This window comes from Carcharhinus amblyrhynchos, chromosome 23 (assembly GCF_965287045.1).
Source record: "Carcharhinus amblyrhynchos chromosome 23, sCarAmb.v2.hapA, whole genome shotgun sequence".
NCBI classification, from domain to species: domain Eukaryota; kingdom Metazoa; phylum Chordata; class Chondrichthyes; order Carcharhiniformes; family Carcharhinidae; genus Carcharhinus; species Carcharhinus amblyrhynchos.
The window spans coordinates 3,454,656-3,743,013 of NC_137346.1; the positions used below are offsets into that span (position 1 = coordinate 3,454,656).

The following is a 288,358-nucleotide window of genomic DNA, read 5'->3' on the forward strand; positions in this document are numbered from 1 at the left end:
TTTTTATGGCCTTTACATTCAGGGGCAGCTAATGTGACGAGCCTGCTATCTCACCCCAACTACGTGTGTGCCATCATGGTGAAGATAAAGGAATACAAACACTCTCCAAGAGAGCTGAAAACACTGCGGGAGACTGGGGTGACGGTGACTTGGATAGAGCTAGAATTTGGATGGAATCTGCAAACCGGATATGAGGTTAACAAATGTATATTTCCACATAATATATGTATTTCCATATAGACAGTGACCCAAGAATTGAACCTGGGTCCCTGGTGCTGTGAGTGCTAACCACGATGCCACCTCGCCATCCCATGTAGGATCTGGTGACCAAGAGACTCTGAGGGACCAAGGTCAGTCTGTACTGAGGTCTTGCAAAAATAAACTGTTTTAAGAAAACCTGAATCCCATCCCCCAGTCACTCACTGAGTAACACAAACTTCACTGAGTCAGAAGACCAATAGACATGAACCCAACTGGTAGCATTGCAAAGCAAGGCAGCAGCCCAATAATCCGAGTCATCATGAAACAGGAAGTAGTCAAGACACTGATTGGCTAAAACCTGGCCAAGTAGAAGTATGAGAGAGGCCCCTGGACCTGAAGTTCTCATGTCCGATATCACAAAATATGAAAGTGTTGTGAAATTTGAGAGGATAGTGATAAATGTCAAGAGGATGGAGACAGATTGTGTGGGTAAGCAGCAGCTGAAAGAGCAGTCATACATTCTCAAAGGCAGAATGAGAAGCGGCAATGCAAACTAAAGGGTCCCATTCTAAAGGGATGCTGGGACAGAGGAACCTGGGGGTATAATAGATGTCATCTGGGGCAGGATGGTGGCACAGTGGTTAGCACTGCTGCCTCACAACGCCAGAGGCCCAGGTTCGATTCCCAGCTTGGGTCACTGTCTGTGTGGAATTTGCACGTTCTCCCCGTGTCTGCATGGGTTTCCTCTGGGTGCTCCAGTTTCCTCCCACAGTCTGAAAGATGTGCTGGTTAGGGTGCATTGGCCATGCTAAATTCTCCCTCGGTGTACCCAAACAAGTGCTGGAGTGTGGTGACTAGGGGATTTTCACAGTAACTTCATTGCAGCGTTAATGCAAGCTTCACTTGTTACACTAATAAATAAACTTCAAACTTTGATATGCGCACAAATCATTCAAGATAGCTGATCAGGTTGGAAAGGGAGTTAATGAAGCTTTTCTGGACCCGGAGGTTTATAAATAGAGACAGAGAGATGTTCATACAGGGACAAGGCCTTCAGATTTAAGGTTCTGGGCAGATGTTGTGGGGGGAATTTGAAGAGCTTTATACAGGGAGAGTGGTAATAGCCTGGTTACAAGGATGGTAGCAGCGGAGACAATCTAGGTGGCAGAGGTCCTGGGTTTGGAAGTTGCTGTCAATGGAGGGTTGCTGCCTGTGTGTGGGTGGTAGAGACAGAGTCATTATATTGTGGCCCAGACCCCATCTCACTGGTGTGAACTGTGGAGACAACATAAAGCTTCCCAGTGTCACCTGGTGGCTGAGATTTTTTCAGCCTTCAGGGAGCGGCTGAGAAGCACCGGGACACAGCGAGGCTGAAAAGTTTGGGGGGGTGGGGGGAGGGATGCATGGAGTTGGGCAGGGGGTTGAGGGGGGCAGGGTGCGAGGGGAGTGGGGGGTGGGCAGGTGCCATTGGCAGTTTTCTAGTGATGGGTGGCCTTCCTACCCAGACACCAGTTGGAGTCAAAGGAGAGTCTCCTTCTGGCACGGTTGGTGTTTGATTAGAGGTGGGGGTGCGTCCTGTAACACGTGGGAAGAGCTCCCCCCCCCCATCTTGGAAACCCCTGACAGTGGCCTCACTGGGGAGTCATGAGGGAGTGGGGGCCACTCCAGAACTGGATGCTCTTTTACCCAAGGCGCACCCACCCCTCACCTCAGACGGCAACAACTCCCCCTCCCGCTCCAGCCATCAGCAAACAGCCACCTTCCTCCACTCCCCTCTGCAGCCCCCCCTTCCCAGGCCCCTCCTCCTCGCCCAAGTCCCTCCCCCCACCCAGGCCCCTCCTCCTCCCCACCCAGGCCCCTCCCCCCGCCCCAGGCCCCTCCTCCTCGCACAATTTCCATCCCCCACCCCAGGCCCCGCCTCCTCCCCACTCAGGCCCCTCCCCACCGCCCCAGGCTCCTCCCCCCCAACAGTTCCAGTTGCAGTTCCGGCAGTGACCACCGGGGACGCTGCTGAGGCTGGCTGCTGATTGGCTCAGAGTCTCTGGGGGCGGGGCATCACCCTTAAAGGGACAGGCCACCCTCCCGGGGCGGGTAATTCATTCTCCGAGGAGGTTGCAGGTTAATAAAAAGCAGGCGCTGACTGAGAGCTCAGGGGGATGAGCTTTTAGGGCAGTTGTTGTGCTGGGATCTTGGAGCGGGTGATGCTCAGTGGAGTGGACAGTCAGTAAGTGGAGAGGCTCCGGCCACCCTAACCATCTACAATGCTGAGCTGCCTCACAACACTCCGCAACTTCAGGACCCTTCTGCAGCTCACTGTCCCGCTGCTGCTCTTCCTGCCTCTACCCGTTGCTGTTCAGACCAAAGTAAGTTCCATTTTCACCGTGAAATCCAGCCCAGAATATCCAACAATAGATACAGACAGACACTGTGTTATATAGAGGAGACTGGAAACTGCACTGACAGTGTGTCTGTGTGTGGGTGTCTGTCTGGGTCTATGTCCCTGGGTGTGTGTGGGGGTGGAGGTATGTGTGTGTGTTTGGGTCTGAGTGTGGGGGGTCTATGTGTGTGTCTGTGTGTGTTTGGGGGGGGGTGTCTGTGTGGGTGTCTGTCTGGGTGTGTCTGTGTGTGTTTGGGGGGGGGGGTGTCTGTGTGGGTGTCTGTCTGGGTGTGTGTGTGTGTGTGTCTCTGTGTGTGTGGGGGGGGTGTCTGTGTGGGTGTCTGTCTGGGTGTGTGTGTGGGGAGGGGGTGAAATCGCAGCTTTTGGGAGCAGTTTGGAGAAAGTGGGGGTTTATCTGCGAATATTTGAGTGAATTGCAGAGTGCAGGAGGGGCTGGGAAGGTACTGCCTCACTCCCAGCAGGGTCTCTGTCTGATCCCACTCCAGCTGTCAAACACTCACCGCACTTCCAGCTGGTAGATCACCGGATCTCTCCCCACGCGATCTCTCTTTGCCCCATGATCTACCCCCAGCCACACAGTAGACTTTTTATCCCCTCTCCCCCTGCTGCCCTCTCTCTCTCTCTGATTCCCCTCTCCCCCTGCTGCTCTCTCTCTCTCTCTCTCTGATTCCTCTCTCCCCCTGCTGCTCTCTCTCTCTCTCTCTCTCTGATTCCTCTCTCCCCCTGCTGCTCTCTCTCTCTCTGATTCCTCTCTCCCTCTGCTGCTCTCTCTCTCTCTCTGATTCCTCTCTCCCCCTGCTGCTCTCTCTCTCTCTCTCTGATTCCCCTCTCCCCCTGCTGCTCTCTCTCTCTCTCTCTGATTCCCCTCTCCCCCTGCTGCCCTTTCTCTCTAAGCCCAAACTCCCCCTGGAAGAAGCGACTTTCTCTCACCTTTGCCCCCATCTCCCATTCCCCCTTTCCCCAGCTCCCACTGGGAATTCCCGCTCCAGTAAAGATTGGAGTCAGTGTCTCAGAGAGAGAGAGGGCTCGGTCTGAGGAACAGGTTCCACTGCCTGGAAATGGGGGAATTATCTGAGCTGTGAGTTATGGAGATGTGCCTCAGAGAAGGGGATTGGGTGCTGCAGTTTGGAGTTATTGGAGAGCTGGCAGGTGCTGAGTGAAGCTGGGAGGGGGGACAGGAGAGTTTGGATCTGGATTTGGCCGATCTCTCCCCCTCTGGGGATTTGCTCACCTCATGTCCAACTCTCTTCTCCACTCATTGGGAGAGGTGTCTCACTCTGTCCAATCACTGCCATTGAGCAGGCTGGGACTGGGTTGGATGGATTGTGTTCTCTGTGCGATCTCACTGATGTGGACAGATTCTCCTCAATGACCTGTCTCTGCTGTCTGGATACAGACAGAGTGTTCATTCCCTTCTGCTTTCTAGGATCTGGCAGCATCGTTCATTACCCCTGAGGGCAGCGAGAGTCAAGGCAGAGTGGCAATTGGGGTTACCCATGGGCTAGACCAAGGGCTGGCTGCTCTCCTTCCTGATTTAGTGATTCCTTTGGCTTTTCCCAACCATCTGTCCATAGAATCCCTGCAGTGCAGATGGAGGCCATTTGGCCCATCGAGTCTGCACTGACTCTCTGATAGAGCTCCTTGCCCGGGTCCTGTATCCCTGTAACCCTGTGTACTTACCATGGCCAATCCAGCTAACTAACACACTCCGATCAGTCCCTGGGCTCAGGTTTCCAGTTTTGGATTTAAAGTTCTTCCCCATTGAATTCAGCACTTAGCCAATGGGAGTAAAGTTACATTGGACGAACAGGTGACAGGCTGGATCGTAGAACCTATCACTGGACACCCCCAGTGAGCCAACTGAGTGTCTGGCACTGATTGGCTCATTGCACCTGTCGGAAAGGTGGGGTAGATGATGTATCTCGGGGTGGGAGGGGAGGGACTTGTGTCCAAGCAAAGGTTGAACCTTGAGTGAGCGCACTGATTCCAGCTGAACTCCTGTTTCATCACCAATCCCATCAGTCTTTGTGAGCAGTTTTGGGCCCTGTATCGAAGGAAGGATGTGCTGGCCTAGGAAAGGGTCCAGAGGAGGTTCACAGGAATGACCCCTGGAGTGAAGAGCTTGTTGTATGAGGAATGGTTGAGGACTCTGCGTCTGTCCCTGTTGGAGTTTAGAAGGATGAGGGGGATCTTATTGAAACTTACAGGATACTGTGAGGTCAGGATAGAATGGACATAGAGAGGATGTTTCCACTAGTAGGGAACTAGTAGAACCAGAGGGCACAACCTCAGACTAAAGGGATGATCCTTTAAAACAGAGATGAGGAGGAATTTCTTCAGCCAGAGATTGGGGAATCTGTGGAACTCTTTGCCACAGAAGGCTGTGGAGGCCGGGTCATTGAGTGTCTTAGGTCCTTGATAAGGGGATCAGGGGAAAAGCTGGGAGAATGGGGATGAGAAAAATATCAGCCATGATTGAATGCAGGAGCAGACTCGATGGGCCGAGTGGCCTAATTCTTTTCCTATGTCTTATGGTCTAGTCTCCTGGCCGGACCCTACATTCCACCCTCTATAAACCTGTCAGTCCCTACCTTGACTCTCTCCAGTCCCATTCCCCCCTCACCCGTGTGCTCGCTGACCCACACTCCCCGTTTGCCAATGGCTGAATATTAAAATTCTCATCCTTGTTTTGCAATCCTTCCTGATCTCTCCAACCCTGTGGGATTCCTGCACTTCATCAGTATACCTTAAACATCTCCAGTTTTCATCGCTGCCCCATTGGAGGCTCTACCTTCAGTTCCCTAAGCTCTGGAGTCCCTCCCTGAACCTCTCTGCCCCTCTCGCTCCTATTTTAAGGAACTCCTTAAAACTTACCTCTTTAACTGAGCTTTTGGTCGCTGCTGTGAATATGTCCCCATGTGACCTGATGTCGGATTTGGTTTGGTATCTCTCCTGTGCCGCACTTTGAACAGGGAAGGTGCTAGTTGAGTGTCAGTTGTTGTTGTCACTGCCAGGAGATTGCTATTGATCTGATTTGTCTCTCCCTCTCCAACAGGCATCTTATTGTGGATTTATTGTCCTGCTCATGGCTGTTTATTGGTGCACTGAAGTCATCCCCCTCGCTGTCACTTCCCTTCTTCCCATTTTACTCTTCCCAATGTTTGGAATCATGTCATCGCAAGACGTAAGTTTCAGTGTTCAGACTGTTCCCCTTGAAATCCATCTCCCTCAAACTGAGCAGAAAACTTTAAAGAGAAATAAGATTGTAACAAAGAGTCATCTCTCTAATCTTCATCCTTCCCTTGAACATCGAGAATAAAACGATTCTTCTGGCTGGTATTTGGTTAGTTTAGTTCCCAGAGACAGACAGACAGGTTAGCTCAGAGTTAATCCACTAACCCGTAACACAACATGAGATTGACCAGGTTAGCTCAGTATTAATCCACTAACCACTAACACAACATGAGATTGACCAAGTTAGCTCAGTGTTAATCCACACAATGAGATTAACCAGGTTAGTTCAGTGTTAATCCGCTAACCCCTAACACAACATGTGATTGACCAGGTTAGCTCAGTGTTAACTTAGTAACCACTGTTCCAAATGTGAATGGAGATTACTGACCGTAACCCACTGACCCCAGTGTGAATGGAGATTACTGACCGTAACCCACTGACCCCAGTGTGAATGGCCATGGTGATCTCTGGCCGTAAGCTGTCGCAGTCTAGTTTTTTTGTAATCTCGGGTGGTTCATGCCTCAGGATGGGTAATGCACAACCTCATGGCCTCACTGTGATTTTGTACCTATTTGTGATTTCTGTTTCAGGTCTGTAAGGAATATCTCCAGGACACCAGTGTCTTCTTCCTTGGAGGGTTGATGGTAGCCACAGCTATTGAGCATTGGAATCTCCACAAACGCATCGCACTGAGAGCACTCCTCCTTGTGGGTGTCAAGCCAGCTTTGTAAGATTTACCAAATGTAGATGATTCAGTCTGTATGACGGTTTGGTGGAGGGTGGGAGAGAGTGGCAGAGCAGTGACTGGGTCAGTGAGAAGGAGAATTGAAGCAATGCTCCCTCCAATCTGGGGGAGGTTATGGCTTATAGCCCAAGATATGGGATAATAATCAGCCACCATATAGTCAGGGCTGTTCTCTACGTCTGCCTCAGAGCTGAACCTCAGCAGAGAGTTAATGCCCAGAGGGAGGATCTTTGAGGGGTTAGTTCAAGAGGAGGAGTTTCTGTGGATTCATGTCATTCTATGAATCATTGAATCCCTACAGTGCAAAAGGAGGCCATTCAACCCATCGAGTCTGTATTGACCCCAATCCCTGCTAATCCCCCTGACACTAGCCTGTCCAATCAACCTAACTCGCACATCTTTGGAGTGTGGGAGGAAACCCACACAGACACAGGGAGAACGTGCAGACTCCACACAGACAGTGACCCAAACCAGGAATCGAACCTGGGTCCCTGGCACTGAGAGGCAGCAGTGCTAACCACTGTGCCACCATGCTGGCCTTTTGATGGGTTAGTTCAAGAGGAGGATCTTCAGAGGATTCATGTCCAGATAAAAGGACTCAGTGGGAAAAGGCTTTGAGAGTTTGCAAGTTTTTTTGTTGTTAACTGTCTTGTTTTCTGTCCTTGCAGTTTAATGTTGGGGTTCATGGGGGTGACAGCCTTCCTCTCCATGTGGATCAGTAACACTGCCAGTACCACCATGATGGTCCCCATCGCACAGGCCGTGCTCCACCAGCTCAGCAATTCCAAAGAGGAGGCAGAAAATACGGAAAAATCCCATTCTTCTGCTAATGACATAGATTTGGAGACAAAGTGTTCCAGTGTCGATGTGGGAGTGACAGGTTTCTAACACATTCACTCTGTCAGTAAGGTGTCTTTAAAAAGGTTTCTCACTTTGCTCCCAGTCCCCTGGCCAGCTCTGAGAAAGGATCATCTAAGATTTGAAACATTGGCTCTATCCTCTCTCTGCAGATGCTGTCAGACCTGCTGAGATTTTCCAGCACTTTCTCTTTGTTTGCTCTGGCCATGCCAGCCTCAGTCAGTTTGAGAACATTTGAAGTCAGTGTTTAAACAGTCCTGGGGGTTCGAACCCCTGTGAGGGGGAGGGGGGTGGTGAGAGGGTTGGTGCAGGCAGGCAGAGGAACTGGACAATTGGTTACTGCCCAGAGGGATGTTGCTGATTGTGAGGGGGTGACAGTTGCCCCTCTTTGCCACTTGTCCAACTAAACATCCATTATTTCACCATCTAGCCCAAGTGTTCTGTACATGGAGCCAGAAGATGTAGGAGCAGAAGTAGGCCATTCAGCCCATTAAACTTACTCCACCATTCATTGAAGTCACGACTGATCTGATGTGATAATCCGCGACTCCACTTTCCCTCCTTATCCCCATAATCCCTGATTCCCTTCCTGATTAAAAATCTGATTCTCTACCCTCAGAGAAGAAAATCCTCCTCATCTGTGTCTCAAATGGATGATCCCTTTACTCTGAGATGGTGCCCTCTGGTCCTGGACTCTCCCACAATGGGAAACAACCTCTCAGCATCAACTCTGTCCCCCCTCTGAGAATCCGATATGTCTCAATAAGGTCACCGCTCATTCTTCTAAATTTCAGTGAGTATCGACCCAGCCCCTCCATCCCTGGGATTAACCTAGTGAACCTTCTCAGGACTGCCTCCAATACCAGTTTATCTTTCCTTAGATAATTGGACTAAAACTGTTTACAGTATTTCAGATGGGGTCTAACTGGTGCCTTGTATAATTTTAGTTAGACTTCCCTATTTTTATGCTCCATTCTCTTTGAAATAAAGACCAACATTCCATTTGCCTTCTCTATTACCTGCTGTGTTTGCGCGCTAGCTGTATGTGATTAATGCATGAGGATCCCGTAATCTCCCAGTGCTGCAGCTTTCTGCAGTCTTTCTCCATTTAAATAACATTCAGCTCCTTTACCCTTCCTACCATAGTGTCTGACTTTACACTTTCCTGCATTATATTCCATCGGCCAAGTTTTTGCCTGCTCGCTGAACCTGTTGATATCCCTCTGTAGTGTCTTTGTGTCAGTCTCACCACTTGTCTTCCCACCTATTTTTGCGTCATCTGCAAACTTGGCCACAGTACATTCACTTCCCTCATCCAAGTTATTAATATATACTGTAAATAATTGTGGCCCCAGCACTGATCCCTGTGGTACTCCACTAGTTACAGACTGTCACCCTGAAGATTATCCAAACTCTGTCTTCTATCAGTTAGCCAATCCGCTATCCATTCTAATAAGAACATAAGAAATAGGAGCAGGAGTAGGCCATCTAGCCCTTCGAGCCTGCCCCGCCATTCAATAAGATCATGGCTGATCTGAAGTGGATCAGTTCCACTTTTCCGCTTTCTCCCCATAACCCTTAATCCCCTCTCTTATCAAAAACCCATCAACCCGCGTCTTAAAAATATTTAGCGAGGCAGCCTCCACCACTTCAATGGGCAGAGAATTCCAGGGATTCACCACCCTTTGAGTGAAGAAGTTCCTCCTCAACTCCGTTCTAAACCGCCCCCCTTTATCTTGAGGCTGTGCCCCCTAGTCCTACTGTCTTTTTTGAGCGGGAAGAGTCTCTCCACCTCTATCCTATCTATCCCATTCATCATCTTAAATGTCTCAATGAGATCTCCCCTCATTCTTCTAAACTCTAACGAGTACAAGCCCAGTTTATTCAGACTCTCCTCATAGCTCAACCCCCTCAACTCCGGTATCAGCCTAGTAAACCTCCTCTGCACTCCCTCCAAGGCCAAAATATCTTTGCGCAGGTGCGGCGCCCAAAACTGCACACAGTACTCCAGCTGCGGCCTCACCAATGCCCTATACAGCTGCAGCAAGACCTCCCTACTTTTATATTCAATCCCCCTCGCTATGAAGGCCAGCATCCCATTCGCCTTCCTGACCACCTGCTGCACCTGCAAGCTGGGTTTTTGCGACTCATGCACAAGGACCCCGAGGTCCCTCTGCACCATAGCATGCTGCAGTTTTTCGCCCCGTAAGTAATAGTCCTTCCTACCATTCTTCCTACCAAAGTGGACCACCTCTCACTTGCCAACATTAAATTCCATTTGCCATTTCCTGGCCCATTCGCCCAGCCTATCTAGATCCTTCTGCAGACTCTCCACACCCTCCGCACAATTTGCCGTTCCCCCAATCTTGGTGTCATCAGCAAATTTCGACACCCTACACTCCAAACATCATGGACTCTTATCCAATTAGGCAGCCTTTTGAGTGGTAGCTTATCGAACACTTTTTGGAAATCCAAGTATTTTATATCTACTGGTTCCCCTTTATCTATCCTGCTTGTTGCCACCTGAAAGAATTCTAATAAATTTGTCAGGTATGATTTTCCTTTCATGAAGCCACGCTGACTCTGCTATTATGTCCTTTTATAATAGATGTTTATCCCAGTCCAACGCCAGCATCTCTACATCATGGCTCTGTCGATGATATGGCTCTGGCTGAAATCAGCAAAGCCCCAGAGGAGAACATGAACCTTTCTGTAATTACAACAGAACCCAAAGACAAACCAGGAAAGATGAAGATGTATAAATGTCTGACTCTGTGTGTCTGCTACGCAGCCAGTATTGGTGGGACTGCAACTCTGACTGGTACACCAGCTAACCTGATACTGAAGGGGCAAATAAACCAGTGAGTGTTTCCTTTCACATTTCACTCAAAGGTTATACCCATATGGAGCGTGCTGTAATAACTAACCTGTTCCCCCCCCCCATTGTATCAGCCCATCTTCACATTGTTTTTCTGCAAATGAAGTTCTTGAATGACCTGCACAAAACTGTGCATCAGCCTGACTCAGGAACTTTCTTAATTCGGAGTTAAAATGGATTCAAATCTCACTCCAGAGACTTAAATATAGAATTCAAGCTGACAGAGCCAATGGAGTGCTGAGGGAGTGCCGCCCTGTCGGAGGGTCGGTGCTGAGGGAGTGCCGCCCTGTCGGAGGGTCGGTGCTGAGGGAGTGCCGCCCTGTCGGAGGGTCAGTGCTGAGGGAGTGCCGCCCTGTCGGAGGGTCAGTGCTGAGGGAGTGCCGCCCTGTCGGAGGGTCGGTGCTGAGGGAGTTTCCCATCTCAGTTTTGAAAATCCAGTCCTTTTTTGGAGAGAATTGCAGCTCTCTAGTCTCCTTGTGTGAAGAAATTGTTCTGCGGGGAATCTGTGTTCTCATTGGCTTTGTGCTAAGGCCAGATAGAGCAGAGTATTGTCAAAGTGATGAGAAACTGAACAGTGTGAATGAGCAGAGAGAGAGGGTGGCACGGTGGTGAGCCCTGCTGCCTCACAGCGCCAGGGATCCAGGTTCAATTCCGGCCTTGGGTCACTGTCTGTGTGGAGTTTGCACATTCTCCCCGTGTCTGTGTGGGTTTCCTCCGGGTGCTCCGGTTCCTCCCGTAGTACAAAGATGTGTGGGTTAGGTCGATTAGCCATGCTAAATTGACCCTTAGCATCAGGGGGATTAAGAGGGTAAATATGTGTGGTTATTGGCATCGGGCCTGGGTGGGACTGTCAGTGCAGTCCCGAAGTGCGGAAGGAGGCCATTCAGCCCAGTTGGGATTCTATGAATTTGGGATCCAAGCGGAGAATCCGTGCTGGACAGGAATTCAGTCAGTGACTGCGATATTGCTCTTTATCGGAATGAGGCTGGAATACAAAGGCGGGGGGTGGGGGGGGAGTGATGTTCCAGTTTATATAAAGATTGAGTCAGACCCCATCTGGAGTCACTGTGTTCAGTTCCAGTCTTCCCCCCACCCCCCTCAGGATTGGCCTGGGAGGGAACACAGTGCGGATTCAGCAGAACTGGACTGGCAGTGAAAGGGTTAACTAATTATAACTTTGATTAAGCTTTGGTGCTGAAAATTGAATTTGTTGCCAAAGTGCCTTTTTTGAAAAGTTAAGCACTTTGAGTTGGCAATTCTTCTCTCAGTGACCACATTCATAAAATGCTACATCTCGTGAAAAATTCCCTTTGTTGCGCAGGTGGGGTGCTCTTTCAGGGTGTTGGTGCAGACTTGATGGGCTGAATGGTCTCTTTCTGCTCTGTAGGGCTAATTCTGTTTTCTTTCTGTATAGAAGATCGAAGCACAATCATTTTGAGGTGGTAAACATGACTGAAGGTTTAGATGGGGTAGTGTGACTGCACTGTGCCTTTAAAAATTGTATTTTAGTCATGTTTCTCTTTCAGTAGCTTCTTTTTATTAATACTGGAGCTGCTGGGTCTCTATCTGGCAGCCCTGTGTTGTTACATGCTACCTTTTCTTTGTAAACCCCTAAGCTATTTCTAATTGCCCATATTTGGCCCACATCCCTTTATACCAATCTTACTCATGTAACTGTCTAAGCACTTTTTAAAAGACAAAATTGTACCCGCCTCTACTACTACCTCTGGCAGCTTGTTCCTGACACTCACTACCCTCTGTGAAAAAATTGCCCCTTTGGACACTTTTGTATCTCTCCCCTCTCACCTTAAACCTATGCCCTCTAGTTTTAGACCCCCCCCACCTTTGGGAAAAGATATTGACTATCTCGCTGATCTGTGTCCCTCATTATTTTATAGGCCTCTATAAGATCACCCCTAACGCCCCGAGAATGAATCAAAGTAAGATCCTTGAGAGGATGTTTTATGAAAGGATGTGAGGGTATTGAAAGGTTTTATTTGACTTTGTGTTTGTCATTTTAAAGGATTTATCCAGACAATGACGAGGTGATTAATTTTGCCACATGGTTTGGCTTCTCATTTCCCAACATGCTGATCATTTTGTTTCTCTGCTGGATACGGCTACAGATTTTATTCCTGGGAATGAAGTAAGTGACTTCTTTTTTGAGGAGGTTGAATGGTTTAATGTTTGTGCTGCTTTTGATTCAGTTTGATTTCTTATTGTCAGTTTTTTACAATAACTTCATTGCAGTGTTAATGTAACCTACTTGTGATACTAAGAAAGCTTTATTTGTATACAGTGGGAAGTATTGTTTCTTGCGTGCTACACAAAGCCCAACATTCATCAAGAAGGAAAGGAGAGAGTGCAGATTATAGTGTTATACTCATAGCTAGGGTGTAGAGAAAGATCAACTTAATGCAAGGAAAGTCCATTCAAAAGTCTGATGGCAGCAGGGAAGAAGCTGTTCTTGAGTTGGTCGGTACGTGACCTCAGACTTTTGTAACTTTTTCTCGAAGGGAGAAGGTGGAAGAGAGAATGTCCGGGGTGCGTGGGGTCCTTAATTATACTGGCTGCTTTGCCAAGGCAGTGGGAAGTGTAGACAGAGTCAATGGATGGGAGGCTGGTTTGTGTGATGGATTGGGCTTCATTCACAACCCATTATAGTTCCTTGCGGTTTTGGGTAGAGCAGGAGCCTGTACCAAGCTGTGATACAACCAGGAAGAATACTTTTTATGATGCATCTGTAAATGTTGGTGAGAGTCGTAGAGGGCTTGCCAAATTTCCTTAGTCTGAGAAAGTAGAGGCATTGGTGAGCTTTCTTAACTATAGCATCAGCATGGGGGGACCAGGACAGGTTGTTGGTGATTTGGACACCTAGAAACTTGAAGCTCTCGATCCTTTCTACTTCGTCTCCATTGACATAGACAGGGGCATGATCTCCTTTACACTTCCTGAAGTCAATGACAATCTCTTGTGTTTTGTTGACATTGAGGGAGAGATTATTGTTGTCGCACCAGTTCACCAGATTCCCCCTCATTCCTGTACTCTGTCTCATCATTGTTTGAGATCCGACCCACTACAAAGGTGTCATCAGCAAACTTGAAAATCGAGTTGGAGGGGAATTTGGCCGCACAGTCATAGGTGTATAAGGAGTATAGTAGGGAGCTGAGAACAGAGCCTTGTGGGGCACCGGTGATGAGGATGATGGTGGAGAAGGTGTTGTTGCCTATCCTTACTGATTGTGGTCGGCACCTGTGGCACTGAGGGTGAGTCAACGCAAATTGTCGGTTGTTTAAAATCAGAATTATAGAACGGTATAAGTAAATTTGCAACAACAATTTGCATTTATATAGCGCCTACATATTGGATAACATCCTGACTTGCTTCACTGGAGAGATTATCAAAGGGGTTTTGCACTGAGTTGCATGAAGGGCCAGAATAGGACATGTAACTGAGCTTGGATACAGAGACGGGGTTTATGCAGACTCTTAAAGGAGAGAGAGGGAGGGACGTTGAGTGTGGTAATTCCACAGCTTTGGGCTGAATGCAGAGGGGAACCCATGGAGTGATTATAGTTGGGGCGGGTGCAAGCGGCCAGAACGAGAGGAGTGCAGAGATCTGTGCAGGTTGTAGAGAGGCAGGCACACAGTGGTGTGAAGACAGCCTTTGCCAGCAACACCAGCTGAGGCAGGAATATTGCTCCTTGGTAAGTGATCCACATTCAATCCCAAAACAAGAGGACCATCAAATCTCAATCTACTAAGAACATAAGAACCAGGAGGAGGAGTCGGCCCCTCCCACCTGCTCCGTCATTCAATATGATCATGGCTGATCTTTTTGTGGACTCAGCTCCACTTACCCTCCCACTCACCATAACCCTTAATTCCTTTACTGTTCAAAAATGTATCTATCCTTGCCTTAAAAACATTCAATGAGGGAGCCTCAACTGGGCAGAGAATTCCACAGATTCACAATCCTTTGTGTGAAGAAGTTCCTCCTCAACTCAGTCCTAAATCTGCTTCCCCTTATTTTGAGGCCATGCCCCCTAGTTCTAGTTTCACCCGCCAGTGGAAACAACTTCCTGCTTCTATCTTATCTATTCCATTTATAATCTTATATGTTTCTGTAAGACCTCCCCTCAGTCTTCTGAATTCCAATGAGTATAGCCCCAGTCTACTCAGTCTCTCCTCATAAGCCAACCCTCCCAACTCCAGAATCAACCTAGTGAATCTCCTCTGCACCCCCTCCAGTGCCAGTATATCCTTTCTCAAGTAAAGAGACCAAAACTGTACACAGTACTCCAGGTGTGGCCTCACCAGCACCTTATACAGCTGCAACATAACCTCGCTGTTTTTAAACTCCATCTCTCTAGCAATGAAGGACAAAATTCCATTTGCTGCTTAATTTCCTGCTGCACCTGCAAACCAACTCCTTGAGATTCCTGCACAAGGACACCCAGATCCCTCTGCACAGCAGCATGTTGCAATTTTTTACCATTTAAATAATAGTCCATTTTGCTGTTAGTCCAAACAAAATGGATGACCTCACATTTACCAATGTTGTACTCCACCTGCCAGACCCTCACCCACTCAGATTATCTGTATCTCTTTTGGAGGTCACTCATCCCTGTTGGAAAGATCCTGGGAAAATCTCCCATTGCACCGGTGCAGGAAACAGCATCAATGACCTCCTTGCACCATTTCCAAAGAATTCCAATGAACCATCCAATGGGAGGCCATGAGATTGTCATTGAAATTAATAATGCCAAGGGAACATTTTGGAGATGGGGTTTGAGCTTCTGATTGTGATGGCAACAAACCAAACACCAAGTTCAACCTTCACACTAATAAGAAAAAGTCAAATTCCTTTATTCAGATTCCAGGTAAATTAAAGCTTTTAATCGCATGCTGTCCCTGTCCTGGGAGTGTTTGATGGGGACAGTGTAGAGGAAGCTTTACTCTGTATCTAACCCTGTGCTGTACCTGTCCTGGGAGTGTTTGATGGGGACAGTGTAGAGGGAGTTTTACTCTGTATCTAACCCTGTGCTGTACCTGTCCTGGGAGTGTTAGAACATAGAACATAGAACATTACAGCGCGGAACAGGCCCTTCGGCCCACAATGTTGCGCCGACCAGTCTTATTTTTAAAAAAAAACATTGACCCACTAATCTAAACCAATCCCTTTTCGTTTGATGGGGGGACAGTGTAGAGGGAGCTTTACTCTGTATCTAAGCTCATGCTGGCAGCTACAGAAAGGCAGGAGCTGGTGTCTCCAGAGACTGCAAGTCTGAGCTTCCATGAGACATGTGGGGATCTGATTTGAGAATTCCCACTGAAATCTTTGGGTTCTCCAGCTGCAACTGTCTCCTCCGCACAGAAGCCTGTGATTGCAGGCCTCTCCATCACTCTGCATTGGGAGGTCTCTGACAGACTGGGATTCTAGTGCTACAGAGAGATCTGTGAGAGAAAGGTGATCATTTCCACCAGATTGCTGTCTTCATGGTGAAGGTGACAATGATGCAAATGGTGTATTGAGTCATGGAGCCTGGTGTCCATGAAGAGACGTCAATCCTTCCCCACAGATATTTAGAAAACACTAATATCAAAGGCATGGAGCTGATCAGATGATTTTTTTTTGTCAGTTTTCGGGAGCTGTGGGGATGGGGAATCCCAGTCTCATCGAAAGAGAAGAGAGCTCACGGAGTTATTGAGAAAGAGTACATCCAGCTGGGCCCCATGACCTTTGCTGAGAAAGCTGTCCTCACCCTGTTCTGCTTGTTGGTGATCCTGTGGTTTACTCGTGAGCCCGGCTTTATCCCAGGTTGGGGAACTGTCCTTTTCGACAAAAATGGCACAACGTGAGTATTGAAGAGAAGGTAACACAATCTGAGGTGGATCTGGGCGCCACACCTTAGGAAGGATAGAATGTCCTGGGCCAAAGTGCAATGTAGGTTTACAAAAATGACCCCTGGACTTCAGAGGTTTAATTACGAGGTGAAGTTATACAAATTTAACCTGTTTTCTCCAGAATTAAGAAGGATAAGAGATGATCTGATTGCAAGACACTAAGTGAAAGACAGGATAGATAAAGATAAATTATTTCCACTGTGACAATCCTGTACCTTTTTGAAAAATGTATTTTAATCTCTGCAGGGTGTTTTGAGCAATCCCTAGCATTTTGTTGGAGCTGTTTTGTCTGCAGCCAGTGCCTTCTACTGTTACTGAAGCAGTATAATTGATACCATGTTTGTTTTAATCAGAACTAATGCAGTGTTCTGTTGTTTTAATGTTCCCCTGGGATTGCAAAGTTGACCTTGATTGGGATGATTGATAGGTCAGGTCGTACGACTGGGGACGGCTAGGTTTTCAGAGAATTCCAGCTCAGTTGCTGTTTTCAGATCCCATTTGGAGTTGAGAGAGAGCAGTGTTTCTTTTTCTCTCTCTCTCTCTGGAGTTGGAGATTCTGCTGAGTGTTACTGCTTTGGAAGCTGCAGAAAGGTATCCTCCACTGTCTCTGAAGTCTGGAAGCTGCTAAAGATTAGATTTACTTTTCTGCTTTGCTATCTTGAGGATATATCCTTCAATGAAAACAGCTGTTTGGATTTCTGACAATGGATGTTAAAAGCTGGAAATCTAGTATTGCGTGAGAATTCTTGTTTTAGTGCTAACTAATTCTGAAGACGGGTATGTGTACTGCTTTAAATTGGAACAACAGAGATAGCTAGCTGTTAGGAGTTATACTGTGTCATGATTTAAGTCTTGCAATCAGTAAAATTAATTCTTTTTTATTCTAACTGTGTTCTTAAATAAACTTTGATAAAAGTTTCCTGGTGAGTCATTTGAATCATACCTTATGTTTATAAATGCCAAAACTAAATGTAGAACGTGCAGTCTCAGCTAACTTCACAAAACACCTTTCTAGGCCTAGACCAGGACCTTTAACACTAATCATTGAGGATTCTAGAAGTATGAGGGGACACAGTGTAATAATCAGGGCCAGATAGTTCAGTAGGAAGCACTTCTAAACACACGGGGTGAGAGGGGTTTGGAATTCTTTCCGTAGACAGCAGCTGGTGCTGGAACAGTTAGAAACATGCAGCCAAACCATCACTCTCTGTTCAGCAAAGACTTACATTTCTATAGCACCTTTCACCAGATTAGAAAGTATAGTCACTCGAGATTGGAAACAGCAGCCTATATGTGCACAGCAAGATCCCACAAACAGCGGCATGATCCTGATAGACAATCTGCTTTAATATGGGTTATTCTACGCTGACCCTCTGACAGTGCAGACCTCTCTCTCGGCGCTGGGAGTGTTCATTTGGGTTTTACACTGAAGATTCTGGTGTGGGGTTTGGCTGCAGAGGCAGGTTTAGAGTGAAACACAGTCTTGGCACAGAATCCAACCAACGTGGGTGTCCTGTGCTGCCTGGTATCTGTGGGAAATAAATTCAGTTTAGACATTGCAGCCAGAGGTGATACAGAGAAAATGAGCCTGTGTGACAGGAGTCTTTTCCTCTCAGTGGGAGTGTGTCCTATTAGCTTCTTGGAGTCTGATCTCTTGACCCAGCTGTACTTTCCAGATGGCATTGCTGAATGAAATGATGCTGGTTATTTTCGAAGGCCTGCTTGTTGGAACTTGTGGTGGCGCAGTGGTTAGCACTGCTGCGGTGCAGTGGTTAGCACTGCTGCCTCACAGTGCCAGGGGCCTGGGTTTGATTCCCGGCTTGGGCCACAGTCTTTGTGGAGTTTGCACATTCTCCCCATGTCTGCGTGGGTTTCCTCCCACAGTCTAAAAGTCGTGCTGGTTAGGTGCATTTGACCCGAACAGGAACCAGAGTGTGGTGACATGGAGATTTTCACAGTAACTTCATTGCAGTGTTAATGTCAGCCTAATGGTGACAAATAAATAAACTTTGTTGTGAAAGTTGTGTCTGTTTTTAAATACAGCAATTAATATATTTGTTAAAAAAAGGTACAGGAGTTAATTTAGATGAGATCCATTTTCCACACATTGTAATACAACATCATGAAATTCCGAGTTGGATTTCCTGGAGCCTGTCCCTCTCTGCCTCCCCCTCATCCAACCTGTCCATTATCCAACTGCCACTTAACTCTGTCCACTTTAACCAATTGGATTCCTATTGACTTCAGTCTCAAGGCAGATTAAGATTTTTGGTTGGGGGTTTTGGTAATGTTCTCCCAGCAATCGGGCAGGAGATGTGCCATTTGGTTTAATCACTCTAGAATGGCACATCTCAATTTGATGCGAGTGATTTTTAATTTGTTTCTTGCGCTCCACACACTTGGAGGTGAGAAGGGAATCTGGCCTGATGTGTAACAATACCTGAATGTTGTCGGGAGTGTGGAGTCACTCAGACTGATCGGCTTTTATTTATTAACGAAAGGAAGTTTGTCAACAACCCACGGCACAATTTATCAATGTGTCACATTGCGTTGCACACAACATTGAGATTATTTGAAACACTCTCCCCAAAAAACCCCTCAAACGTTTCCAAATGGAAAACAAAGGGTTGTTTCAAAAGTGAGTTTCTCACTGGGAACTGGCCAGGAGTTTGTAAATACAAACCTCACGAAGAGTATTCAGTATTCCCTGCTGTGAATTACACAGATGTGGAGATGCTGGCGTTGAACACAGAGTACAATACATGACAGACACATCTATAGCACCATTGTTGTGAGTGTTGAAGTTTTTGTGTCCTCATCAGTAGACCAGTGTGGTGCGTGCCAGCGAGTAGTGCAGTCTGCAGCATATGTTTAACACATTGGAGAGCATATCATTGTCAGGAAATGGCCCCCCCTATTATGCCTGGCAATCATCATAGTAAATAGCACCATTATTTCCTGAATTTAAAGTATCTACTTATTTATTATTGTCACTCTCTTAACACTGCAGTGAAGTTACTGTGAAAATTCCCTAGTCGCCACACTCCTGTTCGGGTACACCGAGGGAGAATTGAACACAGTCAATGCATCCTAACCAGCATGTCTTTCAGACTGTGGGAGGAAACCCACGCAGACACAGGGAGAATGTGCAGTCTCTGCACAGACAGTGACCCAAGCTGGGAATCAAACCCGGGTCCCTGGTGCTGTGAGGCAGCAGCGCTAACCTACTGTCCACCCTATTAAAAGCATCCAACCTAAACAAAGCAATTTGCCAATCCTTACATTACAAATAGCGGGATATTTTAGAATACTAATTGCAATTAAAATGGAATTCACTGCACTAATTGACATATTTACAGTACAGATTTATTGTTACATTGGCCAGTAGTTTTTAATATATGCCAAATCTTACAACACAGGAGGTCATTCAGCCCATTGTGTCTGTATTTTGCCTCTGAAATAACTAAAAAATTAGCCCCACTCTCCACACTTTCATCATAAACCTGTCAATTTTTCATTGCGGGAGGGTCAGTGCGGAGGGAATTATAGACTATGTTTAACATCATGAAACATCTGGATGCTTCACAGGGGAACTATTCAAGGTCTGAGACTGAGTCAGGGGGAGTTCAGAAAGTAGGTGAGAAATAACTTTGGGTGGTTGGTTTGAGAGGACATGAGGAAGAGGTTTAGGAAGGGAATTACAGAGCTCCGTGTCCAGGTACGGGGACTGATTCAAGTCAGGAGAACAAGATATGGAATAGTCTGAATTCTGGGGGATGGGGCAGTCTCCAGATTGAGCAGCCTGTGCAGGACCCCACCACCAGGCAGCAGTCTTTAAAGGGCAATAATCCAAAAGAAATTCTGCTCCTCCGCAAACCAGGCAGATATACAGAGCCCCTCAGAGAGGTAGGAGAACCGGGAGCTGTAGCAACTTCAGAGGAGTTTCTGGGGAACACACAGCTCATTGTTTAACAGGGAAATCCAGCCAAGAACATGCTTGGAGAGTAAAGCAGAAACCAATCTGTTGCCTAGGGTTACCGTCAGTTCTCTTGTTTCTGGGTGGGTTGACAGTGCCCATCGAGTGCCGACATTGAACATTCTGCACTCGGGTGGAAAATGGATTTAATACAGGAAGAACTCTCTGGATGCTGTGTTGGCGGAGCTCGCAAACACATTAGCAACACTTAGAAACACGTATCTCCAATTCCCAGAGGGATCGCACTCCATCCTGGCATTAGGATCAGGATTCTGATTGGGCTCAGTTCCATTGTGAAGAGGGCAGTACCAGGGTTGATGTTTCTCTTGGGAGTGGGATTTCATGATCCCCCTTCCTCCATCTTCTCCTGCCCCCACTTTCCCTCCATACACCCTCCTTTTCCACCCTTCCCTCTATCCTCTTTCCTTCTCTTTATTCCCCTCTCTGCCTCTCTCCCTCCACCATCCAACCTCCCTCCATCCATCCTCTCCTCTGCCCCCTTCCCTCCATTCCCCTTCCCCAACCCTCCACCATCCACTTTCCCTCTATCTTTCCCCCTTCCCCCTTTCCCTCCATTCACCCTTCCCTCTATCCTCCACCATAAGAGGTAGGAGCAGTAGTCCATTCAGCCCATCGAGTCTGCTCTGCCACTTAATGAGATCATGACTGATCTGATGTGATAGACCTCAACCCCACTTTCCTGCCTTATCCCCATAACTCCCGATCCCCTTCCTGATTAAAAATCTGTCTGTCCCAGCCTGGAATGTACTGAACGACGCAGCCTCTACAGCCCTCTGCGGAAAGGAATTCCACAGATTCTCTACCCTCAGAGAAGAAATTCCTCCTGAACTCTGTCTTAAATGGATGATCCTTTACTCTGAGATAGTGTTCTCTAGTACGAGACTCTCCCTCAAGGAGAAACAACCTCTCAGCATCATGCCTGTAAATCCCCCTGAGAATCTGATATGTTTCAATAAGGTCACCTCTCATTCTTCTAAACTCTGGTGACTACAGACCCAATCTACTCAACCTCTCCTCATAGGAAAAGACCTCCATACACAGGATCAACGCAGTCAACCTTCTCTGGACTATCTCCAATACCAGTATATCTTTCCTTAGACAATGGGTGGAGTCCAGTTAGTGCCTTGTATAATTTTAGCAAGATTTCCCTATTTTTATACTCCATCCCCTTTCAAATAAAGGCCAACGTGCCATTTACCTTCACTATACCTATCCTGCTCACTACCACTTCAAGGAATTCTAATCAATGTGTCAGCCACGATTTCCCCTTCCTGAAGCCATGCTGACTTTGCTTGGCTTTATTATGTGTTTTGAAATGCTCTGCTGTAACAGGTTCCCAATAACACCCTTCATTCATCACCCTCTCTCCACGTTCAGCATTCCTTCCCTCCCTTTGTCCCCCCTCCATCCACCCTCTCTCTAACCTCAGCCTTTCTTTCATCCTCCACTTTGCTCTCACCATTTTCCCTCCATCCTCCACTCTCCCTCGAACTTGAATATCCCCTTTATCAACATGAATGGATGGTCAATCTCACATTAAATCTGAGATCAGTAAGCTTTTTGTTGAACAAGGATATGGAGATGGAAACGCGAGGATTCCTCCTATTTTAATATTCTTTCTGAAGCAGTGTGAGGGTGTCTGAATGGGGAAGGATGTTTGTCTCAGGTTCAAACTTAAGTGGAAACCAACTCTTGTGTGTCTCAGGTACGTCAGTGATGCCACTGTTGCAGTCCTCATTGCTGTCCTCATGTTCATGATTCCATCTCGGAAGCCAAACTTTACACCTGGGAATCAGAACCAAGAAAGCTCAAAGGAGAACCTGACAGGTACGTACACAGGACATATACAGCACGGGGTTAGATACAGAGTAAAGCTCCCTCTACACTGTCCCCCACCAAACACTCCCAGGACAGGTACAGCACGGGGTTAGATACAGAGTAAAGCTCCCTCTACACTGTCCTACATTAAACACGATGTGGAGATGCTGGCGTTGGACTGGGGTAAACGCAGTAAGAAGTCTCACAACACCAGATTAAAGTCCAACAGGTTTATTTGGTAGCAAACGCCACTAGCTTTCAGAGCTCTGCCCCTTCATCAGGTGAGTGGGAGTTCTGTTCACAAACAGGACATATAATGCTATAAACTCGATTTACAGAATAATGATTGGAATGTGAGTCTTTGCAGCGAATCAAGTCTTAAAGGTACAGAGAATGTGAGTGGAGAGAGCATTAAGCGCAGGTTAAAGTGATGTGTATTGTCTCCAGACAGGACAGTAAGTGAGATTTTGCAAACCCAGGCAAGTCATGAGTGTTACAGATAGTGTGACATGAGCCCAAGGTCCCAGTTGAGGCCGTCCTCGTGTGTGCGGAACTTGGCTATCAGTCTCTGCTTAGCGACTCTGTGCTGTCATGTGTCATGAAGGCCGCCTTGGAGAACACTTCCAGGACAGGTACAGCACGGGGTTAGATACAGAGTAAAGCTCTCTCTACACTGTCCCCCCATCAAACACTCCCAGGACAGGTACAGCACAGGGTTAGATACAGAGTAAAGCTCCCTCTACACTATCCCCATCAAACACTCCCAGGACAGGTACAGCACGGGGTTAGATACAGAGTAAAGCTCCCTCTACACTGTCCCCATCAAACACTCCCAGGACAGGTACAGCACGGGGTTAGATACAGAGTAAAGCTCCCTCTACACTGTCCCCATCAAACACTCCCAGGACAGGTACAGCACAGGGTTAGATACAGAGTAAAGCTCCCTCTACACTGTCCCCCATCAAACACTCCCAGGACAGGTACAGCACAGGGTTAGATACAGAGTAAAGCTACCTCTACACTGTGCCCCATCAAACACTCCCAGGACAGGTACAGCACGGGGTTAGATACAGAGTAAAGCTCCCTCTACACTGTCCCCATCAAACACTCCCAGGACAGGTACAGCACAGGGTTAGATACAGAGTAAAGCTCCCTCTACACTGTCCCCCATCAAACACTCCCAGGACAGGTACAGCACAGGGTTAGATACAGAGTAAAGCTCCCTCTACACTGTCCCCTTCGATATGTCTCTTTAGCCAATCTCACAGCAGCAGTAACTACGATACAGCGTGGCCATTCTGCACAAACTACAGCCAGTTTTACACTCAAACTCTTTCAGGGTGGATTGAAACTGCACAAATCAGCTTCACATTTTCACAGCTGACACAAAGTGGTTGACGTTCCTCCTGTAACCTGGCCCTCATTTGAACCCACCTGGGTTAAGGTGAAAAGACTGTCTGTCCCAGGGCTCCGTCCATTGCCCTTTGACCTGACTGTCAGCATCTTTGTTGCTAACTTTGCAATCCGGTGTCAAAGGCATTTCAGCCAATTGCTGTGTAGAAATCATTGTATTGGAGGTGAATGATAATGAGATTCTTTCTTTCTGAAATGCCAGTGATGAATCTGCCCATAAATAAACTCCTGAACTGGGTGACCGTCCAACGTAAGCTGCCCTGGAACGTGGTGTTGTTACTGGGAGGAGGCTTTGCACTGGCGAAGGGCTGTGAGGTAAGCACCTGCTGCCTGGAATCAAGAAAGCCTGGAATGAACCAAGGGAAGCCAATATTGGGACTGAACTCACCACGTTCATGAGCAGCTCAATCCAGGCTGATCTGGGTCATTTTGGCACTTCACCCTGACAGATAAAAGTGAACCCCGACAGATAAAAGTGAAACATCTCAGAATAGAATCACACAGTACAGATGGAGAGCCACTGTGTCTGTGTTTGTACGTGTGTGTGTGTGTGTGTGTGTGTGTGTGTGTTATCTGCGTGTATGTCTGTGTGCGTGAGTGTGTGGAACGTGTGTGTGTGTCTGTGTGCATGAGTGTGTATGTGTCTGTGTGTATCTGTGTGTATGTGAATGTGTGTGTGAGTGACTGTATGTGTGTGTCTGTATGTGTGCGTGTGTGTGTGTATATGTGTTTGTGTGTCTGTGTGTGCGTGAGCATGTGTGTGTCTGTGTCCGTGTGTGTGTGTGTGTGTCTGTGCTGGCTCTCTCTGTGACTGAGACATCCGATTAGTTCCATCCCTGCCTGCTCTCTCTCAGAATCCTGGAAGTGTTTCCTTTTCCAGGATTTATCCAATTCCATTATGCAACTTCCTATTGAATCTTCTCCTTCCATTCAGGCAGCACCTTCCAGATCACAACAACTGGCTGTGTGAAATGATTCTGTCACATCCATGTCATGGGAACTGATGACCTCTGGCTGGGCCAGTCTGCCATCTTCCTTTAAAGTTGGCATTGTGGGCACAGCAAGAACATCTCGGACTATTGGGAACAGTAGGAGGCCATTTGGCCTCTGGAGCCCATGCTGCTATTCGGTGGTCTGATCTGTCCCTCACCTTCATGTGTTCACTCCATACATTTACCCAACAATCATCCATTCCATCTCAGTCTTGGATATTCCAACTGATTCCCTCCCAGTTTAAAGAGCATTCCAAATTCCCAGTCCCTTTTGTTGAGGAATTGCTTCCTGACATTTACCCCTAAACGACAGACTCTCATTTTAAGGCTCTGTGCCCCCCTCCCCCCACCGCCCACCTTTGTTCTGGACACCCCCACCACACCCTCACCCCACAACCAGGTGAAATCATTTCTCTTAATCTGTTAATTCTCTTAGATTTGAAACCGCATCAAATAATCCCTCAATCACCTGAACTCAAGAAAGTACAAGTTAGACATAAAACATAGGAGTAGAATTCGTTCACTTGGCCCATCGTGTCCACTCTGTCATTCATTCATGGCTGAGATTTTTCTCACCCCATTCTCCTGCCTTTTCCCCATAACCCCTGATACCCTTATTAATCAAGAGCCTATCTATCTCCTTTTTAAAAACACTCAATGACCTGGCCCTCCACAGCCTTCCACAGCAAAGAGCTCCCCCGATTTCCCCACTCTCTGAAATTCCTCCTCATCTCTGTTTTAAAGGATTGTCCCTTTAGCCTGAAGTTGTGCCCTCTGGTTCTAGTTTTTCCCATCAGTGGAAACATCCTCTCCACGTCCACTCTATCCAGGCCTCGCAATATCGTGTAAGTTTCATTAAGATGCTCCCTCATCCTTCTAAACTCCAACGAGTACAGACCCAGAGTCCTCAACTGTTCCTCAGATGATGGAGTTGTGATGAAAGCTGCAATCTCTGACATGTCTGGGTAGGGGGCTGTATATGTTCCCTGCCATACTACATGGTCAATATAGAGCAAAGGGTTTAGACCATGAGTTTGGAAATGGACTGAGGAATTGGATTGACGAGTGAGCAGAAGCTCAGGAACACACTCGCGGACTGGACATGAACAGAAACACTGTCAGAAATCAAATCTTCCCCTTTCCTTTCCAGGTGTCCGGTCTATCCCAACAGCTGGGTGAACAGTTACTCCCCCTGCAGAAAATCCCACACTGGGCCATTGCTGTTACCTTGTGTCTGGCGATCGCAATCTTCACAGAGTGCACCAGCAATGTAGCTACAGCCACACTCTTCCTCCCTATCCTGGCTTCAATGGTACGTCTTTGATTTCTTTCTGTTGCTCTGTGTTATTTGGGGTGAAATGGGGAGAGGGCATGGTGAGAGCTTCCTGTGAATGTATTTAAAAATTATTCCTTGGGACGTGGTTGCTGTTGGCAAGGCTGTCCCTAATCGATCAAAGTGGCACACTGGCCATTTCAGAGGGCATTTAAGAGTCAACCAAGTTGCTGTGGGTGTGGAATCACCTGTAGGCCAGACCAGGTAAGAATGGCAGATTCCCTTCCCTACTGGGCACTCATGAACCAGATGGGTCTTTGCAACAATCAATGAGGGTTTCATGGTCATTTACTGAGACGAGCCTTCAATTACAGATTAATTCATTAAATTTAAATTCCACCATCTGCCAGGATGGTATATAAACTAGTGATCTCCCCTCCCTGTCCCCTGCAGAGTATTAGCCTGTCACTCTGGATTACTAGTTCAGTGACATTACCACACCTCCACTATCTCCCCTTGGGGTCACCAAGCTGTGAGTTTGAAGCCCATACCAGACCTTGAGCACATAACCCAGGTGCTGGTGTACTGAGGGAGTGCTGCACTGTCAGATGTGCTGTCATTTGGTAGAGGACATGTCAGCACGTTCAAGTGGATGTTAAATTCTTAAAAGGTAAGGGTTGGTTTTCTGGAAGGTGAGGATCAAATGGGCCAAAAGGCCCCATTTAATCTAAATCTATCGCCAATGCAAACCCAATCAAACTTCTAATCCAACTGTTCTGTTTGTTTTGGGAATGTGGGCCTGGCTGGTTAGATCAGCATTTGTTGTCAATCCCTAATTGTCCTTGAGAAGGTGAGGGTGAGCTGCCATCTTAAACCACTTCAGTGCACATGGTGTAGAAACACCCACAGTGCAGTTAGGGAAGGAGTTCCAGGATTTTGATTGCAATATATTTCCCAGTCAGGATGGTGAGTGACTTGGAGCAGATTCTCCAGGTGATGGTGTTCCCAGGTATCTGCTGCTCTCGTCCTCAATGGGAGCAGTTGTCGATTTGGAAGGTGAATTTGGTACTTGGTGCACACTTATGCCATTGTGTGAGAGTGGTGGAGGAAGTGAATGTTGAAGGTGGTCATTTGCGTGCCGATCAAGCGGGCTGCTTTGTCCTAGATGGTTTCTTGAGTGATGTTGGAGCTGCACTCACCCAGGCAATTGGAGAATATTCCATCACATTAAGGAAACTCTGCGAAAATGGTCTGTAACCTCAGGAGAACTATCCTCTATAGAAATGTAGGAAAAGCAGGTCGCTTTAAGACTGAGCAGGACTAGTTTCAGAGTAAATTGAGATCACGTGATGTTCCTTGAAGCTTGCATTTAGGAGCTGGGTTTTTCACCAGTTGAAGGGCTGCTTCTGGATAGGAAGGAGTAGAAATCCGTTTGCGTACTGAGCGATGGTATCATAACAAAATATTTCTCTTCTGCTGTTTTGTTCAGCAAATAGATATTCACTTAAAAGACACTCCTGGTGTCACTGTGTCAAACTCCCTCTCTAACTGCACGGTGGGTGTACCTACACCACATGGACTGCAGCGGTTTGAGAGGGCAGCTCACCACCACCTTCTCAAGGGCAATTAGAGATGGTTAATAAATACTGGTCTAACCAGCGACACCCACATCCTGAGAATGAATGTTTTGTTTAAAAAAAAATACTTTAATTGAAATCTATGAGCAAAGTCTCACTTGTGGATGAAGGGTCCAGACCAGCAATCTACCAAAAGGAACCACCGGATCCCTTTAAAGGCAGATAAAGCTTTTGGTTTGTGACCCAACCACAATTCCTCCCTGAATATGAAACTCCACAAGTCAGCTGAACTGGCGAATTAACCCATTGGAATTTGGGGAAAGTGTACATAAAATAGCTGCGCTGATTACCTACGTAAAAATGGTCACTGCACCTTCAAGTAGCCCCATTGCTCCTCAGATTCTGAATAAGTTGCTACAGAAAGAGGAGACTAAAAGAGTTGCATTTCTATAGCTCCTTTACAACCTCAGGGTGTCGTGTCTTAGCCAATGAGATACTTTTGAAATGTGTAGAGTGTAAGAAACACAGCAGCCAATTTGTGCACAGTAAGATCCCAGAAACAGTGAATGACCAGATCATCTGTTCATTGCTGACATTGATGGAGTGGTAGATATTGGCCAGGACGCTGGGATTAATCCCCCTTGCTCTTCTTCGAAGTAGAACATTCGTGGCGTCTCTTGCACCCACACGGGAGAGCAATTCGAAACAAGAGATTGTGCAAATTAACCTTTAACTTGCACCATTTAATAATGACCCCAATGGAACCTGGGTTCAACTGTGTTACACTGAGCAACGTTGCTGCAGCCGCTAATCTCCGCCAATCAAAACTGATGGGAGATGTCACTCCCCCTCTTACTAACGTGTTTCTCTTTTGCTTTCTGCTCCAGGCTACCTCCATCCAAATGAATCCTCTCTACGTGTTGATTCCAGCCACTTTAAGCACCTCTTTTGCCTTCATGCTGCCTGTTGCCACTCCCCCCAATGCCATTGTATTCTCCTATGGCCACCTCAAGGTCTCTGATATGGTGAGTGCTTTTAATTGAGAATGGAGCCAAGGGTTATGGGGGAGGGGGTGAGGTGTGTGGGGGTGCTGGGTGCGGGGGGTGGGGGGACAGCGGAGGTGGCAGGGGGACGTTTGCAGGTGGGAAAGTGGAGTTAAGGCAACAATCTGATGATCCATGATCTAATTAAATGGTGGGGCAGACTCATTCTAAACCATTATTTACAGGAGACTGGTCAGAGCTAGTGTTCAATTCTGGGTGCCGCACTTTTGGAAGGATGTCAAGGCATTGGGGAGGATGCAGAGATTTACCAGAATGATTCCGGGGTTGACGGACTTCAGTCACACTGGAGAAACTGGCTCAGCTTTCCCATGAACGTGGAGCTTATGACAAGACTTGTTAGAAGTGTTCAAAATCCCGAACAATATTGATTGATTAAATGGGTAGAAACTGTTTCCATTGGCAGGGGGGTCAGTAAGCAGAGGGAGACACAGTTAAGATATTTGGCAAAAGATCCAAAGACGAGATGAGGAAACATTTTGTTACACAGCAAGTTGGAAAGGGTTAACAAATAAGGAAGGATTGAAGAGTTTGGACTTATATTCACTGGAGTTTAGAAAGATGAGGGGGATCTGATCGAAGGATATAAAATGTTAAAGGGATTGATAGAGTAAATGTTGACCAAATGTTTTCCCTTATGAGGCAATCTCGAACACAAAGTCACAGGTATAGGTTGAGAGTTGGTGGATTTAAAACTGAGATGTGGAGGAACTACTTCTGGCAAGGGTGCTGAATTTGTGGAAGTCACTGCCCCATAGAGGGTGGAGTCTGAATCATTGGAATGGTTTCAAGGAGGAGCTGGATATATTTCCAATTTTTAAAGAAACAGGTTAAAGGGATGCGGGGAATGGGTGGGGAGGTGGATTTTGAGACCAGGGTGAGATCAGCCGTGATCTGATTGAATGGCGGAGCAAGTCTGAATTTGCCTACTTCTGCTCCTAACTCTTATGTTCTTATGCTATAATCTGAAAGGATGCTCAAAGCAGATGCAAAAATAACATTCAAAAGAAATTAGGATGAATTAACGAGCTGAATTAAAGTACAGCTGAGAAGGAGGCCATTTGGCCCACTGGGTATGTGCTGGCTCTTTAGAAGAGTAATCCAGTCAGTGCCTCTTCCCCACTCACTCCCCCATTTCACAGCAATGTTTTCTCCTTCATATATTTATCGAGTTCTGGTTCTTTTGCCAATCAACATCTGTGTCATTTACAATGAACTCTTCAGCCATTGGAAAGACTATTTATTTATATAATTGTAAATACTTGAAGCAAAATAATTTACTAGGGAGAGAATACAGGGTGGCACAGTGATGAGCACTGCTGCCTCACACCTCCAGGGACCCAGGTTCAATTCCAGCCTTGGATTACTGTCTGTGTGGAGTTTGCATGTTCCCCCCGTGTCTGCATGGGTTTTCCTCCAGGTGCTCCAGTTTCCTTCCACAGTCCGAAGATGTGGAGGATAGAGTGGATTGGCCATGCTAAATTGACCCTTATTGTCCAAAGAAGTGTAGATTAGATAGTTTAAAGTTTATTTATTAGTGTCACAAGTAGGTTGACATTAACACTGCAATGAAATTAATGTGGAAAATCCCCTAGTCGCCACATTCCAGCATCTGTTCAGGTAAGTGAGGGAGAATTTGGCACGGCCAATGCACCTAACCAGCATGTCTTTCAGACTGAGAGGAAACTGGAGCACCTGGAGGAAACCCATGCAAACACAAGGAGAATGTGGAAACTCCACGCAGATAGTGACCCAAACCAGGAATTGAAGCTGGGACCCTGGTGCAATGAGGCAACAGCGCTCATTAAAAGAGCGATGTTGTAGCTATTGAACCACTGTGCCACCTTCCACCCAATAAATTAGCCAAGGGCATTGTGTGGGATTACAGGGATAAGATGAGGGAGGGGTCCTGGGTAAGATGCTCTATCAGATAGTCAGTGGATTCTATGGGTAGAGAAATGGGAGTAATCTATCAGTCAGCTGACACAGGAACAATGGGCTGAGTGGTCTCCTGTGCTGTATGTTTCTGATAGACTGGAGGGGCTGAATGGCCTCCTCCAGCTCCAGTGTAATCGACTCAATGGGCCTTTATGGCCTCCTCCTGTTTCTGTGAAAGGGCCTGAGGGGCTGAATGGCCTTCTTCTGTTCTAGTGTATATGTAATGTTACCTTCTACTGGGCTCCAGGGCTTGAACTGAGGGTCACCTCAATGCTTCACGATATCGGGACTGTATCTACTCCACATCTGGCTTTGAGAGGACAGATTTGAATCAGATTTGATTAAATGGATTTTCTATCTTCTACAGGCCAGGGCTGGATTCCTGCTCAACTTAATCGGAGTGGCCACTGTTACTCTCGCCATCAACACCTGGGGCCGTTTAATGTTCAATCTTGACACCTTCCCCACGTGGGCTAATGTCACCCGCAAATGACGGTGAACTGGGTCCCCGTCTGTGGTGTCGATGTTGGAGTTTATTGAAGAGACAAAGAGAGAAGGTTGAGGATTAGAGGCTACAATTTAAATCAATGAAGGATGCATTCAGATTCCAGAGGATTGTGATTGAGCTGAGGATGATTTGTGGGAAAAACAATTTAATATGCAAAAATAAGTATGCTAATTAAATGGTTAACATATCCACGATAGCTATATCCTGTTGTGGGTTTCAAAGACCTCCATAGCCTTGTTCCTCCCTATCTCTGTAACCTCCTCAAACTCCACAACACTCCAGAATCTCTTGTTCTCCACTTTTGGGGTCTTGAGCCTCCTTGATTTCTATCGCTCCACCCTTAGAACATAAGAAATAGGAGCAGGAGTAGGCCATCTAGACCTCCGAGCCTGCCCCGCCATTCAATAAGATCATGGCTGATCTGAAGTGGCTCAGTTCCACTTTGCCGCTTTCTCCCCATAACCCTTAATTCCCTTGTCTGTCAAAAACCTATCTACCCGCGTCTTAAATATAAATAGCGAGGTAGCCTCCACCACTTCAACGGGCAGAGAATTCCAGAAATTCACCACCTTTTGAGTGAAGAAGTTCCTCCTCAACTCCGTTCTGAACTGCCCCCCCCCCCTTATCTTGAGGCTGCGCCCTCTAGTCCTGCTATCCTTTCTGAGCGGGAAGAATCTCTCTACCTCTACCCTATCCATCCCCTTCATTATCTTATACGTCTCTATAAGATCCCCCCCTCATCCTTCTAAACTCCAACGAGTACCCTTGGTGGCAGTGTCTTCAGCTCCTGAGCCCTCAGCCCTGAACATCCCTCGCTAAACCTCTCCATCTCCAGCTCTCTCTCCCACTCTGCCACACTTGTTAAAACCTCCCTCTTTGACCAAGGTTTTCTGGCTTATTGTCTCATGTGGCTGGGTGTCAGGTTTTGTTTGTGATCTGTGCTGGAACGTTTGACTCTGTCCAAGGACAGTCAAGGCCCCTGTGCAGACAACCTCCATCGCTGGGGCCTCAGTGCAAACCCTTTCTGCTCTCCAGCAGCTCATTCCACATCTGCACCACCCTCTGTGTGAAGTGGTTACCCCTCAGGTCCTTTTAATTCTTTCCCCTCTCACCTTAAACCTGTGCCCTCTAGTTCTCAATTCCCCTTCCCTGGCAAAAAGATACGTACGTGTATTCTATCTGTGCCCCCCATGATTTTAGACACCCCAGTCAGGTCACCCCTCACTCTCCTACATTCCATGGAGTAAAGTCCTAGCCTGGCCAATCACTCCCTCTAACTCAGGCCCAGTCGTCCTGACAACATCCTCGTAAATCTTTCCAGTTTCCCAATGTCTTTCCCGTAACACAGTGACCAAAACTGTACACAGATGGAGAGTGACAATACTGTGCATTACTGAGGAGTGCCCTTGGTACAGTAATCACCTTGAACTCAGCAAAGTGTGTGGCACAGTGGGTTAGCACCGCTGCCTTACAGCTCCAGGGACATGGGTTTGATTCCCGGCTTGGGTCACTGTCTGTGTGGAGTTTGTACATTCTCGCTGTGTCTGTGTGGGTTTCCCCTGGGTGCTCCAGTGTGCCCAGAAAGTGTGCAAAGCTGATATTTATATTAATGACATACTTTCATCAATGAGTCCTGGATGCTATCAACTGGGCTCACTTACCTTAACCACTTCACCAGCTAAGGTTCTCTCCAACTGGAATCATGCAGCCTCCCCACCATCGAGGACCAGATGTGATGGCCTCACCAGGGGGGGGGGGGGGGGGGCGGGTGGTGGTGGTTTTGGAGACCATTGAAGCCCCCCCCAGGTGGTTGGGGGCAGGGCCAGGCTGTATGCATGGGGCAGTACCAGCCAGGTACTGTTTGCCTGGCACTGCCCACCAGACACTATAACTGCTGGAGCAGTGACAAGGGGGCAGAACCTGAGTGGGGGTGCAGCCAGACTAAGAGTGGGGCAGAGCCAAGACAGAGAGAAAGGAGACAAGTGGAGATCTTTGCAGGGATGGGGTGGAGTGAGGAAACTCTACCAGGAAGAGCGATTGGTGGGTGGGGGCATTGGGAAATCTGCTGGCAGGGGGCAGTCGGTTGAGGGGAGGGGGAGTGAAGAAGGATGATTAGTTGGGGGGGGGGGGGGGTGGCATTGGCAGTGGTTAAAGGAGTGTACTTACAGGTAGTGATAGGCAGAGGGGCCCAGTGTTTCTGGGAGGGGGGGATGATGTTGCGATGTCAGTTGGGGGCAGCAGTCCCCATGTCCATGTGGGAGGGGGGGAAGGGTGGTGGGCACACCTCAACTTGCATGGCTGTCTTCACCGGCAAGTTGAGGCTACACTCCAGAAAGAAAATAACGCTGAGTATCATTTTCCATCCTTACTAGATACAGGTGAGGTCGTGGGTCAATTGGAAATCTGCAGATGGTGTTGTTATTTAAGAAGGGAGAGGTCAAAGCCATAGGCCAATCAATCTGATTTCAGTGATGCAAGTTATCAGAAACAGCTTTGAGAGGCAGGATAGACTATCACTTAGGCTGATCAGGGATAGTCAGCAAGGTTTCATTAGGGGAAGTTTGTGCCCTGGTAAGTTCACAAGGAGGGTTGATGAGGGTAGTGCGGTGGATGTTGTCTACATAGATTTCAGTGAGGCATTTAACAAATTCCACATGGCAGACTGGTCAGAAAAGTGAGACTCTATCGGACACAAGGGAAAGTGGTAAATTGAATCCAAAATTGGCTCAAAGACAAGAAACAGAGTTGATGGATGTTTTGGGGAATGGAGCAGTTTCCAATGGTATTCCATGGGGTTCACTGTTAGGCCTTGCTGTTTGTTGTATATACTAATGATTTAGACTTAAATGTGGGAGGCGTGATCGGGAAATTTGCAGATGACACAAAAATTGTCCCTGTAGTTGATAGTGAAAAGGATAACACTCAACTCCAGAATGATTTCAATGGTTTGGTTGAGTTGATGGAGAAGTGGTAAATGGAATTCTGGGAAAGTGTGAGGTAATGCATTTTGAAGAGGGTAAATATAGCAAAGGAATACTCAATAATGGGAATTTGATGAGGGGGCTGAGGAAGTAAGACCTTGCAGTACATGTTCACAGGCCCCTGAGGTCGGCAGGACAGGTGATCAAGTAAGTATGAAAAACGCTTTCTATATTGGGCAGGGTATTAAATGAAAGCAGGGATGTAATATTGGAACTGTATAAAACATTGGTTCAGCCTGTGATGTTAGTGTCCCTTTAAGAAAGGTTTTTTTTTAAAACATGATTTCTGTAGCTCCAGTGTAGTCATGGTTGACGGTTTGACTGAAAATTTCCTTTTATTGCTACTTAAGTGGCTTAAATGGGGTTGTTTGTGTTTACTGTGGGATTAGTTTTACAATCCTGCATTGTTAGGAGAATGGTCATGTGTTTTTGGACTTTTTTTCATTTTCAGTTTGGAACTGTAGGTTTGAGTTTCAGAAGGGACAGCAAGTTAAAAAGAAGTGTTTTCCCCCTCTCCCTGTTTAATTGAAAACATAATCTTGTCTTCCAGAAGGGTGAGAATCTGCTGTTGTTGGGGGTTGGACCAGGGTCTCTCTACTGTTTTGGGAAGCTGTCTTGTCTTCAAACTGTTCTGAGTCTTAAGAGCATTTGCCTGCAGAATTCAACTAATGGCCTCGATCCCAGTATTACATGAACATTGATCTATGCTGTGTTGAACCTGTTTAAAGGGTTGATTTATGGAGGTTGGTTTGAAGGGGGCAGCTTATATGTATTCAATACATTATCATGATTGTTTGTTTCGTTTGTAATTGATGAAAGTTCTTGCTAATATTCTTACCATACATATTAACTATATTCTTAAATAAACTTTGTTGGATAGAAGCTCCCCAGTGGGTCATTTGAATCATGCCTTCAGTGAAACCTATCATGCTTATCCTAGCCAAATTCAAGATGTAAAACTTATGATCCAGGCGGGCTCCTTAAAACACTTTGGAGTTTCTAACTTGGACTGTCAAGTCAGAATTGGGAGTTTTGTGTGCAGTTTGGATCACAATACAGGAAGGACATAATTGCTCGGGACAGAGTGCAGAGATTTACAAGAACTTTGCCAGGGCTTGAAAATTACAGCTGGGAGGAGAGATTGGATAGGGGAGGGTTGTTTGGGGCAACATGATGGCACAGTGGTTAACACTACTGCTTCACCAGGGACACAAGTTCAATTCCTGGCTTGGGTCACTGTCTGTGTGGAGTTTGCACATTCTCCCCATGTCTGCATGGGTATCCTCCCACATTCTGAAAGATGTGCTGGATAGTTGCATTGATCCAAACAGGTACCAGAGTGTGGCCACTAGGGGAATTTCACAGTAACTTCATTGCAGGGTTAATGTAAACCTTACTTGTGACAAATAAATCAACTTTTTTTTCCCCTTAGGACAGAGGAGGCTCAGTGGTGACCTAATTGAGGTGTACAGGATGATGAGGACAAGGGAGATAGGAAAGACTTGTTGCCTCTAGCTGAGGAGTCAGAACCAGGGGGCACAGATTTAAGGTGATTAGTAGGAGGATCTGAGGGAACATGAGGGAAGACTTTGTCACCCAGAGGGTGGTGGGGCATCTGGAATTCACAGTCTAAGTTGATGGTTAAGGCTGAAACACTCAGTTCATTTCAAAGGTACCTGGAGCTGTTTCTGGAGTGCTGAAGCTGCAAAGTTGTGGATCAAGTGCTGGAAAATGAGCAGCTAGTTTCTTTATTCTCTTTTTTGACTGGTACAGGCAAGATGGGCTGAATGGCCTCTTTGTGATGTAACTTTTCTATTATTCAATGCACTGTGGAAGATTTTGCTCTGAGTTAAACAATGCCAATATTTTTCATCATTAATAAGCAAAAGTGGTGAAAGAAAAACATATCGTTATTAAATATTCCAGGGGGTGATTGTGTTCCTGGTTGTTGCTGATAGAATTATTTTGGAGGTGAAGTATTAATTCCTGCAGACTCCAGTTCAATCCTGCAAGTAGGGGCTGAGGTCTGGCCACAGACATTCTGCATAATATCAGTTCAGTATCTCAAGAACAACAACTTGCATTTATATAGCATCTTTTAAGGAGCAAAACACTCCAGTGTTTACTTCAAAGCAGGGGGGTGTGTGTGACCTGCAGGCCAATCAATGCAAAACTAATGTTCTGCACACAAAACAGGGAGTGCAGATCGAGCACTCAGACTTTCAGATTGTAAGAGCTGCTATTGAATAAACCTGCCTTTCAATTCCAAGGTATTCAAACCCGTCCCCACCAGTACTGTACCCCAGTGTCACACGGGGCCAGACCCGTCCCCACCAGTACTGTACCCCAGTGTCACACAGGGCCAGACCCGTCCCCAACAGTACTGTACCCCAGTGTCACAGGGCCAGACCTGTTCCCACCAGTACTGTACCCCCCAGTGTCACACGGCGCCAGACCCATCCCCACCAGTACTGTACCCCCGTGTTAAACAGGATTAGATCTGTGCCTATCCCAGTTTCTTTCTACAGATGCAGCTGGACCAGCCAGTAATTTACAGCCTTGTTTGTTTTATTTCAGGTGTCCGCGGTATTTTGATTTTTATTGATCTGTCTGAGATTGGTTTCCTCTGATTTCACTATTGCTACACTGGCATCATTTGCACAGGGGGTGTGGACATTGACAATTCCAGCCTGTCCAACAAGAAATGTAAATGTCTCTGCAGCAGTGTCCATCCCCAATGCCACTGCTGGAAATGCCCATGTCTTATCTTCTCAGGTAGGGTTCCTGTGCTCCGTGGAGGGGGGAGGGGTCACTCACACCCAGTACCATCCTCCTTCCCTGGGTCTGCTCACCTCACTTGCTGGATGTGTTGTTCTGATGTTGCTGTTCAGCCAGTGCTTGCTGCAGCCTCACCCGTTTGCGTGAGTAATGCTGCCAGTGCAGCAGCTGTTGCTCATCGATGAACTTGGCGCACTGCGCATTCACCAGCTCCTTGCGGAAATGTTCATACTGCAACAGCTCCAGCATGTGGAGGCACTGCGGGTACCTACGGCAGAGAGACAGTTAGACACTAGTTAGACAGCTCTCCTGGGATGGCCCAGTGTGTGGGAACAGTACAGGACAGATAGGGGGAAAGTGGAATAGAGAACAAAGGATGGGGAGAGAACACGTGGAGAGTGGGTGAGGCACACACAGCTTAGTAAAGCATTAGGGATACCCATTAACAGGGAGAGCGAGAAAGGAGGGAGCAAAGCAGCAATACGATACAGGAGTAAATCAAGTTGTTGAAAGTAAATTCAACTCTATGTAACCCTGTGCTGTACCTGTCCTGGGAGTGTTTGATGGGGGGGACAGTGTAGAGGGAGCTTTACTCTGTATCTAACCCTGTTCTGTACTTGTCCTGGGAGTGTTTGATGGGGGACGGTGTAGAGGGAGCTTTACTCTGTATCTAACCCCGTGCTGTACCTGTGCTGGGAGTGTTTGATGGGGGACAGTGTAGAGGGAGCTTTACTCTGTATCTAACCCCGTGCTGTACCTGTGCTGGGAGTGTTTGATGGGGGACAGTGTAGAGGGAGCTTTACTCTGTATCCAGTTCTACTGAAGGGTGCCATGATTTGACGGAATGGTAGGTTAGAGACAAGATGTTGAATGGTTCCTATCCCTGCTACACCCAGCGACATAAGGAGATGAATGAGGGAACAAGACACTGAATGTTTTTTTTTGCCCCAAAGGAGAAATGGCTTCAGGAACATTGCAGAATGTCGGCTTTGGGCAATGAGGGAATTGCCCTGGATGCGATTCTGTGAAAGTGGAAAGCTGCAGTGACCCTCCCACCTGGGTACACGCACTTACTTCAAATACTTGGCATATTCGGGCTCCTTCCAGTACAGCAGATACTTGAAGTAATTGACAAATGTTCGTTCTCTGAAGTACCCTCGCTGTGCCAGGACTTCCACATTTAAAAAAAAACAGAAGAATTGGATTATCACCACTGCCCAGACAGTAACCAGTACAGTGTGGGCTGGAAACTGAACAGCACCATCCTAACCAGGGGAAATGCTCTCACTCATGTTACTTTATGTGAGGGTATTGGGAATGTTACTGTCCTCAAGTGCATCTGCAAGTTCAGCTGGGCTCAATCTTTAAACTGAGAGTGTGCAGGAATACACAAAATGCAAGCAGGAGTAGCCATTTGGCCCTTCAAGCCCACCCAACTGTTCAACAAGATGATGGCTGATCTGTTTATGTGGAGTTCCATATGTCCCACCTAGCTATGATTGCCTTCCCCAACAAGAATCTACCTCTACGGTAAACATTATCCCCTATCCACTGCCTCCCGGAGCAGAGTTCCAAAGTCTCTCAATCCTCAGACAAAGTATTCTCCCCATCTCTGTTCCGAAAGGGTGCTCCCTAATTTTAAACAGTGCCCCCTGGTTCAGGGTGCACCCACAGAAGGAAACATCCTCTCCACATCCACCCTGTCAGGACTGTTCAGCATCTTATAAGCTTCAATCAAGTGACCCCCCTCACTTTTCCAAACTCCAGTGGAACAAGCCCAGCCTGTCCAACCTTTCCTCACAGACAGCCCGCCCATTCCAGGTATCAATCTAATAAACCTCCTCCTAACCACCTCCAACACATTTACATCCCTCCTTAAATAAAGAGACCAAAATGGCACACAGTATTCAAGATGTGATCTCACCGACACCCTGAATAACTGAAACATAACATCCTTACTTTTATGTTCAATTCTTCCTGTAATAAAGAAGCCATTAGCCTTCTCAGTTACACGCTGTATCTGCATATTAACTTATTGTGACATGCACTAGGACACCCAGATCCCTCTGCACCACGGAATTCTGTGCTGGTTCTCTGGTTATGTAATATTCTGCTTTTTTATTCTTCCTGCCAATGTGAACAGCTCCACATTTTCCCACATTAAATGCCATCTGCCAGATGTTTGCCCACTCACACAATCTATATCCACCTGCAACCTCCTTATGCCCTCTTCACAACATACTTTCCTTCCTAACTTTGTGTCATCGGCAACTTTAGTTACTGTGCCTTCCCTTCCTTCATCTCAGTCAATGCTAGAAACTGTAAAAAGTTGAGGTCCCAGCACAGCCGCCTCCCCCCACCCCCCCATGGTACTTCCCTCATCACACCCTGCTGATCAGAAAAAGACCCATTTATGCATACTCTAAATGTATTCTACCAGTCAGCCGATCTTAAATCCAGGCTAATATGTTACTCCTACACCATGAGCTTTCATATTTTGCAGCAAATTTTGATAGTTTTTCTATCCTCTGTGGTGAAGACAGAACAAAAAATACTTGTTCATCTCAGCTGCCATTTTCTTATTATTGATCAACTCCCCATTCTCTCTCTTTCAGGGACTGACTTTACTTGTTCCTAGACTCTAATTCCTTTCTCCTGATTTACCTTTTAGCATTCTCTGCTGTGCTTTATATTCTGACCAATTATCTGATCTGCCACTGTCTTTGCATAGTTATATGTTTTTTCCTTAAGTTTGACATTTTCCTTAAATTCTTTAGTTAACCACAGATTGTAATCCTTTTCAAACTTTTCTTTATAGCAGGAATATACTGAAGAGAATTCTGTATTATCCCCCAAAATTTCAGCCATTGCATCTCTGTAGACAATTCCCTAGTGTTGCTAGCTCAGTTTCCATGCTTGCGTAGTTGCCATTAATTAAGTTTAAAATACTGGTCTTGGACCCACTCTTCTCCCTTTCAAACTGGATGTAAAATTCAATCATATTGTGGTTGGTGCTACCTCAGGCTGCCTTTACTCTGAGATTATTCATTAATCCTTTCACAATGTCAAGTCTAATAACTATCTCAAACACATTTTATGAACTCTTCATCCAGGTTATTACTGCCAATCTGATTCTTCCAGTTTTTATATAAAAATCATCCATAATTATTGTTGACTTTTATGACAGCTACTCAATATTTCCTCTTGCATACTTTGTCCTACATTATGGTTACTGTTCGGGAGCCTGTAGACCACACTCCTATACGTGACCTCTTTCTCTGACTAATCCTGACCCAAACCGTTTCTACATCCTGATCTCCTCAACCACAATCTCTCACTATCGCACTAGTTTTATCCTTCATTAACAGTGCTACCCCTCCAACTTTATCAAGCTTCTTTGACCTCATGTCACATACTCAATATTCTCAAGATTGGGCCGGAGCGAGGTGACTTTTTGTAAGCTGTGCCCAGCATGCCTTCTAATTCTATCTTTTACTCTCGTTTTATGCTTCTAAAACTTCAAACTCTTAAACTCTCCAACAATGCCATCTTTCTCTACACCCTAGCTACAACTGTAACACTACATTCTGCACCCTCCTTTCCTTCTCTAAGAACAGTATGCTTTGTCTGTATGCAATACACGTGACAATAATAAAATCAAATCAATGTTCAGGACCCAATCCTTGTCCTCTTGCAGCTGGTATTCCAGTGTTCATTCCACAAATAGAATAAGGAATTATACAGCAGCTTGTCTTTTACCCTAAACAAGTTTATTCTTCATCCAGCTCAGCAGAGTTACAAAGAACATAAAAAATAGGAGCAGGAATAGGCCATCTAGACCTTCAAGCCTGCCCCACCATTCAATAAGATCATGGCTGATCTGAAGTGGCTCAGTTCCACTTTCCCGTTTTCTCCCCATAACCCTTAATCCCCTTGCCTACCAAAAACCTATCTACCTGTGTCTTAAATATATTTAGGGAGGTAGCCTCCACCACTTCAACGGGCAGAGAATTCCAGAGATTCACCATCCTTTGAGTGAAGAAGTTCCTCCTCAACTCCGTTCTAAACCACCCCCCCTTTATCTTGAGGCTGTGCCCCCTAGTCCTACTATCCTTTCTGAGCGGGAAGAGTCTCTCCACCTCTATCCTATCCGTCCCATTCATCATCTTATACGTCTCAATGAGATCTCCCCTCATTCTTCTAAACTCTAACGAGTACAAGCCTAGTTTATTCAGCCTCTCCTCATAGCTCAACCCCCTTTGTGATTAATAAATAAACTTTACTGATATATTGGCAACTGAGATGGTTTTCAATCATATTTATGTATTTCAATGTGTGCTATCAATTCAGTTACTTTGTTATGAATATCAGGTGCATTTAGTTTAGTCTTTCTTCCATCTCTGTAACATTTACTCGATTCTTCATGCTTTCTTAGGTTTTTTCTCTATCCCTTCCTGCCAATCTCTGACTTCATCCCCCAATCAGTATGCATGTCTACTGGTTTGTTTCTGGCCACTGCGTGTGAATATATATTACTGATCTGCTAATTGAGGAACACAAAGGAAACAGATTCTGGTCTGTAGCTAGATGAAAGAGCCCAGTACTTGCAGTATTATTGTGTCAAACAACAGCTCGACAATATCCTAGGATACTCCCACAGACACTTACAGTTCAGATAATTTGGATTCGCCAGACACTGAACAAACTCCAGCTCCATCTGGAATCGTAGCTTAGACTGTTCCTCTGAGCCCAGGGAGGGGAAGGAAAGAAAAGAAAGTTTATTTTCACATTATTAAACAGGAATGCATGAGTGATACTAATTAGCAAAGATAATAACTCCAACTGCTTGTGGATGAAGGAAACTACAACTGCCCAAATCACCAAGCTGTAATTGCTTGTCCGCAGGCAGGAAGTGTAATCACCAGGTGAGAAATGTGGCAATTTGCACACAGCCAGCTCAGCGGGGCAATGTACCCCAGGGAAGCAATTTCATTGTGGCATGACACTTCAAAAGGAGAGCTAACAACAGTGACGCAGTGGTTAGTACTGCTGCCTCACAGCACCAGGGACCCAGGTTCAATTCTGGCCTCAGGTCACTGTCTGTGTGGAGTTTGCACATTCTCCCCATGTCTGCCTGGGTTTCCTCCAGTTTTCTCTAACAGTCTGAAGGATGTGCTGGTTAGGTGCATCGGCCGTGCTAAATTCTCCCTCAGTGTACCCGAACAGGCACCAGATTGTGGCAACTAGGGGATTTGCAGAGTAACTTCATTGCAGTGTTAATGTAAGCCTACTTGTGATAGATAAATAATTAAAACTGAACTTTCATGCTGGGATATGGAGCTGGGGGGTGGAGATGGAGTATTGTTAGGGATCAGCCTTGGTTTTATTGAATGGCTCCTCCAGCTACAGCCACCAGCTGCCCCCTAGCCTGAACGTTCACTTCCGCCCCGTCCTGTATCACGTGAGTAGCCATTTCCGTTTCCGCTCACCTGTCTCCATGGCGGTTGGAGCTGCTGCCATTGTTGTTTATCTCCCTTTTGTTTCTCAGCCCAACTCACAGCGTGGAAGCAGCCGCTTCGACTAATTACTACGGACGCCCCAGCTGATCGGTACGCGTTATAGCGTCTCCTAATCAGTACCAATAACTAAACTCACATAAACTAACCCGCTTCCCGCATCCGCAGCGTCTCCACCGGGTGCCAGCAGCCGCAGCAAATGGCTGCTCCCAGAGCGACAGTGAGGCGGTGCTGCCCCCTGGCCTGGATGACGGGAGGTGGAGGAGGTGCTGCCTCCTTGGCCTAGCGGTGTTGGAAGTGGAGGCGAGGCTGCCCCCTGGCACGGAGGAGCGGGAAGTGGAGCCGGTGCTGCACCTTAGGCTGGAGGAGCAGGAGGTGGAGCTGCCCCCTGACCTGGAGGAGCTGGAAGTGGAGGCGATGCTGCCCCCTGGTATGGAGGAGCGGGAAGTGGAGCCGGTGCTGCCTCCTTGGCCTGGAAGAGCAGGTAGTGCTGCCCCCTGGGATGGAGGAGCGGGAAGTGGAAATGGTGTTGCCCCCTTGGCTGGAGGAGCGGGAGGAAGAGGCAGTGCTCCCTCCTGGGTTGGAAGTGCTCTCTGGACTGGAGGTGGTACTGCCCTCTAGGCTGGAGGGGAGGTGATGCTGCCCCCGAGGCTGGAGGGCAGGGAAGTAGAGGCGGTGCTGCCCCCTGGGCTGGAGGAATGAGAGGAAGAGGTGGTGTCATCTGGACTGGATTCCCACAATTGTAACAGAAGGCAGCGACTGAGCCCATCGTGTCTGCACTGACTCTGAATGAACAATTGATTTAGTGTCAGTCCCCCACCTTCTCCCCATGCCTTGAATGAACTGCCCCCCACCACACAGTCAGACAGTGCATTCCAGACCCCAACCACAAACCTGTATTAAAAAACCTTTCTCCTTTTATTAATCACTTTAAACCTGTGCCCTCTCATTCTCAATCCTTTCACGAGTGGGAAAAGTTTATGCCTACCTGTCCAGGCCCCTCATGATTTTAAACATCTCTATCAAGTCTCCTCTCGTCTCCTTTCCTCCAAGGAGAACAGTCCCAATCTCTCCAATCTAACTGAAGTTTCTCATCCCTGGAACTGTTCTTATGATTCTTTTCTGTAGCCTCTCTCATGCCTTCATATTCTTCCTGATGTGTGGGTCCAGAACTGAACATAATTCTCTAGCTGAGACCAAATTAGTGCCTTATACAAGTTCAGCATAAGAACATAAGAAATAGGAGCAGGAGTAGGCCATCTGGCCCCTCGAGCCTGCCCTGCCATTCAATAAGATCATGGCTGATCTGTCGTGGCTCAGTTCCACATTCCCGCCCTCTCCCCATAACCCTTAATCCCCTCTCTTATCAAAAACCCATCAACCCGCGTCTTAAAAACACTTAGCGAGGCAGCCTCCACCACCTCAACGGGCAGAGAATTCCAGAGATTCACCACCCTTTGAGTGAAGAAGTTCCTCCTCAACTCCGTTCTAAACCGCCCCCCCTTTATCTTGAGGCTGTGCCCCCTAGTCCTACTGCCCTTTCTGAGCGGGAAGAGTCTCTCCACCTCTATCCTATCCATCCCATTCATCATCTTATACGTCTCAATGAGATCTCCCCTCATTCTTCTAAACTCTAACGAGTACAAGCCTAGTTTATTCAACCTCTCCTCATAGCTCAACCCCCTCAACTCCGGCATCAGCCTAGTAAACCTCCTCTGCACTCCCTCCAAGGCCAAAATATCCTTGCGTAAGTACGGCGCCCAAAACTGCACACAGTACTCCAGCTGCGGCCTCACCAATGCCCTATATAGCCGCAGCAAGACCTACCTACTTTTATATTCAATCCCCCTCGCTATGAAGGCCAGCATCCCATTCGCCTTCCTGACCACTTGCTGCACCTGCAAGTTGGGTTTTTGCGACTCATGCATAAGGACCCCGAGGTCCCTCTGCACCGTCGCCTGCTGCAACCTCCTTGTTGATGCATTCTTGCCCCTGTTGATGAAGCCTAGGATGCTGTGTACTTTCTTAACCACGCTCTCAACATACTCTGCTGTCACTCAGCCAATTTTATATCCACATTGTTACTGTCCCTTTTATTCCATGAGCTGGAATTTTGCTGACAAGTCTGTTGTGAGGCACTGTATCAAATGCCTTTTGAAAATCCATATACATCACATCAACAGTGTTACCCTTATCAACCCTCTCTTTACCACCTCTATAAACTCCAGCAAGTTGGTTAAACACAATTTGAAGGCATCAACACTGACTTCACTTAATTAACCCACATTTCTTCACGTGACTATTGATTGTGTCCCAGACTATTTTTTCTAGAAGTTTCCCTACCAAACAAAACTAAACTGATTCTGTAGTTGCTGTGCTTATCTTTATACACTTTATAATCAAATAGGTTTACAATTCTCCAGTCCTCCAGTCCTGCGAGTGTCTGGGCTGGAGGAGGAGGCGGTGCTGCCCCCTGGGCTGGAGGAGGAGGCGGTGCTGCCCCCTGGGCTGGAGGAGGAGGTGGTGCTGGAGGCCATCGTGGTGACTGTACCAGCTCAAGGACATTCCCCTGGCTTTTTTTTCTGTTTGGTAAAACACAAATGTAAGATAGGAGGGAGACAGATAGTGACTATAGCCAATGAGACCCACTCTTTTTAATATCAAAACAGTTACAAATACAAAAATGCATTACAGCAATATCAACACCAAACATGTTGTTTAAACACAATAGTACACATAATGTATCACAATAACAAGCACTTTTCTTTAAATCCTAGCTGTGACTGTAACACTACGTTCTGCACTCTATCGTTTCCTTCTCTATGAACGGTATGCTTTGTATAGTGCAAGAAACAATACTTTTCACTGTATGCTAATACTTGTGATAATAAATCAAATCAAATCAGCTTGCAACAACAATAAACCAGCGAATCGCTACATAAACAGGACCAACGGCAAACGCCATCCTTTAACCACTAACGAACAATTACTCCCTTGCACTAAGAAAGGGTTTGTTGTTGCTGATCTTTGAATTTCCAGGGCATTGCCCTCCATATTTTCCCTTTCCGAGGGTTCTGCTCTCTCTCTGACGCTGACCCTCTGGGAATCACGCCCCAAGCATCTTCATCACAATACAATGACCATTGTGAGTCATCCACAACCCTCCAGGGCATCACGCTCTGGAGCCAATTAGACATCAGGGAAACATACTAACTCCTCACGATCACGTTGCTCATTGAGCAACCTTGTTTGCTACTTAAATTAGCTGCAGGTTTTTTGTCACATTACGACAAGGATTGTACTTCTTAATAATTGTCCTAATTGTTTTGGAACATTGAGTGATGATGAAATGCTGTAAAAGTTCCATCCTCCTGGAGAAATACAGGTGATGGATAGTCTGGGAGGAGGTGTTTGCACAGGACAATGCGAGGTGAAGGAGCATTGGAAGGAGGGTTGATGGAAAAGCAAACAAGAGTGCCCTGAGTGGGAATCCTTCAGAATGAGGAGGGGGGAGGCAAACTGGTTGACGTGCTGGTTAGGTACATTGGCCATGCTGAATTCTCCCTTAGTGTACTTGAACAGGCACCAGAATGTGGCGACTAAAGGATTTTCACAGTAACTTCATTGCAGCGTTAATGGAAGCCTACTTGTGACACTAATAAATAAACTTAAAACAATTCTGTTAACATTGAAATATAAATGATAGGAGCAGGAGGAGGCCATTTGGCCCTTTCAGCCTGCTCCACCATTCATTATGATCATGGCTGATCATCCAACTCAATAGCCTAATCCTGCTTTCTCCCCATAATCTTTGATCCCATTCGCCCCAAGTGCTGTATCCAGTTGTCTCTGGAACACATTCAATGTTTTGGCATCAGGTACTTTCTGTGGTAATTAACTCCATAGGGTCACCGCTCTTTGGGTGAGGAATGTCTCCTTACCTCCGTCCTAAATAGTCTACCCTGAATCCTCAGACCTGTTCTGAACTCCCCCACCATTGGGAACATCCTCCCTGCATCTACCCTGTCTAGTCCTCTTAGAATTTTATAAGTCTCTATGAGATTCCCCCACATTCATCTGAACTCCAGCCAAAAAAAATCCTAACCTAGTCAATCTCTCTTCATACATCAGTCCCGCCATCCTCGGAATCAGCCCAGTAAACATTCGCTGCACTCCCTTGAGAGCAAGAACAATCTTCCTCAGAAAAGGAGACCAAAACTGCACACAATACTCTAGGTGTGGCCTCACCAAAGCCCTGAATAATTGCAACAACACATCCCTGCTCCTGTACTCAAAACCTTTCGCAATGAAGGTCAACATATCATTTACCTTCTTTACCGCCTGCTGCCCCTACATGCTTACCTTCAGTGACTGGTGCACAAGGACACCCAGGTCCCTCTGCACACTCCCCACTCCCAACTTACAGCCATTCAGGTAGTAATCTGCCGCCTTGTTTTTGCTTCCATGTTTATCCAAATTATACTGCAACTGCCATTGCTCAGCCCACTCACCCAGCCTGTCTAGATCATTGTGAATGATCTCTGCGTCCTCATCACAGTTCACCTTCTCATCCAACTTAGTATCATCTACAAACTTTGAGATGTTACATTTGTTCCCTCATCCAAATCATTAATATATATGTGAATAGCTGGGGTCCCAGCACCAATCCCTGTGGCACCCCCATTAGTTACTGCCTGCCAATTTGAAAAGCATCCATTAATTCCTACTCTTTGTTTCCTCTCTGCCAACCGGTTTTCAATCCATCTCAATACACTTTAATCTTGCACGATAATCTCTTATGCGAGACTTTGTCAAATGCATTCTGAAAGTCCAAATATACCACATCGACTGGCTCCCCCTTGTCATCTCAACTTGTTACATCTTCAAAGAATTCCAACAGATTCAACAGATAGGACCCTTGCTGTTTGTCGTTTTCATAAATGACCTGGATGAGGAAGTGGAGGGATGGGTTAGCCGACGATACGAAGATTGGTGGTGTTGTGGGTAGTCTGGAGGGATGTCAGAAGTTGCAGCGTGACATAGGTAGGATGCAAGACTGGGCGGAGAAGTGGCAGATGGACTTCAACGCAGATAAATGTGTAGTGGTCCATTTTGGCAGGACCAATGGGATGCAGGAGTACAATATCAAGGGTAGGAGTCTTAGCTGTGTCGAAGAGCAGAAGGATCTTAGGGTCCGGGTCCATAGGACTCTTAAATCGGCCTCGCAGGTGGAGGATGTGGTCAAGAAGGCGTACGGTGTACTGGCCTTCATTAATCGAGGGATTGAGTTTGGGAGTTGGGAGGTAATGCTGCAACTTTATAAGTCCCTTGTCAGACCCCACTTGGAGTACTGTGCGCAGTTCTGGTCACCTCACTACAGGAAGGATGTGGAAGCTATTGAGAGAGTGCAGAGGAGATTTACACAAGGATGTTGCCTGGATTGGGAGGCAAGCTTTATGAAGATAAGTTGAGGGAGCTAGGTCTCTTCTCCCTGGAGAGATGAAGTTGAGAGGCGACCTGATAGAGGTTTATAAAACTTTGAGAGGAATAGATAGGTTGGATTCTCGGAGGCTATTTCCCAGGGCTGAAATGGTCATTACGAGAGGTATAAGGTGATGGGAAGCAAGTACAGAGGAGATGTTAGGGGTAAGTTTTTCACTCAGAGGGTGGTGAGTGAGTGGAATCGGCTGCCGTCGGTGGTGGTAGAGGCAAACTCGCTGGGGTCTTTTAAAAAACGTCTGGATGAGTATATGGGATCTAATGGGATTGGGAGTTACAGATAGTTCTATGGCTTGGTAGGTATAGATGTGATCGGCGCAACTCATGGGCTGAAGGGCCTGTTTGTGCTGTAGTGTTCTATGTTCTTTGTTCTAGATTTGTCGAGCATGATTTCCCCTTCATAAATCCATGCTGACTCTGTCTGATCCTGCCACTACTTTCTCAATGCTCTGCAATAAAGTCCTTGAAAATGGATTTGGAAATTTTCTCCACTACCAATGTTAAAGTTACCGGTCTATAATTCCCTGTTTTCTCTCTACCTCTCTTTTTGAATATTGGAGTGACATTCGCTACCCTCCAATCTGCAGGGACTGTTCCAGAGTCTATAGAATCCTAGAAGATGACCACCAATGCATCCACTATTTCGAGAGCCACTTCCTTAAGAACCCTGGGATGTAGATTATCAAATCCTGGGGATTTATCCACCTTCAATCCCATCAATTTTCCCAGCACCATTTCTCCACTAATATTGATCTCCCTCAGTTCTTCCCTCTCACTAAACCTTGCATTTTCCAACACTTCTGGTATCTGATTTGGGTTCTCTTTTGTGAAGACAAAGCCAAAGTATGTATTCAGTTGCTGGGCTATTTTTCAGTCCCCTATTACACATGTCCCCATTTCTGTCTGTAGGGGACCTACATTTGCCTTCACAACCTCTTTCTCTTCATGTATCTATAGAATCACTTAGTGTCAGTCCTAATGTTCTCTGCAAGCTTACTTTTGTGCTGCACTTTCTCCTTCTTAATCAATTCCTTCATTTTTTTTGCTGAATTCCAAACAGCTCCCCAATCCCCTGTTGTGGAGAAGGATCTGGGGTTGGGAGATAGTGTTGCTGTCTTGACTGTAGGGAGAGGTTTAGAGAATGTGACAGATGCAGGGTGGCATGGCTTCACAGCAGTTAGCACTGTTCCCTCCAGTTTCCTCCCTCAGTTCAAAGATGTGTGGGTTAAGTGTATTGGCTATGCTAAATTGTCGAAGAACGAAACAGCCCGGGAAACAGGCCTTTCGGCCCAACGAGCCCGCACCACCATTTTAAGACCACCAGTCCCCCCACTCCACCCATGACCCTTATCTATTGTTTTATGGCCATCCACATTGAGGGAAACTAATTTAGGGACGGTTAAAGTCCAACAGGTTTATTTGGTAGCAAAAGCCACTTGCTTTCAGAGCACTGCTCCTTCGTCAGGTAAATGGGAATTCTGTACTCCCACTTGCACAGAACTCCCACTTACCTGACGAAGGAGCAGAGCTCCGAAACCTAGTGGCTTTTGCTACCAAATAAACCTGTTGGACTCTACCCTGGTGTTGTGAGACTTGGTAAAAAGTCTGACAACACCAGGTTTTAGTCCAACCTATTTATTTGATAATATACTCACAAGCTTTCGGGGTTACCCCCTTCGTCAGGTGAATGGAGAGTTCTGGCCTCAGACAGAGCATATAAAGCACAGACAGTTTAGAGATTACTGATTAGAATGCGAATCCTTACACCTAACCTGCTGTTCAAGACCTGAAGTGGCTGATAATGTGAGTGGAAGGAGCACTGATCACAGTTTAAAGAGATGTGTATTGTCTCCAGACAGTACAGTAAGTGAGGTTTTGCAAACCCAGGCAAGTCACGGGGGTTACAGATAGTGCGACGTTGTGAGACTTCTTATTGTGTTTACCTCAGTCCAACACCAGCATCTCCACATTATGCTAAATTGCCCCTTAGTATCAGGAGGATTAGTAGGGTAAATATGTGGGGTTATGGGGATAGGGCCGGGGTGGGATTGCTTTTGGTGTGGGCTCGATGGGCCAACTGGCCTCCTTCTGCACTGTAGGGATTGTACAATTCTTGCAGAGGAGGCAAATCCTCAGCTAAGGAAGAGAAAAGGTTGCTCTGGTGTTTGATGTGTTTGCAGTCCTGAAGCAGGATCTAGGTTTCAAACATTCACTTCTCTCGCTCTCTCTGTGTCTGTCTCGCTCTCTCTGTGTCTGTCTCGCTCTCTCTGTGTCTGTCTCGCTTTCTCTGTGTGCACAGATGCAATCTGACTGACTGAGCACTTCCAGCATTTTCAGTTTCTGTCTCGTGAATTCCCGCCCCCTTCACTTAAACCCGCCTCTTTGGTCAAAGTTTTATAAACATCTCCAAATAATTGCCGGCTCTGCCTTGGTGTTTACCGTGCAATCGCTATCAACCCCATTGGGAAGTTATCCTATATTAAAGGTGCTGTATGAAATGCTGCCTCTTGCTTCAGGACGCTAAGAAATGTACTTGGAGTTTTACTTGTCTAGTTTTAACGTGTTAACATTTCTGATATAGTTTGAATGCCTCAAACTCTGGCACTTGGGCTGGCCTCAGATCACTGACAGCCCTCACTCATTATGTGACTCCCTCAGGCGTTCTCTAACTCGGGAAGACATTGGCTTTGACTCAGAATGAATCTCTTTTTCAAAACAAGCACACAAAGTACATCATATTCTTCCTGATGTACTGAACAACTAATGTCAAGATTCACTCTTACAGAGGAGGTGCTGATCTGATAAGGGGCAGGCTGTGTGTTAGTGTTGGGAGCGCTCCACAGACTTGCTTCACCCTTGTTTCATTATCCGGACTTCTCTGCAGTATCTGTGTTGCATTCTGCTCACATCTCCAGGTTAACTGCCATCGCTCTGCCTCTGACGTATTTTGTTGTGAGGGTATCTGTTACTCAGACTCAGCTGCATTACTTAGTCTAGTGTTTAGTGTATACTTATGCTTTCAGGTAGCAATTTGGAGAGAAACCACCCTGTGTTTTAGTTAAATATGTAGTAACTGCGCACATACGTTACCGCCCTATGTGACTCTGAATTGAACTCCCCTGTCAGAGAAATATAAAAAATATAAGCAGGAGTAGGCCATCCAGCCCTTCGAGTCTGCCATTGTTCATTTTGATCATGGCTAATCATTGAATTCAATATCCTGGTGGTGTTTATATACATCTACTGTTCGTATCCTTCCATCACCTGACTTGTCTCTATCTCAGCTCGTCTGCTGCTGAAACCCTCACTGGTGCCTTTCTTACCTTTAGATTTGAGTTTTCCTGTGTTCTCCTGATCAGCCTCTCACCTATCTGCCAGATCCAAAGCCTATCGAATACTCTGCTGCAACTGTCCTAACTCTGACACTCTGTGCTTGCTAATCTGCATTGCCTCCTAGTTAAGCAATGTCTTGATGCCTTTCTATAGGTGATGCATTTTGGTACATTCAATTCAGGTGGGAGCTATGAAATAAATGGCAGGAGCGTAGACACAGAGAGAGATCTGCAAGTACAAGTCCACAGATCCTTAAAAGTGGCAGCACAATTGGGAAAGGTGGTGAAGAAAGCATAAGGCATGCTTGCCTTCATCAGCCAGGACATTGAGTATAAAAGTTAGTAAATTACATTACAGTTGTATAAAACGTTGGTTAGGCCACATTTGGAATACTGTGTCTAATTCTGGTCGCCACAGTACAAGAAGGACATGGAGGTTTGGAGGAAGTACAGAAAAGTTTTACCAGGATGTTGCCTGGTATGGAGTGTATTACCTATGAGCAGAGATTGAATAAACTGGGATTGTTTTCCCTGGAAAGATTGAGGCTGAGGGGCAACTTGATAGAAGTTTATAAAATTATGAAGGGTGTGGATGAGTGAACAGATGGAAACTTTTTCCCAGGGTAGAAATGACAATTATAAGGGGGCACATGTTCAAGATAAGGGGGGAAAGGTTCAGTGGAGATGTGCGGGGGAAGATTTTTACACAGAGGGTGGTGGGGGCCTGGAATGCCCTGCCAAGTGAGGTGATTGAGGCAGAAATGTTTACAACATTTAAGACTTATCTGGATAAACACATGAACAGGCGGGGTGTTGAGGGATACAGGCGGTTGGTCTAGATAAGGTAATGTGATTGGCGAGGCTTAGTGGGCCAAAGGACCTGTTCTGTGCTGTATTTGCTCCCTGCTGCTGGGGAATTTGGAACCGATAACCAACATTTCTGATGTGCCTTTCCGCACTCTTGCCTTTTCCTGTAAATTTTCTGAGCATGTGTTAACACCATTATCTTCACCAGTCCCTTCAACACATCTTTAAAAAAAACCTTGTCTCCCTGTACCCACTTCCAGGCGGCAGCTACTGTCCACTGGGAGGATGGAGCCTGTGATCTGGTGGATTCGGAAGAGTTTTAATTCAGTGCAAGATCTGAGTTCAGATGCCATGGAACAACTGATGGCGAATCAGGGTCGGATCGTGGTACTGGTAATGACTGGGTGACTCTTTTATATAATGTGCACAAGTAGAATAGAGAATATACGTAAAAGCTCACATTTGGTGGAATATCTTTTGGGTTATATATGTATGTACGTATAGAGAGGAGGTGAGACTATGGAGCTCACTATCACAGGAAGTGGTCAAGGTGATTAATGTAGGTACTCTTTTTTTTATTCATCTGTGGGACATGGACATTGCTAGCTGGTCAGCAATTATTCCCCATCCCTAGTTGTCCGAGGATAGTTCAGAATCAACTACATTGCTGTGGCTCTGGAAGCTCTCCCACTCTTACCGCCTGTTGATGTGTGTTTTGGAAGGATTTGCAGGATGGTACTCAACCTGTTTGACTATAATATTAACATTCCTTCCATGGCCTTTGGGTGAGACTCAAACCCAGAGCTTCACTCTGAGGCAGGGACATTACCCACTGCAGAACAAGACCCCCTGGAATGACATTCTCAAACTGAATGTAAAATTCAATCCTATTATGGACCCTGCTACCTTGCAGCGCCTTCACAATGTAGTCATCAATTATTCCCATCTTACAAAGGTAGACCTAATGAAGTCTGCTCTCTGGTTGGTTCCCGGACATGTTGCACTTAGAAAATATCCCAAAATCATTCAATGAACTCCTCATCTAGGCTACCCGTGTCTGTCTATATGTGAATTAAAATCTCCCACTGTTATCACTATATCTTTCTGACAAGTTCCAACTATTTCTTCCTTGATGGTCCACCTCACCATGTGGTTACTGATAGGAGGAACCCATACACAACTCTCACTTTGAAGTGACTTCTTGCCTTTCCCACTTCTCGTCCCTACCCAAACCATTTCCACATCCTGGCTTCCTGAATGTGGGTCATCCCTCTGGACTGTGCTAATGCCATCATTGCATGGTGGGTGAGGGCCTTCACCCTCTGTTCTTCTCTGCTGACAGCCCAATGGGTTATCATATACTTAAATGGTTGCTGTAAAAGCTGATCAGATGATTTGATGGTGATGTCATTAGGGTGTTAGCAGGGGCTGTTGTTTTAATTTCAGTTTGTATTCTGTGCATTGCAGAAAACATCTCTTTCAATAAAGCTTGTTGTTAGTGTGAATCTAAGTGTGCAAACCACAGCGTTTCTTTTTGTTTAAAACCCAAAACCGCGAACATAGTTAGGACATCACAGGTATGCTGCATCCTGCTCCATTGATCTCACCTATATCTAGCCAGTTCTCTCAATATGGCCCACCTCCGATGCAGCTCTGCAGCTGGTGAGTTAGGGAGCTGTGTTCAGATTATTGTACAACTTGAGTTTATTGTGTCTGAAACAGTGAATGAGGGATGGAATTCAATCTAAGCCAGCCTGGATGTAGTGACAGATCCTCATCACACTGCCCCACTCACCCCCACCCTCTGACCCTTCCTCTATCTGGCTGCTTCCATCACTACCCTGGTGAAAGTCCGTGACCACACCGTGAGTATAACTGAAAACATTGGGTGGATTCATCACTAAAACAGAGAGTGACTATGTGTAATTACACAGTGAGATGAGAGTCACTGTCTCTGAGTGCTTTTCTCCTCACTGATAATTACACAGAAACCTTCACAAAGATATCTTCAGATACACAGCCAGGGTGGGGTTGGGGAGTAATTTTCCCAAATAAAACCGCAAACGGAAAGACATCATTCTGTATGTTCCATAAAACTGCAGCAACCACACAAATAGCTTGAGATTTAAGAGAAGTACCTCCTTATCTGACACACTGGCTGCTGCTAACTAGGCTTGGATTACTTACAAGGTTATCTGTCTTTTAACAAACTAAATATTTCGGACATGTCAAAGTTACCTTTACTTTGTCAGATTAGATACGGAGTAAAGCTCCTTCTACACTGTTCCCATCAAACACTCCCAGGACAGGTACAGCATGGAGATAGACACAGAGTAAACTCCCTCTACACTGTCCCCCATCAAACACACCCAGGTATACGCAGATGAACTGGCCCTGACAATCCATTTACTCCTGAATATCTTCCTGTTCTTCCAGGATGTTCGGAGTCCGGAAGAATACCAGATCAGTCACTTACAAGGAGCCGTTCGTGTTGACCCAGAAACCACTGACATGGATCATTTGGTGAAGAATCTGGGATTGGAAGGTAGGGGCAGTCTAGTTCCCATCTGCAGGTTCTTCACTGTTGTTAAGGCAGGATCGTACCATCCAGCCTCCAGCCCGGGAGACGGTTAAAGTACAGACACTGTCTGCAGCAACTGGAACTAATGGGGGTCACAGACAAGCCAGATTCTGAATTCTGAAGGACAGTGTAAAGAGTAACCTCTGTCCCTGTTGCACAGTACCCACTATCTCAAACTTGCTGCTTAAAATACGATCTCTGGATCTTGCTATTTCTGACTGTTCCTCCATTATTTAACCTGAGCCCTTGTTGCTCATGCCTCTCTCTCCTTTCTGTCTCTGCCTTCCATTTAACACTCAGTTAAAACAGTTTTGATGTCAGGTTTTGATTGGGATAGCCAGCTGTTGTGTTCAGCTGAGTTAACATCCGTATGCCATGTTGATAACTTCTCTGCCACTGGGAGACTCAGTGACAGCCTGAACTGCATTAAATCATTCCTGCTAACTTAACTGGTTGATACTTAACTGCCTTCCAAAACAGCCTACCAAGAAACACAGTTCAAGGTCAATTAGAGATGGGCAAAGCCGGTAGCCTTAGCCAGTAATGCCCGCACCCAGTCTTTAAAAATCAGTTCCATTGCTGCTAAAAGGAATCAAGAAACCAAAGATTTTTCCATTGAACCTCTCAGGTTATTTTTGGCCTCTCTTTTCCCTTATTTTGTCCCTCTCCCTCAATCTCCTCCCTCTTCCCTCATTCTCTCCCCTCTCCCTCAATCCCTTCCCTCTTCCCCTCAGTCCCTCTCTCCCTCAAATTCTTATAGATTCTGTCTTCCCCTCCCTCTTCCCTTCTGCAGTCACTCTCCCAGTTCGTCCCTCTGACCACCCCTTTCTTGTGATACTCATTCCTCCCTTGCCTTCCTCCAACCCTCCCCTCCCCCCCTCCTTCCCCCTTTCCCCTCTTCCTTCCTTCTCTTTCTGTAACCAAAGTAGGAGATTTAAACAGAGACTAAATGGAATCAAGCAGCAACTGGATATGTTTCTGAAGAACAGGATATGAGGAGACAATGTCTGATGTAATGGAGAAACAATGGGATTGGGGGAATCCAGAGGAATTAAGGAAGTCTTAACAATGCACTTAGAAAAGTATAATATGATTAGAACAAGTCAACCTGGTATTAATAAAGCAAAATTGTTAGAGGATGTACATAGTACAGTGGGCAGCAAGGTGGCTCAGTGGTTAGCACTACTGCCTCACAGCACCAGGGACCTAGGTTCGATTCCCAGCTTGGGTCACTGACTGTATTGAGTTTGCACGTTCTCCCTGTGTCTGCATGGGTTTTGTCCGGGTGCTCCAGTTTCCTCCCACAGACCTGAAAGATGCGTGGGTTAGGTTGATCAGCCATGCTAAATTGACCCTAGTGTTGGGGAGATTAGCTAAGGTAAATGCATGGAGTTTTAAGGATAGCACTTGGGTGGGATTGTGGTTGGTGCAGACTCAATGGGCTGAATGGCCTCCTTCTACACTGTAGGATTGATAAAGGAGAATCAGTAGATGTAGCATGATTAGATTTCTGAAAGACATTTGATAAGAAGCTGCACAAAAGTTTAATAGGTGAGATAAGGGTTTAATGGGGATAGGACTATTATATTAGCATAGATAGAAGATTGGCAAACAGAAAACAGAGAGTGAGCATAAACAAGGCTTTTTCAAGTTGTCAGGTTCTAAATAGTGGAATGCTGCAAAGATCAATATTTGCGCCTCGCATATTTACAACATATATGAGTGACTTGAGTGAAAAAGACAGAGAGTAATGTATCAAAGTTTGCAGAGGATTCCAAACTAGGAAGATTGTGCAGAGGACACAGAGAGGCTGTAAAGAGATTTAGACAGGTTAACTGAGTGAGCAGTAAGATAGCAGATTGAGTATAATGTAAGGAATTGTGAGGTTATTTACTTAGGTCAGAAGAATAGAAAAGCAGAATATTCTTAAAAGGTGGATGTTGATGTTCAAAGAGACCAGGGTGTGCTGGTGTAAGGAACACAGGAAGTTAGCGTGCAGGCACAGCAAGTAATGAGGAAAGTAAATGGTATATTGGCCTTTAGTGCAAGGGGATCAGAGTACAAGAATAAAGATTTGATTTGATTTATTATTATCACATGTATTAACATACAGTGAAAAGTATTGTTTCTTGTGCACTATACAGACAAAAGATGCCGTTTATAGAGAAGGAAAGGAAAGAGTGGAGAATGTAATGTTACAGTCATAGCTAGGGTGTAGAGAAAGATTAACTTAATGCAAGGTAGGTCCATTCAAAAGTCTGACAGCAGCAGAGAAGAAGCTGCTTTTCAGTTGGTTGATATGTGATCTCAGACTTTTTATCTTTTTCCGGGTGAAAGAAGGCGGAAGAGAGAATGTCAGGGATGCGTGGGGCCCTTATTTACGCTGGCTGCTTTTCCAAGGCAGCGGGAAGTGTAGACAGGGTCAGTGGATGGGAGGCTGGTTTGAATGACGGACTGGGCTTCATTCATGGTTCTTTGTGGTTTCTTATGGTCTTGGACAGAGCAGGAGCCATACCAAGCTGTGATACAACAGAAAGAATACTTTCTATGGTGCATCTGTAAAAGTCAGCGAGAGTTGTAGCTGACACGCCAAATTTCCTTAGCCTCCTGAGAAAATAGAGGCGATGGTGGGCTTTCTTAACTATAGTGTCGGCATGGGGGGAGCAGGATAGGTTCTTGGTGATCTGGACACCTAAAAACTTGAAGCTCTCAACCATTTCTGTTTCCACCCCATTGATGTAGACAGGGACATGGCCTCCACTATGCTTCCTGAAGTTGATGACTATCTAGTTCATTTTGTTGACATTGAGGGAGAGATTATTGTTGCTGCCCCAGTTCACCAGATTCTCTATCTCTTTCCTGTACTCTGTCTCATCATTGTTTGAGATCCGACCCACAACGGCAATATCATCACAAACTTGAACATCGAGTTGGAGTGGAATTTGGCCACACAGTTTTAAAAAAGACCATAAAGAAGTGTTGCTACAGTTGTCCAGGCTTTTGGTGAGACCACATCTGTGTGCAGTTTGGGTCTCTACAATTAGCACAGGATATACTTGCAATGAAGGTTCATTAAATTGCTCCCTGGTATGAGGGGGTTGGCCTATGATGAGAGCCTGAACAAATTGGGCTTTTACTCTCAGGAGTTTAGAGGAATAACGAGAAGTGATCTCAGAGTTGTGAAAAGGCCTAATCGGGTAGACACTGAGATTGCTTTCGCTGGTGAAGGAATCTAAAACACAGGGGCACAGTCTCAGGATAAGGGACCGATCATTTAAGACTGAAATGAGAAAAAATGATTTCACTCAAAGGGTTCTAAATCTTTGGAATGCTCAACCCCAAAGGATCAATCTGCATGGTTGAAGATATTTAAGGCCGGGATGGAGATTTTTGGTGTCTCGGAATTAAGGAATATGGGGAGGAGACTGAAATGAAGTTGAAACCCAATATTAGTGATGGTTGTATTGAGTGGTGGAGCAGCTCAATGGGCCAAATGGTCTACTCTTGCTGTTATTTCTTGTGTTCCTCTTCCAGGAAGTAAGCGGGATTGGGAGATTCAGAAGACAGTGGGATGGGGGCCTCAGCGAGACGGTGGGATTGGGGGACTTAGCGCGACAGTAGGATTAGGATATCCAGAGCGACAGTGGATTGAGAGTCCGGAGGAACAGTGGGATTGGAGGACATGGTGGTCTATCAGACAGAAACAGGCTTGTTTTCCAGGTGGCCTTTTGCACTTGCACCAGATGCCTGTGTTTGGATGGCATGCCAGGCTGTAAGTTGAATCTAACAGCATCTTCCTCACCACGTCACCTGGTAAGAGTTTGTGTGTGACTATTCCTTTGCCATTTTGTTTTTGCAGAAAGCAATGAGAGCACAGATGTGGTGTGTTACTGCACTGTGGGATACCGCTCCTCCAAAGTGGCACAGAAACTCATGGAGTTTCTAGCGAGTGATGCTGGGCAGGGTCTGCGTGGGTCTCTGAAGGTTTACAACCTGGAGGGGGGGCTGGTGAAGTGGGCCAATGAGAGGAAAGCCATCGTGGACAGTGACAATCAGCCCACAAGCCTCGTCCACCCCTACAGCGCGATGTGGGGTAAGCTTCTTGAGCCTGAATTCAGGGCCAAGATCTGAGCAAGTCGTGCTTAGCTTCCAGTCAATGAGAATGGAGAAATCACCGCATCGAATGGGAATCATCCTGTTGGAATTCTGCTATAGGAGCAAGGGGTTAATCAGATTGTATTGAAGCTTGCTAATGTTCCACCTCTATCAATGTCTCTTTTATTAACATTCACTTTTACCTGTTAACTGACTCTTAAATTAAAGAGTAATCTGGAGAAAGGCTTGATATTTTCTATCGTTGCAATGACCTACAGCAGTGGTCAGTTCAGACACAAATCTAATTTGAATGCATTCCCACAACAGAGAGAGCTGGGATTAGTAATAACAAGCAGTTGTAAATGCGTCTAGTTTGGGGGCGTTTAAGAGATCTCTGGATAGGTTTATGGACGAAAAGGGATTGGTATAGGCTAGTGGGTCATTGTTTTTGTAACTGGTCGGCGCAACATCGTGGGCCGAAGGGCCTGTTCTGCGCTGTAATGTTCTATGTTCTATGTTCTATGTTCTAAGCCTGCTGAAGTTAAAATCTGCAAACGTATCATGATTTGGATAGCAGAGGAACAGCATGTAGCAGTTCAAAGTAACAAATTGTTAGCCATCCATCGCTAAATAACATTGAAGATCTAGACGGGAAGAGTCAGAAATATCTTTTGGGGTCGAGAATTCCAAAGATTCAGAACCCTTTGAGTGAAATAATTTTTTCTCATCTCAGTCTTAAATGATTGGTCCCTTATCCTGAGACTGTGTCCCTGTGTTTTAGATTCCTCCACCAACGAAAGCAATTTCTGTGTCTACCCAATTAAGCCTTTTCACAATTCTGAGATCACTTCCTCTAAACTCCTGAGAGTAAAAGCCCAGTTTGTTCAGGCTCTCATCATAGGCCAACCCCCTCAAAGAGAACAAAGAAAATTACAGCACAGGAACAGGCCCTTCGGCCCACCAAGCCTGCACTGACCATGCTGCCTGATTGGACTAAACCCCCTACCCTTCCGGGGATCATATCTCTCTATTCCCATCTGATTCATGTATTTGTCCAGACACCCTTTAAAACTCACTATCGTATCTGAATCTACTACCTCCCTTGGCTGCAAGTTCCAGGCACCCAGTACCCTCTGTGTAAAAACTTGCTTCATACATCCCCTTTACACCTTGACCCTCACACCTAAAACCTATGCTTCCTTGTAACTCTTCCACCCTGGGAAAAAGCTTCTGACTATCTACTCTGTCCATGCCCCTCATAATCTTGTAGACTTCTATTAGGTCTCCCCTCAACCTCTGTCATTCCAGTGAGAACAATCAAGTTTCTCCAACCTCTCTTCATAGCTAATGCCCTTCATACCAGGCAACATCCTGATAAATCTTTTCTGTACCCTCTCCAAAGCCTCCACATCCTTCTGGTTGTGTGGCGACCAGAATTGAACACTATATTCCAAGTGCGGCCAAACTAAGGTTCTATAAAGCTGCAACACCACTTGCCAATTTTTAAACTGTGACCCGGCCGATGAAGGCAAGCATGCTATGCCTTTTGGAACTCTGTCACCGCAAAGAAATGGACATTCAGATCAAATGTAAATGGTGACCTGGAAGCTGGGATCCGGAGAGAGAGTGTTGAGAGTGAAAGTCGGAACTGTGGAATTCGATGAAGGACAGATAATTGGTCTCGATGCTGGTTAGGTGTTCCGGCTAAAGATGCGCAGCATGTTTCTGTGAAGCATCATTGATCATTGTATCCTCAATAAATGTGTGACATCGCACATTTAATGCGGCAAATCTGATTATTTTGAGGAGTAAATGATGTTTACTCGAACAAGAGACCGTGATCATGGATTCAAACAAATCCTTCGAACTCCATTCCCACAAAAACATTGCTGCGGGACAGTTCCTGAAGGTGCTGACTCTCACTGGGATACAGATCCTGAAGGTGCTGACTCTCACTGGGATACAGTTCCTGAAGGTGCTGACTCTCACTGGGATACAGATCCTGAAGGTGCTGACTCTCACTGGGATACAGTTCCTGAAGGTGCTGACTCTCACTGGGATACAGTTCCTGAAGGTGCTGACTCTCACTGGGATACAGTTCCTGAAGGTGCTGACTCTCACTGGGATATAGTTCCTGAAGGTGCTGACTCTCACTGGGATACAGTTCCTGAAGGTGCTGACTCTCTCTGGGATACAGTTCCTAAAGGTGCTGACTCTCACTGGGATACAGTTCCTGAAGGTGCTGACTCTCACTGGGATACAGTTCCTGAAGGTGCTGACTCTCACTGGGATACAGTTCCTGAAGGTGCTGACTCTCACTGGGATACAGTTCCTGAAGGTGCTGACTCTCACTGGGATACAGTTCCTGAAGGTGCTGACTCTCACTGGGATACAGTTCCTGAAGGTGCTGACTCTCACTGGGATACAGTTCCTGAAGGTGCTGACTCTCACTGGGATACAGTTCCTGAAGGTGCTGACTCTCACTGGGATACAGTCCCTGAAGGTGCTGACTCTCACTGGGATACAGTTCCTGAAGGTGCTGACTCTCACTGGGATACAGTTCCTGAAGGTGCTGACTCTCACTGGGATACAGTTCCTGAAGGTGCTGACTCTCACTGGGATACAGTTCCTGAAGGTGCTGACTCTCACTGGGATACAGTTCCTGAAGGTGCTGACTCTCACTGGGATAGTTTTGTAATCTGCTGCATACTCTAACAATTGAAAGTAACCTGTGACACATTAACTTATGTGGGATTTAAAGCTTCTGACTGCTGCTGTGTCTGGGATGTGAATCAATACAGACTGAGTTTTGCAATCATTCTACACCCTGCATTTGACCTCTATTTATTAACATCAGGTTGTTCAGATGTAAAGTTTGATTTGGTTTTTATGGTAAAATGAGCAAATGAGTTGAAGCATGCTTATCATCTCTCCCAGTTTTATTTATATTCATATCAGTAGAGAGCTCTTAGCGAGTCTATCGCACCCACCGTACTATTACACGTCATCAGGATCTAGGAACATCGAAACAGGAGGAGGCCACTTAACCCCTCAAGCCTGTTCTTGTGGCATGATGGCACAGTGGTTAGCACTGCTGCCTCGTAGCGCCATGGACCCAGGTTCGATTCTAGCCTCAGGTCGCTATGTGTATGGAGTTTGCACATTCTCCCCTTTTCTGCATGGGTTTCCTCCAGGTGCTCCGGTTTCCTCCCACAGTTCAAAGATGTGTTGGATAGACAGGCTAAATTGACTCTAGTCTCAGGGGGATTACCGGGGTAAATATGTGTGGTGATGGGGATAGGGCCTGGGTGGCATTGTGGTCCGTACAGACTTGATGGGATGAGTGGCCTCCTTCTGTACTGTAGGGATTCAGTGATTGTTTCACCTTTAACAAGATCCTGTTCAATGGGCGTTCTAACTCCCTGTCCCTTTGTCTCATATCAACCCATATCTTTGGTTAACAAAAATCAATTAATCTACATCAATTGCTGTTTGCGGAAGAGAATTCCAAACTTCGATCACTCTCTGTGTTTCCTCACTTCACTCCTGAAAAGTCTGCCTCTATCGTTTAGACTTTGCCCCTTAATCCAAGACACTGCAAACTCTCCGTTGATTTCTTGGAAACTTGAATAAAATCACCCTTTAACCATCTAATTTCTCGGGAATACAACCATTTGTGTAATCTCTCCTCATAACTCAGCCCTTTAAGACTGGGTAAATTATTGTAAAACTGGATGGTGACCACTCCTGGAGGAAATGGTGCCTGTACTTCTCCAATGCTTTGAACTTTAAACATCTACATTTACACTCCTGAGTGGAACACTTGAAAAAGTGAATACAGCCTGACATCAGGCTGAATAACTTGGCTCCCTCGGTAACATTTCTGTGAGTGTGGGTGGCAGTCTGTCATTCACTTTTAAGTGATTTAAATAACATACCATAACCAGGCAGCGGTGAAATGAGATGTTATTATTTATTTTTAGGCAGTTCACACGCTCACTGTCGTGCAGATTACTTAGAGCAGCTCACTTCTTACCCAGCAGCTGAAAGGCCATTGTGAAGTTCTTGGGAAAAATACAGTAAGATTGAATAAGAAGCATTTAGAATCGGAATACACATATTATTTAATGAACATGGATTCCTTTCTTCTTCAGGCCACCCTCTGCTGGTACATGGGTGTGATAGCTTTAGTGCATCATTTTCAAAACATATTCCTTCAAACGATGTGAGAATTGTTGGCCTGGCCAGAATTTATTGCCCACTGATGGTTGCCATTCAGATGGTGGTGGTGAGCTGCCTTCTTGAACTGCTGCAAGTCTGTGCGTAGGTACACCTGCAGTGCTGTTAGGGAGAGAGTTAAAGTATTTTGACCCAGTGAAGGAACGGTAATAAATTTCCAGGTCAAGATGGTATGAGGCTTTGAGGAGAACTTGCAGAATAAAGAGTGTTCCTATGTATCTGCTACCCTTGTTCCTCTAGGTGGTGTTGGTGGTGGTTATGGGTTTGGAGGATGCTGTTTTAGGAGCCTTGGTGAATTCTTGCCATGCATCTTGTGGATGACACACAGTGCTGCACTGTGCATTTGGTGAAAGAGAGTCAGTGTTTGAAGTGATAGATGAAGCAGTCTGTCCTGGATGGTGTCGAGCTTCTTGACTTGTTGGAGCTGCACTCATCCAGGCAAGTGGAGAGTATGCTGCCATCATTATGGAAATGTGTATTAAACCAATTACATGAAAACCACTGTGGCATCCTAAGGGTGAAGGAGATAGCCAGAAGCTATTTTCGGTGGCCAGAGCTCGATGCCTAAATCAAGGAGCAGGCAGGAATATGATCATCTTATGCTAAAGTGTGGCACCTGCAGCAACTAGCTCCATTATACCCATGAGAATGGCCAGAAGAGGCTTGACAAAGAGTACATGTAGATTATGCTGCGAAAGGCATATATTTCCCATTCTGCTTGATGCACTCAAAATGACCCGAGATTGTCTTCATAATGGCAATGTCCTTGAGCAAACAGTTGAAAGACTGGGTGAAATTTTTGTAGATTCGGTGGTGGTGGCACAGTAGTTAGCACTGCTGCCTCACAGTGCCAGGGACCTGATTCGATTCTCAGCTTGGGTCACTGTTTGTGTGGAGTTTGCACATTCTCCCTGTGTCCACGTGGGTTTTTTCCGGGTGCTCTGGTTTCCTCCCACAGTCTGAAAGATATGCTGGTTAGGATGCATTGACCCGAACAGGTGCCGGAGCGTGGCAACCCGGGGATTTTCATACTAACTTCATTGCAGTGTTAATGTAAGCTCTACTTTGTGACAAATAAATAAACTTTTAGGTTTACCCTGAACAACTCATGAGTGATAATTGGGCGCAGTTCATTTCACAATAATTCACAATCTCTTTAAAGGAGAATGGAATTCAACAGCTCCAATCCACTCCTCATCATCCTGCCACAAATGGGCTGGCTGAACGGTTGTTCAGATGATGAAACATTTGTTGAAGGTAACTCGAGAGCAAGGTTCACTGTCTAAATGATTGAGCCCATTCCTGCTGATGTACAGAAATACTGCTCACTCAACAACCTGAGATTCTCCACCATTGCTCATGGTTAAACATCAACACTGCGCACTGTTTGACTTAGTTAAATCATCCAAGACAAGAGAAGTTGTCAAGAAAAAGCAGCCTCATCAGGTTATATGACAAGAGGGTAAGGTGAAGTGTTGTGTTTTTCATCAGGATCAAGGAACAAGTGAACAGTGGATTCCTGCCATCATTTTAGCACAGACAGAACTGATCTCCTACACCTTACAAACATGAGACAATGTAATATAGGGAAGACGTGAATCAACTTTTGACTACCTATCTGCCAGAGAGAGAATTGACAGAGAATCCACATCAAGTGTGCCAAGAGAAGACCTGGACCTTCCTCAGAACCTGACACGACTTCAACCATTTGGGCGAGCTGTATCTCAATTGAGAACATAAGAAATAGGAGCAGGAGTCGGCCATCTAGCCCTTCGAGCCTGCCCCGCCATTCAATAAGATCATGGCTGATCTGAAGTGGCTCAGTTCCACTTTCCCGCTTTCTCCCTATAACTCTTAATGCCCTTGTCTGTCAAAAACCTATCTACCCATGTCTTAAATATATTTAGCAAGGTAGCCTCCACCACTTCAATGGGCAGAGAATTCCAGAGATTCACCACCCTTTGAGTGAAGAAGTTCCTCCTCAATTCCGTTCTAAACTGCCCCCCCCTTTATCTTGTGGTTGTGCCCTCTAGTCCTGCTGTCCTTTCTGAGCGGGAAGAATCTCTCTACCTCTACCCTATCCACCCCCTTCATTATCTTATATGTCTCTATAAGATCCCCCCTCATCCTTCTAAACTCCAACAGTACAAACCCAGTCTATTCAGCCTCTCTTCATAGTCGAACCTCCTCATCTCCGGTATTAGCCTAGTGAACCTCCTCTGCACTCCTTCCAAGGCCAAAACACTTTAATACCCAGTCAACTTCAGAACACTACACTGACTCCAGTTAGTGTCAGGAACATCTGACTTAATGGGGAGCAAAGTGTTATTTGTGTTATTTCTAATGTTTCCTCACTAACAGCTTTGTAATGGAATAGAGGCACTTTAAGAGACCGATCATGTGCTATTAATGATGATGTCATTGGCTGTTTGCGCGGGCAAATAGGCAGTTTATTTTAGCAACCTGCGGTGTTAACATCCTGTCAATAAAGCTATTTGAACCAGAAGGTTTGAACCTTCGAGGCCTGCAGGCCATCTTTTAAAACCACTACCAAAGGCTTTCAGGAAAGAACCAGACAAGATATTTGTTAACAATTGGGTCTGGTCTCTTCAGCCATCAGCAAAAGTGCACCATATGAAACTACGCCCATCCCCAATGCATTTGCTGCATGTCCATTACCTTGTGTCAATGTAAAGATTCCAATGATTCTGCAAGGAGAGATTGAATAGATTGGGCCAATACTCTCTGGAGTTTAAGGAATTATCTCATTGAAATATATAAAATTCTTAGGATTGTTTTATAGTACAATGGTTTAGCACACAAAGGGTTAACACGGGACTGAGCACAGAAGCGCTCACATGGTAACGTAAGGACACATATCATGCACCCAGGGCTCAGTGTAGCATTGGACAGAGCTGTGTATAAAAGCAAGCATGGAGACAGCTCCTAGCTTGAACCCTTTCCTGTATGTTGTATATAGTTTCTTGTAGCTAATATTTACTGTTGAACTACTTAAGCCTACAAATACCTGAATGAGACCTTCTAAACGTTGGCCAACACCTTACAACAGCTTTGACAGAGTAGATGCTGAGAGGACGTTTCCTGTTGGCTGGGGAATCAGGAACACTGGATCACAAAATAAAGAGTTGGCCATTTAGCACAGAAAACCTTTGGAGTGATTTTACCATCGCGTTGTGCTTGTTTTCAGGCGTGAAAACTTGGTAAAGTTTGGCGTGAGGTGAATAGCGCGATCCAGGCCCACCTCCGCACCGGTTCCCCCTTTACAAAGCCCTGAAAATGGACGCGATCGGGAACACGCCCAAAACAGGTGCGACAGCCATTGGAGTTATTTGCATGCATTTCAAATCACCCAATGGGCTGCACGTCCAACTTTACCACTGCGTTTGTCCATTCGGCGCAAAACATACATGTTCCTTAAAAGTCCGATTCGGATGCCCCATCAGTGAGGGTTAGTGAGGAGGTAAGTGCCTAGCATCGGACGGCTCTCTGTTGCTTACAGGGGTCTTTCATTGCGGCCATTTTGTTTTTCAGGTCGAGGGACTCTGCGAGTGTGGGGGTGCTGTTGCTCAGCAGGGTTTCCGATGTCCGATTTGCAATATGGACCTCATGTCTTGTGGATACTGCTGGGTCCTAGTGCACTCAGCACTCTGCCAGCTGAAGGATGTGCACCAAGCCCTTGAAATTGCACTGCTGCAGCCTCAGAACTTTTCATGGAGCTAAGATTCTGGGGAGCCTGTGATTCTGGGGAGCATGTGGGTGAGGATTGGGGGGTTCTGTGATTCTGGGGGGGGCATATGGTTAGGGAATGGGGGGTCTGTGATTCTGGGGAGCATGTGGGTGAGGATTGGGGGCTTCTGTGATTCTAGGAGGGCATGTGGCTAGGGAATGGGGGGTCTGTGATTCTGGGGAGCATGTGGGTGAGGATTGGGGGGTTCTGTGATTCTGGGGGGGGGCATGTGGCTGGGGAATGTGGGGGTCTGTGATTCTGGGGAACATATAGGTAGGGAATGGGCATTCTGTGATTCTGGGGAGCATGTAGTTGGGGAATGGGTGTACGGCGTGATTTTAGGAGGCATGTGGGTGGGAACATAGAGCAAAGCACAAAGAAATTTACATCATAGGAACAGGCCCTTCGGCTCACCAAGCTTGCAGTCTGCCCATCTGAATTGCAGTCCCTTATCCTTCCGGAGACCATGTGCCTCCATTCCCATCCCATTCACACGGCTGTAAAGATGCCCCTTAAAGGTCACTATTGTATCTACCTCCATGGCCTCCCATGGCAATGAGTTCCAGGCACCCAGTACCCTCTCTGTGCAAATAAACATGCTTCGTACATCTCCTTTAAACCTTGCCCTTCATACTCAAAACCCATGCCCCCAGAAGTTGCCTCAAATTGAGTAGAGGATTGACAGGTGCTCACTTCTTGACTCCAGCCCAACCATGCTGTCGCTGAGAGCCCACATCTCCCTTTCCCTGGACAGTTCCAGCACCCGCTCCTCAAAGGGAATGAGGACCAGGAGGTCTGGCTCATCACCTCCTGCCTTTGCCCTCTCACGGATGTTATGGTCAGCCTTCTCCTGTGGGGACAGAAGGAGCCATGAAAGAAATGATGGGGTGACCTGCAGAGTATCAGGTGTTGGCCCTTAGAGGGCAAGTGCAGTGATACTCTTGGCAGAGGCGGGGGCCGGGGGAGGGGAGGATAGGAAGGAGGTTCTTGGAGGTCGGGGACTGGAAGAATGCAGAGTGCTCGGGGTGGAATGATTTGAGGGAAGAGGCTAGATGGAATTAAGCACTCCCCCTTGCTGCCCGGATGAGGTCATTGACCTTGCAGCACTAGGGCCAGTGCCCTGGCACTGATGGAAGCAGCAACTGCCTCCCAGGCTGCATTATCATCAGACCCCTGGGTCTGCACCCTGCGGGGGCTGGTTGGGTGGGAGGAGAGTGTCCCGCCTTGTCTCTACTGCATCCAGCAGCCTCTAGAGGTCGCCTTCAATGAATCTGGGGGCTGGTCGCTTTGTCATCTTTTTCCTGTGCTGCCATCCTTGGGTTTTCATGGAGCTGCCCCTTGTTAGGACAGATCAGTTGCAGGCAGTTTGACAAAGCATTCCAGCAAATTACCTGCAGTTTGCTTCTTAGCATTGAGATGAAGGCAAGTGAGCACTTGTAGGCATGCTGATGGGGAGGGGGGGTAGTGCATCAGTGCCTTGATGATAATTGGGGACGGGAGAGAGAGCAGGTATCATACTGCCAATGGAGTCAGGGGGAGATGGGGCCCTTGTGTGGGAGGGTCCATGGTGGGAGGGAGGAGGGATGATCCTGCCTGATATTTGGGGAAGGGGGTGAAGGGAGCACTGCCACTCTGTCTGAGATTGGTGGGAGGAAACACTCCCAGTTTCAAGTCTACCCAGCACTCAGTGAAAATGGTAAAATAGGACCCAGTGTTTCATTTTTGGGATTCTTTACCCCAAAGTGTCATGGAGCCTTAGCCAATGAGTATATTCCAGACAGACATCGATCAATGTTTTAATACTAAGAAATGAAGGGATATGAGATTGCGAGGGAAGATGGAGTTGAGATACAGAATCAGCCAAAGGACGGCACGGAGACACAGTGGTTAGCATAGCTGCCTCACAGCACCAGGACCCAGTTCAATTCCCGGCTTGGCTCACTGTGTGGATTCTGCACGTTCTCCCTGTGTCTGCGTGGGTTTCCTCCGGGTGCTCTGGTTTCCTCCCACAGTGCAAAGATGTGCAGGTTAGATGGATTGGCCATGCTAAATTGCCCCTTAGTGTCTGAAGATGTGTAGGCTAGGCATAAATACTTGGGGTTACAGGGATAGGACCTGGGTGGGACTGTTGTCAGTACAAGCTCGATGGGCCAAATGGCCTCTTTCTGCACTGTAAGGATCCTATTGAATGGCACAGGCGACCAGGTGGATTGATTGGGCTTCCCCGTTCCGATTTCTTGTGCTTTTCAAATATTTGAGATGGGAAGAAGTATCACCCACCCTAGCAAAAGAGGATATTTTGATAAATATCCTCAGCCTATGGGTAGGCTACATAGACTGAAGGTCTTGTCTGAAACTGCTACAGTCCAACTATGGAATAATCCAAGGATTCGTCAACAGCGAGGGAAAAAAAAACTTTCAAACCACAGATCAGGCATATTTCAAAGTCAGATTTATTGAAAATGATTTCAATCACTACAGGAGAAAGGGAGGAGGATACATGTCTCAGAGGAGATATTGATTGGGCATGAGAAAAGCAATGGATCAATTGTGAACATGAAGGATTCTCTTTATTTACCCTGGATTTGTGAACTGTCTTTATCGGAAGTTGAGCTGCTGAGACAGTGAGGGATAATTCTACACACCGTTACAATCTGACAGGAGCTACAGATGAGCAAAGAGAATTGGAATGTTGGATGGTGATCAGTCCAAGCAGCCCCCTTGTTAAACTTCATTCAGCACTGGACAATGACAACTGGCATTTATATAGCGCTTTTAATCCAGTTTATTATGTAGCAAATCCCTGAAATTGGGTGTGACAGTCTCCTCACTTGCTGAGTTCAAGTGATTACTTTACCAAGGGCACTCCTCAGTAATTATATGTCACTCGCCATCTGTGTACAGTTTTGGTCACCATGATACAGAAAACACATTGAGAAACTGGAAAGATTTACAAAGATGTTGCCAGGACTGAGTCATAAGGAGAGGGTGGTGCGGACATGGAATGAGCTGCCAGAGAAAGTGGTTGAGGCAGGTTCAATAGGAACATTTAAAGAGCGTTTGCATAAGTACATGGATGGGAAAGGATTAGAGGGATGTGGGCCAAACACGGGGAATTGGGACCAGCTAGGAGGGCATCATGGTTGGCATGGACCAGTTGGGCTGGTCTCTTTGACTCTCTTTGACTCTCCAGAAGTGCAGAAAGGGTTTGCACTGAGGCCCCAGCGATGGAGGTTGGCTGCACAGGGGCCTTGACTGTCCTTGGACAGAGTCAAACGTTCCAGCACAGATCACAAACAAAACCTGACACCCAGCCACATGAGGAGACAATAAGCCAGAAAACCTTGGTCAAAGAGGGAGGTTTTAACAAGTGTGGCAGAGTGGGAGAGAGAGCTGGAGATGGAGAGGTTTAGCGAGGGATGTTCAGGGCTGAGGGCTCAGGAGCTGAAGGCACTGCCACCAAGGGTACTCGTTGGAGTTTAGAAGGATGAGGGGGGGATCTTATAGAGACGTATAAGATAATGAAAGGGATGGATAGGGTAGAGGTAGACAGATTCTTCCCGCTCAGAAAGGACTAGAGGGCACAGCCTCAAGATAAAGGGGGGGAGTGGGGGGGGCAGTTTAGATCAGAGTTGAGGAGGAACTTCTTCACTCAAAAGGTGGTGAATCTCTGGAATTCTCTGCCCGTTGAAGTGGTGGAGGCTACCTTGCTATTTATATTTAAGATGCTGGTAGATAGGTTTTTGACAGACAAGGGAATTAAGGGTTTTGGGGAGAAAGCGGCAAAGTGGAACTGAGCCACTTCAGATCAGCCATGATCTTATTGAATGGCGGGGCAGGCTCGGAGGTCTAGATGGCCTACTCCTGTTCCTATTTCTTATGTTCTTATGTTCTAAGGGTGGAGCGATAGAAATCAGGGAGGCTCAAGACCCCAAAAGTGGAGAGCAAGAGATTCTGGAGTGTTGTGGAGTTTGAGGAGGTTACAGAGATAGGGAGGAACAAGGCTATGGAGGTCTTTGAAACCCACAACAGGATATAGCTGTCGTGGATATGTTAACCATTTAATTAGCATACTTATTTTTGCATATTAAATTGTTTTTCCCACAAATCATCCTCAGCTCAATCACAATCCTCTGGAATCTGAATGCATCCTTCATTGATTTAAATTGTAGCCTCTAATCCTCAACCTTCTCTCTTTGTCTCTTCAATAAATTCCAACATCGACACCACAGACGGGGACCCAGTTCACCGTCATTTGCGGGTGACATTAGCCCACGTGGGGAAGGTGTCAAGATTGAACATTAAACGGCCCCAGGTGTTGATGGCGAGAGTAACAGTGGCCACTCCAATTAAGTTGAGCAGGAATCCAGCCCTGGCCTGTAGAAGATAGAAAATCCATTTAATCAAATCTGATTCAAATCTGTCCTCTCAAAGCCAGATGTGGAGTAGATACAGTCCTGATATCGTGAAGCATTGAGGTGACCCTCAGTTCAAGCCCTGGAGCCCAGTAGAAGGTAACATTACATATACACTAGAACAGAAGAAGGCCATTCAGCCCCTCAGGCCCTTTCACAGAAACAGGAGGAGGCCATAAAGGCCCATTGAGTCGATTACACTGGAGCTGGAGGAGGCCATTCAGCCCCTCCAGTCTATCAGAAACATACAGCACAGGAGACCACTCAGCCCATTGTTCCTGTGTCAGCTGACTGATAGATTACTCCCATTTCTCTACCCATAGAATCCACTGACTCTCTGATAGAGCATCTTACCCAGGACCCCTCCCTCATCTTATCCCTGTAATCCCACACAATGCCTTTGGCTAATTTATTGGGTGGAAGGTGGCACAGTGGTTCAATAGCTTCAACATCCCTCTTCTAATGAGCGCTGTTGCCTCATTGCACCAGGGTCCCAGCTTCAATTCCTGGTTTGGGTCACTATCTGTGTGGAGTTTCCACATTCTCCTTGTGTTTGCGTGGGTTTCCTCCAGGTGCTCCAGTTTCCTCTCAGTCTGAAAGACATGCTGGTTAGGTGCATTGGCCGTGCCAAATTCTCCCTCACTTACCTGAACAGGTGCTGGAATGTGGCAACTAGGGGAGTTTCACATTAATTTCATTGCAGTGTTAATGTCAACCTACTTGTGACACTAATAAATAAACTTTAAACTATCTAATCTACACTTCTTTGGACAATAAGGGTCAATTTAGCATGGCCAATCCACTCTATCCTCCACATCTTCGGACTGTGGAAGGAAACTGGAGCACCTGGAGGAAAACCCATGCAGACACGGGGGGAACATGCAAACTCCACACAGACAGTAATCCAAGGCTGGAATTGAACCTGGGTCCCTGGAGGTGTGAGGCAGCAGTGCTCATCACTGTGCCACCCTGTATTCTCTCCCTAGTAAATTATTTTGCTTCAAGTATTTACAATTATATAAATAAATAGTCTTTCCAATGGCTGAAGAGTTCATTGTAAATGACACAGATGTTGATTGGCAAAAGAACCAGAACTCGATAAATATATGAAGGAGAAAACATTGCTGTGAAATGGGGGAGAGAGTGGGGAAGAGGCACTGACTGGATTACTCTTCTAAAGAGCCAGCACATACCCAGTGGGCCAAATGACCTCCTTCTCAGCTGTACTTTAATTCAGCTCGTTAATTCATCCTAATTTCTTTTGAATGTAATTTTTGCATCTGCTTTGAGCATCCTTTCAGATTATAGCATAAGAACATAAGAGTTAGGAGCAGAAGTAGGCAAATTCAGACTTGCTCCGCCATTCAATCAGATCACGGCTGATCTCACCCTGGTCTCAAAATCCACCTCCCCACCCATTCCCCGCATCCCTTTAACCTGTTTCTTTAAAAATTGGAAATATATCCAGCTCCTCCTTGAAACCATTCCAATGATTCAGACTCCACCCTCTATGGGGCAGTGACTTCCACAAATTCAGCTCCCTTGCCAGAAGTAGTTCCTCCACATCTCAGTTTTAAATCCACCAACTCTCAACCTATACCTGTGACTTTGTGTTCGAGATTGCCTCATAAGGGAAAACATTTGGTCAACATTTACTCTATCAATCCCTTTAACATTTTATATCCTTCGATCAGATCCCCCTCATCTTTCTAAACTCCAGTGAATATAAGCCCAAACTCTTCAATCCTTCCTTATTTGTTAACCCTTTCCAACTTGCTGTGTAACAAAATGTTTCCTCATCTCGTCTTTGGATCTTTTGCCAAATATCTTAACTGTGTCTCCCTCTGCTTACTGACCCCCCTGCCAATGGAAACAGTTTCTACCCATTTAATCAATCAATATTGTTCGGGATTTTGAACACTTCTAACAAGTCTTGTCATAAGCTCCACGTTCATGGGAAAGCTGAGCCAGTTTCTCCAGTGTGACTGAAGTCCGTCAACCCCGGAATCATTCTGGTAAATCTCTGCATCCCCCCCAATGCCTTGACATCCTTCCAAAAGTGCGGCACCCAGAATTGAACACTAGCTCTGACCAGTCTCCTGTAAATAATGGTTTAGAATGAGTCTGCCCCACCATTTAATTAGATCATGGATCATCAGATTGTTGCCTTAACTCCACTTTCCCGCCTGCAAACGTCCCCCTGCCACCTCCGCTGTCCCCCCACCCCTGCGCCCAGCACCCCCACACACCTCACCCCCTCCCCCATAACCCTTGGCTCCATTCTCAATTAAAAGCACTCACCATATCAGAGACCTTGAGGTGGCCATAGGAGAATACAATGGCATTGGGGGGAGTGGCAACAGGCAGCATGAAGGCAAAAGAGGTGCTTAAAGTGGCTGGAATCAACACGTAGAGAGGATTCATTTGGATGGAGGTAGCCTGGAGCAGAAAGCAAAAGAGAAACACGTTAGTAAGAGGGGGAGTGACATCTCCCATTGATTGGCGGAGATTAGCGGCTGCAGCAATGTTGCTCAGTGTAACACAGTTGAACCCAGGTTCTATTGGGGTCATTATTAAATGGTGCAAGTTAAAGGTTAATTTGCACAATCTCTTGTTTCGAATTGCTCTCCCGTGTGGGTGCAAGAGACGCCACGAATGTTCTACTTCGAAGAAGAGCAAGGGGGATTAATCCCAGCGTCCTGGCCAATATCTACCACCTCATCAATGTCAGCAATGAACAAATGACCAGGTCATTCACTGTTTCTGGGATCTTACTGTGCACAAATTGGCTGCTGTGTTTCTTACACTCTACACATTTCAAAAGTATCTCATTGGCTAAGACGCGACACCCTGAGGTTGTAAAGGAGCTATAGAAATGCAACTCTTTTAGTCTCCTCTTTCTGTAGCAACTTATTCAGAATCTGAGGAGCAATGGGGCTACTTGAAGGTGCAGTGACCATTTTTACGTAGGTAATCAGCGCAGCTATTTTATGTACACTTTCCCCAAATTCCAATGGGTTAATTCGCCAGTTCAGCTGACTTGTGGAGTTTCATATTCAGGGAGGAATTGTGGTCGGGTCACAAACCAAAAGCTTTATCTGCCTTTAAAGGGATCCGGTGGTTCCTTTTGGTAGATTGCTGGTCTGGACCCTTCATCCACAAGTGAGACTTTGCTCATAGATTTCAATTAAAGGATTTTTTTTTAAACAAAACATTCATTCTCAGGATGTGGGTGTCGCTGGCTAGACCAGTATTTATTAACCATCTCTAATTGCCCTTGAGAAGGTGGTGGTGAGCTGCCCTCTCAAACCGCTGCAGTCCATGTGGTGTAGGTACACCCACCGTGCAGTTAGAGAGGGAGTTTGACACAGTGACACCAGGAGTGTCTTTTAAGTGAATATCTATTTGCTGAACAAAACAGCAGAAGAGAAATATTTCGTTATGATACCATCGCTCAGTACGCAAACGGATTTCTACTCCTTCCTATCCAGAAGCAGCCCTTCAACTGGTGAAAAACCCAGCTCCTAAATGCAAGCTTCAAGGAACATCACATGATCTCAATTTATTCTGAAACTAGTCCTGCTCAGTCTTAAAGCGACCTGCTTTTCCTACATTTCTATAGAGGATAGTTCTCCTGAGGTTACAGACCATTTTCGCAGAGTTTCCTTAATGTGATGGAATATTCTCCAATTGCCTGGGTGAGTGCAGCTCCAACATCACTCAAGAAACCATCTAGGACAAAGCAGCCTGCTTGATCGGCACGCAAATGACCACCTTCAACATTCACTTCCTCCACCACTCTCACACAATGACATAAGTGTGCACCAAGTACCAAATTCACCTTCCAAATCGACAACTGCTCCCATTGAGGACGAGAGCAGCAGATACCTGGGAACACCATCACCTGGAGAATCTGCTCCAAGTCACTCACCATCCTGACTGGGAAATATATTGCAATCAAAATCCTGGAACTCCTTCCCTAACTGCACTGTGGGTGTTTCTACACCACGTGCACTGAAGTGGTTTAAGATGGCAGCTCACCCTCACCTTCTCAAGGACAATTAGGGATTGACAACAAATGCTGATCTAACCAGCCAGGCCCACATTCCCAAAACAAACAGAACAGTTGGATTAGAAGTTTGATTGGGTTTGCATTGGCGATAGATTTAGATTAAATGGGGCCTTTTGGCCCATTTGATCCTCACCTTTCAGAAAACCAACCCTTACCTTTTAAGAATTTAACATCCACTTGAACGTGCTGACATGTCCTCTACCAAATGACAGCACATCTGACAGTGCAGCACTCCCTCAGTACACCAGCACCTGGGTTATGTGCTCAAGGTCTGGTATGGGCTTCAAACTCACAGCTTGGTGGCCCCAAGGGGAGATAGTGGAGGTGTGGTAATGTCACTGAACTAGTAATCCAGAGTGACAGGCTAATACTCTGCAGGGGACAGGGAGGGGAGCTCACTAGTTTATATACCATCCTGGCAGATGGTGGAATTTAAATTTAATGAATTAATCTGTAATTGAAGGCTCGTCTCAGTAAATGACCATGAAACCCTCATTGATTGTTGCAAAGACCCATCTGGTTCATGAGTGCCCAGTAGGGAAGGGAATCTGCCATTCTTACCTGGTCTGGCCTACAGGTGATTCCACACCCACAGCAACTTGGTTGACTCTTAAATGCCCTCTGAAATGGCCAGTGTGCCACTTTGATCAATTAGGGACAGCCTTGCCAACAGCAACCACGTCCCAAGGAATAATTTTTAAATACATTCACAGGAAGCTCTCACCATGCCCTCTCCCCATTTCACCCCAAATAACACAGAGCAACAGAAAGAAATCAAAGACGTACCATTGAAGCCAGGATAGGGAGGAAGAGTGTGGCTGTAGCTACATTGCTGGTGCACTCTGTGAAGATTGCTATCGCCAGACACAAGATAACAGCAATGGCCCAGTGTGGGATTTTCTGCAGGGGGAGTAACTGTTCACCCAGCTGTTGGGATAGACCGGACACCTGGAAAGGAAAGGGGAAGATTTGATTTCTGACAGTGTTTCTGTTCATGTCCAGTCCGCGAGTGTGTTCCTGAGCTTCTGCTCACTTGTCAATCCAATTCCTCAGTCCATTTCCAAACTCATGGTCTAAACCCTTTGCTCTATATTGACCATGTAGTATGGCAGGGAACATATACAGCCCCCTACCCAGACATGTCAGAGATTGCAGCTTTCATCACAACTCCATCATCTGAGGAACAGTTGAGGACTCTGGGTCTGTACTCGTTGGAGTTTAGAAGGATGAGGGAGCATCTTAATGAAACTTACACAATATTGCGAGGCCTGGATAGAGTGGACGTGGAGAGGATGTTTCCACTGATGGGAAAAACTAGAACCAGAGGGCACAACCTCAGGCTAAAGGGACAATCCTTTAAAACAGAGATGAGGAGGAATTTCAGAGAGTGGGGAAATCGGGGGAGCTCTTTGCTGCGGAAGGCTGTGGAGGGCCAGGTCATTGAGTGTTTTTAAAAAGGAGATAGATAGGCTCTTGATTAATAAGGGTATCAGGGGTTATGGGGAAAAGGCAGGAGAATGGGGTGAGAAAAATCTCAGCCATGAATGAATGACGGAGTGGACACGATGGGCCAAGTGAACGAATTCTACTCCTACGTTTTATGTCTAACTTGTACTTTCTTGAGTTCAGGTGATTGAGGGATTATTTGATGCGGTTTCAAATCTAAGAGAATTAACAGATTAAGAGAAATGATTTCACCTGGTTGTGGGGTGAGGGTGTGGTGGGGGTGTCCAGAACAAAGGTGGGCGCTGGGGGGAGGGGGGCACAGAGCCTTAAAATGAGAGTCCGTCGTTTAGGGGTAAATGTCAGGAAGCAATTCCTCAACAAAAGGGACTGGGAATTTGGAATGCTCTTTAAACTGGGAGGGAATCAATTGGAATATCCAAGACTGAGATGGAATGAATGATTGTTGGGTAAATGTATGGAGTGAACACATGAAGGTGAGGGACAGATCAGACCACCGAATAGCAGCATGGGCTCCAGAGGCCGAATGGCCTCCTCCTGTTCCCAATAGTCCGAGATGTTCTTGCTGTGCCCACAATGCCAACTTTAAAGGAAGATGGCAGACTGGCCCAGCCAGAGGTCATCAGTTCCCATGACATGGATGTGACAGAATCATTTCACACAGCCAGTTGTTGTGATCTGGAAGGTGCTGCCTGAAAGGATGGAAGGAGAAGATTCAATAGGAAGTTGCATAATGGAATTGGATAAATCCTGGAAAAGGAAACACTTCCAGGATTCTGAGAGAGAGCAGGCAGGGATGGAACTAATCGGATGTCTCATTCACAGAGAGAGCCAGCACAGACACACACAGACACACACGCAGACTCACACATGCTCATGCACACATACACACACACACACAGACTCACACATGCTCACGCACACACAGACACACACACACATATACACACACACGCACACATACAGACACACACATACAGTCACTCACACACACATTCACATACACACAGATACACAGACACATACACACTCATGCACACAGACACACACACACGTTCCACACACTCACGCACACAGACATACACGCAGATATACACACACACACACACACACACGTACAAACACAGACACAGTGGCTCTCCATCTGTACTGTGTGATTCTATTCTGAGATGTTTCACTTTTATCTGTCAGGGTGAAGTGCCAAAATGACCCAGATCAGCCTGGATTGAGCTGCTCATGAACGTGGTGAGTTCAGTCCCAATATTGGCTTCCCTTGGTTCATTCCAGGCTTTCTTGATTCCAGGCAGCAGGTGCTTACCTCACAGCCCTTCGCCAGTGCAAAGCCTCCTCCCAGTAACACCACCACGTTCCAGGGCAGCTTACGTTGGACGGTCACCCAGTTCAGGAGTTTATTTATGGGCAGATTCGTCACTGGCATTTCAGAAAGAAAGAATCTCATTATCATTCACCTCCAATACAATGATTTCTACACAGCAATTGGCTGAAATGCCTTTGACACCGGATTGCAAAGTTAGCAACAAAGATGCTGACAGTCAGGTCAAAGGGCAATGGACGGAGCCCTGGGACAGACAGTCTTTTCACCTCAACCCAGGTGGGTTCAAATGAGGGCCAGGCTACAGGAGGAACGTCAACCACTTTGTGTCAGCTGTGAAAATGTGAAGCTGATTTGTGCAGTTTCAATCCAGCCCGAAAGAGTTTGAGTGTAAAACTGGCTGTAGTTTGTGCAGAATGGCCACACTGTATCGTAGTTACTGCTGCTGTGAGATTGAGGGAACGAAATAGTAATTTAGATAATGAGTACCACTGCAAAGTTTTGAAGTTTATTTATTAGTGTCACTAGTAGGCTTACATTCACACTGCAATGAAGTTACCATGAAAATCCCCCAGTTGCCACACTCTGGCACCTGTTCGGGTACACTGAGAATTTAGCATGGCCAATGCACCTAACCGGCATGTTGTTGGACTGTGGGAGGAAACCAGAGCATATGGAGAAAACCCATGCAGACCCAGGGAGAATGTGCAAACTCCACACAGGCAGTGACCCAAGCCGGGAATCAAACCTGGGTCCCTGGCGCTATGAGGCAGCAGTGCCAACCACTGTGCCACCATGCTGGAAGGAACAAAACGCACAATCATTAGAGTGCACCAGCCAGAGATTACACAAAAGGGAATGCTTCTGATCAGAATGCATGTAGTATTCATAACAAAAGGGATTAATTGCTAGTACAGATAGAGAAATGGCAGGTTGGCATTACGGAGACAAGGTAGGACACAGCACTCAGGAAGACATAAATGGGGCATGTTTAGGAAAGGAATAATCATAGATGATTTTAATCTACCGTTAGATTGGATTAATCAAACTGGCAAAGGCATCCAAGAAAAGTTCAGAGGCATAAGTCCTCCTGTATCCAAGCCAATCAGGGAACATCTATCCTAGAACAGCTATTGTGCAATGAGACAGGATTAATCAATAGCCTTACGGTAAAGGAGCCCCCAGGTGACAGATCATAACAAGCATGTTTAGTCGTAAAGTGAGAAGTGTGCATCTGTGACTAGTGTTTTAAACCTAAATAAAAGTAATGAGCTTATGAAGGCTGAGCTGGCTACGGTACACCGCAAAACTAAATTAAAAGGTAGAGCTGTAAAGTTGCAGTCAGACATTTAAGAAGATATTTAATAACTCCCAACAAAGATTTATCCCAGTGAGAAACAAAGGCTGTTTGAGAAAGATGCATCATCCATGGTTGAATCAGATAGTTATGGATACTGTTGAATTGCAAGGAACACTGTACAAATCTGCAGAGATTAATACTAGGTGGGAGGATTGGACAGATTTTAAGAAACAGCAAAGAATGACTAAACAAAATAGAGGCAGAAAGAGGAGTTCGAGAGAAATCTGGCTAGTAATATAAAAATAGATGAGAATTTCTAAAGTATTTGAATAATAAAAGAGTATCTAAAGCCAATGAGGAACTGGAGGGTTGGGTTGGTAAGTTTGCTGACAACACGAAGGTTGGTGGTATTGTGGATAGTTTGGAGGGATGTCAGAAGTTGCAGCGTGACATAGATAGGATGCAAGACTGGGCAGAGAAGTGGCAGATGGACTTCAACCCGGATAAATGTGTGGTCGTACATTTTGGCAGGTCAAATGGGATGAAGGAGTACAATATCAAGGGTAAGACTCTTAGCAGTGTAGAGGATCAGAAGGACCTTGGGGTCCGGGTCCATAGGACTCTTAAATCGGCCTCACAGGTAGAGGATGTGGTTAAGAAGGCGTATGGTGTACTGGCCTTCATCAATTAAGATATTGAGTTTAGGAGTCGGGAGGTAATGCTGCAGCGTTATAAGACCCTAGCCAGACCCCTCTTGGAGTACTGTGCGCAGTTCCGGTCGCCTCATTACAAGAGGGATGTTGAAGCTATTCAAAGGGTGCAGAGGAGATTTACAAGGATGTTGCCTGGATTGGGTGGCATGCCTTATGAGGATAGGTTGAGGGAGCTTGGTCTTTTCTCCTTAGAGAGATGAAGGATGAGAGGTGACCTGATAGAAGTGTATAAGATGTTGAGAGGTATCGATCGGGTGGATTCTGAGAGGCTTTCTCCCAGGGCTGGGATGGTTGCTATGAGAGGACACAGGTTTAAGGCGCTGGGGAGTAAGTACAGAGGAGATATCAGAGGTAAGTTTTTCACTCACAGGGTAGTGGGTGAGTGGAATCGGCTGCCTTCGGTGGTGGTGGAGGCAAATTCGATAGGGTCTTTTAAGAGATTTCTGAATGAGTACATGAGACTTAATAGAATTAAGAGCTATAGGTAACCCTAGTAGGTAGGGATATCATTGGCGCAAATTGTGGGCCGAAGGGCCTGTTTGTCCTGTAATTTTTCTATGTTCTATGTTAGTCGTCCAGAGAGTCTGGGGAATTTATAACGAAACCAAGGAAATGGCAGTGATATTGTATAGGTATTTCTGCATCTACTTCACTATAGAAGACTTCAAAAACTTCCAAAGATACCTGAAAATCCAGAGGTGAAAGGGAGGGAGGAACTTAAAAACAATCCCCATCACCAGGGAAAAGGTGCTGGGGAAACTATTGGACCACAGGCTGACAAGTCCCCAGGACCAGATGGCCTGCATTTTCGAGTCTTAAAAATAAATGGCTGCAAAGTTGGTAGATGTATTGATTATAATCTTCAAAAATTCCTTAGCATCTGCATGGTTCCAGGGAGTGGAAAAATAGCAAATGTAAAATCTTTATTCAAGAAAGCAGAAAACTATAGGTTAGTTAGCTTAATGTCTGTCAAAGGCCAATTGTGAGAATCCTTTATTAAAGAGGTTCTAACAGAATACTTGGAAAATCAGTCAAAGCCATTATGGTTTTTATATTTAACTAATCTCTGTCTGTCTGTCTGTCTAATGGTGCGGAGTTTGCATGTTCTCCCCGTGTCTCTGTGGGTTTCCTCCAGGTGCTCCAGTTTCTTCCCACAGTCCAAAAGACATGCTGGTTAGATGCATTTACCCCAACAGGCACCAGAGTGTGGAAACTAGGGGAATTTAACAGTAACTTCATTGCAGTATAAGTCTTACTTGTGACTAATAAATAAACTTTTCTTTCCAGGGTTTGCTTGTCATGTCAAAGCTCCAGAGAATTGTGTCTGGCATGTGGATGATGTGGCCCACTCAGTGGAACTGATCGAGCATGGTCTTTGCTTCGATGTCGGCCTGAGTGAGAACATTGACCTATCACACCTGTGGGGGTGGCATGGTGGCACAGTGGTTAGCACTGCTGCCTCACAGCACTAGGGACCCGGGTTCGATTCCCAGCTTGCGTCACTGTTCTGTGCGGAGTCTGCACGTTCTCCCCATGTCTGCATAGGTTTCCTCCAGGTACTCTGGTTTCCTCCCACAGCCCGAAAGACGTGCTGGTTGGGTGCATTGACTCAAATAGACTCCAGACTTTGGCAACTAGGGGAATTTCACAGTAACTTCAATGCAGTGTTAATGTAAGCCTTACTTGTGACTAATAAAAAAACTTTAAACTTTATTCTGCCAATGGACTTGCAGGAATATGTGGTGGCAGTGTTGTTGGTATTTCTCCAGGGTTTTGTGGTCTCTGCTGTACATAGTGCATGTCTCTGAGCCATATAGGAGGTTGCGTATTGCTACTGCTCTGTAAACTGTGAGCTTGGTGCCAGGTCTGAGGCCCTGTTCTTCAAACATTCTCTTCCTCGGGCAATGATGCCTGTGCTGGCACACTGAAGGCACTGTTGAATCTCATCATCATTGTCTGCCCTTGTGGACAGTAGGCTCCCCAAGATATGGTCCAAGGACTCATCATGGATTTTGATAACTGGGGAGTGGCACTGCTGTGTGGTGGGGGCAGGTAGCTGGAGGACTTCACTCTTACACGTGTTTAGTGTAAGGCCCGTGCTGTTGCACGGTTTGAAGGTGTTGATGATGACTTGGAGCTTGGCCTCCCGAGTGTGCAAAGATGCAAGCATTGTCTACATACATCTCTGTTCAGTGACAGAGGATGGGGCGACTTGGGGATCTGGCCTGTAGGCAGCGGAGGTTGAACGGACACCTGCTTGTTCTGTAGTTTAGCTCCACTCCAGCAGAGAGTTTGCAGAGGGTGAGGTGTGGCATTACAGCAAGTGAGATCAAGAAGAGTGTTCGTGCTTGACCCCAGTCCAAACGTGAATTGGGCCTTTGGTGGAGCTGTTAATCAGGATCACAGTCTGCATGTCATTGTGAAGGAGGGGGAAGATGGTGAGAAACTTTTAGTGGCAGCCAAATCGGAGGACGCTGCATAATCCCTTGCAGCTGACAGTGTCGAAGGACTTTGGGAGTTCATAGAAGGCAATGTACAATGGTTGGTGCTGTTCCCTCATTCCACCTAAAGTTGCCACGTGACAAAGATCCTGCCTCCATTGCTCCTCTCTCACTGTGAATGTCCCCACTGCTGCTCTCTCACTGTGAATGTCCCCATTGGTCCTCTCTCACGGTGAATGTCCCCATTGCTCCTCTCTCACGGTGAATGTCCCCATTGCTCCTCTCTCACGGTGAATGTCCCCATTGCTCCTCTCTCACGGTCAATGTCCCCATTGCTCCTCTCTCACTGTGAATGTCCCCATTGCTCCTCTCTCACGGTGAATGTCCCCATTGCTCCTCTCTCACTGTGAATGTCCCCATTGCTCCTCTCTCACGGTGAATGTCCCCATTGCTCCTCTCTCTCTGTGAACGTCCCCATTGCTCCTCTCTCATGGTGAATGTCCCCATTGGTCTTCTCTCTCTGTGAATGTCCCCATTGCTCCTCTCTCACGGTGAATGTCCCCATTGCTCCTCTCTCTCTGTGAATGTCCCCATTGCTCCTCTCTCACGGTGAATGTCCCCATTGGTCTTCTCTCACGGTGAATATCCCCATTGCTCCTCTCTCACGGTGAATGTCCCCATTGCTCCTCTCTCTCTGTGAACGTCCCCATTGCTCCTCTCTCACGGTGAATGTCCCCATTGGTCTTCTCTCACGGTGAATGTCCCCATTGCTCCTCTCTCACGGTGAATGTCCCCATTGCTCCTCTCTCTCTGTGAATGTCCCCATTGCTCCTCTCTCACGGTGAATGTTCCCATTGGTCTTCTCTCTCTGTGCATGTCCCCATTGCTCCTCTCTCACGGTGAATGTCCCCATTGCTCCTCTCTCTCTGTGAATGTCCCCATTGGTCCTCTCTCACGGTGAATGTCCCCATTGCTCCTCTCTCTCTGTGAATGTACCCATTGGTCCTCTCTCATGGTGAATGTCCCTATTGCTCCTCCCTCTCTATGAATGTCCCCATTGGTCTTCTCTCACGGTGAATGTCCCCATTGCTCCTCTCACGGTGAATGTCCCCATTGCTCCTCTCTCTCTGTGAATGTCCCCATTGGTCCTCTCTCACGGTGAATGTCCCCATTGCTCCTCTCTCTCTGTGAATGTCCCCATTGGTCCTCTCTCACGGTGAATGTCCCCATTGCTCCTCTCTCTCTGTGAATGTACCCATTGGTCCTCTCTCACGGTGAATGTCCCTATTGCTCCTCCCTCTCTATGAATGTCCTCATTGCTCCTCTCTCGCTGTGAATGTCCCCATTGCTCCTCTCTCGCTGTGAATGTCCCCATTGCTCCTCTCTCACTGTGAATGTCCCCATTGCTTCTGTCTCACTGTGAATGGGTCTATTTGGATCAGTAATTTGTAACTAGTAGGATGCAACAGGATGGGTGCTGGGTTCTCAACCTTTCACGACAAATATCAATGATTTGGATAAAGGGAGTGAATATACTGCTGCTAAATTTGCTGATGACACCAAGATGGGAAGTTACCAAATGGAACTAGAAAATCTACAAAGTAACACGAACAAGCTAAAAGATTGGACATAAATTTGGCAGGTGGAGTACTTTGTAGGTAAATGCAAACTGTTTCACTTTGGCATGACAAATACAAAAGCAGCGTACTGTTTAAATGGAGAAAGATTGTTGAACTTCATGCAGAGAATTTGAGTGTCCCGAATCACACTACGTTAATATGCAGTACAGCAAAGTGCTAGCAATACAAATAGAACCTTGTTATTTACTGCAAGAGGAATGGAATCAAAAATAGGGACTGTTTGATGGGGACAGTGTAGAGCAAGCTTTACTCTGTATCTAACCCCGTGCTGTACCTGTCCTGGGAGTGTTTGATGGGGACAGTGTAGAGCAAGCTTTACTCTGTATCTAACCCCGTGCTGTACCTGTCCTGGGAGTGTTTGATGGGGGGACAGTGTAGAGGAAGCTTTACTCTGTAACTAACCCCATGCTGTACCTGTCCTGGGAGTGTTTGATGGGGACAGTGTAGAGCAAGCTTTACTCTGTATCTAACCCTGTGCTGTACCTGTCCTGGGAGTGTTTGATGGGGGACAGTGTAGAGGAAGCTTTACTCTGTAACTAACCCCATGCTGTACCTGTCCTGGGAGTGTTTGATGGGGACAGTGTAGAGGGAGCTTTACTCTGTATGTAATCCTGTGTTGTACCTGTCCTGGGAGTCTTTGATGGGGACAGTGTAGAGGAAGCTTTACTCTGTATCTAACCCCGTGCTGTACCTGTCCTGGGCACATACCTGGCTTGTCCTCAGTTGAGACCTGAGTTTGTTTCCAGGGTGTAAGGTTTGGCTTCTGTGATGGAACGATGAACATGAGGAAAGCGATGAACATGACCACAGTGGCATCTGTCACGTATCTGAAATATATAAGAGTTTGTTGATGTCAAGTTTGTGGAAGCTGACAGGTTTATTACTTGCGGATGAGAAATGGAACTGGGCTGAGTCATTGGGTGAATTTTACAATTTCTTTTTGCCTGTTTTGCAGTGGGAAAGTGTCGTAAAATTGGGTGTAAAGCAGCTAAGCGCAAATAGCGCTCATTTTCGCGCCTGTTGCAATTTAACGACACACAGTTTTCCGTCGCGGTCAGCCTCTCGCTGGAAACCGGCTGTGGTGCCCCTTGGACAATACCACCATGGCATCGGTAAAATGCCCACCGGGTCCTGTTGGACAGTACTGGGGGCAGGACCAATGGGGGGTGCAGGCCAGGCAGCGGGGCCAAATGGATGGGCTGCAATCGGTCTAGATGGCGGCTGCGTGGGCTGCATCCTGGGCTGCAGGCCCCCGTGATCGTTTGGGGGGGGATGGTTTGGTGAAGCTAGTTGATGCTGCCTGCAGTAGCAGGGGCCTGACAGCTCTCTCTCTCTGTCTGTCAGACCCCTGCAGATACTAACACACGTGTGCAGCATCAGAAGTCTGCACATGCGCAATACCTCCCTCTACAGGCAGGCTAGTGAATCCCACCCACAGCCTCTAGCTCGAAACTGATCCGTTCATCTTTTCAGAGACAGGGTGCAAAGGATTGGGCATGAAAGCCTGCCCAAACGTAGATCTGGAACTCTCCCATTTTTAGACTAGTTGGACACTTACAAAAAAAACTGCATAAAATTCTGCCCTCTGAGTCGAATGAGGAGCAGGAAGGCGTTATGACAATGTTTTGATTGCAGTCAGTACCTCTGACTAAAATGTTGATTTTGGGGGAAGGATGCTAATGAGTTAGCTGAGTGTGGAAAGTTTGTCCAAGTGTCACTGAGCCACCATTCCGTTCCCACGTTTTGTCGCATCAGATTTTGCACTCTGAATGTAAATATCAAAACTTCAAAAAGCACAGAAACATCAAGCATTTGCTTCCAAACAGGCATGTATGTCAGATCCTGGAGAGGGGCCAATGCCTTGCTGGCACAGTTCGAAGAGTAAGTTGGCCTCAAGAGGAGAAACAGATAGAAAAAGAAACCAGTTCCAAATGTATTCAACATGCAGATTTGAGATGTTAGATTTGGATTTATCACTTGGATCTTTAACAGACCAGATCACTCTCAGCCCCTGTCACTTCTTGTTTCAGCCCAGCTTTCATACTTTCTCTGAATTTCTGCTTGCTGGAGGGCACTTGGCTATCAGCCCCTCAGACCGGAGCCTGTCAATTAGACTCAGAGCTGTTTGCAGGCTGTGGGCACAAAGCCAGGTTCAGGGCCAGGCCAGCACTGTGTGGAAGAACATACCTAGTCCAGTCTATAAGTCATTCTTGCTCAATAGGGATTTCTGCTGTTTTCTCTGGAATCCCTTCCAGTGGCTCCGGGGATAAAACTGGCCTAAGGACCAGCTTCACTCTGACCACACATCCCCTGCCAGAATCAACAATGACCTCATTGTGGTTGCTGACAGGGCTCACTGTCAGAGTTCATACAACAACAATGGCCACTTAGTTAACATGACAAGTGGCCCAGGTATTGAATCATTCTCACCAATGCCTTTGTATGGCTGAAGCATGGCCAATTTCCCTTGCAATAAACAGGAACATTCTATTAGTTTTCCTGATTGTTGTACCTGCAAACTAGTGCTTCTACCAGGAAAAGTGGAAATAAAACATGGTCCCACCATTATTGACATTTCGAGACTTCATCTGGGGCAAAATTTGGGGTAGATATCCTGCTATGGCATCAAATAATTTTCACGCCACACAAGTGCTAGGCAATGGTCATCTCCAACAAGGGACAATCTAACTATCGCCTCTTGACATTCAGTGGCATTACCGTCGCTGAATCCCCCACTCTCAACATTCTGAGAGTTACCATTGACCAGAAACTAAACTTAGAGGTTTAAAGAAAAAGGGGGGCATGGACGAGTTGGGCCAAAGAGCCTGTTTCCATGCTGTAAACCTCTATGACTTCATATAAATATTTGGCTATAAGTAAAAGGCTAGGAATCCTGCAACTGGTGACTCATCTTCTCACTCACACACACACACACACACACCACACACACACCCTCCCCCACTCCCCAGAACCTGTAATAGAGATTTACAGCATGGTAACAGGCTTCGGCCCAACTTGTCCACGTTGCCCAATTTTTATCATTAAGTTAGTCCCAATTGCCCACATTTGGCCAATATCTCTCTGTACGCATCTTACCCATGTAACTGTCTAACTGATTTTTAAAAGACAAAATTGTACCCAACTCTACTACTACCTCTGGCAGCTTGTTCCAGACACTCACTACCCTCTATGAAAAAATTGCCCCTCTGGACCCTTTTGTATCTTTCCCGTCTCACATTAAACCTATGTCCTCTAATTTTAGACTCCTCTACCTTTGGGAAAAGATGTTGTCTATCTGCCTATCTATGCCCCTTATTATTTTGTAGACTTCTATAAGATCACCTCGAAGCCTCCTATGAGCCAGGGAAAAAAAACTCCCAGTCTATCCAGCCTCTCCTTATTACTGAAACCATCAAGTCCTGGTGGCAGCCTAGTAAATATTTTCTTCACTCTTTCAAATTTCTAGATATCCTTTCTATAGTAGGGTGACCGGGCCTTACCAATGTCTTGTACAACTTCAGCACAACATCCCAGCTCCTGTATTCAATGTTCTGACCAATTAAATCCAGCATGCCGAATTCCTTCTTCACCACCCTGTCCACCTGTGACTTCACTTTCAACAAGTTATAAACACGTACCCCTAAACTTCTTTGTTCTGTAACTCTCCCCAGTATCCTGCCATTAACCGAGTAAGTCCTGCCCTGGTTCAATCTACCAAAAAGCATCACCTCGCATTTATCTAAATTAAACTCCACCTGCCATTCATCAGCCCACTGGCCCAATTGATCAAGATCCCATTGCAATCCTAGATAATCTTTTTCACTGTCCACTATGCTGCCAATCTTGGTATTATCTGTAAACTTACTAACCATGCCCCCTATATTCCCATCCAAATCATTAATATAAATAACAAATAACAGTGGACCCAGCACCAATCCCTGAGGTACACTGCTGGTCATAGGCCTCTAGTTTGGAAAGCAGCCCTCTACAACCACCCTCTGTCTTCTGTCATCAAGCCAATTGGATACCTCATCCTGGATCCTGTGAGATTTAACCTTATGCAACAACCTACCATGCGGTAACTTGTCAAAGGCTTTGCTAAAGTCCATGTAGACAACATCAACTGCACTGCCCACATCAACCATCTTAGTTATCCCTTCAAAAAACTCAAATTCGTGAGACATGATTTTTCACTCTCAAAGCCATGCTGACTGTCCTTAATCAGTCTTTGCGTCTCTAAATGCCTGTAGATCTTGTCTCTCAGAATACATTCTAACAACTTACCCGCTACATTTGTGAGGCTCACTGGCTTGTAGTTCACAAGCTTTTCCCTGCAGCCCTTCTTAAACAAAGGCACAACATTTGCCACCCTCCAGTCTTCACTTGTGGCTGTCGCTGATTCAAATACCTCTGCTAGAGTATCCACAATTTCCTCCCTAGCCTCCCACAATATCCTGGGATACACAGAAACACAAAGGGACTTAGGAGTTATTGTTCAAGATTCTCTTAAAGTTAACGTGCAGGTTCAGTCGGCAGTTAGGAAGGCAAATGCAATGTTAGCATTCATGTCAAGAGGGCTAGAATACAAGAGCAGGGATGTACTTCTGAGGCTGTATAAGGCTCTGGTTAGACCCCATTTGGAGTACTGTGAACAGCCTTAGGCTCCATATTTCAGGAAGGATGTGCTGGTTCACAGGAATGACCCCTGGAGTGAAGAGCTTGTTGTATGAGGAATGGTTGAGGACTCTGGGTCTGTCCCTGTTGGAGTTTAGAAGGAAGAGGGGGATCTTATTGAAACTTACAGGATACTGTGAGGTCAGGATAGAATGGACATAGAGAGGATGTTTCCACTAGTAGGGAACTAGTAGAACCAGAGGGCACAACCTCAGACTAAAGGGATGATCCTTTAAAACAGAGATGAGGAGGAATTTCTTCAGCCAGAGATTGGTGATTCTGTGAAACTCTTTGCCACAGAAGGCTGTGGAGGCCGGGTCATTGAGTGTCTTTAAGACAGGGATAGATAGGTTCCTGATTAATAAGGGGATCGGGGGTTATGGGGAAAAGGCAGGAGAATGGAGATGAGAAAAATATCAGTCATGATTGAATGGCAGCACAGACTCGATGGGCCAAGTGGCCTAATTCTGCTCCTGTATCTTATGGTCTTATGGTACACTTCATCTGGTCCCGGGGATTTATTTATCTTGATGCGCTTTAAACTCAAGAAACTCAACACCATCCAAGACAAACCAGCCTGCTTGACTGATACCACATTCGTTAACTTCAATATTCAACCCCGCCATCACTGATGCATAATAACATCAGTGTGTTCCCTCTACAACATGCACTGCAACAACTCACCAAGGCAACTTCCAAACCCACGATCTGTAGCACCTAGAAGGACAAGGATAGCAGGCACATGAAGACTCCACCATCTGGAATTCCCCTCCAACTCACTCACCATCCTGATTTGGAAATATATTGCTGTTGCTTCACTGTCACTAGGTCAAATTCCTGGAACTCCCTTTCTAATAGCACTGTGGGTACCTACACCACTGCAGTGGGTCAAGAAGACAGCTCATTACCACCTTCTGAAAGGCAATTAGAGATGAGCAATAGGTACTGCTCTAGCCAGTGACACCCACATCCCATGTGTTAAGGATCAGACCTGAAACCTGGCATTAGTGTAGGGATAAGGTGTTCCACTCCAGGTGTGATTCTGTTGACTCACTAGAAAGCTTTTCTCAAAACAAACTTTATTTAACAAAACTGTTTAAATATAACAAATGAAATAGCTTAACTTTTACCAATTAAGCTACTTAAGCATGCCAGAATACTGCTGGCCTATCTCTATTAGTTCCAATTTAAGCACTGTCCCTCATAGACTTGAACTCCACTTCAAAATCAGTTCATAAACAACAAGCTTACATGCTAGTATGTGGGCTGCTAGTCCTCAAGCCTCCAGAACACCTCTGGAGAGAGATAACTTTTTTCTAGCATGTTCCAAACAGCAGCCTCCAGAGGGACAGAGAGAAACAGAGAAAAAAACCTGACTCCTTGCAGACCCAAGCAGAAAACTGCCTGCTTTTCTCTCTAGGCATAGCTCCTCCCATTAGCAGTTGACTCTGCCTCTGTCAATCAATTTAATTAACCCTACTCTGAAAGGGCAGGGGACAGCCCGAAAAAAAACAAAAACTGCATTGGCTCAGATTAAAACAAACACCCCATTATCTAGGATCAGTTATTCTTCTACTTTCTCAGTATGCGGGCTGCCATGGGCAGACAAATCAGCACCATAAACAGAGCTGAATTTTAAACATACCCTGCACAAGAAGCAGAATTTAAAGACATTTCTGAAAGGCAAAGTAGCATTGCACATGAATGAATGAAAAATTCCCTTTGGTGGAATATTTGATACAGGCTACATGCTGTACCTCTCTGCCAGTAGAGAAGCAGACATTAGTTACCGCTTATTACATACTTTGCTTACAGACACCAAGTCACCTCCAATCTCCTGCACATTCGGGCAGCATGGTGGCACAGTGGTTAGCACTGCTGCCTCACAGCGCCAGGGACCCGGGTTCGATTCCTGGCTTGGGTCATTGTCAGTGTGGAGTTTGCACCTTCTCCCCATGTCTGCATGGATTTCCTTTGGGTGCTCTGGCTTCCTCCTACAATCTAAAGATGTGTGGCTTAGGTGCATTGGCCATGCTAAATTTGCTCTTTAGTGTTAGGGGGATTAGTGAAGGTAAATGAGGTTGTGGAGGTAGGCGTGGGTGAGATTGTGGATGGTGCACTCGATGGGTGGAATGGCCTCCTTGGGAATTCTGTGCCTGAGAGTCAGTCTTTGAGCTCAGTCACAATGCTTCCAATTACCACTCAGTCTTTTCCCACAACCCCTCAGCCTGGAATGTGAGACACTTGGCTGATTTGTGATCAGGGATATTCACTGTTCTGTGCTTGTTCAACTAATTGTTATTCTTTGCTTGTTCCCTTTTCATTTTCTCCACTCACTTGTACAAAGTAAAGGATGTGACAGACATTCTCCCTGACCTCAGAGCTGTCACACTGCATTAGATTAAAGAAAGGACACCAGGATAGTGGGAGGCCGTTCTGCCCATCCAGCATGTTCTGCTATTCAATGACATCATGACTCACCTGTGACCTTCCTGCCTTTTCCCCATATCATTAATACCTTTGGGTGAAGAAAAATCTCTCAATCTCAGAGTTAAAGTTAACAATTGATCTACATCACTTGCCATTTGTGGAAGAGAATTCCAAATTTCTACCAATCTCTGTGTGTGGAAGTGTTTCCTAATTTCACTCCTGAGAGGTCTGCCTCTGATTTTTTGACTCTGCCCCCTAGTCCAAGACTATGTCCCCCAGGGTGGCACGGTGGCCTAGTGGTTAGCACTGCTGCCTCACAGCGCCAGGATCCTGGGTTCCATTCCAGCCTCGGTTCACTGTCTGTGTGCAGTCTGCATGTTCTCCCTATGTCTGCATGGGTTTCCTCCGGGTGCTGTGGTTTCCTCTCACAGTCTGAAGGACGTGCTGGTTAGGTGCATTGGCCATGCTAAATTCTCCCTCACTGTACAGGCACTGGACTGTGGTGACTCAGGAATTTCACAGTAACTTCACTGCAGTGTTAATGTAAGCCTACTTGTAACTAATAAATAAATAAACTTTATCTGTTCCCAGCAATATTGTGAAAACCTTTGGCCTAAATCTTCCAGTTCCTCCTGCTGCAGGAATCACCATGAGCAGGACAGAGAACTGGATGGACAAGGGAAAGGTTCACTGATCTCAGTGGGAATTTCTGGGCTTGGGGTGGGCAGGAGTACAAAATCCTGCCCTTAATGAAATCACCCACAAACCTTTCCAAATATCAGGGCGAGAAGCCTGTCTGAATGGCACAGTGGATTACAACCATCACCCATGGGCACCCATTGACACCCAACTGTTCTCCCTCTCTCTCTCTTTCCACCTGGGTGCTGAGGATCTGCTAGGTTCTAGAAACCGACACCAATGGCAATAGATAATCACCCTAATAAGAGGTAGTAAATCACAGTATCAGCTTTACCCCAGTGGTAAAGCCACAATTCACCCTGTACTCCCAATCCCTCTCTCTGTCAACTGAACTCAAGCACAGTCCAACCCAAAACAACAACTAATTTCTTTCCTCTCTGCAGAATTCTGACATTTTCTGCATTAATGCAGTTATCAGTCAGAGGGAGGATGGAGGGAAGGGGGACAATATGAATATATTAACTACAAGCCAGAGTAGGCCACTCGGCCCTGCTCCACCATTCAACAAGATCATGGCTGATCTAACTGCAACCCCAACTCCACATTCCCACCTGCACTGTAACCTTTCACACCACCCTCCCACCTTCCCCTTGTTAATCAGGAATCTATCTAGCTCTGATTTAAGAATAATCAAAGGGCAGAAGGGCAGAATTTTCCTGTTTTGTCCGCCACAGGAACTGTAGCGGGAGGGGTGAACCATGGAAAGTTCTGTTGACTTTGAACAGGATTTTCCAGTTTTGGGGCAAGTGCAGCTAGAAAATCCCATCCAAAGACTTTGTTTCCACTGCCTTTTGAGGGAGAGAGTTCCAAAGACTGACAACCCTCTGAGAAAAAATATTCCTCCCCATCTCTGTTCTAAATGGACAATCTCTTATTTTTAAACAGTGACCCCGAGTTCTAGATTCTTCCAGAAGAGGAAACATCCTCTCCGCACCCAGCCTGTCAATAGACCTCAGGATCTTAAAGGTTTCAAACAAGTAGCCTCTTACTCTTCTAAACTCCAGCAGATACAAGCAGAGCCTGAACAACCTTCCCTCATAAGACAACCCACCCATTCCTGGGATTTCTTGAGTAAATCTTCTCTGAACTGCTTCTAACGCATTTACATCCTTCTTTGAAAATGAGACCAATACTGTACACTGTGCACCAGGTGTGGTCTCATCCATACCCTGTATGGCTGAAGCATAACCAATTCCCCTTGCAATAAACAATTACATTCTATTCGCTTTCCTGATTACTTGTTGTACCTGCAAACTAGCCTTTTGTGATTCATGCACTAGGAGCCCCAGGTCCCTCTGCATCTCGGAGCCAAAATGGACAACCTCACATTTTCCCACATTATATTCCATTCGCCAGATTTTTGCCCACTCACCTAACCTATCTATATGTTTTTGTAACCTGTTTACATCCTCCTCAAAACTTACTTTGCTGTCTATCTTTACATCATCAGCAAATTTAGCAACCATACTTTCAGTCCCTTCCTCCAAGTCCCCAGCACTAATCCTGCTGGCACAGTACACATTACATCATGCCATTTTCTGGCAAATGACCCATTTATGTCTACATTCTGTTTCCTGTTAGCCATCTTATATCCATGCCAATATGTAACCTTACACCATGAACTTTTATTTGCAGAATATTTCCATAATTATCGAATGTCTTCTGGAAATCTATGTACAGTGCATCTGCCAGTTCCCCTTTATCCACAACACATGTGACTCCTTCAAAGAACTCCAATAAATTGGTGAAACATAATTTGCCTTTCACAAAACTTGTTAACTTTGCATGATTATCTTGAATGTATCAAAGTATCCTGTTAAAACATCTTCAATAATAGCTTCTAATATTTTTCCTATAACAGATGTTAGGATTTGGCTTATAAGTTTCCTGGTTTCTGTGGCTCTCGTTTTTTTCACTGAAGGCATTACATTAGCAATTTTCCAACCTGTGGCAACTTGAGACCACAAATAAGGTATTTGAATGTGTTGTTTGAAAGAAGGGACTTCTTTATATAAATAAATAATGAAGTTTATCAATAACAATAACTCCACAAAACTGTAATAACTATTGTGGAGGAACAGAGAGATCTTGGGGTTCATATCCACAGATCTCTGAAGGTTGCGACTCAAGTGGATAGAGCCGTGAAGAAGGCTTATAGTGTGTTACCTTTATTAACAGGAGGTTTGAGTTTAAGAGCCATGGGGTTATGCTGCAGCTATACTGGATCTTGGTGAGACCACATTTGGAATATTGTGTGCGGTTCTGGTCACGTCACTATAAGAAGGATGTGGAAGCATCGGAGAGAGTGCAGAGGAGATTTACCAGGATGCTGCCTGGTTTGGAGGGTAGGTCTTATGAGGAAAGGTTGAGGGAGCTGGGGCTTTTTTCTTTAATATTTTTCCATATGAAGGAGGATGAGAGGCGACTTAATAAAGGTTTATAAGATGATGAGGGGATAGATAAGTGGACGTGCAGAGACTATTTCCTTAGGTGGATGTAGCTGTTACTAGGTGGCATAACTTGAAGGTTCATGGTGGGAGATATAGGAGGGATGTCCGAGATAGATTCTTTACTCAGAGATTGGTTGGGGTGTGGAATGGACTGCCTGCTATGATAGCGGAGTCGGACACTTTAGGAACTTACAAGGATAGGCACTTTAGGAACTTTCAAGGATATTGGATAGGCACATGGAGCGCACCAGAATGATAGGGAGTGGGATAGCTTGATCTTGGGTTTGGACATAGCTTGGCACAATTATCAAGGACCGAAGGCCCTGTGCTGTGCAGTATTGTTCTATGTTCTAACTATGAAAACAGGAGCACTAATAAAATGGGTGTTGCGTGCAGGACAAGCAGACTGAAAAGTCCTCCAAAACCCACACATGTTGAAAACCCTCAACAAACGTCTGTAAAACAATCACATTGGAGAAAAAGTGTATAAGAACACTCTGTATTCAAAATGACACTCTGAAACACTTCCCCCCACTCCCTCCCCAGGACAGAAATACAACATAAGTAACATTTCAACTATACAAAAGTCTGCCAGGAGCTTTGCAGTTGCGTTGTGATCTACGCAGTTCCACTGTTGAATCTTGTAACGGTGGATCTGGAATTGTAGGTGAGGAGGGAGATTGAGAATCTGTAGCTGTTCCTCTTTCCCTCCCCCCCCACAGAGTCCATGGCAAACCTGGGCACACAGGAACTGCTCCCTGGTGAATGTCCACAGCAGCCTTACCCTCTGCCATGTTATCTGTAACTCCTGCTGACTCTGAAGAATCTATCTGTCTGCTTGATCTCCATTTCAATGGGCCTTTGCTGAGCCAGTCACCACTTCCACCCTCCCCCCCCCCACCCCCCAGCAAACTCAGCCCTTTCCCTTTGACCCTCAGGAGGCTTGCCCTTACTTCTTGATTATTATACGCAACATGGACTTCCGACACCCCGAGCAAAGAAATGGACTCTCCTAAGATTAATTTCTGCTGGAGTAAGGTGCTCAGTTAGAGTCCCAAGTCAACTTGTGGGTTTCTTCACTAATTATGGACGCAGAGGCTGCTGTGCCCACCTCCATCTTGCCATTAGCCACCACGGCATAACAACAGGCTCTGCTCATTCCTCATTACACTGCCGGAAGCTTCCTCCTCTGCCTTACCCCAAAGGTGATGCAGAGTGAAGCTCGTTTGAATTTGCCTGCTCAGTCCTCACCTTGCTCTTCACTAAATGCCCGTTCTTGTTGCCCTGGTGACAAACAGCATCCATAATTCTGTGCAGTGATTTGCACAGTGTGGTTCACCTTATCTAAAACAGTTCACTACTTTCACCTTTTTGCTTACAACCCCTTTTTCATTTGATGCAGTGCTCCCTCCTGGGCACATTAACTTTCAGAAATCTGAAGCATTCTTTCTGGTAGTATCAGGGCTTGATATGGCTCCTGCTCTATCCAATAAACTATATGCAATAAACTATAAAGGGTCGTGAATGAAGCCCAGTCCATCACTCAAACCAGTCTCCCATCTATTGACTCTGTCTACACTTCTCACTGCCTTGGAAAAGCAGCCAGTATAATTAAGGACTCTACACACCCCAGACATTCTCTCTTCCACTTTCTTCCTTCATGAAAAAGATTCAAAAGTCTGAGGTTATGTACCAACCAACTCAAGAACAACTTCTTCCCTGCTGCCATCAGACTTTTAAATGGACCTACCTCACATTAAGTTGATCTTTCTCTACCCTCTTGCTATGACTGTAACACTACATTCTGCTCTCTCGTTTCCTTTTCTATGAACGGTATGCTTTGTATCACATGCAGGAAACAATACTTTTCACAGTATATTGGTACATATTACAATAATAAATCTAGTCTTCATGCCCTGCAAAATTTCTAGAGCCTTCTTAAAAGGCAGTATGGCTTCCCCTAACATCCAACACTGAATGCTGTCCTCATTAATATGGCAGACCAGTCTATCTCTGAGTATATCTTCTAAAACTCTCTGAAATCACTCTGTTCTAAAAGCTGGAATAATTCTGACACAAAGTTAGCTACAACTTGACCTGTTTTTTGAAAATGGCCATGAAATTTGAATCTTTGAATAATCACCAAGGACTTTGGATTATGGTAATTCTGGACCAGTGCAATTAAATCTGTAAATGAAATCTTTGCTGGTTTCTGTGACGTGGCCAGATTCCTCATCAATTTATAAGTCTTCATCCTCCACACACACACTCAGGAAAATCAAGCGCTGCTTCACCTCATCTATTCCATTTTCTTTAAAAAACTTGCAACTTCTCCATGTATCGAACTCACCAAGCGCCCCAAACATAGCCATGGTGCTACTAATTTGAAATTCCATTGTATAAACCCATGATAAAAACAAACTCTCAGTTGCATGCAATCTCATGTTGCCATATTGAAGCATCGACAAACTTTGTTTTCTCTTTGCCTGCCGCTTTTCCCTCCATCAAAAAGATGTGGCAATTTAATACCATGATAAAGATAATCAAATGTGTTACTTTCTTATGTTCTTATGTTCTTATGTTCTTAAAAGGACATAAATAAATAACACAGTTGAACAATAACAGTAACTCAGCAGAACAGTATTAACTATGAAAACAGGAGTTCTTACAGACTGAAGAACCTGCCAAAGCCCGCAGATACTCAGAACCTTCAACAGATTACAAAGGAGAAAAGGCCTATAAAGAACACTCTGTACTCAAAATCACTCCCTGCAAAACAATCTAATGGGACCTTCCCCAATTCTCGTCAACTTTGGAAAATTAAAACCAATCTCACTAGTCACTTATTTTAAGATCAGAGGATGAAGTTTACACAACCTGAGGATCTGTATTTGCTCACTACCACTTCCTGGTGGTTGCAATTCTTCTGAGTTCCTCCCTTCCTTCTTATTCCTGAGATGTTACTTGTGTTGGGGGGGCAGGAGAAGATGGAGGAAGGGGGATCATGAAATCCCACCCCCAAGAGAAACATCAACCCTGATACTGCCCTCTTCACAATGGAACTGAGCCCAATCAGAATCCTGATCCTAATGCCAGGATGGAGTGCGATCCCTCTGGGAATTGGAGATACGTGTTTCTAAGTGTTGCTAATGTGTTTGCGAGCTCCGCCAACACAACATCCAGAGAGTTCTTCCTGTATTAAATCCATTTTCCACCCGAGTGCAGAATGTTCAATGTCGGCACTCGATGGGCACTGTCAACCCACCCAGAAACAAGAGAACTGACGGTAACCCTAGGCAACAGATTGGTTTCTGCTTTACTCTCCAAGCATGTTCTTGGCTGGATTTCCCTGTTAAACAATGAGCTGTGTGTTCCCCAGAAACTCCTCTGAAGTTGCTACAGCTCCCGGTTCTCCTACCTCTCTGAGGGGCTCTGTATATCTGCCTGGTTTGCGGAGGAGCAGAATTTCTTTTGGATTATTGCCCTTTAAAGACTGCTGCCTGGTGGTGGGGTCCTGCACAGGCTGCTCAATCTGGAGACTGCCCCATCCCCCAGCTCCCCCAGAATTCAGGTCAAAGTGAACACAGACCCCTTAGAGAATGAGACCGGGAGATAATAATGGGAAACAGGAAATGGCGGGGGAACTAATTAAATACTTTGGTTGGAATTTTACCACCTTACCCACCACGGGAATCACAGCGGGCGAGGGGTGGACCGTGGAAAGGTCTGTGGACCTTGAGCAACATTTTACGGTTTCGGGACGAGCGAAGCTGGAAAATTCCACTCCTGTGTTGGTCTTCACACTAATAGCTTTCCAAAAGTACTAACTGGCAAAAAACAGGCACAGGAGGGAGGAGGAGAAAAATAAATCCAATAACAATCACTAGAGAAACTACTGGGGTGAGAGTCTGATAAATCCCCTGGATGTGACTGTGCACTTCATGATAATAAATGAAGTAGCTGCAAAGGTATTGAATGGACAGGTAGGAATCTTCCAAGAATCCTCAAATTGTTCATTTAGGCACCGCACAAAAAGTTACTTATATAGAAACATCGAAACCAGAACCAGGCTGAGGCTATTCAACCCTTGATGCATACTCTGCCACTCATTTTGATCACAGCTGATCATCACATTCAATATCCTGATCCCCCCTTCCCCTCGTATCCTTTTAGCCCCAAGAGTTATATCTAATTTCTTCTTGAGCAATTTATTTATTTATTAGTGTTACAAGTAGGCCTACATTAACACTGCAATGAAGTTACTGTGAAAATCCCCAGGTCACTACACTCCGGTACCTGTTTGGGTACACTGAGGGATTTATCCACACTTATGACCATAAAACATTCAATACCTCCTCCTTATTAATCTTAACGTGCTCCAGAATGTCATCATCCCAACTGAAATCTCCAGCTGAATATATATAAAAAATATTAATTTAAGACCTCATCATAACCTCTGGCTCCTCGCACAGATTGCCCCTTTGGTCTCTAATGGGCCTCACTCTTTCCCTGCTCTTAATAGACTTACAAAATGCCTTGAGATTTTCCTTAATCATATCTGCCAATGATATTTTGTGACTCTCTTTGCCCTCCTAATTTCATTTGTAAGCTCCCCACCGCACACTCTCAACACTCTATACTCCTGAAGGGCCTCCCCCAAGTTCAGTGCTCCATATTTACCAGATGCTTCCTTTTTTTCTTTATCAAACACTCGATATCCCTGGACTTGCTGCTCATGCCCTTCACTCTTAGTGGAACACTTTGGCCCTGTATTCCCACTGTTTCACTTTTAAAAGACTCCCATTTTCCAAATGTAGATTTCCCTGCAGGTAGCTTCTCCCAGTCTACATTTGCCGGATCCTGTCAAATGATATGGAGGTAACGCGGGAAAGGGGAGTTGTGGATGATCATAAGAGATCAGTCATGATCTCATTGGATGGTGAAGCAGACTCAATGGGCTGAATGGCCTATTTCTGCCCCGACATCTCCTATGGTCTCAGATAATTACATGCTGCTTACCTATTCTTCCTTTTAAATTGAACAAGTTCACTTTCTCCCGCATTATACTCCATCTGCCAATGTTTCCCACAGTGACAACCGAACAATTTCACTGACGAGACTCCTTATACCCTTTTGACAACCTACATCCATGTCTATGTTGGTGTCATCGCTGTTTCTCACGACTGAGGGAACTCTGAATTGTCACCTGGTCAGTACTGAGGGAGTGCCGCACTGTCAGAGGGTCAGTACTGAGGGAGTGCCGCACTGTCAGAGGGTCAGTGCTGAGGGAGTGCCACACTGTCAGAGGGTCAGTGCTGAGGGAGTGCCGCACTGTCAGAGGGTCAGTACTGAGGGAGTGCCGCACTGTCAGAGGGTCAGTGCTGAGGGAGTGCCACACTGTCAGAGGGTCAGTGCTGAGGGAATGCCGCACTGTCAGAGGGTCAGTGCTGAGGGAGTGCCGCACTGTCAGAGGGTCAGTGCTGAGGGAGTGCCGCACTGTCAGAGGGTCAGTGCTGAGGGAGTGCTGCACTGTCAGAGGGTCAGTGCTGAGGGAGTGCCGCACTGTCAGAGGGTCAGTGCTGAGGGAGTGCTGCACTGTCAGAGGGTCAGTGCTGAGGGAGTGCTGCACTGTCAGAGGGTCAGTACTGAGGGAATGCCGCACTGTCAGAGGGTCAGTGCTGAGGGAGTGCCGCACTGTCAGAGGGTCAGTGCTGAGGGAGTGCTGCACTGTCAGAGGGTCAGTACTGAGGGAATGCCGCACTGTCAGAGGGTCAGTGCTGAGGGAGTGCCGCACTGTCAGAGGGTCAGTACTGAGGAGTACTGCACTGTCAGAGGGTCAGTGCTGAGGGAGTGCTGCACTGTCAGAGGGTCAGTACTGAGGAGTACTGCACTGTCAGAGGGTCAGTGCTGAGGGAGTGCCGCACTGTCAGAGGGTCAGTGCTGAGGAGTGCCGCACTGTCAGAGGGTCAGTGCTGAGGGAGTGCCGCACTGTCAGAGGGTCAGTGCTGAGGTAGTGCCACACTGTCAGAGGGTCAGTACTGAGGGAGTGCTGCACTGTCAGTGGGTCAGTACTGAGGGAGTGCCGCACTGTCAGAGGGTCAGTACTGAGGTAGTGCTGCACTGTCAGAGGGTCAGTGCTGAGGGAGTGCCACACTGTCAGAGGGTCAGTACTGAGAGAGTGCTGCACTGTCAGAGGGTCAGTGCTGAGGGAGTGCCACACTGTCAGAGGGTCAGTACTGAGAGAGTGCTGCACTGTCAGAGGGTCAGTGCTGAGGGAGTGCCACACTGTCTGAGAGTCAGTACTGAGGGAGTGCCGCACTGTCAGAGGGTCAGTACTGAGGGAGTGCCGCACTGTCAGAGGGTCAGTGCTGAGGGAGTGCCGCACTGTCAGAGGGTCAGTACTGAGAGAGTGCCGCACTGTCAGAGGGTCAGTACTGAGGTAGTGCTGCACTGTCAGAGGGTCAGTGCTGAGGGAGTGCCACACTGTCAGAGGGTCAGTATTGAGAGAGTGCTGCACTGTCAGAGGGTCAGTGCTGAGGGAGTGCCACACTGTCAGAGGGTCAGTGCTGAGGGAGTGCCGCACTGTCAGAGGGTCAGTGCTGAGGGAGCGCCACACTGTCAGAGGGTCAGTACTGAGGGAGTGCTGCACTGTCAGAGGGTCAGTGCTGAGGGAGTGCTGCACTGTCAGAGGGTCAGTGCTGAGGGAGCGCCACACTGTCAGAGAGTCAGTGCTGAGGGAGTGTCGCACTGTCAGAGGGTCAGTGCTGAGGGAGTGCCGCACTGTCAGAGGGTCAGTACTGAGGGAGTGCCGCACTGTCAGAGGGTCAGTACTGAGGCATTGCAGCACTGTTGGAGCTGCTGCCTTTTGAAGAAGAAGTTCGACCAGGACCCCTATCTGATCTCTGAACTGAAAGTAGAAGATCAAATGGCGACTCTTGGGAGAAGGGCAAAGGGAGTTCTCTCCAGTGTCTGCGATGGTTATTTGTCCCCAAGCAACCCATATTAAAGCAGATTGTCTGTTGGATCATGCTGTTGTTTGTGGGATCCTGCTGTGCACAAATAGGCTGCTGTTTCAAAGAACAAAGAAAAGTATAGCACAGGCAGAGGCCCTTTGCCCCTCTAGGCCTGTTCTGATCGTGACGCCTGCCTGATTAAACCTGTATGCGCTTACTATTCCAATCGAAATAGTGACTATACCCCCTAATCTGGTGGAAGGTGCTACAGAATTGTAAGTGTTTGCTAAACAGAGTGATGGTGCTGCTGCCTGTGTACAATCTGGTCTTGGGATTGTGTTACCTTCTCTTCAATACTCACGTTGCGCCATTTTTGTCGAAAAGGACACTTCCCCAACCTGGGATAAAGCCGGGCTCACGAGTAAACCACAGGATCACCAACAAGCAGAACAGGGTGAGGACAGCTTTCTCAGCAAAGGTCATGGGGCCCAGCTGGATGTACTCTTTCTCAATAACTCCGTGAGCTCTCTTCTCTTTCGATGAGACTGGGATTCCCCATCCCCACAGCTCCCGAAAACTGACAAAAAAAATCATCTGATCAGCTCCATGCCTTTGATATTAGTGTTTTCTAAATATCTGTGGGGAAGGATTGACATCTCTTCATGGACACCAGGCTCCATGACTCAATACACCATTTGCATCATTGTCACCTTCACCATGAAGACAGCAATCTGGTGGAAATGATCACCTTTCTCTCACAGATCTCTCTGCAGCACTAGAATCCCAGTCTGTCAGAGACCTCCCAATGCAGAGTGATGGAGAGGCCTGCAATCACAGGCTTCTGTGCGGAGGAGACAGTTGCAGCTGGAGAACCCAAAGATTTCGGTGGGAATTCTCAAATCAGATCCCCACATGTCTCATGGAAGCTCAGACTTGCAGTCTCTGGAGACACCAGCTCCTGCCTTTCTGTAGCTGCCAGCATGAGCTTAGATACAGAGTAAAACTCCCTCTACACTATCCCCATCAAACACTCCCAGGACAGGTACAGCACAGGGTTAGATACAGAGTAAAGCTCCCTCTACACTGTCCCCATTAAACACTCCCAGCACAGGTGCAGCACGGAGTTAGATACAGAGTAAAGCTCCCTCTACACTGTCCCCATCAAACACTCCCAGGACAGGTACAGCACGGAGTTAGATACAGAGTAAAGCTCCCTCTACACTGTCCCCATCAAACACTCCCAGGACAGGTACAGCACGGAGTTAGATACAGAGTAAAGCTCCCTCTACACTGTCCCCATCAAACACTCCCAGGACAGGTACAGCACGGGGTTAGATACAGAGTAAAGCTCTCTCTACACTGTCCCCATCAAACACTCCCAGCACAGGTGCAGCACGGAGTTAGATACAGAGTAAAGCTCCCTCTACACTGTCCCCATCAAACACTCCCAGGACAGGTACAGCACGGGGTTAGATACAGAGTAAAGCTCCCTCTACACTGTCCCCATCAAACACTCCCAGGACAGGTACAGCACGGGGTTAGATACAGAGTAAAGCTCCCTCTACACTGTCCCCATCAAACACTCCAAGGACAGGTACAGCACGGGGTTAGATACAGAGTAAAGCTCCCTCTACACTGTCCCCATCAAACACTCCAAGGACAGGTACAGCACGGAGTTAGATACAGAGTAAAGCTCCCTCTACACTGTCCCCATCAAACACTCCAAGGACAGGTACAGCACAGGGTTAGATACAGAGTAAAGCTCCCTCTACACTGTCCCCATCAAACACTCCCAGGACAGGTACAGCACGGGGTTAGATACAGAGTAAAGCTCCCTCTACACTGTCCCCATCAAACACTCCCAGGACAGGTACAGCATGGAGTTAGATACAGAGTAAAGCTCCCTCAACACTCCCAGATCAGGTACAGCACGGGGTTCAATACAGAATAAAGCTCCAACTACACTGTCTCCATCAGGTACAGCTTCTCCTCTTAAAGAGAAAGAGAGTTGCTGGGATTTGATGGTCCTCTTGTTTTGAGAGTGGTGGGATCGAATGTGGTTCCCTTATCAAGGAACAATATTCCTGCCTCAGCTGGTGTTGCTGGCATGGGCTGTCTTCACGCCATGTGTGCCCGCCTCTCTCTACCTTCCCTCACTATGACCCACAGACACATCTTCTCTCTCTCTCTCTCCTCCTTTGATAGACTTCATAAATCCTGTCTCTATGTCCAAGCTTTTTGTTACATGTCCTATTCTGTCTCCTCACACGACTCGGTGCAAAACCCATTTGATAATCGCTCCAGTGAAGCAAGTCAGGATGTTATCCACTATGCAAGGCACTATATAAATGCAAGTTGTTGTCGCAATTTACTTATACCATTCTATAATTCTGATTTTAAACAAGCGACAGTTTGTGTTGACTCACCCTCAGTGCCGCAGATGGAGCAGTTAAAAAGAAGTCACTTACTTCATTCCCAGGAATAAAATCTGTAGCCATATCCAGCAGAGAAACAAAATGATCAGCATGTTGGGAAATGAGAAGCCAAACCATGTGGCAAAATTAATCACCTCTTCATTGTCTGGATAAATCCTTTAAAATGACAAACACAAAGTCAAATAAAACCTTTCAATACCCTCACATCCTTTCATAAAACATCCTCTCAAGGATCTTACTTTGATTCATTCTCGGGGCGTTAGGGGTGATCTTATAGAGGTCTATAAAATAATGAGGGGCACAGATCAGCGAGATAGTCAATATCTTTTCCCAAAGGTGGGGGGGTCTAAAACTAGAGGGCATAGGTTTAAGGTGAGAGGGGAGAGATACAAAAGTGTCCAAAGGGGCAATTTTTTCACGGAGGGTAGTGAGTGTCTGGAACAAGCTACCAGAGGTAGTAGTAGAGGCGAGTACAATTTTGTCTTTTGAAAAGCGCTTAGACAGTTACATGGTTAAGATTGGTATAAAGGGATGTGGGCCAAATATGGGCAATTGGAAATAGCTTAGGGGTTTACAAAGAAAAGGTAGCATAAGAACATAAGAAATAGGAGCAGGAGTAGGCCATCTAGCCCTTCGAGCCTGCCCCGCCATTTAATAAGATCATGGCTGATCTGTCGTGGCTCAGTTCCACATTCCCGCCCTCTCCCCATAACCCTTAATCGCTTATCAAAAACCCATCAACCCGCGTCTTAAAAATATTTAGCGAGGTAGCCTCCACCACTTCAACGGGCAGAGAATTCCAGAGATTCACCACTCTTTGAGTGAAGAAGTTCCTCCTCAACTCCGTTCTAAACCGCCCCCCCTTTATCTTGAGGCTGTGCCCCCTAGTCCTACTATCCTTTCTGAGCGGGACGAGTAGCATGGACGAGTTGGGCCGAAGGGCCTGTTTCCATGCTGTAAACCTCCAGGACTGTATGAGCATTAAGACCAGCTTTTGTTACCCATCCCTAATTGCCCTCGAGAAGGTGATGGTGAACCACTTCCCAGAATGCAACTGAGTGCCTCTCACCACAGCCATTCCCGAGGCTGGTTTACAATCATCCACATTGCTGTGGCTCTGGAGTCATGTGTAGGCCAGACTGTGTAAGGACTGCAGATTTCCTTCCCGAAAGGATATTGGTGAACCAGATAAGTGTTAGAACATTTTGGTAGTGTTTTGATAAAGAGTCATCTGGACTCGAAACGTCAGCTCTTTTCTCTCCTTACAGCTGCTGCCAGACCAGCTGAGATTTTCCAGCATTTCCTCTTTTGGATTCAGGTTCCAGCATCCACAGTAATTTGCTTTTATTTCAGTAGTGCTGTTGGGGGAAGTGTGGTTTCAACTAATTTTGCGGGGAAGGAGGGTGGGGTGGTGGAAGGTGGCGGGGGGAGGTGCGGGAAGGGGTGTGGGGGGGGGTCTAGATTCTGGAATGGAGGTGCAGCAGGGAGGGGGTCATGCACAGTCAAATATAGAAGAAATACCAAATCGTTTTGGAAGGGAGAGCAAACATAGACATGTTAAAGCACAGGTGAACATGACAAGACTGGGTGGTATTTGTTTTAATGCAAGGAACCTTAAGGCTAAGGCAGATGAATTGAAGGTAAAAGCAAAATACTGCCGACACTGGAATCTGAAACAGAAACTCCCATGTGTTAGTCCATGTCTTCGATTCATTTACAGAAAATGCTGGAAAGTCTCAGCAGGTCTGACAGCATTTGTGGAGAGAGAATAGAGCCAAAGTTTCGAGTCTGGATGACGAAGCTCTGACAAAGAGTCTTCCAGACTCGAAACGTTAGCTCTATTCTCCCCCTACAGATGCTGCCAGACTTGCTGAAGTTTTCCAGCATTTTCTGTAAATGAATCGAAGACATGGACTAACATATGGGAGTATAATATTATTGTTATCATAGAGACATGGGCGCAGGAGGGCCAGGACTGACAGCTTAATATCCCAGGGTATGGAGCCTTCAGAGGGGACAGGGAGTAGGGAGGCGGTGGTGGTGAATGGGATTGGTATTACGATATTAATCGAGGAATTGATTATTGCATTGAGGAGGGATGGTATCTTTGAAGGCTCCCCAACTCAGGTCATATGACAATCTCCTTTGTTTTGTTGACATTGAGGTAGAGATTACTGTTGCCGCATCAGTTCACCAGATTCTCTATCTCAAAGAACAAAGAACAACCCAGCACGGGAAACAGGCCCTTCGGCCCAACGAGCCCGCGCCGCCATTTCAACAAAGCATTTTCCTACACCTACCCTGCCCCGTGTGTATGTGAATGGTACCCCTAATGTAGCCAGATTCAGGGGACAATAGTGTAGGGTCAGTTTGGTACACCAATCAGCCTAAGAGCACATCTTTGGGGTGTGGGAGGAAACCGGAGCACCCGGAGGAAACCCACGCAACCACAGGGAGAATGCGCAAACTCCCACAGACACAGGCCCAAATCCATGGATCTGCACAGCTAGCAGTGATAGCCACTGAGCTGTTGTGGTGCCCATCTGCTGGTCCAGGATTAAGCACACACAACGACACGAAGTACTAGGCCACTCTCGAAACCTCCAAGAGCAGCCCACGCACGACCCACCGTGTGCATGCCCCTTGTTTGACAACAAGGTGGACCGACACCTGTGGATTAAAAGAGACAAAACATTAACATGTAATATTACATTTCCAGTGTCGTCCCGAGGCTCTGACCCTTTTTAATACCGTCTACTATAACCCTCCATCCCTGTTTCGCTCATGTGCCTATCTAAGTAAACCTTAAACAAGTCCAACGTGCCTGCCTCCACCACCTTACTTGGTAGTGCGTTCCATACCCCCACGACCCTCTGCGTGAAAAACCTTATCTAGTATCCAAATTATACTTCTCCCCCCTCACCCTTAGATCATGACCTCTCGTAATAGTTGTCCCCAGTCTAGGGAAAAGCCTGCCACTGTTGACTCTATCTATACCCTTCATTATTTTATACACCTCTATTAGATCCCCCATTAATTAATCTCCGTCTTTCTAAGGCGAAGAGCCCCAGTTTTTCCAACCTTTCCTCATAACCCAGTCCTTCCATACCAGGCAACATCCTGGTAAACCTCCTCTGCACCCTCTCCAGGGTCTCCACGTCCTTCCGGTAGTAAGGTGACCAGAACTGGACGCAATACTCCAAATGCGGTCTAACCAACGTTCTGTACAACTGTAGCATTAGACAAGAGCAGATGTGGTTGACTCTTGACTCATAAATATCTTGAGAAATGGCCAAGCAAGCCATTCAGTTGTATCCAACCACTACAACAAAAACACAAAGGAATGAAGCCAGGCAGACCACCCTGAATAACCTACGCACTGGAACCAAACCAGCAAACCCAGCCCAGTTGACCCTGCAAAGTCTTCCTTACTAACATATGGAGTCTTGTGCCAAAATTGAGAGAGCTGTCTCTCAGAGTAGTCAGCAACAGCCTGGCATAGTCATGTTTAAGCAATCATACCTTACAGATAATATCCAGACACCACCATTATCATCCCTGGGGACATTCTGCCCCACCAGCAGGACAGACCCAACACAGGGGCAGCAACACAGTGGTATACAGTTAGGAGGGAGTTGTCCTGGGAGTCCTCAACATCAGCTCTGGACCCATGAAGTCTCATAGCACCAGGTCAAACATGGGGCAAGGAAACATGCTGATTACCCCATACTGTCTCTCCTCAGCTGATGAATCAGTACTGCTGCATGTTGAACACAACTTGGAGGAAGCACTGAGGGTTGTAAAGATGCAGAATATACGTGGGGTGGGGATTTCAATGCCCATCATCAAGATTAGCTCAGTAACAGCACCACAGACCGAGCTGGTCAGGTCCTAAAGGAGATCACTGCTACACTAGGACTGTGGCAGGTGGTGAGGGAACAAATGAGAGAGAAAAACACATTTGACCTCATCCTTACCAACCTGCCTGCTGCAGATGCATCTGTCCATGACAGTATCAGTCAAAATGATAACCGTGCAATCCCTGTGGAGACAAAGTCCTGTCTTCACTTTGAAGATTCCTTCCATAGTGTTGTGTGGCACTACCACCATGCTCAATGGGATAGACTTTGAACAGAGCTAGCAACTCAAGACTGGGCAGCTGTGAGTCGCTGTGGGCCATCAACAAGTGGGGGAACTGTACTCACAGTGTGTAACCTCATGGCTCGGTACATCTCCCACTCTACCATTACCACCAAGCCAGGGGAACAAATTGAGTGCAGGAGGACGTGCCAGGAGTAACACCAGGCAAGACAGACTCAGCAGAAGTAGTGGCACAGTGATGTACAGTCAGGAGAGAGTTGCCCAGGGAGTCTTCAACATCAACTCTGAACCCCATGAAGTCTTATAGCACCAGGTCAAACATGGGCAAGGAAACCTGCTACTGATTACCGCCTATGAGGTGTCAACCTGGTGAAGCTACAAATAAGACTACATGCCAAACAGCGTTAAGCAGCAAGAAGTAGACAGAGCTAAGCAATGCCACAACCCATGAATCAGTTCTAAGCTCTGTAGTCCTACCACATCTAGCCGTGAATGGTGGTGGACAATTAAACAAGAGACTCCACAAATATCCCCATTCTCAATGGTGGAGGAGCCAGCAAAAGATGAGGCTAAAGCGTTTGCTGCAAACTTCAGTCAGAAGTGCCGAATGGATATCTGTCTCAGCCTCCTCCGGAAGTCCCCAGCATATTAGATGTCAGTCTTTAGCCAATTCGATTGACTCCATGTGACAGCAAGAAACAGCTGAAAGCACTGGATACTGCCAAGTCTATGGCCCCTGACAATATTCTGGCAATAATACTGAAGACCTGTGCTCCAGAACTTGCTACCCCCTAGCCAAGCTGTTCCAATACAGCTATAACACTGGCATCTACCCAGCAATGTGAAAAATTGTCCGGGTATGTCCTGTACACAAGAACAGGACAATCCAACCCAGCTGATTACTGCCCCATCAGTCTACTGTTACGGACCAGATCAGAAACCCCAAGGTATGTTGTAAAGTTAGACTACACTAGACCCCGACTATTTTCTATTGTGGCATCAGTGTGAGGGTAAGGTGTTTCATAGAATCATAGAATCCCTACAGTATAGAAAGAGGCCATTCAGTCCGTCGAGTGGATTTTCCCATCCTGCCCACCACAGGAATCATAGCAAGTGGGATACGAACTATGCCTGCACCAACCACAATCCCACCCACGCCCTACCCCTCTGTCCCTACATATATTATCCACTTATCCCTCTAACCTACGCATCTCAGGACACTAAGGGGCAATTTTAGCACGGCCAATCAACCTAACCTGCACATCTTTGGACTGTGGGAGGAAACCAGAGCACCCGGAGGAAACCCACACAGACACGAGGAGAATGTGCAAACTCCACACAGACAGTGACTCAAGCCGGGAATTGAACCCGGGTCCCTGGAGCAGTGAAGCAGCAGTGCTAACCACTGTGCTACCGTGCCGACCTGGCCTTTCACTCCAGGTGTGATTCTGGTGACACACTAATTTAATTTGATTTGATTTATTATTGTCACATATGTTTGTATACAGTGAAATGTATTGTTTCCTGCACACTGTACAGACAAAACATACCATTCATAGAGAAGGAAAGGAGAGTGTGCAGAATGTAGTGTTACAGTTATAGCTAGGGTGTAGAGAAAGATCAACTTAGTGCAAGGTAGGTCCATTTAAAAGTCTGACAGCAGCAGGGAAGAAGCTGTTCTTGAGTCGGTTGGTACGTGATCTCAGACTTTTGAATCTTTTTCCTGACGGAAGAAGGTGGAAGAGGGAATATCCGGGTTGTGTGGAGTCCTTAATTATGCTGGCTGCTTTGCTGAGGAAGCTTCATCAAAACCAACTTTACTTTAACAATACAGTTTGAATATAACAAATAAATTAGCTTAACTTTTAACAATTGAACTACTTAAACATGACAAGATACTGCTAGTTTACCTCCATTAGCTCCAATTTAAGCAATATTTCTCATAGCCTTAAACTCCTGTTTGAAATCATTTAGCAATCAACAATGACTGACGTGCTGGGTATGTGGGCTGCCAGTCCTCAAGCCTCCAGAGTAAAAGGGAGAGCTGTTTCTCGCAGCAGGTTCTAAACAGCAACATCCAGAGAGAGAGACAGAGGAAGACACCTCTTCCTTCTTGCAGACCCAAACAAAGACTACTTGCTTTTTCCTGTAAGCTGTGTTCTTACCCTTCACATGAATAGGCCTGTGTCAATCAACCTAATTAAATCCTACTCTGAAACCCCACAGGACAACCCAAAAAATAAACTGCATTAGCTCAGGATCAGTTATTCTCCTGGACTCTCCGCATGGAGCTGCCGGGTTCCTCGATAAATCAGCATTGTTTACACAGATTTGAATTTTAAAATATACTTGTCACAAGAAACATGATACACATATACACTGCTTAAAGGCAAAGTATCACCACACTACTCTCAATCATCAGTAAAATGATGGAAAGTGTTGTCAACAACACTATCAAACAGCACTTACTCAGCAACAACCTGCTCATTGATGCTTGTTTGGGTTTCGTCAGGGCCACTCAGTCCTGACCTCAGACGTGGACAAAAGAGCTGAATTCCAGAGGTGAGGTGAGAGTTACAGCCCTCAACAAAGAGGCAGCATTTGACTGAGTGTGGCATGAAGGAGCCCTAGAAAAACTGGAATCAATGGGTATCAGGAGAAAACCACAACTGATTGAAGTCATACCTGGCACAAAGGAAGATGATTGAGATGGTTGAAGATCAATCATCTCAGCTCGAGGACATCACTGCAGGAGTCCCTCAGGGTTGGTGTCCTAGACCCAACCATCTTCAGCTGCTTCACCAATGACCTTCCCTCCATCATAAAGTCAGAAGTGGGGATGTACACTGATGACTGCACAATGTTCAGCACCATTCACAACTCCTCAGATACTGAAGTAGCCCATGTTCAAATGCAGCAAGACCTGGACAATATCCAGCTTGGGCTGACAAGTGGCAAGTGACATTTGCATCACATAAATATCAAGTAATGACCATCTCCAACAAGAGATGATCTAATTATCGCCCCTTGACATTCAACATCATTACCATCACTGAATCTCTCCCACTATCAACATCCTGGGAGTTACCATTGACCAGAAACTGAACTGGACAAGCCATATAAATACTGTGGCTACAACAGCAGGTCAGAGGCTGGGATTCCTGCAGTGAGTAACTCACTGCCTGACTCCCCAGAGCTTGTCCACCATCTACAAGGCACAAATCAGGAGTGTGATGGAATACTCCCCACTTGCCTGCCTGGGTGCAGCTCCGAAAATATTCAAGAAGCTCATACACCTTCCAGGACCTGGAATCACTCACCATCCTGACTTGGAAATATATCTCTGTTTCTTCACCATTAAAATCTGGGAATTCTCTCTCTAACAGCACTGTGGATGTACCTATACCATATGGCCTGCACCAGTTCAAGAAGGCACTTCACCAACACCTTCTCAGGGGCAACAAGGGATGGGCAATAGATGCTGGCCTAGCCAGTGCTGCCCATGTCCAACAAATGAATAAAAAAAATCTTATTCTTCAATACTTAATGAAATACAAGCCAAATTGGTCAAAGTTATGATTGATATAATTAGTTAACCCTTTTAGTGCCAGTCCGGTTCTGCTGAATCCGCACTGTGTTCCCTCCCAGGCGAATCCTGAGGTGGGGAGATCGGAACTGAACACAGTGACTCCAGATGGGGTCTGATTAGATCTTTATATAAACTGGAATATCATTCCCCCCGCCCCGCCTTTGTATTCCAGCCTCATTCCGATAAAGAGCAATATCGCAGTCACTGACTGAATTCCTGTCCAGTACGGATTCTCCACTTGGATCCCAAATTCAGAGAATCCCATGGGGACTGCACTGACAACAATCCCACCCAGGCCCGATACCCATGATCACACATATTTACCCTCCTAATTCTCCTGACATTAAGGGACAATTTAGCATGGCCAATGTACCTAATCAGCACATCTTTGGATTGTGGGAGGAAACTGGAGCACCCAGATGAACAGACATGGGGAGAACGTGCAAACTCCACACAGTGACCCAAGGCCGGAATTGAACCTGGATCCCTGGCGCTGTGAGGCAGCAGGGCTCACCACCGTGCCACCCTCTCTCTCTGCTCATTCACACTGTTCAGTTTCTCATCACTTTGACAATACTCTGCTCTATCTGGCCTTAGCACAAAGCCAATGAGAACACAGATTCCCCGCAGAACAATTTCTTCAGAAATGGGGAGTGGAAATCTGCAATTCTCCCCAATCAGGCCAGATTTTCAATACTGAGGTGGGAAGCGCCCTCAGCACTGACCCTCTGACAGTGCGGCACTCCCTCAGGACTGACCCTCTGACAGTGCGGCACTCCCTCAGTATTGACCCTCTGACAGTGCGGCACTCCCTCAGCACTGACCCTCTGACAGTGCGGCACTCCCTCAGTACTGACCCTCTGACAGTGCGGCACTCCCTCAGTACTGACCCTCTGTCAGTGTGGCACTCCCTCAGTACTGACCCTCTGACAGTGCAACACTCCCTCAGTACTGACCCTCTGACAGTGCGGCACTCCCTCAGTACTGACCCTCTGACAGTGCGGCACTCCCTCAGCACTGACCCTCTGACAGTGCAACACTCCCTCAGTACTGACCCTCTGACAGTGCGGCACTCCCTCAGGACTGACCCTCTCACAGTGTGGCACTCCCTCAGTACTGACCCTCTGACAGTGCAGCACTCCCTCAGCACTGACCCTCTGACAGTGCAACACTCCCTCAGTACTGACCCTCTGACAGTGCGGCACTCCCTCAGTACTGACCCTCTGACAGTGCGGCACTCCCTCAGCACTGACCCTCTGACAGTGCAACACTCCCTCAGTACTGACCCTCTGACAGTGCGGCACTCCCTCAGTACTGACCCTCTGACAGTGCGGCACTCCCTCAGCACTGACCCTCTGACAGTGCAACACTCCCTCAGTACTGACCCCCTGACAGTGCAGCACTCCCTCAGTCCTGACCCCCTGACAGTGCGGCACTCCCTCAGTACTGACCCTCTGACAGTGTGGCACTCCCTCAGCACTGACCCTCTGACAGTGCGGCACTCCCTCAGCACTGACCCTCTGACAGTGCGGCACTCCCTCAGTACCCACCCTCTGACAGTGTAGCACTCCTTCAGTACTGACCCTCTGACAGTGCAGCCCTCCCTCAGTACCCACCCTCTGACAGTGTAGCACTCCTTCAGTACTGACCCTCTGACAGTGCGGCACTCCTTCAGCACTGACCCTCTGACAGTGCGGCACTCCCTCAGTACTGACCCTCTGACAGTGCGGCACTCCCTCAGCACTGACCCTCTGACAGTGCGGCACTCCCTCAGGACTGACCCTCTGACAGTGCGGCACTCCCTCAGCACTGACCCTCTGACAGTGCGGCACTCCCTCAGGACTGACCCTCTGACAGTGCGGCACTCCCTCAGCACTGACCCTCTGACAGTGCGGCACTCCCTCAGCACTGACCCTCTGACAGTGCGGCACTCCCTCAGCACTGACCCTCTGACAGTGCGGCACTCCCTCAGCACTGACCCTCTGACAGTGTGGCACTCCCTCAGTACTGACCCTCTGACAGTGCGGCACTCCCTCAGCACTGACCCTCTGACAGTGCGGCACTCCCTCAGCACTGACCCTCTGACAGTGCGGCACTCCCTCAGCACTGACCCTCTGACAGTGCGGCGCTCCCTCAGCACTGACCCTCTGACAGTGCGGCACTCCCTAAGTACTGCATCGGGCATATCAGCCTGAATTATATGTTGAAGTGTCTGGAGTGAAATTTGAACCCATTTAACTCTTTTAACAGGGGCACAAGGTGGCACAGTGGTTAGCACTGCTGCCTCACAGCACCAGGGACCCGGATTCAATTCCGTCCTCGGGTCACAGTCTGTGTGGAGTTTGCACGTCCTCTCTTGTCTGTGTGGATTTCCTCCAGGTGTTCCGGTTTCCTCCCAAAGTTCAAAGATTGTAGGTTATTTTGATTGGCCATGCTAAATTGCCCCTTATTGTCAGGGGGATTAACAGGGTAAATATGTGGGGTTACAGGGCTAGGGCCTGGGTGACAATGTGGTCAATGCAGGCTCAATGGGCCGAATGGCCTCCTTCTGCACAGTAGGGATTCTGTGATTCCATGAACTCAGAATTGAGAAAGTGCCCAAGTCAGGCTGACGCACACAGTTGTGCAAGTCATTCGGAAATTCGTCAATACTTAATGAAATACAAGCCTAATTGGTCAAAGTTATAATTGATATAATTAGTTAACCCTTTTAATGCCAGTCCAGTTCTGCTGAATCCGCACTGTGTTCCCTCCCAGGCCAATCCTGAGGTGGGGAGCTCGGAACTGAACACAGTGACTCCAGATGGGGTCTGATTCAATCTTTATATAAACTGGAACATCATCTCCCATCCCCGCCTTTATATTCCAGCCCCATTCCAATAAAGAGCAGGGAAACAATGTGAAGATGGGCTGATACAATCGGGGAAACAGGTTAGTTATTACAGCACGCTCCATATGGGTATAACCTTTGAGTGAAGTTGTGCTCACAATGTGAAAGGAAGCACTCACTGGTTCATTTGCCCCTTCAGTACCAGGTTAGGACCAGTGCCAGTCAGAGTTGCAGTCCCGCCAATACTGGCTGCATAGCAGACACACAGAGTCAGACCTTTATACATCTTCATCTCATGGGCATCATGATCTTCTTCTGTTATTGAGGCAAGACTCAGATTATCGATTTTGGTTTCAGGTGGAAGTGTGTCACCTACAGGATGTGGAGAATAAAGAACATCAGTACCACCATCCCAATCCCAATGGGACACACGCATGATTTGGGCAGATGAATCAATAGAACACGGAGTGTGAGAGACACTCTCACAGTCAGGGATGCATTAGAAATAGGAGCAGGAGGCCATTCAGTGCCTCGAGCCTACTCTGCCCTTCAGTAAGTTCACGGCTATTCTAATTGTGGCCTTTCCTGCCTGTAGCCCATAACCTATGTGTCATTCTGTTATATTACAAATAGAGTTAGGAACTATATTCTTATGCACACATTTACCCTGGTTGCCATATCACTCAGTCATACCCTACAATCAGGGGCCAAGCAACAATATACCAGTCCACAGCACATGATGTGATTGAGAAACATTGGATGAAGCTCCCACAACTAAGTCCAAAAGTGTGATTTTTTTCAAACTTCTGGGAACCATGAAACATCAGACTTTGGATTCATTTTAGATCAAAATCTAATTTAACCATGAATATATTCAATGAGCCAGCCTCCACTGCTCTCTGGAATGGAGGATTCCAAAGTTTAACATCCCTCTCACAGAAGAAATTCCACCTTATCTCTGTCTTCACTGGGTGACTCCTTATCTTAGAACTATGCGCCTTGTTCTAGATACCCCCACAAGAGGAAACATCCTCTCAGCATCTACCCTGTCAAATCCCCTCAGAATATTATCTTTCAACAAGACCAGCTCTCATTCTGCAAAACCGTGGAGATTAGACCCAATCTGCTTAACTTCTCATAAGACAAACTCCTTCACCTCAGGAATTATCCCAGGAACCTTATCTGAACTGTTTCCAATGCAAGTATCTCCCTCCTCGAATAAGGAGGCCACATTTGTGTCAACCAGTGTCCTGTATAGTTGTAGCCATGATGTGGAGATGCCGGTGTTGGACTTGGGTAAGCACAGTAAGAAGTCTCACAGCACCAGGTTAAAGACCAACCGGTTTATTTGCCACAGGGGCAATTTTTTCACACAGAGGTTGTTGAGTGTCTGGAACAAGCTGCCAGAGGTAGTAGTAGAGGCAGGTACAATTTTGTCTTTTAAAAAGCATTTAGACAGTTACATGGGTACAATGTATAGAGGGATATGGGCCAAATGCGGGCAATTAGGATTAGCTTAAAAGTTTGAAAAAAAAGGACGGCATGGACAAGTTGGGCCCAGAGGCCTGTTTCCATGCTGTAAACCTCTTTGACTCTATGATTCCAGCCCTTTACAACAAAGGCTAACATTCTATTTTGTCTTTCTGATTACTTGCTGTAACCTGTATGTTAATTTTTGTGATTCATGTACAAGGATACCCAGCTCCCTCCGAACTGCAGCTTTCTGCTGTCGCCATTTAAATAATCATCAGTTTTTCTCATGTGTGACTGATGAACTCAGCCAGTGGCCAGTGCTCACTCTGACAATGAAATGGAAGTGCAAGGTGAAATTGGGAAGACAATGGGGGTTCAAGAATACTTAGCTTAATGAGACTGTTATACAGCACGCTTTCCCCATTCAGCCTGGCTGTCCTGAGGGTAGCTGATTATTGCGATACATGTACAGAATGATTGGGGTAGATAGTGAAATGATGGACGTTCAGTTGGACAACTGGAGAACTAGCCCAGGGCAACTGTCAAACATGGAACTCCTGTCACAATCAGCAACACCATAACAGATTTAGAACCACATCTTTCTGGCCCAGTAACATTCTGGTCACCAGCCAACTGGGGCTGCTTAGACTCTGAGTTCAAATAGTCTCCACTTTCCACCTGTGTCGGTGTGGTCAGGGGAGTGGGAATAAAGTGAGAAACCTTACTAAAGACACCTTATTGAGAGAGTGAATGTGTTAGAGACCTGACAATTCTAAATCCGAAGCAGAGCCTTGGCCCTCCAGAATTAAGGCATTGGCAGAAAGCCTTGCTGCCTCTAGTTCCATCATTTTTGCCTTCTCTTCAGAGCAGCTGAGCTGGTCTAGCACGGCTTTCACGATGGGGACCATCATAGCAGTGGTGGCGGTGTTACTGATCCACATGGAGAGGAACGCTGTCACTCCCATGAACCCCAACATTAATCTGCAAGGACAGAAAACAAGCGTGATGATATGGTTCTGCTTCGGGATATTGAAAAATATCTAAGAGTTAGTGTTTTGTTACAGGAGTTGATTTGCCTGTACAAATGTACAGCTCAAATGCTCAGAATGCAGAATAATAAGTGATTTTAGTCAGGACTGTGTTACTTCATATAGTTGATGGACCTTTTGTTTATTTAGGTTCTCCTTGGATTTTAAACTAGGTATTCAGAGTCCTGTAAGTTTTGATTAGGTTGATTGACAGGGATAGAGTTGTGTTATCAATGGGAGGAGCTAAGCTTACAGAAAAGATCAGTTTCATTTTCATTTTAAAAGTCAAGTATTTGCTGCCTGGACCTGTGAGAAGTGGCAGGTACCTTTCTGTCTCTCTCTTTCTCCAAAGGTTTCCTGAAAGCTCCAGAACAGTTAATCTAAGTCACAAGCAAATATACCTCTGTTTTGCTTACTAATTCTAAAGAAGGGTTTAAGTCAATTAGGGAAGTTTTGCTCAATTGGAGTGTTAAGCTAATTCATTCGTTATAGTTAAACTATATTGGTAAATAAAGCTTGTTTTGACAAAAGCTGCCTGGTTTGTCAGTAAATTACACCTGGAGTGAAACATCTTATCCTCACATTGATGCCAAAATAGAACAATGGGGTGGCACAGTGGTTAGTACTGCTGCCTCACAGCGCCTGGGACACGGGTTCAATTCTCAGTTTGGGTCACGGTCTTTGTGGAGTCTGCATGTTCTCCCTGTGTCTGCATGGGTTTCCTCCAGGTGCCCCAGTTTCCTCCCACAGTCTGAAAGATGTGCTGGTTAGGTGCATTGACCCGATCAGATGCTATAGCATGGCGACTAGGGGATTTTCACAGTAACTTCATTGTAGTGTTAATGTAAGTCTTGTGACTAATAAATAAACTTTAAACTTTTAATTGCTGAGGTGTAGTTAAACCTTGGATTACTGATCTGGCACCTTAACAAAACTTGGCGGCTCTTCTGGGACTAAAGGCTATACAATGGGTGTTTAGGACCTGGTGTTTATTTTTCAGGTGTTGCATTCAGTTAGTGTAACATAGCTCTTTCAGGCTGGTACAGTAGTTAGTACTGCCTCACAGCGGCAGGGACCCAGGTTCGATTCCTGACTCAGGTGACTGACTATGCAGAGGCTGTACATTCTCCCCATGTCTGCGTGGGTTTCCTCCCACAGTCTGAAAGACGTGCTGGTTAGGTGCATTGGCCGTGCTAAATTCTCCCTCGGTGTAACCCGAACAGGTGCTGGAGTGTGGCGAATGGGGGATTTTCACAGTAACTTCATTGCAGTGTTAATGTAAGCCTACTTGTGACACCAATAAAGGAATTTTAAATTTCAAAGATTTCCTAGGTGTGGAAGAGGTCAACTGGAGTGGTTTCTATGGGGTGGTTAAAACAAAGCTTTTGAATTTGGCAGATCAGCTGAGGTTGACTGACCGTACCTGAGGGGGTGAGGAAGTTTTGATAATTTCAGTGATAGCTGATCATTTAAATTGTGTAATGACTTTAATCAGGCAGTTGAGGCAGGCCTGTTAGAATATGAACTCCCTAATTAAGGACCAAATTGATGGGCCAATCGGGGAGCTCCCTTGCTTTGTATTTAACCAGGTGTGTCAGTTCCTCTGGAACTCCTAGTGTAGACTGCTAACTCTGTATGCTGCTGTCAGACATGTAAATAAGGGGATTTTGGTGAAGAGATTTCTGCCTCCAAGGACTTGTTACACGGTGACACAGTCTGAGTCACTGGAATGGGCTAGAATTCAATTACAAGTGAATCTGCTTGAATTAGAAACAATGGCACGGGAAAGGGAAGAACAACAGGAAAGAGAGAGAGAGAGAGAATTAGAACTTCAGGAACAGTGAAGAATTTGGTAGAAGTGCAAAAGAGTAAACTACATGAATAGCAGCAAAAATATCAGATGATTTTGGATGGGTTTGTGAATCAAGATTTGGTTTTCAACAGCATGTGAGATATAGAAACCGAGGAAAGGAGAAATCCTCAGGTGGGAAAGGCAAAGGCGATCTCGGAGACAGTAAAGATAGTTTGCCTCAGGTTAAAAAGAGAACACATGAGGGGAGGGAATAAATAAAAAGCCTATTTTTATTCATTATGAAAGGTTGGGTAGACAAAGTCACAGTGTTGGTGGCTTAAGAAAAGCCCTGGGAAGATAGATGTGATAAAACTGTATTAGCCAGTGGGGTTTATTAAAGTGGCAAAGGAAACTATACTTGAAGTTAAAGAGGTGCAAAAGAATGCACAGCCTGGTCAGGGCTTGGTTGATAAACAAGTGCCAGATCTCTTTAAAAAGTTTACTCGTCTGTGCAAGGATTAGTAGATAAAGAGGTTACAATTTTGAGGGCTACAGGATCAGGTCAATCTTTAAGTTTAGGTTTTTTATGTTTTAAATTTATTTATTAGTGTCACAGGTAGGCTTACATTAATACTGCAGTGAAGTTACTGTGAAAATCCCATGGTCGCTACATTCAATGCTTGTTTGGGTACACTGAGGAAAATTTAGCGCGGCCAATGCACCTAACCAGCACAACTTTCAGACTGCGGGAAGAAACCAGAGCACCCAGAGGAAACCCACACAGGCAGGGCAGAACATGCAGACCCCATAAAGATGGTGACTCAAGCCGGGAATCGAACCCAGGTCCCTGGCATTGTGAGGCAGCGATGCTAACCACTGTGCCGTCATGCCAAGGTGAGGAGATATATAGATTAGATAGAGTATTGCCAGAAAAGGCAGTAATAGGTGGAATTCAGGGTGAAAAAAGTTGTGTTTTATGATGTAAGGTGAGTTTGGAGAGCCCAGTAAAAGTGGTGAAGTGTTGGTAGGAGTAATGGAGAAATAATCTTTTTCAGGGATACAGTTTGTCCTGGGTAACAACACAGCTGAATCACAGAAGGGAGTACTGAATACTGTGGTTGAAAAGCCAGTGGAAAATCATACTGAGGTGTGCATATCCTGAGATGTTTCTTGAAAGTGGGCTAACGAGATTACAAAGCCACAGGTTGAGAAAAGAGAAGAAATCAAAGCATAAAGATAAGGTGACTGAGATGCAGTTATCAAAAACAATCTTTAATCAGATGGTTAATAAAGAACAAGAGCAGGTGGAATACGAAGTGAATAGCTTTTCTTCAGGAAAGATGGCAGAATCACAACAAAAAGATAGAGATAAAATGGTTGTATCAGACAGCATACATGGAGGAAGAATCTGAGTGTATACTGGAATGTTATTACATTTAAAATGATGTTTTAATGCAGAAATGGAGACCTTTGCATATTCAGGTGGATATAAAATGGACAGAAGTTCAACAAATTATATTACCAGTGGGTACCAGAAAGGAGGTGTTATGGGTAGCACATGAGGTTCCGGTAAGAGGTCACTTAGATGTAAGGAAAACTCAAGTACAAATACAAAAACACTTTTATTGATCTGGACTGTCTAAAGATAAAATTTTATTTAGTAAAATTTTGCTACACATGTCAGGTAATAGGGAAACCAGCACCTATAACACCCATTCCAGCATTCGAGGGACCCCTCCCTAAAATGAAAAGTGGGAATTAGTATTTGTTGACCATAATGGATCTGTCTACTAGATTTTCAGAGGCCATTCCATACTATTACCGCTAAAAGTACTGTAGAGGAATTAATTAATTTTTTCACCAGAAAATTAATTACTACCCACAGAAATACAATCAGACCAGGGATCCAATTTTATGTATACTTAGGAGTGTAGCAATTTAAATCAACTGTGTGTCAACCAGAATTGCAGGAGCTTTAGAACGGTGGCATCAAACCTGAAAGACCATGTGTGGGCTTATAGTCAGGATTATCCAGAGGACTGGGATAAAGGAATTCCATTTGTATACTTTGCAATTAGGGATGCACCTAATGAGTCAACTGAATCCAGTCCATTTGAATTAATTTTTGGCCATGAGGTAAAAGGATCAATAAACAGATCGAGGAGAAATAGGTCAATAAACACTCTGAGACGATATTGTTGGACTATGTGTCAACCATTAGACAGAGTTTAACTAGGGCTGGTGAGTTAGCTAGACAGCATTTAAAAATGTGATTTAAGAAAAGCAGATATGAAATCAAGAAGTCATGGCTTTGCTAATGGGGATATTACTGCCAGTGGTCAGTGAATATTTAAAAGCAAGGTTTTAAAAATCAAAAGAAAGTTGAGTGAAATGAATTAGAACAAAGAAAATTACGGCACAGGAACAAACCCCTTGGCCCTCTAAGCCTACACCGACCATGCTGCCCGACTGAACTATAACCTCATACTCTTCCACGGAACACATCCCTCTATTCCCTTCCTATGGGTGTATTTGTCAAGACGCTTATCAACCAACCCTTTAAAAGTCACTATCTATTTGATAAAAGCACCAGATAGAAGGAAAACTCCTACTGTGCATCATGTTAATATGCTCAAACAGCTATTTTGATAGGGAAGGAAAACATAAGTGGGATGTGTTCATTGTTACAACTCAGAGCGTAGAAACAAATCTAGATGATTCTGCATTTGACATTCCTCAAATTAGATTGGACAATGAGGAAGAGATCAGAAATTGGGATAAATTATTGAGTTATCTTTTGGAGGAAAGTCAAAATGGCCTGAAACAGTTACCCACAGAGCTACATGTGGGTACAAACTGGGAAGTACTAAAGTAACTGTGCATGATGTGGATGTAGAAAATGCTGTTCCAATTAAACAACATTTGTATCAACTTGATCCACTCAAGTTGGCACAAGGTCAGGAGTAGAAGTTGGTGTTTGCTCAGTCTGAGATGCAGCAGCTGAAAGTTTCTGACTGGGTTGAGAGGACATTGGAGAGGGAGGATCCACTTGTTGTGGTCCACATCGGGACAAACAACAGAGACAAGACTAGGAAAGAGGACCTGTTTGGACATTATCAGGCACCAGGAACTAAATGAAAGGACCTGTTCTCTGGATTACTACCCAAGCCACGTGTGTAGGGATGAGAAAATTAGGGAAGTAAACACGTGGCTCAAGATGTGGTGCGGGAAAGAAGGGTTCCATTTCATGGGGCATTGGTATCAATATTGGAACAGGAGGGATCTGTACCATTGGGACAGTCTCCACCTGAACCAATCTGGGACCAGTGTTCTGGTGGAAAGGTTAAATAGGGTGGTCACAAGGACGTTAAACTAGTGAGTGGAGGAGAAGGGAAGGATAAAACTACAAGAGGTATAATGGCTAATGGGAAACAAAGCAACAGGTTAGCATGTGGGGGTGGGGGTGGGAGGAGTGGAGGGGGGCAGGGGCAGGGTTCAACTTTGTGGAAAATTATGAAAAAAAGTTAAGAGATTGTTAAAGTCTCTGGAACAAACCATAGGACAGAGTGTTTGGAAAGCGTCTGGAAACTAACTTCAGGCACAACAGATAAGAGAATGAGAAAGGGGATGGTTAATGCAGGACGGAGGGTGTTGTAAATCAGTTTGTAGTGCAGATTGAAATTGGTGGGTATGATGTTGTGGGTGTCACAGAGATGTGACTGTAAGGGGATCAGGGCTGGGAGCTAAATATCCAAGGATAGACATCCTACTGAAAAGGCAGGCAGGGGACAGAGGGGGTGGGGCTGCCTTGTCAGTAAGAAATGAAATTAAAATCGATAGGAAGAAACTACGTTGGGTCAAAAGATCAAAAACGACATTGTGTAAAATCTGTGTGGGTAGAGTTCAGGAACTGCAAAGCTAAAAAGACTGAGTTACATACAGGCGTCTGAGCAGTGGATGTGGTGCACAAGATACACCAGGAGACAAAAGAGGCGTGTAAGAAAGTCAAAGTTACAGTGGGGAATTTTAATATGCAGGTGGACTGGGAAAATCAGATTGGTGCTGGATCCCAAGAAAAGGGCGGCACAGTAGCACAGTGGTTAGCACTGCTGCTTCACAACTCCAGGGACCTGGGTTCGATTCCCAGCTTGGGTCACTGTCTGTGTGGAGTCTGCATATTCTCCTCGTGTCTGCGTGGGTTTCCTCCAGGTGCTCCAGTTTCCTCCCACAGTCCAAAGAGATGCGGGTTAGGTTGATTGGCCATGCTAAAAAAAATTGCCCCTTAGAGTCGTGAGATGTGTAGGTTAGAAGGATTAGTGGGTAAATATGTAGTGATATGGGGGTAGGGCCTGGATGGGATTGGGGTCGGTGCAGACTTGAAGGGACGAATGGCCTCCTTCTACACAGTAGGGTTTCTATGATTCTGAAAGGAATTTGGCAGTGACCATAATATGAAAGAATTCACCCTGCAGTTTGAGAGGGAGAAGCTGGAATCAGAGGTAGGGATGTTACAGTTGAGTAAAGGCAACAAGAGACACGAGGGAGAAGCTGGCCAGAATTGATCGGGAGAGGAGTTTAGCAGGAAAGATGGTGGAACAGCAGGAGTTTCTGGGAATAATTCAGGAGACAGGGCAAAATTTAATCACATGAAAGGAGAAGCATACGAAGGGCAGGACAAGGCAACCATGGGAAGTCAAGAACAGCATAAAAGAAAAAGAAAAAGCAGACAATGTGGCAAAGATTAGTGAGAAGCCAGGGGATTGGGAAGCCTTTAAAGACCAGAGGATAACCAATAAAACAATGGGGGGGGTGGGGAGATGAAATATGAGGATAAGCTAGCCAGTGATATAAGAGAAGATTACAAGAGTTTTTTGAAAATATAAATAGAGGGTGAGAGAGAGACAAGAGTGGACATTGGACACTGGAAAATGATGCTGGAAGAGTAGTAATGGGGAGCAAAGAAATGCCGGAGGAACTGAATGAGTACTTTGTGTCAGTCTTCATGTTGGAAGACACAGTAATATTAGGAGAGTAACCAAAATTCAAGAGAGTCAGGGTGCAGGGGTGTATGCGGTGGCCATTACTAAAGAGAAAGTGCTTTGGAAATTGAAAGGTCTGAAGGTGGATAAATCACCTGGGCCAAATGGACTACACCCCAGAGTTTTGAAGGAGATAACTGAAGAGAAAGTGGAGGCATTAGTGGTGATTTTTCATGAATCACTGGGGTCAGGGAGGGTCCCAGAGGACTGGAAAATCACAAACCCCTGTTTAAGAAGGGAGGGAGACAGAAGATGGGAAACGACAGGCTGGTTGGCCTGATCCCAGTCGATAGTAAGATTTTAGAGTCATTATTAAGGATGAGATTTCGGAATACTTGGAAGTGCGTGGTAAGACAGGGCAAAGTCAGCATGGTTTCTTCAAGTGGGGGGAGAGGGTCATGCCTGACACTGTTAAAATTATTTGAGGTAACGAGCAGGTTAGCAAAGGAGAACTGGTGGATGTTAAGAGTCATAGGCATTTACAGCATGGAAACAGGCCCTTCAGCCCAACTTGTCTGTGATGCCTTTTGTTTTAATCCTTAAGCCCAATCCCAATTGTTCACATTTGGCCCATAGCCCTCTTTACCTATCTTACTCATGTTACAATCTAAATGCTTTTCAAAAGACAAAAATATACCTGCTTCTACTACTACCTCTGGCAGCTTGTTACAGACACTCACCACCCTCTGAAAAAAATTGCCCCGCTGGACACTTTTGTATCTCTCCCCTCTCACCTTAAACCTATGCCCTCTAGTTTTAGACTCCCCTACCTTTGGGAAAAGATATTGACTATCTGGCTGATCTATGCCCCTCATTATTTTATAGACCTCTATGAGATCACCCCTCAGCTTTCTATGCTCCAGAGAAAAAAGTCCCAGTCTATCCAGCCTCTCCTTATAATTCAAACCATCAAGTCCTGGTAGCATCCTAATAAATCTCTTCTGTACTCTTTCTAGTTTAATAATATCCTTTCTATAATAGGGTAACCAGGCCCATCCTTTCCACCATAACTTCACACATTTGTCTTGGCTTATCTCCCTAACCTGAACAACTTTGAACTCTAAGGGGCAATTTAGCATGGCCAACCCACCAAACCTGCAGCCTACAGAGTAATGATGACACAGAAGAAAGCCATTCAGCCTACTGAACCCATGCCAGCTCTCTATAGAGTAATCCTATTGGTCCCATTCCTCTGCTGTCTTCCTGCAGCTCTGCATGTTTATTTCTTTCAAGTGGCCAAAAATTTCCTTTTGAAATCATCCATATTTACAGTTCTATCACCCTCATAGTCAAAGTTCTAGTTCATAACCATTTGCTGTGTAAAAAAAAATGTGCCCATAAAATTAGCCCAAAACCTTAAATCTGTGTCCCTTACTCTTGTACCATCAGCCAATGGAAACAGCTTTCCTTTGTCTCCCTTACCTAAGCCTATCTTTTACACCTCTATCAAATCTCCCCTCCATCTCCTCTGCTCCAAAAAGAACACCAGCTTCTTCAACCTAATGTTGTAGCTAAATTCCCTTAGCATTGGAACCATTCTGGTAAGCCCTCTCAAGAACCATAAGCTATGGTGACCAGAACTGGACGCAGTATTCTAGCTGTGGCCTAACCACAGCTTTATAAAATTTTAGCATAACTTTTCTACTTTTGTACTCAATATCTTTATGAAGATTTCATATGCTTCGCCAACCACCCTGTGAATGTGTACGGTCACCTTCAAAGATCATTGAACATGATCTTCAGACCCCTCTCACCCTGTGCTCTTTTAAGTATAATACCGTTTAGTCTATATTGCCCCTCCCTATTCCTTTGGCCAATGTACATCATCCTCACCATTCATTGTACCTGGATTTCCAGAAAGCCTTTGACATGGTGCCACACAGGAGGCTGCTGAGTAAGAGCCCATGGTATTAGAGCAAAGTACTGGCATGGATAGAAGACTGGCTGACTGGCAAAAGGCAGAGAGTAAGGATAAAAGAGTCCTTTTCGGGATGGCAGCCAATGAATAGTGGAGTTCTGCACGGTCAGTGTCGGGACCCCAACTTATCACTTTATACGTCAATGATCTAGATGAAGGAACTGAGGAGGGCATTGTGGGTAGATTTGCAGATGACATAAAGATAGGTGGAGGGATGGGTAGTATTGCGGAGGTGGGGAGGCTGCAGAAGGACTTGGACAGGTTAGGAGAGTGGTGAAGAAATGGCAGATGGCATACAATGTGGAAAAAGTGTGAGGCTATGCACTTTGGCAAGAAGAATAGAGGCATATAGTATTTTCAAAATTCAGGAATCAGAAGTGCAAGGGGATTTGGGAGTCCTAGTTCAGGATTCTTTTAAGGTTAACTTGCAGGTTGAGTTGGTAGGAAAGCAAATGCAACATTAGAATTCATTTTCAGAGGACTATAATAAAAAAGCAGGGATGTAAAAGGCTCTGGTCAGACCACATTTGGAATATTGTGAGCAATTTTGGGCTCCTTACCTAAGGAAGGATGTGCTGGCCTTGGAGAAGGTCCACAAGTGGTTCACGAGAGTGATCCTGGGAATGAAGAGCTTGATATATGAGGAGCGTTTGAGGACTCCTGGTCTGCACACAATGGAGTTCAGAAGGATGAGGGGGTGGGATCTCATTGAAACTTACAGAATACTGAAAGGTCTAAATAGAGTGGAGGTCGGGAAGATATTTCCATTACTAGGAGAGACTAGGATCTGGGGGCACAGCCTCAGAGTAAAGGGACAACCCTTTGGAATCGAGATGAGGAGGAATTTCTTCAGCCAGAGAGTGGTGAATCTGTAGAGCTCTTTGCTGCGGAACACTGTAGAGCCCAGGTCATTGAGTGTACTTAAGACAGAGATAGATAGGTTTTTGACTGGTAAGGGGATCAAAAGTTATGGGGAACAGGTGGGAGAATGGGGTTGAGAAACTTGTCAATCACGATCCAATGGCAGAGCAGAGTCAATGGGCTGAATGGCTTAATTCTGCCCCTATATCTTATGGAATAAGGAAATTGAGCAAGTTGACTGATTTGGAGCCTGCTCTTGAATTGTTGAAATTAACTGAACATTATCTATAGGATTGTCGACAGGAGCTGTCGCCAATGAGAAGAAAAATATACAGTAAGAAATCTCACAACACCAGGTTAAGGTTTAACAGGTTAATCTGGAATCACAAGCTTTCAGAGTGCTGCTTCTTCATGAGGTGGAGCAGCACTGGAAGCTCGTGCTACCAAATAAACCTGTTGGACTTTATCCTGGTGTTCTGAGAGTTCTTACTGTGTTTACCCCAGTCCAACGCCGGCATCTCCACATCAAGGAAAAATGTAGATCAGTCAGCAATCATTTCTGATCTCAAGATGGCGATTGAGGAGCAGAAGCATTGTACTAACAGACAAAAGAAAGTCATAGAAACCCTAAGTAATAATTCCATGGAGGCAAAAGTCCCTTCACCAAGTTACTTTATTTACACCATACATCTGTACACAGCCAGCTCTCCAGTTGCTTCCTGCTGAATGCAGGCTGGGAGTCTGACACACCTGCTTTAAATAGGGAGCATGAGGCTCCCTGGTTTAACCATCAATTAGGATTCATCAGGTAGTTCGAGCAAGCCAACCTCATTAGCCTGGCTGAAGTCATCACACCCTACGGTGCAGAAAGAGGCCATTTGGCCCATCAAGTCTGTACTGACAACAATCCCACCTAAGCCCTTTCCCTGTAACCCCACTTACGTACCCCACTAATCCCTCTAACCTATGCATCCTAGGTCACTGAGGAAGAATTTAGCATGGCCAATGCACCAAACCCACATATCTTTGGACTGTGGGAGGAAACTGGAGCACCTGGACGTGGGGAGAATGTGCAGACTCCTCACAGACAGTGATCCAAGCCGGGAATCGAACCAGGGTTCCTGGCGCCATGAGGCAGCAGTGCTAACCACTGTGCCACCATGCCAAAAAGGACAACGATCTGAAGAGTAGTGAGACAAAAAGGGATGTTAAGGCTGATACAGAATTTAAAGAGAGCAAGTTAAATAGACAAAGCAGACCTGAGCAAGGCAGGAAATGAGGGAAGATTGATGACTGAAACTGCATTTATTTCAATGCAAGAGGTCTGACATGTAAGGCAGATGAATTCAGGGCATAGTTGGGTACATGAGACTGGGATATCATGGCTATTACAGAAACAAGGCAGAGGAAGAGGCAGGATTGGCAACTCCGTGTTCTAGGGTACAGATGCTATGGAAAGGATAGAAAGGTGGGTTGTATTTTTAAGAACATAAGAACATAAGAAATAGGAGCAGGAGTAGGCCATGTGGCCCTTCGAGCCTGCCCCGCCATTCAATAAGATCATGGCTGATCTGTCGTGGCTCAGTTCCACTTTCCCGCCCTCTCCCCATAACCCTTAATCCCCTCTCTTATCAAAAACCCATCAACCCGCTTCTTAAAAATATTTAGCGAGGCAGCCTCCACCACTTCAACGGGCAGAGAATTCCAGATATTCACCACCCTTTGAGTGAAGAAGTTCCTCCTCAACTCCGTTCTAAACCGCCCCCCCTTTATCTTGAGGCTGTGCCCCCTAGTCCTACTGTCTTTTTTGAGCGGGAAGAGTCTCTCCACCTCTATCCTATCCATCCCATTCATCATCTTATACGTCTCAATGAGATCTCCCCTCATTCTTCTAAACTCTAACGAGTACAAGCCTAGTTTATTCAGCCTCTCCTCATAGCTCAACCCCCTCAACTCCGGTATCAGCCTAGTAAACCTCCTCTGCACTCCCTCCAAGGCCAAAATATCCTTGCGCAGGTGCGGCGCCCAAAACTGCACACAGTACTCCAGCTGCGGCCTCACCAATGCCCTATACAGCTGCAGCAAGACCTCCCTACTTTTATATTCAATCCCCCTCGCTATGAAAGCCAGCATCCCATTCGCCTAATTTTTGATTAGGGAAAAGATCACGGCACTACTTAGAGAAGATATTCCTGAGGGATCATCCAGAAAGGCTATATAGGTAGAACTGAGAAATAAAAAGGGAGTGACCACTTTGATGGATTGTACTATAGGCCCCCCAAATAGCGAGAAATTGAAGAGCAAATACGTAGGGAGATTGCAAATAGCTGCAAGAGTAATAGGGTTGCAATCATGGAGGATTTTAACTTCCAAAACATAGACTGGGATTGCCATAGTGTTAAGGGCTTGGATAGGGAGGAATTTGTTAAATGTGTTCAGGATAAATTTCTTAATCAATATGTAGATGGCCCTACAAGAGAAGGGGCAAAACTCGACCTCCCCTTGGGAAATAAAGCAGAGCAAGTGACTGAAGTGTTGGTAGGAGAGCACTTTGGGACCAGTGGCCATAATTCCATTAATTTTAAAATAATTATGGAAAAGGATAGGTGTGGTCCACAATTTAAAGTTCTAAGTTGGGGCAAGGCCAATTTTGATGGTATTAGACAGGAACTTTCTAAAGTTGATTGGGGAAAACTGTTCTCAGGTAAAGGAACATCTGGCAAATGGGAGGCTTTCAAAAGTGAGATAATGAGAGTTCAGGGCCAGCATGTTCCTGTTAGTGTGAAGGATAAGGCTGGCAGGAGGAGGGAACTGTAGATGACTAGAAATATTGAAGTTCTGATTAATGAAAAAAGGAAGCATTTGTCAGGTAAAGGCAGCTCGAGTCAAGTGAATCTCTTGCAGAGTATAGAGGGTGCAGGAATGCACTAAAAGGAAACTCAGGAGGGCACAAAAGGGGACATGAAAAAGCTTTGGCAGTGAAGTTAAAGGAGAACCTAAAGAGATTCTACAAATATATTAAGGGCAAAAGAATAACTACGGAGAGAATAAGGTCCCTTAAAGATCAGCGAGGTTGCCTGTGTGTGGAACCACAGAAGACGTGTGAGATCCTAAACGAATATTTCTCATCAGTATTTACTGTGGAGAAAGACATGGAAGCTAGGGAACTTGGAGAAGTAAATAGTGATGTCTTGAAAAGCATCCACATTACAGAAGAGGTGGTGCTGCAAGTCTTAAAACACAAACGTAGATAAACCCTGGGACCTGATCAAGTGTATCCCAGATCATTGAGGGAAGCTAGGGAAGAAATTGCGGGGCCCCTAGCAGAGATGTTTGTATCATCGACAACCACAGGTGAGGTGCCAGAAGACTGGAGGGTGGCAAATGTTGTGCTGTTATTTTAAAAAAGCAGCAGGACAAAGACAGGGAATTACAGACCGGTGAGCCAAATGTTAGATGGGTGAATTGTTGGACAGGAATCTGAGACAGGATCTACACGCATTTGGAAAGGCAAGAACTGATTAGGGTGAATCAGCGTGGCTTTGTGCGTGGCAAATCACGTCTTACAAATTTGATAAGGTTTTTTTGAAGGGATGACCAAGAAAATAAACGAGGGCAGTGCGGTAGACATTGTCCTTCGACATAGTTTGGTCAGTAAGGTTAGATCACATTGACCCTGGGAGAACTAGCCAATTGGATACAAAATTGGTTTGATGACAGAAGACAGGGGATGGTGGCAGAGGGTTGTTTTTCAAACTGAAGCCCTGTGACTAATGGTGTGCCTCAGGGATCAGCGCTGGGTCCACTGTTGTTTGTCATTTTATAAACAATTTGAATGAGAGTGTAGGAGTATGGTTATTAAGTTTGCAGATGACACCAAAATTGTGGGTGTAGTGAACAGTGAAGAAGTTTCTGTAAAACTGCAACAGGATCTTGATCAACTGGGCCAGTGGGCCAAGGAATGGCAGATGAAGTTTAATTAAGATAAATATGAGGTGTTGTATTTTGGTAAGAAAAACCATGGCAGGCCTTACACAGATAATGGCAGGGGCCTGGGGAGTGTTGTCAAATGGAGACTGAGGGGTGCAGGTAAATAGTTTGTTGAAAGTAGCGACACAGATAGAAAGGGTGGTGAAGAAGGCATTTGGCACACTTGTCTTCATCAGTCAGAGTATTTAATCCAGAAGTTGGGACATTATGTCACAACTTACAAGATATTGGTAAGGCCACATTTGGAGTATGCGTACAATTCTGGCCATCCTGCTATAGGAAGGATGTTATTAAACTGGAAAAGGTGTAAAAAAAGGATTTACAAGGACATTACCGGGACTGGAAAGTTTGAAGTATAAGGAGAGGCTGCATAGACTGGGTCTTTTTTCCCCTGAGTGTAGCAGGATGAGAGGAGATCTTTATAGAGATTTATAAAACCATGAGGGACATAGATCAGGTGACTGGTCAAGGTTTTTTCCCCAGGGTAGAGGAATCCAAAACTAAAATGGCATAGGTTTAAAGTGAGAAGGGAAAGATGTAAAAGGAACCTGAGGGGCAACTATTTCACACAGATGGTGGTGTGTGTGCGTGTGTGTGTGTGTGGAATGAGCTGCTAGAGGAGATGATGAAAGTGGGTACAATGAGAACATTTAAAAGACATTTGGATAGGTACATGGATAGGAAAGGTTTAGAGGGAATATAGGCCAAACACAGGCAAATGGGACTAGCTCAGCTTTAGAAACTTGGTTGGCATGGAGGAGTTGGGTCTAAGGGCCTGTTTCGATGCTGTATATCTTTATCACTCTAGTTAACAAGGAAGGGGACAGGGATAAAGTGACCATTCAGGATGGCACTGAACACATGAAATTGAGAACGGGTGCAAATGGCCATCTTTGACAAGGTCTGTGAGCACCTCAACCTTCTGCAAAAAAATCATTTGACATTTAGGAACTCTGAAAGTCAAAACAACTAGTTGGACTCAGTGAAAGAAATTTAAACAAGGCAAATCCAAAGTGGTTTGTGCCAGTTTGCAAACAATGCAAACTTTTACCTTCTGGACCCTGCCCAACTCACTTGAGGACATCACCAGAATTGATTTACAATCATCAAACGGAACCATTCTCGGTCTCAGAATCAAAGCTGGATCGAAAATAGAATGAAGCCTCTGAAAAGAAAAGAAGCAGCTGAATGACAGCAGCCATGTTGGGAATTTGAATTATAGAGTACTAATAGTGTGAAACCTAGAGGTTTCAAAAAATGAAGCTATCTTTTCATATTGTTTGTTCAATATTTTTAAGGGGGGAGATGATACTATTTTTATATATTTTATATGTAAGTTAAGTTTACTTTATGAGGCAGTGTTTTGTTACAAGACTTGATTTGTCTGGAAAACCATGCCGCTCAAGTGCTGAGATTGCAGAATAATAACTGATTTTAGCCAGGAATGTGTTACTTTTAGAGTTAATTGACATTTTGTTTATTTAGGTTTTCCCAGGATTTTAAATTAGATATGCAGAGTCATATGAGCTTTGATTAGGTTGATTGACAGGGACAGAGGCCTGTGATTAATGGGAAGAGCTAAGCTTGCAGAAAAGGCCAATTTTACTTTCATTTTAAAATACAAACAGCTGCTGCCTGGACCTCCACAGGTGCCTCTGTCTCTCTAACTAATTATAAAGAGGGGTTTAAGTCCATAAGTGAAATGTTGCTTGATTGGAACTAATTGTGATAGTTTAGCAATTAAGAATTATACCTTGTCATGATTAAGTATTGTCCAATTGTTAAGCTAATTCATTTGTTATAGTTAGAACATAAGAACATAAGAAATAGGAGCAGGAGTAGGCCATCTAGCCCTTCGAGCCTGCCCCGCCATTCAATAAGATCATGGCTGATCTGTCGTGGCTCAGTTCCACATTCCCACCCTCTCCCCATAACCCTTAATCCCCTCTCTTATCAAAAATACATCAACCCGCATCTTAAAAATATTTAGCGAGGTAGCCTCCACCACTTCAACGGGCAGAGAATTCCAGAGATTCACCACCCTTTGAGTGAAGAAGTTCCTCCTCAACTCCATTCTAAACCGCCCCCCCTTTATCTTGAGGCTGTGCCCCCTAGTCCTACTGTCCTTTCTGAGCGGGAAGAGTCTCTCCACCTCTATCCTATCCATCCCATTCATCATCTTATACGTCTCAATGAGATCTCCCCTCATTCTTCTAAACTCTAACGAGTACAAGTCTAGTTTATTCAGCCTCTCCTCATAGCTCAACCCCCTCAACTCTGGCATCAGCCTAGTAAACCTCCTCTGCACTCCCTGCAAGGCCAAAATATCCTTGCGCAGGTGCGGCACCCAAAACTGCACACAGTACTCCAGCTGCGGCCTCACCAATGCCCTATACAGCTGCAGCAAGACCTCCCTACTTTTATATTCAATCCCCCTCGCTATGAAGGCCAGCATCCCATTCGCCTTCCTGACCACTTGCTGCACCTGCAAGCTGGGTTTTTGCGACTCATGCACAAGGACCCCGAGGTCCCTCTGCACCGTTGCCTGCTGCAGTTTTTCGCCACATAAGTAATAATCCTTCCTACCATTATTCCTACCAAAGTGGACCACCTCGCACTTGCCAACATTAAATTCCATTTGCCAGTTCCTGGCCCATTCGCCCAGCCTATCTAGATCCTTCTGCAGACTCTCCGCACAATTTGCCGTTCCACCAATCTTGGTGTCAGCAGCAAATTTCGACACCCTACACTCGGTTCCCTCCTCCAGATCATCTATATAAATGGTAAATAGCTGAGGCCCCAGCACCGACCCCTGGGGCACTCCACTAGTCACCAACCGCCAATCCGAATAGCACCCATTGACCCCCACTCTCTGCCTCCTATTTGACAACCAATCCTCTATCCACGTTAACACCCTACCCCCAACTCCCTGTCCCCTGACCTTCTGCAATAACCTCTTGTGAGGTACCTTGTCAAACGCCCTTAAACTGTGTTGTTAAATAACATTTGTTTTGATAAAGGCTCCCTCTGATTTGTCAGTAAAATCGCACTGAGAGTGAAACATCCTATCCTCACATGAATGTCACAATGGAAAATGGGATCTAGTCTGATTTCATTAATATATCTTCGGGATTCTGATTTGGCATTTGAACACAATAGGAAAATATCTTCCAAACCCTAAAGTCCCTCGCATTTCCTAGAAACTCATTGAGTCCTTTTATCTGGACATGAATCCATAGAAACTCCTCCTCTTGAACTAACCCTTCAAAGATCGTCCCTCTGGACATTGTCTCTGCTGAAATTCAGCTGAGGCAGTTGTGGAGAACAGCCCTGACTATATAGTGGGTGATGTATTATCCCATATCCTGGGCTATAAGCCATAACCTCCCTCAGATTGGAGGGAGCATTGCTTCAAGCCTTCCCAAAGCTGATGCTCAATTCTCCTTCTCACTGACCCACCCACTGCTCCGCCACTCTCCTGCCCTCTCCCTCCACATCCCCCCCTCAACTGCCTGACAGACTGTGAATAACCTACATTTATAAAGGCTGACATTGTTCTGGGATGTCTTGCAGAGGGAGCTAGTCAAATTCAATGCAATAATGTTCGCTATGAGATTGATGACATTCATACCAATAGTGAACAAAGGCTAGATGGAGTCTTACAAAGCTGGCTTGACACCCACAAGGAGGAGTGCTCTCAGTGCGATGCGTTTGTGGAGATTCCAATGCTCAATAGCTATGGCTACCATCAACCCTCCAAGAAATAGGACATTCGTATCCTTCAGGTACTGCCTACAGACCTGAAACAGAAATCAAAATAGGTACAAAATCACAGTGAGGCCATGAGGTTGTGCATTACCCATCCTGAGGCATGAACCACCCGAGATTACAAAAAACTAGACTGCGACAGCTTACGGCCAGAGATCACCATGGCCATTCACACTGGGGTCAGTGGGTTACGGTCAGTAATCTCCATTCACACTGGGGTCAGTGGGTTACGGTCAGTAATCTCCATTCACACTGGGGTCAGTGGGTTACAGTCAGTAATCTCCATTCACACTGGGGTCAGTGGGTTACAGTCAGTAATCTCCATTCACACTGGGGTCAGTGGGTTATGTTCAGAGTTAGAGATGATTTCAGAGACTCCAAGGAACACAATGACATTAACCTAGACCCCAACTATTTTTGATTTTGCACAGTAAGAAATCTCAACACCGATTAAAGTCCAACAGATTTATTTGGTAGCATGAGCTTTTGAATCATTCTGTAACCCCAGGGGACAACCCAAAAAACAAACAAAAATTCATTAGTGCAGGTTACAACAAACCCCTTTATTTAGGATCAATTCTTCTCCATTCTCAGCACGTGGGCTGCCTTGAGCAGACAAATTGGCACCATGATCAGAGCTGAAGTTTAAAACATTCCTTTCACAAGAAACAGAATAGTAAGTAGTCTCACAACACCAGGTAGCACAAGCTTCATCAGGTGATTTTGATTTTGGTGTTAGTACGCGGATAAGATGTATTATTCAGATGTGATTTGATTGAACCTTTCGCAAGCTTTTATTAAAACAGACTTTATTTAACAATGCAATTTAACAATAACAAAAAGAATTTGCACAACCTTTACCAATTGAAATACTTAAACATAACAAGAAATAATTCTTGACTGCTAACCTGTCTCTATTAGTTCCAATTTAAGCAATATCTCATTAATGTGAACCCCTCTTCAAAATCAGTTCGCAAACAACAGGCTTATGTGTTGGTACGCAGGCTGCTAGTCCTCAAACCTCCAGAACACCTCTGGAGAGAAATACCTATTTTCTGCAGGCCCCAACTATGGTCTTTAGAGAGAGAGGAAGAGAGGGGCTGCTGTTCCTTGCAATTCCAAACAGAAAACTGCCTGCTTTTTCCCTTGTAAGATTAGCTCCTCCCATTAGCACATGAGCTCTCTTTTGAATCATTCTAGTTAAACCCTAGTCAGTAACCCCAGGGTATAACCCAAAAAACAAACAAAAATTCATTAGCGCAGGTTACAACAAACCCCTTTATTTAGGATCAATTATTCTTCTCCATTCTCAGCACATGGGCTGCCTTGAGCAGACAAATTGGCACCATGATCAGAGCTGAAGTTTAAAACATTCCTTTCACAAGAAACAGAATAGTAAGTAGTCTCACAACACCAGGTTAAAATCCAACAGGTTTATTTGGTAGGATGAGCTTTCTGAGCACTGCTCCTTCATCAGGTGTTCACTGACCTGATGAAGGGGCAGGGCTCCGAAAGCTTGTGCTACCAAATAAACCTACTGGACTTTGACCTGGTGTTGTGAGACTACTTACTGTGCCTACCACAGTCCAATGCCAGCAAATCCACATCAAGAAACAGAATATAAATACATTCCTTAAAAAGCACAATATCATATCAGAGATCTCCATTCACACTGGGGTCAATGGGTTATGGCCATTGACTCCATTCTCAGAGGGATCAGTGGGCTCTGTGCCTCTAGCCAGTTAATGGTACTGGAACATTAGCAGGTTAGCTCAGTATTAATCCAATAACCCCTATCACGACATGGGATTGACCAGGTTAGCTCAATGAACTGATATCTTTCCCAGATTGTACACAAGATGGTTGGCAACCAATGAACAGGGTTTCTCTGGGGTACTGTTCACTGTTGACAACCTGCTTATTGGTTGTCAACCATCTTTTGCACAATTTGGGAAAGTAACAACTCATTGAGCTAACCTGGCCAATCCCATGTTGTGTTAGGGGTTAGCGGATTAACACTGAGCTAACCTGGCCAATCCCATGTTGTGTTAGGGGTTAGCGGATTAACACCGAGCTAACCTGGCCAATCCCATGTTGTGTTAGGGGTTAGCGGATTAACACCGAGCTAACCTGGCCAATCCCATGTTGTGTTAGGGGTTAGCGGATTAACACCAAGCTAACCTGGTTTATCTCATTGTGTGGATTAATACTGAGCTAACCTGGTCAATCTCATGTTGTGTTACGGGTTAGTGGATTAACTCTGAGCTAACCTGTCTGTCTGTCTCTGGGAACGAAACTAACCAAATACCAGCCAGAAGAATCGTTTTATTCTCGATGTTCAAGGGAAGGATGAAGATTAGAGAGATGACTCTTTGTTACAATCTTATTTCTCTTTAAAGTTTTCTGCTCAGTTTGAGGGAGATGGATTTCAGGGGGAAACAGTCTGAACACTGAAACTTACGTCTTGCGCTGACATGATTCCAAACATTGGGAAGAGTAACATGGGAAGAAGGGAAGTGACAGCGAGGGGGATGACTTCAGTGCACCAATAAACAGCCATGAGCAGGACAATAAATCCACAATAAGATGCCTGTTGGAGAGGGAGAGACAAATCAGATCAATAGCAATCTCCTGGCAGTGACAACAACAACTGACACTCAGCTAGCACCTTCCCTGTTCAAAGTGCGGCACAGGAGAGATACCAAACCAAATCTGACATTGAGTCAGGGAGTGGAACTTACTGAGGTTGGAATAGCGATGGGTAGCGGCACGAAGACCACGGGGAGACACAACAGCAAAGGGTACCTGCAGCTGCAAACTTTTCTGAGAAGGGGCAGCATTGTAGATGGTCAGAGTGGCCGGAGCCGCTCCTTCCTCTGCTGTCCACTGCACTGGCTCCAAGGTGCCAGCAAATTATGTTATGTTTTCTGGTTTAACTCATTAACTAGCTTTAACCCAGTCTGGTTATTATTAACCAGCAGCTCCCGCCGTCACAGTGGCCTGATCCAAGCGTAACAATGTCCGGGAGGGGTGTGGGGGGAGGTGGTGGTGTCCGGAGACTGGAAAGGCAGGCCCGGCTTTTACCCCCCCACACACACCCCCAACATACACCCCCCCCCCCCCAACACACACACACCCCCCCCAACACACACACCCACACCCTCCAATCCCCAGACAAACACACACACGGACCCCCCTCACACGCACACACACAAACCCCCCCTCCAACCCCCTTGCATACACATGCACAGACAACTCCCCCTCCACCCCCTCCCCACACACACACAGACCCTTCCTCCCTCCCCCCCTACACACACATAGACCCCTCCTCCACCCCCCCCACATATACACATAGACACATGTAGGAGGGAGGCTGCTTGGTGAGGGGCTGGGGGAGGAGGGGGAGTTGTTACCATCTGAGGTGAGGGGTGGGTGCTCCTTGGGTAAAAGAGCACCCAATTCTGGAGTGACCCCCCCCTCCCCCTGCCCCATTGACTCCTCAGTGAGGCCACTGTCAGGGTTTCCTGGGAGGAGGGGGGAGCTCTTCCCACGTGTCACATGACCCACCCCCACCTCTAGTCAAACACCAGTCATGCCAGAAGGAGACCTTCCGTTGGCCCCTTACGGCTCCAACTGGTGTCTGGTTGGGAGGGCTGCTAGGTCACTAGAAAAATGCCAACCCACAGCACATCCTGGTCCCTTGCCCACCCCCATGTGCCCCTTGCCAACTTTTCAGCCTCGCTGTGTCCCGGTGCTTCTCAGCCGCTCCCTGAAGGCTGAAAAAATCTCAGCCACCAGGTGACACTGGGAAGCTTTATGTTGTCTCCACAGTTCACACCAGTGAGATGGGGTCTGGGCCACAATATAATGACTCTGTCTCTACTACCCACACACAGGCAGCAACCCTCCATTGACAGCACCTTCCAAACCCAGGACCTCTGCCACCGAGATGCACAATGGCAGCAGATCCATGTGAACACAGGTGGCAGTGTAGCACTGCCAGGAATCCTTGGGTTCAATCCTCAGTTGGGTCGCTGTCTCTGTGGAGGTTGCATGTTCTCCTGTGTCTGCGTGCTTTTCCTCCGGGTGCTCCGGTTTCCTCCAGTCTTTCCTCAGTCCAAAGATGTGTAGGCCAAGGGGATTGACCATGTTAAATGCATGGAGTTACTGGGATAGAGCAGGGGAGGGCCTGAGTGGGATGCTGCTTCTGGGAATCGGTGAAGACCCGATGGGCTGGATGGCCTCTGCACTGTAGGAGTTCTATGGTTTTACAAACACTACCACCTGGAGGTTTCCTCCAAGTCACACATCATCCTGACTTGGAAATATATCACTGTTCCTTCACTGTTATGAGATCAAAATCCTGGAACTCTGTCCCTAACAGCACTGTGGATGTACCTACACCACATGGATTGCAGCAGCTCAAGAAGACAGCTTGATGTGATTTGATTGATTATTGTCACATTTATTAACATACAGTGAAAAGTATTGTTTCTTGTGTGCAATACAGACAGAACCTACCGTTCATAGAGAAGGAAAGGAGAGAGTGCAAAATGTAGTGTTACAGTCATAGCTAGGGTGTAGAGAAAGATCACCAGCACCTTCTGAAGGGGGATTTAGGGTGAATGCCGACCTAGCCAGTGATGCTGACGTGCATTAACATTTTTAAAAATTCCATTTGACATCCGTGAAATGAACTTGTGTCCAATTGTTTGCTCGAATATCCTGTTTAACCTTTACTTGGACAGTTGGTTTAGTAATAGGTCATTAAATTCACCTTATCAGGATTTAGAAATGTCTTGTGCCAGAAGGTGTGCTGGAGCCATGTCCTTGACCGAGATTAGAGGCCCGCACTGCCCCATGTCAGCAAGACAGCCTGTGGAAGGACTTTTCTCAGAGAGAGAGAGGAGGAGATGGAGTTACTTCTATAACATTCAAGTAACCTCTTATGATTTTATAAGAACAAAGAAAATTACAGCACAGGAACAGGCCCTTTGTCCCTCCAAGCCTGCACTGACCATGCCGCCCGACTGAACTAAAACCCCCTACCCTTCCAGGGACCATATCCCTCTATTCCCATCCTATTCATGAATTTGTCAAGATCCCCCTTAAAAGTCACTGCTGTATCAGCTTCCACTATCTCTCCTGGCAACGAGTTCCAGGCACCCACCACCCTTTTGTAAAAAATCTGCCTCATACATCTCCTTTAAACCTTGCCCCTTGCACTTTAAACCTGTGTCCCCTAGTAATTGACTCTTCCACCCTGGGAAAAAGCTGCTGACTATCCACTCTGTCCATGCCCCTCATAATCTTGTAGACTTCTATCGGGTCGCCCCTCAACCTCCATCATTCCAGTGAGAACAAATCAAGTTTCTCCAACCTCTCCTCAAAGCTAATGCCCTCCGTACCAGGCAACATCCTGGGAATCTTTTCTGTACCCTCTCCAAAACTTCCACATCCTTCTGTTAGTGTGGCGACCAGAATTGAACGCTGTATTCCAAATGCAGTCTAATTAAGGTTCTATAAAGCTGCAACATGACTTACCAATTTTTAAACTCAATGCCCCGACCAATGAAAGCAAGCATGCTGTATGCCTTCTTGACTACTTTCTCCACCTGCATTGCCACTTTCAGTGACCTGTGTACCTGTACACCCAGATCCCTCTGCCTATCAATACTCTTAATGGTTCTGCCATTTACTGTATATTTCCTATCTGTATTAGACCTTCCAAAACACATTACCTCACATTAGTCCAGATTAGACTCCATCTGCCATTTCTCCGCCCAAGTCTCCAACTGATCTATATCCTGCTGTATCCACATAGCTATCTGCAAATCCACCAACCTTTATGTCATCCACAAACTTACTAATCAAACCAGTCACATTTTCTTCCAATCATTTATATATATTACAAATAGCCAAGTTCCATCATTGATCCCTGAGGAACCCCACTTGTTAGATAGCCATTTCTTTATTTACATCTCCCACTTTGAGAAGGAAATACTGATTTCTAACACTCAGCCCCTGACTAATCTAGCTGATGTTGACAGGTTCTTTGCAGGGGGACCTTGCACAAGGTTTGTTTCTCTGGGGTCACTGACCTGATTTTTGGTGATTAAAGAGATTGCGGAAGTGCAGATTCTTGAGCGGTTTGAGCACAGGGACTCCTGCTTTGGAGGGGCTCTGATACAAGTAAATCCTTCCATTCCTGCCTCTTTCTTTAGGATCTAAGTGTAGAATTGGCTTTCCTCGTTGTTGAGAGCCCAACATCTCTGTGAGAAGCTTCTTACTACCCCACCCAGTTAGTCAGTGTGAGCCAGAGAGTGAGAGAGAGACAGCCCCCTTTCCTGCTGGCTTTAGGGAGGCGGTCTTATTTGTTGCATCGTAGTTCACTATAAAGCATTTCTTTAGATTCATAGAATCCTGTAGTGCAGAAGGAGGCCATTCAGCCCATCAAACCTGCACCAACAACAATCCCGCCCAGGGTTTACAGGGATGGGGCCTATGTTTTTACCCCACTAGCCCCTTTGACACTAAGGAGCAACTTAGCATGGCCCATCCACCTAACCTACACATCTTTGGACTGGAAACCGGAGCACCCAGAGGAAATATTGCTATTCGGATTGGCGGTTGGTGACTAGTGGAGTGCCCCAGGGATTGGTGCTGGGGCCTCAGCTATTTACCATTTATATAGATGATCTGGAGGAGGGGGCTGAGTGTAGGGTGACAAAATTTGCTGATGACACGAAGATAAGTGGAAAAGCAAATTGTGCGGAGGGAGTGGAAAGTCTGCAGAGGGATCTAGATAGGCTAAGCGAGTGGGTGAGGACCTGGCAGATGGAGTACAATGTTAGCAAGTGTGAGGTTATCCACTTTGGCAAGAATAATAGTAGGAGGGACTACTATTTAAAGGGCGAAAAGCTGCAGCATGCTGCGGTGCAGAGGGACCTGGGGGTCCTTGTGCATGAGTCACAAAAACCCAGTCTGCAGGTGCAGCAGGTGATCAGGAAGGCAAATGGGACGCTGGCCTTCATAGCGAGGGGGATTGAATATAAAAGTAGGGAGGTCTTGCTGCAAGCGTACAGGGCACTGGTGAGGCCGCAGCTGGAGTACTGTGTGCAGTTTTGGTGGCCGCACTTGCGCAAGAATATTTTGGCCTTGGAGGGAGTGCAGAGGTGTTTCACTAGGCTGATACCGGAGATGAGGGGATTGGACTATGAAGAGACACTAAGTAGACTGGGTCTGTACTCGTTGGAGTTTAGAAGGATGAGAGGGGATCTTATAGAGACGTATAAGATAATGAAGGGGATGGTTAGGGTAGAGGTAGAGAGATTCTTCCCGCTCAAAGGACAGAAGGACTAGAGGGCACAGCCTCAAGATAAAGGGGGGGACAGTTTAGAACAGAGTTGAGGAGGAACTTCTTCACTCAAAGGGTGGTGAATCTCTGGAATTCTCTGCCCGTTGAAGTGGTGGAGACTACCTCGCTAAATATATTTAAGACACGGGTAGATAGGTTTTGGTAGGCAAGGGGATTAAAGGTTATGGGCAGAAAGCGGGAAAGTGGAACTGATCCACTTCAGATCAGCCATGATCTTATTGAATGGTGGGGCAGGCTCAAAGGGCTAGATGGCCTACTCCTGCTCCTATTTCTTATGTTCTTAAACCCATGTAGATATGGGGAAAACATGCAGACTCTGTGCAGTCACTCAAGCTGGGAATGGAACCCGCGTCCCTGGCATTGTGAGGCAGCAGTGCTAACCACCATACTACCATGCTACTTTCGTCTTTCTGGAATGCTCCACACGACATAAGCTCTCCAGCCCCATTGATATAATAATAGTCCATTACGCAAACCAACCTCCCATCCATTTACTCTATCTATACTTCCCGTTGCCTTGGCAAAGCAGTCAGCATTCTTAAGGACCCCACGCACCCTGGACATTCTCTCCTCCACCTTCTTCCCTTGGAAAAAAGATACAAAAGTTTGAGATTAAGTACCAACCAACTCAAGAACAGCTTCTTCCCTGCTGCCATCAGACTTTTGAATGGACCTACCTTGCACTAAGTTGATCTTTCTCTACACCCTAGCTATAACTGTAACACTACATTCTGCACAGTCTCCTTTCCTTCTCTATGAACGGTATGCTCTGTCCGTATAGCCTGCAAGAAACAATACTTTTCACTATAAATACATGTTAAATAATAAATTAAATCAAATCAATGCACCCTGTGCTGGACAGGCCCATTCTGGGAGAACATCATTCTTTATAATGTCAGGCTGCTATCTCATTGGAAACCTTCCCCTGACTGGGAGCCCGAACAAGAGAGCAGACAGACAGTGTGTGCTGAGTTTTAGTGGAGATGTGCAGTGAGTGGTTGGACCAGAGGTGACCAGTTATTGGTCTTAACCACTGGATTGTGTGTCAATGTTGGCCGTGTCATCAGTTCAGTTCCTGTTGCCACCCAGATGTGTAAACAGCTGTGCCGCGCTGAGGCTGTTATCGATGCTGAATCGTGGGCCATTGTAATTCCATCCCTAAAATCTAACTCTTTCCAAATACTGAGGTGCTTTTCTGAACTTCTCAATCAGACCCCACGGGTGAAGTATGAGAATTGTCACAACCATCAACACAAACTCTTGGGCGATATTCGGGGAACTGGCTGAGTGTGGCACCGATCAGAGCTTGATCAGCATCAGTCCCGCACTCCCACTGGTTGCAAATCCTGCTCCACCCCTTGTTCAGCGGTGCTAGTTCCCAGCAGGAGTGATATGAGGTGTAAGGACACAGAGAATGGGGTGCACACACTGGAACTGCAGACAGACAGACTGTGTGGGGTGTGGGGAGCAGGATATATCCCACTACAGCGGACTGGGTGCACTCAAACAGAACCTACTCCAATATTTCACTGTGCTGCAATGCAGGAAGTTCCCAGCTGAAGGCATACAGATTTTATACCATTTTCTCCCCGGATCTGGACGTTGACGTGACGGGGAGAGTGATTCTGGGTCCAGAGTGAAGCCACATACTTGCTTTCCTGGGTGCCTTCACTTCACAAATAACTCTTCACCTGTGGGAGGACCTGCGTGTTGGGGCGATCCCAGCTCCGATTCTGTTCCACCAAAGCTGGCATCCTGTCCAATCCCAGTTTTCCATAGGTCTGACATTGTTCCCGCTATTGGTGAACCGGGAGCCAGTCAGCGGGCACAGGGCTGAGAAGGGAATGGAACTTGGTGCGAGTTCAGACTTGGAGCAGGATCTGGACAAGCTCAGGTTTACAGAGGGTGGAATGTGTGAGTCCGCCCAGGAGATGGTTGGATTGGTGATGAAACAGGAGTTCAGCTGGAATCAGTGCACTCGCTGCAAGGTTCGATCTCTGCTTGGACACAAGTCTCCCCCCCACCCTCCACCCCAAAATACATTGTTTAAGATAAAAGCAAAATACTGCAGACGCTGGAATCTGAAACCAAAGCAGAAAATGCTGGAAAATCTCAGCAGGTCTGACAGCATCTGTGGAGAGAGAATAGAGCCAACATTTCGCTTCTGAATGACCTTTCATCAGAGCTGAGAGCGAAAAGAATCAGCAGAGATTTATACTATGGGCATGATGGGGGAGTAGAATGGGACAAAGGAAATGTAAATGAGAATACAGAGGGCTGAGAAGGTGCTAAAAGTATCCATTAAATGATCAGAATGTGTGCGTGCAGAACAGGGGTATGGGCGGGTAAAGGACTGCCTGAAGAATGTGGCAGTTGCCCTGACAAGTGGCAAGAAGGAGAGTTAGAATGGAAGTGGAAAATGGAGGTGAGGAAGAAGGAAGATGAAATGGATGAACAGGATGAAACAAAATGACTGTCAGAGAGTCAGTGCAGACTCGATGGGCCAAATGGCCTCCATCTGCACTGCAGGGATTCTATGGACAGATGGTTGGGAAAAGCCAAAGGAATCACTAAATCAGGAAGGAGAGCAGCCAGCCCTTGGTCTAGCCCATGGGTAACCCCAATTGCCACTCTGCCTTGACTCTCGCTGCCCTCAGGGGTAATGAACGATGCTGCCAGTTCCTAGAAAGCAGAAGGGAATGAACACTCTGTCTGTATCCAGACAGCAGAGACAGGTTATTGAGGAGAATCTGTCCACATCAGTGAGATCGCACAGAGAACACAATCCATCCAACCCAGTCCCAGCCTGCTCAATGGCAGTGATTGGACAGAGTGAGACACCTCTCCCAATGAGTGGAGAAGAGAGTTGGACATGAGGTGAGCAAATCCCCAGAGGGGGAGAGATCGGCCAAATCCAGATCCAAACTCTCCTGTCCCCCCTCCCAGCTTCACTCAGCACCTGCCAGCTCTCCAATAACTCCAAACTGCAGCACCCAATCCCCTTCTCTGAGACACATCTCCATAACTCACAGCTCAGATAATTCCCCCATTTCCAGGCAGTGGAACCTGTTCCTCAGACCGAGCCCTCTCTCTCTCTCTGAGACACTGACTCCAATCTTTACTGGAGCGGGAATTCCCAGTGGGAGCTGGGGAAAGGGGGAATGGGAGATGGGGGCAAAGGTGAGAGAAAGTCGCTTCTTCCAGGGGGAGTTTGGGCTTAGAGAGAAAGGGCAGCAGGGGGAGAGGGGAATCAGAGAGAGAGAGAGGGCAGCAGGGGGAGAGGGGAATCAGAGAGAGAGAGAGGGCAGCAGGGGGAGAGGGGAATCAGAGAGAGAGAGAGAGAGCAGCAGGGGGAGAGAGGAATCAGAGAGAGAGAGAGAGAGCAGCAGGGGGAGAGAGGAATCAGAGAGAGAGAGAGAGAGCAGCAGGGGGAGAGAGGAATCAGAGAGAGAGAGAGAGCAGCAGGGGGAGAGAGGAATCAGAGAGAGAGAGAGAGAGCAGCAGGGGGAGAGAGGAATCAGAGAGAGAGAGAGAGCAGCAGCAGGGGGAGAGAGGAATCAGAGAGAGAGAGAGAGGGCAGCAGGGGGAGAGGGGAATCAGAGAGAGAGAGAGAGAGCAGCAGGGGGAGAGGGGAATCAGAGAGAGAGAGAGAGCAGCAGGGGGAGAGAGGAATCAGAGAGAGAGAGCAGCAGGGGGAGAGAGGAATCAGAGAGAGAGAGGGAGAGAGAGAGAGAGAGAGAGGGCAGCAGGGGGAGAGGGGAATCAGAGAGAGAGAGAGAGCAGCAGGGGGAGAGGGGAATCAGAGAGAGAGAGAGAGAGCAGCAGGGGGAGAGAGGAATCAGAGAGAGAGAGAGAGAGCAGCAGGGGGAGAGAGGAATCAGAGAGAGAGAGAGAGAGCAGCAGGGGGAGAGAGGAATCAGAGAGAGAGAGAGAGCAGCAGGGGGAGAGAGGAATCAGAGAGAGAGAGAGAGAGCAGCAGGGGGAGAGAGGAATCAGAGAGAGAGAGAGAGCAGCAGCAGGGGGAGAGAGGAATCAGAGAGAGAGAGAGAGGGCAGCAGGGGGAGAGGGGAATCAGAGAGAGAGAGAGAGAGCAGCAGGGGGAGAGGGGAATCAGAGAGAGAGAGAGAGCAGCAGGGGGAGAGAGGAATCAGAGAGAGAGAGAGCAGCAGGGGGAGAGAGGAATCAGAGAGAGAGAGAGAGAGAGAGGGCAGCAGGGGGAGAGGGGAATCAGAGAGAGAGAGAGAGAGCAGCAGGGGGAGAGGGGAATCAGAGAGAGAGAGAGAGCAGCAGGGGGAGAGAGGAATCAGAGAGAGAGAGAGCAGCAGGGGGAGAGAGGAATCAGAGAGAGAGAGAGAGCAGCAGGGGGAGAGAGGAATCAGAGAGAGAGAGAGAGCAGCAGGGGGAGAGAGGAATCAGAGAGAGAGAGAGAGGGCAGCAGGGGGAGAGGGGAATCAGAGAGAGAGAGACAGGGCAGCAGGGGGAGAGGGGAATCAGAGAGAGAGAGAGAGAGCAGCAGGGGGAGAGGGGAATCAGAGAGAGAGAGAGAGAGCAGCAGGGGGAGAGAGGAATCAGAGAGAGAGAGAGAGCAGCAGGGGGAGAGAGGAATCAGAGAGAGAGAGAGCAGCAGGGGGAGAGAGGAATCAGAGAGAGAGAGAGAGAGGGCAGCAGGGGGAGAGGGGAATCAGAGAGAGAGAGAGGGCAGCAGGGGGAGAGGGGATAAAAAGTCTACTGTGTGGCTGGGGGTAGATCATGGGGCAAAGAGAGATCGCGTGGGGAGAGATCCGGTGATCTACCAGCTGGAAGTGCGGTGAGTGTTTGACAGCTGGAGTGGGATCAGACAGAGACCCTGCTGGGAGTGAGGCAGTACCTTCCCAGCCCCTCCTGCACTCTGCAATTCACTCAAATATTCGCAGATAAACCCCCACTTTCTCCAAACTGCTCCCAAAAGCTGCGATTTCACCCCCTCCCCACACACACACCCAGACAGACACCCACACAGACACCCCCCCCACACACACAGAGACACACACACACACACACAGAGACAGACACCCACACAGACACCCCCCCCCCCACACACACACACACACACCCAGACAGACACCCACACAGACACCCCCCCCCAAACACACACAGACACACACATAGACCCCCCACACTCAGACCCAAACACACACACATACCTCCACCCCCACACACACCCAGGGACATAGACCCAGACAGACACCCACACACAGACACACTGTCAGTGCAGTTTCCAGTCTCCTCTATATAACACAGTGTCTGTCTGTATCTATTGTTGGATATTCTGGGCTGGATTTCACGGTGAAAATGGAACTTACTTTGGTCTGAACAGCAACGGGTAGAGGCAGGAAGAGCAGCAGCGGGACAGTGAGCTGCAGAAGGGTCCTGAAGTTGCGGAGTGTTGTGAGGCAGCTCAGCATTGTAGATGGTTAGGGTGGCCGGAGCCTCTCCACTTACTGACTGTCCACTCCACTGAGCATCACCCGCTCCAAGATCCCAGCACAACAACTGCCCTAAAAGCTCATCTCCCTGAGCTCTCAGTCAGCGCCTGCTTATTATTAACCTGCAACCTCCTCGGAGAATGAATTACCCGCCCCGGGAGGGTGGCCTGTCCCTTTAAGGGTGATGCCCCGCCCCCAGAGACTCTGAGCCAATCAGCAGCCAGCCTCAGCATCTGGAGGTGGGGGTGGGCTAGTAGAGGGGGGTGTTGCTTGGCTGAAGATTGGTGCCAATGCTTCAGCCTTATCTGTTCCGCTGGTGTACTGGGTTCCTCCATTATTGAGGGTGGGGATATTGTGGAGCCTCAGATGGCACAGTGCATTATCACTGCTGCCTCACAGCACCAGGGTCCCAGGTTTGATTCCCAGCTTGGGTCACTGTCTATGCAAAGTCTGCACATTCTCCCCATATCAGTGTGGGTTTCCTCTGGGTGCTCTAGTTTCCTCTCACAGTCCGAAAGACATGCTGGTTAGGTGCATTGGCCATACTAAATTCTCTCTCAGTGTATCCGAGTAGGCACCAGAGTGTGGCAACTAGAGGATTTTTCACAGTAACTTTATTGCAGTGTTAATGTAAGCCCTTACTTGTGACACTAATGAATAAACTTAAACTCCTCCTCCAGTGAGTTGTTTAATTGTCCACAACTATTTACGGCTGGATGTGGCCAGACTGCAGAGCTTTGATCGGATCCATTGGTATAGAATCGCTTGACTGTATCATTGCTGCCAAACAGTCAAAGTAATCAGGCAAGGTCAACATGGTTTTATGAAAGGAAAATCACGTTTAACCAATTTATTGGAGTTCTTTGAAGGAGTCACATGTGCTGTGGATAAAGGGGAACTGGTGGATGTACTGTACTTAGATTTCCAAAAGGAATTTGATAAGGTGCCACATTGTAAGGTTATTGTGGAAAATAAAAGCTGTTGGTGTAGGGTGTAGCACATTGGCATGGATTGAAGATTGGCTAGCTAACAGGAAACAGAGTAGGCATAAATGGGTCTTTATCTGGTTGGCAGAGTGTGACAGGTTCCACAGGGATCAGGGCTGGGACATCTACTTTTTCCAAATTCTACAAATGGTTTGGATGAAGGGTCTGAAGGGATGGTCACTAAGTTTGCTGACAACACAAAGATTGGTAGGGAAGTAAATTGTGAAGCGGACATGAGGAGGCTACAAAGGGACATGGATAGGTAAGGCAGTGGGCAAAAGTCTGGCAAATGGGGCATAATGTCAGCAAATGTCAAACAGTTTGGCAGGAAGAATAAAAAAGAGGTTTGCTATCCACGTGGTGAGAGGAGGCAGAGCTCTGAGGTGTAGAGGGACCTGGGTGTTCTAGTGCATGAATCGCAAAAGGTTAATGTACAGATATAGCAAGTAACGAGGAAAGCTAATAGGACGTTATTGTTTATTGTAAGGGGAATTGAATACAAAAGTAGGGAGGTTATTCTTCAGTTATACAGGGCATTGATGAGACCACATCCAGAGTACTGTGTATAGTATTCATCTCCTTATTTAAGAAAGGATGTAAATGTGTTAGAAACAGATCAGAAAACATTTACTCAACTAATATCAGGAATGGGTGGGTTACTGCACAAGGAAAGGTTGGAGAGGTTGAGTTTGTATCCACTGGAATTTAGGAGAGTGAGAGGCAACTTAATCGAAACCTGAGGGGTCCTGACATGGTGGATGTGGAGAGGATGTTTCCACTTTTCGGGGAATCGAGCTGTCACTGGTACAAATCTGTGCTTGCCTCTGCAAACACAGTAAGAGATCTCACAACACCAGGTTAAAGTCCAACAGGTTTATTTGGTACCACAATCCACTAGCTTTCAGAGCATTGCCCCTTCATCAGGTGAGTGGGAGTTCTGTTCTCAAACAGGGCATGTAAAGACACAAACTCAATTTACAGTATAAAGGTTGAAATGTGAGTTTTTACAGGTAATCAAGTCTTAAAGGTACTGACAAGGCACAGTGTAGAGGCAGAGTCTGTGACTGATGAAGGGGCAGTGCTCTGAAAGCTAGTGACTTGTGCTACCAAATAAAACTCTTAGACTTTAATCTGATGTTGTGAGACTTCTTACTGTGTCAGTCCAACACCAGCAACTCCACATCTTGCCTCTGTAAGACAGAGATGAACAGAGATACTTTCCTTCAGAGGGTAGTCAGTCCCTGGAATTCCCTTCCACAAAGGCAGGAGAGGCAGAGTCTTTGAAAATTCAGCAGCAGAACTGGATAGGTTCTTGATTAACAAGGAGGTGAAAGGATATTGGAGTCGGCAGGAAGTGGGGTTAAAGTTACAATCAAATTGGCTGTGATCATATTCAATGGCAGAGCAAGCTCAAAGGGCCGAGAGGCCTCTCCTGCTCCTAATTCATGTGTTTGTACCTGTCCTGGGAGTGTTTGATGGGGGGACAGTGTAGAGGGAGCTTTACTCTGTATCTAACCCCGTGCTGTACCTGTCCTGGGAGTGTTTGATGGGGACAGTGTAGAGGGAGCTTTACTCTGTATCTAACCCCGTGCTGTACCTGTCCTGGGAGTGTTTGATGGGGACAGTGTAGAGGGAGCTTTACTCTGTATCTAACCCTGTGCTGTACCTGTCCTGGGAGTGTTTGATGGGGGACAGTGTAGAGGGAGCTTTACTCTGTATCTAACCCCGTGCTGTACCTGTCCTGAGAGTGTTTGATGGGGGACAGTGTAGAGGGAGCTTTACTCTGTATCTAACCCTGTACTGTACCTGTCCTGGGAGTGTTTGATGGGGGACAGTGTAGAGGGAGCTTTACTCTGTATCTAACCCTGTGCTGTACCTGTCCTGAGAGTGTTTGATGGGGATAGCGTAGAGGGAGCTTTACTCTGTATCTAACCTCGTGCTGTACCTGTCCTGGGAGTGTTTGATGGGGACAGTGTAGAGGGAGCTTTACTCTGTACCTAACCCCGTGCTGTACCTGCCCTGGGAGTGTTTGATGGGGACAGTGTAGAGGGAGCTTTACTCTGTATCTAACCCCGTGCTGTGCCTGTCCTGGGAGTGTTTGATGGGGACAGTGTAGAGGGAGCCTTACTCTGTATCTAACCCCGTGCTGTACCTGTCCTGAGAGTGATTGATGGGGGACAGTGTAGAGGGAGCTTTACTCTGTATCTAACCCCGTGCTGTACCTGTCCTGGGAGTGTTTGATGGGGACAGTGTAGAGGGAGCCTTACTCTGTATCTAACCCCGTGCTGTACCTGTCCTGAGAGTGATTGATGGGGGACAGTGTAGAGGGAGCTTTACTCTGTATCTAACACCGTGCTGTACCTGTCCTGGGAGTGTTTGATGGGGACAGTGTAGAGGGAGCTTTACTCTGTATCTAACCCTGTGCTGTACCTGTCCTGGGAGCGTTTGATGGGGACAGTGTAGAGGGAGCTTTACTCTGTATCTAACCCCGTGCTGTACCTGTCCTGGGAGTGTTTGATTGGGATAGTGCTCTGATCCCTTTGCGACTCACTGTTCTGTTTCCCTATTCTCCTTCCTAATATCTGCGAGCAGGTCAGCCGAAAAATCATGCAGCCAGTTTTGGAGTGTACTTTACTACATGCAAATTATGAAGGTCAAATGAAATTTTGTCATGTGTGTATATATATTTATATATATGTATATGTATATATATAAAAACAGTCACAAGTACTCCTTTAGAAAGTGGATGTAATTTCCTGCTCCATTGCCTGAATAATGATAAACTGCTCCAATCTCCACCCTAACCAGTAAACATATGTATGGTTCCTTATACTTATCCTATCTTAATGATCTCTCACTGAATTCCTGGGTGCCATTCCAGAATCTGTGTGTGAGAGGGGTGTTATCACTCTGTGTCTGCTTCATAATTCCTGTGTCTGCAATACTCATTCTCCACACGCCCTTTTTCTTCAGCAGCACATTTTAATTGCAATGTAGAGCATTCCTTCTCAAACTCTTTGCTTCTCACTGCCCTCCCCAGTTAGAAAAAGCTCTACCAACTCCATCACAAAGTCAGTGTAGAGGGAGCTTTACTCTGTATCTAACCCCGTGCTGTACCTGTCCTGGGAGTGTTTGATGGGGGACAGTGTAGAGGGAGCTTTACTCTGTATCTAACCCTGTGCTGTAGCTGTCCTGGGAGTGTTTGATGGGGACAGTGTAGAGGGAGCTTTACTCTGTATCTAACCCCGTGCTGTACCTGTCCTGGGAGTGTTTGATGGGGACAGTGTAGAGGGAGCTTTACTCTGTATCTAACCCTGTGCTGTACCTGTCCTGGGAGTGTTTGATGGGGGACAGTGTAGAGGGAGCTTTACTTTGTATCTAACCCTGTGCTGTACCTGTCCTGGGAGTGTTTGATGGGGAGTGTACAGGGAGCTTTACTTCGTGTCTAATCTGTGCTCCTAGCAGGCTAGCAGCCTGTTCGAGAAAATACTAAGCTATGGAAACAGTGAGTAGGGTGGGAGAAGGGGGAGGGGAGGGGCTCTGAGGTTTTATAGCCATGTTAATGGTTGCCTTTGACTCTGTGAGCAGAGCACTGTGATTCAGTGAGGGTCAGGGAATGCAGCTAAACACAAAACACTGCAGGTGCTGGAATCTGAAACAAAAACAGACAACATCTGTGGAGAGAGAATAAAGACTGACGTTTCAAGGGATTGACTAGGTTAGGATTATTTTCAGTGGAATTCGGATGGATGAGAGGGGATTTCATACAGACTTATAAAATTCTAACAGGACTGGACAGGGTAGATGCAGGGAGGATGTTCCCGATGGTGGGGAGTCCAGAACCAGGGGTCACAGTCTGAGGATTCAGGGTAGACACTTAGGACGGAGGTGAGGAGACATTTCTTCACCCAAAGAGTGGTGAGCCTGTGGAATTCATTACCACAGGAAGTAGTTGATGCCAAAACATTGAATGTATTCAAGAGGTGGCTGGATACAGCATGTGGGATGAATGGGATCAAAGGTTATGGGGAGGAAGCAGGATTAGGCTATTGAATTCGATGATCGGCCATGATTACGATGAATGGCAGAACAGACTCGAAGGGCCGAATGGCCTCCTGCTACTCCTATCTTTTATGTTTCTATGTTTATGTGTCTGGATGACCTTTTATCAGAGATTGGAGAGGGATTCAGCTGGCCTTCCAGCATTGTGACCCTCCCCTGATTTATTATTCAGAGGAACAATCCCAACCTACCCTTTAGCTAAACAGGAAGAGGCCCTTCAGTCCCTCTAACCTGTTCTGCTACCATTCAATAAGATCATGGCTGCACTGTGTAACATGGCGTGCGTCTGATTGGCTGGCTCTATCAAGGAGGCAGCAACACCCCGAGGGGCGGAGTGGCCTCCTGCTCTGTATCATTCCCTCAGATCTGGCTGGAGCTCTGTGTCACCGAGACTGCTGCACAGGGGAGTGGGGAGGCTGCTGGGTTTCGGAATCAGCAACAAAAAACACGGAGAGAAGGTTCAGAACTTTATTTCACATTTCTACAAAAAGTGCAGTCCCTTATAAACAATAAATATTTTACAGCAGTCTGACTTCACTGAGTTCCTGACATTGGGATAGGCCTGTTCAATCCAGGAATCAGTACCTCATTCCCGGACCTCAATCCCGACGTTCCCACCGCCAGGAACCTTTGTCTCTTACTTCTTCCTGGTTTAGTTGGAATGTCTTCAGGCACCCTACCCAATCTCAGTGAGTTAAACCCCAGTCCCATCCAGTCTCCTGGAGATTCCTGGAGTGGGAAACATGGAATATCATGGGACTCAAAGGGTCAGATCAGAAATATAGGATTTAATTGGATAGCTCTGTCCACAATCCAGTGCAGACACAGGGGGCCGAATGGCCTCCTCCTGAGCTGTCTGATATTTTGCTGTGCAAGTTTGAAGATTGCAATAGTAATCCCTACAATAGGTGAGAAATCGGGAATCTCAGCAGGGCTGAGAATCGCGGAGCGGTTATTGGGAATCTGGCCCAGAACCATCTGGAGAAAAGGGACCAAACCAGGCAAATCTGAGAGCTCCACATAACCCTTCGCAACATTGCAGGAGATAGAGGACACACACCCTCTCTCACACACACACACACACACACACACACACAAACTCACACACACACACACACACACCCTCTCACACACACACTCACACTCACACACACACACAAACTCACACACACACACACACCCTCTCATACACACCCTCTCACACACACACTCACACTCACACACACACACACACACACACCCTCTCTCACACACACACACACACACTCACGCACACCCTCTCACACACACACACACACACACACACTCACATACACACACACACCCTCTCATACACACTCACACACACACTCACATACACACACACACATACAGCCTCACATATACACACTCACACACACCCTCACGCACACACTCACACACACACACATACAGCCTCACATACATACACACACACACACTCTCACACACACCCTCATACACCCTCACACACACGCACACACCCTCACACACACACTCACCCTCACACACCCACACACACACCCACTCACACACACTCACATACCCACACTCACACACACACACATCCTAACACACACCCACACAATCACCCTCACACACAGCATCATACACACACACACCCACGCACACACTGTCTCACACAGACACACACACAGGCACACACACTTGCCCTCACACATTCACACACACGGACCCTCATACACACCGACACACACAAACCCTCACACACAGGCATATACACACCCTCACCCACACCAGCACACACATACCCTCACACACACTGACACACACACCCTCACACAAACCCTTACATCGGCAGACACACACACACACTGACACACACATTCCCTTGCATCGACAGACACACACGCCAACACGCACACTCCCTCACACTCACCCTCACAGACACCCTCACGCACATACCCTCAAATCAACATACCCTCATAAACATCAACAAACACACTGACATATACACCCACACACCATCATACACTCACACCCTCACACACTTGTACACTCTTACACACCCACTGACACAGTGTCCACTTTTTCCAAAATCATTCTGAAGCTCAGGATGAAGTCTGGAACAGAATGGAATGTGTGAAATGGAACAGATTCTCTGCCCAGTTCCCTTTTAAAGTGAAGAAGTCTGAGTGGAATCACTAATAACAAATCTTCTGGAACCTTTACACTTATAAACCCACAGGGAAGCAATGATATCCAAACACACACACACACACACACACACACAGGTATAGACACACACCCACTTAGACACACACACACACACACACACACACATCAACCCAGACACACAAGTATAGATACACACCCACCTGGACACACCCACCCAGGCACAGACACACCCAGACACACGGGTATAGACACACATCCACCCAGACACACACACACTCAGAGACACACCCACCCAGATACACAGATACAGACACACACCCACTCAGACATACAGGTGTAGACACACACACACACACCCAGACACCCAGGTACAGACACACACCCACTCAGACATACAGGTATAGACACACACACACACACACACACCCAGACACCCAGGTACAGACACACACCCACTCAGACATACAGGTTTAGACACACACACAGGCAGACATACAGGCATCTAACAGACAGCAGCACAGATGCATCTACACACCAGACACACATAGAGACACAGATACAGCTACCACACACATGCACATACACATAAACACACACACAGATACACATGCACAGACAGAGACGCACACACACTCCACACTCAAAGATACAAAAGTATAAACACACACACATGCACATTGCTGCGGCGATTTCTGGATAACAGGGGTTTGTAGAATTCGTTTGACTATCAGAGGGCTACAAACACACACATCATCACTCAGTCAGCAAACACTCTGACCGTTCTCAGCACAACATCCAGAATGTACACTTCAAATAATCTCACATCGTATTCAAATCTGTCACCAAATCAAGCAACTGGGCAGCACCATTTAAACAATTAAAATACAATTAAGGGGTTTTTGCCAATTGTGTGCAGTGCCAGTGATTTGATCAACATCTCAATGTGCTTTTTCATGTCGCTCCTTCAGTTCAGGGCTGCATCTCCGTAATGTTTGACTTTGCCCATTCAGGAAAGGTTCCAAGGTCAAACATTACCTGACCCCAAGTGTTCACAGCCAGTGTGATAACCAGCACACCAATAATGTTCACCACGATTCCAGTTTTCGCCTGTGGAACATCGGAAAAGAGCATGAGGATCATGATAAAAATCACAGCTGACTGCAAGAGTCTCAGAGACTAATGCAGATGCAACACGGGGTTAGATATAATAAATCTCCCTCTACACTGTCCCATCAAACACTCCCAGGACAGGTACAGCACGGGGTTAGATACAGAGTAAAGCTCCCTCTACACTGTCCCCATCAAACACTCCCAGGACAGGTACAGCACGGGGTTAGATACAGAGTAAAGCTCCCTCTACACTGTCCCCCATCAAACACTCCCAGGATAGGTACAGCACGGGGTTAGATACAGAGTAAAGCTCTCTCTACACTGTCCCCATCTAACATTCCCAGGACAGGTACAGCACGGGGTTAGATACAGAGTAAAGCTCTCTCTACACTGTCCCCATCTAACATTCCCAGGACAGGAACAGCACGGGGTTAGATACAGAGTAAAGCTCCCTCTACACTGTGCCCCCCGTCAAACACTCCCAGGACAGGTACAGCACAGGGTTAGATACAGAGTAAAGCTCCCTCTACACTGTCCCCCATCAAACACCCCCAGGACAGGTACAGCACGGGGTTAGATACAGAGTAAAGCTCTCTCTACACTGTCCCCCATCAAACACTCCCAGGACAGGTACAGCACAGGGTTAGATACAGAGTAAAGCTCTCTCTACACTGTCCCCCATCTAACATTCCCAGGACAGGAACAGCACGGGGTTAGATACAGAGTAAAGCTCCCTCTAATCTATCCCCCATCAAACACTCCTAGGTCAGGTACAGCACAGGGTTAGATACAGAGTAAAGCTCCCTCTACACTGTCCCCCATCAAACACTCCCAGGACAGGTACAGCACGGGGTTAGATACAGAGTAAAGCCCCCTCTACACTGTCCCCATCAAACACTCCCAGGACAGCTACAGCACAGGGTTAGATACAGAGTAAAGCTCCCTCTACACTGTCCCCCATCAAACACTCCCAGGACAGGTACAGCACGGGGTTAGATACAGAGTAAAGCCCCCTCTACACTGTCCCCATCAAACACTCCCAGGACAGCTACAGCACAGGGTTAGATACAGGGTAAATCTCCCGCTACCTTGTCCCCATCAACACAATGTGGAGATGCTGGTGTTGGACTGGGGTAAGCACAGTAAGAAGTCTCACAACACCAGGTTAAAGTCCAACAGGTTTATTTGGCAGCACAAGCTTTTGGAGCATTGTTTCTTCCTCAGGTGAGTGAAGAATTAAGCTTCGCCCCCATCAGTACAGTGATAGCAAGATATTGGACATGGGAGATTTTAGATCCATCTGGACAGATAAACAGGGCATTGTTTTAACTTCTCATCCCAATGCCAATGACAGTGTTTCCAGCAGGGCAGCACCTACTCCATACTGCACTGTGTGTGTTAACATCTACAAACTGCTGCTGGAATGTGGCTCGCTGTAATTTGGACAGAGCACAGCCTAGGTCACAGACCGCCTTTGTCATTGCTGAATCAAATCCTTGAACTCCCTCTCTGACAGCACTCTGGGTGTGCCCACAGCAGGTAACCTGCAGTAATTCCAAAAGGGAGCTCAGTCCTACTTTCTCGAGAGGTCAGTAAGGAGTAAGAAATGCTGCCTTAGAACATAGAACATTACAGCGCAGTACAGGCCCTTTGGCCCTCGATGTTGCGCCGACCAGTGAAACCAATCTAATGACCCTCTAACCTGAACTATTCCAATGTTATCCATATGCCTAACCACTGACCATTTGAACGCCCTTAAAGTTGGCAAGTCCACAACTGCTGCAGGCAGGGCATTCCACACCCTTACTACCCTCTGAGTAAAGAGCCTACCTCTGACATCCATCCTATAACTACCACCCCTTAATTTAAAGCTATGTCCCCTCGTGTTAGCCATTGTCATCGATATCCAGAACTCTGCCATGAGGAAAGATTCTTAAGAACACAAGAAATCAGAGCAGGAGTAGGCCATTCGGCCCCTTGAGCCTGGTCCATCGTTCAGTAAGATCATGGCTGATATGATTGGGTCTCACCTCTACTTTCCCCCAAAGCCCTTGACTCTCTTGTGTGTCAAAAACCACCCAATTTGCCCTTCAATATATTCAGTGTCCCAGTGTCTCTGGGGAAGAGAATTCCACAAACAAATGACTCTCAGAGGAATAGAATTCTCCTTATCTGCATCCTAAATGGATAAAATTCACCTCTAATTTTTAACCTCTGTCCCCTGGCTCCTTCTTCCTTTACAATGGAAAAGAACCAGACTCCCATCCACTGACTCTGTCTACACTTCCTGCTGCCTTGGCAAAGCATCCAGCATAATTAAGGACCCCATGCACCCTGGACATTCTCTCTTCCACCTTCTTCCGTCGGGAAAAAGATACAAAAGTCTGAGGTCACGTACCAACCAACTCAAGAACAGCTTCTTCCCTGCTGCTGTCAGACTTTTGAATGGACCTACCTTGCATTAAGTTGATCTTTCTCTACACCCTAGCTATGACTGTAACTTTACATTCTGCACTCTCTCCTTTCCTTCTCAATGAATGATATGCTTTGTCTGTATAGTGCACAAGAAACAATACTTTTTACTGTTTGTTAATACATGGGACAAAAATAAATCAGATCAAATCAAATCCTCACAGTATCCAGCCTGACATGACCTCAGAATCTTTTACCTTTCAATACCTTTCACCTCTCATCTTCTACGCTACAACAGGTATATTGGAATATCTAGGTATATAAGCACCCTCTCTACCTGCGTCTGCCACATTTTTTTAACAAATTCATGAGGCCTGGGCATTGCTGGTAAAGTCAGCATTTATTGCCCTACCCTTGAACTGAGTGACTTGATAGGCTATTTCAGAGGGCAGTTGAGAGTCAACCACATTGTTGAGGCTCTGGAGTCACAGGGTGGCCAGACCAGGTTAGGACGGCAGATTTCCTTCTCTAAAGACATGAGTGAACCAGATGGGTTTTTCCGAAAATAGTTTCATGGTCATCAGTAGATTCTTAATTCTAGATATTCTTATTTTTATTGAATTCAAATTCCACACCTGCAATGGTGGGATTCGAACCCAGGTCCCCAGAACATAAGCGAAATTTCTAGATTAATAGTCTAACAATAATACCACTAGGCCATCACGTGCGCACAACACCCCCCGCCACCCCACAGATTATTCAGTGATGCAATAGAAATCCAGAGGCCTAGGCTAATGCTCTGGGAACATAGTTCAAATCTCACCATGGCAACTGGTGGGATTTAAATTCATTCAGTAAATGTGGAATATAAAACTTATCTCAGTTCTGGTGATCATGACAACTAGCATTGATTGTCACTGAAAATCTGTCTGGTTTACTCATAACTGCCCTCTGAAGTGACCGAGCAAACCACTCAGTTCAAGGGCAATTAGGGATGGACAACAAATGCTGCCCTTGCCAGTGATGCCCACATTTCATTAAAAAATAAAATAAACTTATAAGGTAGCCATTTCACAGAAACATAGCAACTAGGAGCAGGAGGAGGCCATTCAGCCCTTCGAACCTGCTCCGCCATTCATTTTGATCATGGCTGATTATCAAATTCATTATACTGATCCCTCCTTCCCTGCAAAATCCTTGATCCCTTTAACTCCTCTGGGTGAAGAAATTTCTCCTCGCCTCAGTTTTAAAAGGAATCAGCCCGGTAAACCCTGGCTATGCTCCCTCTATAGCAAGGACATTCTTCCTCAGATAAGGACACCAAAACTGTTCACAATACTCCAGGTGTGGCCTCACCAACATCCTGTGCAATTGCAGCAAAACATTCCTATCCCTATACTCAAATCCTCTCGCTATTTGCCTTCTTTACTGTCTGCTGTACCTGCGCGCTTACTTTGAGCGTCTGATGCACGAGGATTCCGTTGAGTATCCACCTCTCTCAATTTACACCCATTCAAGTAATAATCTGCCTTCCTATTATTGCTACCAAAGTGGATAAGCTCACATTTATCCACATTATACTGCATCTGCCATGCCGATGCCCACACACTCAGCCTGTCCAAATAACACTGAAGCATCTCTGCATCCTCCTCACAGCTCACCCTCCCACCCAACTTTATATCATCTGCAAATCTGGAGATAATACATTCCATTCCCTCTTCCAAATCATTAATATATAATGTGAACAGTTGGGGTCTTAGCACAGATCCCTGTGGAGCCCCACTAGTCACTGACTGCCAGTCAGAAAAAGACCCATTTATGCCAACTCTTTGCTTCCTGTCTGCTAACCAGCTTATGACTTTCAGTCAAAATTTAATATTTTTAAAAACTGCAACAATATGGTTGCCTGAGGATTATTTGATGGGTTTTCTGGATTGAAATACTCCGTGGTCTCAAAAGAAGGAACAAAAGGATGTCTCCAGAATGATGTTGTATGAATGCCTTCACTGAACTTAATTCAAAAGGGTCTTTTCAAATTGAAAGGGGCATTCAGTCATAAAAAGCACTGGCTAACTCAAACTCTCAAGGAGTCTAAAACAAAACTGAACATGTAACCACCACATCACTCTTTCTTTAAACTTGTACAAGGCACACGCAGACAGCTATGTTATTGTATACTTTAAATATTAGTAAGATCTCCACCAAACACTATTCAATCAGCTGCAAGTCATCCAAACCACCAAGGTAATAAACAGCAATACGTCGAAAGTAAGAGGAGTCCTTCCAACCTGCTGAGTTTGCCTGAGAACTAACCTGCAAGAACTTCAACTTGTGGGCGGCACAGTGGCACAGTGTTTACCACTACTGCCTCACAGTGCCAGAGACCCAGGTTCAATTCTGATCTCGGGTCACTGTCTGTGTGGAATTTGCACGTTCTCCTCGTGCCTGCGTGGGTTTCCTCCGGTTTCCTCCCACAATCCAAAGATGTGCAGGTTAGATGCATTGGCCATGCTAAATTGCCCCTCAGTGTCGGGGGGACTACCAGGATAAGTACGTGGGGTTACGGGGATAGGGTCTGGGTGGGATTGTTGTTGGTGCAGACTTGATGGGCCGAATGGCCTCCTTCTACACTGTTGGGATTCTATGATTCTATAACATCATAAGAAATAGGAGCAGGAGTAGGCCATCTAGCCCTTCGAGCCTGCCCCACCTTCAATAAAATCATGGCTGATCTGAAGTGGATCAGTTCCACTTTCCCGTTTTCTCCCCATAACCCTTAATTCCCCTGTCTATCAGAAATCTATCTACCCGTGACTTAAATATATTCAACGAGGTAGCCTCCACCACTTCAATGGGCAGAGAATTCCAGAGATTCACTACCCTTTGAGTGAAGAAGTTCCTCCTCAACTCTTATCTAAACTGTCCCCCCCTTATCTTGAGGCTGTGCCCTCTAGTCCTGCTATCCTTTCTAAGCGGGAAGAATCTCTCCACCTCTACCCTATCCATCCCTTTCATTATCTAGTAAGTCTCTATAAGATCCCCCCTCATCCTTCTAAACTCTAACGAGTACAGACCCAGTCTATTTAGTCTCTCTTCATAGTCCAACCCCCTCATCTCTGGTATCAGCCTAGTGAACCTCCTCTGCACTCCCTCCAAGGCCAATATATCCTTTAGCAAATACGGAGACCAAAACTGCACACAGTACTCCAGCTGCGGCCTCACCAGTGCCCTGTACGGTTGTAGCAAGACCTCCCTGCTTTTATATTCAATCCCCCTCGCTATAAAGGCCAACATCCCATTTGCCTTCTTGATCACCTGCTGCACCTGCAGACTGGGTTTTTGCGACTCATGCACAAGGACCCCCAGGTCCCTCTGCACCGTAGCATGCTGCAGCTTTTCGCCCTTTAAATAGTAATCCCTCCTACTATTATTCCTAACAAAGTGGACAACCTCACATTTGCTAACGTTACACTCCAAGGCCTGTAACTCATTGGCAATCCTCTTTTATAACAATTTTCCTTGAACTAACGCATCAAATTCATTTAAGAGTCTACAAGTAGAATTCTCCACTTCAGACGCCCCACCATCACTGCCAGGCAGATTGGAGAGTTTGGCACTCAGTCAATACTCCATTCACAGTGGCCAGACCAGAGAATCCCATCCGCAGGTGAGGTCAGATTATTCTCGCCTACAGGCCTGCTGCAAAAGAGGCTGAGATCATTATCAGTTATTACCATTTTTTTTTACTTTCATCTGCATCTAACCTTTGTGTGTGTGATAATATGAGAGAGGTGTTGCGTTTTAAAATCTGGAGTAACTGAGTGATTATAAACAAACTTCAGGCTACCTACAGGGTGACACAGTGGCACAGTGGTTAGCACCTCATAGTGGTTAGCACCTCACAGTGGTTAGCTGCCTCACGGTGCCAGGTTCAATTCCCAGCTTTGATCACTCTCTGTGTAGAGTCCACACGTTCTCCCCATATCCACATGCATTTCCTTTGGGTGCTCCAGTTCCTTCCCACAGTCCAAAAGACAGTGCTAAATTGGCCGTGCTAAATTCTCCCTCAGTGTACCCGGACAGGTGCTGGAGTGTGGTGACTTGGGGATTTTCACAGTAACTTCACTGCAGTGTTAATGTGACGCTAATGAGTAAACTTTAAGCTTCTTTATTTTAAACTCACAATAAGCTTGCTGCTGGTATCATTTAATTAGGACAATCACTCAGAGGGTAAGAAAACACTCACCTCTTACACAAAATGAAAAGAAACAGATACATTCTGTCTGTGACACTATGACAGATGTTAAGTTAACTGGTCTATAATTTCCTGCTTCTATTTCTTGAATAGAAACATTACAGTAGCAATTTTCCTCTGCCACTAATCTTCCGGTTCATTTTAACTCTGTTCTCAGACCGGATAAAAGCAAATTACTGCCGATGCTGGAATCTGAAACCAAAAGAGGGAACACTGGAAAATCTCGGCAGGTCTGGCAGCATCTGTAAGGAGAGAAAAGAGCTGACGTTTTGAGTCCAGACTTTGACAAAGGGTGATCTGGACTCGAAATGTCAGCACCTTTCTCCCCTTACAGATGTTGCCAGAGCTGCTGAGATCTTCCAGCGTTTCCTCTTTTGGTTTCTGCCCTCACAAGCTTGGAATTTTCTCTATCAGCTCTTTATGACACCGGTCTCTTCTCAGCCTCAAGCTGAATGTGAAATTCTGGGGAGCGAAAATGAGACCACTGGCCCTGGCTGGGAGGGTCCCAATTTTTCAGGCTCACTGGAATGTTCTCTAACTCTAAGAAATGGCATTGTTTTGACCTTTTGCACACTTACCATATCAGCTACCTTCAGGTAACCGTAGGAGAAGACGATGGAGTTTGGAGGAGTTGCCACTGGCAGCATGAAAGCGAACGAAGCACACAGGGTGCAGGGAAGCATGACGTACAGTGGGTGTAGGTGAATACTTTTCGCCTGTAAATGCAACATTAAAACAGTCACTAAACATTCTGCAAAAACTACCCACTGGGCCCTGCATTTACTCACTGCAGAACCAGCACATGGGAAACTAGATTGAATATATTGTTAATAATTAATGATGTCTCTGTGCATTTACACAGCTCCATCTAAGTCTGAGCTCTCTCTAATTTATCTCTCTCATTGTTCCACCGATCTTGCTTTCTCTCTCAATCTGTTTCTTTCTCTTTCTATCCTTGCATCTGTCACATTCTCCCTTTCCCTCCATCTATTATTATTTCTGTGAGGACAAATTTCCTTTGGGATGAAAAGCCCAGCTGAAACTTTGACAGAATGCTGGCTAATAGCCTGGATCAGCTGATCTTCAGCCAAAGACACAACACGAGACCCTTGAGATTCTGTTCCTCCATTGCGTTCACTCTGTTGGTAATTTTGATAGGCTGATTGGCCTTCTTCTGTGCTCTAACTGATTCTTTGGGTGGAGTTTTACTGCTTGTCCCACCCATCGATGCCACTCTGCAAGCAATTGGACTGGGTGGGGAGGAGACTGCAATCAGTCTGGGCAGCGGAGGGGCTGGCAGGGAGGGCTACCTGTCCATGTGGTGTTGGACTCGTGATCGGCTGTGAGCCCCCGCGATTGTGTGAGAGAGATTTTGTGAGGCTGCTTGCAACAGCAGGAGCCTGACGGTTCTCTTTCCCTGCTGTTGAAATTACGCATATGCAGAATCAGAGGGCTGCACGTGCACAATAGCTCCCTCTACAGTTGCTGTTGTGCATGTGCAGATGTGATGTGGGTATGCCGGCGTTGGACTGGCGTAAACACAGTAAAAAGTCTGACAACACCAGGTTTTAGTCCAACCTATTTATTTGATAATATTCTCACTAGCTTTCGGGGTTACCCCCTTCGTCAGGTGAATGGAGAGTTCTGGCCTCAGACAGAGCATATAAAGCACAGACAGTTTAGAGATTACTGATTAAAATGCGAATCATTACACCTAACCTGCTGTTCAAGACCTGAAGTGGCTGACAATGTGAGTGGTAGGAGCACTGATCACAGTTTAAAGAGATGTGTATTGTCTCCAGACAGTACAGTAAGTGAGGTTTTGCAAACCCAGGCAAGTCACGGGGGTTACAGATAGTGCGACATGAACCCAAGATCCCAAGATTTTAATCAGTAATCTCTAAACTGTCTGTGCTTTATATGCTCTGTCTGAGGCCAGAACTCTCCATTCACCTGACGAAGGGGGTAACCCCGAAAGCTAGTGAGAATATTATCAAATAAATAGGTTGGACTAAAACCTGGTGTTGTCAGACTTTTTACTGTGTTTACGCCAGTCCAACGCCGGCATACCCACATCATGACTACTATCGACACCACAAACTGCCGGATCCAAGTGGAGAGGATCTCCAAGAAGATTGCGCATATCGACACAGACATCAAGTTTTTACAGAGATGCAAGAAAGCAGACAAGATACCAAAAGGACTACAGATCACAAACCCACTCAGGGCAACCTATAACACAGACTACGCTGAGAGACTTTGCCGTCGCACCTCTCTCACACTTCTCAACCACCTCATACACCAGCTTTACAGCAAACGCCGCACCCTGGAAACTAAAATGGAATACATTCTCTCAACTTGTACTCAGGATGCAGACCAACTGCGAAACTCTGCCAAGCAGATGAGACAAAGAAACTACACCACCTACATGCACACCAAGAACAGGAAACTTGAGAAACTTGGCATCGCCGCCAGCAACAACCAAGCCTCCCCCGGCACCACAGTAGAAAACAGCACTACCGCAGGGAGGTCTATTGTCAACTTGTCGGACTACACACTTCAACCAGATGAAATTGAAGTTCTCAGCCGAGGGCTCAATTTCTGCCCCACCACCAAAATGGACCCCATCAGTCTCGCAGCGGACACAGAGGAATTCATCAGGCGAATGAGGCTGCGGGAGTTTTTCCACAAACCCCAAGAGGCCTACAGCGAACACAATGAGACAGCCGATGAACCAGAACAGCCGACAGAGAGATCCGCAGTGCAACAACCTAAGAGGAAGGAATCCAATTGGACTCCTCCGGAAGGCCGCTGCCCTCGACTGGACTTGTATGCCCAAACCATCAGGAGGTGCGTTAACACCAGATTCATCAGCCGCACTCACAAGACAGCCCCGAACATCACCCAAGCACAACGCAACGCCATCCACGCTCTCAAGACAAACCGCAACATTGTCATTAAACCAGCAGACAAAGGAGGGGCCATCGTCATACTGAACAGAACGGATTACTGTAAGGAAGTGTACCGACAACTAAACAATGAGGAACACTACAGACAATTACCCACAGATCCGACCAAAGAACACGCTCGTCAACTCAACAATCTGATCAAGACCTTTGATCCGGACCTTCAGAGCACCCTCCGTGCTCTCATTCCACGTACTCCCCGCATTGGAGATCTCTACTGCCTCCCAAAGATACACAAGGCAAACACACCGGGCCGTCCCATCGTATCGGGCAATGGAACTCTGTGTGAGAACCTCTCCGGCTACGTCGAGGGCATCCTGAAACCCATTGTACAAAGAACCCCCAGCTTTTGTCGCGACACTACGGACTTCCTACTGAAACTCAGCACACATGGAGCAGTTGAACCAGGGACACTCCTCGTCACAATGGATGTCTCAGCGCTCTACACCAACATCCCCCACGACGATGGCATTGCTGCGACTGCATCAGTACTCAATGCTGACAACTGCCAGTTTCCAGATGCAATTTTACAACTCATCCGCTTTATCCTGGACCACAATGTCTTCACCTTCAACAACCAGTTTTTCATCCAGACACATGGAACAGCCATGGGGACCAAATTTGCGCCTCAATATGCCAACATCTTCATGCACAGGTTCGAACAAGACTTCTTCACTGCACAGAATCTTCAACCGATGCTGTACACTAGATACATCGATGACATTTTCTTCCTCTGGCCTCATGGTGAACAATCACTGAAACAACTATATGATGATATCAACAAATTCCACCCCACCATCAGACTCACCATGGACTATTCCCCAGAATCAGTTGCATTCTTGGACACACGCATCTCCATTAAGGACGGTCACCTCAGCACCTCACTGTACCGCAAGCCCACAGACAATCTCACAATGCTCCACTTCTCCAGTTTCCACCCTAAACATGTTAAAGAAGCCATTCCCTATGGACAAGCCCTCCGTATACACAGGATTTGCTCAGATGAGGAGGATCGTGACAGACACCTCCAGACCCTGAAAGATGCCCTCGTAAGAACAGGATATGGTGCTCGACTCATAGATCGGCAGTTTCGATGCGCCACAGTGAAAAACCGCACCGATCTCCTCAGAAGACAAACACGGGACACAGTGGACAGAGTTCCCTTCGTCGTCCAGTACTTCCCCGGAGCGGAGAAGCTACGACATCTTCTCCGGAGTCTTCAACATATCATTGATGAAGACGAACATCTCGCCAGGGCCATCCCCACACCCCCACTTCTTGCTTTCAGACAACCACACAACCTCAAACAGACCATTGTTCGCAGCAAACTACCCAGCCTTCAGGAGAACAGTGACCACAACACCACACAACCCTGTCACAGCAACCTCTGCAAGACATGCCGGATCATCGACATGGACACCATCATCACACGTGAGAATACCATCCACCAGGTACATGGTAAATACTCTTGCAACTCGGCCAACATTGTCTACCTGATACGTTGCAAGAAAGGATGTCCCGAAGCATGGTACATTGGGGAGACCATGCAGACGCTACGACAACGGATGAATGAACATCGCTCGACAGTCACCAGGCAAGACTGTTCCCTTCCTGTTGGCGAACACTTCAGTGGTCACGGGCATTCAGCCTCTGACCTTCGGGTAAGCATTCTCCAAGGCGGCCTTCACGACACACGACAGCGCAGAGTCGCTGAGCAGAGACTGATAGCCAAGTTCCGCACACATGAGGACGGTCTCAACAGGGATCTTGGGTTCATGTCGCACTATCTGTAACCCCCGTGACTTGCCTGGGTTTGCAAAACCTCACTTACTGTACTGTCTGGAGACAATACACATCTCTTTAAACTGTGATCAGTGCTCCTACCACTCACATTGTCAGCCACTTCAGGTCTTGAACAGCAGGTTAGGTGTAATGATTCGCATTTTAATCAGTAATCTCTAAACTGTCTGTGCTTTATATGCTCTGTCTGAGGCCAGAACTCTCCATTCACCTGACGAAGGGGGTAACCCCGAAAGCTAGTGAGAATATTATCAAATAAATAGGTTGGACTAAAACCTGGTGTTGTCAGACTTTTTACTGTGTTTACGCCAGTCCAACGCCGGCATACCCACATCATGACTACTATCGACACCACAAACTGCCGGATCCAAGTGGAGAGGATCTCCAAGAAGATTGCGCATATCGACACAGACATCAAGTTTTTACAGAGATGCAAGAAAGCAGACAAGATACCAAAAGGACTACAGATCACAAACCCACTCAGGGCAACCTATAACACAGACTACGCTGAGAGACTTTGCCGTCGCACCTCTCTCACACTTCTCAACCACCTCATACACCAGCTTTACAGCAAACGCCGCACCCTGGAAACTAAAATGGAATACATTCTCTCAACTTGTACTCAGGATGCAGACCAACTGCGAAACTCTGCCAAGCAGATGAGACAAAGAAACTACACCACCTACATGCACACCAAGAACAGGAAACTTGAGAAACTTGGCATCGCCGCCAGCAACAACCAAGCCTCCCCCGGCACCACAGTAGAAAACAGCACTACCGCAGGGAGGTCTATTGTCAACTTGTCGGACTACACACTTCAACCAGATGAAATTGAAGTTCTCAGCCGAGGGCTCAATTTCTGCCCCACCACCAAAATGGACCCCATCAGTCTCGCAGCGGACACAGAGGAATTCATCAGGCGAATGAGGCTGCGGGAGTTTTTCCACAAACCCCAAGAGGCCTACAGCGAACACAATGAGACAGCCGATGAACCAGAACAGCCGACAGAGAGATCCGCAGTGCAACAACCTAAGAGGAAGGAATCCAATTGGACTCCTCCGGAAGGCCGCTGCCCTCGACTGGACTTGTATGCCCAAACCATCAGGAGGTGCGTTAACACCAGATTCATCAGCCGCACTCACAAGACAGCCCCGAACATCACCCAAGCACAACGCAACGCCATCCACGCTCTCAAGACAAACCGCAACATTGTCATTAAACCAGCAGACAAAGGAGGGGCCATCGTCATACTGAACAGAACGGATTACTGTAAGGAAGTGTACCGACAACTAAACAATGAGGAACACTACAGACAATTACCCACAGATCCGACCAAAGAACACGCTCGTCAACTCAACAATCTGATCAAGACCTTTGATCCGGACCTTCAGAGCACCCTCCGTGCTCTCATTCCACGTACTCCCCGCATTGGAGATCTCTACTGCCTCCCAAAGATACACAAGGCAAACACACCGGGCCGTCCCATCGTATCGGGCAATGGAACTCTGTGTGAGAACCTCTCCGGCTACGTCGAGGGCATCCTGAAACCCATTGTACAAAGAACCCCCAGCTTTTGTCGGCTACGTCGAGGGCATCCTGAAACCCATTGTACAAAGAACCCCCAGCTTTTGTCGCGACACTACGGACTTCCTACTGAAACTCAGCACACATGGAGCAGTTGAACCAGGGACACTCCTCGTCACAATGGATGTCTCAGCGCTCTACACCAACATCCCCCACGACGATGGCATTGCTGCGACTGCATCAGTACTCAATGCTGACAACTGCCAGTTTCCAGATGCAATTTTACAACTCATCCGCTTTATCCTGGACCACAATGTCTTCACCTTCAACAACCAGTTTTTCATCCAGACACATGGAACAGCCATGGGGACCAAATTTGCGCCTCAATATGCCAACATCTTCATGCACAGGTTCGAACAAGACTTCTTCACTGCACAGAATCTTCAACCGATGCTGTACACTAGATACATCGATGACATTTTCTTCCTCTGGCCTCATGGTGAACAATCACTGAAACAACTATATGATGATATCAACAAATTCCACCCCACCATCAGACTCACCATGGACTATTCCCCAGAATCAGTTGCATTCTTGGACACACGCATCTCCATTAAGGACGGTCACCTCAGCACCTCACTGTACCGCAAGCCCACAGACAATCTCACAATGCTCCACTTCTCCAGTTTCCACCCTAAACATGTTAAAGAAGCCATTCCCTATGGACAAGCCCTCCGTATACACAGGATTTGCTCAGATGAGGAGGATCGTGACAGACACCTCCAGACCCTGAAAGATGCCCTCGTAAGAACAGGATATGGTGCTCGACTCATAGATCGGCAGTTTCGATGCGCCACAGTGAAAAACCGCACCGATCTCCTCAGAAGACAAACACGGGACACAGTGGACAGAGTTCCCTTCGTCGTCCAGTACTTCCCCGGAGCGGAGAAGCTACGACATCTTCTCCGGAGTCTTCAACATATCATTGATGAAGACGAACATCTCGCCAGGGCCATCCCCACACCCCCACTTCTTGCTTTCAGACAACCACACAACCTCAAACAGACCATTGTTCGCAGCAAACTACCCAGCCTTCAGGAGAACAGTGACCACAACACCACACAACCCTGTCACAGCAACCTCTGCAAGACATGCCGGATCATCGACATGGACACCATCATCACACGTGAGAATACCATCCACCAGGTACATGGTAAATACTCTTGCAACTCGGCCAACATTGTCTACCTGATACGTTGCAAGAAAGGATGTCCCGAAGCATGGTACATTGGGGAGACCATGCAGACGCTACGACAACGGATGAATGAACATCGCTCGACAGTCACCAGGCAAGACTGTTCCCTTCCTGTTGGCGAACACTTCAGTGGTCACGGGCATTCAGCCTCTGACCTTCGGGTAAGCATTCTCCAAGGCGGCCTTCACGACACACGACAGCGCAGAGTCGCTGAGCAGAGACTGATAGCCAAGTTCCGCACACATGAGGACGGTCTCAACAGGGATCTTGGGTTCATGTCGCACTATCTGTAACCCCCGTGACTTGCCTGGGTTTGCAAAACCTCACTTACTGTACTGTCTGGAGACAATACACATCTCTTTAAACTGTGATCAGTGCTCCTACCACTCACATTGTCAGCCACTTCAGGTCTTGAACAGCAGGTTAGGTGTAATGATTCGCATTTTAATCAGTAATCTCTAAACTGTCTGTGCTTTATATGCTCTGTCTGAGGCCAGAACTCTCCATTCACCTGACGAAGGGGGTAACCCCGAAAGCTAGTGAGAATATTATCAAATAAATAGGTTGGACTAAAACCTGGTGTTGTCAGACTTTTTACTGTGTGCATGTGCAGACACAGAGGTCTGTGCATTTGCAATATCTCCCTCTGCAGGCTAGATGGTGAATTAAGTAAGAAGTCTCACAACACCAGGTTAAAGTCCAACAGGTTTGTTTGGTATAATGGAGCATGTTTTTTTCTCGCCGGTTCTGGATGGGCAAAAGTGATGGTAAAGGGGGGAGTGCCGGTAAATTTGGGCGTCCAGCCCATTAAGTCAATTTAAATGCATGCAGATGCATTTAAATGACTGTTGCGCCCATTTTGGGCGTGGTCTTAATCGCATCCATTTTTGGGCCTTGGTAAAGGGGGAACAGGCATGGAGGCGGGTGCGGATCACGGTACTCACCTCACATCCAACTTTACCAAGTTTTCACACCTGAAAACAGGCGCAATGCGATGGTAAAATTGGGCCCTCTAGCCCATATTTCCAATGGCTAAGTCCCAAAGATCGGGCGTGAAAATGGATGAAGAATTCTCCCATTTTCACACTAGTTGGAGACTTAGAATCAATCTCACAAACTTCCACCCTCTGACTTTCTAACTATTCACCACCTGTTTGTTTATCTATTGATCTGGCTGTCTGTTGACCGCTCCATATCTATTACTCCATTTCCTCATATCGAACCATAGAAATGATCGAGCACAGGAGGGGGCCATTGACCCCATCTTGTCCATGCCAGCCTGCGGACAGCCAGGCGTCCTTTCTAATCCTACCTTCCCACACCCGACCCATAGCCCTGCAGCTTACAGCATTTAAGGTGCAGATCCAGGCACTGTTTAAACGAGTTTAGGGTCTCTGCCTCCATCACCAACTTGGGTAGCCCACCACCCTCTGCGTAAAGAAGTTTTCCTCATTTCTCCTCTAACGTGGCTGCCACTTGGAGGCAGCGATGGCACTCACCATCTCAGCCAGAATCGGAAGGAAGAGCGATGTTGTTGCAACGTTGCTGGCACATTCCGTGAAAGTGGCAATCAGCAGGCACAGGATGATGACGATGGCCCACGGAGGAATAGCCTCAAGTGGGGTGAGTTGACCCCCAAGCCATTGGGAAAGACCAGACTCCTAGAAGTGGGGTGTGGGGGGATGGGAGAAGAAATGTAAGTTTGAATGATCAGCCCAGTTGCTGCACCCACTCCCCAATCACTGTGAGTCTGTCCCCAGTAGTAGCAGAGTTACCTCACTGCCTTTAGCCAGTGCGAAACCCCCTCCCAACAGCACGACTATGTTCCAGGCCAGGTTCTTCTGGACAGTTTTCCAGTTCAGCAGATTAGGAGCAGGACCATACTTGTAATTATTACCTGGGAAAGCAAAATGTCTGTCAGTAGCTGCACTGGGGACTTTCCCTCAGCTGGAAAATAATTGAATTGGCTGCTTAACCACCCCCGCACCGCCCCCCCCCGCCCGCCCCGGTACCTCTCTTCTCCTCAATCCCCCTTTTCCAGGGGTAACCCCAGTCACAATGATCCAGTGCAACAAAATCACACCCAAATGTGTCCCTCTGGAGTCCCCGGTGGAGACCACAGGAGGAGGCCATTTGGTCCATTGGGTCTGTGCTGGCCCTGTGAAAGAATTATCCAGATAGTTCCCCCACACTCACCCAATCCTTCCCCCCAGCACTCTGCAGATTTTTCCCCATCAAGTCTTTATCTGATCAAAGTTCCCATTCAATCTGCTTCCAGTATGATTTCAGGCAGCACCTTCTGGATCACAACAACTCTGTGTAAAAACAATTCCTCTCTCTATTTCTTTAAACAGTTCTGTTTAATCCACATCCCTTTGGGTTACCAACCCTCCCACTGTAGTACCGAGCCCATTGGTATTCAGGGGTTCAGGAGTCTCCTGTCTGCGTTACCGGGTGAAGAATCCAGAAAGTTCAAATCCCACCACAACTGTTTGAAAATTTGAATTCCGTTGTGAAAATGTGGGAATAAAGAGGAATCAATAAAGATTACCATGAGGCCAGTTTGTAACTTACAATCCATCTGCTTCACTAATGCCCTTTAGGGAAGGAAATCTGCCGTCCTTACCCAGTCTGGCCTACATGTGACTCCAGAGCCACAGCAATGTGGATGATTCTAAACCACCCTCTGAAATGGCTGAGTGAGACACTCAGTTTATGAAAATCAGTGTTTCAAAATTCAACCGCAAATACTCAGAATCATAGAATCAGTGCCAAAACGGACCATTTGGCCCATCAAGTCTCTGACAGAGCATCCCACCCAGGTCCAATCCCCATAACCCCATCTATTTACCCCACCAATGCCCTTAACCTACACATCCTGGGACATTAAGGGGCAATTTAGCATGACCAATCCACCTAACCAGCACATCTTTTCGGACTGTGGAAGGAAACCGGAGCGCCCGGAGGAAAGCCACACAGACATGGGGAGAATGTGCAAACTCCGCACAGAGAGTGACCCAAGCTGGGAATCGAACCCGGGTCCCTGACGCTGTGAGGCAGCAGTGCTAACCACTGTGCCACCGTGCGGCCCCAATCTAAACTAACACATCATGCAGCACTGAGGGAGAACTGCATTGCTGGAAATGCCATCTTTTGAATGAGAATTTAAAGCAAAGCTCCTCTTGGTTAGGCTGAACAGATTCCTTGCCACTGTTCTGAAGAAGGATGGAGGTTGCTACCTTCACTGTTGCTTTCCAAATCTGTGTTGAAACACGGGAGACGCGGCTTATCCGATGGAGTGATAAACATTATCACCGCAATGAATATCACCACAGTGGCATCGGTGACGTAACTGAGGAGAGGCAAAGGAACAATGATTCAGACAAGTCATCCAAGGGAAGGGGACAGAAATGATGCCGAGAGATAGAGAGGGAATGCCGGGGGAGGAGGGGGTGCAGGGGGGGGGAGTGGGGCAGAGAGAGAGCGAGAAAGACAGGGAGAGAAGGGGAGAAGGGAAGAGATGAACAGAGGGACAGAGAGCAAGACATCATTACAAGAGGGAGAGGTAGAGAGAGAAAGAGACAAGGTGAAGGAGGAGAGAGAGGAGGAAGGGAGAGAGGCAGAGTGGGAGAGGGAGGAACATGGGAAGAGAGAGATAAAGTAGGGAAAGATAGCAAGAGAGATTGAGGCATTATTTACCTCTTGTCATCTGTATTGAAGAGAACAGTTGCCCACCCTGGTATAAAACCAGGGTCTCGAGTGAACCACAGTAAGACTAACAAGATGAAGAGAACCAGAACACCAATCTCTGCGAAGGTCATTTTCCCTAAGCTCTTAAACTCATCCTTGATCACCTGATAGGCAGAAATATCCTTCCTGGATTTTGCAGCGCCGCAACCGAAATTCTCCTTCAGGCTGAGACGACATTGGGGAGGGAGGAGGAAAGACCCAACACCAGCATTAATGTAAGAAAATAAGAAATAGGAGAAGACCATTTATCCCATTGAACCTAGTCTGATATTCAATAACAACATGGCTGATTTTCCATCTCAATAACTATCCTCATAGTTCTCAATTCCTTACTGTCTAAAAATCCCATCAATCTCTGTCCTGAATATATTCAAGGTTTGGGGATGACAATGTGCTAAAGTCTTTCAAAAGGGTGATCATCCATTGTGATAGAGAAGTCTATTTGTTCATTTTGATGTGGTCTCCAGTGAGATATGTTTACCGTTGAGCAAGTCCTCAATGGTGAAAACACAGATGGAGCTAGATTTGGAAAATGACAAAGTTCTCATTTAAGCCATGGATTTATATTTTACTCAATCAGGATGTCACTGAAGAAACCAAATATTCCTCATCAAGAAGCTCAGGCAGAATTGTTGACTTCAAGAGTTAAGAGTTTGGTTGACAGGGAAGTAATTATTTGGAAATTACCCGCAGAATATTTGCACACCCTTTGTCACATCGATTAAAACGTCGATTGCGGAGGGTTGGATTAGTCGATAGGAAATATGGAATATTTATTGAGCAAGTTAGGATTGGATCATAAAATCCCTACAGCGCAGAAGGAGGCCATTGGCCCATCGAGCCTGCACCAACAACAATCCCACCTAAGTCCTGTCCTATCCCCGTAATTCCACATATTTACCCTTCTAATCCCTCTAATACTAAGGGGCAATTTAACATGGCCACTCAACCTAACCCGCACATCTTTGGACTGTGGGAGGAAACCAGAGGAAACCCATGCAGACATGGGGAGAACGTGCAAACTCCACACAGACAGTGACCCGAGGCTGGAATTGAATCCAGGTCCCTGGCGCTGTGAGGGAGGACTGTGCCACCATGCCACCCTTTGATTCATTGTGACATCTTCAAACACTGGAGGAGACCAACACAATTAATAGGCTTGATGCAAAAATTTAAGGTACAGTAATTAGCATTAATAAAACCTGGTTACAGTATTTGCATCCCTCTGTAGCCTCTTTGTGTCCTCCTCACTTACTCTCATCACCAAGGCAGGTACATAACTCTCACCCCCTTCACCTGAGCCATTGTTACAGATGGTATAAAGCCGAGGACCCAGCACTGATCCTTGGGACACTGCACTAGTCACAGCCGGCAAACGTGAGCAAATCCTCCCCTTCAGCAGTTTAAAGTGGGAAGAAAGTGAATATTACAGTTGGTCACCTTATGGGTTCCTTTAATCTGTTGGGACTATTTGGATTTGGGTCTGAAAATGTTGAAATTTTGTCCTGTACACCACTCACTTATACAAATTAGTAAGAACAAGTGTCTGAAAACCAATCCCTCGGAAACTGCGTTCCCAACCCTCCTCCTGTTGGGAAAGCAATCATTCACTACTACTCTCTGATTCCTGTCACTGAGCCATGTTGTTACTGTCCCTTTAACTCCATGAGCTTCAACTTTGCTCACAAGTCTGTTGTGCGGCACTTTATCAAATTAACCAATTAGACAGTTCTTGACTGAGTCACACTGTAACTTTCTCCAAAGTTTCCAATATTTTTAGAATAATGAAGCTGAAATGTACCAAGAAAATCAATCAAAAACATTCTCACCATTTTAATGCTTTGTGATTTGTCTCCTGACTGTTTCTAATGAGTTGACAACTTATTAAATCAGCCTGTAAAATTTGTCCTAACCCCTCCAGCTGAACCCAGAGCCGCCCTGGAACAGCAGAAGCAGCAGCACAGAGAAACAATGACACTTACTTAAATCCCAGAAACAGAATCTGAAGCCAAATCCACGTCAGTACCAACATAATGAACATACAGGGGAAGGAGAAACCAAACCAGGTCGCAAAGTTTATAACATCTCCATTGTCCGGAAAGAGGCTGAAAGCAAAGAAACATCAGCGTAAAATATTTACTGAATAAGTTGACCAAAATAAACTAGACTGGTTCCATTTACCTTGAAATAACTTATACATATAGGAACATACACGGGGACCTACATAGGAACATAGATAGGAGCACAGATAGGAACATAGTTAGGAACATAGATAGAAACATGGATAGGATCATAGCTGGAACATAGATAGGAACATGGTGGGAACATAGGTGGACCATTGTTAGGAACATAGGTAGAAACATACATAGGAACATAGTTGGAACATAGTTAGGGACATGGATAGGAACATAGATAGGAACATATATAGGAACATAGATAGGAACATAGAAAAGAACATAGTTGGAACATAGTTAGGAACACAGTTCAGAAAGTAGAGTTTAGGAGTAGCAGTTAGGTTAATGCAGCTCTCTGAGCCCTCTCTGCTATTCAATAAGGGCACGGCTGATAGGATTGTGGTCTCAATTCTATTTTCTGTCTGCCCTCATCAACAATCTGTCTGCAATCATCAACATGCTTATCAATCAAAAATCTAACTCTGTTTTGAATAAATTCAATGACTAAGCCTCCACAGCTCTCTGGGTTAGAAAATTTAACATATTTACAATTTTCTGAGAGAAAACATCTCTGTGTTAAACAGTAGACCTCATTCTTAAATCATGTCCCCTTGTTCTAGTAGCTCCCACAAATGGAAGCTTTGTATCTCAAAGTTCTGCAATCTCTCTCCGTGCTAATGATGTGCTGCTTTCTATTCTTCCTGCCAAAGTGAACTAGTTCACATTTACCCAAATTACTCCATCTGCCAAATATTTGCCCACTCACTTAACCTGTCTACGTTCTTTTGCAGACTTCCTGCCTTCTCTTGACAGTTTGCTTTCCTACCTATCTTTGCGTTATCAGTAAATTTAACAACCAAATATTTGACCCCTTCATCCAAGACTTTGATGTAAATTGTAAATAATTGAGGTCCCAACACTGAATCCCTGTGGCACTCCATTAGCTTCATCTGGCAACCCGAAAAAGAAACTTTTATCCATACTCTCTGTTTCTTGTTAGCTGAACAATCCTTTATCCAGGCTAATTAGTTACCCCCTACACCATGAGCTCTTATTTTGTGTAATAGCCTTTGATGTGACATCTTATCAAATGTTTTCTGAAAATTCAAGTACACCACATCTACAGGTTCCCCTTTGTCCAACTTGTTACTTCCTCAAAGAACTCTAATAAATTAATTAAACATGATTTTCCTTTCACAAAACCATGTTTGGCTTTGTATGATTCCATACTGATCCCGTCCTACTATAACATCCCTATTAATCTATCGAGCACTTTCCCTGTGTTAGATGTTAGACTAAGAAGTTTGTTGTTTCCTACTTTCTGTCTCAATCCCTTCTTTAAGGCGTTAAATGTGGTGCCACAGTGGTTAGCGCTGCTGCCTCACAGTGCCAGGGAACAAGGTTCGATTCCCGGCTTGGGTCACTGTCTGTGCCGAATCAGCACATTCTCCCCATGTCTGCGTGGGTTTCCTCCGCATGCTCCTGTTTCCTCCCACAGTCCAAAAGATGTGCTGGTTAGGTGCATTAGCCATGCTAAATTCTCCGTCAGTATACCCGAACAGGTGCCGGATTGTGGCGACTAGGGGATTGTCACGTTAACTTAATTGCAGTGTTAATGTGACATTAATAAATAAACTTTAAATTTTTTATTTCCAATCCATTGAGACCCTTTGTGAATCTAGAGTTTTGGAAATTTATAACCAATACAAGTATTATCTCTGCAGCTATTTATTTTTAAGATTCTAAAATACAGGCCATCTGGTCCTGGGGACTTGTCAGCCTGTGGTCCAATAGTTTCCCCAGCACCTTTTCCCTGGTGATGGGGATTGTTTTTAAGTTCCTCCCTCCCTTTCACCTCTGGATTTTCAAGTACCTGTGGGAAGTTTTCAAAGTTTTTTACAGTGAAGACATATGCAGAAGAAGTAAAGAGGGTCAAGGGAAGATTTTATAGAGGTGTACCAAATCACAAAGGGTTTTATTGAGGAGAAACTGTTTCCACAGGCAGAAAAGAGCTTATGACAGTTGGAAAAGAAAAATAAAGGAAATGAGCTGAGAAGAATTTATTTTGTCACAACGAGTTGTTGTACTCTGAAATGTGTTATCTGAAAGGGTGATGGACACAGACTTCACAGGAATTTTCAAAAGGGAATTGGATAATAGTTGAAAAGGAGAAATGACAGGGCCCTGAAGAAGGAGCAGAGGAATGGGATGAATTGAATTACTCTGTCAAACAGCGCATAGAGGCTCAATGGGCCGAATGACTCCTTCTGTGCTCTTTGATTCAATCAAGGCATGTTTGATATGGACCTTTTTCTCTTGAGGTTAAATTGTGGAGTAGAGGCTGTCATAGGGTATCGTGGACATGGGCTGTGGAAGGAGGTTTGATAGGTGGGTAGATTCTGTAGGAGCCAGGGATTAAGCTGGGAAGAATTTCTTTATTTATTCTAAATAGGATGAATATGGTCCAGGAGAATTTCCCTGCTTTCCTTCAGGAAATGTCCTGGTACCTTTTAACCTTCCTGCACAGATAGACCAGGCTATGGTTAAACAACTCATCTGAAAGGCAGCTCCTCTGAGAGTGTAGCATTCCTCAGGTACTGCTCTGAGGTATCAGCCTAGATTGTGCATTCGAGTGTTTAGCAGGACAACTGGTCCCAATGGTTTGATTGAGAGGTGAGATTTGTAACAACTGTGGAAACCTGACATGGTAGGTTGCCAGAGATAAAAGAAGGATATTGCAGATGCTGGAATCTGAAGCAAAACCAGAATATTCTGGAAAATCTCAGCAGGTCTGACAGTGTTTGTGGAGAGAGGAACAGAGCCAAGGTTTCGACCCTGCTTCAGAGCTGGTGTCGCACCAATTCTATTCAAATATCCCCTTTAACAGAAACAGACGTCAGCAACTGTAACGCTGTCTCCAGGCAACAAGCACTAATAGGAGATGGGGGTGAACCCAATCCTCAGAGGTCATTTTAAACAGGGCCATGGGTTCGAATTGGATGCATTCGGAGAAGAAAAGCTGATGAAAGTTAGTAAGGTCCGCGGTGAAGTGGTGAGGCTTAATCAATTAGACCATAGACCATGAGACATAGCAGCAGAATTAGGCCACTCGGCCCATCGAGTCTGCTTCACTATTCAATCATGGCTGGTATTTTTCTCATCCCCATTCCCCTGCCTTTTCCTCATAACCACTATTCCCTTATTAATCAAGAACCTATCTATCTCTGTCTGAAAGACACTCAATGACCCGGCCTCCACAGACTTCTGTGGCACAGATTCACCACTCTCTGGCTGAAGAAATTCCTCCTCAGCTCTGTTTTAAAGGATTGTCCCTTTAGCCTGAGGTTGAGTCCTCTGCTTCTAGTTTTTCCTACTAGTAGAATCATTCCCTCCAGGCCCACTCTATCCAGGCCTTGCAGTATCCTGTAAGTTTCAGTAAGATCTCCTGCTCATCCCTCTAAACTTGAAGGTGCTGGAGTTGTGCCTGAGTTTTCACAGCAATGGGTGAGCTGGGAAGGTCTGCAGATACTCACGAATCTAACTGGCCGTTCATGATGAGGTTAGGGGTGGTGCCAGTGAGTGTAGCTGTGCCCCCAATACTTGCTGCATAGCAAACACACAGATTCATTCCCTTGGAGAGTTTCAGGTGTTTCTGCTGTCGGATTTTCTCCTGCTCCGCACTGTCACTGCTCTTGGCTGTAGAAAGCTGCCCGTTACCTTCAAGACACACAAAGGTAGAATTCTATCTTCAAAGGTACCATTTTCTCACAGCACAGGGTTAAATACAGAGTAAAGCTCCCTCTACACTGTCCCCCATCAAACATTCCCAGGACAGGTACAGCACGGGGTTAGATACAGAGTAAAGCTCCCTCTACACTGTCCCCATCAAACACTCCCAGGACAGGTACAGCACGGGGTTAGATACAGAGTAAAGCTCCCTCTACACTGTCCCCATCAAACACTCCCAGGACAGGTACAGCACGGGGTTAGATACAGAGTAAAGCTCCCTCTACACTGTCCCCCATCAAACACTCCCAGGACACGTACAGCATGCATTAGATACAGAGAAAAGCTCCCTCTACACTGTCCCCCATCAAACACTCCCAGGACAAGTACAGCACAGGGTTAGATACAGAGTAAAGCTCCCTCTACACTGTCCCCATCAAACACTCCCAGGAAGGTAGAGCACGGGGTTAGATACAGAGTAAAACTCCCTCTACACTGCCCCCATCACACACCGATGTGGAGATGCCGGCGTTGGACTGGGGTAAACACAGTAAGAAGTCTCACAACATCAGGTTAAAGTCCAACAGATTTATTTGGTAACAAACGCCACTAGCTTTCGGGGCTTTTCCCCTTCGTCAGGTGAGTGGGGAGTTCTGATCACAAACAGAGCATATAAAGGCACACAGTTATTTTACAGAATACTGATTAGAATGCGAGTCTTTACAGCTAATCAAGTCTTAAAGGTGCAGACAATGTGAGTGGAGAGAGCATAAGCATAGGTTAAAAAGATGTGTATTGTCTCCAGACAGGACAATAAGTGAGATGTTGCAAACCCAGGCAAGTCACGAGGGTTACAGATAGTGCGACATGAACCCAAGATCCCAGTTGAGACCGTCCTCATGTGTGCGGAACTTGGCTATCAGTTTCTGCTCAGCGACTCTGCGCTGTCGTGTGTCGTGAAGGCCGCCTTGGAGAACGCTTACCCGAAGGTCAGAGGCTGAATGCATGTGACTGCTAAAGTGTTTGCCAATAGGAAGGGAACAGTCTTGCCTGGTGATTATCGAGTGGTGTTCATTCATCCATTGTTGTAGCGTCTGCATGGTCCCCCCAATGTACCATGCTTCGGGACATCCTTTCCTGCAGCGTATCAGGTAGACAACGTTGGCCAATTTGCAAGAGTATTTACCATGTACCTGGTGGATGGTATTCTCACGTGAGATGATGGCATCCATGCCGATGATCCGGCATGTCTTGCAGAGGTTGCTGTGACAGGGTTGTGTGGTGTTGTGGTCACTGTTCTCCTGAAGGCTGGGTAGTTTGCTGTGGACAATGGTCTGTTTGAGGTTGTGTAGTTGTTTGTAGGCAAGAAGTGGAGGTGTGGGGATGGCCCTGGCGTGATGTTCATCTTCATCGATGATATGTTGAAGACTCCGGAGAAGATGTCATAGCTTCTCCGCTCTGGGGAAGTACTGGATGACGAAGTGTACTCAAAGGACAAAGGAATGTAGGAGAAGGGATAACCAGCCGTGGTTATCGAAGGAAATAAAGAAGAGTATTAAATTAAAAGCTGATGCGTTCAGAGTGGCTAAAAGTAGTGGGCGATTAGAAGATTGGGAAAGGTTTAAAAATCAACAAAGAATGATGAAGAAGTTGATAAAGGAAGGATAGACAATGAAGCTAAACTAGCACTAAATATAAAAAAGGACAGTAAGAGTTTTTACAAATATATAAAGAGGAGGAGGCTGACTAGAGTGAATGTTGGACCCTTAGAGGATGAGAGGAGGGATTTAGTGGTGGGAGATGAGGAAATGGCTGAGGCCTTAAATAAGTTTTTTGCCTCGGTCTTCATGGAGGAGGATGCGAATAGTTTGCCGGATATTAAAGATAGAAGGATGGTAGGAGTTGAGGGCCTGAATGCGATTACTGTCACTAGAGAGGTAGTGCTTGATAGACTAACGAGACTGATGGTGGACAAGTCCCCATGACCGGATGGAATGCATCCCAGGGTTCTGAATAAATGGCAGAGGCGATAGTGGATGCCTTAGTAATTATTTACCAAAATTCACTGGATTCCGGGGAAGTGCCGGAAGATTGGAAAATGGCTAATGTTACGCCGCTGTTTAAAAAAGGAAGCAGACAAAATGAAAGGAATTATAGGCCGGTTAGTTTAACGTCTGTAGTTGGAAAAATGCTTGAATCCATCATCAAAGAAGAAATAGCAAGGCATCTGGAAAGGAATGGTTTGATAGAGCAGACGCAGCACGGATTCATTAAGGGGAAGTCGTGTTTGACAAATTTGTTGGAATTCTATGAGGATGTGACTAGTGCGGTAGACAGAGGGGAACCGGTGGATGTGGTGTTTCTAGATTTTCAAAAGGCATTTGATATGGTGCCTCACAAAAGGTTGCTTCAGAAGGCTGGGGGGCATGGAGTTGGGGGTAAGGTGTTAGCGTGGACAGAGAATTGGTTGTCTAATAGGAGGCAGAGAGTTGGTATCAATGGGTGCTATTCTGACTGGTGGTTGGTGACTAGTGGAGTGCCGCAGGGATCGGTGCTGGGGCCTCAGCTATTTACCATTTATATAGATGATCTGGAGGAGGGGGCTGAGTGTAGGGTGACGAAATTTGCTGATGACACGAAGATGAATGGAAAAGCAAATTGTGCGGAGGGTGTGGAAAGTCTGCAGAGAGATCTGGATAGGCTGAGCGAGTGGGCGAGGACCTGGCAGATGGAGTACAATGTTAGCAAGTGTGAGGTTATCCACTTTGGCAGGAATAATAGTAGGAGGGATTACTATTTAAAGGGCGAAAAGCTGCAGCATGCTACTGTGCAGAGGGACCTGGGGGTCCTTGTGCATGAGTCGCAAAAACCCAGTCTTCAGGTGCAGCAGGTGATCAAGAAGGCGAATGGGATGTTGGCCTTTATAGCGAGGGGGATAGAATATAAAAGTAGGGAGGTCTTGCTGCAAGTGTACAGGGCGCTGGTGAGGCCGCAGCTGGAGTACTGTGTGCAGTTTTGGTTGCCGCACTTGCACAAGGATATTTTGGCCTTGGAGGGAGTGCAGAGGTGTTTCACTAGGCTGATATCGGAGATGAGGGGGTTGGACTATGAAGAGAGACTAAATAGACTGGGTCTGTACTCATTGGAGTTTAGAAGGATGAGAGGGGATCTTATAGAGACGTATAAGATAATGAAGGGGATGGATAGGGTAGAGGTAGAGAGATTCTTCCTGCTTAGAAAGGATAGCAGAACTAGAGGGCACAGCCTCAAGATAAGGGCGGGGGCAGTTTAGAACGGAGTTAAGGAGGAACTTCTTCACTCAAAGGGTGGTGAATCTCTGGAATTCTCTGCCCGTTGAAGTGGTGGAGGCTACCTCGCTAAATATATTTAAGACACGGGTAGATAGGTTTCTGATAGACAAGGGAATTAAGGGTTATGGAGAGAGAGCAGGAAAGTGGAACTGATCCACTTCAGATCAGCCATGATCTTATTGAATGGCGGGGCAGGCTCGAAGGGCTAGATGGCCTACTCCTGCTCCTATTTCTTATGTTCTTATGTGTCCAACCCTTGCAAAGATTTCAAGAACTCGAACTTCCCTTTTCCAAAAATAACTTCTCCCAGCTGTTCAATCTCCCCAGTAACCATCCCAGTAGCTATTCCAGTTGTCTCTCTGTTCTGATACCATTCTTGGAAATACATTGTCTACTTTATCCTGTCTCCATCGTATAGACAGTAGAACCACACACAGTTTCTCTGAGGGCAGATCTTTCCCTGATATCGGCGAAGATCAGTAACAGGCAGGATGAGTAGCCTTGAAGCTGCCAGTGCTTTCTCTGCTGTATTGTTTGGGACTGAGAAACACATCAAGGAGCAGATCCTCATTGTTCATGCTGAAAAGGCACTATTTGTAAAGATCATTTCAGCACACAAGTGTTCAGGAGACCCCCACTCCCTTCACCCAACACCAACCCCGGGTCCTGTCTGGATATGACTCTCTCCTGCTGAGCAACACACTCACCTGAGCCCCTCTGGGAGGGCTGCCTGCCAGGGGCGCACCTTGGGAAATCAGTCATAGTCAGTGCTCGTCTGCTGTCACATCGACGTGAATGGACTTGCTTACAGGGGGTGGGGATTTATTCAGGGATGGTGGCCTGATAATGATATGATAATGTATTCAAATGATGGTAAAGGTCAGGAAATGCATTGCCTCACCGACGGGGTGAGAGGACAATGGGGACACGTGTCTACATCAGGAATATTAGTTCAGAATTTCACCCTCGTGTTCTGTTGCGCAGATTTGGCTGAACATGTTATGTGATCCCCAAATCGCATGCGAAATTCTGAGCTAATTCTGGCCAGAGCCAGAAGTTTAACACAATTACACAATTCCCAGGTTGGGTCACTGTCTGTGTGGAGTTTGCACGTTCTCCCCGTGTCTGCGTGGGTTTCCCCCGGATGCTCCGGTTTCCTCCCACAGTCCAAAGATGTGCAGGTTAAGTTGATTGGCCATGCTAAATTGACCCTAGTGTCGGGGGATTAGCAGGGTAAATGCATGGGGTTACGGGCATAGAGTCTGGGTGGGATTGTGGTCAGTACAAACTCGATGGGCTGAATGACCTCCTTCTGCACTGTAGGATTCTATGATACTACAACATTTGAAATTTCTGCTCAGGTACAGCACAGGGTTAGATACAGAGTAAAGCTCCCTCTACACTGTCCCCCATCAAACACTCCCAGGACAGGTACAGCACAGGGTTAGATACAGAGTAAAGCTCCCTCTACACTGTCCCCCATCAAACACTCCCAGGGCAGGTACAGGACGGGGTTAGATACAGAGTAAAGCTCCCTCTACGCTGTCCCCCATCAAACACTCCCAGGACAGGTACAGCATGGGGTTAGATACAGAGTAAAGCTCCCTCTACACACACTGTCCCCCCATCAAACACTCCCAGGACAGGTACAGCGCGGGATTAGATACAGAGTAAAGCTCCCTCTGCACTGTCCCCATCAAACACTCCCAGGACAGATACAGCACAGGGTTAGATACAGAGTAAAGCTCCCTCTACATTGTCCCCCCATCAAACACTCCCAGGACAGGTACAGCACGGGGTTAGATACAGAATAAAGCTCCCTCTACGCTGTCCCCCATCAAACACTCCCAGGACAGGTACAGCACAGGGTTAGATACAGAGTAAAGCTCCCTCTACATTGTCCCCCCATCAAACACCCCCAGGACAGGTACAGCACGGGGTTAGATACAGAGTAAAGCTCCCTCTACGCTGTCCCCCATCAAACACTCCCAGGACAGGTACACCACAGGGTTAGATGGAGTTGGAGCATCATTGATTTGTGTCCAACCCTTGCAAGGATTTCATGAACTCGAACTTCCCTTTTCCAAAGATAACTTCTCCCAGCTGTTCAATCTCCCCGGTAACCATCCCGGTAGCTATCCCGGTTATCTCTCTGTTCCGATACCATTCTTGTAAATACATTATCTATTTTACCCTGTCTCCATTGTACAGAACCGCGCACGGTAACTCGAATTCTGACCAGAGCAGGGACCTATAGAAGTTTAACATGATGTCACAACGCTTGAAATTTCTGCTCCCAGAATTAATCCCATCACTTTGTTGATAATTTTAACATGGAAAACAAAAGATGTATTTAAAGACTCTTACAGTTGTCAACCTTTTCATTCTTGTCCTGTTCTGAACTATTTGCTGGCTTGGTGATCTCTGTGTCAACGCTGCTGTTGTAAAAGTTCTCAGACATTGTTTCAATAATGTAGGAATTTGTGATGACTTTATCCTCAATCTTCAGCTCCTTCTCTTGCAGTTCCAGTTCCTCATTGTTAACCTGATTGTGTTCCTCTCCGCTACCTTCTGCGTTGTGCAGCTGGTCTAGCACGGCCTGTGCGATGGGGACCATCATGGCGGTGGTTGCTGTGTTACTGATCCACATGGAGAGGAAGGCTGTCACTCCCATGAATCCTATCATTAACCTGGCAAGAAAGAGCCCATCGTGACACACATTAGCTCCCAGTCAAGGCTGCATCTCAATTTTAAAATTCTCATCTTTGTTTTCAAGTTGCTGCATTGCTTTGTCCCTCCCTATCTCTCTAATCCGCTCCACCCTCCATCACCCTCTAATGTCTGTGATCCTCCAATTCCAGCCTCTTGAGCGTCCCCAATTACCTTTTGCTTCAACATTGGTGATTGACTGCCTGGCTGCAAAGCTCTGGAATTCCCTCACTAAACCTCTCCGTCTCTCCTCCATTGAGATGTTTCATAAATCCGACCTCTTTGTCCAGACGTGTTGGTCACCTGTCCAAATATCTCTTTATGTGTCTCCGTTCAAATTTTGTTTGTTAATGCCGCAGTGAACTGTTTTGGATCTTTTATCCGATGGTGAAAGTTTGATATTAATGTTGTTGAGTTTGATTGGATTTGTGTCTAACCCGGAAACCTGCAGTCAGATTGAAAGTCTCTCCTTTTGGACCAATCCAATATTTCAATCTGGTTTTGGATTAAATCCCAAATCAATTCTTCACTAACTCAAAACATGAAGTCATCACGCGGATTTTTGGCTGTACATCATGATGGAAGGGGCAGGAAAGGTCAGTATTTCTATCGCGAGTTTCATGACCTCCCAGTCTCCCAAAGCCCTTTCCAGTCAATGAAGAACTATAGTGTTGTTGTGTGGGAAATGTGTCGATCAATTTGTGCCACAAACAACAATGCAACAATGACCAATGAATCTCCTTTGCTTTGAGGTGATGTGGGGGTGGGTGGAATGTGGAGGGTTAAATATTGGCCCGAGGATAATGGGGAGACCCCCTTACTCTTCTTCAAAAATCCAGCCAAAATAACAGACAACCCCTTGGTGTAACAAGTCATCCAAAAAACAGCGCCACCAACAGTGTAGCATTCTCACAGTACTGCATCAAAGGGTGGATTTGACCTTTGCACTGAAGTCCTGGAGTGGGGCATGAACCCACAACATCTGACTTTCATGAGTGTATGATACACTGAGACATGTCTGACACTGTTTGGAATGTAAGAAGGCGCTATACGAATGCACAACCTTTCTTACAGGATGATGTTCCATTCTCCAGAAAGGAGAGAGTTGAGGAGGTGACCTGGCAGAAGCTTTTAAAATAACGACAGGACTGAGCGGGACGACATTGAGAAGGGCAGCGGGAACATGGGAACTCCAGCACCTGGAGGTTCCCTTCCCCGAACACCATCCTGACTTGGGAATATATCGGCCGTTCCTTCGCTGTCTCTGGGTCAAAATCCTGGAACTCCCTCTCTAACAGCACTGTGGGTGTACCTACACCACAGGGACAGCAGCGGTTCAAGAAGGCAGCTCACCATCACCTTCTTAAGGGCATTAAGGGATGGGCAATAAATGCTGGAGTGGCCAGTGATGCCCACCTCCCATGACAGCGACCAATCATTCACGGAGCCTTACAGAGCTGGTTTGACTCCAACAATGAGTAGCACCCTCAGAGCGATGCGTTTGTGAAGATTCCAGTGTTCCACTGCTACTGCCACCATCAAACCCCCAACAAGCAGCATGTTGGTATCCTTCAGATACTGCATACACACCTAAAATAAAACACACAGCAATACAACATCACAGTGCTACAGTACAATGGCATGTTTGTATGCTGTGACACCGTGTATGTGTGTGTGTGTGTGTGTGCGCGCGCGCGCGCGCGCATGTGTATGTTTGTATACATGTTGTGCTTGCACATGTAAGTGTGATTGTAAAAAGTGTATGTTTTTTGCAATGTGTATGCTTGTAAATGTGTGTCCTGGGTGTACACATGTAGTTTGTATGTGGGGAATTTTTGCACCTGTGTGTTTTTGCACCCATGTGTTTGTAGATATATGTGTTTGTACATGTGCATGTGTTTGTACATGCATGTGTGTCTGTGTGTGTGTATTTTCCACACATGTTGGTTTGCATATTTGTGTTTGCACATGTGTGTGTTTGTACACGTATGTGTGAGACTGACTCACTGAAACCTGGAAATAGTGAAGTTGCTGAACGAGTTGTTGTTTGCTCCCTGACTCTGTGGTTCTGGGGATGTGAGTCCTAGTGTATTAACACAGAAATAGAGAAATGTTATGCAAATGGGTTAAACACACATCCATTGATACAGTCCTATTTGGAAAGCGATAACATAAGAACTTGAGGCAACAATTAAATTCCTTTATTACTGGTTGATTGCAGGGGAAATATTTCCACATCAGGGAATGGGCTCCTGGGATTAAATTTGAAACGTCAGCCATTATCCAGATTCTCGCCTCTGTCACAAACCCCTCTGGAGACCTGAGCCGATAATCCGGGCACTATCCCAACTGCAGTACTGAGGGAGTGCTTCACTGTCAGAGGGTCAGTACTGAGGGAGTGCCGCACTGTCAGAGGGTCAGTACTGAGGGAGTGCCACACCGTCAGAGGGTCAGTGCTGAGGGAGTGCCGCACTGTCAGAGGGTCAGTACTGAGGGAGTGCCACACCGTCAGAGGGTCAGTGCTGAGGGAGTGCCGCACTGTCAGAGGGTCAGTACTGAGGGAGTGCCGCACTGTCAGAGGGTCAGTGCTGAGGGAGTGCCGCACTGTCAGAGGGTCAGTCCTGAGGGAGTGCTGCACCATCAGAGGGTCAGTACTGAGGGAGTGCCGCACTGTCAGAGGGTCAGTACTGAGGGAGTGCCGTACTGTCAGAGGGTCAGTACTGAGGGGGTGCCGCACTGTCAGAGGGTCAGTGCTGAGGGAGTGCTGCACTGTCAGAGGGTCAGTGCTGAGGGAGTGCCGCACTGTCAGAGGGTCAGTACTGAGGGAACGCTGCACTGTCAGAGGGTCAGTACTGAGGGAGTGCCGCACTGTCAGAGGGTCAGTACTGAGGGAGCGCCGCACTGTCAGAGGGTCAGTACTGAGGGAGCGCCGCACTGTTTCTGCCTTCCATAATTTTGTAGACCTCTATCAGGTCTCCCCTGAGCTGCTGTCTTTCCAGTGAAAACAACTAGTTTATTCAACCTCTCCTTATGGCAAATGCCCTCGAGACCAGACAACACCCTGGTGAACCTTCTTTAGATTCTCTCCAAAGCTTCCACATCCTTCTGATAGTGTGGTGACCAGAACTGCACGCTATATTCCAAATGCAGCCTAACCAAGGTTTTATATACCTGCAACATGATTTCCCAACTCTTGTACTCAGTGCCCCAGCTGGTGAAAGCAAAATGCCAAATACCTTCTTAATCACCTTGGCCACCTGTGTTACCACTTTTATGGGACTGTGGAGCTGCACGCCCAGATCCCTCTGTACGTTAATGTTCCTCAAGGTTCTGCCATTTACACTACAATTCATACCTAAATTTGATTCTCCAAAATGCATCACCTCACATTTCTCCAGATTAAACTCCATCTGCCATTTCAGTGCCCAAGTTTCCAATCTATCTGTATCCTGTTGTATCCTCTGACAATCCCCGGCACTATCAGCAACTCCACCAATCTTTGTGTCATTCACAAACTTACTAATCAGATTCCCTACATTTTCCCCCAGATCATTTATATATATTAGGTGCAGCATAGTGGCACAGTGGTTAGCACTGCTGCCTCACAGCGCCAAGGATCCAGTTCAATTCCCAGCTTGAGCCACTCTGTGTGGAATCTGCACATTCTCCCCATGTCTGCATGGGTTTCCTCCAGGTGCTCTGGTTTCCTCCAACCATTTGAAAGAGGAGCTGGTAAGGCTGCATTGGCTGTGCTGAATTCTCCCACAGCGTACCTGAACAAGCAACTGAGTGTGACGACTAGGGGAATTTCACAGTAACTTCATTGCAGTGTTAATGTAGGCCGACTTGTGACAAATAAATAAATAAATTTTAAACTTTAAACGACAGAGGTCTCAGCACTGATCCCTGCAGAACACCACTAGCTACAGCTCACCATTTTGAAAAACATCCCTCCATTGCTACTCTGTCTTCTATAACCCAGTAAGATGTCTCACAACACCATGTTAAAGAGTTGTGAGATAGGTTGTGAGACTTCTTACTGTGTTTATGCCCGTCCAATGCCAGCATCTCCACTTCTATAACCCAGCCAGTTCTATATCCATCTAGCTAGCCCACTCTGAATCCCAGGTGATTTTAGTTTTTGTACCTGTCTGGCATGTGGGACCTTGTCAAACACCTTACTAAAGTCCATATAAACTACATCCACAATCCTTCCCTCATTAATTATCTTTGTCACCGCTTCAAAAAACTCAAATCAAGTTGGTGAGACATGACCCTCTCCATACAAAACCATGCTGCCTGTCACTAACTAGTCCATTTTCTTCTAAATGTTCATATATCCTGTCCCTCAGTATCTTCTCCAAAAGCTTCCCCACCACTGATGTCAGGTTCACAGGCCTATAGTTTCCTGGATTATCCCTGCTTCCTTTCTTAAACAAGGGAACAACACTGTCTATTCTCCAGTGCTCTGGAACCTCCCTGTGGTTAAAGAGGATGTGAAGATATCTATTAAGGCCCCAGCTATTTCTCCCCTTGCCTCCCACAGTTACCTGGGATCGATCCCATTCGGCCCTGGGGACCCTGGGGTCTACCTTAAGGGCGACAAGTGGCATAATGGTTAACACTGTTTCCTCAGAGCGCCTGGGACCTGGGTTTGATTCCAGCCTTGGATGAGTGTATGGAGTTGCACATTCTCCTATTTCTGCATTGGGTTTCCTCCGTGTGCCCCTGTTTTCTCCCACAGTCCAAAGAAGTGGGGGTTGGGTGGATTGGCCATGCTTAGTGGCAGGGGTATAAGCAGGTTAAATATGTGGGATCATGGAGATCAGGCTTGGGTGGGATTGTGGTTGGTGCAGGCTCAATGGGCTGAATGGCCTCCTTCTGCACTTTAGAGATTCTATTAATGCAATTTAGGACACTGAACGCTTCCTCCTTCGATATATCGACATTCTCCACAGTGTTCACAGACCCATCCCTCAGTCGTAGCCAGAGGTCTTTCAGCCACAGTTCCGTGGTGAGAGCGCAATAACACTGGCTTCTGTGTCTCATCTAAAATTGGTAAGATGATTGTCTACTGAGACTTCAACCTCCCAAAAGCAGAACCCTTGATACCAGCCAATAAGCAAGCTTGGATCTCTTCCTGGTGTGATACCTCAATCTCATGTACTGTTTGGGATGTTCCACACATCTCAATGTCTGAGCCTTGTACAGAGCTTTCCTGAGTGTCCTAGCCATTTGCAGGTGAAACACTGCGCAGAGATTGGTGGGCATTGCTGCTGCCTGTGAGGTCCACTGTGTTGACACGGTTCCCCACCACTGTGTGCTCAGCCGGGGTATCGCCTTCTTTGTGCTGGTATCTCTTGCCTCTTCTATTCCTTTGTGACTGGACAGGTGGGGTTGTTTGATACCAAAGGTTAACCTGCAGAATGGAGTGGTTTTGTTGACAGCGTACCGACTGCCTGATTAGTTGGATGGTCTTTTCCGGAGTCAGATCTCCTTTTGCCTGCGGAAAGGGCATCATTAGCCATCCTGATAACTGTTTGGTTTGATCACTGACTTACTATCGTCATCGTCACGGCCTTTAGCCAATCTGGTTAATTCACTCAAGAAGTGAGTGGACTCGCCAGGCTGCTGGACTCATTTGGTGAACTTTGCTCGCTGTAAACTTTTATGGCTTTGTGAATTATAGTACGAATCGAAGACTTGCCAAACATGTTCAAAGGTATCTAAAGATCCATTTATTCTCTGCCTCAGAATGAATGTCACTGGCTATTGTGTAGTACATTCACTTGTTCAGTTAATCTAATCTGATTGGGGTGTTCCAGGTGATGAGGGGCATGGACAGGCTGGGTAGGGAGCAACTGTTCCCCTTGGTTGAAGGGTCAGTAATGAGGGGGCACAAGTTAAAAGTGAGGGGTGGGAGGTTTGGGGGGATGTGAGGAAAAACCTTTTTACCCAGAGGGCGGTGAGGGTCTGGAACTCACTGCCTGGGAGGGTGGTGGACACCTCACGTCTTTTAAAAAATACCTAGCACGCCATAACATTCAAGATTATGGGCTGGCAAGTAGGATTAGATCCACAAGTGGGACTAGATGCCTTTCATTCGTTGGTGCAAGACTCGATGGGCTGAAGGGCCCCTTCTGCGCTGTGGGATTCTGTGATTCTGAAGCCATCAGGTATCTTGAAATTCGATTTGACCGAAGCCCCCTTGTCCTTGTATCACCCGGATGGATCTGGTAGGGTTAATTTGTTATCCATGCTGCTTTTCTGTTCTGGGAATGCAGGTTTCTCTATAAGAAGCATTAACCATTGAAAAAACCCTTCTGCCCGCACTTGTTCGAATGTGACAAGGTCTCACAGTGATCACAGACCCCACCTCAGAGGAATCGATTTCATTTCAATGAATTATTGGGATCTTTTGAATATTTTCGGAGTAATTTTGGCTCTGGGCTTTGGCTGGGTTTCTAAGACGTTGGTGTTTTTCAATGGCACTTGGTCACTATGTGATACGGCATTGTCTCTGAACCTGGGCTAGCTGCAATGATTAACCAAGCAAACTGATAACTTGGAGACCTTTAAAAGTTACTTCAGCCTTTGAACTGAGTTGTTGCTCAGCCTTGCCACGTCCTTCCTGCTCTGTGAACAGATGGAGCTAAGATACACATCAGCTATGATCTGATTAACTGATGGAACGGGCTGGAGGGACTGAATGGCCTCCTGCTGTTCTTAATTCATTAACATCAGCAGTGTCACAAGGGATGTCTTTAGGGTTGATTCTTTGCCAGTCTCAGTTTCCCTGAATTCTCCCCACGGCAGTAAAGATTATTCTGCTCGTTCCCAGGATGTGAGTGTTGCTGACTAGATCAGCATTTATTGTCCATCCCTAATTGCCCCTTGGGAAGGTGATGGTGAGCTCTCTTCTTGAATGCTGTAGTCCCTGATGTGTAGGGGCACCTGCAGTGCTGTTATGGAGGGAATTCCAAGTTTTGACCCAGCGACACTGAAGGAACAGCAATATATTTCCAAGGGGAAGGCCACATTGTACTGGTATTATCACTAGATTGTTAATCCAGAAACTCAGCTAATGGTCCGGGGACACAGCTTCGAATCCCACCATGGCAGATAGACTTTGAATTCAATAAAATAAAGAATCTACTGATGACCATGAAACCATTGTTAATTGTCAAAAAAACTCATCTGGTTCACTAATGTCCAACAGGGAAGGAAATCTGCCATCCTTATCTTGTCATCCTTGTCTACATGTGACTCCAGAGCCGCAACAATGTGGTTGACTGCCAACTGCTCCTGGGCAACTGGGGATGGGCAATAAATGCTGGCCCAGCCAGCGGTGCCCATGTCCCAGAAATGAACTAAAGAAGGTCAGGATGGTGAGTGAGTTGGTGAGGAACTTGCAAGTGGTGATGTCACCATGTGTCTGCTACCCTTGTCCTTCTAGGTGGTGGTGGTCACAGCTTTGGAATGTATTGTCAAAGAAGGTTTGAGAGGTTGTTGCTCTGAATCGTGTATATAACGCACTTTGCTGCCTCTGTGCAGCGGTGGATGTTTAAGGTGATGAATTGGGCGCCAACCAAGCAGGCTGCCTTTCCCTGGATGGTGTCAAGCTTGAGTGTTGTCGGACCTGCTCCTGTACTCACGGGTATTCATACAGATGGTTGGTCCAGTTAAGTTTCTGATCAATAGTAAGCCCCAAGATGTTGACAGTGGGAGATTCGGTGATGGTAATGCCAATGATTGTCAAGGGATGATGGCTAGAATCTCTCTTGTTAGAGATGGTTACTGCCTGGTACTTGTGTGGTGCGAATGTTACTCGCCACTTGTCAGTCCAATCCTGGATATTGTCCAGATCTTGCTACATTTGGACATGGACTGTTTCAGTATCTGAGAGTTGTGAATGGTGCTGAACATTGTGCAATCATCAGTTAACATCCCCACTTCTGATCTTCTGATGGAGGGAAGGTCATTGGTGAAGCAGCTGAAGATGGTTGGGTCCTTGAGGAACTCCTGCAGTGATGTCCTGGAGCTGAGATGATTGACCTCAAACCACCACAACTATTAAGTTTTAAAGTTTATTTATCAGTGTCACAAGTAAGGCTCACATTAACACTGCAGTGAAATTACTGTGAAATTCCCCTAATTACCACACTCCAGCACCTGTTCGGGTACACTGAGGGAGAATTTACAGAGCCAATACACCTAACCTGCACGTCTTTCAGACTGTGGGAGGAAACCGGAGCACCTGGAGGAAACCCATGCAGACACAGGGAGACCGTGCAGTCTCCACACAGTGACCCAAGCCGGGAATCGAACCGGGTCCCTGGTTCTGTGAAGCAGCAGTGCTCACAGTGTCACCATGGTCACAGCTGAGTAGCAGAATTAAGAAATATTAAGCCTGGGCTTATTCCCCCCAACACTGACCCCTTACCCCCAACACTGACCCCTTACCCCCAACACTGACCCCTTACCCCCAACACTGACCATACATCCCCCAACACTGATCACTTACCCCCAACACAGACCACTTACCCCCAACACTGACCACTTAGCCCCAACACTGACCACTCACCCCCAACACTGACCACTCACCCCCAACACTGACCACTTACCCCCAACACTGACCACTTAGCCCCAACACTGACCACTTACCCCCAACACTGACCACTTAGCCCCAACACTGACCACTCACCCCCAACACTGACCACTCACCCCCAACACTGACCACTTACCCCCAACACTGACCACTTAGCCCCAACACTGACCACTCACCCCCAACACTGACCACTCACCCCCAACACTGACCACTTAGCCCCAACACTGACCACTTACCCCCAACACTGACCATGTACCCTCCAACACTGACCACTTACCCCCAACACTGACACTTATCCCCAATACTGACCACTTAGCCCCAACACTGACCACTTACCCCCAACACTGACCATGTACCCTCCAACACTGACCATGTACCCTCCAACACTGACCACTCACCCCCAACACTGACCACTTACCCCCAACACTTACCACTTACCCTCAACACTGACCACTCACCCCCAACACTGACCACTTACCCTCAACACTGACCACTTAGCCCCAACACTGACCACTTACCCCCAACACTGACCACTTACCCTCAACACTGACCACTCACCCTCAACACTGATCACTCACCTTCAACACTGACCACTTACCCCCAACACTGACCACTTACCCCCAACAATGACCACTTACCCCCAACACTGACCACTTACCCTCAACACTGACCACTTACCCCCAACACTGACCACTTACCCCCAACACTGACCACTCACCCTCAACACTGACCACTTACCCCCAACACTAACCACTTACCCCCAACACTGACCACTTACCCGCAACACTGACCACTTACCCGCAACACTGACCACTTACCCGCAACACTGATCACTTACCCCCAACACTGACCACTTACCCCCAACACTAACCACTTACCCCCAACACTGACCACTTACCCTCAACACTGACCACTTACCCCCAACACTGACCACTTACCCCCAACACTAACCACTTACCCCCAACACTGACCACTTACCCCCAACACTGACCACTTACCCCCAACACTAACCACTTACCCCCAACACTGACCACTTACCCCCAACACTGACCACTTACCCCCAACACTGACCACTCACCCTCAACACTGACCACTTACCCGCAACACTGACCACTTACCCCCAACACTGACCACTCACCCTCAACACTGACCACTTACCCCCAACACTGACCACTCACCCTCAACACTGACCACTTACCCCCAACACTGACCACTTACCCCCAACACTGACCACTTACCCCCAACACTGACCACTTACCCCCAACACTAACCACTTACCCCCAACACTGACCACTTACCCCCAACACTGACCACTTACCCCCAACACTGACCACTCACCCTCAACACTGACCACTTACCCCCAACACTGATCACTTACCCCCAACACTGACCACTCACCCTCAACACTGATCACTTACCCCCAACACTGACCATTTACCCCCAACACTGACCACTCACCCTCAACACTGATCACTTACCCCCAACACTGACCATTTACCCCCAACACTGACCACTCACCCTCAACACTGATCACTTACCCCCAACACTGACCATTTACCCCCAACACTGACCACTTACCCCCAACACTGACCACTTACCCCCAACACTGACCACTCACCCTCAACACTGACCACTTACCCCCAACACTGACCACTTACCCCCAACACTGACCACTTACCCCCAACACTGACCACTCACCCTCAACACTGATCACTTACCCCCAACACTGACCATTTACCCCCAACACTAACCACTTACCCCCAACACTGACCACTTACCCCCAACACTGACCACTCACCCTCAACACTGACCACTTACCCCCAACACTGACCACTTACCCCCAACACTGACCACTTACCCCCAACACTGACCACTCACCCTCAACACTGACCACTTACCCGCAACACTGACCACTTACCCCCAACACTGACCACTCACCCTCAACACTGACCACTTACCCCCAACACTGACCACTTACCCCCAACACTGACCACTTACCCGCAACACTGACCACTTACCCCCAACACTGACCACTCACCCTCAACACTGATCACTTACCCCCAACACTGACCATTTACCCCCAACACTGACCACTCACCCTCAACACTGATCACTTACCCCCAACACTGACCATTTACCCCCAACACTGACCACTCACCCTCAACACTGATCACTTACCCCCAACACTGACCATTTACCCCCAACACTGACCACTCACCCTCAACACTGATCACTTACCCCCAACACTGACCACTCACCCTCAACACTGATCACTTACCCCCAACACTGACCACTTACCCCCAACACTGACCACTTACCCCCAACACTGACCACTCACCCTCAACACTGACCACTTACCCCCAACACTGATCGTTTACCCCAACACTGACCACTTACCCCCAACAATGACCACTTACCCCCAACACTGACCACTCACCCTCAACACTGACCACTTACCCCCAACACTGACCACTTACCCCCAACACTGACCACTCACCCTCAACACTGACCACTTACCCCCAACACTGATCACTTACCCCCAACACTGACCACTTACCCCCAACACTGATCACTTACCCCCAACACTGACCATTTACCCCCAACACTGATCACTTACTCCCAGCTCCATTTACCTTCAGATCAGAGCATTTTCAGTGTTTACTCCAGTTGTGTCCTGCCTGTTCTCTCCATCAGTGGTGTAAACAGGAAACATCACTCCCCCCCCAGCCCCGCCCAATATAACTGCGACATACCTGTGATGATTCCATGATTCCGAATATTGGAAATAGTAGCACAGGGATGAGGGCGGTGACAGCCAGTGGCAGTGCTTCTGTGCACCAGTATACGGCCATGAGTATGATAGTGAATCCACAGCGAGCTTCCTGGAACAGCAACAGAGGAGCATTCAATGTCAATGGCTGTCCTTCAAATAGATCAAAGAAAATTACAGCCTTTCGGTCCTCCAATCCTGTACTGATCATGCTGCCTGCCTGAATTAAAACCCCCCACCCTTCCAGGGAACATATCCCACTATTCCCATCCTATTCATTAAGAAGTCTCACACACCAGGTTAAAGTCCAACAGGCTTATTTGGAATCACGAGTTTGTGGAGTGCTGTTCCTTCAGCAAGTGAGTCACTCCATCACTCACCTACTGAAGAATTAGCACTCTGAAAGCTCGTGATTCCAAATAAACCTGTTGGACTTTAACCTGGTGCTGTGAGACTTCTTACTGTGCCCACCCCAGTCCAAAGCCGGCATCTCCTCATCATCCTATTCATGTATTTGTGAAGACACCTCTTAAAAGTCACTATCATATCTGTTTACGCTACCTCCCTGGTAACAATTTCCAGGCACCCATCACCCTTTGTGTAAAAAACTTGTCTCATACATCTCCTTTAAACTTTGCCCCTCGCACCTTAAACCTATGCCCCTTACTAATTGACTCCTCCACCCTGGGGAAAAAGCTTCTGACTATGCACTCTGCCCATGCCTCTCATAATCTTGAACTACAAAAGGTCATGAATGTAAACCAGCCTCCCATCCATTGACTCTGTCTACACTTCCCGCTGCCTCGGCAAAGCAGCCAGCATAATTAGGGACCCCACACACCCTGGACATTCTCTCTTCCACCTGCTTCCGTCAGGAAAAAGATACAAAAGTCTGAGGTCACGTACCAACCGACTCAAGAGCAGCTTCTTCCCTGCTGCTGTCAGACTTTTAAATGGACTTACCTCGCATTAAGTTGATCTTTCTCTACACCCTGGCTATGATTGTAACACTACATTCTGAACTCTCGTTTCCTTCTCTATGAACGGTATGTTTTGTCTGTATAGCGCGCAAGAAACAATACTTTTCACTGTATGTCAACACATGTGACAATAATAAATCAAATCAAAATCAAAAGACTTCTATAGGCCATCCCTCAACCTCCATCGTTCCAGTGAGAACAAACCCAGTTTCTCTAACCTCTCCTCATAGCTAATGCCCTCCATACCAGGCAACATCCTGGTATATATATCTTTATATCGAATTTTACAGCACAGAGGGAACAGCCTGTGTCTGTGCCAGCTCTTTGACAGAGCTTGTCCCACTCCAATCCATCCTTCCCCCACAACCTGTGTTCATTGTTTTCTTTTCCAATATTTCTCCAATTCTCTTTTGAAAGTTCCAAGAGAGATATGGTCCTTGGAAGGTTAGGGGGTTTAGGAATGGCATGATGGCACAGTAGTTAGCACTGCTGCTTTACAACTCCAGAGACCCGGGTTCGATTCCCAGTTTGGGTCACTGTGCGTGGAATTCTCCCCGTGTCTGCCTGGGTTTCCTCCGGGTGCACCGGTTTCCTCCCACAGTCTGAAAGATGTGTTGGTTAGGGTGCATTGACCCAAATAGGTGCCAGACTGTGGCCTCTAGGGGAATTTCACAGTAACTTCATTGCAGTGTTAAAAGAGCCTACCTGTGACTAATAAATAAACTTCAAACTGAATCTGCTTCCCCCCCTCTTCTATTCAGGCAGCACCTTCCAGATCACAACAACTTGTTGTGTGAAAATAATTCTCATCTACTCCTCCAGAGAGTTCTCCAGTCTCACCACCAAACTTCCATTCCCGCTCTCAAAGTGGTGTATCCCCTGGGCCTAATGCCAGTCATATTAAATCTCTGTCCCTCTGATTACTGACATTCCAACCATTGGAAACAATCTCTCCTTTGTTACTGAGTCTAACCTCTTCCTGATTTTGAGTAAACTTCACATAATCTCTGAACCTTTACAGTGCAAGAAGGCCATTCAGCCCATTGACTCTGTGCTGCCTCTCTGAATGATTATTCTGCCCAGTCCCACTCTCCTTCCTTATCCCCGTAACCTTGCACATTCTTTTTTTCAGATAGAAATCCAATTCCCTTTTGAACACCTCGTTCAAACCTGCCTCCTCCAGCCTATCAGCAAGTTCTTTCCAGACTCCACCCGCCCTCTGGGTGAAGAGTATTTCCCTCAGATCATCGTTACTCTGTTTGCTTCTGTGTCCTCTAGTTCTTGATGTTCCTGAGTGGGAACAGCTTCTGGCTATTTACCCTGTTCTGAGCCCTCAGCATCTTGAATCTCTCTATCAAGTCTCCTCAGTCTCCACTTCACCAAGGAAAACAATCCCAATCTCTCCACTCTCACAGCACGCTGGCACAATGGTTAGCGCTGCTGCCTCAAAGCGCCAGGGACCCATATTTAATTCTGGCCTCGGGTCACTGTCTGCGTGGAGTTTGCATGTTCTCCCTGTGTCTGCGTGGGTTTCCTCCAGGTGCTCCGGTTTCCTCCCACAGTCCAAAGATGTGCAGGTTAGGTTGATTGGCCAGGATAAATTTCCCCTTAGTGTCAGGGGATTAGCAGAGTAAATGTGTGGGGTTACGGGAATAGGGCATGGCTAGGATTGTGGCCAGTACAAACCCAATGGGCCAAATGGCCTCCTTCTGTATTGTAGGGATTCTATGATTCTACCCTCATAGCTACTGTTCTTTATCTCTGGAATCATTCTTGTGAATCTCCTCTGTACAATGTCTTCACATCCTTCCTCAAGTATGGTGCCCAGAACTGATGCAGTCTCCAGATGAGGCCTCACTAGTGTCTTATACAAGTTCAACATGATTTTATTCTTGTACTCAATGTCCCGTTAATAAAGCCTCAGATACTTTATACTTTCTTAACCTGCCAACCTGCCCTGCTGTCTTCAATGATTCGTGTATAAATACACCAAGGTCCCTCTAATCCTGCATCTTCTTTAGAGTTTCTCCCTTTACTTTATCCTGTCTCTCCACATCCTTCCTGTCAAAATCAATCACCTCATATTTCTCTGCATTAAACTTCATCTGCTGCTTGTCTGCCCAATTCACCAACATGTCTCTGTCCTTTCAAAGTTGATTCTTCTCTTCACAATCGACAATGTTTCCAATCTTTGTATCATCGGCAAGTTTGAAATCAGGTCTTGAACACCACAGTCTGGGTCACTAGTTTATATCAGGATGATCACTGACCCCCAGGGACCCCACTACAAACCTCCCTCTAATCTGAAACACACCCATTTATCACTGCTCTCTCCTTCCTGTCACTCGGCCAATTTCTTCTCCAAATGCCGACTGTCCCTTTTATTCCATGAGCTGGAATTTTGCTGACAAGTCTGTTGTGAGGCACTGTATCAAATGCCTTTTGAAAATCCATATATATCACATCAACAGTGTTACCCTTATCAATCCTCTCTGTTACCTCCTCAATAAACTCCAGCAAGTTATTTAAACATGATTTACTCTTGTTGAATCCATGCTGGTCCACTGCCATTCAGGACCTATTACCTTGGCACTTCCCCAGCACTGTATGGTGCCCAGTGGGCAGTGCCAGGGTGCCTGATAAGCACTGCCAGGCTTGCAGTGCTCCGTGGACACTGCCCAGCCCTGCCTCCAACCACTCGGGGGCTTCAGTGGCCACTGATTCCCCCTCCCCCCTCCCCAACCTCTCTGCATGGCCATCACCTCAGGTCTCTGTTGGTGGGGATCATGAGTGATTCTCATTAATGAAACTTTTCACTGACAAGGGGGAAATGTCCAGGAGGCCCGAAACGGCCAGGCTGGCTACGTTAATGTCATGCAAATGATGACATTAATATTTAAATCACCTTCGCGCCCTTTTCTGGACGCACTGACAAATCACACCAGGAAAGATGGTTTTTGGCACGAGACCGGCTTGCACCCAGTGCAAAATCCCCGCACTCTATCTTCCCGGCTCACTGCATCAACAGACCAGCTCAGTGTGCCAGAAAGATCAGCCCTTAACTAATGTGTTATCCACATAACCACCAAGGACTTCTAACACCTGGTTTAAGTTTAAGTTTAAAGTTTATTTACTGGTGTCACAAGTAGGCTTACATTAACACTGCAATGAAGTTGCTGTGAAAGTTCCCCTAGTCACCACACTCCGGTACCTATACAGGTACACTGAGGGAGAATTTAGCACAGCCAGTGCACCTAACCAACAAGTCTTGCAGACTGTGGGAGGAAACAGGAGCACCCAAAGAAAACCCATGCAGACATGGGGAGGACATGTAAACTCCACACAGGCAGTGACCCAAGTTGGGAATCGAACCCAGGTCCTTGGCACTGTGAGGCAGCAGTAAATGAAAGCAAGCATTTTGAGGAGGTAACGGAAAAAATATTGACTGCAAATTTTAACTTTCAGCCTTTTAATTAGAAATGGATCAATAATGTCTCTGCCTCCTTATTTCCAGGAGCTCTGTGAGCTTCTATCTTTGCAGTGAACACACACAGGCACACCCGCTTCTCAGTCAGGACATTATAGTCACAGGAGGTGTTTAGCTGCAAGGGGAGAGATCTGAGTGATGAGGAGAGGCTGAATAAACTAGGCTTGTACTCGCTAGAGTTTAGAAGAATGAGGGGAGATCTCATTGTGACATATAAGATGATGAATGGGATGGATAGGATAGGGGTGGAGAGGCTCTTCCCGCTCAGAAAGGACAGTAGGACTAGAGGGCACAGCCTCAAGATAAAGGGGGGGCGGTTTAGAACAGAGTTGAGGAGGAACTTCTTCACTCAAAGGGCGGTGAATCTCTGGAATTCTCTGCCCGTTGAAGTGGTGGAGGCTGCCTCACTAAATATATTTAAGACACGGGTTGATAGGTTTTTGATAAGAGAGGGGATTAAGGGTTATGGGGAGAGGGCGGGAAAGTGGAACTGAGCCACGACAGATCAGCCATGATCTTATTGAATGGCGGGGCAGGCTCGAAGGGCTAGATGGCCTACTCCTGCTCCTATTTCTTATGTTCTTATGATGGTAAAATTCCAAAATCTCCAAACTGCACTAAATGCTGCCGGTGGCTAACGTTAGAATTCATCACTCAAAGATTGCAGAGGGGTGCGTTTCCCACTGTTCCACTTGTACTTTTCAAAGTGATTGAATCTTGGCAGGTTATTATGCACCACAATAACCGCTAATGCTGTTTGCTTAAAGGTCGAGATATGTATGTAAACAAATTGTGGTCTGTGTGACATCATATACAATATAGAAATAAAACAAAGATAAAGCAACAACAACTAATATAGGGAAAAGGCCTGTTTATTTAAGCGGCTAGTGAACATTCCAAGCACATAGGGTCCTAAGGTGAAGAAGGTTCTGCCACTTATTAGCAGCTTGCAAGTTTAGAAATGTACAGTAATAACTAGCAGCTTTAGTCCAAAGTGGCTGCACCGTTGGGAATGCAATATCTTACATATCTACCATCAAATGGGCAAGGATGGGGTGCAGCAGGTAAGTAAGATGGCAAATGGAATTTTGTTCTTCATTGCCAGAGGGATGGAGTTTAAAAACAGTGAGGTTATGTTGCAACTGTTTAAGGTGCTGGAGAGACCACACCGAGAGTACTGTGTACAGTTTTGGTCTCCTTACTTGAGAAAGGATATACTGGCACTGGAGAGGAGATTCACTAGGTTGATTCCGGAGTTGAGAGCGTTGGCTTGTAAGGAGAGACTGAGTAGACTGGGGCTATACTCATTGGGGTTCAGAAGAATGAGGGGAGATCTTATAGAAACATATAAGATTATGAAGGGAATAGATAAGATAGAAACAGGGAAGTTGTTTCCACTGGCGGGTGAAACTAGAACTAGGGGGCATAGCTTCAAAATAAGGGGAAGCAGATTTGGGACTGAGTTGAGGAGGAACTTCTTCACACAAAGGGTTGTGAATCTGTGGAATTCTCTGCCCAGTGGAGCAGTTGAGGCTCCCTCATTGAATGTTTTTAAGGTAAGGATAGATAAATTTTTGAACAGTAAAGGAATTAAGGGTTATGGTGAGTGGGCGGGTAAGTGGAGCTGAGTCCACAAAAAGATCAGCCATGATCTTATTGAATGGCGGAGCAGGTGGGAGGGGTCAGATGGCCAGCATCTCCACATCATTGTACAGGGACCCGCAGGGAAATTCCTGCAAGAGGTTAAGCAAAGCTGGATGCAGATCTGAGCAAGTGAAGTCAGCCGGTGGGCAGAGAGATAGAGCCCAGAGCTGAAGATTAATGGAATTAAACTGAATTAGAAAGAGTGGATTGAGATCAGTGTATAAAAACCGGTAAAGAAAGGTACTCTGCACTGTACTGGCAGGACAGTATCTTGAAGTTGAAGTTGGCAGATGAATATTGCTCTCTGGACTGGTGCCCACCTGCAAAATGGAAGCTCTGACTGAATTCCCCAAAACTCCAGGAGAACCGGCAGAGTAAGAGCTGGTTCCACTGGAATTCAGCTGAGACACTAAGGCATCAATTCAGGCTGGGTAATACCAGTCTCGCCTTCAGCTGGTCTGAACAGTTTTCCCTGTATGGGTGACTACTTTGTGTCTCTAAACTCCACCTTGTAACATCACACCTTGTAATTGGCTTTGTTTAAGTTTTAGATTCTTTGTTTGAGACTGGAATATGTTGCTTTCAAAACTTATGAAATTCAAAAGTATTTTGAAACTTTCCTGGCAGACTTTTTACTGTGAGATTACTAATTAATCATACCTTATCGCACAAAGCTAGAACTGAAATAGCTTTACCATTAGTCAGCGCCACAACTTATTATTCCAGGAAACTGTTATGAAAGCATTACACAAGCTCATCCTCCAGGCCAACTTTGTCAGTTTGATTGACATGTCTACATCTTAGAGTTGTAGAAGAGGGAGCTTCGGGAATCATGGATGTGCTGGCCATCATTTTACAAAATTCCCTGGATTCTAGAATGGCCCCAGAGGTCTGGACATTGGCAACTATTACACCATTATTCAAGAAAAGAGGGAGAGAGAAAGCATGGAACAACAGACCAGTTAGTTTGACATCATTCACGGACAAGTGCTGGAATCTGTTATTAAGTAAGACATTTCTAAACTCATCGTATGATCAGACAGAGTCAACACGGGTTTACGAAAGGGAAACACTGTGTTTGATAGATTTATTAGCATTTCTTGAAAATGTGATTAGCAGGATAGATAAAGGGGATGTAGTATACTTAGGATTCCAAATGGCATTCGATAAGAACATAAGATTTAAGACACAGAAACAGAACTAAGCCACTCGGCCCATTGAATTTATAGCGCCATTCAATCATGGCTGATATTTTTCTCATCTTCATTCTTCTGCCTTTTCCCCATAACCCCTGATCCCCTTATTAATCAACAACCTATCTATCTCTGTCTTAAAGACACTCAATGACCTGGCCCTCCACAGCCTTCCACAGCAAAGAGTTCCCCCGATTTCCCCACTCTCTGGCTGAAGAAATTCCTCCTCATCTCTGTTTTAAAGGATCATCCCTTTAGCCTGAGATTGTGCCCTCTGCTTCTAGTTTTTCATACTAATGGAAACATCCTGTCCACGTCCACTCTATCCAGGCCTCGCAATATCCTGGAAGTTTCAATAAGATCCCCCCTCATCCTTCTAAACTCCAACAAATACAGACCCGGGTGCTACAAAAAGAAAAGTTTAATGGACAAGGTAAGGATTCATGGAGATGGAGGTCATAAATTACTATAAACAGAGGATTGGTTAACTATCAGGAAACAGAGAATAGGGATAATTGGGGAATTTTCAAGTTGGCAGGCTGTAACTAGTGGAGCTAGGGAGGAAATTGTGGGTTCCCAACAGAGATATTTGAATCATCGACAGCCACAGGTGAGGTGCCTGAAGACTGGAAGGTGGCAAATGAGCCTTTGTTTAAGAAGGGCGGCAGGGAAAAGCCTGGACACTACAGGCCAGTGAGCCTAACAGCTGCAGTGGATAAGTTAAGAACATAAGAAATAGGAGGAGGAGTAGGCCATCTAGCCTCTTGAGCCTGCTCCACCATTCGATAAGATCATGGCTGATCTGAAAGTGGTTCAGTTCCACTTACCTGCCTGCTCCCCATAACCCTTAATTCCTTTATTGATCAGAAATCCATTTACCTGTGACTTAAACATATTTAACGAGGTAGCCTCCACTGCTTCAATGGGCAGAGAATTCCAAAGATTCACTACCCTCCGGGAGAAGAAATTCCTCCTCAACTCTGTTCTAAATTGACTTCCCCTTATTTTGAGGCTGTGCCCCCTAGTTCTGGTTTCCTTTCTAAGTGGAAATAATCTCTCTGCCTCTACCCTGTCTAGCCCCTTCATTATCTTATATGTCTCTATAAGATCCCCTCTCAGCCTTCTAAACTCCAACAAGTACAGGCCCAATCTACTCAATCTCTCCTCATAAGCTAACCCCTTCATCTCTGGTATCAACCTGGTGAACCTTCTCTGTACTCCCTCCAAGGTCAATATATCCTTTCTCAAATAAGGGGACCAAAACTGCACACAGTACTGTAGTTGCAGCCTCAACAGTACCTTGTACAATTGCAGCAAGACCTCCCTGCTTTTCTACTCCAACGCCCTCACAGGGGGTTGTTAGAAGGTATTCCGAGAGATGGGATCTACAGACATTTAGAGAGGCAAGGACTGATTAGGGACAGTGTCTGGAACAAGCTGCCAGAGGTAGTAGTAGAGGCGGGTTCAATTTTGTCTTTAAAAAATAGAAAATCAAGTCTCACGAATTTGATTGAGTTTTCTGAAGGGGTAACCAAGAAGGTAGATGAGGGCAGTGCAGCTGATGTTGCCTACATGGACTTTAGCAAGGCCTTTGACAAGGTACTGCATGGTAGGTTGTTGCATAAGGTTAAAGCTCACGGGATCCAGGGTGAGGTAGCCAATTGGATACAAAATTGGCTTCTTGACAGAAAACAGAGGGTGGTTGGAGAGGGTTGTTTTTCAAACTGGAGGCCTGTGACCAGCGGTGTGCCTCAGGGATCAGTGCTGGGTCCACTGTTATTTGTCATTTATATTAATGATTTGGATGAGATTTTAGGAGGTGTGATTAGTAAGTTTGTAGATGACACCAAGATTAGCGGTATAGTGGACAGTGAAGAAAGTTATCTCCAATTGCAACGGGATCTTGATCAATTGGGCCAGTGGGCTGACGAATGGCAGATGGAGTTTAATTTAGATAAATGCGAGGTGATGCATTTTGATAGATTGAACCAGGGCAGGACTTACTCAGTTAATGGCAGGGCACTGGCGAGAGTCACAGAACAAAGAGATCTAGGAGTACAGGTTCATAGCTCCTTGAAAGTAGAGTCACAGGTAGACAGAGTGGTGAAGAAGGCATTCGGCATGCTTGGTTTCATTTGTCAGAACATTAAGTACAGGAGTTAGGCCATCTTGTTCAAGTTGTACAAGACATTGGTAAGGCCACACTTGGAATACTGTGTGCAATTCTGATCACTCTATTATAGAAAGGATATTATTAAACTAGAAAGAGTGCAGAAAAGATTTACTAGGATGCTACAGGGACTTGATGGCTTGAGTTATAAGGGGAGGCTGGATAGACTGGGACTTTTTCCCCAGGAGCACAGGAGGCTGAGGGGTGATCTTTTAGAGGTCTATAAAATAATGAGGTAAGGTAAATAGTCAACAGGGTAGGGGAGTCTTAAACTTGAGGGCATAGGTTTAAGGTGGGAAGGGAGATATTTTTCACACAGAGGGTGGTGACTGTCTGGAACAAGCTGCCAGAGATAGTAGTAGAGGTGGGTACAATTTTGTCTTTAAAAAGGCATTTAGACCGTTACATGGGTAAGATGGGTAGAGAGGGATGTGGGCCAAACGCAGGCAATTGGGATTAGTTTAGTGGTTAAAAAAAAAGCTGCATGGACAAGTTTGGCCAAAGCGCCTGTTTCCATGCTGTAAACCTCTATGCCTCTATGATCAGTTATGATGTGGAGATGCCGGCATTGGACTGGGGTTAATACAGTAAGAAGTCTGACAACACCAGGTTTAAGTCCACTTCGCTCATGTAAGGAAGGATATACTTGCCTTTGTGCAGATTCAACAAGAGTTCACTAAACTGTTTCCCTGGAATGGGAAGATTGTCCATAGAGACAGGATTGAGGAAACTCAGGAGATATTTCCTGGAGGTTTGAGAGGTGAACTCATTGAAACATGGAACATTCTAAATCAGCTTGAAAAGATCGATGCCACAGTCTCAGGGTAAGGTGAGGCCAAGTTGACTGCTCCCCATTCATGGGGAGCGTGTCTATTCCTTGTTGGCGAAGGTTGATGGTGGCACAGTGGTTAGCACTGCTGCCTCACAGCGCTCGGGTCCCGGGTTGGATTCCCAGCTTGGGTCACTGTCTGTGTGAAGTCTGCGTGTTCTCCCCATGTCTGCATGGGTTTCCTCCAAGTGCTCTGGTTTCCTCCCACAAACTGAAATACGTTTTGCTTAGATACATTGACCTGAACTGGTGCCAGAGTGTGGCGACTCGGGGAATTTCACAGTAACTTCATTGCAGTGTTAATGTAAACCTTACTTGCGACTAATAAAATAAACATTAAAAAAAACCTTTCCCAGTGAGGTTATAAAGGCAGGTGAGGATAGATGACTGAGCACCGGACTCACTAATGATATTGATCAATATGTTTCAATAAATTAACCTGCCTCAAGTACATTTCTGGCGAGAGGCTGACCACAACGCAAATCCTATTGTCATTAAATGGCGCTGGTCGTGTCACACTCCATTTCACCTGAAAACGGGCGCATCGCAATGGTAGAATCCCGGCCTCAATGTCTGCCTACCAGGTCTCAGTGAAACAACTTACATTCAGGTAACCCAGTAATGAGTAACCTGGGTTAGTGAGTGGGCAGCGTGGGTGACCGCTCCTCCACCTGAGTGGGTCACAGGATTGAAATCATTCACCAACCGTGACCCCATGGAAAAGATTAAATACATTTAATACACACCAAATATTTCATAGCGAGTTAGAGAAAATGCTTCATCGCTTCTCTATTAATAGAACTGTCATCGACGTCAAATGGCAAAAACAAAAGAAATATTGACACTCTGGACACAGAGGGAGCGCACGGCTCTCACAGTCCTCCCAGAAAGGAGTGTGGACACAGCCATGGGGCAGTGAACCATGGTGGGACTTTATCCCAGCTGAAATAAAAAAACACAAAAAACCCTACATCCTTCATACCTCATACTGCCCTCCCCATACCTCATACTGCCCTCCCCATACCTCACACTGCCCTCCCCATACCTCATACTGCCCTCCCCATACCTCACACTGCCCTCCCCATACCTCACACTACCCTCCCCATACCTCACACTGCCCTCCCCATACCTCACACTGCCCTCCCCATACCTCACACTACCCTCCCCATACCTCACACTGCCCTCCCCATACCTCACACTGCCCTCCCCATACCTCACACTGCCCTCCCCATACCTCACACTGCCCTCCCCATACCTCACACTGCCCTCCCCATACCTCACACTACTACCCTCCCCATACCTCACACTGCCCTCCCCATACCTCACACTACCCTCCCCATACCTCACACTGCCCTCCCCATACCTCACACTGCCCTCCCCATACCTCACACTGCCCTCCCCATACCTCACACTGCCCTCCCCATACCTCACACTACCCTCCCCATACCTCACACTGCCCTCCCCATACCTCACACTGCCCTCCCCATGCCTCATACTGCCCTCCCCATACCTCACACTACCCTCCCCATACCTCACACTGCCCTCCCCATACCTCACACTGCCCTCCCCATACCTCACACTGCCCTCCCCATACCTCACACTGCCCTCCCCATACCTCACACTGCCCTCCCCATACCTCATACTACCCTCCCCATACCTCACACTGCCCTCCCCATACCTCACACTGCCCTCCCCATACCTCACACTGCCCTCCCCATACCTCACACTGCCCTCCCCATACCTCATACCGCCCTCCCCATACCTCACACTGCCCTCCCCATGCCTCATACCGCCCTCCCCATACCTCATACTGCAAACCTCCCCATGCCACGTACATTCTGACTGATCCCCCTAATCAGCCTCCATCGGCCCTGATGTCCCCTTATACTTTTTTATCCACCCCATATCACCTCATGACCCAAGGTCAAGCTATGACATCCCAGCACATTGGCCAACTGTGCATTTTTCAAAAGCAATGAACAATATAGGGGAAAGAGGTATGTCTAAAAAAAAGCCCTTGAGAGAAAGGTAATTCATTGAGAAGTTTCTCCTATTGAAAAGAATGTCTGAATTGCCAGCTAATAAAAAGTGTCAGTCATCCAGACCCTTTAATATTTCAAAAGCCACAAACCACAGGCTCGCAAAACCACTTAACTTATGTAAACAAAGATTGTGAAATTGATAGCAGAGATCAGAGTGCCTGAGTTTTCAATCAAACAATGCTTCCTCGAGGGTGCAGATGTTCTTGCTAATCGGAAAGTGGTCTGGGCTATCGGCCGGGCATCATAAGATATCAGATCAGCTGCTTTATCCTGCAGGGCAGGGAACCGATCTGTCCATACCCAGTCTGAGCCTGTTTACTATATCATAATCACTTCAAAAGTTCTTCACTGGCTGCAGGCACTTCATCCACTGCATAATTAATGCAAAGTTTCAGGGCTGTAGAGGATACAATCAGATCCTTACTGTCCAGTAGTTACTAAATGTGAGATGGTGCAGAGGTACTGAATGGTTGACTTTATGCAAGAAATGAGAGCTATTATTTGTAAGGAATTACAGATCTGTCCAAAGTAATGCTCTGATTGATAAACATTACACTCACCAGGGGACGTTCCAACAGCATCACAAAATAAAGAATCTGGAACCATCAGCAGCCTTGACCAAATCAGCAATCTACACAGATAATAAACTCCGAAACAGAGAATCAGCATCATGGGGAGAGCTCAACTGACAATAGAACATCACATCAAACACTCCCAGGACAGGTACAGCACTGGGTTAGATACAGAGTAAAGTTCCCTCTACACTCCCAGAACAGGTACAGCACTGGGTTAGATACAGAGTAAAGTTCCCTCCAAACTGTCCCCCATCAAACACTCGCAGGACAGGTACAGCACGGGGTTAGATACAGAGTAAAGCTCCCTCTACACTGCCCCCATCAAACACTCGCAGGACAGGTACGCACGGGGTTAGATACAGAGTAAAGCTCCCGCTACACTGTCCTCATCAAACACTCCCAGGACACGTACAGCACGAGGTTAGATACAGAGTAAAGCTCCCTCTACATCCATCAAACACTCTCAGGACAGGTACAGCATGGGGTTAGATACAGAGTAAAGCTCCCTCTACACTCCATCAAACACTCTCAGGACAGGTACAGCACAGGGTTAGATACAGAGTAAAGCTCCCTCTACACTGTCCCCATCAAACACTCTCAGGACAGGTACAGCACGGGGTTAGATACAGAGTAAAGCTCCCTCTACACTCTCCTCATCAAACACTCCCAGGACAGGTACAGCACAGGGTTAGATACAGAGTAAAGCTCCCTCTAAACTGTCACCATCAAACACTCCCAGGACACGTACAGCACAGGGTTAGATACAGCGTAAAGCTCTTTCTACACTGTCCCCATCAAACACTCCCAGGATGGGTAGAGCACGGGATTATATACAGAGTAAAGCTCCCTCTGTACTGTCCCTATCAAACACTCCCAGGACAGGTACAGCACAGAGTTAGATACAGAGTAAAGCTCCCTCTACACCCCATCAGACAGTCCCAGGGCAGGTACAGCACAGAGTTAGATACAGAGTAAAGCTCCGTCTACACCCCATCAAACACTCCCAGGACAGGTACAGCACAGGGTTAGATACAGAGTAAAGCTCCCTCTACACTGTCCCCCATCAAACACTCCCAGGGCAGGTACAGCATGGGGTTAGATACAGAGTAAAGCTCCCTCTACACCCCATCAAACACTCCCAGGACAGGTACAGCACAGGGTTAGATACAGAGTAAAGCTCCCTCTACACTGTCCCCATCAAACACTCCCAGGACAGGTACAGCAAGGGGTTAGATACAGAGTAAAGCTCCCTCTACACTGTCCCCATCAAATACTCCCAGGACAGGTACAGCAAGGGGTTAAATACAGAGTAAAACTTCTTTTCTCTCTCTCAATATCCATTTCCAACTTGCACAATTAGAACTTGTTTCCTGAAACCTCTCCCTCGCTCTGTGTCTCTTTGTTTTTTCGAGACACTCCTTGAAACTTACCGTTTGAACCAAACTGCTGATCATCTGCCCAAATATTGCCTCATATTGACTGTCATGCTTTGTTTTATAATGCTATGAGGCAGCCGAGATGTTACATGAACTGGAGTTGTTACAAGAGTACAAGTTGTTATTGCGGAACCTTCACTGTTCCAGTGAGTATGGGGCTTAAATCAGGATGAAAGATTTCCCAAATTCACGTTTAAAAAGGTGCAGTCGTTGGGGCAACACTCTCCCCTGGAAAATATACCCCGTGGAATCTCAGCTGTCTTTAGCCCTCTCTCCCACTGCCACATCCACACACAAGAGTACTGTCTCAAACCACTCCCCTCGCTCTCCCTCCGAGTAAGCTGCCTGCTGGAACGTACCCCTGAAGACACTGACAGCTGATGGGGGCATTCCCCTTACCTTTGTCTGGATGACCAGGGGAAGGGGTAACAACAGAAGTGGAACCAGGAATATAATCAGCTCATTCCGGAAAGCCCAGAGAATTCTCCACGAGGATCCCATTGCTACAGTCAGTGTGTGTGCGCACTCTTCTTTCACACCGTGTGAGCTGTACCAGGACAGAGGGCATGAGTGATTTATCTGTAACAGAGAAACTATTAAACATTAACCCACCCCATTTTTATCTGCCTGCTGAATATTTTCATCCAAATGGAATGGTGCGACATTACAGAATTTATAACAACTTCCCAAGGGAGCAAAGTGTCACAATGTTGGTTTGTGATCTGCAGTAGATTGTGGGCTGGAGTATCTCCCATGTTGCCTGTTCACACTGGCACCTCTGCCTCTGCGGACCCATTCAGATAACAGTCCTTCTTGTCCGGGGATTTAGGGCAGAGGTTTCTTCGGGTCACTCCTACTCTTCTTTCCTGGGCTCACACACTGGGGACTCTTTCTTCAAGGTTAACCACTGAGGAGTGACCTAATAGAGATCTTTAAAATCAGGACAGGATTTCTATAGACTTAGACAACAACAACTTACATTTATGCAGCACCTTTCACATAAAGAAACATCCCAAAGTGCTTCACAGGGGGTGTTATTCAAACATACAATTCAGGAACAGGATAGGCCATTCGGCCCTTCGAGCCATGCTCATCCATTTGGCCAATCTGATTGTAATGTCCATGCCCTCTCCATCCTACCCCTTTTACCCCCTTGTTAATTGCTTCCTTTTGAGAAAGAAAGTTCCAGTGACTCACCACCCTCTGAGAGAATAAAATTCTCCTCACCTCTGTGTTAAATGGGTGACTTTTTATCTTTAAACAGTGACCCCTGGTTCTAGATTCTCTAACAAGAGGAAACATCCACTCCACATCCACCCTCTGAATATCCCTCAGGTTCTTAAATGTTCCAGAAGAGTTGCCTCTTACCTTTCGAAACACCAGTGGATACAAGCCTAAACTCTCCACCCTTTCCTCACACAATGAGCCGCCCATTCCAGGTATTAGTCTGGGAAACCTTCTCCTGAACTGTTTCTAACAACCTATTTACATCTCTCCTTAAAGAAACTGCCCAATACCATTGACAATGTTCCAAGCGTGGCCTCACCACAAAATCTGTTGCCAAGACACATCAGGAAATATCAGGTCAGGTGAGTAAACCTTGATCAAAGAGGTGGATTGTTGAGAAGTAGAAAAGTGTGTTGGATAACTAAAGCACCAACCAACAAACGTGGAAAAATTAAAATCAAAGGTCCCTAAGAGGCTAGTTGTGGAGGAGTGCAGAGATCTCAGAGGGGTATTGGGTTGGAGGAAGTTACAGAGATAGGAAGGGAATGAGGCCTTGCTGAGGGACTTGAAAACAGGATGAGGATTTTAAAATCAAGGTGTTGTGTGATTGGGTGCATGTAGCACTCCCTCCCCTCTGTCCCAGAAGGTTGAGTAATCTGCTTTAGTGGTGTTGTTTGATGGGTAAATATTGGCCTGGGCACCAGGGAGCGCACTCCTCTTATTCAGAATAGAGACCATGGGATCTGAGAGGGCAGACAGGGCCTCATTTTAACATCTCATTGGAAAGACAGGGCTTGTGGCAGTGCTGCACTCCCTCAGTACTGCACCAGAGTGCCAGCCTTGGTTCCAGTTCTCGAGTGGGACTTATACAAATAAATGAGTCCCCCCTCCCCCCCATGAGACTCCTGATAGGGTCCAGTCACGGCACTGCCCCGGCACATCTTGGTGCCAACCTGGCAGTGCCAAACTGTGCTTGGGGGCAGTGCCAGGTAACTGACTGGCCATGCGCCTCGTCCCTTTGCAGCCCCGGGGGATCCCACAGCAGCTTCATGTCTGGATGAACCTGGTGCAAACTGCACCAACGTGACGCCAATGTTTGAAAGTTCAGTGAGTGGGTCACTATATGGTGAAGGGGGTGGGGGAGGCGGTTTGTAATTATATTAAAGTGTTGTGCTGTAATGTCCTATGGTTCTGTGGTTTGTAAATGTATTGTAAACAGGTTCTCACACACTATGGCTGTGAATCTGATTACGTCGCCAGCGGGGAGCAGAGAAAATCGTCGATCACAATCTCACCAGCGTGATTGGCCATTCCCAGTTTTTGCCGTCATTCCTGTGGACAGGGAGCGTGGGCTCAACATCGCCCCCTACAGAACTGGAAGATTGCTGGTTAATTTTTGGGACTAAGTGCTGAGTAAAGTCATGAAATTCATAAGAACATAAGAAATAGGAGCAGGAGTAGGCCATCCAGCCCTTTGAGCCTGCCCCGCCATTCAATAAGATCATGGCTGATCTGTCGTGGCTCAGTTCCACATTCCCGCCCTCTCCCCATAACCCTTAATCCCCTCGTTTATCAAAAACCCATCAACCCACATCTTAAAAATATTTAGCGAGGCAGCCTCCACCACTTCAACAGGCAGAGAATTCCAGAGATTCACCACCCTTTGAGTGAAGAAGTTCCTCCTCAACTCCGTTCTAAACCGCCCCCCCTTTATCTTGAGGCTGTGCCCCCTAGTCCTACTGTCCTTTCTGAGCGGGAAGAGTCTCTCCACCTCTATCCTATCCATCCCATTCATCATCTTATATGTCTCAATGAGATCTCCCCTCATTCTTCTAAACTCCAACGAGTACAAGCCTAGTTTATTCAGCCTCTCCTCATAGCTCAACCCCCTCAACTCCGGTATCAGCCTAGTAAACCTCCTCTGCACTCCCTCCAAGGCCAAAATATCCTTGCGTAAGTGCGGCGACCAAAACTGCACACAGTACTCCAGCTGCAGCCTCACCAATGCCCTATACAGCTGCAGCAAGACCTCCCTACTTTTATATTCAATCCCCCTCGCTATGAAGGCCAGCATCCCATTCACCTTCCTGACCACCTGCTGCACCTGCAGGCTGGGTTTTTGCGACTCATGCACAAGGACCCCGAGGTCCCTCTGCACCGTCACCTGCTGCAGTTTTTCGCCACGTAAGTAATAGTCCTTCCTACCATTATTCCTACCAAAGTGGACCACCTCACACTTGCCATCATTAAATTCCATTTGCCAGTTCCTGGCCCATTCGCCCAGCCTATCTAGATCCTTCTGCAGACTCTCCACACCCTCCGCGCAATTTGCCGTTCCACCAATCTTGGTGTCATCAGCAAATTTCGACACCATACACTCAGTTCCCTCCTCCAGATCACCTATATAAATGGTAAATAGCTGAGGCCCCAGCACCGACCCCTGGGGCACTCCACTAGTCACCAACCGCCAAACCGAATAGCACCCATTGACCCCCGCTCTCTGCCTCCTATTTGACAACCAATCCTCTATCCACACTAACACCCTACCCCCAACTCCATGCCCCCTTACCTTCTGCAATAACCTCTTGTGAGGTACCTTGTCAAACGCCTTCTGAAAATCAAGAAAGACCACATCCACCGGCTCTCCTCTATCCACCGCCCTAGACACATCCTCATAGAACTCCAATAAATTTGTCAGACACAACTTCCCCTTAACGAAACCGTGCTGCGTCTGCTCTATCAAGCAATTCCCCTCAAGATGCCTCGCTATTTCCTCCTTGATGACAGATTCTAACATTTTACCTACAACAGACGTTAAACTAACTGGCCTATAATTCCCTGCCTTTTGCCTGGCACCCTTCTTAAACAACAGCGTAACATTAGCCGTTTTCCAATCTTCCAGCACTTCCCCGGAATCCAGCAACGTTTGGAAAATAACCACCAAGGCATCCACTATAACCTCCGCCATTTCTTTCAGAACCCTCGGATGCATTCCATCCGGTCCTGGGGACTTGTCCACAATCAGTCCCTCCAGTCTGTCAAGCACCGCCTCTCTAGTAACAATAATGTCATGAAGACCCTCCAGTCCTACCACCTTTCCATCGCTAACACCCGGCAAACTATTCACGTCCTCCTCCGTGAAGACAGAAACAAAAAAGTTGTTCAAGACCTCAGCCATATCCCCATCCCCTACCACTAAGTCCCCCCTCTCATCCTCTAAGGGTCCAATGTTCACCCTAGCCAGCCTCTTCCTTTTTATATATTTATAAAAACTCTTGCTATCCTTTTTTATCCTGGTTGGAAAGAAGCAGTCGGAGGAATCCGGGGTGGAGCTGAATCCTGGATATGGTGATTTGATTGGTGAGTGGTCTCCTAACCTGGCAACATCGAGGGTGAGTTGTAAGTGAAAGCTGCCAACATGACTGAGGTTAAAGATGGGTAGCATAGTGGCACAGTGGTTAGCACTGCTGTCTCGATTCCTGTTTTGGGTCACTGTCTGTGTGGAGTTTGCATGTTCTCCCTGTGTCTGTGTGGGTTTCCTCCGGGTGCTCCGATGTCCTCCCACACTCCAAAGATGTGTGGGTTAAGTTGATTGGCCATGATAAATTGCCCCTTGGTGTCCCAAGATGTGTAGATTAGGGGGATTAGCAGGGTAAATACTTGGGGTTACAGGGAACAGGTCTGGTGGGATTTCCCTCTGGTGTCAGGGGGATTAGGTGGAGTTAGAAGGATAGGGCTTGGGTAGGATTGTGGTCGATGCAGACTCGATGGGCTGAATGACCTCCTTCTGCACTGTAGGCATTCTGTGTGTTCTATGACAAACACAGAATATCAGTGCTCATATTGCTGAACTGCAGAGTACCGATAAGAAGCAAGAATTTTTATTATTGAGAATACACCTTCCTCAGTTAAGGCTTTCAATTCTTGGAAAATCAGCTAAATGGTATGTCAGATATCCTGATTGATGTGGAGACCTGAGGCTGGAAGAGGGGTATCTGTGTGACCAGCTCTCCAGAAGGAGCTGAGGGCAAGCTTCTGGCTAAATATTTTGAGAACTGGCGACCATGTTTTTTTTAATTTGATTTGATTTATTACTGTCACATGTATTAATATACAGTGGGGAGTATTGTTTCTTGTGCGCCATACAGACAAAGCATACCATTCATAGAGAAGGAAATGAGAGATTGCAGAATGTAGTGTTACACTCACAGCGAGGGTGTAGAGAAAGATCAACTTAACGTGAGGTAGGTCCATTCAAGAGTCTGACAGCAGCAGGGAAGAAGCTGTTCTTGAGTTGGTCAGTACGTGACCTCAGACTTTTGTATCTTTTTCCCGATGGAACAAGGTGGAAGAGAGAATGTCCAGGGTCATGGGGTCCTTGATTATGCTGGCTGCTTTTGTAGAGTCGTAGAGTCATAGAGGTTTACAGTATGGAAACAGGCCCTTTGGCCCAACTTGTTTTTTAACCCCTAAGCTGGTCCCAATTGCGTCTTCCCCATGTAACTGTCTAAACGCTTTTTAAAAGACAAAATTGTACCCGCCTCTACTACTACCTCTGGCAGCTTGTTCCAGACACTCACCACCCTCTGTGTGAAAAAATTGCCCCTTTGGAGCTCTCCCCTCTCACCTTAAACCTATACCCTCTAGTTTTAGACTCTCCTACCTTTGGGAAAAGATATTGACTATCTAGCTGATTGATGCCCCTCATTATTTTATAGATCTCTGTAAGGTCACCTTCTCAGCCTTCTACACGCCAGAGAAAAAAGTCCCAGTCTATCCAGCCTCTCCTTATAACTCAATCCATCAAGTCCTGATAGCATCCTTGTAAGTCTTTTCTGCAATCTTTCTAGTTTAATAATATCCTTTCTATAATAGGGTGACCAGAACTGCACACAGTATTCCAAGTGTGGCCTCCCTTTTCTGAGGCAGTGGGAAGTGTAGACAGAGTCAATGGATGGGAGGTTAGTTTGTGTGATCTGAGTTTCACTAATGACCCTTTGTAGTTTCGTGCAGTCTTGGGCAGAGCAGGAGCCCATACCAAGCAGTGATACAACCAGAAAGAATGCTTTCTATGTGCATCTGTAAAAGTTGGTGAGAATCGTAGAGGACATGCCAAATTTAGAACCTAGAACATAGAAAAACTTCAGCACAAATAGGCCCTTCAGCCCGCAAGTTGCGCCGATCATTTCGTTACCTACTAGGCTTACCTATAACCCTCAATCCTATTAAGTCTCATGTACTCATCCAGAGGTCTCTTAAAAGACCCTATCGAATTTACCTCCACCACCACCGACGGCAGCCGATTCCACTCACTCGCCAACCTCTGAGTGAAAAACTTACCCCTGACATCTCCTCTGTACCTACTCCCCAGCACCTTAAACCTGTACCCTCTTGTAGCAACTATTTCAGCCCTGGGAAAAATTTCCTTAGTCTCCTCAGAAAGTAGAGGTGTTGGTGGGCTTTCTTAACTATAATGTTGGATTTTAAAAAATCTTGACATGAAAGCTGGGGTTATTAATCTTGAAGGGGCACGTTGTATCCTGTTTCCGTGGCCTGACCCGGGGCTGGTAATCATGCATTTTCATTGCTTTCATCTTGGAGGTTTTGATGAGAGTGGAAAGTGTCTGGAAGTTATCTGAATGCTGTTTGCTTTATGCTGCTACCCTGGGGGTGACACATGATGGGTGCTTAAGGCTGATTGACAAGTTTCCAATGAGGAAAACTCCACGGATGGCAATAATTTGGAGTCCCAATCTGCAGTTTATCGCTAATCCTGGGCTTTAACTCTTGCCATATCACTCCTTGTTTGATTTTGTGATGTGATTTATTGTGTTGACCTGGGTGATGTATGAGCACTGAGATGAATTTCACCTGTTACACTTTGAAAACCAGAGGCGTCCATTTGATTATAACGGAATGAATCCCTGAATGTGTTCCTTTAATTACCCCAAGCTAAAGACACAGATTTGAAGCTACCATATCCTTGTTATGCCAGGGGTACAAAGTGGCACAGGGGACTATCTGCATTGCTTCTGGGTCTGTGTCAAAATTGAATCCTAGTGGTTTAATATCCTTAAAGAGTTTGAGCATGTTGGGGAACACACTGGGTAGGTTGTATGGCACTCAGGCTGCGCAATATTTGTCCATTATAACCCTTGTATTTGTAATGGTTGCATACACTATTTGGTAGCCACTATGGGGAGGTGGGTGGGTGGTTTGGTACAGAGGTTGCAGGTGTGGCCTAACAAGTCATAGGATCATAGAATCCTAAAGTGCAGAAGGAGGCCATTCAGCCCATCGAGTCTGCACCGACCACAATCCCACCCTGGCCCTCTCCCCATAACCCCATGCATTTAGTCTAGCTAGGCCCCCTGAAACTAAGGGGAAATTGAGCATGGCCAATCCACCTAACCTGCACGTCTTTGGACTGTGAGAGGAAACCCACGCAGACATGGGGAGAATGTGCAAACTCCACACAAACAGTGACCCAAGCCGGGAATTGAACCTGGGTCCCTGGCGCTGTGAGGCAGCAGTGCTAACCACTGTGCCACCCGCTGGTGAGGAAAACCCTTTAGAATTATTGGTATTGCGTATTTCATAATCTTTTGGGGTGAAAGAATCTCTGACGGACTCCTGTGAAGGTGCTGACCAAACACACACCCTGGGAAAAGGCATTCTTTGTACAAACGGCATCCTGTGTTGTATCAATGATAAAGCTGGAGATGGGGGAAGAATGCTTTGATACACACATAAGCATATTGCGAGAATCTTTGACTGCCCAGCCTTTTCGATACGTGTCAATATCCTATTCTCTTCTTGGCTGATCTTGTAGGCGAGGATGGTCATCGCTATGACATGCACTCAAGGCTTTATTCTGTTCTCTTGTTTTTATCCCCCAGTCTCTGAAACATCCCTCCAGTGTTTGTATCTGTGGAGGTGCACTTTGTAACGAATAATCCAAATCTACTGTGCTGCTGTTCTTTTCTCTCTTTCTGTGTGTGTGTATGTGGAACAAGGATTATGCTGGACTGTACCAATCCTTGAGGGTTTGTTCATAAAAGATTCATAGAAATCCTGCAGTGCAAAAGGAGGCTATTCAGCCCATCGAATCTGCACCGACAACAACCCAGTCTCAGCCCTATCCCTGTACCCACACATATTTATCCTGCTGATTCCTCTAACCGACATATTCCAAGACACTAAGGGGAAATTCAGCATGGCCAATGCACCTAACCGCACATCTTTGGACTGTTGTATTTGTTGCATTGTTTGTAAAAATGGTGAAACTTTTCAGTAAAAAATATACTTTAAAAATTTTTCTTTCTTTCCGATGTCCAGTCCTGAGCAGAGGAGACAGAGAGGGGGAGAGAGAGAGAAAGAGTTTGAATGGAAAGGGTTAAACAGGCTGACCCAAATTATACTCTAATATAGTGTACTCGAATTAGTACAATTCTTACTGATTTCCTTTCATGTTGAATGTATGCTGGTTTTTATCTATTCGGTGGGAAAATGTAAATCAGTTTCTATGCAGTGACCAGTGAACTGTTGAACTAAGACAGTATGGCTGGGATTTTACCGTCCCACCCACCATGGGAATGGGAGTGGGCGAGGGCCGAACCATGGAAAGGTCCGTTGGCCTCAGACAGGATTTTATGGTTTCGGCACGAGCGAGGCCACCCGATATTTCCATGAAAACTCACAAATAACCGTCTACAATAACCAAGCGCTGTTTCTACCTGTCCAGATTGCTCTGATTGGTCAGTTGGAGGGGTGTCAGTTTATCTGGTGGGTGGAGTCTGGCCACACTCACTCCCCGAATGTTACAAATTTTTACAATTTCTAACTAGCCAATTTTGATGCCGCAGGGTTAGAACAACATAGCTTTACAAAACGACCTCACCAAATATAAAACATGGCAAATGATAAACCCGTGTCAGAAACCATTGTGAACAGCATTGTGTAATTTAGCAGTAGATTGGTACTCTATCTGTATCTGTATCACGTGTTGATAGAGCATTGACAGAGAAGGGTAAGGGATGGCTGAATGGAGGCTTTGAGGGTCTTAAAGGAATTGATTGGGTGGACAGGGAGAAACTCTCTCCCTCCTGGGGGAGAGTCTAGAACCAGGGGGATGTAACCTCACACTCAGGGTGAAAATTGTGAAACTCTCTCTCATGCAAAGCAGTAGATTTGGGAGAAAATTAATCATTTTACGAATGTGATTGATAATGTTTTGTTAGGGTGCTGGTATCAAAGGTTACAAAATCAAAGCAACTGATTGGAGTTAGGATACAGAGCCGTAGACCCACAGACAAGTTACAACACAAAAGGGAGCCACTGGGCCCATCTTGTCCATGCCAGCCCAAGAACATTCAGATGCCCTTTCTAATCCCACCTCCCAGCACTCACCTGGCCCACAGCCCTGTAGTTCACAGCACTTCAGAACAACCAAAGGAAAGTACTCACCTGATGAAGGAGCAGTGCTCCAAAAGCTTGTGATACTAAATAGACCTGTTGAACTTTAACCTAGTGTTGTGAGACTTCTTACAAAGAGAAGTACAGCACAGGAACAGGCCCTTCGGCCCTCTAAACCTGTGCCGACCATGATGCCCTATCTAAAGTAAAAAGTAACCTTCTGCCTCTTTTCCCTCCCTATTTATGTATCCATCCAGATGCCTCTTAAATGTTGCTTATGTGCCAGCTTCCGCCACCTCCTCTGGCAGCGCATCCCAGGCACCCTGCATGAAAAACTTCTCCCACACATCTCCCTTAAACTTTCCCCTTCTCACCTCGAACCTGTGCCCCTTGTAATTGACACTTCCACCCTGGGAAAAAGCTTCTGATTATCCACCCTGTCTGTGCCTCTCATAATTTTGTAGACCTCTATCAGGTCTCCTCTCAGCCTCAGTCTTTCCAGTGAAAACAATCCTATTTTATTTAACCTCTCCTCGTAGCCAACACCCTGGAGACCAGACACCATCCTGGTGAACCTTCTTTAGATTCTCTCCAAAGCTTCCGCATCCATCTGATAGTGTGGTGACCAGAACTGCACGCTATATTCCAAATGCAGCCTAACCAAGGTTTTATATACCTGCAACATGATTTCCCAACTCTTGTACTCAGTGCCCCAGCTGGTGAAAGCAAACATGCCAAATACCTTCTTAATCACTTTGGCCATCTGTGTTACCATTTTTAGGGAACTGTGGATCTGCACGCCCAGATCCCTCTGTATGTCAATGTTCCTAAGGATTCTTCCATTTACAGTACAACTCACACCTAAATTTGACCCTCCAAAAGGCATCACCCTCGCATTTCTCCAGATTAAACTCCATCCACCATTTCTGTGCCCAAGTCTCCAATCTATCTATATCCTGTTGTATCCTCTGACAATCCCCGGCACCCCATCCATTGACTCTGTCTACACTTCCTGCTGCCTTGGCAAAGCAGCCAGCATAATTAAGGACCCCTCGCACCCTGGACATTCTCTCTTCCACCTTCTTCCATTGAGAAAAAGGTACTGAAGTCTGAGGCCACGTACCAACCGACTGGAGAACAGCTTCTTCCCTGCTGCTGTCAGACTTTTGAATGGATTTACCTTGCATTAAGTTGACCTTTCTCTATGGGTAGCTACCCTAGGCTAGGGCAGGTCATAGCTACACCTAGCTGTGACTGTAACACTACATTCTGTACTCTCTCATCTCCTTTTCTATGAACGGTATGCTTTGTCTGTAAAGTGTGCAATAAACAATACTTTACACTATAAGTTAATACTTGTGGCAATAATAAATCAAATCAAATCAAAGCACTATCAGCAATTCCACCAATCTTCGTATCATCTACACACTTACTAATCAGACCCCTCACATTTCCCTCCAGGTTATTTATATACACTACAAACAACGGAGGTCTCAGCACTGATCCCTGCAGAACACCACTAGCTACAGATCTCCATTCTGAAAAACACCTTTCCACCGCTACGTGCCAGTTCTGTATCCATCTAGCCAGCCCATCCTAAATCCCATGTGATTTTAGATTTTGTACCAGTCTGTCATGTGGATAGATCCAGGTACTTTTAAAAGAGTTTAGGGTCTCTGCCTCCACCACCAACTCAGGCAAAACATTCCAGACACTCACTACCCTCTGTGTAAAAAAGTCTTCCATGTTCTGTCTAAATGTGCTACCACTTACCTTCAATCTATGTCCATTGCTTCTAGAATTCTCCACCAAGGTAAACAATTTTATCCTGTCCATTCCATCTCTTCCCTTCATAATTTTGTACACCTCTATCACCCTCTCAGCCTTCTTTGATCCAAGGAAAATAACCCCAACTTATCCACTCTCTCCTCATTTTTCTAACCCTGGCAACATTCTTGTGAACTTCCTCTGCACTGTCTCCAGATCAATTACGTCTTTCCTGTAATATGGTGGCCAGAACTGCGCACAGTATTCCAGCTGGGTCCTCACCAGTGTTTTATACAGTTTGAACATTATAACCAGAATTTTACTGCCCTGCCTGCCGGGGGAATCAGAGCGGGTGAGAGGCAGAACATGGAAAGGTCTGTTGCCCTCATGCAGGATTTTACGGTTTCGGAACGAGCGAGGTGGCAAAATATCACCCTATATCCTTACTGTTATATTCTATACCTCTGCCAATGAAGGAGAGCCTTCTTTACCACCTTGTCTACGTGAACTGCTGCATTTAGGGACCTGAGCACTTGTATACCAAGATCTCTCACTTCATCTCCCCCTCTTAGTATATTCCCATTTATTGTGTGTTCCCAGTGACTGTTTGACCTCCCTAAATGCATTACCTCACACTTCTCGATGTTAAAGTTCACCACCCACTCCACCAGCCCATCAGTATTGATTTGGAGATTGTTGCTATCGTCTACACTATCCACTATCTTTGTGTCATCTGTAAATTTTCCAATCCTGCCCCCAACATTCATGTCCAAATCATTAATATAGAACACAAACAGCAAGGGTTCCAACACTAGTGCCTGTGGAACACCACTGGAAACAACTTTTCATTCATAAGGGATCCATTGACCTATTACCAAGCCAAATTTTGATCCAGTTTGCTACATTACCCTGTATTCCATGGGCTTTTACTTTTTGGACCAGCCTGCCATATGGGATCTTGCCACCCATCATCTTACTGAATGGCATAACAGTCTTGAGGGGCTGAATGGCCTACCCCTGTTCTGAAAGAGAAGTTTCGGCAGCAACTGAAAGAATATCGGGACTTGGGTCCTGGGGCAAGATGAGAGCCCTTACTGCTCCTTCACTCAGGGAGCCAGGGATGTGAGAGCGAGATGCTAGCAGGCTTTGTGCAAGATAGAGCTTTAGTGGAATAGTGGATGTTTACCCATGGTGCACAGAGTTAGAGAAAGCTGTCTATATCTGGCACCAAATCAAGCAAGCGTTCATACCATGCATATCTTTTGTTTGAAATAAAGATGCTTTGGGGTTACTGTTTAACTCACAGTCAACAGCACTGACAGGAAGAATGACTTGGTCACAATCATGCTGCTGGGATCTTGCTATGCACAAAGTGGATGCTGTGTTTCTTATATTACAATAGTAACTGTGGGTGGCACAGTGGGACAGTGGTTAGCAAAACTGCCTCACAGCATCAGGGACCTGAGTTCAATTCCTGGCTGTGTGGAGTTTGCACATACTCCCTGTGTCTGCGTGGGTTTCCTCCAGGCGCTCTGGTTTCCTCCCACAGTCTGAAAGACGCACTGGTTAGGGAGCATTGGCCAAGCTAAATTTTCCCTCAGTGTACCCGAACAGGTGCCAGAGGGGACTTTCACAGTAACTTCATTGCAGTGTTAACCTAAGCCTACTTGTGATACTAATAAAAAAAATTATACTTCAGATGAGTTCATTAGATGGAAAGCACTGAGGGATATGCTGAATTTGTGCCATAGGAATACGAGGCTTTCATTATTATTTTCGCTTCCTGAACATCCCTCATGATTTTCAATTTCACTTAACCCTCACTCAGATGGAAAGTTCCTCAGTTACTCCAGTCTCTCCTAATTAAGATTTCTTATCCCTGGTATCATTTCAAGGAACCATAGCTAAAAATATATGTTAATGCCGTCTCAGCAGAGCAGAGTGCTGCTGAAGTTTCAGGGGATAATAATCTGCCATAAAAGTCATGCACTAACTCAGGGTGTGGCATCCTCGTTCGAAAAGGAAATTTTAACTTCCCTGAGTTATAAATGTGAGTCGGGAGATGATTACGACTTTGCGACTGTGTCACAATTAAGTCTCAAGGTTGTGAGTCCGATGGGAGTGAAGACATTGGTCAGAATTCTCCAGCGTTGTGCATCCCATCCGCGCTGCCAGCGAGAACGGAAAATTTGGTGCTTGGCCAAACCGCCATTCACTGCAGCGGGACTGGAGAATCCCAGCCGCGGGTGAGGGCGGAGAATTCCGGCCATTGAGCCAGAATTCAACCGAGTGCTGCCTCAAGCAGCCTGGGCAAATTTGAAGTCAGTGTGACTGGAGGGAAACTCTCTGCTGGTTGGACTCATATCAGCAAAAAGGAAGATATTATATAAGATTATAAGGCATAGGAACAGAAGTAGGCCATTCAGCCCATCGAGTCTGCTCCACCATTCAATGAGATCATGAGCGATCTGATATAAAATCCTCAACTCCACTTTCCTGCCTTATCCCCATAGCCCTCGATTCCCTTCCTGATTAAAAATCTGTCTATCCCGACCTGGGACATACTGAATGACCCGGCCTCTACAAGCCCTCTGCGGAAAAGAATTCCACAGATTCACTCCCCTTTGAGAGAAGAAATTCCTCCTCATCTCTGTCTTAACTGGTGACCCCCTCACTCTGAGATTAAACCCTCTGGTCTGACACTCTCCCACAAGGAGAAACAACCTCTCAGCATCGACCCTGTTCCCCCCCCAACTCCCTGAGAATCCAATATGTCTCCAAAAGGTTCCTCTCATTTTTCTCTGGTGTACAATGTTATCTGGATAATATTCCAATTACAAAGTCCAGTGAACAAGAGCGCTTGAATAATTTAGAAGCAGCACTGAAACATCTTCAACCACGTGGTCTGTATATCAAGAAAGAAAAGCCTGACTTTTTCCAGTCTAGTATTTGGGTCATGTTATTGATAATAAAAGCCCAAATGACTTACCCCATCCCACTGGCTTTGCAGGTAGCACCATTACACCCGTCTCCCCAGAATCCCCACCCCCTGTTACATACCCACGTATATTACTGACTCTGACCTGGGCCACTCTGCAACCCAGGAGCTTCAGGCAGCAGCCAGGACCCCCACTGTGACCGGTCTTCCCAAAAAGGGGCAATGTGGTTCTTCCACTGGGCTATTGGGCAGGGAGGGATGGCTCAGCCCACTTAGGGAGAGGGGTGAGGGTGGATTTGAAGATTAGACAGATAGGGGGCTGACCCCAATGCTGAAGGGCACCCACCATCCCCTCCCCCCTTCCCCCGGTCGCCTCTCAATCTATACCTGCGATCTCTTGATTGCCCCACAAGGGGAATCTCACAATATTATTAATTGTAACATTATAAGTTTCTTCATTTAATCTTTCTGTTGTAGAGTGTTCTTACAAGCCTTTCTCTCTTTTGAACATGAGTGGACCTGTCACCTTGTGCTCCTGTTTGCTTTTGTTTATTTGTGATCTGATCGATAATCGGACGCTCTTTCCTAGGGTAGAAAAGTCACGTCCGAGGGGACATGGGTTTAAGGTGCATGGGGAGAACTTTAGAGGAGATGTGTAATGCAAGATTTTTACACAATTTCTGGAATGCGCTGCCGGGCGAGGTGGTGGCAGCAGATATGATAGCGGCATTTAAACGGGCATCTAGACAAATACATGGATAGGACGGGAATGGAAGGATACGGACTCTGTAAGTTTAGGCATCATGATCAGCACAGGCTTGGAGGGCTGAAGGGCCTGTCCCTGTTCTATACTTTTCTTTGATCGTTGTTCTGTTAAACTTTGTTATTTATATAATTAAAAAAGACCCTTTTAACAACACACTCAACTACTATGTTTGTGGACTCAAGTTACCATTCTTACATTATCCTTAGGTCTTCAAGGAAGTTAGGGTTGGACCTCCCACCGCTGAGTTGTTGAATGTTTAGAATTGTTTCTTCATTTTATTCACACTGTTTATTTAGTCTATTTACCCAATCAGCTTTATCCAGCTGCCTCTCAAACCATTCAGATTAAGATTGTTTAACATTCACATCTGAGACCTGGAATATGTCGCTTTGAAATTTATTCAATTGTATTATGATCTCTATTTCCCAGTGAATCTTACATTATGAAATTAGTACAAACCCTGTCTCATTGTGTAATACTTTATCCCCAGTTGGTTCCAGCTCCAGGAAACTGCCACAAAACCTACTTAACAGACCACCTTTGTCAACTGGACTGGTCTGGTCTATATGAAGATTAAAGGCCGAGGATTATAACATTCCCTTTGTTACAGGCTCTCCCTAATTATATGAACATTTTACAAACGCCCTGTTAACACAACTCACACAACTGTACCAAATATTTAATTACAATTAAAATATAAATACTTACAAAATATTGAAGATATCCTCCACCGTGCTGTGTGGAACTATCACCGTGCTAATTGGGGTAGATTTCAAACAGATCTGGTAACTCAATCCATGATGCACTGTGGGCCATTAGCAGCAGCAAAATTGTATCAACCACAATCGATAACCTCATGTCCCAGCATATCCCCCACTCTACCATATCACCAAGCCAGGGGAGTCAACTCTGGTTCAATGGAGAGTGCAGAAGGACATGACAAGAGCAGCACCAGGCATATGTAAAAATAAGGTGTCAACCTGATGAAGCTGTAACACTGGACTACTTGTGTACCACAGTAAGGAGTCTCACAACACCAGGTTAAAGTCCAACCAGTTTATTTGATAGTAAACTCACAAGCTTTCGAGGTTTGCCCCTTCGTCAGGTGAATTCGGGGCAAACCCCGAAAGCTTGTGAGTTTACTATCAAATAAACTGGTTGGACTTTAACCTGGTGTTGTGAGACTTCTTACTGTGGAAGAATGGTAGGAAGGACTATTACTTACGTGACGAAAAACTGCAGCAGGCGACGGTGCAGAGGGACCTTGGGGTCCTTGTGCATGAGTCGCAAAAACCCAGCTTGCAGGTGCAGCAGGTGGTCAGGAAGGCGAATGGGATGCTGGCCTTCATAGCGAGGGGGATTGAATATAAAAGTAGGGAGGTCTTGCTGCAGCTGTATAGGGCATTGGTGAGGCCGCAGCTGGAGTACTGTGTGCAGTTTTGGGCGCCGCACCTGCGCAAAAATATTTTGGCCTTGGAGGGAGTGCAGAGGAGGTTTACTAGGCTGATACCGGAGTTGAGGGGGTTGAGCTATGAGGAGAGGCTGAATAAACTAGGCTTGTACTCGTTAGAGTTTAGAAGAATGAGGGGAGATCTCATTGAGACGTATAAGATGATGAATGGGATGGATAGGATAGAGGTGGGGAGACTCTTCCCGCTCAGAAAGGACAGTAGGACTAGGGGGCACAGCCTCAAGATAAAGGGGGGGTGGTTTAGAACAGAGTTGAGGAGGAACTTCTTCACTCAAAGGGTGGTGAATCTCTGGAATTCTCTGCCCGTTGAAGTGGTGGAGGCTGCCTCGCTAAATATTTTTAAGACGCGGGTTGATGGGTTTTTGATAAGAGAGGGGATTAAGGGTTATGGGGAGAGGGCGGGAATGTGGAACTGAGCCACGACAGATCAGCCATGATCTTATTGAATGGCGGGGCAGGCTCGAAAGGCTAGATGGCCTACTCCTGCTCCTATTTCTTATGTTCTTATGTGTTTACCCCAGCCTAATGCCGGCATCTCCACATCATGACTACTTGTGTGCCAAACAGTGTAAGCAGCAAGAAATAGACAGAGCCAAGTGATCCCACACCCAATGGATCAGACCTAACTTTGACAGTCCTGTCACATCCAACTGTAAATGGTGGTGGACAATTAAACAACTCACTGGAGGAGGAGGCTCCACAGTTATCCCCATCCTCAATGGTGGAGGAGTCCAGCACATCAGTGCAAAAGATAAGGTTGGAGCATTCGCAGCCAGAAGTGCCGAGTAGATGATCCATCTCTGTCTCTCCCAGCATCTCAGATGTCAGTCTTCAACCAATTCAATTCACTGCATGTGATAGGAGGAAACAGTTGAAGGCCCTCAAAACTGCATAGGCTATGGACCCTGACAATATTCCACCAATAGTACTGAAGACTTGTGCTCCAGAACTTGCCGCATCTCTAGCCAAGCTACAACACTGGCATAAAGAATAATACAGCACAGGAACAGGCCCTTCAGCCCTCCAAACCTGCACCGATCATGTCTTTCTAACTAGACCATCCAGTTGTATCCCTCTATTCCCAGTCTGTTCATGTAGCTGTGTAGATAAGTCTTAAATGATCCCAGCGTGTCTGCCTCAACCACCTTACTTGGTAGTGCATTCCATGCCCCCACCACCCTCTGTGTAAAACACATCCCCCGCATATCTGTGTTGAACCTTGTCCCCCCCCCTTACCCTTGTGACCCCTTGTGTTTGTCATTTCTGACCTGGGAAAAAGCTTCCAACTGTTCACCCTATCCAGGCCCTTCATAATTTTATAAACTTCCATTAGGTCACCCCTTAACCTCCATCTTTTCAGGGAGAACAACTCTAGTTTACTCAATCTCCCCACATAGCTAAGACCCTCCATACCAGGCAATATCCTGGTAAACCTTCTCTGCACTCTCTCTAACGCCTCCACGTCCTTCTGGTAGTGCGGCGATCAGAACTGGACGCAGTACTTCAAATGTGGCCTAACCAACGTTCTATACAGCTGTGTCATCAGACGCATAGAACATTGGTTAGGCCACATTTGGAGTACTGTGTCCAGTTCTGGCCGCCACACTACCAGAAGGACATGGAGGACTTTCAAAGCTGTCTTTCACAGTGCTCAGCAGAAGTATATACCAGTGATAAGGAAGGACTGTAGAAAAAGAGATAATCCGCCATGGATATCTAAGGAAATAAAGGAGGGTATCAAATAGAAAAAAAATGCATACGAAGTGGCAAAGGTTAGTGGCAACCTAGAGGATTGGGAAATCTTTAAAGGTCAATGGAAAACCACGAAGAAAGCTATAAAAAAAAGTAAGACGAATTATGAGAGTCTTGCAGTTGGGATAGCGCCCAGATTATCGGCTCAGGTCTCCAGAGGGGTTTGTGACAGAGGCGAGAATCTGGATAATGGCTGACGTTTCAAATTTAATCCCAGGAGCCCATTCCCTGATGTGGAAATATTTCCCCTGCAATCAACCAGTAATAAAGTAATTTAATTGTTGCCTCATGTTCTTACGTTATCGCTTTCCAAATAGGACTGTATCGATGGATGAGTGTTTACACAGAAACATAGAAGATAGGAGCAGGAGGAGGCCATTTGGCCCTTCGAGCCTGCTCTGCCATTCATTACGATTATGGCTGATCATCCAACTCAATAGCCTAATCCTGCTTCCTCCCCATAACCATTGATCCCATTCACCCCAAGTGCTGTATCCAGCCACCTCTTGAGTACATTCAATGTTTTGGCATCAACTATTTCCTGTGGTAATGAATTCCACAGGCTCACCACTCTCTGGGTGAAGAAATGTCTCCTCACCTCCGTCCTAAATGGTCTACCCCGAACCCTCAGACTGTGACCCCTGGTTCTGGACTCCCCCACCATCGGGAACATCCTCCCTGCATCTACCCTGTCCAGTCCTGTTAGAATTTTATAAGTCTCTATGAGATTCCCTCCTCGTTTGTCTGAACTCCAGCGGAAACAATCCTAACCTAGTCAATCTCTCCTCACACATCAGTCCCACCATCCCTGGAATCAGCCTGGTAACTCATGTTTAACCCATTTGCATAACATTTCTCTATTTCTGTGTTAATGTGTGAGGACTCACAGTCCAAAGATGTGCAGGTTAGGTTGATTGGTCATGCTAAGAAATTGCCCCTTAGTGTCCAGGGGTGCATAGTTTAGAGGGATTAGTGGGTATAATATGTTGGATATGGGGATAGGGCCTGGGTGGGATTGTGTTTGGTGCAGACTCGATGGGCCGAAGGACCTCTTTCTGCACTGTAGGGTTCTGTGATTCAATGATTCTATCTCCAGAACCACAGAGTCAGGGAGCAGACGTCAATTCGTTCAGTAAGTTCACTATTTCCAGGGTTCAGTGAGTCAATCTCACATAAACACACGTGTGTAAAAACATATCCACGTGTATGAGCACACATGTATACACACGCATATGTAATCATACACATAAATTTACAATCATAAACATATATAGAAACACAGATATTCCTACAAACACACAAATGTACAAATACACAGAGCACACATGCACTAACATACAAACGTACAAACATGTACAATCTCACACACATGTACCAACACAAGCGCATGTACAAACATACACACACATGTACACACACATGTACAAACACACATACATGGTCTCACAACACACAAACACAGGGAGTTCCAGGGTTTTAACCCAGAAACAATGAAGGAACAGTGAAATAATGTGATGACTTCACGTTTTGAGTTAGTGAAGAATTGATTTGGGATTTAATCCAAAACCAGATTGAAATATTGGATTGGTCCAAAAGGAGAGACTTTCAATCTGACTGCAGGTTTCCGGGTTAGACACAAATCCAATCAAACTCAACAACATCAATATCAAACTTTCACCATCGGATAAAAGATCCAAAACAGTTCACTGCGGCATTAGCAAACAAAATTTGAACGGAGACACATAAAGAGATATTTGGACAGGTGACCAACACGTCTGGACAAAGAGGTCGGATTTATGAAACATCTCAATGGAGGAGAGACGGAGAGGTTTAGTCAGGGAATTCCAGAGCTTTGCAGCCAGGCAGTCAATCACCAATGTTGAAGCAAAAGGTAATTGGGGACGCTCAAGAGGCTGGAATTGGAGGATCACAGACATTAGAGGGTGATGGAGGGTGGAGCGGATTAGAGAGATAGGGAGGGACAAAGCAATGCAGCAACTTGAAAACAAAGATGAGAGTTTTAAAATTGAGATGCAGCCTTGACTGGGAGCTAATGTGTGTCACGATGGGCTCTTTCTTGCCAGGTTAATGATAGGATTCATGGGAGTGACAGCCTTCCTCTCCATGTGGATCAGTAACACAGCAACCACCGCCATGATGGTCCCCATCGCACAGGCCGTGCTAGACCAGCTGCACAACGCAGAAGGTAGCGGAGAGGAACACAATCAGGTTAACAATGAGGAACTGGAACTGCAAGAGAAGGAGCTGAAGATTGAGGATAAAGTCATCACAAATTCCTACATTATTGAAACAATGTCTGAGAACTTTTACAACAGCAGCGTTGACACAGAGATCACCAAGCCAGCAAATAGTTCAGAACAGGACAAGAATGAAAAGGTTGACAACTGTAAGAGTCTTTAAATACATCTTTTGTTTTCCACATTAAAATTATCAACAAAGTGATGGGATTAATTCTGGGAGCAGAAATTTCAAGCGTTGCAACATCATGTTAAACTTCTATAGGTCCCTGCTCTGGTCAGAATTCGAGTTACCGTGCGCAGTTCTGTACAATGGAGACAGGGTAAAATAGATAATGTATTTACAAGAATGGTATCGGAACAGAGAGATAACCGGGATAGCTACCGGGATGGTTACCGGGGAGATTGAACAGCTGGGAGAAGTTATCTTTGGAAAAGGGAAGTTCGAGTTCATGAAATCTTTGCAAGGGTTGGACACAAATCAATGATGCTCCAACTCCATCTAACCCTGTGCTGTACCTGTCCTGGGAGTGTTTGATGGGGGACAGCGTAGAGGGAGCTTTACTCTGTATCTAACCCTGTGCTGTACCTGTCCTGGGAGTGTTTGATGGGGGACAGTGTAGAGGGAGCTTTACTCTGTATCTAACCCCGTGCTGTACCTGTCCTGGGAGTGTTTGATGGGGGACAGTGTAGAGGGAGCTTTACTCTGTATCTAACCCTGTGCTGTACCTGTCCTGGGAGTGTTTGATGGGGGACAGTGTAGAGGGAGCTTTACTCTGTATCTAATCTCGTGTTGTACCTGTCCTGGGAGTGTTTGATGGGGACAGTGTAGAGGGAGCTTTACTCTGTATCTAACCCCATGCTGTACCTGTCCTGGGAGTGTTTGATGGGGGACAGTGTAGAGGGAGCTTTACTCTGTATCTAACCCTGTGCAGTACCTGTCCTGGGAGTGTTTGATGGGGACAGTTTAGACGGAGCTTTGCTCAATAACTAATCCTCTCGTAACAGAATGTTGACTACCTGGAATTGCAGAGGCATTTGATAAAGTGCTGCAGGAAAGCCTTCTTTACAAAGTTGTCTGTGTGTTCCAAATGTGAAATGTGATGCATAAAGGGGTCATATTTATGGGGTTACTGTTGGTATTGCTCAGAAAGTCAGGCTCCAAGCCTGTCAGTAGGCCGCTGGCATACAGCTTTCCTTTAACACTGAAATGTTAGCTCATCACTCTAATTGAAGCATAATTTGTGTTGTTAAAGTTTATTATCTGATACAAAGTCAAGGACAATCGACATCTATCTCATAAAGCTGCTTAATGCCAGTCAGCTAAATTTATCTGAAAAACTGATTACTCCTGGCCTGACTCCCACCTCCACTCCCCCAAAATCTCAGCTGAATGAAAACTCTGCTGTGCGTGTCTTAGCATACCCCAATTCCTGTTCACCCCCTCACCTCCTGCACCCTCTGACCTCTGCTGGCTTCCAGCCCAGCAACACTTTAATTTCAAAATTCTCATCCTTACGTTCAAATCCCTCCCTGGCCATTTCTATCTCTGTAATCTCCTTAGTTAAGAGTAACTTAGACAGGCACGTGACTGGGTTGGAGATGGGTGGATATAGGAGATTGTTTTAAATAAGGGTCATTAGCATTGGGGCGTCCCTGGTAATGTAAATGGATATGGTACAATAATAATGTTTTTTTTCTCTTTTCATTCACAGGTTTTAAGTCGGTCCACCTCGTGTCCAACGAGGGGCATACACGCGATGGGTCGTACTGGGGCTGCTCTTGGTTGTTCAAGATTGGCCTAGTGCTTCATATCGTTAGTGTGTGCCTAAACTGGACCAGATACTGGGCAAGACGACAGCTCAGTGACTATCGCTGATTGCTGTGCAGACACGTGGATTTGGGCCGGTGTCTGTGGGAGTTTGCGCATTCTCCCCGTGCTTGCGTGGGTTTTCTCCGGGTGCTCCGGTTTCCTCCCACACCCCAAAGATGTGCTGTTAGGCTGATTGGCAGTAATAAATTGTCCCTAAATCAGATTCCCTCAATGTGGATGGCCATAAAACATTAGATAAGGGTCATGGGTGGAGGGGAGGACTGGTGGTGTTGAGATGGCGGCGCGGGCTCGTTGGGCCGAAGGGCCTGTTTCCCGGGCTGTTTTTGTTCTTTGTTCTTTGCCCTTTGTTCCTCCAGCCATACAGTCCCCCTGAACCTTTGTATTCCTCCCAGTGTTCCGGCCTCATGGGCAACCCTGAATTTAATTACATCATCTTTAGTGATCTAGCTCTGGATTTCACTCCCAAAACCTCTCTATTTATCTATCTCCAACTCCCCATTTAAGACATTCCTAAACACCATCAGTTTTGTCTGTAACTAGTCTGTAGTTCTCTCTTTTACCTCCCTGTTTAAACAGTGCTGTTACACTTGCCAGCCTTCAATCTGTAGGAACTGCTCCAGAGTCTCTAGGATGTTGGAAGATCACCATCAACATATCCAATATTTCCAGGGTCAGTTCCTTTAATACTCCGGGTGTAGGTTATCAAATCCTGGGGATTTGTCAGCCTTTAATCCTATGAATTTCCCCAGCACCATTTTCTTATTAATACTGATTTCCTTCAATTCAATTCTGCCCTCTCACTAGACCCTTAGTTCCCAAACATTTCTCAGAGGTTATTTGTGAAGACAGAACCACAGAATGTGTTCAATTCTTCTGCCATTTCTTTGTTCCCCATTATCATTTCCCCAGCTGAATTCTAAAATGCTTTCAGTCCCCAGACTTGCTGCTTTTTCTGGCAATTTTATATGTCTCCTCTATGCTATCCCTAATTCATTTTATAAGCCATGGTTAAGGCAGCTTTCCTCTTTTATTTTTGTGCCAGACAGGAATGAATAATTGTTGTAATTCATGAACATGTTAGTTAACATATTTAACCATTGCCTATCCACCGTCCACCCCTTTAGTAAGGTTCCCTCATCTATTCCTGCCAATTCATGCCTTATACCCTCCTTTATTTAGATCCAGGACCCTAGTTTTAGATTAAACTACTTTTCTCTCTATCTAAATGAAGAATTCTATCATATTATGATCACTCTTCCCCAAGGCACCCCATACAACAAGACTGTTAATTAATCTTTTCTCATTGCACAGTTCCCAGTCTAAAATAGCCTGTCCTCTGGTTGGTTCCTCAATGTGTTGGTCTAAATAACTATCACGTACACACTCCAGGAACTTCTCCGCCATTACAACATTGCTAGTTTGGTTTGCCCAATCTGTATGTAAATTAACATCACCCAAGATTGCAGTTGTACCCTTATTGTATGCATCCCTGAATTCTGGTTTAATATCTTTCTTAGAATAATTGAATCATAGAATCCTACAGTACAGAAGGAGGCCACTCGGCCCATCAAGTCTGCACCAACCATAATCCTACCCAGGTCCTATTCCCATAACACCTCATCTTTACCCTGTTAATCTCTTGACACTACGGTCAATTTAGCATGACCAATCAACCTAACCTGCACACCTTTAGATTGTGGGAGGAAACCAGAGCACCTGGAGGAAATCCACACAGGCATAGAGAGAATGTGCAAACTCCACACAGAAAGTGACCCAAGACTGGAATTGAACCTGGGTCCTTGGCGCTGTGAGGCAGCAGTGCTCACCACTGTGCCACCATGGTTACATCTCCATTACTGTTTGATGGCCCAGCAACATTTTCTGTCCCTTGGTTTTTCTTATCTCCACCCGTACACATTCCATATCATGATTTTCCGAACTAATATACTTCCTTCTTTACAAACAATGCTACCCCACTTCCTTCCTACATGATGAATCTCCCTGGATGTTAGTTCCCACCCTTCATTATCCTGAGGCTGTATCCCTGTAGTTGTAACTATATCATAACCTTGATATCTGTTTGTGCTATTAATTCATCAACTTATTGTGAATGCTCCACGCATTAAAACACAAAGCATTAGACTTGTCTTGTAGCCACACTATTTATACGGCTAGTTCAGTTTCTGGCAATGGTCACCCCAAGAAGTTAACATTGGGGGAATTCAGCAATTGAAATACCACTGAAGGTCAAAGGGCAATGGTTAGATTCTCTCCTGTTGGAGATTGTAATAAGTCCATTGAGACTTGTATCTATCCTTACCTTAAAAACATTCAATGAGGGAGCCTCAACTGGGCAGGGAATTCCACAGATTCACAACCCTTTGTGTGAAGAAGTTCCTCCTCAACTCAGTCCTAAATCTGCTCCCCCTTATTTTGAGGCTTTGCCCCCTAGTTCTAGTTTCACCCACCAGTGGAAACAGCTTCTTTGCTTCTATCTTATCTATTCCCTTCATAATCTTATATGTTTCTATAAGATCTCCCCTCATTCTTCTGATATATTCTCCCTCATTCATACTCCCCAATGAGTATAGCCCCAGTCTACTCAGTCTCTCCTCATAGGCCAATCCTCTCAACTCCAGAATCAACCTAGTGAATCTCCTCTGCACCCCCTCCAGTGCCAGTATATCCTTTCTCAAGTAAGGAGACCAAAACTGTACACAGTGCTCCAGGTGTGGCCTCGCCAGCACCTTAAACAGCTGCAACATAACCTCGCTGTTTTTAAACTCCATCCCTTCCACAATGAAGGACAAAATTCTATTTATCTTCTTAATTACCTGCTGCACCTGCAAACCAACCTTTTGTGATTCTTGCACAAGGACACCCAGATCCCTCTACACAGCAGCATGTTGCAATTTTTTACCATTTAAATAATCACCCATTTTGCTGTTATTCCTACCAAAATGAATGACCTCACATTTACTAACATTGTACTCCATCTGCCGGATCCTCACCAACTCACTTAGACTATCTATATCCCTTTGCAGACTTTCAGCATCCTCTGCACGCTATGCTTTGCCACTCATCTTAGTGTCATCTGTGAATTTTGACACACTACACTTGGTCCCCAACTCCAAATCATCTATGTAAATCGTAAACAACTGTGGTCCCAACTCTGATCCTTGAGGCACACCACTAGTCACTAATTGCCAACCAGAGAAACACCCATTTACCCCCACTCATTGGTTTCTGTTAGTTAACCAATTCTCTATCCATGTTAATAGATTACCTGTAACTCCATACACCTTTATCTTATGTAGCAGTCTTTGGTACGGCACCTTGTCTTGGAATGCTGTCAGGATAGTTTCCTTGAACAGTATGTGACGGAACCTACGAGGGAGCGAGCTATCTTAGATCTGGTGTTGTGTAATGAGGCAGGTAGAATTAGGGATCTTATTGTGAGGGATCCTCTTGGGATGAGTGATCATTGTATGGTTGAGTTTTTGATGCAGATGGAGGATGAGAAAGTAGGGTTCCGGACCTGTGTCCTTTGTTTGAACAGAGGGGAGTACAATAGGATGAGAGAGGAATTGGCGAATGTGGATTGGGGGCGCAGATTGGTTGGTAGGACTGCTGAGGAACAGTGGAGGATTTTTAAGGAGATCTTTTTCGGTACTCAGCAGAAATATATTCCGATGGTAAAGAAGGAATGTAGGAGAAGGGATAACCAGCCGTGATTATCGAAGGAAATAAAGGAGAGTATTAAATTAAAAGCTGATGCGTTCAGAGTGGCTAAAAGTAGTGGGCGATTAGAAGATTGGGAAAGGTTTAAAAATCAACAAAGAATGATGAAGAAGTTGATAAAGAAAGGAAGGATAGACTATGAAGCTAAACTAGCACTAAATATAAAAAAGGACAGTAAGAGTTTTTACAAATATATAAAGAGAAGGCTGGCTAGAGTGAATGTTGGACTCTTAGAGGATGAGAGGGGGGATTTAGTGGTGGGAGATGAGGAAATGGCTGAGGCTTTAAATAAGTTTTTTGCCTTGGTCTTCATGGAGGACACGAATAGTTTGCCGGATATTAAAGATAGAAGGATGGTAGGAGTTGAGGGCCTGAATGTGATTACTGTCATGAGAGAGGTAGTGCTTGATAGACTAATGGGACTGAAGGTGGACAAGTCCCCAGGACCGGATGGAATGCATCCCAGGGTTCTGAAACAAATGGCAGAGGTGATAGTAGATGCCTTAGTAATTATTTACCAAAATTCGCTGGATTCCGGGGAAGTGTTGGAAGATTGGAAAACGGCTAATGTTACGCCGCTGTTTAAAAAAGGTAGCAGACAAAAGGCAGGGAATTATAGGCCGGTTAGTTTAACGTCTGTAGTTGGAAAAATGCTAGAATTGTTGTCGTCAAAGAAGAAATAGTGAGGCACCTCGAAAACAATGGTTTGATAGAGCAGACGCAGCATGGATTCTTAAAGGGGAAGTCGTGTTTGACGAATTTATTGGATTTCTATGAGGATGTGACTAGTGCAATAGACAGAGGGGAACCGGTGGATGTGGTGTTTTTAGATTTTCAAAAGGCGTTTGATAAGGTGCCTCATAAAAGGTTGCTTCAGAAGGTTAGGGTGCACGGAGTTGGGGGTAAGGTGTTAGCGTGGATAGAGGATTGGTTGTCTAATAGGAGGCAGAGAGTTGGTATCAATGGGTGCTATTCTGATTGGCGGTTGGTGACTAGTGGAGTGCCGCAGGGATTGGTGCTGGGGCCTCAGCTATTTACCATTTATATAGATGATCTGGAGGAGGGGGCTGAGTGTCGGGTGTCGAAATTTGCTGATGACACAAAGATGAGTGGAAAAGCAAATTGTGCAGAGGGTGTGGAAAGTCTGCAGAGGGATCTGGATAGGCTGAGCGAGTGGGCGAGGACCTGGCAGATGGAGTATAATGTTGGCAAGTGTGAGGTTATCCACTTTGGCAGGAATAATAGTAGGAGGGATTACTATTTAAAAGGCGAAAAGCTGCAGCATGCTACGGTGCAGAGGGACCTGGGGGTCCTTGTGCACGAATCGCAAAAACCCAGTCTGCAGGTGCAGCAGGTGATCAAGAAGGTGAATGGGATGCTGGCCTTTATAGCGAGGGGGATAGAATATCTCCTCATTGGGCCGAAGGGCCTGTTTCCCGTGCTGGGTTGATCTTTGTTCTTTGTTTGTTATAAAAGTAGGGAGATCCTGCTGCAACTGTACAGGGCACTGGTGAGGCCGCAGCTGGAGAACTGTGTGCAGTTTTGGTCGCTGCACTTGCACAAGGATATTTTGGCCTTGGAGGGAGTGCAGAGGAGGTTCACTAGGCTGATACCGGAGATGAGGGGGTTAGACTATGAAGAGAGACTAAGTAGACTGGGTCTGTACTCGTTGGAGTTTAGAAGGATGAAGGGGGATCTTATAGAGACGTATAAGATAATGAAGGGGATGGATAGGGTAGAGGTAGAGAGATTCTTCCCACTTAGAAAGGAAAACAGAACTAGAGGGCACAGCCTCAAGATAAGGGGGGGGGACAGTTTAGAACGGAGTTGAGGAGGAACTTCTTCACTCAAAGGGTGGTGAATCTCTGGAATTCTCTGCCCATTGAGTGGTGGAGGCTACCTCGCTGAATATATTTAAGTCACGGGTAGATAGGTTTCTGATAGACAGGGGAATTAAGGGTTATGGGGAGAAAGCGGAGAAGTGGAACTGATCCACTTCAGATCAGCCATGATCTTATTGAATGGCGGGGCAGGCTCGAAGGGCTAGATGGCCGACTCCTGCTCCTATTTCTTATGTTCTTATTATGTTCTTATTGTCAAATGCCTTCTGGAAATCCAGATACACCAAATCCACAGGTTCCTCATTGTCCACTGCACTTGTAATGTTCTCAAAGAATTCCACCAAATTAGTCAAACATGACCTGCCCTTCATGAACCCATGCTGCATCTTCCCAATGGGACAATTTATATCCTGATATCTTGTTATTTCTTCCTTGATGATAGTCCCTACTAAGAAGTTAAGCTAACCAGCCTATAGTTACCTGCCTTTTGTCTACCTCCTTTTTCAAACAGTGGTGTCACATTTGCTGTTTTCCAGTCTGAGGGAATCACTCCAGAGTCCAGTGAATTTTGGTAAATTACCACTAGAGTATTTGCTATTTCTCCCACCATCTCTTTTAGTATCCTGGGATGCATTCCACCAGGGCCAGGAGACTTCTCTACTTTTGGCCCCATTAGCTTGCCCAACACGACCTCTTTTGTGATAATGATAGTTTCTCAGTCCTCACCTGCCGTAGCCTTCCTGTCATCAATTTTTAGCATGTTATTTGTGTCTTCCACTGTGAAGACTGACACAAAATACCTGTTCAATGCCTCAGCATTTCCTCATTTCCAGTTATTACATCTCCCTTTCTCATCCTCTAAAGGACCAATGTTTACTTTATCCAATCTTTTCCATTTTATATATTTGTAGAAACTTTTGCTGTCTATTTTTATATTCTGAGCTAGTTTACTCTCATAATCTATCTTACTTTTCTTTTTTCATGGCTCTCTGTTGACCTTTAAAGATTTCTCAATCCTCTAATTTCACACTAATCTTTGCCGCTTTGTATGCAGTTTCTTTCAATTTGATACCCTCTTTTATAAGTATACGCGGCATATTATCTCTTCTTCTACAATCTTTTCTTATCAAAGGGATATACTTCTGCTGAGCACTATAAAAAATTGTTTTGAAAGCCCTTCACCGTTCCTCAATTGTCCCACCATAAATTCTTTGCTCCCAGTCTACCTTAGCCAAACTCCTCCCACATTCCAATGCAGTCTCTTTTGCATAAGCAAAGATACTGGGATTGGATTTTACCTGCTCACGCTCCATCTGTATTTTAAATTCAACCATACTGTGATCGCTTCTTCCGAGAGATCCCTTACTGTGAGATCATTAATTATTCCTGTCTCATTACACACGACCAGATCTAGGATAGCTTGCTCCCTAGTCAGATGCATTATATACTGTTCAGGGAAGCTATCGTGGATACATTCTATAACTACCCTTCAAGGCTGCCTTGACCGACCTGGTTTGATATGTAGATTAAAATTCCCCATGATAATTGCTGTACCAGTTTTACACACACAAGTTATTTCTTTGTTTATTTCTCGCCCCACCGTGATGTCATTATTTGGTGGTCTATCGACTGCGCCTATCAGTGACTTCTTCTCCTTTCTATTTCTAATTTCCACCGTAATGAATTCAACCTTTTTTTTCTATAGAACCAATACCATCTCTCACTACCATCCTGATATCATCCTTAAATATCAGAGCTACACCACCGCCCTTACCTCCCTGTCTGTCCCTCCAAACAGTCTGAATCCCCTGGATATTTCACTCCCAATCGTGACCACCCTGCCACCAGGTCTCTGTAACGGTCACCAAATCATACTCATTCACAATGATTTCTGCCGTCAGCTCATTGACCTTGTTTCGAATGCTACGAGCATTCAAAATGCCCTTATTCTAGTTTTTCTCCCTTCTTTCCTACATTCATTTCCTACATTCCTCCACGATGAGAAACATCCTGTCAACATCCATTCTGACAACTCCCCGCACAATCTGAAATGTTTTCCCTCTCATTTCTTCTAAACTCCAATGAGTGGAAGCCTAACCGGTCTAACACGTCCTATTGGAAATCAGATTCAGCACTTGAAGGGAAGGGGTTGATGACACGGTTAGGAGAAAGATCAGGAGCCGGGTTCTCTGACCTCGCTGAGCACCCAAATTCTCCATTCTCGCTGACAGCGGTGTCCGAGGGTGGGAGTAGGGGGCACAAGACCAGAGTATTTTGGCCCAGGATTCTAGGATTTAATCCTGAGGAGAGATTACACAAACTAGGTAATCCTTGGAATATCAAAGAGGAGTTTTGGAAGAGGTTGAGAGAGTGGATAGAGAGAACCATGTCTCACTGGTAGGGGTGGAAGAGGAGGATGATGGATGGGAGGGCCAAGGGCAAGAGGATATAACTTCACAATCAGAGCCAGGATATTCCGGGGAGACATTAGGAAACACTGTCCCACAACAGGCAATAACTGGGACCCAGTTAATCATTTTTAATCCAAGTTTGGAAGGTTTTTCTAGCCGAGGATATTACAGACTTTGGGTGTGATCTTACTGGCAATTCACATCGCTGCAGCGAGTTCGGAGAGTTTGGTTTCCAGCCAAGTCCCCCTTCACTGTGGCGGAATGGGAAAACCCCACCTGCATGAATGCTGCTAACATTCCAGCGAATTATATTCAAGGCCAGTTAGGATTCAGACTAACCCTGATCTCTCTGAATTGGCGGAGTGGGTTTCTGAAGGATTTCCTCCTGTTCCTGTGCCATCAGTGAGATTACACAAGGGGGGAGCAAGAAAGAGAATGTCCATGAAAGAGAATGTGTTAAATCTAAAGTTATTGATAATGGATAAGTCAAAAGATAGAATTCCATGCAAGGATAATTTAAACATTTATATTGTAGAATTGTGCAGATTGTCAGATGGAAGGATTAAGATACATTTTACCTCAAATACTTAGCTCATTTTGATTGTTCAATAAAACTCTGAGGCTTTCTTTGAAATATTTGAATTGTCTGTTTCTGTATTGCCTGCTGAATAAATCTGTGACTGTTAAGGTCTACAAGTCTATTGGTTTGAGGTGTAAATTATCAGTATAAATACACAAGTATTCCTAAACACGAACCAAGCTCTTGTCAATGGAATCCTATTTCCAAACATCCTGATTTGAGACTGTGTGTGTCCTCTTCTGAGTTTTGCTGGTCAGATTCTGTTGGGGGTTGGGGCTGTAGTGGGGAAATCTGGATTGTACAGGGCTATTCTGGATTGTATTGGCTCATCTGAATTTTACAGAGAAACCAACAAGACTTGGAACTGACTGGTACTGGTCCAATCTGGAATTTAAGGTGCGCATGACCAGTTCAGACAAGCAACAGACATTTTCCACGTTTTACTGTTAATTCTCCTGAGTACTGGGCCAATCTGGGCAGTACTGGAATGTACTAGGCAGCACTGGAGTTTACTGGAGTGTACTGGGGTGTTCTGGAGTATATTGGAATGTACCATGTTGTACTGGAGTGTACCTGGCAGTACTGGAGTGTACTGGAGTATATTGGAATGTATTGGGTTGTACTGGAGTGTACAGGCCAGTACTTGGTGGCGGGGGGTGGGGGGTGCTGGATGCTACGGGAATGGTGCTGGACTTTGTTGGAAGGGTACTGGGCCCTGTTGGAAGGGTACTGGGCTCTGTTGGAAGGGTACTTGGCTGTAATGGAAGTGTACTGGGCTCTGTTGGAAGGGTACTGGGCTCTGTTGGAAGGGTGCTGGGCTCTGTTGGAAGGGTACTGGGCTCTGTTGGAAGGGTGCTGGGCTCTGTTGAAAGGGTACTGGGCCCTGTTGGAAGGGTACTGGGCTCTGTTGGAAGGGTACTGGGCTCTGTTGGAAGGGTGCTGGGCTCTGTTGAAAGGGTACTGGGCTCTGTTGGAAGGGTGCTGGGCTCTGTTGGAAGGGTGCTGGGCCCTTTTGGAAGGATGTTGGGCTCTGTTGGAAGGGTACTGGGCTCTGTTGGAAGGGTGCTGGGCTCTGTTGGAAGGGTACTGGGCTCTGTTGGAAGGGTGCTGGGCTCTGTTGGAAGGGTACTGGGCTCTGTTGGAAGGGTACTGGGCTCTGTTGGAAGGGTGCTGGGCTCTGTTGGAAGGGTGCTGGGCCCTTTTGGAAGGGTGTTGGGCTCTGTTGGAAGGGTGCTGGGCTCTGTTGGAAGGGTACTGGGCTCTGTTGAAAGGGTGCTGGGCTCTGTTGAAAGGGTGCTGGGCCCTTTTGGAAGGGTGTTGGGCTCTGTTGGAAGGGTGCTGGGCTCTGTTGAAAGGGTGCTGGGCTCTGTTGAAAGGGTACTGGGCTCTGTTGGAAGGGTGCTGGGCTCTGTTGGAAGGGTGCTGGGCCCTTTTGGAAGGGTGCTGGGCTCTGTTGGAAGGGTGCTGGGCTCTGTTGGAAGGGTGTTGGGCTCTGTTGGAAGGGTACTGGGCAGTACAGACTCAATGAGGACTGTCCTGGGCAATTCTGAATGATGGTGAATGTGGAATCTAAATTGATGAAATAATATCAAAGGTTGGAATTCTCTGGTGGTTGATTATCTCCCTTGTGTCTCCGTGACTCCACTTACTGCAGTGGGACTGGAGAATCCCAGACACGGGTGAGGTCAGGGAATCCTGGCCAAAATATCAGAGTAAACTGACAGTCCAATGACAAACCAGATGAAACACAAGCATTCAAAATGACCACTCAAATCTCTCAGGAAGAGAAAAGTAGAATTTGTCTTTGTAGAGCATCTTCCTTTTTGCTCCCAATCAGCAGAGAACTTTCCCTCCATTCATTTTGCCTTCAAATTTGTCCAGGTTCCTCGAGGCCTCACTTTGCTGATGCTGTCTCAATAGCTTCACTCCCATTAGACTTACACACAGTCCCAAAGTCAGTGTCATTTCTGAATTCACCCTTAGGACATAAGGAAGTAAATATTTCCTTTTCGGGTGAGGATGCTAAACCTTGAGGCTAATCACATGTGTTCAAACTTACAGATAAATTTAGCTGACTGGCATTAAACAGCTTTATCAGATAGATGTTGTTTGTAGGAAGTAAACTTTGAATAGTCTTTTGTCCTTGGCTTTGTGTCAGATAATAAACGCTAACAATGCAAATAACACAATGCAATCACATTTCAATCAGAGAGATGAGCAAACATTCTGAAGAGATAGGAGAGGCGTTAAATGAATATTTTTCATCAGTATTCACACGGGAAAAAGACAATGTTGTCAAGGAGAATGCTGAGATACAGGCTATTAGACTAGACAGGATTGAGGTTCATAAAGAGGAGGTGTTAGCAATTCTGGACAGTCTGAAAATAGATAAGTCCCCTGGGCCAGATGGGATTTATCCTAGGATTCTCTGGGATGTTAGAGAGGAGATTGCAGAGCCTTTAGCTTTGATCTTTAGGTCGTCATTATCTACAGGAATTGTGCCAGAAAACTGGAGGATAGCAATTGTATGTTCCCTTGTTCAAGAAGGGGAGTAGAGACAACCCTGGTAATTATAGACCAGTGAGCCTTACTTCTGTTATGGGTAAAGTTTTGGAAAGGATTATAAGAGATAGGATTTATAATCATCGAGAAAAGAATAATTTGATTAGGGATCGTCAACACAGTCTTGTGGAGGGTAGGTTGTGCCTCACAAACCTTATTGAGCTCTTTGAGAAGGTGACCAAAGAGGTGGATGAGGGTAAAGCAGTTGATGTAGTGTATAAGGATTTCAATAAAGCGTTTGATAAGGTTCCCCACAGGAAGCTATTGCAGAAGATACAGAGGTGTGGGATTGAGGGTGATTTAGTGATTTGAATCAGAAATTGGCTAGCTGTAAGAAGACAGAGGGTGGCTGTTGATGGGAAATGTTCATCCTGGAGTTCAGTTAGTAGTGGTGTACCACAAGGATCTGTTTTGGAGCCACTGCTGTTTCTCATTTTTATAAATTACCTGGATGAGGGTGTAGAAGGATGGGTTAGTAAATTTGCGGATGACACTCAAGTTGGTGGAGTTGTGGACAGTGCGGAAGGATGTTGCAGGTTACAGAGGGACATAGATGAGCTGCAGAGCTGGGCTGAGAGGTGGCAAATGGAGTTTAATGCAAAAAAGTGTGAGATGATTCACTTTGGAAGGAGTAACAGGAATACAGAGTACTGGGCTAATGGTAAGATACTTGGTAGTGTGGATGAGCAGAGAGATCTCGGTGTCCATGTGCATAGATCCCTGTAAGTTGGCACCCAGGTTGATAGAGTTGTTAAGAAGGCGGCGTACGGTGTGTTAGCTTTTATTGGGAGAGGGATTGAGTTTCGGAGCCCTGAGGTCATGTTGCAGCTGTACAAAACTCTGGTGTAGCCGCACTTGGAGTATTGCGTACAGTTCTGGTCACCGCATTATAGGAAGGATATGGAAGCATTGGAAAGGGTGCAGAGGAGATTTACCAGGATGTTGCCTGGCATGGTGGGAAGGTCTTATGAGGAAAGGCTGAGGGACTTGAGGCTTTTTGTTAGAGAAAAGAAGGTTAAGAGGTGACTTAATAGAGGCAAATAAGATGATCAGAGGATTAGATAGGGTGGACAGTGAGAGCCTTTTTCCTTGGATGGAGATGGCTAGCACAAAGGGACATAGGGTGATAGATATAGGACAGATGTCAGAGGTAGGTTCTTTACTCAGAGAGCAGTAAGGGCGTGGAATGCCCTGCCTGCAACAGTAGTGGACTCGCCAACTTTAAGAGCATTTAAATGGTCATTGGATAAACATATGGATGATATTGGAATAGTTTAGGTTAGATGGGCTTTAGATTGGTTTCACAGGTCAGCGCAACATCGAGGGCTGAAGGGCCTGTACTGTACTTTAATGTTCTATGTTTCTATGTTTCTATTTCAGTTAATGGAAAGCCATATGCTAGGGCACTAGTGCAGAGCTCGGAGCCTGACTCCCTGCACCAATGCCAAGGATAACTCCATCCCTGAACACGTCATATTTCACCTTTGAAATCCACAGACACTTTAGAAAGAAGTCTTTCATTCAGCACTTTATCAAATGTCTTCTGCAATTCTAGATAATCAACATTCTGTGAACCACTGCAGACAGCTCAGTCATCCCCTCTTTACATACATCTAAAAGGCTGCTCAAGTGAAGGCACCTCTCCAAAAATAAATTACCCATTACTTCTTCTTGTATTTCAGGGCACACACCAGCTTATTGAATAGGTTCATTTTCCAATTATCAAAGCCAAAGCACATCATCACGCTTGTATTTCCCAGCTACAGCTCTGAAAATGATCTCTACCTGTCCTGGGAAGGTTTGACAGGGACAGTGTAGAGGGAGCTTTATCCTGTATCTAACCTGTCCTGGGAGTGTTTGATGGGGGGACAGTGTAAAGGGAGCTTTACTCTGTATCTAACCCCGTGCTGTACCTGTCCTGGGAGTGTTTGATGGGGACAGTGTAGAGGGAGCTTTACTCTGTATCTAACCCTGTGCTGTACCTGTCCTGGGAGTGTTTGATGGGGACAGTGTAGAGGGAGCTTTACTCTGTATCTAACCCCGTGCTGTACCTGTCCTGGGAGTGTTTGATGGGGGGACAGTGTAGAGGGAGCTTTACTCTGTATCTAACCCCGTGCTGTACCTGTCCTGGGAGTGTTTGATGGGGACAGTGTAGAGGGAGCTTTACTCTGTATCTAACCCCGTGCTGTACCTGTCCTGGGAGTGTTTGATGGGGACAGTGTAGAGGGAGCTTTACTCTGTATCTAACCCCGTGCTGTACCTGTCCTGGGAGTGTTTGATGGGGGACAGTGTAGAGGGAGCTTTACTCTGTATCTAACCCCGTGCTGTACCTGTCCTGGGAGTGTTTGATGGGGGACAGTATAGAGGGAGCTTTACTCTGTATCTAACCCCGTGCTGTACCTGTCCTGGGAGTATTTGATGCGGGACAGTGTAGAGGGAGCTTTACTGTGTATCTAACCCCGTGCTGTACCTGTCCTGGGAGTGTTTGATGGGGGGATAGTGTAGAGGGAGCTTTACTCTGTATCTAACCCCGTGCTGTATGTGTCCTGGGAGTGTTTGATGCGGGACAGTGTAGAGGGAGCTTTACTCTGTATCTAACCCTGTGCTGTACCTGTCCTGGGAGTGTTTAATGCGGGACAGTGTAGAGGGAGCTTTACTCTGTATGTAACAGATCCTATCTGTGTGAACATGTGAATATATATCATGGTTTCCCCATATTCCGGAGTGTTTGGGTGGACAGTGTTGAGCCTTTCCAGACCTTTTCCAATTGGTTTAGTATTGGTTTAAAAAGTGTTCAATTTTTCTTATCAATGCATTCAAATGATTAAATATTTTGGTGGGACATTCACTCAATTTCTCCCACTGCTTGACCTGCTAAGTGCTACCCAGCATGGTTTAATTTTTATTTCAGATCTGCAACATCAGAATACTTTGCTCCGCATGTGAATTATTCTGCTGGAATTTTAACTGACCTGGGGAAAGACAGCCTGGAATCTTGTTGTGCACTCTCAGTATTTGCACAGGAGACTGGGCGGGTATTTGTAGTTATGTTAGGGTAACCTCCAGCGTGGCGATGCATTGTGCTGAGATGGTGCTGGTTGAGTCACTGGAAATAATTATTGTTTATTTTCCTGACTCCCAGATTTAACAGGGATTGTTCTCGATGAAAAACCGAGCGCAGACAGGTGAGGCTTGGGTGTTGTCATGAACACATAATTAAACATAAAGGTATGCCACATTTCTGCATCACTGTGCTGTTTTGTGCATTACCAGACACACCCCACCTGGAGCCATAGATTCTGCAAAATCTGCATTATATCGTCTCTGTAGTTGCTTTTAAAAAATCCTTTCATGGGATGTGAGTATCACTGGATAGACTTTCCTAATTGCCCCTGAACTGGATATTTCAGAGACAGACTCAGCAATACTGTTCTGGGTCAGGAGTTACGTGTGAGGATAAGGGCTAGATGGCCTGCTCCTGCTCCTATTTCTTATGTTCTTATAACAAATTTCCTTCCCTAAAAATCATTAGTGAATCAGAGACGGTGGCACAGTGGGTTAGCACTGCTGCCTCACAGTGCCAAGGACCGCGGGTTCGATTCCTGGTGACACAGTGGGTTAGCACTGCTGCCTCACAGTGCCAAGGACCGCGGGTTCGATTCCTGGTGACACAGTGGGTTAGCACTGCTGCCTCACAGTGCCAAGGACCGCGGGTTCGATTCCCGGTTTGGGTCGCTGTGCGGAGTCTGTACGTTCTCCCTGTGTCTGTGTGCGTTTCCTCCGGGTGCTCCGGTTTCCTCCCACAGTCGGAAAGACGTGCTGATTGGCAATGCTAAATTCTCCATCAGTGTACTGAACAGGCGGCAAAGTGTGGCAACTAGGGGATTTTCACAGTAACTTCATTGCAGTGTTAATGTAAACCTACTTCTGGACAATAATAAACTTTAAAAAACATGTCATTTGATGATTATTTCGTCATCACCATTACTTAGACCAGTGCTTAATTAATTTATTCATGAAATTTACCTTCTAGCAGCTGCCAGGGTGGGATTAGAATCCATTTCCCCAAAGTGTTAAGCCTGAATGTCTGATCCAGTGACATTACAATGCTGCAGTCTCAAGCTCAGACCTCACAGATGCTAATTTACATTACACATTATTTGTAAAGTTAACTTCATCACCGACATTTGAAGCTTTTCAGACTGACGGGAGTTGGTGGAGAGACCAATCATCTCCTGATGTCTAACTGCACCACTGCCTTAACTCAGACCATATCAGCACAGTCCAGTTACTGCATTATTCTTTCAACATTGATCAAAACACTCTGTCTCGTTGCCCCCAGGATGCACACTAGGAGTGGGTGAAGCACCGTAACATGTTGCAGACAAGGAGAAATCGCCATCACATCAACTGAACAAGGACTGTAGGAACGGAAGCTTTAACCGGCAGCCTGGAATCTGGGTACACAAGGCGTTGGCTAGCAGTGAACTGGCTACTCACAGCCTCCAAGAGTACAATGGGTAAGCAGTCTCTAACCACCCTACCACCCAGCTCCAAATTTCCGATCAGCTGCCTTGGGTGAGGCCAGAGGAAGATTAAACACCATCATTGCTGCATCAAACCGTACTGCACACCCTGTCTGGACCAAACTGGGTCAAATCTGTCACTGAGACACGAGGGAGATATTCAACTGCAGCAGCAGCACCTGAGCAGAGTCCCAAAGCTACGGGAAAAAGGGCAAATCTGGGACTATTGATCCTGAAAATGAGGACTGTGATTGTCTGACCTCGCCTGCAGCTGGGATTCTCCGGTCCTGCTCCAATGAATGGAAATTTGGCTGAGTGCCAAATACTCCATGCTCACTGCCAGTGTTGGCAGGGCGTCCGATGTCAAAGAAATCTGGCTAGTATTAGGAGGAAGGGTGTAGTATGGGGGTGGGTGTTAGTTTAGGGGTGGGGTTAGATTAGGGATGGGGATCAAGTTTGGCTCCCAGTTCAGGCACGGTTCAGACTCAGGTGGGGTTTAATATTTGATGGGGTTTAAACTGAATAATTGAAACTCTAAAATGCTCGAGGCCATTCAGCCCATTGAACCCGCACTGACTCTGACAGAGTATCTCATCCAGGGCCTCTTCCGTGTTCCGTCCCCATTATTCCACACATTGTATGGAGTTTGTACATTCTCCCTGTGTCTGCATATTGTTGGCCTGGTTTCCTCTCACAGTCCAAAAGATGTGCAGGTTAGGTGGATTAGTCATGGGAAACGCACAGGGTTATAGGGATGCTGGGTGTGATGCTTTTTTGGAGATAGAACCATAGAACATTACAGCACAGAAACAGGCCTTTTGGCCCTTCTTGGCTGTGCCGAACCATTTCTCTACCTAGTCCCACTGACCTGCACCTGGATCATATCCCTCCACACCCCTCTCACCCATGTACCTGTCCAAGTTTTTCTTAAATGTTAAAAGTCAGCCTGCATTTACCACTTTATCCGGCAGTTCATTCCATACTCCCACCACTCTCTGTGTGAAGAACCCCCCCTAATATTCCTTTTAAACTTTTCCCCCTTCACCCTTAACCCATGTCCTCTAGTTTCTTTTCTCCCGTAGCCACAGTGGAAAAAGCCTGCTTGCATTCACTCTATCTATATCCATCATAATTTTATACACCTCTATCAAATCTCCCCTCATTCTTCTACGCTCCAGGGAATAAAGTCCTAACCTATTCAACCTTTCTCTGTAACTCAGTTTCTCAAGTCCCGGCAACATCCTTGCAAACCTCCTCTGCACTCTTTCAACCTTATTTACATCCTTCCTGTAATTAGGTGACCAAAACTGTACACAATACTCTAAATTCGACCTTGCCAATATCTTATACAACCTCACCATAACATTCTAACTTTTGCACTCAATACTTTGATTTGTAAAGGCCAAAGCACTCTTTACAACCCTATCTACCTGTGACGCCACTTTTAGGGAAATATTCCCAGATTCTCCTGTTCTACTGCATTCTTCAGTGTCCTACCATTTACCTTATATAGTCTACCTTGGTTTGTCCTTCCAAAGTGCAATACCTCACACTTGATAGTGCAGAATCGATGGACTCAATGGCCACTTTCTACACAGTAAGAAGTCTCAGAGCATCAGGTTAAAGTACAACAGATTTATTTGGTAGCACAAGTCACAAGCTTTTGGAGCACTGCCCCTTTTGCAAAATCTCCCCAACTGTCCTGGCTGGAGACAAAACACATCTCCTTAAGCCTCTCTCCACTCACATTGTCTGTACCTCTAAACGTCACATTCCAACCATTATCTTGTAGTTTGAGTTTGTGTTTATATGTGTTGAGTTTATATGCCCTGTTTGTGATCATAACTCCCATTCACCTGAAGAAGGGGCAGCACTCTGAAAGCTCATGCTACCAAATAAACCTGTTGGACTTTAACCTGGTGTTGTGAGACTTCTTACTGTGTTTATTTATCCCGGTCCAATACTGGCATCACCACTTTCTACACCAAACCTGCACATCTTTAGAGTTAGAGTTTATTTATTGGTCACAAGTAGGGTTATATTAACACTACAATGAAGTTACTGTGAAAATCCCTCAGTGACCCAAACCAGGAATCGAACCCGGGACCCCGGCACTGTGAAGCAGCATTGCTAACCACTGTGCCACCGTGCCACATGGTGAGGGGCGGGGTTATGAATGGGTTTTAAACCCCGCCCCGCGCTCGGACGCGCCCCTGCTCTGTCCCCGCCCCTCTCAGGCCTCCATCCCCGCAAACCCGCCCCTTCCCAGACCCCGCCCCCTTTCCCGACCACGCCCCTTTCCCAGACTCCAGTCCTCTCCAAGATGGCGGCCGCTCCCTCTGAGATTCCGGTCCCGGTCCCGGAGTTGGGCTTGGGGCCCAGCCGCTGCCGCAGCCCCGGCGCTCGGCTGAGTGTGGAGCCGATTCTCTTCCTCAGCATGTTGGCGCTGGCGCTGCAGTACCCGCTCTCCACACAGTACATCTTCCACAGGCTGAGTGCTGAACTCGGCTTCAGCGGCAACCGGAGCCGAGGCTGCAACAGCTCCGGAGGCCCCGAGGCCGAACTGGAGCAGGTGAGAGAGACCCGCATCCATCAGCAGCAATAAAATGAATCCAAAACCCGCAGGGGAATATCGGTAACCTGCACAGAGTTATCCATAATCTACAGGGAATCAGCAGTAACCTCCAGTCAATACAGCATCCCCAATAATCAATACAGAATCATCAATACTGAATAATCACTAGTCTGTACAGAATAATCAATACTGAATAATCAGTAATTTGTACAGAATCAATAATCTGTACGGAATGATCAATACAGAATAATCCATAGTCTATACAGAATAATCAATACAGAATAATCAGTAATCTATACAGAATCAATGATGTATACAGAATAATCAATAGCCTATACAGAATAATCAATACTGAATAATCAGTAATCTATACAGAATCAATGATCTATACAGAATGATCAATAGTCTATACAGAATAATCAGTAATCTGTACAGAATCAGTAATCTGTACAGAATGATCAATACAGAATAATCAGTAATCTATACAAAATCAATGATCTATACAGAATAATCAATAGTCTATACAGAATAATCAATACTGAATAATCAGTAATCTATACAGAATCAATGATCTATATAGAATAATCAATACTGAATAATCAGTAATCTATAAGAATCAATGATCTATATAGAATGATCAATAGTCTATACAGAATAATCAATACTGGATAATCAGTAATCTATAAGAATCAATGATCTATATAGAATGATCAATAGTCTATACAGAATAATCAATACAGAATAATCAATAATCTATACAGAATCAATGATCTATACAGAATAATCTATACAGAGTAATCAATGCTGAATAATCAATAATTTATATAGAATCAATAATCTACTAAATGATTAATACTGAATAATCAATAATCTATACAGAATCAATATCTATACAAAAGCATCAATACCAAATAATCCATACAGAATCAGTAATCTATATAGAATAATCAATCTATACAGAATGATCAATACTGAATAATCAATAATCTATATAGAATCATTATCTATACAAAATCATCAATCTGTACAGAATAATCAGTCATCTATACAGAATCTTAATAAATAATTATCAGTGATCAGTATAGATTTGGATTGTTTGACAACAAAGATATTTTCTGCAAAAACATGAAAAGCAGGAGTGGACTATTTGGCCCATCGAGCCTGTTCCACCATTCAGTACAATCATGGCTGATGCTAGGTTTCAATTCCACTTTCCCGCCCACTCCCCAAATCCCTTAATTCACCAGAGAACAAAAATCCGCTTCTTGGCCTGCAATAAATCTAACAATGGAGTATTGACAACCTTCTGGAGTAGAAATTTCCAAAGATTCACAACTGTTTTGAGTGAAATAATTTCTCCTTGTAATCCTAAATAATAGACCCTTTAGTCTGAGACTGTGCCCCTGCGTTTTACGTACTTTCACTGATGAAAACAATCTCTTGGCGCAATCTTACTGATCATTCACGCCACGCTTCAACTGCAGTGAGGTCGGAGAATTTGGTATCCAGCCAAATCATTTTTCCCTGCAGCGGGATGGAAAAATCCCATCAGCGTGAATGGCTGTAACATCCTGGCCTCGCTGTTTACCCCATCAGACCCCCTCTGAATCTTGTATGATTCATTGGGGTCACCTCTCATTCGTCTAGAAATATAGAAACTACGAGCAGGAGTAGGCTGTTTGGCCCTCTGAGTCTCCTACGCCATTCATTCTGATCATGGCTGATCATCAAATTCAATATCCTGATCCCCCCTTCCTCCCACATCCCTTGTTCCCTTTAGCCCCAAGAGCTGTATCTAATTTCTTCTTAAAATCACACTTTTTGGCCTTAACGACATTCTATGGTAGTGAATTCCACACATTCACCACTGGAAGAAATTTCTCCTCAACTCAGTTGTAAAAGATTTACCCCTTATCCTCAAATTAGGACCCCTAGTTCTGGACTTCCCCACCGTTGGGAACAATCTTTCTGAACTCTGTTAGAATTTTATAAGTTTCTACGAGATCCCATCTCACTCTTTTAAACTCCAAAGAATATAATCATAATCCGACAGTCTCTCCTCATATGACAGACCTGCCATCCCAGGATTCAGCCTGGTAAACCTTTATTGTACTCCCTCAACAGTAAGGACACCTCTCCTTCGCTAAGGACACCAAAAGTACGCATAATACTCCAAGTGTGGCCTCATTAACACCCTGTACAATTGCAGCAAAACATCCCTATTCTCAAATCTTCTCATTATGAAGGACAACATACCATTTGCCTTCTTTACCTGCTGCACCTGTGCATTTACTTTCAGCAACTAATGCACAAGTACTCCAGGATCTTGGTCCAGAGAGTAAAAGCCTAATTTGCTCAGCCTTTCATCAAAGGACAACACCCTCATCCCAGAGGCCAATTTAGTGAACGTACTTTACTGTAAATAAAGATATCCTTTTTTAAATGTGTAGACCAAAACTATACACAGTACTTCAGATGTGGTCTCATGAAAACCCTGTACAATTGTAGCAAGATTTCTTCATTCTTGTACCCTAATCCCCTTGCAATAAAGGTCAACATAGAATTTGCCTTCCTAATTGCTTGCTAACCTGCATTTCTTCCCTGAATACACCCAAGTCTCTTTGAATGTCAACGCTTTCACACTTTAAAAAAAAATTCTTATATTATCAAATGCCTTTTGGAAATCCAGGTATACTACCTCTTCTGGTTCCCCTTTATCTACCCTACTGGCTACATCTTCAGAAAAGTAGTGAATGATGAGAACAAGTCAGCATAGTTTGACTAAAGGAAAATCCTGTTTGACAAATTTATTGGACTTTTATAAGTGCGTTGTTGCAGCTTTCTTAATGATAGATTCTAGCATTTTCCAGCAGTTGACATTCGGCTAATCGACCTGTCACTGTTAGCCCCTCACTCCTTACTTGAAAATTGGTGCAAAATTGACAATTTATTGAGGAGAAATTTCTTCACTCGGAGGATAACGAATTTTTAAAATTCTTTACTTCAAAGGGCTGTGGGATCTCAATCATTGACCGTATTCAAGACAGAAATCAATAAATTTATGGAATCTATTGACATCATGTGATATGGGAATAGTGAGGGAAAACAGCTTAAGAGATAGCTGATCAGCCATGATCTGCTTTAAAGCAGAACAGCCTGGATGGTCCAAATGGCCTACTCTTATTTTTGTTGTTTCTCTATGATTCTACATGATTCAAATGGGACCATTTCCAAATTGAAATTGGGCAGCATGGTGGCACAGCGGTTAGCACTGCTGCCTCACAGCGCTGAGGTCTTGGGTTCAACTCTGGCCTCGGGTCACTGTCTGTGTGGAGTTTGCACATTCTTCCTGCGTCTGTGTGGGATTCCTCCGGGTGCTCTGGTTTCCTCCCAATGTCCAAAGATGTGTGGGGTAGATTGATTGGCTGTGGAAAATTGCCCCTTAGTGTCAGGGGGATTAGTTGGGTAAATATGTGGGGTTATGGGAGTAGGGCCTGGGTGGGATTGTGGTCGAAGCAGACTCGATAGACTAAATGGCTTCTTTCTGCGCAGTAGGGATTCTATGAAAGAATTTTGGAAAATTATAGCATATCCACTATCCCTGCAGCTATATCTTTTGGAACCTTAGGTTGTAGGCCATCAGATCCCGGGGATTCATTACATTTTTCTCTGCTGACATTAATTAATTTCCTAACTCATTTGAATTCCTGGATTCCCACCCGTATCCAAACAGGCGCAAGAGTATGGCGACTAGGGGATTTTCACAGTAACTTCATTGCACTGTTAATGTAAGCCTACTTGTGGTGCTAATAAATAAAATTTAAAATATTTTTGATGTGAAACGTCTGTCTTTTATTGTGGAGATCTCTGTGATAATTTCTCCCATCTCTTCTGCTAAGGGACCAACATTCACTTTAGCTATTCTCTCCCTTTCTAAATACTTTGAAAAGCTCTTGCTGCATGTTTTTATATTTCTGGTTAGTTTATTCTCATCTTCTATTTTTCAGCTTTCATCAGCTTTTCGCTGGTTTCTAAAAGACGTGCTGGTTAGATGAGTTGACCCAAATGTGGCGATTAGGAACTTTATTGCGGTGTTAATGTAAGCCTTATTTGTGACTAATAAATAAACTTTACTTTAAAACACTCCCAATCCTCGGACTTGCTACGTTTCTTGCAACATTATAAATCTCTTTTCTCAATCTAACCCTATCCCTAACTTAAGCGAGCTGAGTTTTTGTTCTCCAATGGAATGTATTTTTGATAAACATTTTGAACTGATTCCTTAGCTGTTTCCCTCTATCCAATTACCTTCCATACCTTTTAATTTTATTTACCCAATTAATTGTAATCAGATCTTTTCTCTTATCCCCAGTAATTAGCTTTATTTAAGATTTTTGTTTATATTGGAAGTATGTCATTTTTAAACTTAATGTGGAATTCAATGGTGTTATGATCACTATTTCCCAGTAGATCTTTTACTTTACATCCACACTGGTAACAAATATCCTGTCTCAGTTGCGTGCTATTGGTTGTAGGCAAATGAGTTGGGATTGGTTACATCCAAATATCTATTGTGAGGGATCTCTTGGAAATGACTTCCTTATACTCTTCTAGACAGTCGAGACAATGACCGCCCACTGGAACCTGTACATTAACCTGGGAGGTTTTGCTGTGGGACTCTTCTCTGCGACGTTGCTTGGACCATGGAGTGACCATGTGGGCCGCAGGCCTATCCTAATCTTGCCTGTGATTGGCCTGTCAATGCAGACCGCAATCTATCTCATCGTCATGTACCAGAAGCTGCCGGTCAGCTACTTTTTGATAGGTCGCCTCCTGAGTGGACTTCTGGGGGATTTCAACACCATCCTGGCTGGGTGTTTCTCGTACATCGCAGATGTCAGCGACAAGCAGTCACGCACATTCCGTGTTGCTGTGCTGGAGGCTTGCCTGGGAATTGCGGGAATGTTTGGTAGTATCATCGGAGGCCAATGGAGTAAGGCACAGGGTTACATCAATCCATTCTGGCTGGTGTTGGCATTAAACCTGGCCACCGTTGCCTACGCCTTCACTTTTGTTCGAGAATCTGTGACTGTGAAGAGACCCATCAAACTGTTCACAATGGAGCACTACAAGTCGGTGTACCGCCTGTACACACAGGGACAGGAGACTGCTCGCAGGCACAGACTCTGTCTCTATGCACTTTCTCTTTTTGTGGTGGTGACTGTACATTTTGGAGTCAAGGATATTCTCATCCTCTTTGAATTGAGCTCCCCGCTGTGTTGGCAATCCGACCTGATCGGATATGGTTCAGCAGTTGAACACTTGACCTATCTGAGCAGCCTGCTGGGTCTGAAGGTGTTGCAGCTTTGCGTTGAGGACAGCTGGATTGCGGAGATTGGACTAGTGTCTAATATGGCTGGTTTGGTGATCTTCTCAATGGCAGCATCCACCTCTATCATGTTCACAGGTATGTCGCTGGTTTGGGATCGGTGCATGTTTACTAAAAGATAGATAGTGCCCAGGAATAATGGGAACATTAGCTTGTTCTTATCATTCCTAACACAGCCTGGGACTTGGCTTCACCAGCGACGCTGGGGGGACAAACCATTGAAAATGCAAGCTATTCATTCTTACACCAGCTGAACCAGTAAAAACTACTCATTCTTGCATCATAGAACATAGAACACTACAGCACAAACAGACTCTTCGGCCCACAAGTTGCGCCGATCACATCTATACCTACCAAGCCATAGAACTATCTGTAACTCCCAATGCCATTAGATCCCATATACTCATCCAGAAGTCTTTTAAAAGACCCCAGTGAGTTCGCCTCCACCACCACCGACGGCAGCCGATTCCACTCACCACCCTCTGAGTGAAAAACTTACCCCTAACATCTCCTCTGTACTTGCTTCCCAGCACCTTAAACCTGTGTCCTCTCGTAGCGACCATTTCAGCCCTGGGAAATAGCCTCCGAGAATCCACCCTATCTATTCCTCTCAACATTTTATAAACCTCTATCAGGTCGCCTCTCAACCTTCGTCTCTCCAGGGAGAAGAGACCTAGTTCCCTCAACCTATCTTCATAAGGCATGCCTCCCAATCCAGGCAACATTCTTGTAAATCTCCTCTGCACCCTCTCAATAGCTTCCACATCCTTCCTGTAGTGAGATCAATTAAATCAATATTGGAGGAAATTAACACAGAAAGAGGGGAGGTGATGGCCGAGTGTTATTATCACTAAACTATTAATCTAGAAACTCAGTTAATGTTCCAGGGTCCCGGGTTCGAATCCCACCGCAACAGCTGATGGAATTTGAATTTAATTTTAAAAATCTGGAATTAAGAATCTACTGATTGTTGATTGTCAGAAAAACCCTTCTGGTTCACTAATGTCTTTTAGGGAAGGAAATCTGCCATCCTTACCCGATCTGGCCTACATGTGGCTCCAGAGCCGCAGCAATGTGGTTGCCTCAGAACTGCCCTCAGGCAACTTGGGATGGGCAATAAATGCTGGCCAGTCAGTGACACCCATGTCCCACGAATGAATATAAAGAAAGTACCAGCAGGTTTCACAGCCTTAAAGACAGATAAATCCAGAGACCCGGATGAGACGTATCCCAGAAGGGAGGCAAGAGAGGTGATATCAGGGGCACTGGCAATAATTTTCACATCCCTCTGGCTACAGATGAGGTGCCAGAGGATGAGAGAACATTGTCCCATTATTAACAAGGAAGTTAGGGATAGACCCAGAAATGATAGATCAGTCAGTTGAACCTCGATGGTGGGGATGTTTCTAGAAAGTATTATGAGGGACATAATATATCAGCACTGGGATAGACACAGATTAATCAGTGATCGTCAGCATAGATTTAAGGGAAGGTTGTGTTTGATAAATTTAATTGAATCTTTCAGGAGGTGTTCATGAGTGTTGACGAGGGTAATGCATTTGATGTGGTCTAGATGAACTCATTGGATCCAAAATTGGCTGAGAGGCAGGAAATGGCAGGAGAAAGCTTTGACAAAAAGTCATCTGGACTCGAAACGTCAGCCCTTTTCTCGTTACTGATGCTGCCAGACCTGCTGAGATTTTCCAGCATTTTCTCTTTGGGTCTAAATTCCAGTATCCGCAGTAATTTGCCTTTATTGATTAAGAAGGCCTTCATTAGCCAAGGTATAGAGTACAAGAGCAGGGTGGTAATGCTGGAACTGTAGAAAATATTGGTTAGGCCACAGCTGAAGTGCTAAGTGCAGTTCTGGTCACCACATTATAGCAAGAAAGTGTTGACACTGGAGAGAGTGCAGTGGATGTTCACCAGGATGTTGCTGGGAATTGCAGGAATGTTTGAGCTGGGATGTTCTATATGTGAGGAAACATTGGATAGGCTAGGGCTGTTTTCCTTGGAGCAGCGAAGGTTGAGCGGGGCCCTGACAGAGATGTATACAGTTATGGGGGACATAGATGAGGTGAATAGTGAGGCAATTTTTTCCATAAGTAAAGGGATGAATAACCAAGGGCTATAGATCTAAATTAAAAGGTAGAAGGCTAAGAGAGGAGTTGAGAAGAAACCTTTTCACTCAGGAGGATGGTGGGAATCTGCAACTCACTGCCTGAAAGGGTGGGAGAGTCAGAAACTTTCAGAACATTTAAGAAGCATTTAGATATGCACTACCATAATCTCCAGGGCTATGGGCCAAACGCTGGAAATAGGGATTAGTGCAGTCAGATCTTGCTGACTAGTATGAATACGATAGCCGGAATGGCCTCTGTGCTGTAAACATCTATGAATCTATACTTTATTATACCAAATGAACCAGTTTAAGTTTTAAAGTTTATTTATTAGTGGCACAAGTGGGCTTACATTAACACTGCAATGAAGCTACTGTGGAAATTCCCTAGTCATCACACTCCTGTGCCTTTTCAGGTACTCAGACGGAGAATTTAGCATGGTCATGGTCATCTTGATCTTGGATTAAGATAAGTCCTCAAGTTAAGGTGCTATATTGGGAGAAGGCTAATTACACCGATATTAGGCAGAAACTGTAGATTGGGGTCAGATGTTTGAGGGCAAATCAACATCTGACATGTGGGAGGCTTTCAAGTGTAAATTGATAGGGATTCAGGACCGGCACTTTTCCGTAAGGATGAACTATTAATATGACAAGTTTTGGGAATCTTGGATAACAAGAGATATTTTGAGCCCAGTCAAAGAGAAAAGAGAAGCATTTGTCAAGGCTAGGAGGCTGGGAACACACAAAGCAAGTGTGGAATACAAGGAAAGTAGAAAGAAACTTAAGTAAGGAGGGCTAAAAGGGGTCACGAAAAGTTATTGGCCAGCAGGATTAAGGAAAATCCCAAGGCTTTTTATACATATATAAAGAGCAAGAGGGTATTCAGGGAGAGGGTTGGCCAGCTCAAGGACAGGGGAGGGAACCTATACGTGGAGCCAGAGGAAATGGGTGAGGTATTAAATGAGTACTTTGTATCATTATTCACCAAAAAGAAGAACTTGGTGGATGATTAGTCTGGGGTGTGTAGGCAGTTTGAGTCATGTTGAAATCAAAAAGGAGGAGGTATTGGGGTTCTTGATAGACAAGTCCCCAGGGCCTGATGGGATATACCCCAGAATACTGAGAGAGGCAAGGGAGGAAATTGCTGGGGCCTTGAGAGAAAGCTTTGTATCTTCACTGGCTAAAGGGGAGGTCACCACGGTAAGAAATCTCACAACACCACGTTAAAGTCCAACAGGTTTATTTGGTAGCAAATGCCACTAGCTTTCAGGGGTTTGTCCCTTCGTCAGATGAGTGGAGAGTTCTGATCACAAACAGAGCATATAAAGGCACACACTCAGTTTACAGAATACTGATTAGAATGCGAGTCTTTACAGCTAATCAAGTCTTAAAGGCGCAGACAATGTGAGTGGAGATAGCATTAAGCACAGGTTAAAGAGATGTGTATTGTCTCCAGACAGGACAGTAAGTGAGATGTTGCAAGCCCTGGCAAGTCATGGGGGTTACAGATAGTGTGACATGAACCCAAGATCCCGGTTGAGACCGTCCTCATGTGTGCATTTGCTACCAAATAAATCTGTTGGACTTTAACCTGGTGTTGTGAGACTTCTTATTGTGTTTAACCCAGTCCAGTGCTGGCATCTCCACATCATAAAGGGGAGGTCCCAGAGGACTGGAGAATGGCCAATGTTGTTCCTTTGTTTAAGAAGGGTAGCAAAAATAATCCAGGTAATTACAGGCCGGTGAGCCTTACATCATACTAGGGAAATTATTGAAGAGGATTCTTTGAGACAAGATTTACTCCCGCTTGGAAATAAGTGGACCTGTTAGCAAGAGGCAACATGGTTTTGTGAAGGGGAGATCATGTCTCACTAACTTGATTGAGTTTTTCGAGTAAGTGACGAAGATGATTGATGAGGGTAGGGCAGTGGATGTTATCTACATGGACTTTGACTCAGTAAGGCCTTTGACAAGATCCCTCATGGCACACTGGTGCAGAATGTGAAGTCGCATGGAATCAGGTGAGCTGGCAATATGGATATAGAACTGGCTCAGTCATAGAAGACAGAGGGTGGCAATGGAAGGATGCGTTTCTGAATGGAGGGCTGTGACAAGTGGCATTCCTTGGGGATCAGTGCTGGGACCTTTGCTGTTTGTAGCATATATAAATGATTTGGAGGAAAATGTAACTAGTTTGATAAGTAAGTTTGGTGGATTTGCAGATAGCGATGAAGGCCATCAGAAGATACAGCAGGATATAGATCAGTTGGAGACTTGGGCAGATAGATGGCAGATGGAGTTTAATCCAGACAAATGTGAAATAATGCATTTTGGAAGGTCTAATACAGAAAGGAAAAATACAGTAAATGGCAGAACCCTTAAGAGCATTGATAGGCAGAGAGACCTGGGTGTACAGGTACACAGGTCACTGAAAGTGGCAATGCAGGTGGAGAAGGTAGGCGGCATGCTTGCCTTCATCAGCGGGAGCATTGAGTTTAAAAATTGGCAAATCATGTTGCAGCTTTATGGAATCTTAGTTAGACTGCATTTGGAATATAGTGTTCAATTCTGGTCACCACACTACCAGAAAGATGTGGAGACTTTGGAGAGGGTACAGAAAAGATTTACCAAGATAAGAACATAAGAAATAGGAGCAGGAGTAGGCCATCTAGCCCTTCGAGCCTGCCCCACCATTCAATAAGATCATGGCTGATCTGTCGTGGCTCAGTTCCACTTTCCCACCCTCTCCCCATAACCCTTAATCCCCTCTCTTATCAAAAACCCATCAACCCGCGTCTTAAAAATATTTAGCGAGGCAGCCTCCACCACTTCAACGGGCAGAGAATTCCAGAGATTCACCACCCTTTGAGTGAAGAAGTTCCTCCTCAACTCCGTTCTAAACTGCCCCCCCTTTATCTTGAGGCTGTGCCCCCTAGTCCTACTGTCTTTTTTGAGCGGGAAGAGTCTCTCCACCTCTATCCTATCCATCCCATTCATCATCTTATACGTCTCAATGAGATCTCCCCTCATTCTTCTAAACTCTAACGAGTACAAGCCTAGTTTATTCAGCCTCTCCTCATAGCTCAACCCCCTCAACTCCGGTATCAGCCTAGTAAACCTCCTCTGCACTCCCTCCAAGGCCAAAATATCTTTGCGCAGGTGCGGCGCCCAAAACTGCACACAGTACTCCAGCTGCGGCCTCACCAATGTCCTATACAGCTGCAGCAAGCCCTCCCTACCTTTATATTCAATCCCCCTCGCTATGAAGGCCAGCATCCCATTCGCCTTCCTGACCACCTGCTGCACCTGCAAGCTGGGTTTTTGCGACTCATGCACAAGGACCCCGAGGTCCCTCTGCACCGTCGCCTGCTGCAGTTTTTCACCACGTAAGTAATAGTTCTTCCTACCATTATTCCTACCAAAGTGGACCACCTCACACTTGCCAACATTAAATTCCATTTGCCATTTCCTGGCCCATTCGCCCAGCCTATCTAGATCCTTCTGCAGACTCTCCACACCCTCCGCACAATTTGCCGTTCCCCCAATCTTGGTGTCATCAGCAAATTTTGACACCCTACACTCGGTTCCCTCCTCCATATCATCTGTATAAATGGTAAAAATCTGAGGCCCCAGCACCGACCCCTGGGGCACTCCACTAGTCACCACCCGCCAATCCGAATAGCACCCATTGACCCCCACTCTCTGCCTCCTATTTGACAACCAATCCTCTATCCACGCTAACACCCTACCCCCAACTCCATGTCCCTCGACCTTCTGCAATAACCTCTTGTGAGGTACTTTGTCAAACGCCTTCTGAAAATCCAGGAAGACCACATCCACCAGCTCTCCTCTATCCACCGCCCTAGACACATCCTCATAGAACTCCAGTAAATTTGTCAGACGCGACTTCCCTTTAATGAAACCGTGCTGCGTCTGCTCTATCAAGCAATTCCCTTCAAGATGCCTCACAATTTCCTCCTTAATGACGGATTCTAACATTTTACCTACCACAGACGTTAAACTAACCGGCCTATAATTCCCCGCCTTTTGCCTGGCACCCTTCTTAAACAACGGCGTAACATTAGCCGTTTTCCAATCCTCTGGCACTTCTCCGGAATCCAGCGACGTCTGGAAAATAACCACCAAGGCATCCACTATCACCTCCGCCATTTCTTTCAGAACCCTCGGATGCATTCCATCCGGTCCTGGGGACTTGTCCACAATCAGCCCCTCCAGTCTGTCGAGCACTGCCTCTCTAGTAACAGTAATGTCATTAAGACCTTCCAGTCCTACCACCTTTCCATCACTAACACCCGGCAAATTATTCACGTCCTCCTCCGTGAAGACAGAAACAAAAAGTTATTCAATACCTTAGCCATATCCCCATCCCCTACCACTAGGTCCCCTTTCTCATCCTCTAAAGGACCAACGTTCGCCCTAGCCAGCCTCTTCCTTTTTATATATTTATAAAAATGTTGCCTGGTATGGAGCGCATTAGCTATGAGGAGAGGTTGGAGAAACTTGATTTGTTCTCACTGGAACGATGAAGGTTGAGGGGAGACCTGATAGAAGTCTACAAGATTATGAGGGGCATGGACAGAGTGGATAGTCAGAAGCTTTTTCCCAGGATGGAAGAGTCAATTACTAGGGGGCACAGGTGTAAGGTGTGAGGGGCAAGATTTAAATGAGATATATGAGGCAAGTTTTTACACAGAGGATAGTGGATGCTGGAACTCGCTGCGGGGGGAGATAGTGGAATCAGATACGATAGTGACTTTTAAGGGGCATCTTGACAAATACATAAATAGAATGGGAATAGAGAGATTTGGTCCTCAGGAGGTAGGGGGTTTTAGTTCAGTCAGGCAGCATGGTCAGTGCAGGCTTGGAGGGCCTAAGGGCCATTTACTGTGCTGTAATTTTCTTTGTTCAATGCACCTAACCAGCACATTTTTCAGACTGTGGGAGGAATCCAGAGCACCCGAGGAAACCCACGCAGACACGGGGAGAATGTGCAGACTCCGCACAGACAGTGACCCAAGGCTGGAATTGAACCCAGGTCCCTGGGGCTGTGAGACAGCAGTACTAACCACTGTGCCACCCCAACTGAATCTATTCATTCTTACACTGACTGAACCATTGAAGAGAAGCGGTGGGTATTGGCTCAGACATTTCACCTGGGGATCAATGCTCAGCATGAGCTTTGTTCATCAGCCATCAATACCATGCCTGTCCCTGACATCTGCCTGCGACCGAGCACCAGATGAGCTTTTGTTATAACTGCACAATTACAACCATCTTTATCACATCATCTGCCTTTACTCAGCTGCTGCTAGGACACATGTCCAATCCCTGGTTACCAGTTTTGGCCATCCTATTGCATTCTGACCAGCCTCTCATCATCCACCCTCTGTAAATCTGTTGTCCATGTCCTAACTCACACCACCTCTGTTTTAATAATGTCTCAATTTTTAAAATTCTCATTTCCGTTTTCCAATATCCCTGTGACGTTGCTGGGCCTGACCTTGTGAACTCCTTCAGCCCCACAGTCTCCTCAGATATCTGTGTCACCCCAATTCCAGCCTTTTCAGCATCCCAGATTTCATTGTTTGGTTTGATTTGATTTATTATTGTCACATGTATTAATATACAGTGAAAAGTGTTGTTTCTTGTGCACTATACAGACAAAGCATACCGTGTATAGAGAAGGAAATGAGAGAGTGCAGAATGTAGCGCTACAGTCATAGCTGGGGTGTAGAGAAAGATCAACTTAATGCGAGGTAAATCCATTCAAAAGTCTGACAGCAGCAGGGAAGAAGCTGTTCTTGAGTTGATTGGTAGGTGATCTCAGACTTTTGTATCTTTTTCCTGACGGAAGAAGGTGGAAGAGAGAATGTCCGGGATTCATGGGGTCCTTAATTATGCTGGCTGCTTTGCCGAGGCAGCGGGAAATATAGACAGAGTCAATGGATGGGAGGCTGGTTTGTGTGATGGATTGGGCTACATTCACAACCTTTTGTAGTTCCTTGCGATCTCGGGCAGAGCAGGAGCCCATACCAAGTGTAATACAACCAGAAAGAATTCTTTCTATGCTGCATCTGTAAAAGTTGGTGAGATTCGTAGCTGACATGCCAAATTTCCTTTCTCTTCTGAGGAGCGGCGTTGGTGGGCTTTCTTAACTATAGTGTCAGCATGGGGAGAACCAGAACAGGTTGTTGTTGATGTGGGCATCTAAAAACTTGAAGTTCTCGACCCTTTCTACTTCGTCCCCGTTGATCTAGACAGGGGCATGTTCTCCTTTATGCTTCCTGAAGTCAATGACAATCTCCTTCATTTTGTTTCAGTATTGGTGGCCGTGCCTCTAGCTGCCTGGGCTCTGAGCTCTAGAATTCCCTCCGTAAACTTCTGTACCTCCCTTTGCACCGATAAACAATCCTTAAAAGCCAGCACTTTGACCAAGGTTTTGATTATCTGTTCTAATGATCTCCTTCTATCAGTAAATTGCTTCACAGTGCTGTTCCGTGATGGTCTAAGCACAGTGCAGGATAGTGATGGGTTCCAGCATAACACAGGCCCAGAAGGGTGACATTGTTCACTGTCATTTTTAGTATGCTGTTAGTGTTTAGATGAATGATGCTGATCTACACTAAAATGATTTAGATTAACAATGCATTAATTTAGTAATACTCCTCTAGTTTAATCATGGTATTCCAGCACACATGTATTGTAGAACAGTTCCAGCATGGCTGTGAAGGTCTGCAGTGTTGTGCTATAACCCAGATGATGTTCTAGATTAACGATACTCTAGGGATATTGATTATTGATCCAACTGAAGAAGGGAAAGGGTACCTAGCATATATCACAAACATAACCCTTCCTCATGGCTGATCTCCTCAAGCTTATACTGCGCCTGGCATTAATATAAATTATTTATTCATGTTTTCTTTACTTGTTCATGTCTTTCATTCTTTAACTTTCATTTGCATAAAGACAGATAGTTAAATGTGAATGTTATTTTACAGATATTGCAAACATTACCTGTTTGTACTAGCTAAACATAGTTAAACAACTGCAGATGGTAGAGTGCGATAACGGCTATTTAACAGGAGGTCTCCTGCTGGGAAGCCACGACCACACAAGTTACTTCAATGGAGAAGCTGCTGAAGCCGCCGGAAAAGCTGCAGATCGTGACTGTACCGATGTCTGCGTCGTGACTGAAGCTGCCAGATGAACTGCGGGTCCTGGCTGAAGCCAGGGGCTGCGTCGTGACTGGAATCAGGTTCTGACTGATACCAGAGTTTATGTGATGACTGGTGCTGGGAACCATGATGTATAAGTATCCACACTTATTTGTGTTCAGTGAGAAGCCTGGTAAACCAGGTCTGTCCCAAAAGCTTTTGTAATGAAACTACTGTACTTTGACTCTCTAACAGTCAGAGGCGTCTTTTACTGACAACACAATGCAGTGAGACAATTCTGGATCCTTGTTGTAATAAATGGAATCATTTTAGAGCAGTAGTTTGGAATATCAATATTATTCTAGTCCAGCATTGCAGTCGATGTTTTAGATCAGTAACGGGTAAGTGCCCTGTACACAGATTTGTGTTCTAGCACTATCAGATTGTTTTAAATTATGTTCTGGCAGCGTAATATTGTAAAATATTATTGAACACTTTTCCTTTCTCCCTCTAGGTTACGGGGTACGCTTTCTTGCAATGGCCACTACACCAGTGATACGAGCCAAGTTGTCAAAATTAGCTGATGTGACTGAGCAAGGTAAGATCAAGAGGGTACAGGTACTTGGGGAGCTAATCATTAACATTTTCTTTACGGAATTGGGGTTAGTGTCTTCAATACTGATCTTCCAACATTGCAGCAGTCCCTCAGTATTGACCCTCTGACATTGCAGCACTCCCTCAGTACTGACCCTCTAAACAGAACATAATTTAAAACAACCTAATAGTGCTAGAACACAAATCTGTGTACAGGGCACTTACTGATCTAAAACATCGACTGGAATGCTGGATGAGAATAATATTGATATTCCAAACTACTGCTCTAAAATGATCCCTCAGTACTGACCCTCTGACAATGCGGCATTCCCTCCATACTGATCCTCTAACAGTGCGGCACTCCCTCAGTACTGCAGGAGTGTCAACGTAGATTCTTTTGCTGAGTTCCCTGGAATGGGATTTGAACCCACAACCTGCTGATACTGTGATGAGAGTGTAAGCCAGTGATCCATGGCTGTCTTTAACACTGCAGTCACAGTTGGAAGGGAGGTTGGAGCACCAACCCCATTGCTAATATACCTCCCTGCATGTCTTGAAATCAAAGCACTATAAGAATCAGGAGCCAATCTAGAAATAGTTGCTATTAAACCTCAACAATCGGGATCTCTCAGACTAAGCAGTTTGTCTGTGAACTGTTTGTGCAGTGGAATATGGAGGGATCATAAGGGCTTTGGGAGATGGGTGATCATCTTTAGTACTGTCAGATGGAATTAACTCCCTGAATATCTATAAGCACAGTATCGAAATATGTGTAAACACCATATAGAAATATCAGTAAACGCAGTCTAGAAATATTTGTGAACAGTGCATATAAATCGATGTCTGTAAACACAGTATAAATAATAACTATCCGTAAACAGGCAATAGGCATTCTTATCCAGGATTATAAAGTACTTGAAACATAAAATGTTTTATTAGTGGGTAACACCTAAAGGGCAAAGGTTGTTTGTTGTCAAGTTCTCACATTGCATTGATTGGGAGATTGATTGCCAACTCATAAAGGTCAATGTCTGTGGAGAATCTGTGGTGGGATACAGACTGAGATGGCAAGAGGAGATGACATTGATACCCAGCTACATCCCAGCACTGTGCAGATTGAGGGGGCAATGGTTTATATCAGGAATTTGGGACCTGCACCAGACTCCCCCAAACTGGAGGGAGCTCTGAGCTGCAATTATGCAACGCCTTGTCCCAGGCTTAATCATCAATGTAGCAAAGCTTTAGTCTTCACCCTGTCACCTAGGACTCGATTGGATTGGTGGGAGGCCATGAAGGGCCTGTGAGGATCCCTGCCTGCATTACCAGGGCATATCCAAGGACTCCTACTACAGTTTGTGACACCAGCCAGAGGAAGCAGATGGCACAGGATGGGTCAGGCCCACTAAGCAATCATAATCAAACAGCGTCGAGAGTGGTTTACAACAAACAATAAAATGGAGGAACAGAGGGGAGAAGGGTTGTTGGGGGAGAGAGGAGACTAAAAGATGGAGAGAGGTGTTAGAGGGGGAGATGAAGGAAGCAGGGAGGGGTTAGAGGGAGAGGGGGAGATTAAAGGAGGTGGGGAGAGGGGAGTTGAAGAAGGTTGGGGAGGCTGATTCAGAGGGCTCTGTGATAGTGTGAGCTGGTTTTTGTTTGTGCTGAGGTTTGTCTGTACCCCAGCTGATTTGATCTCAGGGAGGATAAGAAATTGCAGTGCGCAGTGAAAGAGTCTGAATCACTGTTGTTGTGCTTTTAATTCTGATAAGGATATAGCTGTTATTAAGAGTCAAGGTTGTTTGAGGAAGTCAGAGTCGCCTCCTCCCCTCACTCCCAAGCACATTTACCCTGTGATTAATGGGCCATTAAAACTGGGAGCACGCCATCTCCCATTGCGAGCTTTGCAGAGTGGGAAAGGGGACAGGGCAATCCAAACACTGATAGTTATCCAGTGTTTCTGTCAGATAGGGGCCGGTCTGGTGTTAGCTATATCCCATCAAGTCTATCTGTCTAGCTTCACCGACGAGTAATCCCCATTTAACGAGAGTGCAAGGGAGTAGTGACACCATTCTCCCAGGAAGGACCATTTGGTAAGGGAAGCAGCTTTAGTAACAATGCTGCTGTGTCCAAACATTCACCCAAAGGAGAACTCGCTCAACAAATGGTAATGGGAAGTGTGATCTGGAGCAGGCAGTGGAAGCGGATTGAACAGGAATTGAAAAGGAAAGGTTTGCAGGATAATGGAGAAAGAACAGGGGTGGGGGAGGGAGTAGAGGGGTTAATTGAATAGCTCTTTCCAAGAGCTAGCACAGACAGGACGGGCGATGGTTACCCATGTGACACAGTCAAACTGGAAAGATCGTAGAATCCTACAGTGCAGAAGGAGGCGATTCAGCCCATTGAATCTGTACCGACCGCAGACCCACCCAGGCCCCATCCCTACAACCCCATGCATTTACCTGAGCTAGTCCCCCTGACACTAAGGGACAATATAACATGGCCAATCCACCTAACCCACACAGCTTTGGAGAATGGGAGGAAACCCACGCAAGGGAGAACGTACAAACTCGACACAGACAGTGACCCAAGCTGGGAATCGAACCTGGGTCCTGGCGCTGTGAGGCAGCAGTGCTAACCACTGTGCCACCATGCTGCTCACTGATAAAGATATTTATCAAAATTAATCTCCCCAGCAACCCCTTCAGTTAAATGATGGCTGGCTGGATGGAAATACATTCTACCCACTTTGCTTCCTTTTAACCCTTTTGCCAACAAAACATTATGTGAAGGTGGGAAAATTTGTATGGAACCGGTAGAAATGGCAGAGGTGTTAATGAATACTTTACCCCGGTATTCACGGAGGAAAACGATCTGGATGGTTGTACCGCAGGTTTGCGGCGGACTGAAAAGATTGAGTATATGGACGTTAAGAAAGAGGATGTGTTGGAAATTTTGAATAGCATCAAGATAGATAAGTCACCAGGACCGGATGGGATGTACTCCAGGATACTGTGGGAGGCAAGGGAAGAGATTGCAGAGCCTCTGACGATGATCTTTGCATCTTCGATGGAGACGGGAGAAGTTCCGGAGGATTGGAGGATTGCGGATGTGGTTCCCATATTCAAAAAAGGAAATAGAGATAGTCCAGGAAATTACCGACCAGTGAGTCTAAGCTCAGTGGTTGGCAAGTTGATGGAGAGGATCCTGAGGGACAGGATTTATGAACATTTAGAGAAGTTTATTATGCTCAAAAGTAGTCAGCCCAGCTTTGTCAAGGGCAGGTCGTGCCTTACGAGCGTGGTTGAGTTCTTTGAAAATATGATTAAACACATTGATGCAGGAAGGGCAGTAAATGTGGTTTACATGGACTTCAGCGAGGCTTTCGATAAGGTCCCATATGCAAGACTTCTTGAGAAAGTGAGAGGGCATGGTATCCAAGGGGCTTTGGCCTTGTGGATCCAGAACTGTCTTGCCCGCAGAAGGCAGAGAGTGGTTGTGGATGGGCCTTTTTCTGCATGGAGGTCGGTCACCAGTGGAATGCCCCAGGGATCTGTTCTAGGACCCTTGCTGTTTGTCATTTTCACAAATGACCTGGATGAGGAAGTGGAGGGATGGGTTGGTAAGTTTGCTGATGATACGAAGGTTGGTGGTGTTGTGGATAGTCTGGAGGGATGTCAGAAGTTGCAGCGTGACATAGATAGGATGCAAGACTGGGTGGAGAAGTGGTAGATGGACTTCAACCCGGATAAATGTGTAGTGGTCCATTTTGGCAGGTCAAATGGGATGAAGGAGTACAATATCAAGGGTAAGACTCTTAGCAGTGTAGAGGATCAGAAGGACCTTGGGGTCCAGGTCCATAGGACTCTTAAATTGGCCTCGCAGATAGAGGATGTGGTCAAGAAGACGTATGGTGTACTGGCCTTCATCAATCGAGGTATTGAGTTTAGGAGTCAGGAGGTAATGCTGCAGCTTTATAAGACCCTAGTCAGACCCCACTTGGAGTACTGGTCGCCTCATTACAAGAAAGATGTGAAAGTTATTGAAAGGGTGCAGAGGAGATTTACAAGGATGTTGCCTGGATTGGGTGGCATGCCTTATGAGGGTAGGTTGAGGGAACTCAGTCTTTTCTCCCTGGAGAGACGAAGGATGAGAGGTGACCTGATAGAGGTTTATAAGATGTTGAGAGGTATAGATTGGATGGATTCTCAGAGGCTATTTCCCAGGCTGAAATGGTCGCTACAAGAGGACACAGGTTTAAGGTGCTGGGGAGCAGGTACAGAGGAGATTTCAGGGGTAAGTTTTTCACTCAGTGGGTGGTGGGTGAGTGGAATCATCTGCCGTCGGTGGTGATGGAGGCGAATTCATTAGGGTCTTTTAAGAGACTTCTGGATGAGTACATGGGATTTAATAGGATTGAGGGTTATAGACAGGCCTAGGCGGTAGGGATATGATCGGTGCAACTTGTGGGCTGAAGGGCCTGTTTGTGCTGTGATTCTTCTATGTTCTATGTTCTAACCTCAATTTTGATGTTTTCTATCGACACCACCCAGCCCCCAAGTCTTAACAGTCTCTTAGGGGAGAAAGTTCCAGATTTCCATTGCCCTTTATGTGGAGTTGCCAGTGTTGGACTGGGGTAGGTGCAGTAAGTAGTCTGAAAACACCAGGTTAAATCCAATAGGTTTATTTGGTAGCATGAGCTTTCGGAGCACTGTCCCTTCAAGGGGCAACACTCCAAAAGCTTGTGCTATCAAATAAACCTGTTGGACTTTAACCCCTAGTGTTGTGACACGATTTATAGTACACTGCCCTTTGTGTGAGGAACTGCTCGCTGACATTCCCTGAACAAGCTGATTCTGATTTTAAGAATGTTCCCGGTTGTCCTGACCTTGGGCACCAGGGGCAAAGATTTTCAGTATTAGGTTGGCACAGCTTCACTCTGAATCGATAGAACTTGGCCTCAAAGGGCACCTTCAGGAAGGAACAACTGAGGAAAAAAATCTGTAACTGATCTTGCTCTTCTCTCTCTCTCCCTCTAGGAGCGCTGTTTGCCTCAGTGGCATGTGTAGAGAGTGCCTGCTCATTGGCATCGACACTCATCTTCAGCTCATTATATCCCGCAACGCTGGACTTCCTGAAAGGTTTTTCTTTTCTCTTTGGTGCTACCATGCTTCTCATTCCAGCAGGCATTATCGGGTAAGCAACCTCAACAATGGCTGGGTTAGGATCCTTCACCGCAAGGTCCCTAATTCTACCCGCCTCATTACATAGCACCAGATCCAAGATAGCTCGCACCCTCGTCGGCTCCAACACACACTGTTCAAGGAAATTATCCCGGCAGCATTCCAGGAACTCCTCCTCGAGCCCACCTCGTCCAACATGGGTTGACCAATCAATATGCAGATTGAAATCTCCCATAACTACTGCAGTCCCATTCCTGCACGCCGCACTTATTTGCGTGTTAACAGCCCGCCCCACCTCCAGATCATTATTCGGGGGCCTATAGACGACACCCACCAGCGTCTTCCTCCCTTTGCTGTTCCTAATCTCCACCCACAACGATTCCACTTTCTGCTCTTTGGCTCCGATATCATCCCTTGCTACCACCTTGATACTATCCTTAATCAGCAGAGCTACGCCACCCCCTCTTTCCTCCTGCCTATCCTTCCTAAACACTTGATAGCCCTGTACATTCATCTCCCAGTCCCTGTCAGAGTGATCATTGTATGGTGGAGTTTCTGGTGCAGATGGAGGAGGAGAAAGTGGGTTCCCGGACACGCGTCCTTTGTTTGAATAGAGGGGAGTATGGTAGGATGAGAGAAGAATTGGCGAATGTGGACTGGGGGAGTGCGTTGGAAGGTAGGTCTGCTGAGGAGCAGTGGAGGATCTTTAAGGAGATCTTTCTTGGTGCTCAGCAGAAATTTATTCCGATGGTTAAAAAGGACAGTAGGAAGAGAGGTAATAAGCCGTGGATAACGAAGGAGGTGAAGGAAAGTGTTAAATTAAAAGCGGAGGAATTTAGAGTAGCTAAGAGTAGTGGGCGAGAAGAGGATTGGGAAAGGTTTAAATGTCAACAAAGATTGACAAAGAAGTTGATAAAGGAGGGTAGGAGAAGCTATGAGGCTGGGCTAGCACTTAATATAAAAAAGGATAGCAAGAGTTTTTATAAATATATAAAAAGGAAGAGGCTGGCTAGGGTGAACGTTGGTCCTTTAGAGGATGAGAAAGGGGAGCTAGTGGTAGGGGATGGGGATATGGCTAAGGTCTTGAATAACTTTTTTGTTTCTGTCTTCACGGAGGAGGACGTGAATAATTTGCCGGGTGTTAGCGATGGAAAGGTGGTAGGAATGGAGGGTCTTAATGACATTACTGTTACTAGAGAGGTGGTGCTCGACAGACTGGAGGGGCTGATTGTGGACAAGTCCCCAGGACCGGATGGAATGCATCCGAGGGTTCTGAAAGAAATGGCGGAGGTGATAGTGGATGCCTTGGTGGTTATTTTCCAGACGTCGCTGGATTCCGGGGAAGTGCCGGAAGATTGGAAAACGGCTAATGTTACGCCGTTGTTTAAGAAGGGTGCCAGGCAAAAGGCGGGGAATTATAGGCCGGTTAGTTTAACGTCTGTGGTAGGTAAAATGTTAGAATCCGTCATTAAGCAGGAAATTGCGAGGCATCTTGAAGGGAATTGCTTGATAGGGCGGACGCAACACGGTTTCATTAAAGGGAAGTCGTGTCTGACAAATTTACTGGAGTTCTATGAGGATGTGTCTAGGGCAGTGGATAGAGGAGAGCCGGTGGATGTGGTCTTTCTGGATTTTCAGAAGGCGTTTGACAAGGTACCTCACAAGAGGTTATTGCAGAAGGTCAGGGGACATGGAGTTGGGGGTAGGGTGTTAGCGTGGATAGAGGATTGGTTGTCAAATAGGAGGCAGAGAGTGGGGGTCAATGGGTGCTATTCGGATTGGCGGTTGGTGACTAGTGGGGTGCCCCAGGGGTCGGTGCTGGGGCCTCAGCTATTTACCATTTACATAGATGATCTGGAGGAGGGAACCGAGTGCAGGGTGTCGAAATTTGCTGATGACACCAAGATTGGGGGAAAGGCAAATTGTGCGGAGGGTGTGGAGAGTCTGCAGAGGGATCTAGATAGGCTGGGCGAATGGGCCAGGAAATGGCAAATGGAATTTAATGTTGGCAAGTGTGAGGTGGTCCACTTTGGTGGGAAGAATGGTAGGAAGAACTATTACTTACGTGGCGAAAAGCTGCAGCAGGCGACGGTGCAGAGGGACCTCGGGGTCCTTGTGCATGAGTCGCAAAAACCCAGCTTGCAGGTGCAGCAGGTGGTCAGGAAGGCGAATGGGATGCTGGCCTTCATAGCGAGGGGGATTGAATATAAAAGTAGGGAGGTCTTGCTGCAGCTGTATAGGGCATTGGTGAGGCCGCAGCTGGAGTACTGTGTGCAGTTTTGGGCGCCGCACCTGCGCAAGGATATTTTGGCCTTGGAGGGAGTGCAGAGGAGGTTTACTAGGCTGATACCGGAGTTGAGGGGATTGAGCTATGAGGAGAGGCTGAATAAACTAGGCTTGTACTCGTTAGAGTTTAGAAGAATGAGGGGAGATCTCATTGAGACGTATAAGATGATGAATGGGATGGATAGGATAGAGGTGGAGAGACTCTTCCCGCTCAAAAAAGACAGTAGGACTAGGGGGCACAGCCTCAAGATAAAGGGGAGGCGGTTTAGAATGGAGTTGAGGAGGAACTTCTTCACTCAAAGGGTGGTGAATCTCTGGAATTCTCTGCCCGTTGAAGTGGTGGAGGCTGCCTCGCTAAATATTTTTAAGAAGCGGGTTGATGGGTTCTTGATAAGAGAGGGGATTAAGGGTTATGGGGAGAGGGCGGGAAAGTGGAACTGAGCCACAACAGATCAGCCATGATCTTATTGAATGGCGGGGCAGGCTCGAAGGGCTAGATGGCCTACTCCTGCTCCTATTTCTTATGTTCTTATGTTCTTATATGTTATTGGATAATCAGACTTCATCACTTCCCAGGTTCACTGTGCTTCTGATAAACACCGCAGGCCAGTGGATTAACCGTGTCCCCATTGCATTATAATCCACACAGTGGCACAGTGGTTGGCACTGCTGCTTCTCAATGCCAGGGACCTGGGTTCAATTCCCAGCTTTGGGTCACTGTCTGTGTGGAGTTTGCACGTTCTCCCCGTGTCTGCATGGGTTTCCTCCGAGTGCTCCGGTATCCTCCCAAAATCCAAAGATGTGTGGGTTAGGTTGATTGGCCAGGCTAAATTGCCCCTTGGTATCAGGGCTGATGAGCAGGGTAAATATGTGGGGTTATGGGGATAGGGCCTGGGTGGGATTGTGGTCTGTGCAAACTCGATGGACCGAATGGCCTCTTTCTGTCCTGTAGGGATTCTACGATTCAGCCTGATATGTACTATTCCACTTGTTAAACTGAGGTTTATAAGATGTCTTTCTAGGAGTGGCTATGAGCGCACAGGATGCATTTTATCAGAACCCTTTGTTAAACAATAGTCATCAAGATTCTTATCTGAAATTTGTTGCAGTGTTATCAAGGAAAGATGATTTCTAAAATAGAACAGTGTTGTCAGCAGGTACAAATAGCCTGGCCTTGACGAAATGCCTTCTGGAACTGAATACTTGCTTTAAAACAGCCAAAGCAATAATAGCGCCCTGACAGTTCCATGCACCAGAGATTGCGCAGGAGAGGGTGACAGCACAGTCCATGGCAGACTCACTGCAACTGAGATCCTGGGAAAGGAGGGAGACAGAGAAATGGATGGGAGAGATGATGGAGTGTGTGCGTGGAGCGGGAAGTGAAAAAGATGCTGATAGCAAAGGAGTTTGGTGCAGTTGAGTGTTACAATTCAGGTTAGAAATTCCAAAGTGTTTTATGGAGCCCACCTAGATCATAAGTTTTGCATCTTGAGTTTGGCTAGGAGAAGCATGATAGGTTTCACTTCAGTGTGATTCTAGTGACCCATTAGGGAGTTTTTATCCAACAAAGTTTATTTAAGAATATAGTTAACATGTACAGCAAGAAAATTAGCAAGAACTGTTATCAATTACAAACAAAAACAAAACAACCACGATAATGTATAACACTTAACACATATATCTAAGATGCTTCAATCACACCAAAACCTTCCATAGACAAAACCCTTTAAACAGATTTAACACAGCATAGACTAAAGAGGATGATACTGGAATTGAGTCCTTTGGATGAATTCTGCAGTTATCTGGATAGACTCAGCACAGTTTGAAATCAGCACAGCTTTCCAGAACCCCAGGTAGACTCCGGTCAAGCCACCAACTGCAGATTTTCTCTCAGGAAGGCTTTCAGCTAACCCGCAGAATTTCCCAAAACCAGGGAGAGAGAGACTGAGAGAAACACTTCTTTACGGCTTGCTGTTTTTTTCTAAAACTCAACCTGCAGCTCAGAACTGAAAATGAAAGAGTTCCTGTCAGCTGACCTGCATGTTTAAACTGGTGTTGTGAGACTTCGTACTGTGCTGACCTGCCAACCAGCTTTCCTCCTAACAACGCAGTCATAAAAACTAATCTCAGAAAGTACCTGAGCTCCCCATTTAAGCCACTTAAGGAGCAATAAAAGGACATCTGGGAAACAGATGTGTACTGTTGTGTACTATCGTGTACCCTGTAGTACAAGCCCGATATGTACTATTCTACTTGTGGTTTATAAGATGTCTTTCTAGGAGTGGCTATGAGCGCACAGGATGTGTTTTATCAGAACCCTGCATTAAACAACGGTCATCAAGATTCTTGTCTGAAATTTGTTGCGGTGTTATCAAGAAAAGATCATTTCTAAAATAGAACAGTGTTGTCAGCAGATATTCCCTCTACACTGTCCCCCATCAAATACTCCCAGGACAGGTACAGCACGGGTTAGATACATAGTAAAACTTCCTCTACACTGTCCCCCATCAAACACTCCCAGGACAGGTACAGCACGGGGTTAGATACAGAGTAAAGCTCCCTCTACTCTGTCCCTTATCAAACATTCCCAGGACAGGTACAGCACGGGGTTAGATACAGAGTAAAGCCCCCTCTACACTGTCCCCATCAAACACTCCCAGGACAGGTACAGCATGGGGTTAGATACAGAGTAAAGCCCCCTCTACACTGTCCCCAACAAACACTCCCAGGACAGGTACAGCACGGGGTTAGATACTAAGTACTGATGATGGAGAATGTGATGTTTAACTGAAGGGTTTGACATTGTGCCTGGAAGGTGTTCCCCTGAATTCCTTGACCAGTCTGTTTTTCCTTTTCAGAATCTTGGGTTGGGGTGAGAGGAGGTCGCAATACAACCAACTTGAAGACACTCTCCAAGGTTCTACTGTCACCATCAATGCTGGTTCCTCCTCCAATCAGAATGGGCAGATCAGTCAGGAGGTGTCATGATTAGTGATATGTTTTTGCAATTAATGAGCCAACCAGAATGTGTGTGTGCGATCCAAGTGGCAGATAGAGCAGCCACTGAGACCTAACCCTTCAAAGCAGCTTGCAGTCTGATTCAGCTGTTGCTCTGTCTGTTGCTGCAAGATCATCTATCTGATTTTCTAGCTGGCGTTTCAAGCTGCTGTGAGCGAGAAGAATCATGCAGCACAGCAGGAAGCCAATAAGCCCATTGTGCCTATTCCGGTGCCTTGAAAGAACTATTAGTCCCAGTCTCCTGTTCTCCCATCAACCCTCCTTTCCAAGTGTTTACCCAATTCCATTTTGAAATTTATTATTGAATCAGCTTCCACCACCCTTTCAGGGAATGCACTCCAGGTCCTAACAACTCCATGTGTAAGCATTTTATCCCAACTCCCTGCTGATTCACATTAAGCATGTGTCCCCTCTAGTGACTGACTCTCCTGCCACTAGGAACAGTTCCTCTGTTTGTGTCAGTATTTTGAATGCCTCAGTATTTTACTTTGCAAAAGACCATAAAATATAGGAGCAGAATTAGGCCATTCAGCCCATCGAGTCTGCTCTGCAATTCGATCATAGCTGATAAGTTTCTCAACCCCATTTACCCACCTTTTCCTCGTAACTTTTGATCTCCTTATCATTCAAGAACCTATCTCTGTCTTAAAGACATCAATGACCTGGCCTCCACAGGAGGCAATGTGGCAATGAATTGCACAGATGCTCCACTCTCTGGCTGAAGCAATTCCTCCTCATCTCGGTTCTAAAGTGTTGTCCCTTTACTCTGAGGCTGTGCCCTCAGATCCTCGCCTCCTAGTAGGGGAAATATTTTCCCCACCTCCACTCTATCCAGGCCTCTCAGTATTCTGTAAGTTTCAGTGAGATCCCCATGCTCATACCGGAGGTGGCCACCATTGTCTTCAATTTCCAACAGCTTTACTCAGGAGAGGTCAGGAATTGACCTTTGACTGCCTGACCTGTAAATTGAGCTCCAGACATCTCCAGAGACTCAGCGCTTGAAATTTTAAACATAGCTTCACTGTAACTGAATTAACTTAATCATTGGGAATTGCAAAACTAAACTGAACAATGACCAGCATTATGAGATGATAGTATTTTTTTAAAGTTTGAACTGATTTTAATATCACTGTCCGCACACTCTCGTCACATCTTCAAGACAAGAAGAGACAGATTTTGAAGCATTTTTATAATGAATGACTGAAATAAAGTGATTCCTGGCTTTGGCACGCTGCTTGTGTCTCATTCTTCAATCAGGATGTGGAGATGCCGGCGTTGGACTGGGGTAAACACAGTAAGAAGTCTCACAACACCAGGTTAAAGTCCAACAGGTTTATTTGGTAGCTTGAGCTTTCAGAGCGCTGCTCCTTCATCAGATGAGTGAAGAGTTGTGTTTTAGACACAAACTCAATTGCAAGATAATGATTGGAATGTGAGTCTTAACAGTAATCAAGTCTTTACAGATGCAGTCAATGCAAGTGGAGAGAGGGTTAAGTACAGGTTAAAGAGGTGTAAACTGTCTCAAACCAGGACAATTAGTGAGATTTTGCAAGTCGTGGGGATTACAGATAGTGTGACATGAATTCAAAGTCCCAGTTGAGGCTGTCCTCGTGTGCAGAACTTGGCTATCAATTTTTGTTCAGTGATTTTGCATTGTCGTGTGTTTTGAAGGCTGCCTTGGAGAATGCTTACCCAAAGATCAGAGGCTAAATGCCCGTGATTGCTGAAGTGTTCCCTGAGAAGAAGGGACACTCTTGCCTGGTGATCGTTAAGCATTGTCCATTCATCCATTGTCATAGTGTCTGCATGGTCTCCCCAATGTACCATGCCTCAGGACATCCTTTCCTGCAACGTATCAGATAGACAATGTTGGCCAAGTCACAAGAGTATGTGCCGTGTACCTGATGGATGGTGTTCTCACATGTGATGATGGCATCCATGTCGATGATCCGGCATGTCTTGCAGAGGTTGCTGTGGCAGAGTTGTGTGGTGTTGTGGTCACTGTTCTGACGGCTGGGTAGCTTGCTGCGAACAATGGTCTGTTTGAGATTGCGCGGTAGTTTGAAGGCAAGTAGTGGGGGTGTGGGGATGACCTTGGCGAGACGTTCATCTTCATCGATGACATGTTGAAGACTCCAGAGAAGGTGTCGTAGCTTCTCCGCTCCGGGGAAGTCCTGGATGACGAAGGGTACTCTGTCGGTCGTGTCCCGTGTTTGTCTGCTGTGAAAGTCGGTGTGGTATTTCGCTGTGGCATTTCGGAACTATCGATCGATGAGTTGAGTGAATTTGCCTGTTTTTACAAGGGTGTCTTTCAGCATCGGTAGGTGTCTATTGTGATCCTCTTCATCTCAGCAGATCCTGTGTATAAGAGGGTTTGTCTGTAGGGTTTGGCTTCTTTAACGTGTTTAACGTGGAAGTTGGAGAAGTGGAGCATCGTGACGAGAAGCTCACTCCTGGCTGCCAGGAACTACAACTGTTTGGACACGGCAGGAGCACCCATTTGGGAAAGTCCAGCAGTGTTGCTGATGGCTCAGTAGATATCTCCCGCGTCTCTCAGTCAGAGGGTATGGATTTGAGCCCCACTCCAGGCACCTGAGCACAAAATACAAGCCGACACACTCCACTTCATGTATTGAGGAAGTGCCATTCTGTCAGAGGGTCAGTACTGAGTGAGTGCCGCACTGTCAGAGGCTCAGTGCTGAGGGAGTGCCGCACTGTCAGAGGGTCAGTACTGAGTGAGTGCCGCACTGTCAGAGGGTCAGTGCTGAGGGAGTGCCGCACTGTCAGAGGGTCAGTGCTGAGGGAGTGCCGCACTGTCAGAGGGTCAGTGCTGAGGGAGTGCCGCACTGTCAGAGGGTCAGTGCTGAGGGAGTGCCGCACTGTCAGAGGGTCAGTGCTGAGGGAGCGCCGCACTGTCAGAGGGTCAGTGCTGAGGGAGTGCCGCACTGTCAGAGGGTCAGTGCTGAGGGAGTGCCGCACTGTCAGAGGGTCACTGCTGAGGGAGTGCCGCACTGTCAGAGGGTCAGTGCTGAGGGAGTGCCGCACTGTCAGAGGGTCAGTACTAAGGGAGTGCCGCACTGTCAGGGGGTCAGTACTGAGGGAGTGCCTCACTGTCAGAGGGTCAGTACTAAGGGACTGCCGCACTGTCAGAGGGTCAGTGCTGAGGGAGTGCTGCACTGTCAGAGGGTCAGTGCTGAGGGAGCGCCGCACTGTCAGAGGGTCAGTACTGAGGGAGTGCCGCACTGTCAGAGGGTCAGTGCTGAGGGAGTGCCGCACTGTCAGAGGGTCAGTGCTGAGGGAGTGCCGCACTGTCAGAGGGTCAGTACTAAGGGACTGCCGCATTGTCAGAGGGTCAGTGCTGGGGGAGTGCCGCACTGTCAGAGGGTCAGTGCTGAGGGAGTGCCGCACTGTCAGAGGGTCAGTAGTCAGGGAGTGCTGCACTGTCAGAGGGTCAGTACTCAGGGAGTGTTGCACATCAGTGCTAAGGGAGTGCTGCATTGTCAGAGGGTCAGTGCTGAGGGAGTGCCGCACTGTCAAAGGGTCAGTGCTGAGGGGGTGCCGCACTGTCAAAGGGTCATTGCTGAGGGGGTGCCGCACTGTCAGAGGGTCAGTACTGAGGGAGTGCGGCACTGTCAGAGAGTCAGTACTGAGGGAGTGCCGCACTGTCAGAGGGTCAGTACTGAGTGAGTGCCGCACTGTCAGAGGGTCAGTGCTGAGGGAGTGCCGCACTGTCAGAGGGTCAGTGCTGAGGGAGTGCCGCACTGTCAGAGGGTCAGTGCTGAGGGAGTGCCGCACTGTCAGAGGGTCAGTGCTGAGGGAGTGCCGCACTGTCAGAGGGTCAGTGCTGAGGGAGCGCCGCACTGTCAGAGGGTCAGTGCTGAGGGAGTGCCGCACTGTCAGAGGGTCAGTGCTGAGGGAGTGCCGCACTGTCAGAGGGTCACTGCTGAGGGAGTGCCGCACTGTCAGAGGGTCAGTGCTGAGGGAGTGCCGCACTGTCAGAGGGTCAGTACTAAGGGAGTGCCGCACTGTCAGGGGGTCAGTACTGAGGGAGTGCCTCACTGTCAGAGGGTCAGTACTAAGGGACTGCCGCACTGTCAGAGGGTCAGTGCTGAGGGAGTGCTGCACTGTCAGAGGGTCAGTGCTGAGGGAGCGCCGCACTGTCAGAGGGTCAGTACTGAGGGAGTGCCGCACTGTCAGAGGGTCAGTGCTGAGGGAGTGCCGCACTGTCAGAGGGTCAGTGCTGAGGGAGTGCCGCACTGTCAGAGGGTCAGTACTAAGGGACTGCCGCATTGTCAGAGGGTCAGTGCTGGGGGAGTGCCGCACTGTCAGAGGGTCAGTGCTGAGGGAGTGCCGCACTGTCAGAGGGTCAGTAGTCAGGGAGTGCTGCACTGTCAGAGGGTCAGTACTCAGGGAGTGTTGCACATCAGTGCTAAGGGAGTGCTGCATTGTCAGAGGGTCAGTGCTGAGGGAGTGCCGCACTGTCAAAGGGTCAGTGCTGAGGGGGTGCCGCACTGTCAAAGGGTCATTGCTGAGGGGGTGCCGCACTGTCAGAGGGTCAGTACTGAGGGAGTGCGGCACTGTCAGAGAGTCAGTACTGAGGGAGTGCCGCACTGTCAGAGGGTCAGTACTGAGGGAGTGCCGCACTGTCAGAGGGTCAGTGCTGAGGGAGTGCTGCACTGTCAGAGGGTCAGTGCTGAGGGAGTGCCGCACTGTCAGAGGGTCAGTGCTGAGGGAGTGCCGCACTGTCAGAGGGTCTGTGCTGAGGGAGTGCCGCACTGTCAGAGGGTCAGTGCTGAGGGAGTGCCGCACTGTCAGAGGGTCTGTGCTGAGGGAGTGCCGCACTGTCAGAGGGTCAGTACTGAGGGAGTGCCGCACTGTCAGAGGGTCAGTGCTGAGGGAGTGCCGCACTGTCAGAGGGTCAGTGCTGAGGGAGTGCCGCACTGTCAGAGGGTCAGTGCTGAGGGAGTGCTGCACTGTCAGAGGGTCAGTGCTGAGGGAGTGCCGCACTGTCAGAGGGTCAGTACTGAGGGAGTGCTGCACTGTTGGATGTGCCCACTTTTGGATGAGGCCCCATTTGCCCCCTCAGATGGAGAAGGCAGATTCTGTGGTCAGTAGTTGGAAGAGAGGCAGCGAATTCTCTCTGGTGAAGAGGGACAGGGGGATTCTCTGGTGAAGAGGGGCAGGGGGATTCTCTGGCGTGCTCTGGCAAACATTTACCTTCCAGACAACATCACTGTAACGGAAACAGACTATCTGATCATCTCCACACTGTGGTCCATGGGAACGTGTTGTGTGCATATTACCTGTCACATTTCCTGCATCACCCTCAACAACCTTTCACTGGCTGAGAACACTTTGAGATGCGCTGTCAAAATACAAGTCTGTGTTTTACCATGAGTTGATTTGTGGCTGATTCTGAACCCTGTGTTTTTCTGCATTTCACAAGATGTTATGGTGAAAACACGGCCAAAGTCAGCAGGTTTCAGTTCAGCAGAGATTCCACTGAGCCTGAGCACCTTCGGTTACTCACAGCAGAAAGGAAAGAATCAGGTAAGGAATTTTAGAATCTCTCCTGTGATAGATATTTTATTAGCGAGATTGCTTAAAATCAATTGCAAACAGGAAATCTTTGAACTAAATTACATTCTTAATATTACTGCAGCATTAGATTGATCATTTTAATACCATGCACCTGAGGGCAAAGGGGGAGGATTGAAGGCAATGGGGAGTAAATTCAGGTAGGGCACAGAATGGGATTCTGTTCTGCACTGACCCCATCTCTGCCCAGTAGATTCAATTAACCTCATCCCCAGAGAGTCAAGAAAGGTACAGCAAACATCAAGTGCGGCAGAAAATTTACTGGGAGCTCGCCCATTGATAAATGGTGAAGTTGGTGAGGCCAGGCAATGTCCCTTCATTAACAGACCAGGGACTGGCGTCCAATTACCCCAGAGACAGCACTATAAGATATTGCATTGGCTGTAAGGTCTAAGGGTAGAGGCGAGGAAACAGGTAGTGAGGGTGAGAGATGGGGGGGGTAGTTAGTGTAGGGCAGAGGGACCAAGATCCAGGCACATAGGAGGGGGAAGGACAGGGAATGACCCTGTGAAGGATAAAGGGATAACAGAGAACCTGAGAGATGCAAACCCTGAGGGGAAGAAATCGGGCCTATTGGGCAGGGCATGTGGAGATCAATAGAGACACAGAGAAATGATACCCTGCTGATGGTGTGACATGACAGTATGACCCCTGGAACTTGCTCCACCATTCAATAAGTACATGACTTACATTCAACTCCACTCGATCACCATATCCCTCAACTCTACCAATATCCAAAAATATATCAATATATGCAGCAATGGAGTGTTCATAATCCTCTGGGGCAGAGAATTCTGAAGATTCACAACTCTCAGTGAAAGTATTTCTCCACATCTCAGTCCTAACAGGCTGATCCATTACTCTGAGCCAGTGTTCCTATGTTTGGGACTCTCCATCCAGGGAGAGACAGGCCTCAGTAACTACACTGTTTAATCTTCTCAAACTAACTCTGTAGTCATCTCTTTTGCAACCATAGGCTGCAGGCTATCAAACCTGGGGATTTGGCAATCTTTAAGTCCCATTAAGCTCTCAGTAATTTTGATTTTCTGTTATTCATTATTAAGTTCCTTGTTCTCATTAGACTCTTGGTTCCTGTCTGTTTTCTAATTTTTTATGTATCTGTTATGGTGCAGACATATTTAAAAAATTGTTCACCATCTCTGTTTTTCTTTTCTTCCATTATAATTCCCCCATTTCTGTCTCGAAGGGAACCACATTTACTTTAATGACTCTTCCTTTTTTATGTATTTAAAGAAACTCTTGGCATCTTTTTTCATCTTTCTTGCACGCTTACTCTCAATCCGTTTTTTGTCATCCTTTGCTATAATCTAAAACTCTCCCAATCCTTGGGCTTACTACCTCTTGGCAATTTTAAAAAAATTCATTTATGGGATGTGGGTATTGCTGGCTAGACCAGTATTTATTGCCCATCTCTAGTTGCCCCTGAGAAGGTGGTGGTGAGCTGCCTATTTGAACTGCTACAGTCCCTGAGGTGTCGGTGCATCCACAGTGCTTTAGGTGATGAGTTTAGAATTTTAACACAGTGATTTTGAAGAAAAGGCTGATATATTTCCAAGTCAAGATGGTCATAGAGGTTTACAGCATGGTAACAGGCCCTTTGGCCCAACTTGTCCATGCCACCTTTTTTTTAACCCTTAAGCTAGTCCCAATTGCATCTTACCCAAGTGACTGTCTAAACGCTTTTTAAAAGACAAAATTGTACCCACCTGTACTACTACCTCTGGCAGCTTGTTCCAGACACTCACCATCCTCTGTGTGAAAAAACTGCCCCTTTGTATCTCTCCCTCTTCACCTTAAACCAATGCCCTCTAGTTTTAGACTCCCCTACCTTTGGGAAAAGATACTGACTATCTTGCTGATCTGTGCCCCTCATTATTTTATAGATCGCTATAACAGCACCCCTCAGCCTTCTACAATCCAGAGAAAAAAGTCCCAGTCTATCCAGCCTCTCCTTATAAGTCAAACCATCAAGTCCTGGTAGCATCCTACTGAATCTCTTTTGCACTCTTTTTAGTTTAATAATATCCTTTCTCTAATAGGATGACCAGAACTGCAAACAGTATTCCAAGTGTGGCCTTACCAATGTCCTGTACAACTTAAACAAGATATCCCAACTCCTGCGTTCAATATTCTGACTGATGAAACCAAGCATGCCGAATGCCTTCTTCATCATTCTGTTCACCTGTGACTCCACTTTCAAGGAGCTATGAACATGTACCCCTAAATCTCTTTGTTCTGTAACTAGTGAGTAGTGACTCTTTTGCACAAAGTACATCACTGTCAAACTGTTATGATCAATCTTCCCAGAGGATCCCTGACTATCAGATTACTAATTAACCTGGTCTCATCAAAGACAACATCTAATATAGGCTCTTCCCTGTGTCCTGTGATGGGAGAGATTCCAGAAGGGGAATGAAAAAGAGTGAGGTCCTTTGTGGAGAAGGGAAAGTGTTTGCGAGTGGTGTGGATGAGGGGGTGGGGGGTGGTTCTGTAGTGGGGAGGATCACCATGAATTTGAGGAGATATATGTGTGTTGGTCCAGGTTACCGGGAACAATCCGCACCTGGAGGGGAATTAGCGCACCCCCCATCCCTGGGTACAGGGGTTGCTGCTTCCCTGCTGCAGCTGCCACCAAAGCGTTTGAGGTTTACCGTGTTCATCAGGAGTTGGGAGATCCACAGAAATCATGTCCACGTTATTGCCAGGATGAATAAAAAGAGCCAGAAGATGAGGTACTGTTGTTTCACTTGCTGATTCAGATTCAGCAAAAATCAAGCAGTGCCAGTCCGACATGGACAACAGCTGCTCCCAGAAACATCGCCGCAACACTAACCACTGAACTTCCTACATCAATTAGCTGCTCCTGTCCACTGGCTGGCGGTTTGATCGTCAATGAGGAACGGAGATGGAAAGATGGAAGGCAGACAGCGGGGAGGGTTCGATGGTTGCTAAGGTTACTCATGGTGCGGCATCACTTCTCGCTTGCCCGTGTCTGCCGGAACGGCACAGTCATTCTGATTGGGCATGTGGAGAAACCGCAGAATCTTCTCAATACTGGCATCTTGGTACTCATGTGACCACCTGTGTCAGGCAGAGAAGGGAAACAGGTGAAATGAGTACACAAATAAAGAGATAAACCTAACATATACAGACAGTAAATGGAGAAGCACTTCAAATCCTAATAGGAGGAGGCCATTCAACCCATCAAACCTGTTCTATCATTTAATGATAGATGCTTTGTAACTGAGCAATAAGCACTCACTCTGGTTACAAATCCCCTCAAAGAAAACTACTGATGTTAGGAGTTGGGAGACCCAGGAGTGGGGCGGCATGGTGGCACAGTGGTTAGTGCTGCTGCCTCAGGGACCCGGGTTCAATTCCTGGTTTGGATCGCTGTTTGTGCAAAGACTGCACGTTCTCCCCATGTCTGCTTGGGTTTCCTCCAGGTGCTCCAGTTTCCTCCCACAGTCCTAAAGACGTGCTGGTTAGGCACATTGACCCGAACGGGCACCGGAGTGTGGCAACTAGGGGATTTTCACTGTAACTTCATTGCAGTGTTAATGTAAGCCAACTTGTGACACTGATAAATAAACTTTTTAAGTAATTAAGCCTCAGAACCTACTGCTCTTTTCTGGGAGTGTTTTACCAGCCTTTGTATGAAAATATTTCCTAACTTCTCTCCTGAATGGTCTGGCTCGGAGATTAAGGTTCTATCCCTGTGTCCCTCACACCCTAGAGAAATACATTTCTCTCTGTCTCTCAACCCTACTAAATTCCTTTAAAAAAAATCAACCTTTCAAAACCAGGGGCCCTCAATATTAATATGGATAGTGACTAACAATTCCGATGGGGAATTCAGGACTTAGGGGATTTTCACACTAACTTAATTGCAATTTTACTGCTGTTACTTCATTAGTGACTCTAATCAATAAACATAAACTTAAAACTTCACCCAGAGTGGAGAGAATGTGGAACTCACTCCCATGGAAAGTGGGGAGAATGTGGGACTCACTCCCACAGAGAGTGCAGAGAACGTGGGACTCGTTCCCAGGGAAAGTGGGGAGAATGTGGGACTCGTTCCCACAGGGAGTGGGAAGAATGTGGGACTTGCTCCCACAGAGAGTGGGGGTGATGTGCGACTTGCTCACAAAGGGAGTGGGGAGAATGTGAGTCTCATTCCCACAGAGAATGGGGAGAATGTGGAATTTGCCCTGACAAAGAATGGGGAGAATCTGGGACTCATTCCCACGGGGAATGGGGAGAGTGTGAGATTCGCTCCCATGGGCAGTGGAAGAATGCGAGACTCACTGCCACAGGCAGTGGGGAGAATGTGGGACTCGCTCTCATGGGGAGTAGGGAGAATGTGTAACTTGCTCCCATGAGGAGTGGTTGAGATGAAAGGGAAGGCTGGGTAAAACACATGAGGATTACATATTTTTATAATGAAAGCTGAGTGTTCAGATGAGGGGTGGACGTTTAGGAACTGAGTATGTTCGAGAATGCGGTTGGTAGCTGGTGTGAGTGCAGGAAGGTAGGGCTGGGTAGAAAGATCAGCCAGGATCCTATTCAATGATCGTGCCGGCTTAAAGGGGCCAAATGGCCTACTCCTACTTCTTGTCTTCCAATGAGGATATGGTGACAGGGTGAGATGAGGTAGGGTGGGAGGAGGTTGGTGTGGAGCACAGACAGTGCTGGATGGACAGTGCCTGTGCTGCACATTCCTTTCACTGAGATTATCTATGTTCTGAGCCGGAGAACAGAGTCAGGTCCGTCACACATGACCCTCCGCGGTGGTCGGCGGCCCCAGGAGGAGAACAAAATGCTATGGAACAGAGCTGGAAAACCATGCTTACAGGACGCCGTTGAATTTGAGGATCCCCCTCATGTCCTCGGGCAGAGAGATGGAGTCAGGCCAGGAGAAATTGTCAATCACGGGTACAATGTTCTTTCTGGAGTTGATTGCCATCACGATCTCCTTTCAACAAATTCATAGAAACTTGAGTCAGTCCAAAAATCAGGATTCAGGGAAAGCAGCAGTTCGGAGGAATAGAAATGAAGCAAAGCCTGTTAACGTGGTGACAGCTCTCCTGGGATAAGACCATACGACATTGGAGCAGAACTAGGCCACTCGGCCCATCGAATCTGCTTCACTATTCAGTCATGGCTGATATTCTTCTCATCCCCATTCTCCTGCCTTTTCCCCATAACCCCCGATCCCCTTATTAATCAAGAACCTATCTATCTCTGTCTTAAAGATACTCAATGACCCGGCCTCCACAGCCTTCTGTGGCAAAGAGTTCCACAGATTCCCCACTCTCTGGCTGAAGAAATTCCTCCTCATCTGTTTTAAAGGATCATCCCTTTAGCCTGAGACCCTCCTGTCCAGGGAGATCAGCTAAGACAGTCTGCGACTCCAATTCACAGAAAGAGGGAGAAAACTTTTCCGATTGTAGCAAAAGTCAAAGAACAAAGTAAATTACAGCACAAGAACAGGCCTTTCGGCCCTCCAAGCCTGCACCGACCATGCTGCCCAACTTAACTAAAACCCCCTACCCTTCCAGGGACCATACTCCCTCTATTCCCATCCTATTCATATATTTGTCAAGATGGCCCTTAAAAGTCACTATCATATCTACTTCCACTACCTCCCCTGGCAGCGAGTTCTAGGCACCCACCATCCTCTGTGGAAAAAACTTGCCTCGTACATGTCCGTTAAACCTTGCCGCTCGCACCTTAAACCTGTGCCCCCCACCGCGCCG

General features: G+C 46.2%; 7 protein-coding genes across 10 annotated transcripts in view; 3 read left to right on the forward strand and 4 right to left on the reverse strand.

Moving 5' to 3' along the window:
- The first annotated feature begins 2,366 nt into the window (after nucleotides 1-2,366).
- Nucleotides 2,367-31,143, forward strand: LOC145357322 (Na(+)/citrate cotransporter-like). The gene is made up of 12 exons (XM_080210562.1): nucleotides 2,367-2,564; nucleotides 5,655-5,783; nucleotides 6,424-6,560; nucleotides 7,247-7,458; nucleotides 10,045-10,297; nucleotides 12,338-12,460; nucleotides 15,956-16,171; nucleotides 21,923-22,044; nucleotides 23,651-23,763; nucleotides 25,591-25,752; nucleotides 28,178-28,315; nucleotides 30,657-31,143. The coding sequence occupies exons 1-12, from the start codon at nucleotides 2,463-2,465 to the stop codon at nucleotides 30,780-30,782; spliced, it is 1,833 nt and encodes a 610-aa protein (XP_080066688.1). The 5' UTR covers nucleotides 2,367-2,462; the 3' UTR covers nucleotides 30,783-31,143.
- A 5,182-nt stretch (nucleotides 31,144-36,325) lies between these two features.
- On the reverse strand, nucleotides 36,326-42,540 carry med31 (mediator complex subunit 31). Of its 3 annotated transcripts, none has more exons than XM_080210567.1 (4): nucleotides 42,222-42,540; nucleotides 41,225-41,299; nucleotides 37,631-37,727; nucleotides 36,326-36,824 (listed from the first exon to the last, which is right to left on the reverse strand). In XM_080210567.1, exons 1-4 carry the CDS (start codon nucleotides 42,232-42,234, stop codon nucleotides 36,632-36,634), a joined length of 378 nt encoding a protein of 125 aa, XP_080066693.1. In that variant the 5' UTR covers nucleotides 42,235-42,540; the 3' UTR covers nucleotides 36,326-36,631. The 3 variants fall into 3 exon arrangements, with proteins under 3 accessions (XP_080066693.1, XP_080066694.1, XP_080066692.1); XM_080210568.1 differs by having other exon boundaries at nucleotides 42,212-42,539; XM_080210566.1 differs by having other exon boundaries at nucleotides 42,046-42,538.
- A 2,340-nt stretch (nucleotides 42,541-44,880) lies between these two features.
- On the forward strand, nucleotides 44,881-58,629 carry LOC145357324 (sulfurtransferase Alvin_2599-like). Its single transcript, XM_080210565.1, has 4 exons — nucleotides 44,881-44,901; nucleotides 51,971-52,103; nucleotides 54,147-54,255; nucleotides 58,151-58,629. Exons 2-4 carry the CDS (start codon nucleotides 51,996-51,998, stop codon nucleotides 58,420-58,422), a joined length of 489 nt encoding a protein of 162 aa, XP_080066691.1. The 5' UTR covers nucleotides 44,881-44,901; nucleotides 51,971-51,995; the 3' UTR covers nucleotides 58,423-58,629.
- Nucleotides 58,630-68,815: 10,186 nt separating this feature from the next.
- LOC145357595 (Na(+)/citrate cotransporter-like) lies at nucleotides 68,816-146,747 on the reverse strand. Its single transcript, XM_080211073.1, has 12 exons — nucleotides 146,502-146,747; nucleotides 136,243-136,371; nucleotides 133,677-133,813; nucleotides 116,149-116,366; nucleotides 114,092-114,284; nucleotides 103,426-103,548; nucleotides 101,319-101,534; nucleotides 84,460-84,578; nucleotides 77,643-77,755; nucleotides 75,647-75,808; nucleotides 73,090-73,227; nucleotides 68,816-70,750 (listed from the first exon to the last, which is right to left on the reverse strand). Exons 1-12 carry the CDS (start codon nucleotides 146,601-146,603, stop codon nucleotides 70,625-70,627), a joined length of 1,776 nt encoding a protein of 591 aa, XP_080067199.1. The 5' UTR covers nucleotides 146,604-146,747; the 3' UTR covers nucleotides 68,816-70,624.
- Nucleotides 146,748-154,798: 8,051 nt separating this feature from the next.
- LOC145357220 (solute carrier family 13 member 2-like) lies at nucleotides 154,799-211,096 on the reverse strand. Its single transcript, XM_080210372.1, has 12 exons — nucleotides 210,955-211,096; nucleotides 196,183-196,311; nucleotides 186,275-186,411; nucleotides 184,480-184,802; nucleotides 178,609-178,792; nucleotides 174,884-175,006; nucleotides 172,851-173,066; nucleotides 172,391-172,503; nucleotides 170,927-171,048; nucleotides 170,651-170,812; nucleotides 162,185-162,322; nucleotides 154,799-154,936 (listed from the first exon to the last, which is right to left on the reverse strand). The coding sequence occupies exons 1-12, from the start codon at nucleotides 211,054-211,056 to the stop codon at nucleotides 154,799-154,801; spliced, it is 1,887 nt and encodes a 628-aa protein (XP_080066498.1). The 5' UTR covers nucleotides 211,057-211,096.
- A 39,860-nt stretch (nucleotides 211,097-250,956) lies between these two features.
- slc46a1 (solute carrier family 46 member 1) lies at nucleotides 250,957-278,206 on the forward strand. Of its 2 annotated transcripts, XM_080210576.1 has the most exons (6): nucleotides 251,106-251,216; nucleotides 255,227-255,318; nucleotides 255,834-256,686; nucleotides 266,420-266,503; nucleotides 271,533-271,689; nucleotides 276,821-278,206. In XM_080210576.1, the coding sequence occupies exons 3-6, from the start codon at nucleotides 255,846-255,848 to the stop codon at nucleotides 276,948-276,950; spliced, it is 1,212 nt and encodes a 403-aa protein (XP_080066702.1). In that variant the 5' UTR covers nucleotides 251,106-251,216; nucleotides 255,227-255,318; nucleotides 255,834-255,845; the 3' UTR covers nucleotides 276,951-278,206. The 2 variants fall into 2 exon arrangements, with proteins under 2 accessions (XP_080066701.1, XP_080066702.1); XM_080210575.1 differs by lacking the exon at nucleotides 255,227-255,318 and having other exon boundaries at nucleotides 250,957-251,216.
- Nucleotides 278,207-282,550: 4,344 nt separating this feature from the next.
- Nucleotides 282,551-288,358, reverse strand: part of sarm1 (sterile alpha and TIR motif containing 1) — a 21,006-nt gene continuing 15,198 nt past the window's right edge. Inside the window, exons 8-9 of the mRNA XM_080210769.1 lie at nucleotides 287,453-287,574; nucleotides 282,551-285,680 (exon numbers count right to left, since the gene is read on the reverse strand). Coding sequence (XP_080066895.1) covers nucleotides 285,554-285,680; nucleotides 287,453-287,574 — 249 coding nt within the window. The 3' untranslated portion in view covers nucleotides 282,551-285,553. The remainder of the gene's footprint in view (nucleotides 285,681-287,452; nucleotides 287,575-288,358) is intronic.

Excerpts from the sequence above, each read along its gene's own strand:
- LOC145357595 (XM_080211073.1), bottom strand. The coding sequence starts at position 146,603 with ATGCTGAGCTGCCTCACAACACTCCGCAACTTCAGGACCCTTCTGCAG. Across the intron at positions 103,549-114,091 it reads CTGAAGGGGCAAATGAACCA|GATTTATCCAGACAATGAAG; the intron begins GTGAGTGCTTCC and ends GTCATTTTAAAG. Across the intron at positions 70,751-73,089 it reads ACCTCAAGGTCTCTGATATG|GCCAGGGCTGGATTCCTGCT; the intron begins GTGAGTGCTTTT and ends TATCTTCTACAG.
- LOC145357220 (XM_080210372.1), bottom strand. The coding sequence starts at position 211,056 with ATGGGATCCTCGTGGAGAATTCTCTGGGCTTTCCGGAATGAGCTGATT. Across the intron at positions 186,412-196,182 it reads GAATCATGGAATCATCACAG|GTGTGTATGCAGTATCTGAA; the intron begins GTATGTCGCAGT and ends GTTTTATTTTAG. Across the intron at positions 173,067-174,883 it reads ATTCTGTTTCTGGGATTTAA|CCTGAAGGAGAATTTCGGTT; the intron begins GTAAGTGTCATT and ends ATGTCGTCTCAG.
- LOC145357322 (XM_080210562.1), top strand. The coding sequence starts at position 2,463 with ATGCTGAGCTGCCTCACAACACTCCGCAACTTCAGGACCCTTCTGCAG. Across the intron at positions 7,459-10,044 it reads TGTCGATGTGGGAGTGACAG|ATGTTTATCCCAGTCCAACG; the intron begins GTTTCTAACACA and ends CTTTTATAATAG. Across the intron at positions 25,753-28,177 it reads TCCCTATCCTGGCTTCAATG|GCTACCTCCATCCAAATGAA; the intron begins GTACGTCTTTGA and ends TTTCTGCTCCAG.
- slc46a1 (XM_080210575.1), top strand. The coding sequence starts at position 250,968 with ATGGCGGCCGCTCCCTCTGAGATTCCGGTCCCGGTCCCGGAGTTGGGC. Across the intron at positions 256,687-266,419 it reads CACCTCTATCATGTTCACAG|GTTACGGGGTACGCTTTCTT; the intron begins GTATGTCGCTGG and ends TTCTCCCTCTAG. Across the intron at positions 266,504-271,532 it reads AGCTGATGTGACTGAGCAAG|GAGCGCTGTTTGCCTCAGTG; the intron begins GTAAGATCAAGA and ends CTCTCCCTCTAG.
- LOC145357324 (XM_080210565.1), top strand. The coding sequence starts at position 51,996 with ATGGAGCCTGTGATCTGGTGGATTCGGAAGAGTTTTAATTCAGTGCAA. Across the intron at positions 52,104-54,146 it reads AGGGTCGGATCGTGGTACTG|GATGTTCGGAGTCCGGAAGA; the intron begins GTAATGACTGGG and ends CTGTTCTTCCAG. Across the intron at positions 54,256-58,150 it reads GAAGAATCTGGGATTGGAAG|AAAGCAATGAGAGCACAGAT; the intron begins GTAGGGGCAGTC and ends TTGTTTTTGCAG.
- med31 (XM_080210566.1), bottom strand. The coding sequence starts at position 42,076 with ATGGCAGCAGCTCCAACCGCCATGGAGACAG. Across the intron at positions 41,300-42,045 it reads TCCAACCGCCATGGAGACAG|AGGAACAGTCTAAGCTACGA; the intron begins GTGAGCGGAAAC and ends CCCTGGGCTCAG. Across the intron at positions 36,825-37,630 it reads GAATATGCCAAGTATTTGAA|GTACCCGCAGTGCCTCCACA; the intron begins GTAAGTGCGTGT and ends TCTCTGCCGTAG.